The 260651-nt window shown below is 41.8% G+C and overlaps 17 protein-coding genes across 35 annotated transcripts; 8 read left to right on the plus strand and 9 right to left on the minus strand.

Annotated features, from left to right (window-relative positions):
* Nucleotides 1-14620: 14620 nt before the first annotated feature.
* LOC138925753 (uncharacterized) lies at nucleotides 14621-17241 on the minus strand. Its single transcript, XM_070276996.1, has 3 exons — nucleotides 16930-17241; nucleotides 16633-16880; nucleotides 14621-14637 (listed from the first exon to the last, which is right to left on the minus strand). The coding sequence occupies exons 1-3, from the start codon at nucleotides 16987-16989 to the stop codon at nucleotides 14631-14633; spliced, it is 315 nt and encodes a 104-aa protein (XP_070133097.1). The 5' UTR covers nucleotides 16990-17241; the 3' UTR covers nucleotides 14621-14630.
* Nucleotides 17192-105900, plus strand: bun (TSC22 domain family member bunched). 6 transcript variants are annotated; one of them, XM_070276992.1, is made up of 5 exons: nucleotides 17192-17270; nucleotides 22206-26334; nucleotides 47632-48336; nucleotides 87982-88033; nucleotides 103293-105900. In XM_070276992.1, the coding sequence occupies exons 2-5, from the start codon at nucleotides 23243-23245 to the stop codon at nucleotides 103770-103772; spliced, it is 4329 nt and encodes a 1442-aa protein (XP_070133093.1). In that variant the 5' UTR covers nucleotides 17192-17270; nucleotides 22206-23242; the 3' UTR covers nucleotides 103773-105900. The 6 variants fall into 6 exon arrangements, with proteins under 6 accessions (XP_070133093.1, XP_043069651.1, XP_070133094.1 ...); XM_070276993.1 differs by having other exon boundaries at nucleotides 17259-17392; XM_070276994.1 differs by lacking the exon at nucleotides 17192-17270 and adding an exon at nucleotides 17300-17444.
* On the plus strand, nucleotides 67989-68887 carry t-cup (tetleys-cup). Its single transcript, XM_017244222.3, has one exon. The coding sequence runs from the start codon at nucleotides 68128-68130 to the stop codon at nucleotides 68758-68760; it is 633 nt and encodes a 210-aa protein (XP_017099711.2). The 5' UTR covers nucleotides 67989-68127; the 3' UTR covers nucleotides 68761-68887.
* A 988-nt stretch (nucleotides 105901-106888) lies between the features above and the next one.
* On the minus strand, nucleotides 106889-110620 carry Oatp33Eb (Organic anion transporting polypeptide 33Eb). The gene is made up of 5 exons (XM_017244437.2): nucleotides 110388-110620; nucleotides 110130-110318; nucleotides 109209-109365; nucleotides 107859-109156; nucleotides 106889-107801 (listed from the first exon to the last, which is right to left on the minus strand). Exons 1-5 carry the CDS (start codon nucleotides 110452-110454, stop codon nucleotides 107002-107004), a joined length of 2511 nt encoding a protein of 836 aa, XP_017099926.2. The 5' UTR covers nucleotides 110455-110620; the 3' UTR covers nucleotides 106889-107001.
* A 1094-nt stretch (nucleotides 110621-111714) lies between these two features.
* LOC138925902 (V-type proton ATPase subunit S1) lies at nucleotides 111715-114055 on the plus strand. Its single transcript, XM_070277521.1, has 5 exons — nucleotides 111715-111903; nucleotides 111962-112067; nucleotides 112124-112373; nucleotides 112433-113029; nucleotides 113581-114055. Exons 1-5 carry the CDS (start codon nucleotides 111800-111802, stop codon nucleotides 113790-113792), a joined length of 1269 nt encoding a protein of 422 aa, XP_070133622.1. The 5' UTR covers nucleotides 111715-111799; the 3' UTR covers nucleotides 113793-114055.
* A 127-nt stretch (nucleotides 114056-114182) lies between these two features.
* Oatp33Ea (Organic anion transporting polypeptide 33Ea) lies at nucleotides 114183-119027 on the plus strand. 2 transcript variants are annotated; one of them, XM_017244423.3, is made up of 8 exons: nucleotides 114183-114524; nucleotides 115670-115967; nucleotides 116373-116614; nucleotides 116673-116925; nucleotides 116979-117472; nucleotides 117539-117732; nucleotides 117792-118465; nucleotides 118531-119027. In XM_017244423.3, the coding sequence occupies exons 2-8, from the start codon at nucleotides 115748-115750 to the stop codon at nucleotides 118692-118694; spliced, it is 2241 nt and encodes a 746-aa protein (XP_017099912.2). In that variant the 5' UTR covers nucleotides 114183-114524; nucleotides 115670-115747; the 3' UTR covers nucleotides 118695-119027. The 2 variants fall into 2 exon arrangements, with proteins under 2 accessions (XP_017099912.2, XP_070133621.1); XM_070277520.1 differs by having other exon boundaries at nucleotides 115675-115967.
* Nucleotides 119028-119744: 717 nt separating this feature from the next.
* On the minus strand, nucleotides 119745-125619 carry eRF3 (eukaryotic translation release factor 3). 2 transcript variants are annotated; one of them, XM_017244339.3, is made up of 7 exons: nucleotides 124719-125619; nucleotides 122527-122718; nucleotides 121698-122467; nucleotides 121556-121642; nucleotides 121322-121498; nucleotides 121087-121255; nucleotides 119745-121027 (listed from the first exon to the last, which is right to left on the minus strand). In XM_017244339.3, exons 1-7 carry the CDS (start codon nucleotides 125149-125151, stop codon nucleotides 120984-120986), a joined length of 1872 nt encoding a protein of 623 aa, XP_017099828.1. In that variant the 5' UTR covers nucleotides 125152-125619; the 3' UTR covers nucleotides 119745-120983. The 2 variants fall into 2 exon arrangements, with proteins under 2 accessions (XP_017099828.1, XP_017099829.2); XM_017244340.3 differs by lacking the exon at nucleotides 124719-125619 and adding an exon at nucleotides 123308-123782.
* A 420-nt stretch (nucleotides 125620-126039) lies between these two features.
* Nucleotides 126040-128089, plus strand: SC35 (SR family splicing factor SC35). Its single transcript, XM_017244341.3, has 4 exons — nucleotides 126040-126237; nucleotides 126379-126509; nucleotides 127265-127684; nucleotides 127754-128089. Exons 1-3 carry the CDS (start codon nucleotides 126169-126171, stop codon nucleotides 127647-127649), a joined length of 585 nt encoding a protein of 194 aa, XP_017099830.1. The 5' UTR covers nucleotides 126040-126168; the 3' UTR covers nucleotides 127650-127684; nucleotides 127754-128089.
* Nucleotides 128090-128145: 56 nt separating this feature from the next.
* Nucleotides 128146-129832, minus strand: LOC138925903 (achaete-scute homolog 1-like). Of its 3 annotated transcripts, none has more exons than XM_070277522.1 (2): nucleotides 129778-129832; nucleotides 128146-128914 (listed from the first exon to the last, which is right to left on the minus strand). In XM_070277522.1, exon 2 carries the CDS (start codon nucleotides 128580-128582, stop codon nucleotides 128361-128363), a length of 222 nt encoding a protein of 73 aa, XP_070133623.1. In that variant the 5' UTR covers nucleotides 128583-128914; nucleotides 129778-129832; the 3' UTR covers nucleotides 128146-128360. The 3 variants fall into 3 exon arrangements, with proteins under 3 accessions (XP_070133623.1, XP_070133624.1, XP_070133625.1); XM_070277523.1 differs by having other exon boundaries at nucleotides 129760-129818; XM_070277524.1 differs by having other exon boundaries at nucleotides 128146-128815; nucleotides 129778-129795.
* Nucleotides 129833-130013: 181 nt separating this feature from the next.
* On the plus strand, nucleotides 130014-131252 carry LOC108127268 (uncharacterized). The gene is made up of 3 exons (XM_017244208.3): nucleotides 130014-130500; nucleotides 130549-130967; nucleotides 131023-131252. Exons 1-3 carry the CDS (start codon nucleotides 130460-130462, stop codon nucleotides 131142-131144), a joined length of 582 nt encoding a protein of 193 aa, XP_017099697.1. The 5' UTR covers nucleotides 130014-130459; the 3' UTR covers nucleotides 131145-131252.
* A 548-nt stretch (nucleotides 131253-131800) lies between these two features.
* On the minus strand, nucleotides 131801-134139 carry Trm1 (tRNA methyltransferase 1). The gene is made up of 4 exons (XM_017244187.3): nucleotides 134025-134139; nucleotides 133472-133971; nucleotides 132330-133409; nucleotides 131801-132179 (listed from the first exon to the last, which is right to left on the minus strand). The coding sequence occupies exons 1-4, from the start codon at nucleotides 134130-134132 to the stop codon at nucleotides 132011-132013; spliced, it is 1857 nt and encodes a 618-aa protein (XP_017099676.3). The 5' UTR covers nucleotides 134133-134139; the 3' UTR covers nucleotides 131801-132010.
* A 375-nt stretch (nucleotides 134140-134514) lies between these two features.
* On the plus strand, nucleotides 134515-135327 carry LOC108127387 (heat shock factor-binding protein 1). Its single transcript, XM_017244441.3, has 2 exons — nucleotides 134515-134748; nucleotides 134814-135327. Exons 1-2 carry the CDS (start codon nucleotides 134650-134652, stop codon nucleotides 134973-134975), a joined length of 261 nt encoding a protein of 86 aa, XP_017099930.1. The 5' UTR covers nucleotides 134515-134649; the 3' UTR covers nucleotides 134976-135327.
* A 100-nt stretch (nucleotides 135328-135427) lies between these two features.
* Nucleotides 135428-137587, minus strand: Fam92 (CBY1 interacting BAR domain containing protein Fam92). Of its 2 annotated transcripts, XM_070277353.1 has the most exons (6): nucleotides 137382-137587; nucleotides 137167-137326; nucleotides 136970-137110; nucleotides 136438-136914; nucleotides 136077-136316; nucleotides 135428-135557 (listed from the first exon to the last, which is right to left on the minus strand). In XM_070277353.1, exons 1-6 carry the CDS (start codon nucleotides 137519-137521, stop codon nucleotides 135474-135476), a joined length of 1242 nt encoding a protein of 413 aa, XP_070133454.1. In that variant the 5' UTR covers nucleotides 137522-137587; the 3' UTR covers nucleotides 135428-135473. The 2 variants fall into 2 exon arrangements, with proteins under 2 accessions (XP_070133454.1, XP_017099929.1); XM_017244440.3 differs by lacking the exon at nucleotides 135428-135557 and having other exon boundaries at nucleotides 135769-136316.
* Nucleotides 137588-148978: 11391 nt separating this feature from the next.
* vir-1 (virus-induced RNA 1) lies at nucleotides 148979-167489 on the plus strand. Of its 3 annotated transcripts, XM_017244385.3 has the most exons (5): nucleotides 148979-149174; nucleotides 160626-160793; nucleotides 162263-162456; nucleotides 162525-162815; nucleotides 166676-167489. In XM_017244385.3, exons 1-5 carry the CDS (start codon nucleotides 149111-149113, stop codon nucleotides 167264-167266), a joined length of 1308 nt encoding a protein of 435 aa, XP_017099874.1. In that variant the 5' UTR covers nucleotides 148979-149110; the 3' UTR covers nucleotides 167267-167489. The 3 variants fall into 3 exon arrangements, with proteins under 3 accessions (XP_017099874.1, XP_017099877.1, XP_017099876.1); XM_017244388.3 differs by lacking the exons at nucleotides 148979-149174; nucleotides 160626-160793; nucleotides 162263-162456; nucleotides 162525-162815 and adding an exon at nucleotides 166219-166345 and having other exon boundaries at nucleotides 166737-167489; XM_017244387.3 differs by lacking the exons at nucleotides 148979-149174; nucleotides 160626-160793; nucleotides 162263-162456; nucleotides 162525-162815 and adding an exon at nucleotides 166223-166345.
* Nucleotides 167490-168855: 1366 nt separating this feature from the next.
* On the minus strand, nucleotides 168856-172628 carry Pkd2 (Polycystic kidney disease 2). Its single transcript, XM_017244194.3, has 9 exons — nucleotides 171601-172628; nucleotides 171014-171492; nucleotides 170561-170952; nucleotides 170278-170509; nucleotides 169993-170220; nucleotides 169687-169929; nucleotides 169367-169614; nucleotides 169124-169174; nucleotides 168856-169066 (listed from the first exon to the last, which is right to left on the minus strand). Exons 1-9 carry the CDS (start codon nucleotides 172508-172510, stop codon nucleotides 168964-168966), a joined length of 2886 nt encoding a protein of 961 aa, XP_017099683.2. The 5' UTR covers nucleotides 172511-172628; the 3' UTR covers nucleotides 168856-168963.
* A 1422-nt stretch (nucleotides 172629-174050) lies between these two features.
* On the minus strand, nucleotides 174051-228112 carry bru2 (bruno 2). Of its 6 annotated transcripts, XM_017244271.3 has the most exons (10): nucleotides 227903-228107; nucleotides 222744-223778; nucleotides 216697-216902; nucleotides 215472-215554; nucleotides 212195-212243; nucleotides 185016-185194; nucleotides 181526-182000; nucleotides 177398-177973; nucleotides 175526-175666; nucleotides 174051-175398 (listed from the first exon to the last, which is right to left on the minus strand). In XM_017244271.3, the coding sequence occupies exons 2-10, from the start codon at nucleotides 223481-223483 to the stop codon at nucleotides 175127-175129; spliced, it is 2721 nt and encodes a 906-aa protein (XP_017099760.2). In that variant the 5' UTR covers nucleotides 223484-223778; nucleotides 227903-228107; the 3' UTR covers nucleotides 174051-175126. The 6 variants fall into 6 exon arrangements, with proteins under 6 accessions (XP_017099760.2, XP_017099761.2, XP_017099765.2 ...); XM_017244272.3 differs by lacking the exon at nucleotides 177398-177973 and having other exon boundaries at nucleotides 227903-228105; XM_017244277.3 differs by lacking the exons at nucleotides 174051-175398; nucleotides 175526-175666 and having other exon boundaries at nucleotides 177509-177942; nucleotides 227903-228112.
* On the minus strand, nucleotides 217630-219017 carry LOC108127300 (ribokinase). 2 transcript variants are annotated; one of them, XM_017244281.2, is made up of 2 exons: nucleotides 218858-219017; nucleotides 217630-218804 (listed from the first exon to the last, which is right to left on the minus strand). In XM_017244281.2, exons 1-2 carry the CDS (start codon nucleotides 218911-218913, stop codon nucleotides 217703-217705), a joined length of 1158 nt encoding a protein of 385 aa, XP_017099770.2. In that variant the 5' UTR covers nucleotides 218914-219017; the 3' UTR covers nucleotides 217630-217702. The 2 variants fall into 2 exon arrangements, with proteins under 2 accessions (XP_017099770.2, XP_070133154.1); XM_070277053.1 differs by having other exon boundaries at nucleotides 217630-218796; nucleotides 218858-219006.
* Nucleotides 228113-260651: the final 32539 nt, after the last annotated feature.

Raw genomic sequence — 260651 nt, forward strand, 5'->3', positions numbered from 1 at the left:
ATTAAAAAACAAAGAAAGCATTTTCTAATAAATTCAAAATCAAGTCTTTAATTTTAAATTGACCTGATAAAAAGGCACACATTTATATTTAACAAAGAAAAGTTTTACATTTTTAATATATCGGTTGATTTTATAAAGAGATTATTTTTTATATTTTTGTAATACTAAAATATCTCTAGAATGTTGTCTTAAAGTCGGTCCGAGAAATCCGCGTGTAAATTGAGAAGAAACCGACATATACATAAGTACTAGCTCCAGTGAGCTAAAACTCAAAAACGACTTGAAAGTCGGTTGATACGAGTTCTCGAAAACTACTAAACCAATCTTTACGAAATTTAAAATAGGTCTTCAACATACATATTGTATAGAGTCTATACTATAGACAATTTGGATTAGGAAACTTTTAATAATAATACATTATTTAATTATTTACATATAAAGCTATAAGCTCTCTTTATAAAAATTGGGTTTTCAGTGTGTTGTGGTCCTTTGGAAACATACCTATTCACCCACCCAATCCGGAAAACCACCCGGAACTCCTCTCCCATTCTCGCCCAGTCCCCCCCAAGATCGTCGTACATCTCGGCCAAAGTGTCATAAATTCATAATAACGCAAATAAGCACCGGCACTAGCGGGCCGTGGGCCAGAAGCAAAACTTATCGGAAGCATCTAAATCGGGCGAACCGCGTGTGGTACCAGCAACGAAATCGGCCAAAGCCGGCCCATGGGCAGCCTGCCAATAGCAGCGCCCCCTCCTGTGTTTGTATATAGCGGCAAATACGTTTTTTACGACTTTATGCTAAGCACTTTTTATGCATAAAAAGCAAAAACAGCAAAAACCAACAGCACCAAAATCGCCACCAACAAAAAAACAACCACCAATGGACCAGAGATGATGGCGAACCACCACGCAGCAGCCAACATAACCGTTATTTTCCTCTCGGACGGGTCCTTATTTATGCGTTTTTTAGTATGGAAAGCACACACACAGGGACACAGACATCCTGCGATATCCTTTCAGCGTCGCGTATGTAAAAAGCAAATCCGAGAGGAGCGAGGCAAGTGCGCTTTGCCTTTTATGCCTCGGGTAATATATTGAAAATAGCTGTCCAGTGTAATAAAATGTATCTTCACTTGAGTGTGTTTGCGTTGGGGAATGTGGCTGCCAGGACTTCCATCCACTTGGGTGTGTGTGTGCTTGTGTGTGCATGCCAATAAAACTGCCAAATGTGGAAAGCACGAGCAACAGCCACAAACAAAACTCAATTTGCTTACCAAGGCACAGTGGTTCCAAAGTTGCAAAAGGAAATTTATATTATTTTCTGACATTTTTCTTTTAATATTTCAACGAATTTAAAAAGCTACTACAGCTATTTAATGGTGTGTTTTATTATAAAATATTATAGTTTTATTATAAATACCACTTTTACCAATAGAATTCCAATTTTTTTAATATCTTTAATATTCTATCTTATGAGGACTATCGCATGCAACCACTGTCCTCTGAAAGTGCGCTGACCACGCACTCTCCCCAATACACCCCATTTTTCTTTCCCATTGTCATCATCTTTGTCCATTTGGCATCCCTTGTCCGAGGCTATGTTTTTGAATTGCTCCTCAATGAAATTGCATCGATGATTATGTTGATTTTTCCTTCCATTTACTTTTTTCCCCGATTGTGCTTGGCTCTTCAATTTTCGGTTTTTTGGCTGCAACAGTTTTGATATTCATAAATAAGAAATGGCCATAAGGACCCGCATAAAGCGAAGGATATTTGAAGCTTTGAATAATTGATGGGATTGGACAATCAAACCGAACAAAGAGACATAGATGCGTCATGCAATGCTACTGAAGCGTTTGCTTAGATCCTAATGATTTTACTTAGCAAATTATATTTTTGCTAATTTTATTATTAAAGGGTTACCATTTTTTATTTTTCCAACAACTTCCACTTGACCTCTCCACGCATTCATCATTTATAAAAAAAACCCCAGACACATATGGCTCGATCACGTTTCTAATTCAAAATAGATTTAAATTCCATTCCAGCAGCACTGGCACTTTGGGTCACAGCAGGACCTGAAGCCAAAACCCCCAGGAGACTGAACATGGGCGTCGACATAAAAAACATTCACGGAATGCCATTGAAAACTTATACAATAATTTGAAACACTTTGGCTCATAATATAAAAAAGGAAAATGTTTCAAATAAAATAAATAGAGTGTCCGGTCTTAGGACGCACTGACATCCTTGTTTTTATGTATTTTACTTTCGAAATGTAAAGCGAATTGGCAATTCATCCTAAAAATATTTGGCTTGGCCATCCCTCCAAAGAAGTTTATTTTCTGGCCCGAAAAGGGAAATAATTCACAAACAAAATTCCAGACACACAAAAAGGGCAAGGGTCCATGAAGGTGGAAACATTTCAAGCCGAAAAAAATAGTAAAAATTTCAAATGTCCGGCATTTGGGAGGGTGTCTGGCTGCAAATCCCACATGAAAGATTACCCAGAGCCCGACCCCAGCCAGAGACGCACTTGATGCCAACCACACTCGTACAACACCACATAGTGGCATAAGGGGGTTGCAAAAGATGAATAAAATGTAAAAAATAACCTCAAAAAATGTATAATTTTTTATGTGTGGCCACGGGCGGGCTTTCCATGTTCGCAGTGTTGTTTTTTCCGCCTTCTCGACCCCACGAGGGTGCCGAGAATGGGAACTTTGACATGTTATTATGCTGAAATAATTTTATAATTTATTTATTTTTTTTTCTTGGGCTCATCTTCCCCCATGCTTGGTCCACATGCACATATGTGGTCCTTTGTGTTGCTTCGCATTCGTTACGCCTGCCATGTTCCATGAGACCACTAGATGACATCTGAGTAAGCTTCTCCATTTGGGGAGCCCTTTATCCTTGCGCCACACACTCACACTGCGGCAGCGGGCGAGTACTCTGAATGGCGAATGCTGATGGCAGCATCGGAGCGACATTTCAGTATTTCCTGTTTTTCCTGTCTTCGAAGCACGCACAATTGTGAATAATATCTTGGAATATATACCAATGAGAGGTTGGTTGGAAAACATATCCAAAGGCATCTCAAGATTATACATAGAATACGTTTATAATTATTTAAAAGGAATGGTCATTATCTATTATTTAATTTGTAGATAGCTTAAATTCGAAAGATGTTAAATTGGAAAGATTTGTAGATGTTGAATCTAAAACTAATTCTTTTATTTTGTTTTTTTATGTGGTATATTCTGCAATAATTTAACTATAATCTGTCGTCTATCAAAGCCAGACTCAGTTGATTTGTTCCTCCACCTTCACGCAACAAAAATTATAAAAGGGCTTTTTTTCACACCAAACTTGCATATCGAATCCCTTTACGCTTTACACTAAACGGTTTTAAAATCGGAAATGTCAACGACGAAACCACCTTATAGTTCATAATTATATCATGTTTACCCTGTATTCAGTCCAATAGTGTTATTGTTAGAGTAATTTTGACAAAATTCCCGGAAAAATATACTAAATGAAAAATATTGCCTTTTATGAAGCACCTCAAAAATAAACTTGAAAACTCGAAATTAGCTTGAACGATATCCTCGTAAACTCTGACCCCCCATTGATCTTTTGTTAAGCCCACATCCACGCCCCCAAGGCAAAGGCCTTTCAAATGGTGGACTCAAACATAACCTCAGAAATCGAATCACCAATTTACTAACCAAACCAATTCCATACGCAACATTACGCAATTGAAAATCGAATTGTGCCTTCATTTTCCATTTTGAGGATTTTTTTACAACAAATTAGATTTTACAATTCCCGATATGTGGTAATAAAAAATTGCATTTATGGCTAAAGAAAGGAATCGAACCCCTGAGCCCGATAAAAATCAAGACAGATGAGCGGACAGGAGACAGGAGTCAGGAGACTGGAGCGAACTCTCCCTGATTGGATTGCCGAAGGGGGCTGGAAGTGGCGAGTGGAGGAAAAGTTTGAGAGGCTTAAGTGGCTTGCCAGGAATTTACATAAAGTCGATCAATCATGCCCCAACGCCATTTTGCATGTGGGGCGCACCCAGACACTTGTGAGATTTCATTAATATCCAGTTGGGGCCAGGGGTGTGGCGTCCTGTCCTGTCTTCAGATTAGCATTTCGTCGCTCATACGCCCCGTGGACGCCGTGGCTCTGGCATGAGCTTGCATAATAAACGAGGACGCCGTCCGACTCCCGCGCCGAGGGGTGTCATGATGAATGACCGGGACTCTGCTGGACCATTGTCCTGCTGCTCTCCGTAGCATCATTTTTCATGCGTTTAAAAAAGGCAAAGTAGTGAGGGGAGGACACACAGGAATAGCCACAACAGAATAGCAACAAAACAGTTGCCACAGAACGTGGCCAGTAGCCGCTGGTCAGTGGCTGAAAAACTGTTCAAATTTGATTTACTCACTTGATTACCAACCCACAGTCGGTCCCCTGGCCGACTGCGATTTGGTCCTGTAGCTCCTTGTTGCCCCCGGGCTTTGTTTGCCCAATTGTCGAGTGGCGTGTAATTTGCGTAAAAATGTCATATTCATATTCGACTTGAGCGCTGAAGTTGATTGATGACCTGGAGCTCAAGTGGCAAGAGCCTCGAATTATTCCAGGATTGCTCAAGCACTCTATTTCCCAAATTATTCTATGGAGTGTAGTTAAGGATTGATTGGATACACTATTATGTATACTTGACTTGAAATAGATTCCTCTAGTCATGAAATTAATAATTATTTCAGTAAAAAATAAAAGATAGGCCTCAGCCTTCCCTCAGCGTTAAAAATGAAAGTCCTCAACGAGGGTCCTTGGCAACTTGATGTATGGGTGTTTGTGTCAGGTTCAGACAACAACGAGAACTTTTGACCCCAAGAAGAACGCCAAAGCACACATGCCAAATGTAATTTAAAATTTAGAAAAGAAAAATGCCCCAGACTCGAGTCCTGGAAAGGACGCCGGGCTGATTGGCACGCACTTGACACGTGAAGAACACACCACCACATATACACACACCAGGCCACATACAAACGCACAATACAAAGTCAAATATTTGATTTCGAAGCATTTCTGTTTCAACTTTCTATTTGGCATTTCTTTGCCCCAAACATTTTCTTTATTTTTCATTTCAAAAAAATAAAAGAAAGAATCGGGCTCTCCTCCCAACAATGTAATGAAATTGACATATATATCCGTGTGTAAGTGTGTAAACTGTCTTATCTGGAGGCCAAATATCCTTGTGCTCATCCTTCCACTGCCAGTTCCCCGGGCACTCCCCCGGCACTCGTGTGTCTATTCAAGTCTGTGCTAATTTCTACGCAGTGCTCCTTCTCACATTTTTCCCTGACTTTTTGGCAGCTCCTGGCTGGGGGCCAAGCGGTGGCTGAAAAATAAAAAATCCAAGTTGATTACTCAGGCATTCAAAAGGCATTTTGATTAGTCGAATAATGGCGCATGCCTGACAAGTGGATCTTTTCATTTCAGCTTTTGATTGGACGCAGAAGGCAGGAGCTAATACTTGAAAGCTTTTTAGACTTTAAACAAAATTACTTCTGAAAGATGGTATTTGATTCCAAATTCTTAAAACCAGCTCCTCTGTTTGAAATTTTTACCCTACATAGTAAGTTGAATGCATTTTCAAACTCAAAGTAAACGAAACCACAAAACTTTTCCGGCTCTGGTTCATCAGCATTGAAATTGAAATGTTTTCCTTATTTAGTTTCCTTCGGTCCTGTGTTTTATATGCAGGAGAGCATATATTGGCACAAGACAAATAATCACAGTCCCCACTCCAACTGTGTCCTGTGTGTAGTGCAAATAGAATGTTGCAAAATTTTGCCTCTGTTTTTTCTGTTTTTTATTTTGGAAATTTTGTTTCAAACTTGGAGAGACTCCATCGGATTCTGGGATGCCTTCCGTGTTCTCCACGGTTCGTTGCACGTTGCTACTGATTGGACACATGTCGGCAGTGAAAAATCTGCGGGCAGGTGCCCAACTAAGTCGGGAGGCGAGTACGGCACGTGTGGGGGCGGTGGGCGTGGTCGGCTGGCTGCCACATAATGAGACATTTATTTAAAAAGAACATTTGAACATTTTTGATGGGCTGTATCTTGGCATGTCAGGCTCGAGGCTGACATCCCAGTTGCCAATTTTTCCCCGTTTTTATGGGTGGAGTGGCTGAAGAGCCGAAAACGTGCCTTGTTTCCTAACAAGTTCCCGAAAATTGTCCATTAAATTAGTTAATATTGATGGGTGAAGTCTTTTCTTAATATATACACCGAGATAATATACATTTTTGAGGAAACAAGTATTTCCAAGCAAGTCAGTACATTTTTGTTTTAAATTTTTAAAAAAGAAAATTTGAAGTATGCTGAAATATTCTTTATCCCCATTCTCATCAATGGAGGTACTGTCAATAACGTTTCTTTTTAAATTGACTCTTTCCATAAGACCTACGAGAAATATTATTCCTTTTATTTTTGAACCGTACAAAAGGTACAACCGTAACAAGGGGAAGGAATCAGTCCGATCCCATTAATATTTATTATTGATCAGCATCCTATGACGAGATGATATAGGCATGTCTGTCTGGCATGCCGTGTCTGGATCTCTAGAACTATAAGAGATATTGCTATCCAACCCATTAAGTGTAGGTTTGACCCATTTTTGATATTGGGTTCCGTCTAGTACCCGTATAGTACCTTCCGTCTCCAAAAATAGCAGCTTTCTTTGAGAGGTGTTATAGATTTGTATTCTGCTTTCTTACTGGCTGCTATCAGAAGCGATTTCCAAAGCACCCAAAGCTTTGGTTTCAGGTATCAAATTATTGATAGATCAGGTAAACAATAACCTTTACAGAACTTTTGAGAAATGAAAGAGCCTAGAATGAAAAAGAACAATATCCCCTCAATTTTATTTTAAAAGGCGAAAAAAGTAGTAATTGTTAGAAAAAGTAATTCACTTCAAAAAGTAAACAACGGAGTCAGCCTGTATAATTTATTTATTTTATAAAAGGTTCTAGGAAATTGTTAATAAAATAATATCCATTTATAAAAACGTATAGAAATCATTCATACTATCAAAATGGACTTTCAGGCTATCACTGTTTTCGACACAGACTCCATACCCACCATTTAACCCCTTGAATCTCAATAAAGGCCATAGTCATTGTGCCAAAACCAAATGCCGCATATCATATTTCATATTGGAGACAGCGCCTTGCTCTTTCCCGCTCGTAATATTCAAAGAAATTAATATGAAATCAATCAAGTATAATTTTTCGTTTACGTTTCGGCAATGCGGATGGATTCCTCGATTCGCTAAATCATCTCCTCCAGAAAAAACAGGATGTTAATGAAAAAGTTTTGTGCCGGCAAACAATGGAGTTGAAAATTCCAATTTTTGTCATGCTCATCGGTAAAAGTTTGTGGTAATTTGAGCGGGAAACATTAACCCCTTATCGCCCCATGCAGTGCGGAGGCAAGCATTCATTAACTGCCCCCAAAGTGTAATTAATCTCTCCGCTTCGCTCCCGGAACTTTCTCCCATTCATAAACATTTGGCAGTGCCGCTGCTCTCTGCGGCGGGCAGAGCCACCCCCGCAGTGGCGGTTGCATGTTCCAAATTAGATTTTCGCCCGTCATGACAACCCTCGCATGCGAGGGTGGCTGCACCACTATCGACATAAGCATCAGCATCAGCCTCAGCCTGAGCAGCTCGTTTGAATGCAAAACTGTAGTTGGTCATTAACCTGTCTGAAGCACTTTGCAACAGGACCGGCTTGGATGAGGACTCCCCATCGTACAGCAGAATGCTTTCAGGACTGGAACTTTTGCAACCCTAAAGTACAGAGTTTCCACACTGTCACTCTCCTGATGCGACGCCATCTTTGGCTCGCAAACTTCTTAATGAACTTTAAGCAGACTGCGGCGGCAGTGCGGGTGGGGCGCAGGGAAATGACCACACAAAAGGGTTAAGCAAGTGTTAAGGCGGTGGTGGGGTCAGCCAGGACGGGGGGTGGGTCATCAATCATATTTCCCGCTGAGCTGAATCATTTACGTTCCATGGTTCGGATTACTTAATGGGTTTATACACCGATTGGGAAAAGTCCGAAAGGGAAAACTAATCTGTACTTGTTTAAAATTTTTATATTCCTTCATATTATATATTTTTAAATATTTTTATACTAACGTTATTTATTTTTCTTTATTATTTGTAAAAACTCCTGAAATGTGCAACAAATCCCAAGATGGCAATTTTTACTTCATTATCCAGAATTATTTCGCAGATATATTTAGGTAGGAATACTAATCCCGCCAGATATCCATAGGCTTAGTGTGGAAATAAATCTTCCGGCTCTAGGCGGCATTTGTAAATGCGAAACGTTTGTTTTTATGCGTTTGCAAGCCGATTCTGTGGCAAAATCAAATGGAAATAATGGAAAAGCAATTTCCATTCCACGGGGCGAGGGCCAATTCCCCAGCAGCGATTTGACCATTAAAATTATACCCACAGGACGAGTCGGCATAAAAAGCGGAGGCTGAGGTTGGGGACTAGAGTCTGGAGTCCGAGGGGAGAGGGACTGTCTATATCTCCAGCTTGAATATGAAATCGTTTGGAAATGACCAACGACGAAATTGGTATTTGGAAAAGTGCACACAGGCAGAGGAGAATGTTTGAAAAGAGTTTTTTTTTGTTTTTGCTGGTCACATTTGTGTTCTTGTTAACTCTGGGGAGGAGGTTGGGGCGGCTTGGGCACACTGGGGTAGGTAACATCCTTACGTGTTGGTTGGTCATATTTTAGAAACTAATGTGACATTTCGATTATTCGATTGGATTTAATGTGTTTTATGAGTTTTACACGCTTCGAGTTTTTTCGCTTTTCCCACTTGCCAGGAGAAAGTGATGACAACTCTGGTAAAAGTGGTGGGTGGGCCGGCCAAAAAGCGGAGGGGATACAAATGGTTAGGCCCTGTTATTGGCTCGATTCAGAGATAAATGTCATGGGCGTGGAAGACATTTTGATTCTGAAATTGTGGCCTTTAGATACGTCTTTGTATTATCTTTTGTATTATTTTATTTTTGGGTAAAAAAAACATACTGTTAGAAACTAAAACTGTCATATACTACAAAAATGTCAGATTTTCTTAACGGATCTTGGCAGAGGATAGAAAACTGAGCCTTAATTAAATATATTGAGCAAAATCGAAAAACAACTAAAAACTAAAATAATAATCCTAAAATGGGACTCAAAAAAGGTCTTCTTTTGTATTATTGGTATTTTGAATAAAGATGGAATAATTAAAGTGAAAAAATCTAAAATGATTGCTCTGAAATAGCGCCCACAAACATTCACTTAAGCATATCTCTATCATCATTACGATCTGCAGAGAATATTCCCCAAAAAAGTAACAATTTTTCTGGACATCCCACTCCCAGGTCCTTCCTATGGCCGACCATCACCCACTCTTCGGCACAGGGAAACTTTAACTCATTTGTATGCCAAACAGCAACATAACTAAAAGTTTTTTCATGTGCCTCCCCCACTTGGATTTATTTATTTTACTTTTTTCCCTCGCCCGGCACAACTCCGCACTTATTACTTATTACTGGACACACTCACAGGCAGAAGGAGGAAAAACCCTAGACATGCGAGACATGGAAATTCATCATCAAAAATGAATAATGTCTACACTTAATGCGGCCAAGGATGTGTGGCCCGGCGAACTCTGGGAACCCTTGGATCTCGGACACTGCGGATAAGTCGCATCGCACCCTGCTGAATCGCAATTCGCACCCCATCAAATGGCGGGCGTGAAGCCAAGCGAAGGCAATTCCAAGCCGAAAGCCGAAAGCCCAATCCGAATCCCAATCCCAAGTAGATCAGAGACGGGTCCGACAAAGGTCTTTGGGGGGAAACGGTTGCTTGAATATTAATTGTGGATATGTTGAGGGCAGAGGACCAAGACCCAGTACAAAAGGGAAACAAATGTGCAAACTTACAAATGCAGGCGACGTGCATGGGTCTGAGTTGGCTGTCCGGGATTGATGCAGTGTCCTCGAATGAGGGCGATTGTGGCTGAGTCAGAATCTAATAGATTTCTGCCAAGTGTCGAGATAAAAACATAATGCCATGGCGGGGAGCTGTCAAAGGGAAATTACTTAAACAACTTGCCGGGACCAGCACGGATTTGACGAATAAGAAGCTGGCGAACAAACAATTTCCAGCTGTCACTGCATATCCTTTCCCCTCAATACATTTTTTGACAATGGTTCGAGAAAAAAACGATTTTAACAATTAGTTCAGCTAATCCAGCTTTTGGAGAAGGTTCTGTCAAATATTTGTAAGGTTTGTGCCAAAAATGTACTTAGATTCTCAAAAAAAAAGGAATTCTTTTAGGAATTCAAAATAATGAAACAAAGCTTAGCACTATAGATGTGGTACAAATATACCACTAGATATCTACCACAAATATGTGGTATATCTATAAATTTAAACAAAAAACATTTTTACTAATACATATGTACATATTTATTATTTAGCTTTGAAAGATGCCATCATTAATACTCTATATTTGTGATTTCCATGATAAAATATATATAAACTCATAGTACCAAGAGCAATAACAAAATGTAGTCCGTAAATAAAATGAAAGGTTGTTAGTGAAAGAGTGTTTTATAACAAACTTGTTGTTAATTTTTATACGGTTTAATTTCTTGTAGTAGAAAAACACACTGTTCTCTATAATTGTTCTTCATATGTTTCCAAAATGTATTTTTAATTATTTGAAATTCGAAAGTATTCCCTGTTTTAGTTTTGGTACAGAAAATGTTAAGTATATACAATTAATTATATGGTATTCGCCTTAAAATTTATATTATAAGATATTATACATCAATGCCAGGCTTTCTTTCCCTCAGTCATTCATACCATATATTTAATTTCTCGAATAAACTTTTTTCACAGACAGTAAAGATTAAATATATATTTATAAATATATACAAATATGTTTGTCAAATCACATTACGCTTTACATTACTGGATTTTAAGGAACTAAAAATAAAAATAAAAAATACCTTAATAAATGCTATTAAGAGGTAAGACCATTTAAGAGTTATTATTTCACTTCTCCCCCTCTTTTGAAAGATCAACGGAAAGAATCTGGACGAGTGACAGTTGCTGTTCATTCATGCAGTCCGCAACAAACATTGCAGGCCCGTAATTTCCGGCTAGACTCATCCACTTGGTGACCTGATCCATAGGGTGAACTAAAAAATGGGAGTGCCGGCACTTAATGAGGTTTGAAATTGTTTTTTCTGCACTCACGGCTAACTTTGCTCTGGAAAGTGAAAACGCAGCAGAATCGAATTGAAATCGAACTGAAGAAAGGAAGACTGGGCCACAAATCAGGAAAAGTTGTTCTAATGCCGGCCATAAATTATGGCCAATTAATATGTAACACGTTAGATCCGAATCCGATTCAGAGGCCTCTAATGGTGGAGTGCTCGGGCCATTTGTCAGCTAGGATGTGGCCATAAAAAAGCTGCCGCTGCACCCTCCGGTACGGCCTACTCCTTCACTTTCGCCTTCAGTCCGGTCCGGATAAATCACCATTAAAAAAAGGAACGCGTTTGCGATGGGGACATAAAATAAAATTAACTTAAAAAGCAAATTCTGGCAGCCATATTTTATGTGGCGATGTCCAGTTCGGCTTTGCCAGCTCATAACTCAATGCGCTAATCCTTTAAATAGGACATTCATGTTATCCTGCCTAGACGCTCACTGAGTTGCGGCCATTAAAATGAAATTTATCCCCAGCTGGCAAAAAGCAGCATCCGAGGAACTCTTTCCCTTGTCTCTCATATTGATATTTATGACATTGGCGAGGCATTATAATTCTTATTGGATTGTTATTATTGTTATATACGATTGTGTTTTGGGTCGCATTGGATTACCACTGGACAGTTAAATATCTTGGAATCATTTATTCTAAAAACCTAAACACTTTTTCCAAGAAAATATAAAAATGAATTATTTATTTGCTTTTTTTTATCAAAACTCCTCCTGCTCCCTGCTCCTGCTATGCTGGCCCAGTAATTCCATTTACAGTTCATTACTTTTCATAATTTCGCCTTTGACTGACCCCGAGTGGGTGGTAGAGCCGCCCCCGCAATGCTTATCGAACACCCCGCCCAGAGGCAGCTGTTCAAAAATCCCACGCAGCAGAATTTTCAAAGACGGGGGTTGATTGGAAACTTTCTCGGCCCGGCCCAAACCTAATTGGACGCTTTCGTTCGGTCCACGTTTGACATTTTTGCCCTCTAAAGAAAATATTCTATTTAAATTGTTGAAATCCGCTTAGGTCCTGGCCAGGGTCCAGGGTCCTGGTCGCCATTTTGTGCCTCGGCTTCATGTTTCTTTTTTCCACTCAAAACCGAATTGATCGGTTTAAGGTCCATTCTAAGCTACTTAAATGTCCTCAACTTTCTATAAATGTAAAATGAGCTTTAAGGACATTCTAGCCTTATCAGAGTGTGCGTATGTGGCCCACACACCATTACCCATTCCCGTTACTCTGAGTGGGAGTGGGAGTGGAGGGGGAGGGGGAAGAAAATCGATAATATGCAAATATTTTTTGCATCCCCTGCACACACACACGAGCGTAAAACAAACATAAACGCGACGAGTCCTAAGCCAGCAAGTCCTTTCTTCCTCTTATCCTCCCACACACACACTCACACACACACACAGACACACATCCACAGGCTAAATAACTAAATACGCATTAGCATCCTGTCGGATTTTCCTTTATTATTGCGACCGTCGTCGCCGAAACGAAAAGAAACGAGATGTGGGAGGCTGGCAGGAGGCGCAAGTTGCACGCGCTTGTCCTGCGGCACAGTGGGGCAAAATGATTTAAAACTTAACTAGGCTAGTCTACTAAAATCCAAACAAGAATGACCTTAAAACAGAATTTTTATTTAATTATTGTCATTTTTATTTTCCAAATATTTTCCAATCTCCATCGACTTTGTCCCACTGCACCTCCTGAGAAGGAATTCCTTCAGTCCGAATGGCAACAAATTCAAACGAACGTGTATGCAGAGTGTGACTGAAAGCATTATTAATAGAGAATGTTGGCAGCTAAGCCGCGCAGGACAGGCTCCCTCGCACTCGCCATCGCACTCGCACACACTCTCGCTGCGGACACACACGCAGAAGGGATATAAAAGCAATAAGAACATTCATCTTCATAATTACGGGTCGGGAATGGGCGGAGGAGAGCGGGCTCCACGGGAGCGAGAAGAAAGCGGAGAGAGAGAAGAAAGCGTAGGCGGGGAAATTCAAATGAAACGGCAAAGTTTTGCATATGCGGTGGGGCTTGTTGTGTGTGTGTGGGTGGGTTTTTTGGGGGCTCAACATCAGACATGGTCGTCTTCTTCTTCAGGTACACTGTAAGAAAACAATTCAGAAACACATTTTGGTTGACTTTATGATACTGACTTTTTAAACTTATTTCCATCATTACTAAGTAGAAATAAAGAAACTTTGAAGTGAATTTAAAATTATTTAAAAATAAAAGGTATATTTTGGAAAATAAATTTTAAGTTATTAATAATAATATTATTGTTATCTGTAGTTTTAATATTTATTTAAACTAGCGTAGCCTAATTCTAAGCAAAGATATTGAATTTTTTTCAAGTGCAACTCGAACCTTATGGAAATGACAGTTAAGCCCGCCGACTTTGGTCACCCTAATGAATGCCCGGGAAAGCACTTCCCCTCGCTTCCCCGCTCGGAATGCAATCAAATGGAAATTGTTAAGAAAAGCAGAAATGTTCCTCCTGGACGGGAGCTGGGGCTGGAGACTCCGAGCGAGGAGAGCACGCCTGGCTGCCTGCCAATTTAACGAGGGTGCAGCGCATCGGTCTGCACTAATTACGCACAAAACATGTCCAGTGGAGTCCTTCGAGTCCTTCGAGGCGAAAGGGGGAGAGTTTCGCAGAGTGACCGGACCCCAGGCGTTGGTTTGTTTCTTCGTTTTTTTTTTTCAGATGGACTGCCAGCCTGCCTGCTGCAATTTAAATGAGTCCGGATGTCGAGGGTGTCGCCTGCAATCGGCGGGTGGAAGGACAGGGGGCAGGGCCATTGGAATTAATTCTAATCCCGAACACGTTCCATCGCAGACTGACCACTCCAGCGGCATGATATATGCGCATATATGCCAGAAGTCGTCTGGTCGAGGGTGTGTCGATCATTAGCGTGATTTCTTTTCGCTTTGACATCGAAGGGCCGCAAAAAAATAGGCAAGGATTTTCAAACACCCCAGTGAACAAAAAGTCGCCTTTGGTTGATTGTTTTCCAAGTAACTTTCTTACCGTAAAAGCTGATGTATTGTGGTGATAATTTTCCCAACGAAAACAAAGGTACTATTGTATCGTTGGCCCTGGTTTTATTCAGAACGATGTCGCTTTCATATAAGGATGGTTTCACATGGTGCTATTATTCCGGAGCTCTAACATAGAGTTCAAGGATATATTCTTGTATTCTTGAAAGTTTATGGAGCAGGGATCTGAACGAACTCGTGGATCTCAGAAGCTATAAAAAAGGATTATGAGAATACGCAGATTATGCAACAATATCTATTTTTTTAAAAGTATTTTTGAAAAGGTTAAATTAGAAGATAACTACAGCCTATACAGCCTCCTTGTTTTTGGCTTAAAGAACTTGAAATTTTACTTTAAATTGCCTCATTTAGTAGATTAATTTAACAGGAAATAAATAAAAATAAGTAGATATCACGACAAAACCCTTTTAAAGTGACATAGCAGGAATTGATTAATATAGTCGAATATAGTACAAAACCGTATTTGAAATATTTGTAACACCCTAAAAATCGTGATGTATTTAGCAAAAACCGTTTTTGCGAGACTTTTTTGCGCTTAAAAATTCCCCAACGCGTAATTTTCAAATGATATTAAAATTTTCGACGTATTTCAAAAGTTCAATGTTGAAGCTTTTGAAAAAAAGACACATTTTTAATTTTTTTGAAACAAAGAAACTGACATTTTTTCACTTTTGTAATGTTTTTGCACTTTGACGCAATTTTTTCGGTACAACTTACAAGAATATGTGTCCTTTTTGACACTTATATATTGAACAATATTGTCTCATTAATCCTGAATAAAACGAGACCAATTACATTACGAAATTATGAAAATTGAACATGAAAATTAAATCTAATTATAATGAAAGCAAATAAACAAAAACTAGATCTAGCATCACCATCACCAGCCAGGACGCTGCACAGTAGGCCGGATTGCCAAATAAGTGGCATAAAATCGAAAATTGTATATATCGAGCAAAAACTTAGCATATTTTAAGAATACACCACTATAAATGTTTAAGCAATGTTTTTAGTAAGTTTGGCCACGCCTACCTTAACTGCCCATGGAAGACAACATAACGTATACGTGATCTGAAGTTAGATTTCGTTTTTTATACTTATATTTATTATTTTCTTACATATTATACTGATTTTTATTATTTATAATAAACATGGATTTCATTTTTGCTTAAATAGGAATAAAAGGATATACATTAAGATTTTATGCTTACATATGTATACTAAGTGTTAAAACATTGTGCTTTGGCAAAGACGCGTTCCTCCTTCCTCATAAGATAGCTTTGGTCTTCCCTTTGTTAAATTTGGAATATCCGCTTGGTTATCCAAAACTATTTTTAAAGACTTTGATAGCCACTCTGATTGTTTTTTTTTGAACGTTCGCATATTACGGCTACACTTTTGCAGATTTGATTTTATATAAATTTCAAAGCTTTTAATTTTTTTGTAAAGTTCGCCCTTCTGGTCGACTGTCAGTCTACCCTCATTAATCTGGCCAAATATCCATTCAGCAAGCGCATTAGAGTCGCGAGCGCTGTCAATTCATACGTCTAGCAAGGTTGCATGACAGAACTCATGCACATCTTGAAAATGTCATCATCGAAAAAGCCGCAAAAAGCCGCAAATGAGATTTTTTTTATATTTTTCTAAATAGTTTCTACTTTTGTTAAAGATACATTACACATTGCAGAAATACGCAGAAGACTTTTTTTTCTCCACAGAAGACGAACATAAAGGTTAGGTTTTTTCTTTTTGGACAACACAAAACAATACACATATAATACACATAAAATAATTTTACACAAAATGCTTTCATTAAACTCAATTTTCTTACCTCGAGGTTTAAAATTCATTTTAAATAATGCAAAATTCTTTTTTCGTGTGTGATTGCCAAGCGCACAAAGTCAACAAAAGTTTCCCGCCAACTTAATCACAAAAATCAGCTGTTCAATCACTTGACTTTGAAGCTAAATAAAAATTGAAAGGTTGCATTTCAACCAAAAATACTTTCTAATACTTATTATACAGGGAATTTAATATTGATAAGTTTAAAAAAAATTAAGATTTATTTAAATAAAATTTTCGACTTTATGCCGCTTATTTGGCAATCCGGCCTACTGTGCGCTGGATGTCATTGCGCGGCAGATTTCCTTCATCAGGATTTCAGTTCTAGAAGGACAAGAAATTACCCGGTTGTGGCGCAGATGACCGGTGGCCCAGCCGAGGAAATCTTCAACGGTTGCTCCGATGCCATCAGTCGGTACTCCGGTACCCGCTCCACGCTGGTCATGTTGTTTACGATCGCCGCTACATGCCGTGGAAGACCACCGCTAGAAAATCCTTTAGCGATTCTGGTGGAGAGGCTGCCGGTACAGAAGCTGCACTTGATCAGTGACCAGGATGCGCACGAATCCCCCGGGAGAACTTCACCTTCGACCTGATGGACTTTACAAATCTGAATCTCATAATGGAGGTAGTGGGTTTACCCTAAAATATCCTTCATAATGGTTCGTAATTGCATCTCGGGGCCCACCAGCTGATTTCATGGTTCGCCGTCAGTGGCGACACCTGGCACTTAAAACCTTGAAACCGTGCTATCTTTCAAGAGCTGATAGCTGTAATTTTAGCACATTTAAAATGTAACTAACAATTTAGCGCCACCTAACGTTAATTTTACAAAACTACTGACTGCGCTTTTGAGCACTGCAACGAATGTTGTGCAGCACTGCAAAAATCTTCGTTGACAAACACTTTTAGGCAGTGCTGTCAGCCGTTCCGTCAAAAGTGTTGCAAAAGGCCCGTCGCTGGCTGCCGTAAAAATTTCAAGGTGAAAAGAATTTTAGTTTTGTTATTGATAATAGCGATCGAACACCGCAAAGGGTGTCAGGCGCCTCCCAAACGCTTCGCAAACCGTTTGTGAAATCGCAGAACTCGCGGCGCGGAATCGAGGCAAGAAAAGCAAAAAAGCCAGAGGCCAGCGCAAAATCGAAGAAAAAACTGTGTATGTGCGTGCGTGTGGCTGTATGAGTGTGACGTGTGCGTTCGCTGTGTGTGTGAGTGACTTGACGCTGCGAGAGTGTGAGTGCTCCGCTGCTGCTACTGCTGCTGCTTGGGCAGTGTGTGCGTGTAAATTGAATAAGAAAACGGAGCACAAAAAGCACTGATGGAAAATTTATATGCGCTGAAAATTTAATTTATTTGCAAAAAGCCAATGGCAGCGAATTGGTGCTAAAAGTAATGTGACAAGCGAAGAGAAGCGGAAAAAATGGTGTGGATTGCCGACTCTCGGGGAGCGAGAGCAGAAAAAAAGAGAGAGACCCCAGTGTCTGTGTGTGTGTGTGTGTCCGTTTATACGAGCCTCTCGGCTGCTAGGAAAACCAAAACTGAAAAAATAGCTCGCGAAAAGTTTTGCAAAAATTGTTAAATTCGTTTGTTTGCTTTTCACGGCATTTCTCTACTTTATTTTTCGCGAAACTTTTTTCGCCAATCTTCTATGCACGCTTCTTCGTTTACTTAATACCTCTCTTTCGTTCGCTCTCGCTCGCTATCTCTCGAGTTGGCCCAAGTTCTCTCCCTCCGCCGTCCAACTCGTGGCGCTCTCGGGCTCTCTTCTCTCAGATTTTGCTTTTGCCAGCCAACTGTCAAAAAACTGTCATTTACCTTCCTTTTGTCCGATTAGTAAAACGCAACGAAAAACTAAAATCCAATCAAAATTTTAATTGTTGCCGTTCGTTCGGTTGTTGTTTATTGTGTGTTTACCGTTATTGTAGTACGAAAGGAACAGTTACTGCCATCTGCCGTCCGCGTAAGTGTTGCAGCAGCGTCGAGTGTCTAGTGCCGAGGAGGAGGGAGACAAGAAGCAAACAGTGACCACCGCCGCCGAGGCACAGTGCTACAAATCGATCAGAAAATCGAGAAAAATTCAATGAAACGTATCTGATTGAAGTGCAAAAATGTCGCGTAATTGTGTGTGTGTGTGTTTGTGCACCCATAGGTGTGTGCGTGTGCCCATCCTTTTTGCTCTGCAGTTCTTCCTCCTCTCTTCGCTCGGCCATCTCTTCACTTTCGCTGCGTTGTGGAATTGCACTTTGTACCTTAGACTTCCTTAGGCCCCCTTCTAGCCCCTACCCCCTAGCTTCACCCCCTCCACCTCCTTGATTCTCAACTCTATATCTTGCTGGAAACTAAAAGCCAAACCAAAACGAAAACAGCTGGCCAAGCATTTGATTAACTCCAGTTTTTTTCGCCACTCGCTTTTGTTTATAATGTCAGCTGTTGGCGTTGTTTATTTCTGCTCTGTTCTTCGCTGTTTCGCCTTGATTGTTTGGTCAAGTGTTAGTTGCGACGGCATTGTTTTTAGTGCCATTTTGCAATTTTCTGCTTATTTGCAATCCGATATCCATACCGATACTGGGGTGCTGCGGTAGCCCCTGATTTTCCCTGGAAATCGGTCCAAAGCGTACTTCTATGCCTCCCGTAACAAGTGTTTAGCGGTATTGGGTAACGATCGCTGCCAGGGATAAGCTCCTGTGTTTACACAAGAGCTTGCTTGCACTGCCAGCTGCAGTCTTAAGTTACCAAAAATAACAAGAACTCTAGTCGGGGCCAGCTCCAACATATGGTTGATGTTTAGGGCCAGTTGCGGTCAAGTTTCCGATTAAAAAAACGCAGTTTTCTAGTGTGTTGCTTTGATTAATAATTATTATTCCACAAATTCCAAAAAATGCTAATTTCAACTTCGTATTGGAACCAGTTTCCATATTCTTGAGGTAACTCTGTTCTTAAACAGCCTACCTATCTTATCCTAACGAACAAGTCTTTTTTAATATCCGATTTCAAAGATTTTAAGGTTTTGTTTAGAAATCCGATACAAATTGGTCTGTCGACTGGCCTGCAAATAATAACAGACCCAAACATGCTCCTTGATATCTGAGGTTTGCTGTTCTGGATTTCGGGGGTGGGGTGGCTTCGGAAGAACAGAAACTGCGTTCCATCAGGGGGATTAAAAGAAAGGCTGTGTGTGCAGGCAGTCACGTCACCCAAACGAGGTTTCATTCCTATTTCCCAGTAGTTTGGTACTCTAGTTTTCCATAGGTACTACCATTGATTGAAAATGCTATAGGAAGTATCTTTTAGTTTCAATAAAATACTTTATTTTTATAATAATGATATTTATAGGGTATCTCCCCTGTCGTTACAACCACTCCAGTTTACATTCGTTGCTTAATTCCGTTTTATGGGCCTCCTATTCCACGCCTCGGTTCAATTGAAAATTTTTATTTGATTTGAAATTGTATCTCGCCGTATCTCGTATCTCGTGGATGCACTGCCATTGTAATCTCGGCTGGTTGTTGCTTCTGCTCGCAGTCTCTTTTCTCGTTTGATAAACATTTTCATTGCCTTCTTTCGGCTCGCTCTCCGCCTTCCTGTTTCTGGTTGGGCTCCTTGCTTCCTCCTACAACGCCTTCGGTTTTCTTTTCCCCCACACTCTCCTGCATTGTGAATCATTTCCTTGTGGAAGCGAGAGGGAGCGAAGTGGAAGTCCCTCCGGTTGCGAGAGACAATGAGAGTGTTTTTTTTTAATTTAATTTTTAATTCCTAAATTCAATTAATATTAGTTATTTTTCCATTTATTAAAAATAAAAGAGACTGTTTTTTTGGTTCTTTTTTTAGTTCTATTTCAAAGGTGATTCATTCGTCTATTTTATTTACTTTTATTTGAAAATGTTTATGTGATGCAGAAAATTCAGACCTTTCCTGTTTTTCTCTTTATCTTGGGCTGCTGCCTGCTGCTGCTGCTGCTGCGCTATCATCATCAATATTGATTACCGGCAGCTGTCCACGAGCGAGAGAGGCACTGGGGGAAAACGAGAGAGAGCAGACTGCGAGAGAGCAGCCGTCTCCGATTTGCACTTTTTCTGCTCCTCTTGCGGTTTGTTTGGTATGCGGCCCCCGCCCCGCCCACTTGTAGGCGCCCACGTTGGAAGGAAGAAGCAAAGGAGAGCCTCTCTGGTGGGGCTGATTCGGCCTCTCGTGGGGAGCAAATTGATTGCAATTTTCTCTGCGCGCCGCGCACTCTGCGCCTTTTCTCTCTATCTCTCTCGCGGTCGCCGCTATCTGTTGTTGTTGTTTTTCATTACATTTTTTGTATTTGTATTTGTTATTGTTGGCCTGGCATCGATTTTATGCTTTGTCGTTGCAATTAGTTCTTTTTCTGTTGCTTGTTTCTTGTCTGCACTTGCTTCTCATTTTCTTTCAACTTCTCTGAGCTCTTCCCACCGCCTCTCCCCACCGTTTGTTGTTGTTTGTTGTTGGCTTGTTATTGAGGCAGGCGAGGAAGCCGATCTCTCTCTCTCTCGTTGCAATCCCCGCTTTCCTGCACTGATTATTGGATGAACCGAAGGGTTAAAGGGCGGACCAGACCTAGGAGTTGATTTGCTTTTATCCTTAAGATTCATCAGTTATTGCCTCAGAAAATACTAGTTGCCTCGGCCAACACCTGTGTGCCTCAAGAACAAGGCCAATAGACTCTTGAAAATTCGCAAAAAATCCACCTTGATAGAGTGCTACGACCAGTGTTGACCTATAACTGATTTGTTGTTTCTGTTTTGGAGCTCTTCTGGCTTGTGATTTATCATCATCATCCACTTCTCCAATTCCTTTTCTAGCCACAAGTGATCGGATTCCGGCAGGGGGAGAACAAAGAGTAGCGCCAAGGTCCAACATTTGCCTTCTGGCAGGGCACACGCTCGGCTTGAACCCACCAACAGTAAACAGTAGGCACTCCCTAAGTGGAACTACCTTCTTTCGTGCCTGGCCACGCAATTTATGAATGATCAGTAGAGCTTACGGTGATTAACCCACACAGTCACAGGCACCTCCAAAAATACGCGCGTGTGCCCCAAAATGTTTGCAAACTTTTTGGCAACTTTTTTCGCAATCCACTTTGTTGCTGGCTTTTATCTCTCTCGTTCTCCCCCGGCTTCGGGCTGGCGTGCTCATTTCTGATTTCCGCAAACGAAATCGATTAAATAATGAGAAGAAAACGAAGAAATCAGCGCCGAAAGGAAGACAAATATTTAAATACTCAATTGCAAATGCAAAGATAAACAAGAGTGGGCTAAGGGCGAGAAGGAGGGGGAAAATGATATTTCTTTATTTTTGCAAAAATGTTATTAAAGGCAAACAAGAGGTACGAAGTGGAGGGAAGTCCCCCTGTTCGGGTCCAAGCCCTGTTCTTCTAACGTAGCACTTAACTAATTCAACAAAACTACGACGTACCACTGGCCAGGGAAGGGGCACTGCCAGACAACTCAATGAAATCAATAATAAAAAAAAAAGAACGCGAAACAAAAAATAATGAAAAACACACAAAAGCATCATCAAATCGTCATGATGATAATAAACGAATAATGAACTACGCAGTTATGAAACCTAACTAGATACTTGTAGAAAATGCTATAATACGCCTTGAATGAATAAATTATTATACATTTTCATGACATTTTTGGATGAAACCATAGTTTACAAAGAAACTTTATCTTCAAAGAAACTGTTGGGCAGGTGTTCCGAGGAGGTGTCCCTGTAACCCGCACATTACGTATACGTTGCGTTGTCTGTTGATATTATTTGGGTCTCTCTATCGGTTCTGGGGCTTATAATTCAATAAACAAACAAAAAATACCATTAGTGTTTACTGGGTTTTGAATTTCCACCACCTGCCTTGCTATAACCCGCTCTCCTCTGCTCTGATCTTTCACAGGAATTTCATTTCTACAATTTACTGCAATGTGCTAGTAAGCCGGACCGGAGAAATCGATCAATTCTGCGAAAGGGAAGCCAGAACTTCGCCAAAGCAACCGAACAGTGCGTGCGTGTGACGAGACAACAAAAGTGCAGCCACAAGCACAGGTGTATCCAGCGGATCAACGTGCTCCAAAGTCAAAAAATCCTCAGTTACAAAAAATTCACTGAAATATTTTAGTAATTTTAAGAAATATTTTACGTGTGTCCTGAACGTGATCCTCAACCGAGTCCTGATCGCATCCTCAAACAGCTGTGCTGTTCTACACACATGCGCGTGTGTGTGTGAGACGCGGTGTAAATGCGTGTGAGTGTGAGTTTCGAGAGTGTTAGTGCTAGAAGGCGCTAGATGGCGCTGCTCCCCCAGCTGTCGCCTCCGACCAGTGTTGTTATTGTTGGTGGTAGTGTCCCTCCTCCGCGCGCTGGAGCCAGAGGCCAGTTGTAGTCGTCCACCCACCACCCAGCACCTAGCAAGCCAGCTGGCAAGGGCAGGCAGATAAATTAATAAATCTACAGAATCTACTCCCACTCCCCCCCTGCCGCCTGCCGCCAGAAAGGCAACAAATAACAGTTTCGCGTTACCCGCGTCGTCGCCGTCGTCGTCGTCGGTTCATATTGCGTCGCGTCGCGTCGAGATCGGGATCGGAATCGGGACCGGGAACAGTGTAGCACGGATTAGATCGAATCAGTTGGCACCTGACATCGCAGCGTGAGCCCAACCGCTATTATGCATCGTCGTCGTCGGTCGGCCAGTGCAGAGATCGCATTCGAATTGGCGGTAGCCGGCGTGGTAGCCGACCAGCAGAAACTGACAGAAAACTAGCCCGCTAACCGAGAGTTAAACCAGACAAGAAACTAAACGAAAATTAAGCCAAAACCAACAAAAACTAACGACCCAAAGGGTACTCTTTTCTCGTGGCACAAATAATCCAAGAACCGTCAGCAATCCTGGATTATTTGCTGAAGACTTTGCGCACGCTGAAGTCCAATTCGATTATGGCCGAGAATCAAAGCGCGGTCAGCGAAGATTCCGGTCACCAACAGCAGCAGCAGCAGCAGCACCACCAGCATCAACAACAGCAACCAGCCACCAGCACCACATCAGTCACCGCAGCAGCCTCATCGGCCTCGATAGCTAATCAGTCGCCCACCAACTCGCAGGCCTCGTCGCCGGAAAACTCCCAGGAAGCCTTGCCCCTCGTGCGCCGCCAGCAATCAGCAGCAGTGGTGGTCGGCCCCTCCGCCGCCACGACCAGCAATCAGCCACAGCAGCAGCAGCAGCCGCAGCAGCAGCAGAGGAGCAGTCTCGGCAACATGTTCGATCGCACGGTCAACGCCAAGTTCAAGCCGGCGGCCGCCAACGCCGGTCCCGGCAACAATCCGGGCCGCCGGAACTCCATGCTGACCCCGGCGAGGGGCGTCAGCGTGGGCGGCACCGCCGGCAACATCCGCAAGCTGACCAAGGTCAACTCGCTGACCAGCAACTACCATATTCCCATGACAGGGTTCTACTCGCCGGGCAACAACGCGTACCAGCCCAGCACCAACACCAACAGCAACAGCGCCGGGAGCAACCCCGCCCTCCAGCGCACCACCAGCGAGAGCCTGAGGCTGAACTCCCTGAGTCGGGTGGCGGCGGCGGCGGCGTCGTCAGCTACGACCCCGGCCTCGGTCTCCAGGACCAGCAGCAACTCGAGCCTGGCCACGTCCACCTCCACCTCGCTGGCCCCCAAGTCCACCACCACCAACAGCAGCAGCAGCGGCCACAGCACCCCCCAGCAGCAGCCCATCCCGGGGAGCAACAGCAGCAGCAGCGGCAGCAGCACCTCCAACACCAACAGCAGTGCCACCAACAACAGCAAGGCCAGCTCCCCCAACAACAACGGGGCCCGCTCAATGGGAGGCGCCGCAGTGGCTGTCCCAGCCCCGGTCCCTGGCCCCGGCCCCGGCCCAGGTCCAGCCCCCCACCACCAACCACATCACCACCATCATCACCATCACCACCACCAGCATCACCAGCACCACCACCACCAGCAACCGCAGCAGACTAGCCACAGCCAGGGCCACGCCTCCTCGCTGACAGTGGGCGGGGGATCAGGCGCGGCCGGGGGCTCCTCGGCCGGCGGCGGTGGCGCCAATCGCAAACCAAAGACGACTTCCTCGTTCGAGATCACCTCGGTGACGGTGGGTCACCCCAAGCTGAACGCCGCCGGGGACACCGGGGACGAGTCGGCCGACGACCTGGACGAATCTCACACGGACGACAACAGCCGGATCACGGACCTGGAGAACGAGACGCCCTCGATGTCGGAGGACACGTTCTCCAAGGAGGAGGTCTACTACGCGAACAACGCCCTCAGCACGAACGCCCCGGTGATACCGACCAGCTCGCAGTACGGCCTGGTGGTGGTGGACCCGATAGGGCCGTCGCTGGGGCAGACCATCCAGAACGTGCAGGTCAATGTGTCGGACAACATCATCAACGTGGTGAGCGCCGCGGTGACGCCCGGGGGCACCAAGAAGAAGGACGACATCAAGGAGACGCAGCACCGCAGCGAGCGGTTCAAGGTGGTCAAGATCGAGTCGACGGAGCCGTTCAAGCGCGGTCGCTGGATGTGCATGGACTACCTGGACCACTCGAGCGTCGGCAACGGGGGCAACAACAACGAAAAGACTGGCTCTTCTTCCGAGGCGCACGCCGCCACCGACGGCGGGGCGGCCGGGGGCGCGGAGGCGGTGCCCCAGAAGACCACCCAGAGCATGATCCTGCCGCCCACCCAGAAGCTCAACGAGAACCACCTGGAGGCCAACTCGACCGACTCCAACTGGAACTACGCCGAGCAGCAGCAGCAGCAGGCGGCCCAGGGCCAGCAGCAGGCCGCGCAGCAATCTCAGCAGCAGTCGTCGCAGCAGCCGCAGCTGAGCGCCACGCCCAGCGGCGTCATGACCGCCCCGGCCACGGTGGTCCACGGGATGCACCAGCTGCACATCGAGGCCCAGGCCCAGCAGCAGCAGCAGCTCTTCGACAGCGTCAACGCCAACGCCGGCTCCCCGAACCCCCCGGGCGACCCCAACAACATGGACTACGCCCGCAACGCGGCCATGCAGCTGCAGCAGACCTTGCAGCAGCTGAAGCAGCGCGAGGAGGCCATGGACGTGCCTCCGGGCGGCTACTCTGGCTACCAGAACGGCGGCGACGTCCTGCCCGCCAGCGGCAGCAACAACAACAACGGCAGCAGCAGCGCCGCCGCCAACCCTGCCGGCGAGTCGCAGCTCAGCACCAGCTACGTGGAGCAGCAGCAGCAGCAGCCGCTGTCGCCGGCCCCGCAGACCCCCCAAGCGACGCCCACCTTCGCAGCCGTGGCTGCCGGGCAGGCGCCCAACTTCCAGCTGGAGCAGCAGCCGCAGGCCACATCCCAGATCGATGGGATCGCCACCCAGCCGTTCAACCCCCAGCAGCAGCAGACTCCGCAGCGAACGACGCCACACCAAGCCCCACCGGCAGCCGTGCCGGCAGCAGTGGCCAGTGTGGCAGGAGCCACTCCGGCGGCAGCGGCCGCCCCTCCACAGCAACAGACTTCGAACACTTCCAACACAGCAGTGACCACCCAGGGCCAGACCCTGCCGCTGCTCTCGCACATGACCAGCTACGAGCAGCCCCAGGCAGGAGTGGGCGCAGCGCCAGCAGCAGTCTCAGGAGCAGGGGCAGGGCCAGGAGTTGCTGCAACAGGAGCCACCATTCCCACGTTGCAGCTGCAGAGCGCTCCGGCCACGATTGCCGATCCCCAGCAGTTGATGGTGCCACCGCAGCAGCAGCAGCAGCAGCCATCGGAGGAGCCACAGATTCCACCAACAAATATCGCGAGTGCCAGTGCCAATAACAGTACCATAAACCTAACCAATCCGAGTGTGGCGCCCGGCGCCGAGGGCAGCGCGCCCTTGACCGACGAACAAGCGGCCGCAGCCGCCACAGCAGTTGCCACGGCCGGAGCTGCCAGTGCAACGGCCACTGGAGCCACTGCAGCGTCTACACAGCAACAGATCCAGCAGCTACAGCAGCAACCAAATGCAGAATCCGAGACTGAAAGGTGAGTGACGAAGCATTTTTAAGAGACTCCATGGTAGACCATAAGATGGAAGAAAAGTTACTGATTCAAAGGATTATTGTTCCTGGGGATTATATATTATTAATAGGGCTTAATAGGGCAGGAAAAGTATAAGAATATACCTACCTGTAGTATAAGGATTCTACTCTTGGAGGATATATGGGCACTTCCATTGAAAGCTCCGTTTGGTGTCCCGAGCAAGGTGCTCAAATTTTGCAATTTATTTTGAAAATTAAGATATGTTATTAGCTAGAGCTCATAAAATTATATTTCTAAATATAATATTATTTATTTATGGCTTTGTAATAAAATAAATCATTTTATATTCTTATTATTACTTCAATCAATTGTATTAGATAATTTAATTAGCATAATTCAATTAATTAGGTGGGAGCAACTAATTAAATAATATTATTACCGGACCAATTTCGTTTCGAATTTAAACAAAAAAGTCCCAAGCATCTATCCGCAGAAAATTTTGGGCATTTCCAAGTAGAACTGATCATCAAATTCTAAGATAGCTATAGGACAAGTCGGCCAATTCTTATAAAAATATGAAAATCGATATCCAAAAGTAGGATCTTCAGAAAATCTCAATCTTTTATTTTGAAAAACACCAAAGTTGTAGCGTTTTAGACGAATCAGCTATATAATATAAAGCTTTTATAAGTCGAGGTAATAGGACTTATGTTCATTTCAAAGGAATTAAAAGGAAAGATAGATTTTGGAAACGTTTAAACTGGATAGCTTTAAAACGAGGAGAACAACTTGTCAAGAGACAGATAAACAGACATATCACCCAAGAATATATCGAGCCCTATTGGCGAAAAAAACGTAAGCGAAAGCGCCATTCTTCAGAAAACATTTACTCCAAAAATATTAAAAACTAATTGCATTTATGAATTTATTGAGACATCGGCCTGTAAAGCGACAAACGTCTATGTTAGTTTAGTGGCCGTGCAAAAACGCGAAAAAACTCTCTCCAGTAAAATTTGCTTTTTGGCGCTCATGTTATTTTCGCAAATACGGCTCGATATGGTTCATATGATGAACTTTACAGGGTCGGTGATGTTTCCCTGACAAGAGCCTCACTCTTTTAGCCAAAATTTTAAAGCATTGGGGCCTATTTCAGGGGCAATTTCCATGTTCCATAGGAAATTTCTCTGTCTGCCGCTCACACACAGTATAAAACATATAAAACCTTATGTTCTCATCCTTCTTTCTGCTATGCGTTACTAATACTAATTCATTAAAATAATATCAATGTATTGGGTGGCGACCACTGATTTATCAGGTCTATGCATATGAAACTGCGTTTTTTTTTACTACTTTGGAGTATTATTAAAAATAAATGCTGACAATTTCAATCTTGAAAGTACGCCCCTTCAAAAGCCACACATTTTGCCCATCTTTCGGCCAATTTATGAATTGGCCTTTGAAGAATTCCTTTTCCTTGGACCCAAACCAGTCTTCTACCCAATTCTTAAGGTCTCCATAGGAATCTAAGAATGGGTTTGAGCTGCATTATTGCGTTTTCTAAGGGTTTTCGGAGCAGAGTTTCTTTCAATTCTTCCAATAGTTTCTGGTAGCGTTCGCCATCAACGGTTTCACCCGGTTTAAGGAGCTCATACGCTCAATGCAATAACAAGAATTTTCAAGAGAATTTCGCATGTCATTTTTCGATGTCCGCGAAAAATGGGGTATAAAACTCGACATTTTCAATATTAGAAAAAAAATTGCTGTTGGAAAAAAACTCGCAAATAACGTTTAAGCAGTGTTCCCAGATGTCAAAAGTTGCTAAAAAAAAATGTTCACCAACAATTTTCGATCACTTTTGTTACCGATAATTAACAATGAAGTAAAACGCAGTTTCATATGCATAGACCTGATAAATGGCCTGATAAATATAATGGCCTCTGTCATGGTAGTAAGTGAACTCGCCTCAAGTTAGATGAATGTTATTTTATAATAGTATTAAATTAATGTAGAATGCATATTAGTATTAGTATTAGTATCAAGTTTTATATACAAGATAAGAAAAATATGTTGAAGGCTATATCATATGTATGTATGAAACTCGCCCCAGATCATATTTAAGGCTTAATTCGGGTTATGGCTAAGATCAAGGTCAAGAAGGAGCTTTTCTCCCTTCAGCGAGTCTCTAGATTCCCAAATCTCTATTCATTTCCAGTAGGTAGATCTCTGGTATTCTCTTATAGGAAAATCTCACTTGAGAATGAAGTCGCTGCGAAAGCCGCCTTATCTAATCACTTTTCCGTTTACAAATCGGCCCTTTTCAATTTTTCATTCACAAAAACCCGCGACTCTATTACCTTATCTATCTGGCAGGCACATATTGGGGCGCTCAAATATTTACACAATTATAGAGGAGCGCAGCCGCTCAGTCTGCTTTCGAGCGGGAGCCGATCAATTAGGCGAAGACGAACCCAGGCTATTTATGGACGGAGTTGGGGCTTCGTTTGCATTCGACTATTTTTAGAACGCATAAGCGTTGTTTGAACAAGTTTTGAGAAGCGATGGCCCGATACAGGCCCCCCCCCCTCCCAGGTAGCAGCGACTAGGGCTAGTTTCAGGTTCAGGCCGAGCTGCTAAAGTGCCAACACGCGCCGCCCCTCTTCGGCCTGGCCGGAGGGAGGTCTGGTGCCGAACCCAAGAAGCGTTTCGCCGCCACTCGAATAATTTTCAGCTTTTTGCGCTTTATTTGCTCGCGGATTCGCCAGCTTGGTGGAGAGAGTGGGGCAGAGACCTCCACTAGCCACCAGAGGGCAAACCTCATTACAATTTATTTAATAAAAATTCATCAATGAAATTAGCCATGGAATCGGGCATGGAGCGGCGTGGATTTTCGCTTCGGGGGCGTTGCCTCAGCCAGTCTCAGCCGTTGGAGCCCACAAGAGGCAACAACAACACGTGTGTGACACGAAAGGTCGCTTTAATTAAGTTCGTTTTAAAAGCGTTCAAAAGTTGACTCAATTGTCATACACTGCGAGCGAAAAATGAGCATTTTGGGGCTATGACAATGGGCTTGTTTACTATTAGAAAGACTAACTAACTTTTAATCATCCAACCGTTTGGTTTTCAGAGCCATTTCGTTGGGAAACTTGTCAGCCAATACTTGGCGACACTTGGCTCTCTACTGGGGCTCTGTATGGGCAGGCGATGACTAATTTGTTTGCCGTAGAAGAGTTTATTGGATGAGTCACTTGTGGTGGCCGGCCATTGATTAAATTGGGCAACTGCATAGCGCTGAGGAGAGGTTAGACAAGTAACGAGTGGCCAAGAGCCAGATACCCAGTGCCAGGACAGGGCAGACATGGCGGGCAGATTGCAGTTTTGCGTGAGACAGGGCCTCCTCCCCGAGTGCAACTGGAAAACTGGCATCAGCAGCACCCATCACCCAGCACCAGGCAAATTACAATGAATTATGTGTCTTGGCATTAAAAATAGCCACCGGATGGCGGAGGAGCTATGCAGCTGAGGGGCGGGCAGGGCGACCATGCCTGGTATGAGTAATGCCCCTCCATGTGGGCTCGGGAGTGGGCCCTGCACTTGACAACTCTCCCCTCTGGTTGGCATTTGTTTTCCAGCTCGTTTTCCTCTCGCTGCCGACTTCCAGACAAATTGTCCATGTTTTCTTTATTAGAGCGACTGATTGATGCACTAAGCCCAAGGGCGCCCCTCCAGCTGCCCCTCTCTGCCGGCCGTTTCAAGTAAATCAAGTCCACTTACGTCATGTGGCCAATGGGAGGTTGAAGAAGGGAAGCAGGGCTTGGGCGAAACTGGTTCCAGCCCTACTCACGAAAAGGAAAGTCTTCCCTTCCATCAATTGACGTTGTGCCGAAGATACATTGGAGATGTTTGGGAAATATTTGTACTGCCATTATGGTTCATCTCAAGCTGAAACATACTTTCTGGATCAAATGTTGAAACATTTCAAATTACTCCCGAAATCCATCTGGAATGAGAGCTTTATGGCCTTAAGGCCTATTAGACTTGGAATATGTGTAGAATTAAGTGCCTCACACTTCTTAAGCCGAAAGTGGCCCATGGCCAAATGTTGTCATCGGCCACGAGCTGAGCTCATAACTTCTTCTCCAGGCATACCCCCATGCTGGAATCCAATTAGCCTAGCCATTGTCCAGACCCTCAATTAATCGGACAGAAGCAATTAAAAGAAGGCTCTAGAACGTTGATTTTGTGAGGAATATCTGCTATATGTTTTACATCAGAAAATATTTATTTGTTTTATTTGATGGTTTAATTTTAAAACAAATACTTACAAGCTAGCTGCTAGGACCTTTAACTGAAATTAATATTTTAGAAGGTCTTAATAGATATCTTAATATTAGAAGTTCAATAATTATCTTAATGTTACTTACAGTTGGATTTGGCTTTTAGGTCTAATAATTGCTTATGTGTTACTTTGGAGTGTCGTAATCTTAATCTTGTCGAGTAAATTTGATTAGATCTAGTTGGGATGTTATATCTTGAGTGACTTAAGCCGGTAGCTGGTATGTGGGACTCTTTGAAAAGAACGGTGTTGGTAGAACAAAAAGTATAAAATAATGCAATACAACAATAATATATACAAAGTATACAAAGATACATATCCTAACTTCAGAGAGTAAAGATTCAGGTTCTACTATAATCTGGATCATTTTTTCTATTATCTATAGCTTATTATCATATCTATACTTTAACAGTATCGCCCCTGCCTAGCTGCCTATCACTGCCTGTCCCGACTCTTTCTTTTCATGAAAGCATTTCGATTAAAGCAACGACCTCATCTCGTCCCGCTTTAAAGACTTTATTTCCTTAAAATTTAAATCAAAGAGAAGTGAAATGGAATTTAAATTCAAATATTAGCAATGTCTCTAACAATTTTCCTTTCTCTTCACCATTTCTTCTCGATGTGTCACCAAAAGTGAGAAACCCGATAGAACAAAGACAGTGACAGCAACTTGGTCTTCTTTCCAAATCCAAATCCACATCCATTCAGAAACACGAAACTACATGGCTTGTATCTGTATATATGTATCTGTATGGTCTCATGCGTTGCTTAAACCGCTTTCAGGGCAGGGCCCCCCAAGAAAGAAGCCTCTATGTGTGTGTCCCCAAGTACTTTTTGCGGCGCGTGTCTAACATTGACCGACTTGGAACAGTGCTTCGGGAGACACCCGAAACAGGAGCTGGGAATGCGGAAGGTCAGGACGGTTCTTGGATTTCAACGACCTCCCGAACGAACTTCCGTAATGGGATAGGAGGGCGCACAGAGGCCGGGGCGAGCTCTCTGTCTCTGACCATTACTCATTCGCCTTCGATCAGAGTTGAATCATTTGTTTGCCACAGCGAGTCTCGGCAATAATAATAAAGTGTGAATACAGTGGCCAGCAATGAGCGAAAGGGGAGGGCAGCTCACTGCTGAGATTCCAATGTGGTTTGTCTGTCGAAGAACCCTAGATAACCAGTTCTTATGAATGGTAGTGTAGCTATCACCTTCTAGAAGGACTAGGAATACTCTATTTTCTAGTAGATATATGACCACCATTAACTCCCCTTCTCATATGAAAACCTCCATTCTGAACTTTATATCGGAGCTGTTCTATGGCTATTCCCGAAATCAGAACCGTGCGATATGAGGCAGCGGAAACCGCGCGAGACCTCCACAAAAATCGATGTCAAAGTCGCATAGAAAGGTGTATCCGCTTGGACACCTGCCTGAGGTTTCGAATCTCATGTTACCCCTGACATGTTTTCGGGTCGTCCCTCAAGAGAAATGTTTGTTATTTTTCACTCATAATTCCGCCATTTGCGTTTTAAAAGCTTCGACTTAAATTAATCAATCACTTTCCATGGCCAGCAGCCCATTCCAGTTCTTTGCTTTTGCCAAAAAATCTCTTTCAGGGGCATTCGAAAATATTGAAAACGCTTGTATTTATTTTCTGCCACAAGGTCAGAAACATTCCCGTCTCACATGTGCCAAATAGCATATATTTCGCTACTTTGCCTTGCCATGGCTGCTTGAATGGGTGCCTGTTTTCTTTTCGGCGCCTGTCGCCTCTTGACGTATCTGACCTACTGAGCAGAGAACTCCCCCTTTTACCCATTTCAAGACCCTCTGACGCGGTTCCAACTTCCGTTTGGGATTTTGTCTTATCGGCTGCCCCCAAACCCACCCACTCCACCGCACTTGCAGATCCCCAAAGTCAACTGTTTATCTAAATTATCTTCAGAACGTTTCTGTATTTGTGTTTTCTAATCCAAATCGAAAACAATTATATTCCCAAATGCATAGCTATAGCTCCCTAGGAGAAGGAATTGGATTATGAATGGGGGGAGTACAGCTTATTTCGCATAAAATCACTTTTTCCACGAAACAACCCTTGCAATCTATTCTTTGGAACGAAATCCATATTATAAATATAGTATGACGTTTTATGGATAATGTGCACAGTTTTTATCGAGAATATAAAGGCAATATAAACAGATGCAGCAATGCCTGACATCATAGTACTATGAGGGATTATAGAATGGATTCTGAAATCAAGTCAAATCGATAAATACTTGATTTTGAAAAGTAACTCTGGGTGGATCCTAGAATTTAATATAAAAAATAATATTTTCAACAATGAAAAACAGATAAAGAGAAAAGTTGATTTTCATTTGAATATTAATATTATTAAAATAAGAATATTAGTATATTATTAATAATTTTAGCTACTAACAAACTTGGTAAAAAAAAGCTACCTTTTGTTATTAGTAAATTATATTAAAAATAGCCGCTGTAGATAAGAAACTACTTTGTAAGCAACAGTTTTGGAAACAAAATAACACAGTTTCGAACTCTTAGTGGAAAACCTTTCAAGCGGGTTTAAAAATAGACTATTTGGTTCCCATTACCTTGCCATCTGAACACAACTTTCTTGAGATAATAAAAAATAATTTAAAATATTGGAAATGAAACCTATTCCCCCCTTGAAGTTAAATAGAATGGGGTTTACCAAACTGCATTGAACAAAAATAATAAGTTTTCACTTGTGAGTCATGCGTTCATGACATGTGTAGGGAATTGTGAAGAAACGTGGTTAGTTGGCAACCGTGGCTGGTCATTCTAATCTACAGATAATGAAACTTCTTCTTTATCGGCGCAGTTGTTGGCTTTTTTGCGTCAAGATATTTACATTAGTAATTTCTGATTCCAAGAAAGCTAAAAAATAAAGAACTTCTTGTCTTAAGGGCGTTCTTACTTTCCGAAAATTACAGAAAACATATGACACACGTAGACCCCCACTTCCTCCTAAGGCATTACATAGAGCCGACATACAAACATACACTTGCATATATTTTATTTTCGTCTCGCTTGCATCTGAAAGCACGCCATATCGGGGCCCATGTAGCCCCATCCCCCATCCCCATCCCCCATCCTCTAGTTTACATAAGAGCCACGCTTTACGCTAAAATGAGCTTCGCCTTATGCGCTGCGCACTTACTTACTCGCGGCTGCCCAGCTCCCAGCTCCCAGGTCCCAGGTCTGTGGGGGAAAATGCGATGTAAAAAGTAACGAAATGTAGTAAAAACTGGAAATAATTCGTTCAACAACAAACAGCAGAGCCAGAGCTCGGTAAGCACGGTAGGAAAATATAATATGTATGTATATAGGAGCAGACCGAAAACGCAGCTTGACCTTCGCTCGGGAAATTCGATGCTCATAGTGGGTACTGGGTACTGGGCTGGGGAATAAGTCAGGCAGCGGCTAGGCGCCACACAACTTTCTATAATTGATGACGAAAACTGCACCGATTGCAGCTGCTTAGCTAATAATATTTGTAATTGCCATTATTACTTTGGCTGTTGAAATGGCTAATGGAATTTAAAGCGAGTGAGTTGCCCAAAAGCAGTTACCAAAAATATTGTAATAAAAATATAAGAAAAATATAATAGGTTTTTGTAAAAGTGGTAAGAAATATTTAAAAATAGTAGTCCAATAATTATATTTCTTAATTGGAAGAAAATACATTATATTGACAATAAAATAAAAGAAAGGAAAGCCTAAATTCGGGCTGTGTCGAAGCTTATATACCCTTTCAGTCAAAGGGGGTTTCTATTGCTAAAATATATTTTGCAATTATCCAATGTAATAACATAAAACCTTTTATGGATTATATATTTTACAAAAGAAAACTGCATTTACAATAATTAAATATACTTAAGGAGAAAGTAATTTTTTATCACCAAAACTACTGTAGCGATTGAAACTTTGAAGTGTATACATTTTGTCAGGTAACGTTCGAAACCCAGGGGCCAACGATTATATAACATAATCTAATATTTTGATTTTACCATTTATGATGACCTTCTGATCACCGAGGCTAATGACCACCGCAAACATGTTCAGTTTTTTTTAACGAATTAACCCTAACAAGTTTAGGTTTTTTGACCAAAATTAGAATACTTTCTTATCCCATCTTATCTTAAAATATAGAAACGTTGTTATCCTAAAACCAAGTGCGGTTTAACAATTATTAAGAGCTTTTCAATAAAATATGAAAAGGGCACCCAAATACTGTTACATTTAATGACATGGTTAACGAACTAATAATATTAATGAATTTTAATATTATCTTGAAATATTACTCTTTAAAGAATTTAGAAAAACCAAGTTTAAAAATATTATTAAAATATTAAAAAGAAATAAATATACATAGATCCAACATACCCCATTTATGAAGTAAAAAGGGTATTTAAAAATAAAAACAAAAAACCGCACGCCTGTTTGACGTCGCCCCGTCTGTCTGACGTCTCGGCCCCAAAAACTCACCAACTCACCCACACATGGACAGCTCTCACACAGATACTGTTGGTGAGAGCTTCGGCACTGTGTTGTTGTGGTTCGTTGTTCTTGCTGTTGTTTTGGTTTGTTGTTGTTGCTGTTGTTACTGCAGTGCGATCGTTGGCCGGCGCATTACAACAGCCGCTCTCTTACACTCTCCGGTTCGCCCACTCTCATTTTCTCTCGCCACACACCCCACTCACACACACACTAATACAGGCACACGGTCATGCGTTCGTATCGCTTCATTTTGTGTCTAAAAATAGACACAAATATTGAAGTTGATTTTTATACGGCCATCGCCAGTCGTCCCCCGCCCCTGAAGCCGCCTCCTTCCACCGCCTTTCGCTATCAAGCATCGCCTATCAATGTGCGACTATTTCTTGTTGTTGTTGTTGTTGCTGCCTTCATTATAATGCGTTGTTGTTGTTTAAAAATAAACTCTACTGCGCGTGGCATTTTTTCTTTATTTCAGCTCTCACGCTCTTTGGCGGAAAGAGAGGGCTAGACAGATAAAGAAAGACAGAGAGAGAGGAAAGGCCAGCAGTCCTCTGTTCTTCTCGTGCGTTTATTAAACTCAATGAAATAAATTAGATTTAATTCATGTTTTGAATTATTCCCTCTCTTTCTCGGTGACTCTTGTTTGGAGAAGAACGAAGAAATAGAATTCTAGATTTAGTTCAGTTTCTTCCAGATCAGAGAGTAGCTTCAACTATTCGCAAATATTCTATTATATAGAATATTCTTTCGCGCCAATATTTTTAGCACCTTACATTTTTGGCCAGCGATGCTGTTTTTTGTTTGTTTTTCTTTTTAACGCCCCTAGCTTTTCAGATAGGGAGGGGCCTTGCATGGATGCAGTAATAATTCTTTATATTCGATGAGGATTTCATAATCTATGGGTAGTTTAGCAAGAAAGCGATGATTAAATAAATAATATAAAACATTAGAGACATTCAATTATTATCTTCTTACTATTTTCTAATAATTTCTTAGTTTTCTTCCAAATACAAAAATATATATTTTTTATAGAAATAGTTTCTATTTAAATTCCACTTCCAACCCGAAATTCCTTGTGTTGCCAAGCAAGAATGTTAACGAGGGGATCTCTCTGTCCCTCTCCCTCCCTCCAATCATTATCACAAGCTAAAAAACCTCGCGGCTGCCCCACTGTTGCGAACTGAAACGCCGAACAGGTGTTTCCAAGCGAGCACACGCTTTCAGCGGGCGGCCAAGGGAATACCTCCGATTACTTCTAGTTCCGAGCTTTTTGCATATTTTCCCATAATTGACACTTTTCTCACTCGCTTTCGACATTCTTCCTATAATTTATAAAAAAAAGAAAAGACAGCAGCAGTCTGAAGATTGAAACCTTGACAGAGCGCGAAACGCCTTTTATTGATTTATGGGCGCCCCTTGTGCGCTGAATCGGCTCTGGATTGATTGATTGACGAGTGGCTTTGACTTTGGCTATTGACTTTTCCATATTTGCAAGTCAAATGCAGAGCAGATACAGATACAGATACTTTTTTTTTTTTTTTTGAAAGAAGATGAACCTGCGCTGTGGGAAGAGCCCAAAAGAAGCCGAAGGAATTTATTGATAGACGTCAGTTGGCTGCGATCCTACAGATAGAGGAAGTGCCAAAATAAAGGCGTGGCGGTGCGGGGCGGGGCGGGACGGCAGGGACACAGCCAGCCGAGCACATGATTTAAATACTAAAAGAAAAAATAACAAAGAACCGAGAAGCGAGAAAGAAAGAACGGCCGGGCGGGCGGACAGGGCAGTATCAGCCATATTTATTTGCTCATAAATTTCTACAGTCTGCGAAAAATAGCAACCACTGCAGAGCAATGTCTCCATTTCGCCCCTTTTTCCCCCCTCTGAACAGGCCTGGTCACTGGTGAGACATCCCATCCCACAGTGGGTCAATAATCGCCGTCAATTGAATGAGTTTGTGTTCTGAATGCAAATGGCCATTTATCGTGCGAGCTTCTTACAAACCGAGAGGCAGCGTTTTGTAAATTTATTTAAATTTTATCACTAAATAAAAGAATTAATTTTGTTGTCAGATGATAAAGTACACAGTTTTTATTACTATAGAAGAGTACTATTAGTAGTCTAACGAGTTCGCAGACCAGAGGCCATATGGTTAGGATCAGCTTTCCTTTCCTTTCCTTGGGGTTTGCGAGTTGAACTCAACTCCCAGACTTGACTGACATTTCAAACTAGAAACAATTATCGTATCTGTTTGCTGTTTTTTTTATTTGCTGTTTGTTATCGTATTGCTTTATTAAATGGCAGCGAATTCTAGTCTTTTCCAAACAGGCTATGGACAGATCCTCTAATTAACCCTCTGCTGGCATGACAAGCTTATTTAGATATTCGGAAAAGGAACCAACTCTTGAGAAATGTTTGTAGAGCTGGTAGTTGGGTGGAAATCGAATAAACAAACGAGTCCCCAGCCATGCTATTAAAAAGTTAACACAGTCCCTTTCTAATAACATCCTTTTCAGTTAGTTCTGAAAAGAAACCCAACTTTCAAACCCAAAGTTACTAAACAAAACCGCTATAGGTACAAACAGCACACCTTTAAATAGCTAAGGAATACGGAAGTAAACTGTTGCCTGAGCCTAGAACTGGGAACGGGGACCGGAACCATTGGAAGAGGTACCACCCCGCCGAAGAACGACCTTGACTGCAAAAATGACAGCCATGCCAGTTACTGCAAAAAATAAGCAAAATTATTATCGTCGTGTGTGGGCCAACAACAAAAAACAAAAAACAAATCGCAGAAAGTTGATTATGGATTTGCATTTCGGGGGAAGGCTCGAGACTGAACCGAAACGCAATTTCCACTGGCTGCCACTGCCACTGCTAGTGGTGGAAAGTTAGTCGAACTGAGACTGAAAATCAATAACGAGTGCCTCGGAAAAGGGGGCCTGGGCCGGAAAACTGGCAAATGTCAAATGGTCTTGGGGGAAACTAAGCGGCGCTGAAGCTAAACGTGAAAGTTGCAGACGCAGACACGAAAGTGTAAAAAGGCGTCGTGTTTACATCTTTTTAGTTGCACCTTTCCTTCAATTAGCATCGTTCGCACCGACTCGACTGCGGGGGCGTCTTCGGGTTGACTGACTGACTGCCAGACTGGGAAAGGTCGTTAAAAAGTGCATTGCGAATGGGCTGGGCGGTGGTTTGTTGTCCACTTTTAGTGACAGTCAGTCTGGGAGATATAGAAAAACACACATATATTGTTTCAAGTATTCCTTTAAATCAGACTAGCTTACGCACCAATATCAAAAAATGTTTTATTTAAAATAAGTAACTACAAATGATCTAAAATCTTGTGTAAAAGCTAGTGAGACCAAGTATTATAAGCGGTGTCCCAACACACCACACACAAGTTCCATTCTCAGCATTAGAATAATAATTTTCACAACAGATCCTTTCGAAGCTTTGTGATATTTGAGCTTCGTTTATAAGGATACATGTTCGTTCCTTCTGATTTTATAGTGTTATAAAATAAAAAGAGTCTTCCACTATAAGTTTCCAATTTTTTAAAATTTTGTTGTTCAAAATTTAATTTTGATTTGACAGATTAATTAATTTAATTCTGAATTTGTTTTGAAATACTATCTCTATCAATACTACCAAACTATCATTAATAAACTATGCCTTACATCTTTGAAATATTTTTCTTAAAAATGTTTAGGCCCGCAAGCAAGAAATTTTGCATGTTCGTGTATATTTTAAACAAAGTCTTAATAAGAAATATAGTAAGTAAGCATACCCTTTAACTGTCATATCGATTACTTCTTTAATCTGGGTTCTTTAATCAAAACCCCATTTAGTTGACCCGAAATCCACAAGTGTTGCGAATAGAAACCAAAACACAGAGTGCGTGTCAACAGCCAGAACATTCCTTTTTCCATAAAAACAACCTTTTCAAAACATGGAACCGGCGACGGACCTTCAAAGCAGTCTGAGAAATACGCGTGACCAAATGCATTTCCTTAATCAGGCCCTTTTTGACCCAATATGGTTAGGCATGGAGGAGGGGGAGCGTTTTCGCACTCTATTTGATAATTCCATCGTTAGAAGTCAGACTAAGGTGGGGATTGGCGTGAGGTCAACGACCCAGGAAATACGAGATACTTAGGGCTTTCCCTTGAATTGAATCATTGGAGAAAGACTGTATAAGTTAGTCACTGAGTATTTATTTGTGAGGATGGGAAGTTGATTAATTTTAGTTTCACTTTTACGTAAGTTTTCCTACCTAAGGAATGACTAGAAATAAATTTAAAATATAAAGCCATTCGTTTGGAAACAATAGGCTGCTGTTCTTAGAAATCTATGAGGATTAGCCAATATTTAGGATATGAAGCAACATTATTATCACTATCATTAAGTATTATCCTAGTTAGAAGATTATTTTGACTTTTTGACTTACTAAAAATGATTATTTTTTTCAATACACTGATGTCTTAGAGTCATGGGGGTTACTAAATCAAGTAATGGGAATGAAATATGCGAATATTCTATATTTTATGTTATATATTCCATATACATATAACCTTAGATGGGAACCTATGATACATTTTGATTACAAAAGCGAAACAAAGAAACTTCTCATTAAATATTTTTGATTATTATCATTATCTTAGTTAGACTTGATGAATCTGTGATGTAATAATAGGTTTCTGATAAACATCTTATAAGTATAAGATACATCCATTTTTTTTTTTTTTTTTTTTTTTTTTTTTTTTTTTTTCTTGAATTTTCTTTAGTTGAGTATTAGTCTGAATGAGCCAAAACTAAATGAGTCTGGGTGACTGTTTCACGCCCACGCAGATGCCTGGGATATTCCCATGAAAACAAAGATATAATTAAAAGATTTCAAATTAAAAACTGGATCGTTTTTTAATCATTTTCTCCTAAATACTTTCTCCTGATAACTAAACTCAATTTTTAAAAAGAGTTTTCTTTAATATTTCTCGCACGTTTTATTAAAAAACTTCCATTTAGCAGCTTTTATATAATTTTTGTTTTAATGTTTTTAAATTTGTTGTGAGTTTTATTTTAAGCCGGTTTCTTCTTTGTCTGGTCGGTCTCCTCGTTTCAGCTATTTGGCCGGTTTAGGTTTAAGTTTGGAGTGTTTGTTGTGGAGCTTTGTTTGTTGTTGTTTGCCAGCCGATGGTGGGCCGTCTTTGTTGGCCGGGGATGTGAGTGTGAGTGTGAGTGCCGAGTGCTTATTAGTCATCGGCTGGTGGATATACACTCCTCGCTCCACCACCACCCCGCGGAGCAAGCCTTTGTTGCCAATTCTCCCCTCGGCAACAGCGGTGGAGGATGCAAGGCAGCAGCTGTGTGGAGTCAGCGGCCAACAGCTGTTTCGCGCTGCTTCATATTTTTGCGACAACGCCCACATGACGTCCACGTCCATGTTCCCTGGAAAAAGTCCTACACACCCACTGACATATTGTCAAGGAAGCTTATGATTGCCATTACTCATATCCAGAGGCAGTTTAAAGTGATCCATATTCGATTATGAACTTCCTTTTTTCGGAGCCCACACCCCTGAGCCCCCGGAAGGTGATCCTCCCGCCACGTGAAATAGTCACTTTCCTCTGATTCACTTTTGTGTGGCGCTCCCCGAGAGCCAATTAATAAATTACTAATTAAAATGCAACCAAACACTTGCCACTGTCTGGGATATGGATGTGGATGTGGATATGGATACGGCTATGGCTGGGCAATTCAAGCGGCAGACGCCTTGACGCTCCATTAATTTCGCATTAATTTTCCTCACGCGGCACCATCCGAAATTAATTTATTTACTTTTACTAATTATTTTGTAGCAGCGAGACAACAGCACCCACCCACCCACACAAGCCCCCTCCTGTCGTTGTCATTGACGCTCAGAAATCGGATGAAAAGTCTGAAAAAGAGGCACATGAATTAAAATTAAATAAATACAACTCTTTGCACGAACGGTGGCGATGTCTCACACCCAATGAGATTCAAATGATGAGCACTTCAGATCATAGGTTGTGTAGGAAACAATTACAAGCCAAATATTTGTCTTTAACTTTTAGTTTTTTAAAATATTTTTACTTTAAAACCATATACTAAACTATAAATTAAATGTATCTTTCATAAAACGATCTACAGGGTAATCTTTAGTTTAAATATTTTATTTTCCTCGCTGTTTATTTTGAATTCAATGGTGCATTTGTTTTATCATTACCTTGTGATCGGCAAATTTGTCATTGCCAAAATTATTTCCGCAGAGTGAACTGCACGGCTGGCTGCAGGAGATCGGCCTATCCTAATATTTAAGCCATAAACATTTTCGAGAAGAAACATAAATCAATAAACAACATTTTTGGTATGAATTTTTGGGAAATGGTTTACCAAAGAAAACTGAGGGGTTACATGGGTATCGTAGCATAAAAAATCTTTTTTATTAATATCTACAAACTGTCGAAAATATTGTCCAAATATTCTATATCTATCTGTATCTGTAAATTAATCAGAGAGTTGTTCTTTCGAAAATGTAGTTGAAAGAAGTATAGCTCTATTTAAAAAAAAAAGCTTCGAATGGGGTTTTCAAAAAACCTTTTATTTAAAATTGGTTACCAATATTTTTTTAAAACTCATAAACCGTTTTTGAAAATCGTAGAAAGATTTTCGAGATACCAACTAGTTTGTGGAGAAAAAATAGTAGAATTTAATAAACTTTTCTTAAATTAAAATTAAAAGGCAATTTATATTTATAATTATATGATGTCTCTGTCATAGGTATGCCGTATATAAAATTCTACGATTTCCAACTTTATTATAAAAAAAAAAAACGAAAATAACAAAAAAAATATTACATTTTTTTTTAGATTTGAAAATATTTTGTGAAGTATATCTTTTTATGGCCCCTAAGAGCTATGTTACACCCCTAAGAGCTTAACACCACCTTAAAACGTTCATATTCTGCCCTACAAGCCAGAAACAAATTATTCAAATTTTTACTAATTGTTGTAATCTTATTTTTGCACTAAAATTATTTAAAACTTCAATCAATTATATTTTGGTTCGAATTTTTATAATTTTCTTGAGCTAATATGTTATTAAAACATTCTCACAATCGTTGCTTAATTAAATCATGTTGATAATGCACCTCTTCATACATACAAGTTCCCCAAAAAAACCATATGATTTTAGTTTATTTTATTTTATCTTTCCGACCTGGCGGCTTCCCGGAAATTTTGCCAAAAGTATGAAGTCATTTTTTGGCGCATTTATCAATTTGGGAAATTAAAATTCGGCCCGTTGCAGCACGCGTACGCTTTCCGCCTTGCTTTCTTTCCTTGCTTTTTTTTTTACCATGATTCCTCTTATCAAGCTGGCAGGTGATAAGAGACGGCACCGAGCAGGCCATCGATTATGCTTGTCTTACGTGAATTCCACAGTGTTGGGGAGGGGACACACATCTACATACCGCCACTACTAAGTAGTGGAAGGCTTTAGGCAGAATGCACTACACGGGCGCGGAATGGTGACAAAAAATAGAAAATAATATATTTTTCGTTTGTCAGTTGGCGCCAAGGCGCTTAAACGAATTGTCATGTGGTAGATACATATGTATCTGCGAGATATCTAGAGGGGCGTGTGTTGTACTGTGAGTGGGAGGGGGTCGGAGGAGGGGGTGTTCCATTTCGCCAATTCTCTTTTAGCGACAAAACTGTTTGCCTTTCCTTGGGGTTTAGTTTTTTAATTTTTTTTTTTCCGCTCCCGCCGCTGTGAGTGACAGCAACAACAAACTGAAACGGACAAAAAACAAAACGGGCGAAACAGACAGGGAAAATGAATAAATTAAACAATTTTTCAAAACATTTAAAAATAGTGCGCAAATTGCTATTTTTATTATAAACGACGGAAGAGAAAAAAACAAACAATGCAAAAAACGAAAACAAAACAAATGCGACAAAGACTAGCGAGAGAGGGCGGCGATCTCACGTTTCTTATCACTCGAAAGAATTCCTCTCTCTCTTACGCTCTTACATCTTACACGTGTGCTCTCTCGCTCTCCTCTCTCTTTATTTACGTCTTCTAATTGCATTCTATCGTCGTCTGTTTTGTTTTGTTATTGTTTTCCGATTCTATCGCACTCTGTGCAGTTCTCCCGCCTTCCGCCAGCCTTTATTTTGTTATTGATCGATCGCTTTTGGTCACTGCACATATTATCGCCTTGTTTGTATTTGTTGCTATTTTTCGCAACAACAAAATAATACTAAATCTGCGGTAGCTCGGAAGGCAAACACAGTACAGACGTCTATTGCGTTGTGCTCCTTTTTTTCAACTATTTGCGTTATGTGTCTATATTTTGTCATATAATGCCTATATATAATATTTATTTGACTAAAATATTAAATTAGCTTTAATAATAATTTAAATTGGCTCAAATATTAAATTTGGCTTAAATCTGAATGTTTAAAGTGCTTTATTGCATATAGGGTTTATCCATTAGACAAATTAGTTTAAAATAGAAATACTATGAAGTTTTAATTAATTAATCTTTCATTAATTTTATTGAAATTATTAAGATATATTTATAAGATATATTTTTCCATTTATATACTTTGTTAGATTTTTTGCTTAAATTCTGTTAACTTTGTTAACACTTTGTTTTCTGTTATTGTAGTTATGACTTTGTAATATACAATGTACTTTACATGAATAATTTACTTTCACATTTTGTCACTATACATGGGGGTGCTAGTTGATTTTATACCTACTTGAAAAGTATCTATCCCAATATCTACATGTAAATAAAAATAAACGCTACTAGCGCGGACTCCAACCTTTTTTTTGTCGTGACATAGTAGAAACGTTAAGTTTCTTACAAATTATTTTACTTGGAAATTTTACTTGAAATGTTAAAACCAGCAAAGCAGTCTTTGTAGTTATACATATTTTGTGAAAGCAGTTGAGACAGATTCAAACTTCATTCAAGCAGTTTTGTAGAATGTAAACTACTTGAAATAGGAATTTTAAACTTTTAATTAAATTAACGTATATTATCTTTGCATAATATTAAGTATTATATTTTAATTTTAAAGAGAAAGCTTTTGTATATTAAAATATCTAATTTACGCACTTTTTTTTATTTCCAGGTAAGCCACATGAAAATAATATGAAAACTATATCATATCCCTGGTTCGTATGTGAGTATTTCGTTGTCCTTTTCCCTTCCAACCGCTCATCAAATATTCATAACTGTTCTTCTATCCTTTGTTTGTCCTCTGTCTGCCTTAGTCTCTCTCTATTTTTTTAAATCGCTGTCTATGATCATGTAGTAATTAACTAATCACGCATCCCAAACTAGCTAACTTGTAAATAAACGGGTCCTTAAAACATACGTCAGTCCTACATTTTAATAAAATCTCCATAAATGATATAAAAATGATAAAAGTTTGAAAATAACTGCATCTTCATGGTACTAGCGGATGTTAATAATGGTTTTAGTTCCTGGTTTTTAATGGTTTTTGTTGTCCTGTTGCGTAGCTCTACCTAGACCTCCTCCACCTCTAGCTCTTTCTCCTCTCCTCTTACACCGCCTCTCTTGCATAATCCTTTCTTCTGTCCTTACGAGCTAATTGTCCTGTCAAGCTTCGCAAGCTGCCGAATGGCGAACGAGATCCGCAGAGATTGGGCATCGAATTACGTAAATAGAAGCCGATGAGGCGCAGTTTTCAACCAACTTTGGCTCGGCGGGTAAAAGCGATGAAAATCCGGAGATAAATGCGAAAACAAAACTGTACAGCGATTAATTTACCCCCTTCCCCAGCTTTGTTTTATTTTATTATTATTATTTTTTGTAAAGCAGAAATGGCTGTAAATTTCTTTAATGATTTTCATACCCTTCGAAAGAGGTATTCCACATTGCAAAGCTTTTAAGGATATTTTTAATCACAAGCACCAACTGAGAAGAGGGTTAGCCTCTTGGCTAGTTACCTTTCTCTTAGGAACTCTCTTTCTCTTCTGTATAACACACATATATATATATTAACAGTAACCCCTTATGATCTTTGATAGCTTAACCCTCAAATATCTGCATTTCTTAGGGTATCTAAGCTTCTGCTTCGCTGAGCCCAAGCCTTCCCTGCTTGTCTCTGTTGTCTTATCTCCGATCTGCGTTTTTGAAGCTGCCATTTCGGAATTTTCCCGCTCGCTCCCTGGCTTGGCTGCACTTTTCTCCCAACTCGGCAGCAGCTCCGTTCACCTAATTTTCCCCAACAACAGCAACGGTTGCTTTTCTTTAACTTTTATTTCCTCGTTGGCTTTCGATTTTTTTCGCTTTTGTTTTTGTTTTGGGGCGACATACTAAACAGCACAATGGTGGAATGGAAATGGAAATGGGAAGGGGAAAGGGGAGCCCCCGAATGTAATGTGCATTTAATTTGTTGCTGCCCCAACAATGCAGTTTTCCACAGTTTTCCATTTAGTGGGCTACCCATTTTGTTTTGTTTGGTTCGTTTTATGCTAATTTTGCAACATTGCGGTTATGCAAGTGGCAGGGCAGATGAACAAACTAACGGCACATAATGACAACCCGGCTGTGGGGCCAAGAAAGGATGACACTGTGCTTTTTGGAAGGATGGCTTTAACAAAGGAGGGAAAGTGCCTTTAGGCTGGTAAACAAATTGCTTTTGGGTGGTGAAGCTATGGCTTTTGGTTAAAAATAGGCAAGATATACATACATTATAAATTATAAGAGTAAGTTTATTTGGCTAATATTCAAAATGCATACCTTTACTAAACCCATTCCATTAGGGGACTTTCATTCCTTAATTCTAAATTTTATTTGAATTTCTACCAGAACTCTAGAAGATTGTCTAGGAAGTAAATCCATCCATAATAGTCTCATGATGTGTATCCTATGGATACTATCCTAACAACGCTACAAAGGCTCTTTTGTCCCTAATTTCTATAAAGCCTCCATATAGGAAAGATTTTTCTGCAGTCCCAAATAATCGAAAAACCGCTAGGCCAAAGCAACACAAATAAACACTTGTCTCCTCAGAGGATAATTCGCCAAAATAAATAAGAAAGAAGAGGCATTTCGCTATTGTCGAGAGACTGCAGATGAACTCTTGTGGTTGTTTATACTTTAAAGTTTAAACAGTCCAGTCTTTTATGGAGTGTGGGGCTTTTTCTCGCACTTGGTTTGTAGTTTTTGTTTTTTGGATGCGACATGACCTGGATTCGTGGAAGGGAAATAAACAACAAGTGGAAAAGACTGCAGTAGTTTCTCAACTATATGATACCCGGTACTCTGCACTTTCTGTCTATCCTTTTAAAAAGGTTTCTTTTTATTAAAATAACCTTTAAAAATGATTTCTTTAAACAACACTTTGAAACAAGCCACCTAAAAAGTCTATACTAAGTCTATATAGTCTATACTCTCCATTAGAATTTAATTCTCTATATATGGTAGATAAAATAGGACTAGACTTTTGACAGATTGAGGGTGAGGACAACTTTTCTAAACAAGCAGAAATATGCCCTTTTTGTGGGCAGACGGACAGAGGATATACCCTTGAACTCTACTAGTGCTACTCCTAGGGTATAGATTGCTGGTTTTTGACTCGAAAGATATAGTACAAGTAGATAAATACATAAAAAAAACCTCCAAATATTTGAAATATTGTAAAAATAATACCCTGTCACCCAGTAATTAAACAATGGACTTGACAAACTGTAAGCTCTCTGCAGGTCGTTTAGTCCTCAGTTTCGTTTTTATCCGTTTATGAATCGTGTGTAGCATGCCGCATCCATCATGTGCACTTTGCAGTCGATGTTGCACCCTCAGTTGTTTGTGGAGGGAACTGGAGCGCATCGGCACGTTGCTGCCAATGTTGCATCAAAGTCGGGCCCCCTCTAGAGATGCAGAGGGCTTTGGGGACTCTGGGGCGGCTTCATTTGATTTGCGATGAATGCATGCCACTTGCAGCGGAAGTTGCAACAAAGTACATCACCGAATGTGTTTATTAAACTACATCAAGGCACTCCAATATGATTATCATTATATTAACAAGGCAACTTTGCAAAAAGAATACGAAAAGGTTGCCAAACAGAACCAATCCTCTTCACCAATCAAGTCACCTGATTGTTTGCCACAGATCACAGTTCAAAGCTCACTCTGGAAGTCACTCTCATTGAAGCAACACAGAATCCTTCCCAAGAACTCCTCCCGAAATTGTCACAAAATTTTAAACCTCAATTGGAAACCGAATCGAAACCCCATGAGCCAAATCGAAACTATTCAAGCCTTCCACTTCTTATGCCTATCAACTTTTTTCTTTTTACATTTTTTACTTCTTGTTTATTTGAACCGTGCGTCCTATGCGCTTGCCAAACCGAAACCCGCCCCCAGCACCGCTCCCGGGAATCGGAAGAGGGCCTTTAGCAATCCCCACATAGGAGGCCCCACCGACCCGAGCTTTATGCATCGCCTGAACCCCCAGCTGTACTACTACAACCGGTCCCAGTCGGGCAGGAGCTCCTTCTGCGTGGACGAGTCCTTGTGGCCCAGCAACGCGCGGGCCAGCGACTCCAACCTGTACATGGGCTCCAGCACGGAGGAGGACTACGAGGAGGCCATCGACCAGTTCTCCCCCACGATGTACACCCGGGCCTCGGCCAGCCGGGCCATTCCCATACCGAGCAGTGCCGGCAGTAGTCCCCAGCACCATCCGCACCCACTCCCGCAGCCGCATCCGCTGCCGCAGCACCACCACTCGCAGCCCAGGATGGCGGCGGGATTCGTGACCTCCACTGCGGCTGCCTTCAGTGCTAGTCCGTCTATCTACGCCTACCCCCACTCGCCGTTCTACGCCAGTTCGCCGGACACGTCGCTCTCCTCGCCAGTCCAGGCCTCCGGAGTCGGGGCCCACCCCTCCGCCCCGAGCTCGCGGATGTCCTTCAGCTACGACCCTGCCTTCCAGCGGCTGCAGGTGCCCTTCGCCGGCGATCGGAGGCCGCGATCGCCGCTGGAGTGCGCCACCGTCTTTGCCGCCGTGGCTGCGGCAGCCACATCCGGTGGTGCAGCAGAGCGCGCCACCACCATCACTCTCAAAAGGTCGGTGTGGGTTGATGTCTCAATTTTCCGGTTGTGGACTGTCCTTCCTAATCTGTCTTCTGCTTGTTGCTTGCTTTTTCCCGTGTTACTCCCTCTCAGGGTTCCCAATTCCAATTTAGTTTAATATTTTAAAGTTGTAGTGCTTTTTAGGATAAAAATTATGCTATTTTTATAGTAAACAAAATAATAGAACATAAAGTCTTAAATAGTAAAACTAAAGTAGTATCTGTAGCAGTGGTCGGCAGGGCCCTATACTCCGAGCTCTGCCTCACACACACAGTATAAATGTATGAAACGTTTTACTCGCAGCCTTTTTTCTACTATTCGTTACTAATACTAACGCATTCATATTATATCAATGTATTGAGTGCCGACCACTGATCTATAGAAACCTCTAGAAGACTAGATTCTAAGACTAAAACCTTAAACTGTCTTTTCCTCAAAATACTTCAGGATATGTTAAAAATGTAATATTAAATAGTCCAACTAGTCTGGTTAGCGACAGATACAATAATATAATTGGCAATATATTTGCCTTAAAATGAAGAAAATATTTACAAGATGTACTTATACTTATAGTATCTACAGAGTATCTTTTTGGTATAAAGTATCTATATTTATGTATATTGTTAAACTTTATAATAGTATCTGTTAGTATAGATCTAGTAACTGCCATCTCTGCTATATAGTATAGCATAGTATCTATAGTATAGATCTAGTAACTACCATCTCTGCTATATCTATAGTATCAAGTTTATGTTACAGTATAGTAACTATAATGTCAGAATCTACAAGAGTTATAGGAGATAATTAACCTAAATTGGAATTGGACTCTGTAAGTTTTGGTGTTTGCTATAATGTTTTAAACTGTGGTGTATGTTGCACGTTGAATGTTGTAATTTTTCCATTTTGGATATTAAACTTGGGCTCTATAAGGTGGGGGACTATACTTTGCTTAATGCACGCTGTCCATGTCAGTTCTTCGTGTGGAAAAAATTTAATAGTTGTTAAAAAATAAAGTTTAAATTGTTTATTTATTCTATTTTTAGGTGAATCTTTTTTAAAATTACTGTCTTTCACGTTCTTTATATCTGAAAATTCCCGAGAACCTTAATTTACTCCTCTGATTTAATTTATTTTTACTAATTGCTTTGCAAATATTTTCAAAATTCAAATTACAGCACAACTAACCATTAAAGTATTCCATGTTTCACGTTGTTATTTGACCAACAAACGCAAAGGAATTTATTTATTAAATAGCTCAACATATCATAATTATAACGCATTTTGCAGGCTTTTTTGTATCAATACTTTAGGAATGGCTCTAAAAAACCTCACATTACGTCACTCTGCAGGTGATTCACGAGGCAATCAGAAAATGCATCCTTTCCGTGGACTGGAGCCATTTATAATCAAGTCACCGGGCCCTTGGGCTCCTCCGTTTTATTCCCCCTTTTGGCTTAATTATAAAAGCCAATCTGGTCGGAGGACGGAAGTTCCTCCACTCGCCACGCTCGTCCAACTATTCAATCAACATTCAACGCATTTAAAAGTTGTGCGAATTTCTCCTTGGGCTGGGTTCTGCGTCGGCATGATGTCATTCCTAAACTTGGCTTCCCTTGTAATTCTGTTTCGTGTTTCGTGCATTTATTTTTCGATGATGATGATGGTGATGGCGATGCGTTAGCATTTGTTGCCGCATAAGCAATAAAAAAGCAATTCCTTGGAGGTGGCCACAACGCAATTTCTCGCCAGCGAACTGCGCAAAAATTGAAAAGGGTCTCCAACGACTCCCCATCTGCCCCGAAAATGACAAGCGAAGTCCCACAAAGGCGGGGCTTTGTTGGGGAATGGCGCACTAAATTAGGTATCCAAGAGAGACAACTCCACTTTTTTGTACTTTGCCACCTGATAAGCAACATTTTTATTCCTAAATGGTCTATTAACATTTCCTATAGGAACACATTTCATGAAGTACGATTCCATCATCCACTTCACTCAAGAAACTATAGATATGTTTACTTTCTAAAATTCTCATCTATTTAGTACTGAGATGACTCACATTTGTAAAGTTCAAAGCCAGCACTTTATGAAAAGCATTGGATGATTAATCGGAAATGACTTCAGTTATCTCATTGCCGATGGGTAGTTGTATTGGTTTTCCCCTCGCCAAAATAGGCTTAACTTTATGAATTCTTTGATTATCTATTGCAGACACCATTCCCAATCTTAGTGGTTGTTACCTTTTTAAAGAAGAGTGAATCATAATGTTGTTCGTAGGAATATAATAGAATAGTATAATCTATTCTATTAGATTCTATTAAATAGTATAGGTTTACATACTACAGTATCTATGCGTTAGCCAAAATATCGAAATAAAATAATTAGCTTTGAATTCAAATCCCATCTTTAAGATTAAAAATGGGCCCACTTTTTCTCAAAATTCAGTACAGTTGGATGCAAAACCGGGATTTTTCTCAATGTCTAAAGCTCTTCATCTATGTTTGATATGGGCACACTATTTCAGTAAAATATGTAAAAATCCTTCCACCTTTTAGAGTTAATATGGGCACACTATTTCTAATTAGTATAACCCCTGTTCAAAATCCAAGTACAGTTGCATATATTTTTCTCTTTTAGGTTCAATATGTGCACATTATTATTTGTTTTTTTTAATAATTAATAATTACTTAAATTGCAGTACAGATGTACCAAAACATTATTGCTTTATTGCATTTCATCCTTTACACGTATGTTTATGGTCACACTACTTCTGTAAACCAAACTACTTCGTACCTAGTACAGTAGTAAACTACTTCCGCCTACTTCATCCACAATACTGTTTCATCTCAAATAGTTAAAAATTTTGTGATTGAACTCCAATCTTTTATTAAATAAGGGCACAACTAAGTTGAGGTAAAACCATGATGGAAAGTATTTCCTCGAATAATCTCCTCTTTTATTTATATACGGGCACTTTACTACTGTGAGGTACAACCTCTATTTAATAATACGGTTGAATCTAACTGACTTATCTCATATAATGAAAAGTTTTAAAAGCCTAGCTCTTTAGCTCTAATTCTCGTCTTTTCATTTTAAATATGTCGGCACAAAAATTAGATGTACAGCCTTGGTAACTGTTGAGTATCCCCTCTTGTAAAAAATCTCTTATTTTTGGTTCAATATGGCAAACTTCTGAAAACCAAGTACAGTTGCATCCAAAACAGTGCTCCCTCCCAGTGGCTTCCGAAAATGTATGATAATGCGCCAAACGATAATACAATTCTGCGCATTCTTGCATTCACTCAAGTTCAAGGCTAACGAGATCCGATTCGGTGGCTCGTTCGGTTTATCTTGGGCGGGAGCACTGAGGACGGAGCCAGCTCCCCCCGAGACCAATTAGAATTTCAATTAGGCACCCTCCCGAAGATGAGGCCCTGGGCTTCATCTCACTCAAGAGAAGCGGGCCAGGTTTTGGTTGCGTATTCGGCTCTCCTCGGGGAGAGGGTCTTCCAAATCCCCGGCACCACAAATCTTCCCTCCCCACAATCAAAAGCGAGCTCGATTGGCGATGTTTGTGCGGAGTGCGATGATGTCAGCGTTTATTTTTGGCACAAATGCTTGCAGCCACTCGAGCAAAACACAATGCCCAAAAAAAGCAGCCAAAAAAGCAAAACAAAGGCGAACATAAAGCAGAAAAAAAACGAAGCAGAGCCAAGCCAAAAAAGCAGCAAAACACGCCAAAAATAATATTCAAGCAGAGAGTAAAAATAAAAAAGCAAAAAATGGCAAACAAAAACAATTATCTTATGGAAATGTCTGGGGCCAGAGGCACGGTCTTCTCGGGCCAAATGTAATGAATAATGAATGCTGGACAAGGCGAAGAAGAGCTCTCTTTTCGGGCAATTCTTCATGTTTACTTTGCTGTCTGGCCCGAAGATTTCTCTCGTATTCTTCTCAGTGATGGTTTTGTTTGCCTTTCGGCCTCTCGAGGAGGAGGAATTCTACTGTGCCACACTTTCGTGCCTCATCGTCTCCGTCTTCAGCTGTCTAAGATCGTTCTTCGTCGCCCACTTTTGCTGAACAAAAAAAAACAAGCAGAGATCTATTTTTTCGTACTGCCTGCCTGTCTAATGATGTCTGCCATGTCATTTCGAATTATTGCCCATTCGAGCCTATTCGAGTGGTCCCCTCAAGTACATATTTCTATTTATTTAATTTTTGTTTTTATTATTGTCTGAGATTCATGTCTATGCAGTATTCGCAATCGATCTATTTTAAGACTAATGCTCTTGTTTGAACAACCTTTGAAGTACTTATGAAATTTATTTTATTATTTTTCAGGTACGTACATTTTATTGTTTGCAAGGCCCCTTATTTTGTAACTTGTTTGGGTTGGTAAGTTGAAAAATATAATTAATATCAGAGATATCATTGTTAATCGGAGGTATCTCACTTATTATAAGCAGTATTCATCAACATGACAAGCTTCCAAGATCACTAGTGACTAGTCTTGTCCGTTGCTAAGATAATCATAATCATAGCCCCTGGGTTAGTACCAAGTTAGTACCCACTCGTCAACCTAATCGGTGTAATTACCCTAGCATTATCCAGAGACATATACCCCCAATAGACAGCTCTGAAACTGAAACTTGACAACCAACCGAAGGCAGCCACAATGAAAACGATGGCGACGCCACCATGTCTGGCACACTCGCCACTAGAAATCGTTAATTTAGCGCCCTACCTCAGGCCTCCCACCACCCACTGGCCCAAGACAAACCCTCGGATATGGATAGCACTCTTTCCCTTCCTCGCATTGCAATTTGCGGTAAATTACGTTTAAATGGCAGCCACTTAACATGTCGATTCAGAGGTGAAGGCGAAGGGAACTACAATGTGGACAGAGCGGTGACACCAACGACACGTGTTCAAAGGCTCTATCGGAAATTAAAATAAAATATTTTGAAAATAGCACTCTGTGTCTTAAAGATCCCTAAACCTTTCTATAATTCTTACTTCTATTCCAACTCACCCACTTATATTGAAAGTTTTTTAATATCCAGTGTGGGAGTGCCGATTTGAAATCTTTATTGCCCTTCCTCTACCGTTTGCCTCAGTTAACGTTTTCAAAGTTTAATTACTTTAATTGGCATACGTTTTCCGAAGAATAATTCTCGCTGGGAAGCGGTTGCATAAATTCGAACCGAATAGAACAAAGGCAGTGCGCAATTAAAGGAATTACTGGGCATGGCCGCATCTTGATGGATTCCGATTGAACTTTAGAGACTTTAGACTTGATAATGCCACGACAGCTGCGACTTTGTATGCGAGGCGGTGCACGCCAAGTATTTGAGGCTGGCAGGTGTCGGTGCCACCCACTTTGAAGGGGGGAGGCGGCTGTCATTGAGTGGCAGATACCCTGCGACTAAGCTCTGATTATAAGAGTTAATAAATCATCGCTAGTCGAGATGATTGCCACGTGGCCAGCCCTGAACAGAAGCCAACAGTCGCATGGCGGAGAGGCAGTTCGTCATTTGGCCGCCTTTATTTGGCCAAGCTAATGAGCCGATAATGGCTGGGAAGAGCAGAGGAAGGTGGGCATAAGGCAGACCAAAGTGCGGGCTGTTGGCACACGGTTCCTCGGTTCACTAGTTCCAACAAGCGAGACAAACGAACTCGAGATGAGCAGTCGGTGGGGAGGAACGGCCTTTCTAGAATGGCTAAGTTCATTATGGTTTTGGGTTACAAGCACAGGGCGAAAGGCGGACAAGCACAAGTCTTCGCTTATTGCCATTTTGCATAATCCGAGGGAAATTCTTACGAAACTTGGGCCACGCAATCGTGTGCCAGCGGTGAGGAATTAATGGAATGGCTCGGCGAAATTATGGTGTATCGACTATCGGCCATTATGCAAAAGCGAGAAACGCTCGAAAAGCAGAAATAATTGCTTGGAAAAGTGAAACATAGTAGAGTCAGTTGTAGAATAGTCTCTAAAATAGTTAGCAAGGGTGTTGAGAGAGGAAAGCTATCCACCAGCCAATAGGCACAAAAGCAGGTCACTAGTTGCCTCCAAGTCGTGCCCCAAGCTAGACGGTGGAGGAAAAAGAAAAGCGCTGCCGCCCCTTTCAAATAATTGCAGGGGCAAGCCCAAAACCAAAAACTGCAACAATCCAACCCGGAGGCCGGAGGAAAAAAATGCAAACTTCAAAGCAACTGAAACCGCAATGGCTGCCTGAAATTATGATTAGTTGTAATTTGATTTTGGCCAGCCTTGCTGCGGTTGGCTTTTCCCTCCGCCACTTTGCATTTAATTATGTGCGAAATCTGTGATTTTATGGCGGCGATAAAACGCGGAGCTGTTGCTTGAATCCAAACAAAGCATGAAGCAGTTGTTATACTCCTTAGTTGGGGAGTGCAAGGGTATATTGTTGTCCAGGAAATGTTTGTAACACGGGAATTATATATTCTTGATCAAAAAAAGCTTCTTTTTGAAGCGATTTTGGGGAGAATTATGATGCCGAACTAATACCAGTTATAATTTATATCTAGAAACCAAAATTCATAAAAATCGGCTGGTTTTTAGAGGAGTTATACACATATTTCCACTGACTAGTTTCAGTGGCTAGTTCCGAAGCCCCTAAGAGTATGCAACAAAAAGATATTTTGTGAATAGGATGAGTCCTAACTCTGAGAATTATGGTCATTAGATGATAATACATCCACATACATGTATCTCTTCTTATATTTTTTTAATAAAAACACTCAAATATTATTTTGTAATGTAATGAACCAGTTGTAGTACCGGTATACCCTGCATTATGAGTAAAAGGTACCAAAGGCGAGCAATATCTAAGAACGTGCCGCAGTTTAGGGTTTGGGTTTGGCTCGTTCTCTCAACGCATACGATTTATTCGCGCCATTGTGGCTTTTGTTGCTGTTGCTGGGGAATTAGAGCAATGAACTGTGGCCAGCGGTGACTTGTCTCGGCCGGAACTACGAGTTCATAGTGCCCATTGCGAGACTCCGAAATGCAAAATACGAAATGTAAAAGGCAAACACACACTCGCACCACGGAAAAGTAAACATTCAAAATTTATAGCAATAACAATTCCGCTCACCCACCTCCCAACCATGCAACATCTAGCTGCAGTCCTGCTGACCCACAAAGGGTCTCGCTCCTCGTCCCCCCTTCCGGAGGTGATTGCACTGTGGGCCCACCTGGTGTACCCTTCCCAGCGCTACTGGAATTACCTGGGCCAACGAAAACGGCACGCGATGGTGTCTCGGATGTCTCTGCAGGCCCATTTTCCGAGAATTGTTGCATTTTAATGAAAATTCAGTTGGCTTTTGCGAGCATTCGTGCATAATCATACCTGAAGTTAGAGCTGAGGCTAGAGCCAGTCAAAGTTTGCCGAAAGGGAATCAGGCTAAAGTGACTCTGCCCACTCGTCAATGGGTCAATATTTGTGCGACTTCTCTCTTGGGTAAATAGCAGTGAGTTCACAAGTCGATTGGAATAACTCTGATCTGGTTGACCAAATAATAACTTTTGGGGAGTGAGTTCACTGACATTCCACCAGAAACAAATACATATGTTGTTTATCGCAATCGGTAGAGAAATTATGAAAAAATATTATAGAAGAAAGGAGCTAGACTGAGCTTAGACTGAGTTATAGAGTCTTTCTTCAAGCCAAGTGATGTCTCTGACGCAATTAAGTGAATTAAATAAGCACTATTAAGTTAATATTATTAATAGTATTAACTGTTATGCAACTGTTTTGCTTGGAGAGAGTTGTCTGGACTTTGGTCATGTTCTCAGGCCGATTAAAAATCCCCTACTAATTTAATGACTTGTCTCTGTAGATTGTAGATGAATCGACTCAAGTCATGTCCCAAATTAGCGGCCCTATCGCAATTAGATATGAATAAAGAGGAGATAACCAGCCGGTATTTATAGATCCCCAAGACACTTTTATTGATAGATTGCAGTGAGTTATGAGGCATTGGAATATATATTCAAAAATACGTGTCGAGGTATACGAGCAGTTGAGCGAATCAAGGCAGTCTCAGGGAAAACAGGTTTAGTAAAGCTGTCTCTCTAATAGAGCTCATGCCTTGCCCTCCAATTAAGTTTGTGGCTTTGCTTACGAGTTTATTTCAAAACATAAACCTACAAGTATGATATATACGTATAAAAGGTACAAGTTCTTACATAATACGATCGGGGGAAACTATATTTAAATCACATTGCACTTCTGGGTGGTCAACACAACAAAAAGTAACAAAAACAATCAGAGCGCACTTTCGTAGGAATATGTCGGTTTGGGCACACTGCCAGCCCCCCAGCCTGCCAGCCTGCCAGCCAGCCAGCCGATGTTGCAATTCGTGTGCCCATTGCTGGTTGGGGGCGGAATGGGCGGCACTCAGAGTACAGTCATGGCGATGAACATGAGCAGGACGAGGATGAGCCAGGGGCAGATGAACATCAGGCAGGCGACTTCAAACATGGTGCAAGCCTCTCCCTCCTCCGATATCTGGACAACTGTTGAATGGAAATTCTTCGCTGGCTGCTGGGCTCTACTTCAGTTTGTTTTGGTTTTTATTTTGGTTATGGTTTTGGTTTTTGGGCCATAACCCGCACTCGACAGTCGTGGCACACGTACGTACAACAGGTACGACAGTCTCTGTCGCACTGAGTGCCAGCCGTGCGCCACTCGGCGGACCTTTCCTCCTCGTGTGTTTGTCGTCGCTTTGTTGCTGATGTGTTCGTTCGTGTCCGTCGCCTCGGCTCTTTGTTTGCTGGCTGTGCCGCCGGTTTGGCTCCCTCGCTGGCCCGCTCTCCCACTGCGATTATCTCTCTCCCGCGCTTGGCGATCGGGCAAGCTTTTGTTTGGCGCTGAGCTGGCTTACTCTCCTTCAAAGCTACTGACAATTGCATTTCCATTTCAATGACCCTTCTTTCTACCTTTATTAGTTCCTCTCTAGTTTATATTCTTGCTCTTATCGCCCTTTTTGGGGTTATCATCTATGACCTACATAAGGTATGGCATGTTCCCACGGAGTATAGATCTACCTTTGGGCTCGGGAATGGCTACCACGTGGCAGAGAACTGTTCTAGAAGACTTCCTACCCTAAAAGTCATTAAATTTGAATTTAATATTTAATAATCATTTAATAATATACTTATTTAATGAGCCTACAAGCTTATTATTTTGTTTATTATTAAGTAACCCATTTGTCAGAACAAACTTTAGTAATAAATAAACAAGTCATCATACTCCACCATAAAGAAGTAATAATTTGAGACCCAAAGTGATCTGATCGTGACCATCGAAACGACCTTTCAGAGAACTGGTCTGGGCACAGCTGCACCCACAGTCGTGTGGAAAATTACAGGCCGCCTGTGGCCAACTAGTTTTGTTTACTCGAGTTCTTCGCAGCCCAGACGGCGGCCAGATTGCTCCACAAATTACTCCCCATATGTGAGGGAGTACACACAGCGAGCCATTCAGTCTTGGCCGTCTAATCAGGCTGCGGCCCGTTCCTCCCCCAAAGAACCCAATCTTATCGAAAGTTGTTTACCAAAGAAGGGACTCTCGAAGCAGTCGATGAATCGGCATTGATTAAGTTTCCCCTCAATTGGCCAACTTGGCTGAATATATCAGTGATGTGCTTGAGAGACAGTAACCTCTATTGATTGCGATGATTTCTTTTAATTAAATACTATTAATACTATTACAGATATTATTTATAACAGTTATACCTATAAGTTCTAGGCCAGCACCATATCATAATTAAATATAAAACCCGTTTATTGTCTAGAATATCTTTAATAATTTAAAAAAGCGGTTTTTATGGTCCAATAAGGATATAACTTAGTTAAATAATAGTTTAATAATTAAAATAAATATTTCTATGATTATTATAGTTAAGTATTATGAGGTATTCTATAAAAAATATTCTGTTAAGTATGCTATACAATATGCAATAATGAGAATGCTACACAACATGTGGTATGCGTGATATTGGAATATTACGTATACGCTCAGTGGTCGTGTGCTGTTGACGGTCCAGCCAATCGAGCTCAATCGGGCTTTGAAATCCGTACAGATGCCTGGCATTCCTTTAATGCCAACAAAATAAATATCCTGCTTTTCGGCTCTGTACTCGAGTCCTGGAGACACGCACCAAATTGAATTGTTCTGCCAGGACTCTGCCGCTGTCCTGAACACATTCGCACAATCGATGGTGGGCTTTGTTTATTCAGATATGTGGGTCATGCTCCACTTATAATCGGAACGCAGAGTGGGACGGCACTACCATAAAGAACCAGGCTGAGGGGATGGGGGGGGCTCCCCACACATAAGCAATTAGTGTAAGGATGTCCTTAGAGTGTCCCCTGTGGGGCAAACAGCCTTGCTAGGAAGCTATTCAGTTTCAAATTCCTTGCCTGGAATGGATTTACCTTGTCATTGAAATTTCCGTACTGGCATTTCGGTCTATGGCCCTTCCTGGAAGCCTTGGTTAAGGTCCTTTCAAGCGGTTCTTGATAATTTATAAATGGTGTAATTATTTTGGCCATATAGCAGCAAAAAAAGGCGAATTGGGGCAGCTGAGAGAGGCCCCCTCTCTCTCTGGGCAGCTTTGCAGAGTTCATTCTGCATGCAGCCCCATCCCTCTCCCACCCCCTAGCGATGATAACAATGAATTTTGGCTTTTCCGCGATTCAACCTCGCATCTGTATGTGTATCTGGTGGGTTGCTGGTCGAGCACGTTTCTGTGGCACTTCCGCGCAGGCGTGGGGAGAGGCGCAGGTGTTATTTATGCTTCTTTCTGTATTTATGTGTGTATACACTGGCAGAAGAGAGTGGCTAGGCAAAAGAGAAGAAGAAAAGAAAAGCAGGAAAAGCCAGATACCACATTTTCCTCGGATACCCCAGAGAGCGTGAATTCACTTTTCTTCACTTTTCGCTCACGTGGCTGGCTCTCTCCCTCTGCCCGAAAATGAACTTGCGCTGACTCTCCTGGCCACTCTCTCGCTCTCTCTCTCGTTGGCTCTCTCATCTGCATGCTCGGCCCGATGAACGCGCCACAAACCAAGCAACAAAAATCCTACCCTCAGTCAATCTACACTTTGGCTTCTCGCTAAATCACACAAGCCCAGCTAAAAATTAATCCACCAAGTCCACTATTTTTTTAAGAAAATAATCAAAAAATCCGAGGCACAACATAGTGGTATCCCCATAGTGGTATCGGCGAGTCCCGGGCCTTGGGCTTTGCAGAAAGCACCACTTTTCGTGCTTCGTGGTGGCACTGTTGTTGTGGCAAACGCGGAAGTTCCCTGCTGTCGTCAGTCAGACAGTCAGTCGAACTCGAACATCAACGCGGAGCGCTCGTGTCTGTGTGTGTCTGCTGCTGCCTGCTGCCGTGTGTGTGTGTGTGCGTGCGTGCAACATAGTGTGGCAAGTCGAGGAGGCAAAAAATGAAATCAAAAGCAAATTAAAGTGATTCGCAACTGATTATGTAAAGCCGAGCCAGAGAAAAAGAAGAAAATTGCATCTCTCGGAAAGTGAAGGAAAAGCCAGCAGCGAAAAGAAAATCTTTCATTCACAACGCCTCGGTTACTGCGTCCGTGAGTCCGTGCGACTGTGTGTGGTGACTCGCCCTCACTCTTTCGCTCTTGCAACACACCCCGTCGCTCTCTCGCTCCCCCCGCTGCCCATACCGTTTCTATAATTTCGCGCCCATTTGTTTTTCTGCCAGCGAGTTGATAACAAAACCCGCGATATATACCCACATCTATTAAATATATATTTCACTAGTGAGCCACCAAAAAAAAAAAAAGAATCATTCATGGAAAACAAAAACAATTTAGAGATTGCCTTTAATAACGGGAATATTTTTATTAAAAGGTAAAGTCTCCCCAAAGCTATTTTCTGTCACCTGTGTTTGTGTTGTGTTGTTGGTTTGTTGCTTTTGTTTTATTATTTTTGAAATTAAGTGGAAAATTGTACATTCTATCCATACATTCTATATCCATAACATATAAGAGATCAACATCATATAAGGGTCAAGTGCTGAGAAGAGTATATACCATAAGCCATCTAAAAAGCAAGAGCATGGTTCGTGGCTTCGCATGAAAAATATGATAAAAAGTAGTTCAAGGTTAAGTTGGCGATAAGCGTTATCCAAGCTAGGCAAGAAACCCAAAACAGGAACCTCTAGCTCTGGAAAACTACCCCCAAGATTCCTGCATGCGATACCCCGTTCCCACAACCCCGCGATAGAGGCAGTTGACTGGCACTCGCCTTCAATGTCACGGCGTCCTAGTCCTGCCTAACGGGCCAATAAAAGTGTCCTTCTGGCCGCCGCTAAAGGCCAATTAATCAGAAATCAATAGCCGAGGGGCAATCGAACTGGAACTGTCACTGTAGCCCAGAGGTTCGGCGGTGAATGTTTAATTGCGCAGACATGATGGAGGGCATTCCGATTCCGACTGAAAGCGGTGTCATTGATTTTTCCCTCCCCAGCGAGCTTCTTATGCTCGTTTGCCTTCTTGGCGAATCATTGTTGTCTTCTGTTTTCCACAAAAAGCCACGCCGTAAGAGGTTGCCAGCTTATAGAGGTTGGTAGTTCCCACGCAGTGGGCAAACCCATAGAAAAGTTGCCCACCACCACCCTTGATTACGCAACTTTTACTTGAAAGCTGATTTCCATTCATTTCCTTGACGCTTTTCGGCGGAACGCACAACACAGTCCCCTTGGGGTCTGGCTGGCAGCCGCCATGGCGTCACTTCGGTGCGACGTATACGCAATATTTTGACTGGCGATGACCTCAGAAAGGGGAAGTAGTGGCCAAGAACCCCCCACCCACACGCCCACTCTAAATCGGAATCGAATACCGAATTCTACGCTGGATCCTCTTCGGTTGAATGCAACTCTGCCTCGGTCTTTGCCAATTTTGGGCTTTTCCACAAAGCGGCATTGGCAGACAAAACAATCTATCTGAGATCTGTTCGAGCTGATAATTGGATTGGAATTGCTTAATATCATCATCGGATATACAGAGTACATGTTTATGCTTGTGAAAACGTGTGTACTGGACGGAGAACATCTGGCGGGTTCACTCGTTCCACGCTCGTCTATTAAGTGGATCGCTTTTGTGCACTCTTATCGATTTAAAGTAAACGAATCTTAATGAACTCATCTTTCATCTGGCTTAGAGCGGTTTGAGCCAGAAGCGCTTTGTTTCTTGATTAATGGGATGGGCTCTTCATAGGGTTATTGATTTATGATTGAGGTATGAGACAAGTGATGGGAGAAAGATACAATTTAAGAAAAAAGAAAGCTTGTTCTCAGATGGGATTATGCAACTCTTTGATCTTTCTCATCTACCAATGTTCATGAATCTAAATTAAAGATACAACTATTTTAGTGCAGACGGTATATTTCTTCAAAATACTTCGGTAGTTAAAATTTGATACTTTCCTATACTTTCTTAGTATACTTCCTATACTTCTTCAATCATTGAAGATGATTGAACCCTACCAACAACTATTTTCTTTCTATTTGACTCTCCATTCAGGCCTTTTATATTCGAATCTCTAAATGAAATAAAGTCTATAGTGACCCCCTGACCGATAAATTCCCTGGTTTATACCATAGATCTCATGTGCAGAATCTGTGAATTTTCAGGATCACGAAAGTTAATTTCAAACAGTTTAAGCTTTAAAGTGAAAATATGACACAAAATGGTCATTTTTTGAAGTTTTTATATCGATAATTTTTTTTCTAATACTGTTTGGTTTCTGGGCACTATTGTTTTGCGGATTTGGGACCTATCATACAATATTATTTTTAAATTATTTTTAGAAAACTACTTATCGCGAACGGTACAAAAATTAGAAGTCTTGTTTGACGTTGGGTCGTAAATTCTGAAAATTTTGGCAATTAATTAGAAAAAAAAAACCTAGGCCTCAATAAAATAATTTAGTATCCCAAATATAAAGAAGTTATTTTTAATAAAAACTATTATTTTATTTATTTTAAATACTTTTTCCGATTTTATTGCGAGTCGATCGCGCACGGTACAAGATTTTCATTAACTTATGGTTAATTATGTGTTGTCTGAACAACTTTTTCGCTTATTTCGAAATTGTCTCCCCATATTAGGCATCTTATGAAGTTATTTAGTTTCAGAACAGCAAAATATTAAATATTAAACGGCTCTTAAATGAGGTAAAATAAGCTAAAGGGCTTTCTTTTCATTTTACATTGCTCAGAGAAATATTTTTAGGAAAAAGACTGGTGAGCATTATGAAACTATAATTTTCTTGTGACTTTCGTTAGTATTTCTTCGAGTATCTACAGTATCTTACATTATTACCAAAAGATACACTATCTCTAATATTAAGTACTCAAGTACTCTGAACTATCATATCACTTGCGGATGCAAGCCACTCTTTCAGCAAAGTTTTCGCGATAAAATCGCATGGAAAACACAGATGTTGACGTCCTTGACTGCTTTTGGCAGCAATTGTCAGTTGCGAGTTGCAAGTTGCAACCCGAGATGCCACAAGAGTCGAGACGAGCGGAGGAACCCTATAAAAATCATGGAAATCAAAGTGAGTGGTGGGGAACGACCCACATTCGCTGGCGACCTACTATGCTGTATCTATGTATCTGCATCTGAGGCTGCCGTCCATTGTGCGCTGTTGGCTGTTCGGGATACATATGTATCTCAGTATCTATGTATTTATGTATCTGTGTATCTGCAAGGCAGTTGCAGCAAAGAATACCCAAACGAACTAAACTCAAATAACAACATGTTCACGTTTCGTGCTTGGCTGTTGGTTGGCCCATCCATTCACAGGGAGCGCTGGAGAGAGGGAGATGTTGCACTCCACTCCTTCCTCTCGCTTGCTCCGCATGGCGCACTTTTCAGGTCAAGGTCAGGTTGTGCATCTGCGATTGTTTCTCTCTGTGTGTGTGTGTTTGCGAAACTGTTTTTTTTTTTTTTTTTTCGTTCGTGGAACAAGTAATGCGCTTTCGGAAAGTTGGCTCCTCCGCGTTGAACTTTTTCCTCGGCGCTCATTGACGCGTGTGTGGCACACATCCAGGCACAGATACTTACCATAATTCGATTTCACCCTCACTGCCTGAATCGGGCTTAAACCCATAAGCTTTCAACGAAAAATAAGTAGGGTAAGATGGGGCGGAGAAAGTAAAACGGCGACTCCTTGCTGACATTGTTCTATGATGTGCATAAATTTCGCGCTCGAATGGGTTCTTAAACGCTTCAGCGAGCTCGCTGTTTTTTATTTTTGGAAATATTTCGAATGGGGGAACCCTTTATGGCTTTAAAGAGTAGGTGATGCGACAAGAAACCTGGCCTCGAGTTCATTTAAAAGCCGAGCCAGATGAACTGCCAAGCTCATCTCAATTCTGATGAAGCATTTCTAAAAATCCCCCACCAAAAGGACGTGCTCGGTGAAATAGAAACAAGTCCTTGTGCAAACACCCATTGTGCTGGCCGCCTCCGAATGATGTCCCAACAATGGCGCTCGGGCATTAGACTTTCAGTTCATTTTCATCATACACAGATTTTCCTTGTTTTCGTGATGGGTTGTGTTGTGTTGTTTGGTGTTCCATTATGAAAACACTCTCAAGGCGAAATTGTTGTGTCTTGTTTCATGCTGGGCGCCGTGTGTGTGGTGGGGGATGGATGTTTTGATGTAAATGGGAATGGAAATGTGAATGAGCTGGTTCTTTGGCACAGAGCAGCGGCTCAAGGTTCTCTGCCGGCGGCCGCCAACTCTTTGGACCGAGTACTTGGCATCCTCGCCCTTCCGAGTGGATAGAAGTGTGGACCCTTGACGAAAAAAGCACTTGCCCGCCTCTCTGGCGAACGTGACTCGCCTTCAGGTCGGCAGTAGGTACGGATTCAAAGTCAGGGTCGTCGAGTAACATACTGATACCTGCTACAAAGTACACAAATAATTTGGGGCCTGGCAATTAAATATGCTAATTAATGTGGCCAGCACATCAATTTATCATTTTTTGTGCGGCTCTGTCAATGGTTCTCTGGAGAGACATCTCATCATCTCGTACCCCCCACTTTTTGCTTGTGGCATCTCTAACAAGTGAGTCTCTATACACTGCCGCGTGTTCAGAAGCAGGAGCCTCCAGCCACAGCTGTCATATTTCTGGTCGGGCTGTCAACTAGCTGTCAGCCGGCGCCATTTGTTGCACTTACAATGCCCGGAGGAGGCAAGAAATACGCAATTCGACCTACTGCCTGACTAGAGCCAGTCTGCGGAGACTTATTACGAGGCTGGGCGACTTGACACTTGCTGCCGCAGATTAAATCGCTCGAGAGTGGGGAGATACAGGCAGACTGAATCTATAACTATTTCCAGTCTTTCTATAGCTCTCATGGATTAGTTTCTTGAAATAGCAGGTCCTATAACACCTGTAAGGGTGTATAAGCTTCGGCTCTGCCTCGAGATTACTTCATTTGTTACGCAAGATATCTCAATTTTGTCATCTCAATTTTCGTCTATGATGCGAAGCTGTGACGGGCAGGCCGCAAAAACGCCCTGTGGCATGTCGGAGCTCTGCGAATGTTAATTAAATACTTTACTCCAAGCTGAAGCTGAAGCCCGGCAATCGGATGTCCCGCCCACTCGATCACGTACACACAAATGCCATCATGCCACCATGCTACCATCATGCCACCACACGACCCACAGCACACTCTCACTCGAATTATTACAAATTACGAAAAATTGGCAAGAGCTGCAAGGAAATGACATCAAAATTGGCCAATTGCTTTTGAGTTGAGTTTTCTTTTGGAGTTGAAATGATTTTTTATTCGAAAACAAGGTGCAGAGAAGAGGAAAACGTTAGATCGTTCAAGTTAACTTTAATCAGTCGCTGAAAATGAATTTAAAAACGCTTTCCCAATAACTACGCTAACCCGATCGATAAATAACCAAAAAAACCAAAAAAAAACAACCCTCTCCAGCATGGCGGCCACCGGAAGCCAACTGAGAGCAGCTACAAAATGGCTGCGCTAGCTAGCAAGATGGCGGCCAATATGGCGACCAGCAGCAGCGACCCCCAGCTGCAGCAGCAACCGAAAATGCCACAACAGCCACAAAACGCCAATGTAATGCCAGCTGCCATTATACAGCCCGAGTACTTGCTTAACAATGATCGCGGTTTGTTTAAGGTTTATTGTTTTATCAAAGATTTCATCGGGTAAGTAAAAGGGAATACATTTACTGCAAAAATAGCTCTTCAATTGGATAAACAAGAAGATACTCTTTAAGAAAACTATGCATGCTGCTTTGCCATTTTCCAAGACGCGGTTTTCTTTCAGATATTCATGAATTATACACCAATTCACAGCATATCACATTCACACTCTCCTCCCCCTTTCCTAATCGGTTAAAATTATATTTAACACCTTTATGGTCGGGCTTTCATTATTTTTGAAATTGTGACACCCTTTATGGCACATTTGTTGTTTTTCTTGTGGAACGCGGCGCTTATCGTCTTTCATGATGCACACACAGTCTCACAGTTCCCACCGTGTTTGCCTCGGCGTGTTTGCGCCTTTATTTGTTCGTATAATTCATATTTAATCAACTGATAATATAAGAACCATTTCCATCGCGCCGACTGCCTGGCCCGCTCCGCCTGCTCCAATTTCTGGGCTCCTGGTACAAGGGATGGCATTATCACCTGCCCCGGCAGTCATTTGATAACCGTCGTTTGTTTGATAAAGAATGTTTCACGGCAGGCCGGGAGCTTTGTTATCGCTTCAAATATTAGCTTCATAGAGATGCGATATAAAAAGCTTCAGATAGGGGCTATTTATGGAGTTTACATCTAAAATTAAGATTCTAGATAAGGTACAAACAATTAAAATAAAAAAAAAGTTCGATTCAGGACTCTATATGCATCTTAATTACTTTGCTTTATTAATTTGAGAAGGTGACTAGAAAGAAAAATGACTAGAATTGCCTAGATAGTCTATATAATAACTAAATAGTGTTTTTTTTCCCAAAAAAGCTAGTCCGTTAACCAAATAGCAGATTGTGAAAGAAACAGTGTTGATTAACAAGTGTGTTGTTAACCCTTAAACGGTGAGTAGGGTTTTATTCTCCTCCTTTAATAAAAACAAACAATGTTCTCTTTAACTTTTCTCCATTATAGAAACATGAATTATTTTTTTAACTATATTGAATTCGAAATTATTTTCTATTTTAAAACAATTCAAAATAAATTAAATTTTTAAATGTTGGTAGGTTAGGTGAAATATTTATACCCTTGCAGAGGGTATTATAATTTTGTCCAAAAGTGTGCAACGCAGTGAAGGAGACATCTCCGACCCTATAAAGTATATATATTCTTGATCAGGATCACCTCCTGAGTTGATATGAGCATGTCCGTCTGTCCGTCTGTCCGTCTGTCCGTCTGTCCGTCTGTCCGTCTGACCGTCTGTCCGTCTGTCTGTTTCTACGCGAACTAGTCTCTCAGTTTTAAAGCTATCGTCTTGAAACTTTGCGCACACTCTTCTTTCCTTTGCACGCAGTATATAAGTCGGAACGGCCCGGATCGGCCGACTATATCCTATAGCTGCCATATAACTGATTGATCGGAAATGGTATAACTTTGGTGTTTTTAGAGTTAGAGAGTTCAAATTTGACACGAAAGCTATCTTTGGCAAAACATTACGACATGCCAAATTTCATAAGGATCGGACGACTATATCCTATAGCTGCCATATAACTGAACGATCGGAAGTGACCCAACTTTCGTTTTTTTGAAGATAGAAAGCTGAAATTTAATACAGATTCTATTTTTGGTCAGTTGATCTAACGTACCAAATTTCATAAGAATCGGCTAACTATATCCGATGTTTGCGATATATATCCGGTTTTAGCTGCAAGGGTATATAATTTTCGGCTCCGCCCGAAGTTAGTTTTCCTTTCTTGTTTTATTATAATAGAATCATAATAATTATTATGGTATATTAAAGCTATATTACATTTATTGATCCACTTTCGTTCGTAAATTTAATTCCTCCATCCCATGCAAAAATAGAAAAAGTCTTTTATTTCACGCATTAGAAGATAAATAAATTTTAAAATATGGAAAATATTCTCCTGAATTCATCTTCAAGGAAGAATTTTCTCCGTATTGTAGACTTGTATTTTGTTGAAATATCTAATTTTGGAAGAGGAAGGCTCCACTTCCATCTAGTGATTATCTCAATTATCTCTCTCCAATCAAAATCGGTATTAATTCTATCTTGGAGTTTTTAAAAGTAACTAAATTAAACCACTTCATTTTAAACTATTTATGGAATATGTCAAGGAAGGAACAGGTTATATACCCAAATCATATCTATGTAGCTTAAAACCTTCGATGTTATATAGATAGATTCTCTACTGGAGAGATGCTTTGATGCTTATATTGTGTTCAAAGACTTCTTAAGCAAAGCATCAATTTACGCTTAAAAACACTGGATAGTAAAGGACTAAAAATGAAACGAAATTTCCTCATACCTCATAGTTATTGTATCATGAATCAAAAAGCCCCTAGAATTACCCAGATCGTCTAAAATATCTAGTAGCCTAGGAGTAACATAGCAACAGCACACTCGTCTGCTCGAAATATTCAAACAAAATAAAAAATACCATCACGGAAAGCGTTAGGCCACACTAGTCCCTAGAAACAAAAATTTATAATTTCGCAAAACCCTATTTCGGTCCAAAAATGGAAGTGGAAGAGATCTCGGGAGACTACGTCATTGTAGTCGGCGTTGTCCTGACACTGATTGTGGGCATCCTCTCCTATGTCTGCGCTTATGTTTTCGATTTCAAAAGCAAGAAAGCCGAGCAGGTAGACTTGAAGAAGAACTTGGCACCCAGAGAGCTGCCTGCGCTGGGAACTATAAAGTTAACCCTGGACCAACTCCTGGGGTATGACGGGACTCGTAGCGACGGCAGGATCCTGGTGGGTCTCAAGGGGAAAATCTACGACGTGTCCAGCGACTTGCAGGAGTTCGGATTGGGCGGAACACTCAGCCACGTGGCTGGGAGGGACTTTACCAACTACCTCAACCACATAATGCGGAGCAACCAGACGCAGACCAACTATGTGGACCGCTGGGAGGCCATTCTAGAGACCAACTACTCGTGTGTGGGATTCATAGTCGATGAGCGTGGAAAGCCATTAGTCGAAGGCACGAAAATAATGGATGATGAGGATCAAGACGCTGCAGTTCCAGAAACCAACATAGTGCCGAACGAGGTGTTGGAGACTGAACCCCTTCCCGCTGCTGAAGTGGACCAGAAATCCCTAGAGAATCCTATGGTTGGATTGGCAGCAGCGACCTCTGAAGCCTAGACTCCTAAAAGTTTCAATCCATTCCGATTTCAAATTTCAAATATTTTCCTACACTCTTTGCTACGCTCTCAGTTTTGTGTTTTCTAAAAATTATTAAACCTGAGAAAGGCTCAACTCTCTAAAATAATATCGCAATATTTTATATATGTAGTATTTATCTATATAGTATCGCACCCTTCATGGTCAGCGATAAACGTCCAATTAGGCGGTGTTTTCGATTTGACGCTGTGGGACATATCCATCCAATTTATGAATCGTTCTAGAGCCATCTGCCTGCCAACTGGCTGACAAAAGAATCTTCGAAACCGAAAACATGGGAGGGTCCTAGCCCATTTGATGCCCGAATGCCCGAATTCTGGCCATCAACACCCACTCGCTTGGTGGCACAAATCACGGCCCGATGATTGCCAAAATTGGCTAACCACGAAGAATGCAATTTTCCTCTTAATTTTGTGGTGTGACGGGGCTTTTGGCCAACAAATTGCACTGTGTGACGTCTTTTGGCAGGCAGCTCTTGCAAATTACTTGAATCTATTTCTACAGATAGCCACACGCTTATTTTTTTCATCTACCTGATTACGGCCATTAATTAAATCAGTTCGTGCCCCTTGGTCGGTTTTGTTTTCATCTTCATTGTCGCGGCATTTGCGTCGTTCTTAGAACTTATATTTATTTTAGACATAAGCACTTAAAATTGATTGGAATTGGATGGCGATTAATTAATTGATGTTTATTTTTTGCATTTCTTTGCAGGTAAGCGTGCTTCCATTCCCCTAGAGCGTGAAAGACAGTAAGTTAAATAATGATATCGGTGGAATTAGTAGCCTGGATGTCAGCTGAGGGTTTAGTATGCTTCACAGAAGGGTTAATGGGCATTTAATAATTGAAAATAATACTACAACTACCTTTTATAGAATGACATGTTTAAAAGAAAGCAATTGTTGATCCAACTACTAGTCTTTTTATACCCTTGCAGAGGGTATTATAATTTTGGTCAAAAGTGTGCAACGCAGTGAAGGAGACATCTCCGACCCTATAAAGTATATATATTCTTGATCAGGATCACCTCCTGAGTTGATATGAGCATGTCCGTCTGTCCGTCTGTCCGTCTGTCCGTCTGTCTGTCCGTCTGTCTGTCCGTCTGTCTGTCCGTCTGTCTGTCTGTTTCTACGCGAACTAGTCTCTCAGTTTTAAAGCTATCGTCTTGAAACTTTGCACACACCCTTCTTTCCTTTGCACGCAGTATATAAGTCGGAACGGCCCGGATCGGCCGACTATATCCTATAGCTGCCATATAACTGATTGATCGGAAATGGTATAACTTTGGTGTTTTTAGAGTTAGATAGTTCAAATTTGACATGTGAGCTATTTTTGGCAAAACATTACGTCATGCCAAATTTCATAAGGATCGGCCGACTATATCCTATAGCTGCCATATAACTGAACGATCGGAAATGACCCAACTTTCGTGTTTTTGAAGATAGAAAGCTAAAACTAAATACAGATTATATTTTTGGCCAGTTGATCCAACCTACCAAATTTCATTAGGATCGGCAGACTATATCCCATAGCTGCCATATAACTGAACGATCGGAAATGGTATTTGGTAGAAATATCAACTTTCGTATTTTTGAAGATAGAAGTTTGGGTCTTTTTTTAGATTTTGTATTGAAATAAATAGGATTATATATTCCTATTCCCATAAGGATCGGCCAACTATATCCGATGTTTGCGATATATATCCGGTTTTAACTGCAAGGGTATATAAACTTCGGCTCCGCCCGAAGTTAGCTTTCCTTTCTTGTTTTTATTAAATCCCCTTGATAAATCCCCAGACAAGCTTGTAAGCGCCTTGCCAGCGCCAGTCTCTGTTGGATCTGGATGTTTGCACAACTTGAGACCGTTTAATAATAACCGAGTCCGAGTTGGAGTTGTGCCTGGAATATTGACTGTTAATTAAAGCCGCCACTCAAATATTTGCCTTGTGCTGCTGTAAGTGCTTTAAAAACAAAGCCGATATCATCAGGCACACCTGGTAAATCCTAAAGGGAGTTCTATAATGCAATAAACACAAAGAAATGGTTCTCTCATTAGAAACATTAGCAAATAATTATGAAAATTCATATATTCTTCAATATGCGGAAGGATTTCCTGCCTTTGGTATCAGCCAACGATGACTAATGCTCTAAAAATATTTTCTGACTAAACAGCCCCAAATGGCCGGGCTTATCAGACACTTCCACTATAACCCCCTCATAAAGATTACGGCTGGCCAGATAAGACTAGGGTTCTTCGACAGCTGGCGTCTTCCAATGCCCTTCAGCCAATTGCAATTAAATGCCAATTAGACATTTATACAAAAAACCCAACAACTATAGCTAGAGATATAGATCGTATGCTGCACTGTAGAGGGAAAGCAGCGCATAAATTTCAGCTTTAGCTGAAAACTATTTTTGCCGCCTCAACATTTGCTCAACTCTAATGAGCCAATAAATTCGCATTACGTATACGCGCAGGTGGCCAGCGTTTGTAATTTGCTTAAATCAGAAAGCAAAGCTGAAGCGTTGCATTTTCCCGTCCGCCTTTCCGCCTCTGGCTTTTCTTTCACTGAGGCCCGACCGCGGCCGATCGTTGCTTATAAATTTCACGCTGCCTCGACACTTGTCGCCATTTCTTCGCACCCCATTTTCTTCGTTTTCATACTCTGCAAGGGTGTACCATCGTTTTGCTTATGAGTTTGAACTATTACACCCCCATAAACGCCTGCTTTTGGGGACATTTAGTTCAGGAGTATTGATAGTTTGATAATATTGATAACTGATATTGGTAGCTTTTCACTTGACTTGATACTTTATCATAAAGAAAGAATAAAAAGAAATCGCCATAGAAATTACTATGAGAACCAGAAAAAATCCGTATTGTATAATATTTACTAAAAGTTATAAAAAAAAATTTTGTTTTAATTTTAAGAATTGTGGGGGAATAAATAAAATACCATATATAAACCATACCACCATACCATACCAAATACCGTACATTCTTACGATGAATACTAAGGGGCCTTTTAAGGGGCAATATCACAGTCACTAGGATGTTGTAAAAATTAAATTGTGCGGGAAAAAACCTTAAACTCGTTTTTTTTTAATCCCGGTTTGTTAAATTTACTCGCAGCATACATACTTTTCCATTTTTTCCTTGAAATTCCCACTTTTAATTTTCAAAAACTAAGTGAAGTGAAGTTAGTGAAGTTTTTAGTGAAGTTATTAATTTTTTTAAATTAAAAATTGTGGGGAAAATGGGTAAATAAATAATTAGGACCTTTATATTAGAAAATGTATGTTATTTTCACTCATAATATTCTGTAAGGTATTCTATACTTTCAACAAAATACATTTTTGTGTTATAAAACAGTAAGGATATTACATCTTCGACATAAGCCAAAGTAGAGTCTTCTGTTCCTGCTACTTTGTATTTCCTTGTACTTTGCATGTCCAAGCTTATGACGTTTGTTGTCTTTCTTTCTCTGCTCGTAATGTTCCGATAAATGACTATTTGCTTAAACGACAAAGTCAGATGATCAACATGGAACATTCGATAAGTCTGTGCGGTCCCAAAGTATTCGCAAAATATTGCTTTGTTTACTTTGATATTTTTTTTTTTGGATTTCCATATCTGCTTTTATTTGTCGAGTGGTTTATAATCAAAGAGTTCCTGTCATTCGGTTATTGTTTGTTCCTGTGACGTCAAGTGATGAAAGGCCTATGAGCATCTGATCTATAAGGTTTAGGTCCTAGGCGTCTTATAGTTCTGAAGCATTACCTTCTTTGATACTGATTTTAGCTCTCATTCTGACCTAAGCTTGTTTCTAAGTTTGTTCCCAACAGGATCTTCCTATCAATATAATTTACATATGACTTACAATATAATTCCCCAGTCTGAAGCCTCAAATCCTTGCAGATTAGTTTGTTGGCCTGAAGACTCGATAAGGGCTTGATAATTGTGGAGGAATCTACCGCCGTATTTTAGTTACCAACTCAGTTTTGAATATCTGCGTGGCTCTTTCTAGAATCTAGATAATTGCAAGCCTTTTCAATAAAGCCCCATTCAGAGAAGGAATATGGTCTCAAGTCGTCTCCTCCTCTAGACACCCACACGCCTGATACCCTCCCCTCCCGGACCACCTGAGCAACTCTATTTGTATTCCCACTCCACCTATCACTCAAAAGTAATTATCGGGCCCGATTAGATAGAGCTCCGGTGATAAGGCGCCCACTACGCCACTTTCGATGTAATCTGCTGTTTTTCGCGTTTTGTCTAAAATGTTCGGCTGTCGGCTCTTTCTTGTTATCGTTCATAGCCTCGGTGTGTGCGGCCATCAAAATTTTGCTCCAGCGGCACAAAAAAAGAACAAATTTAAATAAAAAAAGCTTCGGCTCCGGTCGGGTGTATAAATTTTGTTTCTCGCCTATTTATTCGGCGGTGTCGTTCCCAAACTAGAGAGCGGAGAAACGCAGAAAAATGTATTTTTGAAAATAATTTTATTGCTGCCGCCGCCTGCGTCGAGCGCTGCTGCTGCTGCTTCGTTTTCGTTTTTCGTTTTTGGATTTTTGTGTAAAATCAGTTTTCAGTTTCTGGTTCGAACTCAGTAAACAAAAACTTGTCGCCGGCGTGAGACGCGAAACGGGAGCACATCTTCGCCTCAAAACATTACAAAGCCAACATCCAACAGCCGCCAAAAGTAAAACTTGTGCTGGTGTTCAGTGTTTACCTAAACAATTGGCTAGAGTTCGAGTTGAATGCTCGCCAAAGGTGTCTGCCTGTTTTTTTTATCTTTCCGATACGCGTCGAGCGATGACGTGCTGCGCCACTGTGTCTCTACCCTGACCTTGTTACTGTCCGATTGTGAATTCTGCGCTTATTTATCTCCGCCGAGTGAGCTCTCTGTGTACTGGCCAGATACGGATCGGATCTATCGCACGCACAATTTGTCTGAATCGAAACCGTCCAAAAATAGCCGGCCAGCGAACACAAAATGGGGAAAACGCAAAACAACATTTCGACCAGCGACTTTCGGTGGTCCAAAGATTTCCTCTCGTTGGGATGTCTCGGAGGGAACTTTGCTTGCAAATTAGTTGTCGAACAAAGGTTGCCCAACTGGTCAGATACTTGCCAAGAATGTGTCGATCACTCCTCAATTTATTTATAATAAATGTCTTTCAAAATATTGCCAAAGGAATGTCGAGCGTCAACCCTCGTTGGACACGTTCTCCCATTATCTGTGAAATTCCTGTCGTGTCTAGAAGACCTTTCCATCGAGGGAAGCACTAGCTGCTCCTACAATGTATCTCCCAAGTGCGCAGAATGCTGTGCTGTGCGTATCTTAATAGATAAACTTAATTGGTTTATATTTATTTTTAGTCGGCTCTTGATTAATTGCCAAGCGAGGGGCTCCTCCAGCTGCTTCCTCGCATTAGTTTCTGCCTTTTGGCACGCTCCAGGCCAGCCACCAGCCACCAGACAGCGCTTAACAATTTGTCAGAGTTGGCCCGCACAGCTATAACCACATTGTATGCAAAATATATAATGAAATTATAAATACAATTGGCCAACGACGTATCGGGAGCTGGGTTCGTGTTGTTTTTGTCCAAGTTAAGTGCATGTTTCTCGCGGCTTCTCTCGGCCCGACTCGTCTCGACTCTCTGCTGTCGCGGCGAGAAAAAATTAATGCAAAATTCGAAAATCCAAAGCAATTTTTGTATTTAGTTGTCGTTCGACCGGCTACAAAATTTGTTTGCGTTTCTCCTTTCTTCGCCCGGTTCCGATTCCGATTCCGAATCCGATTGAATAACAATTAAATTGGAAATATTTCGCCTCTGTCTTTACATAATCTGTTCAGCTATCAGCCTAACAAAGTGTTATCACAAAGCTTATAAATCAAATATATAGAAATAAAAGTAAAAGCCAAAGAAACTAAAGTGTAAAGACTTTTGATAAAATGCTAAAATATCCGCGCACCACCTCCTCCACCTCCTCCGGCTACTTCGACGACGATGATGCCATGATGAATCCCTACCAGACTCCGCCGGCCTCGCCCCAGTCCGTGCCCCAGTACCTGCAGCGCCACATGGTGCGAATGTTCAGCACCGAAGTTGATAAGTAAGTCGCCCCCCTCTGCAAGCCCTGCACTCACCTTTGACAACCTTGGGAATGCAAATGTCTCTAACAAATAACAGTTTAAATTTTAAATGGAAATCACAGGCCTCATGCAATGGATTTATGCCTAGTACACCTTGTTGTTCGAGACCCCTCCTCATGAATATGCATATGAGGGAGGTGGTTATGTAAAGAATGGATGTGTGTATAGAGGGATAAAACGGTTAAGATGGCATTATAAACTCTAGTAGCCCTTCCAAGGTCTAATACAAGTTTTAATAAAGGAATTTCGACAATAAACTTAAAATATCTTGAGGCAATCAGTTATAATTCATTGCATTGTATAGTTATGGAGCTTGTAGTCGATAGCCTTCTCTCCAGCCTTTTTAAACCACCTACACTCTACAGTACCGAGTCTATACCCACCACCCACTGCTTGCAACCAGAGAGAAGGACGCGTTCTCCACTGATATCAGATACCCTCTCGAGAAACCTGACTATGGCCCGTTATTTTATTCTCCTATATTCGATTTGGTTTATTTATTCGTTCGAGTGCGGGTGGGGACTGCTGCCAACGGGCTGTTGTTTATTTTAACAGCCACGCGCGCACATGTGCCCCCCCTAAATGCCATTTTTGCTGCCCTGTCGCTTGACCGTTTATCGCATCCATCGCTCACTGCATTTCTAATTGCAAAATGCAGTACGTATTATAGGGCCCTCTATAAACAGCCTAATCGCTTTTGTTCCCGGATGCGGCATCATCTTAATGGTTTCTACGGGAAGTAACGGGTTTGAGGGCTCTTTTAATGGCTAGATACTCGGTTAGCGCATTTTATTTTATTTTTTTTCCAAAAGATATGAGTGTTGAATAATAGTTTCTATATGAGAAGTATAAATACTCCTCCTATTCCAAGTTCCACAAACACTTTGCAACAAAGTATGAGAGTTTGAAAGATTAAAAATTCTATTTTTTGCTAATCAAAACCAATAATTATAGATGATGACGTCTGGTTCTACTAGTTGAGATCCCTAATACTGATTAATAATATTTAATTACAAAATAGTGACTTCATTTCGGAGATCTCCAAAGCATGTGTTTACTAACTACGCCGCTCATATCGCGAGATGAGTTGTGAATAGAACAATAATGATATCTGGCCTGATCATGACGTCATGCTCGAAATAGTACTCACGCAATACCCTTCCGTCTGGAAATCATAGCCTCCTTCCAGTACAGCCTTTCTTGGTTTGTAATTCACGCCCAAAACTGAACAATGGGCGGTAATTAGGCGACTTTTCATGAATGAACTGGCTTGAACTCGCTGGCTTACATGGATATAGGCACGGAAGAGCTTGAAAAGCCCAGACTTCCACCGACTTCTATAGTAATGGCAGGGGGGATGGGGATGAAACCACGCCCCCTCCTAAAAATAACTGCAAAAAGTTTGTCTTTTTGTGTCAACGACTGAAAGGTAAATGCACCTGGAAAGGTCGAGAGCGACCTTTGACCTTTTCGTGCCCAACAGCGGTTACAGCTATGAAGAGTGTGCCATGGTGGGTGTGGGGGAGAAACTCTCAAGTGGAAAAGCGCCCATAGTATTCTAGAACATGAAACCAATAAATAGGTTTAACCAATCGTTCTCCTATATCTGATGACATATGTGGGAAAGGATGAGTATTACTACTTCTATATTTGTTTATAAAAAGAAGCTTACTGCCAACAGCTGATGCTGCTTTAATCAACCTGCCTACCGAGTCGAGACGCAAATAGCGATAACACATTAACCTTGACATTAAGGCAATGTCGAGTCTTGACAAATGGAACGAAATACAAAAACAAGAAACAAGAAGGCAATAATTAATCTTTAGCGATGGTTCCAGGTGGGGTATGGACATACTCGTATAATGTTCAATAAATTTTGGGTGAATGCTAACAAAATACGTACACGAAAGGTAGATACTCGCAGCACCAAAAAATAAACACCAGCGGGGGGGATAAATGCCCGATTCTGGGGGCTAGGGTGGAACCGAAGATGCTCGCTTTGAGGCGCTTCCGCTGGCCATCTATTAGCGAGTCTAGGACCATAAAACTTACACATGTTGGCCCGAAAAGAGCAACTATCAAGGTCTAATATGTAATTTTTTAGAAACGGTTGCTGGTTCTTGTTTTAGGTGCCTGACCGGAGCTAGACGGGGGAATGTTATTCTCAATACAAGCCCGTAGAGATCTCTCCCGACTGTATAGACACGCCAGTCTATATATACTCGCTTATTTTTATACACTCGTGTGTGTTCAGTAACGCACATGCAAATTAGATTGGCCATGAAAAGTGTTTTTTGCTCGGCCGCGTATTTTCTTCAGGTGTTCGGCGCTAAAAAGCCTCCAACCCGCTCACCTGTTTGTGTGAAATGGATGTTGTTTTCGCCAAAATGTTTCGTGCTTTGGAGGCATTAGGCAGCAAATAGTTTCTGAATTAACTGAGAGATTTCCACAAATGTGAATCAATTATTTTCACGAGGAATGTGAGTGTTTTTGGCGGTGCAGCAGCTGAAGCTGAAAATTCATTAACCAAACTGGCTTTTAATTTTAGAATCGAATGCTGCTTGCACCTTGTGTGTTTACGTCATTGGCAGCACTCTACTGGCCTCTGAATGAATGCATATTGGAAGCCGAGCAATTAAAATTAAGATGCCCATAAAAAGTAACACAGGTTATCAACCACACCACAGGTGGGTGGTGTAATGGCTAGGCGACCAGCTCCCAAGCCAACAAAGACACTTTGTTTGTCTGGAAAGCAGAACTAGAAACTGAAATCGCTGAAAAATTGATAATTCACAACCCGTCTATAGCCCGGCACTATCGCGGGTCGCAGCTTAAGGTTGATTTGATTGCACAAACACGTTTCCATTTCCTTATTTTCCTGGCCACTTACAAGATTAGCACGTGAAGCATGAATGATAGTCGGTAGTCGAGCGATAGTGCTTTTAGATTCCCGGTGAGGTAGACCCGGTTGTGGTTAACAGACCAGACCAGTCATAAATACATAAGTCTGGCCTCTTACTCATTGGAGGTATGGTTCGGCCTTGCCTGGAGTTTAAAGGGCAACTGTTAGCCTATCTGCCGTTCCATCCGCATCCACTTCTCATCTCTGATGCGGCTCTTTGTTGGCTTTATGACTCAATTAAAAGATAAATACGCAAAGTGCAAACATCTCAGTGCTCAGTGAACGCCGCCGAAGGGGCACATGACGTCAGCCATCAGCAAACATATTGTCGAAAGATTTATGAATACTTTCGGTCTAATTTCGGACGCACTTTGGGAGATGAAAGCCAAAGAGTTTTCCTAATGGGACACTCGCTGCCAGTGAGTGCTATTGACGCCCAAGTGATTGAAGGATGATCTTTCTGAAACCTTTATTTTTAGAGTCCTTATAGGCCTTACTGATTTATGATTTGAAATCCTGCTGTCGAATGGTTCTTGCCATCTTATAGTTGCACCGATTTCTCTCGTTGTCGGCTGTTTGTGATAATTATTTACCTTTTATGACTAAAGTCTTTATTTATCTTTCCGATTGACGCCTTGCGGACTCGCCGCCGACGTCAGTGGTGCGTGAGTGAAAGGCAGAAGACCGCATCCGAGTTAACCTTAAAGGTTTCCCACTTTGGGAGAGGTCTCCTCCACAAATTTGCATAAAAATTTAATTAAAAGGCGTGATGGAATTTCAAAATGGGCATTTTCTGAAGGAAGTTCGGAGGTACATCTAAGGGGTTACGTTTTAAATATCTCCTCAAATAATCACTTGCAATATTTATTAACGACCTGCGGCCAAACACCAAGTTCGAATTAATGGGGGATTGACATGTCAGGTGGAAATTATAGAGAAATTCCCTCAAATGGTTAATCAGTGCTTAGTTTTTTCTGTTTTTGTGGCAATCTCCACCCGCTCTTGTCGAGCCGCAGGGAGCTGAGGTCAAAGGTTGAACTTGACGTGAGCTTTCCTTTCGCTTTTCAGCAACTTGTGGCAAGTTTGAGTCGGGTCAGAGGTGCAGGCACTGCCTAATGACTTGTAGCCTGGTATTATATGGCTGGCATTGCCTGGAAAACGCTGAAAATGAAAGTAACAAAAGGCCGCCGAGCGGAGCTCACGACTTTTAATGAAAGAAACAATATGAAAAGGTTTTAGATACTCTATATTTTAATACATTTTAAAGAACAGATTAAAGAAGCGATTAAAGAACAGCCTCTTTGTAAGCAAATACTTTTTTTTAGAATTTTTCTATAAATATATATTTAATTACAAGATAGAGTACTTCAATCTGAGGCTTTATTGGCTCACTACTTAACATCATTGTGGTCCGTCGCTGGGGTTGTTCGTGGCGCTGTCTTGGGTTTCATAACAACAAAAAACAATGCCTGGAAATAACCATCTATCTTTCAGTCTCGGCCGCAGTGCAATGTTCACAGTTAGGCACAATGTTTAGAGTTACACAATTGTTGTTTTTTGACCGGGCCTAATCCGGCTGGAAACATGTTGCCAACTGGCTGGCAGAGATCTCCTTAGGCTGTGCTCCGCTAATTGTCGGGGAGTGGCGCGGCCCCCGATCCCCAGTGCTGTTTTGTGCGAAAAATCAACAGCCACACAGCTGTTTGGCCGCCCAACGAAGCCCCATACAGAAATAACACTCATTAACTGGCTGGTTTTCCAGTATTTATTGGCCCGGAGCTCGCTCGATTACATTTTATTTCGTATCTGTGTATATTTTCGTACATCGTGTTGGCACACGCTCTGTCCGCCAGATATGAATACCAAATAAGCTTTTGTTGACATTTATTTGCTCTTTTTGGCTGGCATAAACAATTTGCGCGAATAATTTGCATATTTTCGTGATTTTTTACGCTCTTTTCGCAGCGAAACAGCAATAATGAGGTGAAGGAAATCAAGGTAAATGGAGATCGATTCAGGTCAGAGGAAGTGTTTTGGTTTTTTTTTTTTTGGATAATAAGCTATCAAATAGGTATATGGGATATAATGCTACATATATATGAACTTTTTGGAATAAAAATTTTATTTATTTCAAATTAAAGTTGGGGGTGTGGTTGCACACAAAAATAGTGAATTATGAATAGAAAAATCTTTATATGGATGTATGTTTGTATATATGGAGGTTATTTTAGTCATTTATAAAAAATTATTCTAATTTTTCTCCAAGCATACAATTAATTAACCTATTTTTTCTCTTATTTCCAGGTGAGTTTGTCTAAACTTTTAACTAAAATGGTCAAGGGTAAGCTTTAAAAATGTGTAATGAAGGGTAAGCAGGCATTATCAGTTAAAATTGGTAATATTCATTCAAAGTGGTTACATAACACTCCTTGAAAACAGAAAGATTTCGATATCACATCGAAAGGATAACAAAGTCATCTGACTGGAGCAAGATAATAAATAATATCTTAAATCGTTTCCTTCAAGAAAGCAACATTGTAAGAAAAAATTGTATGCTTGGAGAGCTAACTGGGCTTCCATTACAAATGGTGAATATGGTGGGTTGGTGGGCTGGTGGCTTGGTGGGTTACAAATAAACAGTTAGACCATGGGTTATTGAGCCCTCAACGTGGCAGCTTGTCATAGTCAAGTGGCATAGAGAGTCTCTTTGGCGTGAGATGCTGCTGCTGCTGCTGCTGCGTCGCTTGGATGGATTTCAAAAGTTCTTTTGCCGTTACACCACGCGGAGTGCCTCTGTGCCACGAGGGCCTCTCCCGTGCATTCTCAGTTGCTGACAAACCAGTGTTGCCACAAATATCCACATAAAACAGCTAGATAGATGATCCATTGCAGATAATCCGCTCTGAGAAGATCTTGTTTTTGTATTTGAAATTAGAAGTTTTTTTTTCAAGTTAAAAATCTTTTTATATATTATATCATATAATTACATTTTTATGAAAATATATATTTTTAGCCTGAAACATAGATACAAGATATTTTCACCTTCAAGGTGTAACAGCTGTAAAAGAGCTACAACCACAGTGCTGGCCATCCCACTTGTATGGATTCGTTCTCTCGGATACTCTCTGTATCTGGAATTCAGCTAAAAAGCTTTCAAAAGCAGCCATATTGCTTTTCCACTGCCTCGGTGTGTGTGCCAGAGAGCGGAGAGAAGTTGTCTCTCTGCATCATAAATTAACTGATTCGTTTGTCTGCGGTGTTTTTCTGGTTTTATTTTTGTTTGTTTCCTTCGTGTTTTTTCTGTGTTTATATCTTGTTTGTTTATTTCCCATGCATTTGTTGTTTGCCTTTAACACGAGCCAACCAAAAACGTGGTCCGGCCCTGAAAATATTTCAGCTCTTGGGGCGCACACTATAGATAACTATAGATGAGCAGATCTTGTAATATTGTTGTTCAAAATATTTGAAAAAATATACATTATATAATTGCTTTAATAATAAGTTTTGGGGTTTATTAAAGGAAATATTAGTCTATTAGTTTTTAAGCTGTTAAGGACCATATATGGTCGGAATTATACTAAACTGCATATGTCAGTTACTATCTTAAAAGATTAAATACTTTAGCTTCTAAGCTGCGACTTGCTGCATTTTTTGGCATCCCTGCTACTGGAAGTGCAAAAACAACTTTCGGCTTCAGTTGAGCTTCTCTCTCTCTGACCAACTCTCTCACCCTGGCTTGGTGCTCCGCGACTCTCCAACTTCAGCGGATAGCTTTCAACTTCAAAAGCCACCACTGAAAGCTGTTGTAACCTGGCTGGTTGTTGTTGTTGCTGTTCTTGCCGTGTTCAGCACTCTCTCGCAGCGACAAAGGCAGCCAGCCAGCCACTGCGACCATCCGCAGCGACGTCAACATTTTCAGTTATGCTGAGCAGTTCTGTCATTTCAAACACGAAAATCCCCCAAGAAGCATAGTCCATTTTACCGCTTTTGTCGCTTGTCGCTTTTGTTTTATTCCGTTGCTTGATTGTTCGTTGTGTGATTTAGCCACAGGCTCTAAGAAAATCGTGTTTTTTGGCGTGCAGTTATCGTTGTTCGACTCTCGAAAAGAAAGTCCTTTTAAAATTGTTAAGTAGAAAGTACATCTGCACCCTGTTGGAGTTCAAAAAAAGAATTTGTTCAACCAAAAAGGACAATATCAGCTCGAAAATCAAAGAAAAAAACGTCTCGCGCGTTTTTTAACATTTTCACTCAGTGAGAGGACGCCAGAGAGCCAGAAAGTAGGCGAGAGAACTTGCTGAATTCAGCCGAGAGAGTGAGAGAACGGTGCAGTTGGCTCTCTCCGTGCGGAATTGAAAGAGCTCCCCAGTTCAGTGTTTTGTTTTTTTTTGTTGTTTATAAAAACATAAAAGTCCAAAAAGTACATGTGTATGTAATTGCAAGTGAAACTCTTCAAAAGGGAGGCTAGATAAGAGAGTGAAGCACAACAGAACCCAATTAACTGTTTGCTCGCAGATTGCTCTAGTATTTGTGGCTCTCTTGCCAGTGTGTGTGTGTGTGTATCCAAAATCGAATAAGCAGCTGAGGGGAAGAAAAAAATAAAAATATTAATAATAAAAATATTAATAATAAATATAAAAAATAAAACATATTGTATTGGAGAATTGCAACAAGCTAACTGTTAAAGAAATCAAGTATTGTAACGGGAGGATATTCGGTTATAAATACAGTTATAGCGATAATGAAAACTGAGACCGGCAGCAATAGCATCAATAACAACAACAGCACCAGCAAAATGGACTTTGACATGTATCCTAATATTTCGGGAAAGCAACAGGACCCTGTCCGCGAAGTTGTGATGAAATATATAGATTATTTTCTGCCAGAGTGAGTATGGATTCCTACTAGAGTTACATATAGGGTTATTGTCCAAGCTGATATGGAGCTTTGAGGAGGTCACTGGAAGATAAAGTCTATTTAGTTAGGGATTTCGGTCTGTTGGCAATACAGTAGCTCTGTAAGCTCTGTGGACTTGTTGACTCTAAGCCTTATCTGGGAGGAGATAAAATTGTTTTTGAATTGGCCTACACCGGATGGCTGAGTTTGGTAAGCTATTGACTAAAGACTAAGGTGGTGCTCTAAAATAATAATTTTTATGTGGGGCAATGCCTCAGGATTACTTTCAACAAGCTTAGTCTGTGGGAATCTGCCCATCTCTTGGAACATTTTGGAGTGTATTTTTAGATGGGAGCTTATAATAGAAAGATAATCTTGCCCGGCAGACAAATTAGCTTCTAGAAGTATTCCTCTAACGATAATTGGGAAGCCAAATGGTGACTAAGTTATCGTTCTGTGAACTAGGGAAGGGACTAGGCTGGAAGGGACTTCAATTGAGCAGGTGCCTATAAATAGACTTCCACTTCCGACCTGGACCGGCAGCCAATTAGCAGACACCAAGCTGATCCACAAATTGGCACACCAGCTCGTGCCCGGCAACCCAGCTCAGCTGGCGCTTTTTATAGGAGCCCCACGGTGCCCCAAGGTGCTAAGTTGTGGCCAGTCTGGGGATGATTTCTTGTTCACACATAAATATTTGTCTGTTGGATAAGAGGGCGGCTCCGGGGGCTAATTGTATTGGCAAATTAAGTTCTGGTTGGATAAGAAAGCGCCAATTGGCTAGAAAAGTAGACAAACTTTGCTCAGTTTCATGCTCACCACAAGATCTGGCTCTTTCCGATCCGAAATCAACGTCATATCTCACTAAAAGTACCTCTATAATCGAATTATGCACCGCCGACTGGTTTCGGCCCGCTTCCTGCCAGTGGGGCCTTACATCATCGGAAAACGGGCCAACGCATCGTTAGTCGAATAAAATACTATTTTCCTTTTTTTTTATCGGGCTGACCTCATTTCGTTTTTGTCCGTTATGTCCAGTTAGACAACTTGTTGCCCGAAAGGCAGTGGTGCGGCCGGAGGAAAAAGCCAGGAAAGGAATCCGAGTTGGAGGAGGAGCAGGCCGCCACGCGCCTTCATGCTGCGGCGAAGCCTGCCAAGTTGGCGACATTTCTTTGCCATTTCTGCTGCCTTTCGACCGACCGGCTCTTCGGACACTCTACGGCTTCCTACAATATAAGTCGTGGAGCGAACCGGTCTTGGACTTGGACCACATCGGGACACTGAGTTTATCTGTTTTCGGATCTCACTTCAACGGTTTCTACTCGGCTTCGTTTCTACAAAAAGGCGTTTATTTTGGTAATATTTATGAGTTTAATCGGGTTAGGGCCAAAGGATCTGTCTTTTTTTTGGTCAACTTTAATTTCGCAACTTAGTTTCATTAGTGGTAGGGTCTGTATATTTTTTCTACTTTAAGCTGTTTTCGTTGGCCAACTTCCTGGAGCTCTCACAGTTCCAAACACTTGAGATCTTGAACAAATAAATACTTCCCATAAAGGGAAACTCTTCCCGGACGTGGGAGATGGTTTCAGTTTCTCGAGCTATGTTTTGGAAGATAGCTGAAATCAGCAATTCCGACAAGTTTGGTTTCTGCTGAGGCTTCTGAGGGGAATCGGTGCAGAAAGTGCTAGAACAGCACATTTGAGAGAAGCGCTCTGCTTCAACATCCGCAAGTTTTCAATTACGGAAGTTCCCAAAGCGTTTCGTATTGTCTTGGCCCTTCAGATACCCCTTGATATTCGAAAATAGCTGGGGAAAATGCCAAAGAGCAGCGACACTCGTCAACGGGTTAGCCTGGCACTTGGCCAAATAATGGCTTATCGAACTGGCCCGATATCGATTCAAGGCACTGGCATACGTCGTGTAATTTGGCAGTCAGATCGAGTGAAAAAAAAGGTAGAGTTCAGGCACGTTTGTGTTGTCTGGCCACCTCAATGAGTGGCGCCACCTGTTGAACGACTGAATGAAACCGGAACATGATAATGATGGATCTTTAAACAGCTACCTTAGCTTTTTGGCAATAATTACAATATTAAACATATAATACATAGTATATATAAGCTTTTAAGTAAATAATTTATGTATTCTTTATGCTCCGTCACCCTTTGCTTTCGATTTTTGCTTATTCTGCATAAATGGTCGAGTTATTTGTTTCGTTTTCCATCGTCTGACACATTTGTGCCACATTGCAATGCGAATCTGGCCATCACGTGATGCGGTAAGCAATACCCGAGCACCCCATTAACGGCCAAGAAGAGGAAAACCTGCCAAAATATTATAATTTCGAACGCCGAATGAACTTTTTATAAATCACCGCAGAACACTGAGGGCGAGTAAGTAAATAAATAAGTGACATCATGCTTATTTTTAAAAGATTTCGACAGTGGCGTGCGTCTGTCTGGCTTGAACTTTAATAAACTTTGGAGGGCTTTGGGTGCCTTATCGTCATTTGATTGCCTTTTCTTAAGACCCTAAAGCTCAAATCTTTCTCTAGTTATATTAGACCGACTAGAAAATCAGTTCTGTAATGATTAAGTGATGCCTGCACCTGTGTCTGATTGCGAAACTCTGTCGAGAACTGATGGCGAAAGTGTCTACCTAACATGCCATGATGCAACATACTTTTTCTCCACACCGGAGAGCTGATTTTGTTGAATAATTGTATCGTAATAGATACCCCTACGCTAACTTGAGCTTGGCAACCGTTTAAAGATTAAATTAAAGTTAATTTCCCGGCAAAAACATCAGAATCGGCGCCATTGACCGCTGGCCGCAGTGACATTGGCGAATAAGTTGCATTTCGCTTTATTTATTCCGAGCGGATCTCACTTTTGTTTTTCGCAAATAGCCCAAAGAAAGAGAACAAAAGTCACGACATGAGTCATTGCACCCAGGCGTCTGGATGCATGGGCACGACTTTTACTTTTTCTCGCCTCCTGTTGTTTTTGTTCAAGTCTCGGGGTTCGGGGTGAGCGAAATGATATAGAAAGTCATAAACTCTGTCGAGGGTCTTGGTTTCCTTGACTCCTCCTCCTCGGGCAGGTCAAGAAACTCCCCGCGTTTCGTCCTTGCCGAGTGACTCAGGCGTAAATCCCATGTAGCTGCCTCTTCAAGCTTTTTATTGGAGAACCCCAGTGAGAGACTAATTACTCCAGACAGTTAAAGTCACTAAACTGATTGGCTGTTGTTCCATGTTCCCAATATTACGATTAACTGCAAAAAACAGACCATCTGGGATGAGTTGGAGAATACAAACTAGCAAAAATATTACAGAATTCAATTTCCGATGGTTTGTGGCTATTGAACCCTGATTTAAGAGTGTGCTAAATTAGTTGCTTATTTCTGCTTTTTTACTCCAATAAAATCATCATTTTTATGGCTCCTAATGTCAAATAATCGATAATTATGCTTACTTGTATCACAACAAAAGCATGTCTAGGCTTTTTGAAAGTGAATCACTCTCGCATAGTTACATTTTTCTCCATTCCCTCATTAAGTGACACATTTTCAACACATTTCATTTCTATAATTAGAAATTATTGCGTGAGACCTGAGCTATGGAAGCCACAAGAAGCCCGATAAAATAACTGATAGCAATAATTGTAATCGACAAACTCTTAAAAGGGAGTTGCGGAGTTGATTGTACGATTTGGAACAAGATTGCTAAAAGTATCTAAATTATGTCTTTGGAAGGGGAACTTTAATCTGTCCTTGATTGTATCTTTCCATTCTCCAAGCCAAATCTCTATAAAGTCTCGATAAAGTCTCTGCTGAGCTTCAAGGCAAACACTAGAATACACCGACCTACCGCTCCCCTAGAACACCATGTATCCCAATATGGGTTAAGCCTTTTTCAGCCATTTATTGGTTGTCTTTTATGTAATCGGAATTAGAGTTGCAGAATTGCAGTGCTGGCTTTTGGGAGTCTCTCGCCTTTTCTAGTTTTCGCCGCTGTTGCATAATTACAAGCCAGTCGATCGGGCCCATAATGCAGCCGTGTGCACTTTTGCCGCCACTCCGTAATTAAATAAGTATGTGTGCCAAACGGATTTGGTTCATATAGTACACCACTCTGTTGCATAAATCCATTGTATCGTATTTAAATCGAATCGATGTGATTACAGACCGACCGCTCGCACAATTCATCTTTCTCTTCGGTCTTATGACAGTTTAATTGCCGGCCTGGCATTGCAATTAGATGGGGAGATTCGGCTTTATTCGCCAAACTCAAGCGGAGGAAGTTTTATTGTCGTGCTGACCTCAATTCGGGGCTGTCATCGGCAAGGTCAGATCGCCAAAAATAGCTTCCGTTCGAAGGTCTCTTGTCTCACCTGAGCGATGGTCTGAGGCGCACAAAATGGCAATTTAAATTTGCTTGATTTGTTTTTAATTGAGTCTTAAATGAAGACTCGGGCTGATAATGGGTCTATCTATCGGTTGGTATACCCTACATAGAAGAGGGTGTTTTCATTTTGTCTACATGGGTGCCGGGTAGGGGCAGAAATAGCTCCGATGTACCATAGGAGGTGTTTCGGAGCAGAGACAGCTTCGATCTACCATAGAAGATGTATAGTAGAGCTCGAAATAAATCGATTTATATCGATATTTTCTAAGAAATGTTAGGAAAAGATCGATTTAAATAAAAATTGTTTAAGGCTTGAAATATTAAAAATTATAAACGTACATTTATTCTTCAAATAGTTTTTATTATTGTGTTTTTTCGTTAGCGCAAGTAGCATTACCACAAGTTTACGTAGGCACACCAATGACATTTTTGGTGGTGGAAGTATTTCGATTAAAAATCGATTAAAGTCGATGTATCGCATATTTGAAAAAAAAATCCATTAATAAATTATAGAATAGGTTTTATATGCATCTCTAGTGTATAGGGTGTCTGGAGAGGCATTTCCTCCTTTTTATACCAATACCTTGACTATAAAACATAATAATACCTTCCATTATACTTGGAAATAAATTGAGAGTACCAGAATTATTTTAAAAAAGAGTTTAGAACTCGGTTGAAAGTGCTCGTTTAAAAGACCGATCTTGTTCAACAGAATATATTGAATAATAATATATTTTTAAAAGTCCTAATACTCCTATTTCCTCCTCCCCAATTATTATTAGTCTTAGTACTCCCATGAGCTTAATTAATATCTTCTATTTATTGCAGTGCATCTGGAACAAGTGCAGTTGCGATTGACAACAAAATCGAGCAGGCAATGGTAAGTTTGAAAACATTTTATATCCAAAATTAAAAGATAGGACCGAGCCTTGAAGACTGGCCAGCGGGAAACTGATAAGAGGGCCAATAACACACTCTGGCCAATCTTTATAAATCGGCAATAAAACAATTCTTATCAAATGAAGCTCAGAAACAAAAATGAAACAATAACAAGCGACGTCATGAACGAGGCCTGATCGTTTTTGAACTTTCGGCCGTGGAAGCAGTCGTTGTTTTTGAGACAAAAGTGCGTACTCTCGATGGGTCATTCTTAATCTCGATTAGACAAGGTCTTGAGTCTCGGCGGCCCACAAATAGAACTGGGGAGCCACTGAAGATGCTTCAGCCCCCATGCCCAAGCCCCACGTCCACTGTCCACCAAAGATACAATCCAATCAAGTGGCCCTCCTTCCAGTCTCGCCAACGTTCAACCAGCAATGCATGAAGTACGAATTTAGTTCAATTGAATTGAATTTGCTTTTGCTGGCACTGAGATGGCACGCCGTTCCATGGAGGGTTCTATATTTAGACCCAATTAAGAGCTGGAAAGAGCTCGAGAGTCTCTCGAGCAGATGCCAGTTGTCGAAATGGAAGGCCTTATGAATGAAAAGGTATTCATATTCATATTCGTGGTTTATGACTGATCCAGAGGAAATCTAATCAACCTGCAAAGCTGCTAGCTATCAGCCAAAATAAAAGCCTCAATGGTTGGTAAGTGAAGTGGCTTGTTGCCAGCCTTAGTACTTGTCTCTGAGGCAATCAGGCTGAAAGATAGCCACCCAAGCACTGGGAGTCGATTGAAAATTCCAAGCGGAACTGCAGATGACACATTTGCGAGGCTCATGCTCGGCGCTAAAGGCTGTTTGATTTGTGCCTCATTTAAAGTCAATCAACTTTTCCTTTTCCACGAAATCCAATGGACAGAGGCTGCCTCTGTGGCAGCCGCCTCAGCTGCAACTTGCCACCCATAATGGTCATTTGGGTCAATTCAATTGCTCTCCCCATCGCCATTCACACACTTTCTTCAGAGCTACGCATTTCATTTCAGTTCTTTTCTTTCTTCTCCCTCCAGAAGAAAAGTTTGCCGCTTTTCTCTCTCTTTGTGAAAGTACTTTTCTGGCCAAACACAGTCTGCTAGTTTTAAACACTCCTCGTACTCATTCAGAGCTCGAATCTGTTGTTGCCTCTGACCTTGAGGAGGCGAGAAATATACACTTTTTATACGAGACTTTGGGGCTGATATTTTTACGGTCTGGCCATTATCAGGCGCGGGCTTTGTGTTGTTTACAAAATGGCAGACTTTTTATTTTCTTGCCATTGTGTTGTGAGTGTGAGGAGGGAGCTTATCTGCCGCTTCAAAAATGCCATAAATTATTCGCCAATTCACGGGCAACAAATGCCCACTCGAGATAATATGGGCTCGAATGGGAATAGTTCTGTGGTCCATATTGAATGACTGGATGACTGGGTTGGGTGTACATTTCCCGCCAGGTGTAGTCCCGATCTCTCCCAGTTCTCTAACCCCAGCAGATGTCGCGTATCACTCATAATTGGGGACACTTTGATGTCCATTCCGCTGCCTGTTCGGCTGTTCGGCTGTCACGTCGCGGACATGAGGGCACAGATTGGGGATAACGTACTGCGGATTTTGTGGATTTGCGGATGATGGGTTTTTAGTCATTTGCCGACGTTGCCTACGCCCAACAAAGGCGCGTCGAATAAAATGTAATTTATTTCCCGCAGCCTCCGCAAGACGACAGTCTTTTCCTGTTTTAAATGCAAAGTGCATCAAAATGAGAAATGAATCAAAACAAATAAGAAGTCCAGCAGGCGGAAGTGCGGCGCAAAAGTGTTTGCTTCCTTAAACAATTGTTTTCGATTCAGTCGCCCTCCTCGCCTTATAACACTTATCAATCAAGGCGAAGCCCACAATAACGTCACCGTTTGTATAATTACTGCCCTGCCGCATATGGGCGAAGTATTTCGGACGATAAGGCCTCTAGCAGGAGATCGCAGCGGAGTCTGCCATTGTTCTACACGCTCCACTTTCCATGCTAATCTCAGGTCTTTGTGTTCTCCAATCGATGAAGAAAACAAGTTCCAATCTTGCAAGAAATAGAGGACCCGGCGCCAATGATTAGGGCGGGGCTGATAAGGTTTTTAGGTTATACTAACATTTAATAACTGATTCGAACTGGCACAAGCTAGGGAGTACTTATCAGTGGTGTGGCTAGTGAAGACCAAGTTTCGAAATATGTGATGGCCCAAGGTAAGAAGTATGGGAGCCTTGAAGGATTTCAAGATAATGGCTTCTATTCGATTTGAATTTCAATAAAAGTATAGCTCATCCCTACAACAAAAGACCTAATTTATAGCAATAATACCATGGAAGTATATTTTCGCAACCAGGTTGTGAAGAAAACAAGATAACAATCAGGAACCCTCAGTGTTAGGCCATTTAACGACTTGATGACATTTATGGAGCTTTATTTCGGTCTGCATCGGTCTTTCGGTCGAGCCCCTCGCCTCTCCAACGGGCTGGGCTCGTTTTGTTCAGCTTTTGAGGAAAACAAAACTCAGAACTCATAAACAAGACCATAAACAGCATGACAGATAAGATAAAAATAAAACACTCTGGGCCGTGAGTTGGGTTTTTACCACTCGGGCCGGTATGTTTGTGCAAGTGTGGGGAGTTTCTGGTCGAAAAACAGGCCTCTACAGTTCGTAGTTTCTCCATACAGATATTCCGATAAGAATGGCTGGGAAAACAACGATGGTTACATAACAAACACAATCCCAATGTATCGCCTGGATGCGTAAACACAGAAGTATCGGCGCTGGCACTGGTCTGGCATAACCATGGTGTTTGCTTCTGGCACACAGCCGTGTACTGGCCACGTGCCGCTCGTACTTTTCCTCGATCTCTTACATGAAACCCATGGTTCTGGAATCACGGTTGTCCGAAACGATTCATTTGCGGCGCTTTCCGAGTATCGGTAACCAATGCTCAGGCAGCTACAGCTCCAGCTACAAGTATCATGCGCCATCTCGGACCGTATCATGATCTGTGGCCCGGCTTCTCTAATTGCATTGACAACGCAAGCCCCGCAATTTTCAAGCCATTGACGTCAGAATCGATATTGTATCGGTGGGTCGGTCGGTCAGTCGGTGGCTTTGTCTATATCCTAAAGCCAAACAGTTCGAGCCAGTCGAGTGCTAATTAGACGTGGCTGCGTGTCTATCAGTCGATCTGCTCCGATACGTCCCCCTACGTGGTTATTAGTCTAGGGATGGACTCGTGATTCCCACGAAGGCACGCAAATATCAAACACTGATGGCCTGAAAAGGGGTTGAGATTAAAGGATATCTTATAGAGGTTAAGACCTACTTATCTATTACACCATTCTATTACACCATCTCTAAGAGCAAGTGGACTTTGTAATAGCCCCCGTGCTGACGTCATTTATTTATAATCCAGCTCTTAGCCTCCTGTTGCGTCACTAGCTGGCAGTAACACAATGCCCGGATAATTGTCTCTTCGCCATTGTGACACTTTTCACACCAAATCCCACCAAGAAGATGCTTTCCCAGAAGCCGTGGAAATCTGATTCGGGTCTTTTGTTTTGTGATTCCCCTCCAGCGAGGTCGCCGACTTAGGGAGAGGTGGCAGTGCAGTGAGCTAATATTTTCATTCTGCGGCGATGAGCTCACCCCCCGGTAGGTGCCCCCGCCAACCCAATTGTAGTGACTCACTAATGCCACCAGCTTACCGGGAAAAGTGTACTGCAATTAGAGTTGTTTCGTTTTCGCTGGCATGCGAGCAGAGTTCCTCGAACTGAACTTTAATTTCCACTGCCTGAAGGTCAGATCTGGGGGTGCAGTGCTCTGGGGTGATTGATTTTTGGAGAATGACGCGTGGGCCTAATCTAAGCAGTGATATACCCTCGGCCGGACTAGACATTCAACATTCGAAGCCAGACTACTCACGAGATAGCCTTTAGTTTAAGTTGCAATTGTCGTTCGAGTCGTTCGAGTTGCTGGGGCTGTTGTTTTTTGTTTGTACGTGCATTGCGGCTCAAAAGTGGGTCAGTTTTATCGCCAATACATGGCTACACACAGGCACTACACATGTAGACCCATTTGCAGTGCTTATTTATGCTGTTTGGCTGTTGCCAAGTGCACTCGATTTTCACAGTATTCAAATTCAGCAAAGTGCAATGCAGTTGATAGAAAACGCCAGTAAGAAAAGCTGGACACAAGTAGCCCCTAGCTTTAAGATAGAATTCGATTAAAAGTCTTCAGGAGAGCCCCTGCGAATGAGTAGTGCTCTTGAATACTCATTATCTCTATCTAATATTCACTGTGCACTCATTAAAGCACTTCAACCATCGGGGAGTATTGATTTTCCGAAACCCAGGGGAACAGGCCTAGTCTGTGCCTTCTATCAGCGAATTTAAAAACTCCCAAGAGCCATCGCTCTTATCGAGTCTGTGATTGCGAAATGCCTGAATATTGGGCTAATAAAGAGGGGTGTTGTGTGGCTCAATTAGATTACAAATTGGACTTTATGGCACCGGCAGGGATAAGGAGCGTTTCCTCCGCCGAAAACCCATTCAAGAGCAACGCTAATTGGCCATCATCGGCGAATCGCAAGGCAATTAGTTCGCTATTCTGCGACTCTCGACAGACCACTTCCTGTCTGCTCGGGCCGACTACAACGCGAAACAATAGCAGGGCCCTCGGTTGCCAAATAAACGTTTTCCAATTCACACACTTTGACTTTCGGCCACAAAACTGCCAACTGAGGCTGAGGTGGGCCTTTTCATTTCACTCGAGTCTCGATATTAAACGAGTTTCGCACGTCACCAACCGGTTGGCTATGAAACTCTAAGCCGTAATGAAGTAAAATTAATAGCACTGCGAGCATTGTTTTCGGTTAATCCCCCACTCGGGCACTGTGATAGATGGCGGGTTAGATGGCTGACCTTTGTGCTATATTCGATGAATCCCAGCTGCCGATATCTTCCGTCTTTGTTCGCGACACGATCGCGCGAGAAAAATAATTAAGAGGCGCTTTTAAAAGGCAGGAAGCAAAGCTCAACGTATTCTTAATCGCTTTTGATTTCGCAAACGCGATAAATCAGACGGAGCGAGCCGAAAATAACCTTGCAGTTGAAATAAACTCCTGGCGGGGGCACAACCTCCGTCCTAGACCTTCTCCAGCCTTCCGAGCGGCTCGGTGTTTGACCTTTAGAGCCGTCAGACCTCAGGCTTTGCGTTTGAAGTGCACGGGGGAGGTGTGTCCGAAAAAGGCGTGCTTGCCACAAAATTTCTCCCCTCGGGGCAACAATTATCTTTTGTTTTATTTCATTTTCAGCCCATGGTCTGTGTGCCACTTTGCACAGCGACTAAATATGTCAATCAGCTGTCCAGCTGTCTCGACACACAACTGTACTCGACAACTAAAGTTTTTCCATTTTTTTCCCAATTTTACGCTATTTCTGCCTGTCCAAAGCTTGTTGCCAAGCTGGCCAGTTCGAATTATTCGAATTATTCGTTCAGCAAAAATATGAAAGATACGAAAACGAAAAGACAATCACCGAAAAGTGACAAAAACAGTTGCTGACCTAATTAACTTGTTCAGCGCAAAAAATGAAAAGCCTTCCTAAACATCAGCCGCATTTCGACAAAAAGTTCTATAAATAACCCGATTTTGTATCTCTGCTAAAGCTTTAATATCGGAATATCATACAGAGATATACACACATTTTAAGTCATTTATTTTTTGGCCAAATTGATGGCAGCAATTTGTCTGCGGCGGCACTTGCTTTCTAATTGGGTTTGTGACATCACAGCAGATCCAAACCAGTTTTAGAGACTTAAAGTCGTTCAATTGCCGGATTTACGATGTGGGGGCTACCTGATGGTCTTGCCAATGAATTGGGGCTGGGCATATTAGGTGTCTGATCAGATAAGGAGTGGGTTACTTGGTGTCAAGGATGTCCAAAGTAGCTGATCTTTCGAAACATTAAAATACTAAAATAATACCATATGCAGGGTATATATTATAGATAAGGTGTCTGTTGAGATCAGTTGTGGGCTGACTCGGTTGCAAGGATGTCTGATAAAGATACTCTCTTTAAAAATGAGGAGCTATATGTGCAATTTAAGCTTAAACTTAAAAATACTAAAATAATACCATATGCAGGGTATATATTATAGATAAGGTGTCTGTTGAGATCAGTTGTGGACTTACTCGGTTGCAAGGATGCCTGATGAAGATACTCTCTTTAAACTCTTGTACTCTCTATTCTAAACTCATCTGGCAACGCCATCTCCCAATTAAAATACATGCGTTAATCGATCAGACTGAGGTGTGACTTTTATTTCGGGGGACCTGTTCGACAACTGGCTCGGTCGCCATCGATATCGCCATCGCCAAAGATCTAAACTGGACCCATCTGATCTCAGCCGAGTTCAGAAATCACAAACAAGCTGCGTGTGCGTGGCACGGCGTGCGAGTTGGCAGTTGGCCGAGACACACCTACCTGCCTGGCCTGGCCTGGCTGCCTGGCCGGGCCGGACCGGCCAACACACAGCAGAGTCGCATGATTTAAATTTGGCCATGATCGAACGCCAACGCGCTCTCTCCCGTCGTAAGGCTGAAATAAGATTTTGCAATTGGTGATTAATGTTGTTCGGCCGCCTGTTTGTTGGCTCGTTTGTTTATCGTCTGGCCTGCCTTTGTCTTGGTATTTATTTTTGGGACTTTGCATTAATTGACACCAATATGTCATTTGAAACACACAACGAGGAGGCGCAGGCTTTTCTATTTTATGATTAAATGGTGGAAGCACCGGCCATAAATATTTCAAAGGGGCTACACAACAAACGACTTCCGTACTATAACTCAAGTCAAGAGAAAATTAGTATTAGAGGGTCTTGAGAATAGTAATAGCAGCTAGGGATGTACTAGGTTAGCTCTTGAATATCATGAATGGAAAGGTTTTATTCCACAAAGTATGCATCACAGCCTATATCTGCCTAAACCACCTAAAACAATTAAAAATAAATTATAGAAATATATATTAAAGAAAAGATATAGATACATATGTATATGCGGCACATATATTCCTCGGAAAATAATTTCCCGCTGACAGTTTTATATATTTTGTCTAAGAAATAAGAAATATTCGACCATAATATTGTTTACTTATTTCTGACACCCCCATTCTGCTTCTTCTCTTTGCAGGTAAGCAAAACAAAAACAAAACCCGAAAGCGAAAACACATTTAAGAAAATAGACAGCCAGGTTTGTTGTTCTGTTCTCGGTGCGGCGGCGTAAGTCAATTAGTTAACCCACATGCATGCCTAGAAGTCGCCTCGGTCGCCTCTGAAATATTCCACTCACACACAAAAATTGTACAAATTCCAATCAAAACAAAGGGGGAAAAAAATTAAAGAAAAATTCCACCAACAATGAATCGAAATTATGTTGACAAATTGAATGGTTCTGGGGGACCGACCAGCACCGTGTGTTCTGAAACTAATTGCCAAAAATAGATATACGCCGGATAGATATTTGCGCTCCCCTTTCTTTGGCAGAAAAACAAAATAATTAAGCCTTTTCGCATTAATTTCTCACCCATCCCCCCGCCCCCGCCCCAAAAGGAAATCATTCAAAATAGACGTGATAAAAAATAGACAACTTCTGTAGACTGAAATCAGAAGTACCCTGGGGCTGGACAGACCAGCATGAACATTAGGAAGCTGATACACCCTAAATAGGGTATCAGCACTATTCTGCGGAGAACCCTAGGGCTTAGTAAACACACAAATCGAACGATATTCGCACACAGATACCCCCAGACATATATCAAATAGTGTTATTGTGACCGCCTCGATCGGCCTTGAATAATTCATGATTATGGCTGCTCACCATTTTGGGGGCTTTCGAGTTTTAATTTTTCGTGAATGGTTGTTTTTGTGGCTCTTCACTTTTGTGTTTTGTTTGTAGTTCTCGTTTTGTTTGGCTATTCCGCTTTGTTCTGCTCATTTGTTTACCAACTTTTGGGGCCCTTTGGGCCGCAGTGGAACAGAACACTTGATTAGCGGGCCAATATTTGACCGAGGCTCTATAGGGGGCTGGCTCTTGTCAGAATTCGACAGAACTTCTAAAGGTAATTGATATTTCGCGTGTCTGTCCTTAACCCAAAATTCGCGGGAGACATTTTTCAATTAAATTATAGTACAAAAAATGGTGACAAGGATGCGGGGCATCAAGCAATACTGAGAATTCAACGGGTTTTATTATTAAACAAAAAACGACAAGCAGCAGCGCGAAACATCGGAAAATTCAGGTCAAGATGAAAGTCTATTCAACCGCCGCAGCTTCTTAAAAATAAAACACGCTCGCGATGCGTATATTTCGATGAATATTTTATTCGGAGGCGGTTCCAAGTAAAGTTAGATACATATATCCTTCGGCGGGCAAACCTTGAGATGTCTGCGGACTCTTGACATTTGGCCAGAAGTTAATTGGCCACACGTGCTGCGGTCGGACCTCAGATCCCTGCGCATTCGAAAGCAATTAGCGGCGGGCCCCTGCCTGGGCTGTCGGTGGCCATTTCCTCGTACCTGGGAGGAGTACCTGAGGATCGCCGGGCCGCCATAAAACGATTTAATGTCTCGCTGCCTCAGTCTGGCGATTAAAGTGCAATTTGCAATTGTATTTTTACTTTCCCAGCCTTTGCACTGACTCGGACGCATTATTTGATGACCTTTTTTGAAGAATATTGTTCTGGTTGCTTCTGTTTATTTCGCCAAAGTAGTCCCCAACCACACCTGACGATCGCCAAGCAGCTTCCCAGACAAGTGTTTGCCAAATCAAAGCAAAGGAAGTCCCTGACAGACAGCTGCTGGGATAGGATGACACCTCATAGTTTCTGTAAGATGAGCTCACCAAAGCCCACATACATTGTAGAGGCCAGGGCCTGATAATCGCGAACAAAACTCGTTCTAAGCAGATTCGGCCCAGCAGCCGACTTCTTTGTTTGTTTTGATTTCTGCTCAATTTTATTGTGATACAGCTGCTGACGTCTTCCAGGCTGCTAAATGGCCGACAATTGAAATTCATTAAAAGCGAATCAAAAACAAAAATGCTCAGAATCTCAAATGCCACTCCGGCGGCTGCGATTCCCGCTCGAAAATTGACCCAAACTATGGAGGAGGCAGCTCTTATCAGCCTATCAGCCCCTCTTATCAGTGCTGGGCCTTATCAGCCACTCATCCCACTCAACATTTGCGTGATTTGCGAGCCAAAGGCAAATAGAACAGCCCCGATGCTCGAAACTATCTCTGGCCAGAAGACAAACGTTTGTTTACTTCGTCCACCTTATGGGAGTTAAGAGCCGAGCAGATAAACAAAGTGTGTGAGTGGGTGGGTGGTTCGTCTGATTTGTTGAAACTATGAGATACCTATTCCCAATATTAACTCTTTCCTGCCTCGACGCTGACACGTGGACCCCTCATTGAAGCCTACTCTGAGCCGTCGGTCTTGTAATTGTATAATTGTATCTAGCAGATACTTCTGCCGCGAACAGGCCAGTTCCTCTCTTCTCCGGCACAAGGAAATCACTAATCAAAATATATTCCGTCGATTGGCCAAAGTAGAGGAATACAATTTCTAAACGAGCTCAATAAATTGTATTTGCTGGAATGCAATATTGGAATGGAATAAAAGGTACCCTACCCCTACCTACCCCCAGGGGAGGGGCAACCTTGCTGGAAGGATTTCCCCGAAGCGCTAACACCGTTTACCCAATTATTTGAATACTCTCCTCACTCGGACTTGAAGCATCGCCTCTTGAGGCCCTCGAAACGCATCTGGTTATGTGGAGCGTTACCTAAAATCTCAAATAATGAACAAAATTTTCCACTGGCCGCTGGCCACACTCTTGGCTGTCTGAATGGGAAAGCACTTGTAAGTTTCCACTGCACCCGAGACTGCCTGTCGCACCTTGGCCACCTCAGAGGCCCACCACCCCCCGCCCTGCCCCTGGCTATGGCTGCCAATTCGGTTCTGGACGGAGTGCTCTATGTGGGAGACTGTGTGACGACCCAGTGGCCCCTCCACCTCCTCCTAATAGGCTTTATAGCTGTTTTTTAGGACTGTGTGTTAGACAACCTGTCAGTCGGGCTGTGTTGCTGTAGGTTGCTCTACAGACCGATAACCTATCTTATCAACCAAGACTATGGGAACTCGTTAGAACAAGCCCCAAAGTCCAGCCCCAAACACGGCAATTAGAGCAACAAACTTTCCCACACGAAGCCCTGCACCTCCGCCCCCACCCCCTCCGAACCGAAGACACGCGCGGACAGTGAATCAGAACTAATCGAGTTGCATGAGAGGAGCGCGTTTATCCACAGAAGCCAGCGCCAGACCGCACCCACTGGCCAGTGCACGTGTCGGGGGCGTGCAATAATCACCCACAAACCGAAACAACAACTGAATCAAAACAGAATGTCGTAATTTTCCACACGCCTTCGCCTGCTTTCCCGCCCCCCCATCTACGCTCTTTATTTATTTTATATTTCAGATTTTTCAAATATTTTATAACTTTTCCGCGTGTTATGAGTGCGGCCGACTAGGGAGCTGGGGAGGATGGGCAGGGTGCGAATGGTCAAGCCATTACAACACATTGGGGGCCTGCTCGGGCACTATCCCCACTGCTCCTGCCTCCCCCCCTCGATTGCGTTTCAATTTTTTATTGATTGCCAGACGCGGCGACGATTTCGAAATTTTCATTTGTTGATTCAAAGACCCACAAAACACAAGACAAAGGATGTGCACTGTCTCTTGATTCTCGATTCTGTATGCAGTGGGGGGCTCTCTAATGAATATTGCTCACACGTAGTGCCCCGAGTCGTCAACAGATGCACCCCAAGTCTGTGTACTGAGCTGACACGAGCCAGCCGTATAGGAAAGTTTTCGGGATGATTAAGAATATGAGATTCCAATGGGAGCTAGTTTTGACAAGTTTTATGACGAAAAGTCTTCTGGGGAGTAGGACCTACTGGTTATATGACTACCTTGGGTAACCAAAATGCATAAACTCCTTAGTCTTTAAGGACATTGATTTATAACTAGCTGGGCTTTAGTGCTTATTTTCGGGTTTATGTTCTGAAATGCAATTTTCTTTCATAAGGGCTTTCAGAGCTTTTCCACAACTGACACCCCCACCCTGGAGAGAGTATCTACGCAGTTTGCGTTGCAATTAAGCTGACATATCATTTTCAGGCTGGAATTTGTTGTTAAATGTGCATTTAATTGCTGCTTTTCCTCGTTGCTGCTGATATATGGTATTGTTTTGAGGCGGTGGCTCTGTTTTATTTGTTTGTCTTTTGTAATTTTAACGCGGATGTTTGTTTCGTGAATGAACGATTTGTTGTCGATGCGTCGAGCGTCGCATGCCGGCTTATTGTTCCTATATAGATCGGAATCTCCCCGGCGTGTGGTATTGTAGATTGACGGGAAAGAGCTTCCTTCAACATGCGCGTGAAACCGATACGTTCCGTTCCCGGTTTTGTTTGTTTTTATATATATTTTCCTCTCTTGTTTTATATTGTTTTGTTTTCGTTCGATTTGCCTTGCAAATTCTTCACTCCGAAGTTCATACTTCAAGCCCTTGAATTTCTGTCGAGTATTATATAATGTCTTGTGGCCAGATTTGGATCATTAGGGCCTTCTGGAGGGGAAAAAACAGAAATTCAAGTTCTGGAATTTTGTTTACTGTTTACTTCAGCTGATTTGGTAGGGATGCGAGGAAACGCAATGCGCAAAAGGTAGAAACCCACCCTTTTCCGAGGAATACAGCCAAGAAATCGAAAACCACCGCGTGGCAAGCCAAAAGTATCTACAAGAACGTCCCACCGAGAGAGCGCCGCAGCCGCAGCCAGAGCCGGAGCCGGAGCGAGAGTGATAAACAAAAGTGTCGTAAAGTTTTTGCGTCGCAGCGCAAAATAATAAGTGACACAAGAAAAACAGACCGATACATATATTTTTGTAAAAAAAAACAACCAGCTGGCTGTTCGGCTGAAATTCAGGCAAACATTTTGGAGAAGTCATATACATAATGCTGCTGATCAAACAACAGTCTTAATAAATTGACGAGAAAACAGTGGGAAAGAGTCGCGCGTCAAAACAAACAGAGAGTCGTATCTGATGAATGCTGATAGATGGACGGCAGATACAGATACGGATACACACGAATACGGGCGCACAGCTGACACACAGAAAGAGCAGCGAGAGAGCGCACTCAGTCTTACGCTCTCTCCCGTTGCGCAGTTACACTCAAAACGGCGCTCTCCTGCTTTGCCGTTTCATATAAAGTCTACGCTAATTGCACGCAGACGGCCAGTCGCCAGACAAACTCACTTCACAACACATCGCCAAAAACACAAAGCTGGCACTCTGATATTTTATAAAATAAAAAAAATAATAAAGCTAAAACAATTATTTTTTATAATCCACCTAAAAAGCCAACAAGAGACTCGTCGTTAGTGAATTATATTAATTCGAAGAGCAAGACAACGCAACGCAGTGTTTAAAAAAGCCAATTACTTTGAGAAAAGCTCAAAATCGAAATCGAAATCGAAAAGCTCTGCGCCGGTCTCGTAAATCACACAAAAAGCTGAACCGTGAATTCAGTTATTGCTGAACTTTTGCCATACAAGCAGCACAAGCCCCGAAAAAATCGGAAGAGAAAAAAGAAAAAAGTGAAGTGCATACTGAGAAAATAGAGAAAAAAAAAAGAAAATCTACATACATTTTACCCAACTGTGATCCCAAAACATTTTACTACAAGTTTATTACAAAATCAAGCCCAACCAGTGCGAAAGTGGGAGAATCGAATCTCCAAGCAAACTACACTTTTTTAAGAAAAACCCTGCCCAGTCCAGTCAGAATTAAAACAAAGCCAAATATGATGGGCACTATGTCGCTGCGTCAGCCCGAGAACTGGCTCTACGAGATCTGGCAGAAGGGCTGCGACAGCCCCTGCTACGTGATGGTGCCCAATGCAAAAGTATGTATATCTCGGTGACATATCCCCCAGAGGTGTACACCTTACACCATCCCTGAACCCCTGAACCCCCGAGCCAGTTCACCTTGTCTCTAACCGAGACTAGATGCAGTTTTATTGATTTTTTCGTATTTTGGCTGGCCGTGTGAGGCTGCGCGCGTTTTCCTCGCGATTTCTGGCGACTTTTCAATGTCGAAATTGAGAACTGCCCAAAGGCAGCGAATAAATAAAGAAAAGAGTACATTTTCAGGCTATTTTCGATGAGAAATGATGGCCAGTAATGTGCAAAAGAACTCGCTTCGAGGGTCCTTTGTTCTTCTCAACAAAGGTACCTAAAGGACCCCCTGACAAGTGTACTCGAGACTCAAAAAAAAGAAGAAAAAAACCTCAATGTGGTGGCCGCCATGTTTGTTTGAGAAAATGCAGCCGAAAAATAAATCCAACCGAGAACATGAGAAGTGCATGAGATTTTGAGAGGAGAGACACCTCAGAGGCGCGTGACCTGACCCGTCAGCGAACCCAGCCCGCTTTTCTCCTCTCCTCTCCGGGTGTGTGTGTATGTGTCTCTCCCCTCAAGAGTCTACAATTAGCATTCCATTTTCCGAGATGGCTGTAATCCTCCACTTTCTTCACCTTCGATTTGAAAATAATGCCAAAAGCTGATAAAAAATATTTATTATTTTCGGCAGTGATCTACCCCGGGCCCTCCCCTAAAACGCCAGTCGTGTTCATTAATTTTTTGTGTGCTTTTGCACCTCATTGTTAACAACAAGTCGAGGCGGTTCGAACCGGTTTGCATTTGTTTGAAGCGGTTGCTCTTCGGAGCCCGGAGCTGCCCAATTTTTGTCCGCTCCGCGCTTTATTAAGTATTAATTTTGATTTCGGATGACTTCTAATTTTGGTAATTCGCTTTCTGCCGCCCGTTTTGCACTTATTGATCTGCCCAGCGAGGAGAGTCTAAAAATACGGCTGGGTATTTTTATAAAAATTATTTATTGGCCGCCGCGGAATAAGCGAAAAACGTGCAAAATAAAATATTCTTATGATTCGCGGCTCTTTTTGGCGCTGGTGCCAGAACATGCCACTTTCCGATGGCCTCCCATGCCTACGGCTCATGCTCATGTCCTCTGGGCCCCTATGACTAATGGGAGTGACGCTGCCACAGCACAGGCCCTCTCTGATTTTCATAATTTGTAGAATTATCTGAATGACGTACTTGGTGGCGACTGCAAGTTTCGGGATAAAAGTTTAGCGAGTGATTTCCCTTTTTCGATACTTTTACGGCGCATAACTTTTATTTTTTTATCCATCCGGCCTGGGAAAAAAATTCAGGCCACAAGAAAATGTCGAAAGAAATTGTTGAAAGTAAAGACGACGACGACGACGAAAGCCACGCCGTCGCATCCAAGTGGCAGCGAAAGAAGAGGCTGGCTATTTATAGAGATCGCATGTGGAAAGAGTCGAGACTCGAGAGTCGAGGAAAACTCTTTCGCAAAGCGGAACTGGCAAACTGTCGAGATGGCGAGCTGGCGGGTGTCCCCATGCCAGTTTTCCTTTCCTACCCCACCGACAGGCGGTGGAGCTCTATTGACATTTCCCATTTAATGTGAACTCGCAATGTGAAAGAATCTGAGGAACACGTGCCACCAACTGCACGGCCATCGAAAGGGGAGGCGAGGGGAGGGGGCGAGGCATGTCTGGGGCGATTATTCTAGCAAATGTTTAGGTTGGCTGGCGTGCACGCGTTTTCCTTTCGACTCTCTGCCTCTTTAATGGGTTTATTAAATTTTCACAAGGTACACACGGCCAGGTGAGCAGCCCCACAGCCCCCCAGCCCCACAGCCGCATTTCGGCTTTGTTTCGGTTTTCGGCCTGGTGACGTGTTCCACTGCCACTGCGACTGTGGCATTGACAATGACACGAACATATTTGGTTCTTGGGGGAAGCGTTTACACGCCAAATAATGAATAACGCGAATATCCCAGCCGAACACGCCACCTTGGGCAAACAGTGCTGGTTGGTGATTTATGAATGGCCCGGTCTGGTCTCTGAAATCCAGACAGAATCATCAGAAAATGAGTCAGCTGATCAGGAGTTACTATCTTATAGTCTTACTATCTTACTATCTTTTAGTCTGAAAACCTCCATCTAACCAATCCCCTTCTTTTTTTATTGCAGGATCTGGTCAAGTCGCATCTCATGATCGCCGTGCGCGAGGAGGTGGAAGTCCTGAAGGAACGCATCTCCGAGCTGATGGACAAGATCAACAAGCTGGAGCTGGAGAACAACATCCTCAAGTCGAACATCCCCCAGGAGACGCTGCAGCAGCTGCAGATGCAGCTCCAGATCGCCGGCAGCCAGCAGCCGGCAGCGGTGGCCGCTCCCCCGGCCACCCCAGCCATACAGGCGCCCCCCAGCGCCACAGCTGCCGCGGGCCAGGCAGTGACGGCCGCCGGAGCGGGACCGGCCACCAGCCCGGCCTCCGCGGTGGCGCCCACGAGCATTCCCAACGGCAGCGCCGAGAATGGCGGTGCAGTGAGCAGCGGCAACGGCGATGCTGTGACGGCAGTGGAGCAGCAGGTGGCACCGGCGGCCATAGTAGCAGCGGCGGCGGCGGCAGCGGTAACAGCTCCCACATCCAACGGTCCCATGTCCTAAGCAGCAGGACCAGCTACAGTGTTTGTTTTTTGTGCCCACTCCGCCAGCAGGATTGTGGGGAAAATGAACGTTTAAGAATGAAAACCGTAATGTTAACTCAGCTTTGTCTCTTTCTAACCGAGTGTGTGAGGGAGACGGAGCCGAGCAGAGCAGAGCAGAGCCAAGCAGCAAAGTATTAGGCCACATAGACAACAACACCAACAGCCAGGAGCGGCAGGATCTTCTGCTGCCGGGGCCTGTGGTGTTGTTGCTGGCTGTGAGAGCTGCTGCAGCCGCCGTTTTGTTAATTTCTCGATTGTGATATTTGTTTAGCACATACACACATACACACACCTGTATACCTGTACACCTGTACGCCTACAGACTTACACCAGCACTCCTGGAAACACCCACACCCTCATACAAACACACACATAGACTGCACGCTAACAGCGACTGCGGCTGGCGCTGTTAACAGGCGATTAGTAGGAGTCCTTTTAGGAGGCGCTGCTGCGCTCCCCAAGCTTTTGTTTTTGAAGATTTTTAGTTTTTTTTTTAGTTTTGTTTATCCGTTTGTTTAATTGCTGTTAACGCTATGAAATAAAAAAAGATATAAGAAAGCAACACCACACCCACACTAACTATGTAATGGCCTCAAGGCGATACTTGATCAAGTAGAGTTTTGGCCAGAAAGGATAAAAACAAGCAGCAGAGAGAGAGGAATCAATAACGTGTAATAGAGTGCATTGGAAAACAGATAGAGAATGATAAAACACAGACAGACCGACAGAGAGAGGAGGGAAATAAAAGAAAATATGTGATAATTTGCATTGTGCAGTCAGAGACATAAGATGTAAATTGTAAAAAAGCAAAAGCAACAAAGAAGAGGAGGAGGAGACGGACAGGAATGTAAAATTCAAATTCCCAAACATGTTTAATCTTGATCGATAACAAATACAAATAATACACTATATGAGAAGCCAGCTGCTATTTTTATAATTTACATTTAAATTCTACTTTTAATGTAAAAAACAAAACAAATAACTCAGCAAATATTAACTAAATCATAAATATGCATGTTTCTAATTAAAAAAAAAAAGAAAAACAAAACGTAAGCAAGACGAGTAGGAAATTGTAGTAATTCTAGAATATTTTCAACTCTATTTTTTAAATTGTAAAGTTACTCCCAAGCTACCCAAGGGAGGACAAGAGACACAAATGAAACGAATGCTTATCAAAATTCTTGTTAAACCCCGAAACTATCTGCAAGCCAAGACCCCAATTTAACTGTAAATATTGTGTAAACTAAAACTAAAGCTGAGAAACAAGCAAACGCTAAAGCTAAAGATAGCTTCCAAAGTGTTGAGGTGTTGCCAAGAACATGAATATGAAACAAACAAGAATAACAATAACAACATGAAAGCTAACCTTTTAAGAAGAAGCAAGTCGTCCTATTTCTGTTATAAATACTTAGTTGATAGTTTGCATTATCCTTAGTTTTGAAAACTTCTCGATTTTCATACGAAATCTGTTATAGGATTTTTTCCACATTATCCCCTCTTTTCTTACCTCCGCACTCGACACTACACGGACCGAGAAGATTTAAAGCCAAACATGAGGAACTGCTGCAGCCATGGTAGAAAAGTGTGACCAACTGAAAGGGCAAGGCTTTGGCGCTGGCCCGTCCCAAGTCAACCGCCCTCCCGCCCCGTAGACGCCAAGTTTTGAATCGCGACATTGCACTCAGCTAGTGGGGACAGTGACCTGCTCCCAAGAAAGAAACAAGAACACAATGCAACCTGCGGAGACTCGAATTGTCTAAGGATTGCGTGGAAATCGCCACCCCAAATGAAAAGTAAAGTCAAACTATAATACTCCGATTTCAAATGCACAAAACTAGCGGTCTACGGGGCTACGGCGACGGAAGGACATGCAGAGGAGCGGACGGACCGACAGGCAACGCCTTCCCCGAATCCTTAGTAGTTCAGTTGAAAGTATTCTTATGATTTCCATTTTCAAATCATGTTTAGTTTTTCTCCTCTTATCAGTTTTACCATTTAGGCCTCTTTTTAAGCTAACTATTAATTTATTAATTAGTTCGTAAGCGCAAAACCAATTAAAATAAATATAAACAACAAACTGCAAACAACCTATATTAAATTAATGGAAAAAAATAAAATTATATTGAAAACCAAAATAATACAAAATGTTTTATTTCAAAAGGTTGGGTTAACGGCCTATGTGAAGATTCGAATTGAATGAATTTATAAATTTATTTAATATTCTATATTTTATAGGTTTGTGTTAACTTTGAAATTATTTTATAGAATTGTTTATCTCCCTGTAGAGGGTATTGTAAGTTGAGAATGAGACATCTCCGATAATATAGTATAGTATAGTAGTATACAGTTTGTGTTTCTGAATGAGGATTATACCTGGAGTCGCTTATTCTGAGGATATTATTGTACTGAGGATTATTCTACCCTGAGGATAATACGTTGAGACGAACCATTCTTGTAGTTTCTTTGCACACATCTTTCTTTTATAAGTAGTATATATTAAGGATATTATGGCTGCCTATATGGCAATTCTACGATATTTTTAAATGTTGAAGGTTGGGACGGATTTCATCTTTGGTCAAGTGCACCAATTTACAATTCTGCAAAACTTCATATGGATCGGGAGTCAATATCCTGTAGATTTCATGAAACTAAACAACTGGAAAGCCACAACTTGTTTGATTTTTCAGATATAGAAGCTTGGATAGATATCAGCTTTAGAAGCTACTAAAATTGCCATAAGAAAAGTCCAACATGAAATATATACTGAAGAAGAAGAATTCGCTAAACTAAATTGCATCCAGAATAAATTAAAATTGTTGGTTCTCATACCTCAATTACAAAAAAAAAAAGAAACTTCGAAGCAACATGAGGCTGAAAGTATTAAACAATTTATCTACATACGTACTAGATAGTATGTATTTTACATGAAAAGTCCCACCAAGTATCCCACCTAAAAGTATGCTATGCTTTCAACAGTTTTATTTTGTACCTAAAATTTTGTATGTAATTATTTTGTTTGTTTTTCGTTTTTTACATAATAATCCCAACTGGAATTATAATTTTAAAGACTAAAAGTTAAATGGAAGATAACTTTATTTGTTCAACTTTATTATTTTAGGCATCTGGATGACGTTCTTAAAACTAACAAGGTAATGAAGAATGTAATACAAAATACTTTTATTTTAGCTTCAGAAATCCGTTTCGGGACTTTGCGGTCTCTGGTGGATCTCTGGTTCTCCGGATACTATGGAGTGTGGGGGTGAGGTGTCTGGAACTGGGGGCGGCACCTCCGAATGAACATACGGCAGTACGTTTGCTTGAGCTTTGGGCTGCTGGTTGACCACGACCGCCTCGTCGGTGTCCACTGTATCCTGGCCGCTCTCTGCCACCTGGCTGGGAGAATGGAAGGACTTCAGGGTGCTCAGTTGAGTGCGGACATCCGCCTCGGATAGGTGATGTACGGGAATATTGGCCGGTACAGCCAACCTCTTGGGACTGGTGCTACCGTCGTCCGGCTTGCGTCTGTCTGGCGGGAAGACTACCTGGGCGTAGGTTACCCCACTGGCATTTGGTTCCACAATACTCTGGGCTCCACCCGACGAGGTCGTAACCGAGCTGGGGTTCCGGAAGACAGTGGCTGGGTAGGGCTCTCTGTCCTCGTGAGGCGGCACATCCCGCCGCTGCATGGGGGAAGGAGATGCCACTGATGTCGTCGTCGTGGTTACAGGGCTCCCTCCCCTGGGAGCTGTCTCCGCGGCGGGAGTGTCTTCGTGGGGGATCGGAGCGTACAAGGAGGGAGTGTAGTTGTTGTCCGTCACCTTGCAGTTATAAAGGTTGAGTCCCTTGGCGAAGATAAACACCAGAATGTCGAACAGTATGCTGGCTAGGATGAGCGAGGCGGTCAGGATGTCCAAGATGTTTCCGTGTTTGGGGGTCTCGCGCAGCAAGCAACGCTCGTAATTGGGGGCCCAATAGACGCAGGTGGATCCTTCAAGAAAATATTAATACTATAATGTTTAAACTAGAATGGAGATAAAATACTTACGGGTCACCAAGTCATAGCTGAGGTGTACGGGAACGTAAGAAAATAGTCCCACGATCATAAGCTCAAAAGCCAGGGCCAGAGTCTTGTCTTGGGGCAGCACAGATCTTAAAGTGATCAGGGTCTTGCCGATGGCACCAACGCCCATCAGAAAGGCCACCGAAATGCTCATGATTTGGAACATGAGGATCGCCGACTGGCAACTGTTGGCGCTGCAGGCTCCGGCGGTGGCCCTCATCTGACCCTTGGCGTCCTGGGTTTGATCCCCACTGCAGCTGCAGCCCTCGTAGATCTGGAACGTGTTGATAGACGAGGTCTTGGAGCAGCCAGCATAGCAGGGGTTGAAGTAAGTGATCGTACTGTTCTCTGGGCAGACAGGCATGAATGCCGTGGGAGTGCAAAGGCACTGACTGGAGCAGTAGGGTTGGCTAAGCTTTCCACCCACCACGCCGGCAATGGCGCCCACGTCGCACTTCACGAAGATGAAGCCCACAAAAATGGCCACCAGATGGATGCTGAGGAACATGTTGATGCCGGTGATAGTGCGGGCCGATAGCTGAGCCTTAGAGATGACCAGACCACTGATCAGCATGCCCATAGCCATGACTGGGGGCTTCAGGAAGTACGAAACAAAGGCCGACCGCCATTCGTCCGTTAGTCCGTCCTGCTCGTTGTAGGGCAGGAAGAAGCGACTCTGCAGGTAGCTCTCCTCTTGGAGGCCGTAGTTCACCACTGCACTCTGAACGCACATGATGCTCAGCAGGTTGAACATAAGGAGCCTGTTATTGAAGAGCCTCTTCAGGGAAGGCCAAAAGTTGGAGTCGTCCAGGTAGGTGGAGAACTGGCTTCCGAAATTCCGCATCCTCGACTGCTCGATAATCCTCTGAGCCGCCTGGTGAATGACTGTCTTTGGAAGCCTCTTGGGAAATAGTCCCAGCTTCACGGCGCCCACAAAAATGAATGGGGCTAGGATCACCCAACCCAGCCACCAGCCCACGTGGGTCAAGCCCACTCCGAGCACCAAGAAGGATCCCATCTGCTGGCCAAACACGCGGGAAGCCAGTGCAGCTGCAATCACTGCCGGGCTATCCTGGGACAAGGAGTTGTCGTCGATGTAGCTCACTCCCAAGGTGTAATAGGCCAGTCCTCCCATGCCCAAGGCCAGCTGCAGGACGAAGAGCATCGTCAATGTGAGGGTGCTGCTTTGGGCCTCTGTGAGCGTCAGCTTCTGGAACTGGGCCAGCGAAGTGGCACACAGATTGGCATCCAGGACGGCATCTTTCGCCTTGGTTCCCTCGGCACTAAAATAGTAAATAATATTAGCAACTATGATGAAAGATATGGCATACTCACAAATTGATTATGGATGGAATCACTGCCACCACGCAGGTAACCGCTTGCAGCATCAGGGTGCCCACCAGCCACTTGATGGGGTGGTAGACGTCCGCCCAGTAGGCAAAGGCCAGCGCGAAAACTGCCTGGCACAGCCCACTGGTTACCAGAAGCCAATCTAGGTGGGTTACAAAATAACAAAAGTTTCTAAAATAGCTTTGGCCTTATCTAACCTATTGAATGAACCCGATATGACGTATGAGAAGGCGACAGGGGACAATCGAATTTCTCTTCACAACTACACTCATGAATAGAAGTTGGCAGCTGTAATGGTGGGAAATTCACTTCCGTTGACGGGGGTCTTGGGTAATAAGAGTTTGAGAAATTCCAGGAAAATCATAAAAGGATATTGTGAGTGACAAATAATTGACTTCTCTTGATATCGCAGTGAATGACGAATAAAGTAAACACTTTCAACAGCATAGGTTTCGTGATAGTGTAGTTTTTTCTTAACTTTTGTTATAAAAAAAAACGTAAGTAATGAGAGAGGAGTATTCTTTTTCATAGATGTACAAAATAAATGTATTTTTATAATCCTAGAAAAGTTATAACTAATTCCAAGAGTCCGACCCAAGTCTTGCAATAATAATAGTCTACTTAAGTCTACTTAACTGCAATCAACCTTCGTCCGGGTGGACAAGATGGGTACTAAATTAGCTTTCCTCTCTATTTTTACAGACACTTCTAATCGAAAATATAGCACAATGAGAATTCCCCACCCCCAGACCCAGGCATTCGTCAGCAATATCGCAAAACTGATAACGGAAAAATCTCCACGTAGAGCCGGGCCAGAACCTCGACATGCACAGCTTTTACGAGTTCCTCCACCGCACACATACGAGGGTTCGCATTTTCGCGATAAGCTTACTCCGGCTTACTCACCCACTATCAATGGATTGTAGTCGAACTGGAAGGCGGCCTGCTTGGCTGAAACTCGGAAATAGGCCTCGCAGGCGCCCTGCAGCATTCCGGAAGTGGCCAGGACTATGACAAATGTGCGCAGCCTGGCGAACTTCTGGCAGCCAGGGCCGCGGCACCATCCCAGACCCTTGATGCCGCAGTCCACACTATCTGGATTTTCAGGGAGAGACAATTCTTGATTATTCATTCGATTTCATTCTGATTTTTTGGGTCACGCACCATCGGGTATATTGTTGGCATTGACAGCTATCTGCGATAAATCGGAGCTGCGCGTATTCTGCGCCATATTCGTATTCGATTTCGATTTGTATTATTCACTATATTCACTTCACTTCACTGTACTCATTGGATACTACTGATGTACTTGTTTGTGGCCCTGGTTGGACCGATCGTCATCCCGCCGCAACGGAGCCAACGTCTATTCGAAAGGGGCAGCGAGAGCAAACTGAGGAGCATTGCTATGCTTCTTGGCCCAAAACCACCTGCCGCTCTTCCAGTCATCAGCTTGATAACAAAGTTATCTTATCGTCCGTTTGTTTTTTTCTCCACGGTGCTTAATTGCAAGTTTATTGCCACCGCTTACGCATACTCCTGGATCGAAAGGAACATGTTGCAGCAACAAGAGGCTAAACATGTTCATATCGTGAGATCGTAATTATCCGTCATATCTGTGAGTTTTCATACTAATTTTGGGTGGATTTCTCTGAACTCTGATCTAGATCGGACCATCTTTACTAAAAAAAAATAAAGTTTAAATACAATTTGGCTCTACGAAATAATTAGTTAATAATAATAATAATTTGTAAAAGCAATCGTGCTTAGTTGTATAAATAAAATAATAGATCCTTTAAATATTGAAGAAAGTAATTCTAAGACAGTAAAAAGTTGATATGATGATGAAGATTCCAGGGACTTTCTGTCCGTCTAATTTTACTAAAAATGTCATTTGAAGATATTATCTTATAAACACACCCTTTTGCTTTTGAATTATGGAATGTAGATTAAACGTCTGGAGACAATATTTTATAGCTGCCATATAAATGATAGGAACTGGCACAACCTTTGTGGGCAAATCAATTTTATTCAGGCCTAGAACTTTGACCAATGTTTAAATTACATTTTATTTTAAGTATATATTTAACTAAAAACGTTACAATTTAAGCACCAAAATAATTTTAATTTCGATTATTAATAAAATAATTTTAAAATATCCTTTTTAATTAGTTACTAAGTATTTGTAGACTAAACCTTATGGATGTCTTATATCTGAACGATCGGAAATTACATTAGATTACTAAAATACATATGTCCTTTAAAAATAATCTGTCAAACATCTTTAAGGGTATATAGACCTAAAAGTTAGCTTTCGTTTCATAACCCAACAGGGAGTGGATAGTATCTGCTGGATACTAGGTGATGCTCCGATGAGTTTTGAATCGAAACTGAGTTGAACTAAGTAATTATACTAATAATAAAAAAATGTGATCCTTTATAAAACCTAATCTATTTAAAAAAAATTTATAACTCTTGCTTTATATCTCAAACTTGTTTGGTATCGACAAACTAGAGAATTAAACGTCAAGACATATACAAGTATATGTAGCTCATGTAAAAGTTTTAAATCTCATAAAATGGAGATGTTCTACGTTTTAAGCCTCTTCTTGGGGCTTGGATTCTCCATGGTGTCTGCCAAATTGCTGAGCTCTCCGCCAGTATTGATCTGGGGTCTGGAAACGTGAGTTAAAAACTTCCAAAGATATTGAGTACCTGTTTGTTAAATAACCTTTCCGTAGCCCACCATCTCAGAGTCTTTTCAAACCATTAAAGAATTCGCAGTTCATCAGTATGATTAGAAGCTGGCAGAAGGACAACATGATAGTGGCTTATTTGGCATCAGAGGTGGGTGTCTCCCCGTTATATACTATTTTTTTAAGTATCCACAAGTTTACCATTAGCTGACCGCCAAGGACATAAACTGCGATGTCTGTTTTCCATACCTGGATAAGATCAAGCCTATGAACTTCTACACTCAGGTGGAGGAACCATTCCTGGCACTGGAGAAAGTGGCCAAAACCACAGAGGAAATGGTCTGGCATTACCCCACAATCTCGGATGTCTCTAATCTAGAGCTGGAAATGGAGATGCGTTGCCAAAAGGGGAAGATTCACAGCTTCGACCTGAGAGACAGAAACTTTTTGGCTCACGGTTGGTTTAAAACTCCTTAAGGTTGGCTTTCTCTCGTTAACATTAGATTTGATTTTTAGACCAGGCGATGGCCGTCTCCACGTATCAGTTCACTGACTGTCCTGTAGTGCATCTGTACTCGGCCTTCACGGAGGAATCGCACGCTTATTTGCGGCGCCAGGCTTCGAAAGAGAATTTGCCAACTGACAGCAAGCCGGAGCCAACTTCACCAAATAATTCAAGCCTAAGCGATGTGGTAACTAACACTGCCAACCTGACCATTCTGCGCCACGAACACGTTGTGGTTGCCTTCAACCGAATCGCACGCATCCAAAAGGACCGAAGGGGTTCTAGTGTCAACTTCAATACCACATACATCTCTATTGTGAAAGGAAACGACAGTTTGTCCCTGACTATGATCAATGGCAAGGACATTCTGCAGGGCATCGCAGTTGTCCTGGGGACAACTAGCGGACCTCTGTTGCTGGAGTTTTTGCCCGTATATGGTAATTGGTACTTGACTCGGGCAGTTTTCGAAGGAAACGAAACGTACCATCTTCGGGACTTGGTCTTCTTTTCTGACAGTTTCAGTCTATGCTGCGAAAGAATTAAATTCTTTTCAGCAAAAGATGGTCGAATGATTATGTACTCCTTTCACATTGATCTTGTTTCAAATGGTAAGTAAGTTGTAATTACATTAAAAGCATTGAAGACAATATTAATATAATCGTTAAGATAGGGTTTCAAGTGTGGGTTTCTTCCCACAAGAGGAAGTAATTAATTATGAAGTGATGATCTCTTGAAGCCTAACTTAAAAGCGCGCAAATGACACGACTTAAATTGTGGGGCTACTTTTAAAATTTGGTCCTTCGAGACCCCGAGTTCCTAATCAGAACTTTTTGGAGCTTCACCTAGTATGTCATCACAATATAATTTTTGAAATAGAAGTAACGATGTAGAATACTATTTATTATAAGAATATTTTAGTCAACAAAATATTTAAATTAGGTATATTTTGACTTTTGATTGGTATTTGGACTGATACGTTTTTAATTCGTACAAATTATGTAGGTACATTTCAAATTTATGGGTTTTTATTCACTTCATAATGTAAGATATTAATAAACAGAACACATTAAACATTTAGAATATTTTTTAATTTTCATATATATATGTTATTAATGATGAACTTTATCAATTTTATAAACTTTTGTTGTCTTTTTTTCAGAGAATCAAAATGGCCTGGACGAAAACTACGTGGCGAAGGAGTGCTGGACCTGCTCCCAGTTTATCACTCCGCCCCTGGCCCAGATCACGTTCATCACAGCGTTCATGCTGGTGGTCCTGACCATCGGCCTGTCCCTTCTGTGGGGAATAGGAAGGAATACCTTCGTTCAGAATATGCAAGAGCCGCCGTTGCACATCAAGGCTGACGCTTGAACTGTTGTGGCAGCCCTCGGTCCGGCCTGTGCAGTGCCCGGTCTACATTCAACACATTCTGCTAATTCACTTGCTTACAATTCTAATCGCATGAGCCGGGGGTCGGTGGGTCGTGTGGGTCGGTGGGAGGGATTAGAGATCGTAATAATAATGTCATTGTCGCGTTCTTTTATTGTCGGTTCTATATTGTCATTGCGATTCCGCCTAAACTCTCCACTCTCCAAGAGGAAAACAAAGAGCCACAATATAGATTCTTCGTTTTACATTTCTTGTGACTTAGTTCCCTCCTTTGAGAAACCTCCAAAAATTCTAGTTACACGTGGGTCCGAAATGAGAGCCATCGGCAACGGCAACCCGACTGGATCCATCGGGTGGTAGGGTCTTTATCGCCTGATAAAGCTTTATCAGGCTTCGATTGGCGGCGGCGGTGACCAGCTAGACGAGAATATCAAATTTCAGTCTTTAGTTCAACTCGCGCCTCGATTCTGAGCGGATCGGTTCTCACCTGCTACCTGCCTCCTGCCGCCCGCCACTAACCACTTGCGAATAGCCAACGAAAACCTCGGTATCACCAAACGATTGAGGCGTCCTCCTGTTGCTCCTAGCTGGAACAAGGAGCGCAAACGGCAATTTAATTAATCGCCCAAGTGCCGATTAGATTGTACTGAAAAATAAACGAGTGTTACTATTCGACTGCTGATAATATGCGCATTGTATAGGCCGTCCAGAAACGTACGTACACCTGTCTGGTAATCTGATTATGGTAGATACGAGGGCGGCATTCGTCGATCGGCATTGGGGTAGCCCGTCAAGCTGAAGATATGAGTCTTTTGTGCTAAAATGGTGTCCTTGGTGTCCTAAGACAAAGAAAGCTGCTGATCTTGAATGTATTGTGGAAAATAACAGTGTATTGTGATAAAATGATGTCCTTGCTTTCCTAGCCCTTGAATATCTGAGTGTTTTAATGAATAGATAAATATCTTGAAAAGGAATACATGTGTCACCACTCTCTTCCTTAACGTTGCCAATTTGGTAATAATTTCCATCTTTTACCGAGCGTGACAGCACAAATTTACAACTCAAGAGCCCATAAATGAAACATTTTTGCTAAACAGTTGCTTGAGATTGATAAAAATAATGGGTGGAAAAATGCATTTTTCTAAGAATTAACTCACTGAAAGGCAGCAAAGCAATAAAGAACCTCACCATTATCTGAGTCACAAAAGAATGGTGATTCCGTGTTGTAATTAAACACATAACATTAATAATATTGTTGTTTGAGTTTGTGAAGGACTGAAAACCCGAGTTCATTATACTGATATGAGCAAAGGACAATGAGTTAAAATTTTACATATACTTTATCAATTAGAGGTCAAGAGCTCGGAACTCTTTATACTGTTGTCGATCTAATTGCCTCAACTATGTTGATTGAAGAGTAGCTGGGAGGTAAAATATTGTTTGTCGTCAGGTAGGAATATAAATGTCAAGGACCATAACCATGACTAGGTCGGTGGTGCCATCTGGACATGATCTTTCAACTGGTCATCGTTACACAGGAAAATGTTAGTATTTTATGGAACAGTACCCCCAATCATTCAGATATCCTATACTTGCGTAGGTAAACAGGTTTATCTAATCGCCCCGACCAAGACCTAATGTGATCTTGAGAACAGTTGCCTTTATCGATTCGCCGAATTTCCATTTATATGCCCTAAACTGTGTACGAAGATTTGCGGGATTGGAGAGTCACGATTACGGAAGATATTCTCTGTCCAACCAGCGCGTGGCGAAATTCAATAAGGGATTCGAGATTCTTTCCAAGAAGTCTTGAATCTATTGATAATTACAATGGTCCCATCTGAATCAACCCTTTCCAGACTAGATCACTATCTTATCGAGGGAAGCCGATGGACGATTGAGTTCCAACAACAAGACACTATTCAAGCATTCCAAAAATGACGGAAGTTAAGCGACGGGGATCCCTCCCCCCACCGGGCAACCACCTGTGCGGCATGGCCAACTGGCATCCAGCCTGGCTGCAAAAATACGCCACCACCAAGATGTTCATGGGAGTTTACGGATTGCTGGGCACCATTCAGGCCATGTCCTATATGTACTTCATCGTTACCCTGACCACGCTGGAGAAAAGATTTAAGATACCCAGCCAAACGACAGGTAATAACAAATACAATGAAATCTTTACGATTATTGAATAATACCCAGTAATAATTACCTAATAACCCATATAAGACCAATAATGAGAGCAAAGACTCGCGCGATTGGAGTCACGATTAGGGAAAGGACTCGTCGTCCAGAGTAGATTATAAATTAAAAAAAAAATTAATAAAATATTTTGCAACAATTTTGTTTTTTAGTTATTTTTTTTTTGAAATATTTAGTATTATTAATTATTAACTTTTATAATTAGTTATAGTTTATAATTTTGTAGAGATAGGCTTAGAAAGATTCTGCACAATAATTTTATAAGAAAGTATTTTTACTTTAATTATTTTTTAAAGTATTTAAAAAAAAATATCCCTAAATAAACAGGAACTGTATAAAAAATTTTTTTTCTTGCAGGAATCATCCTCAGCGGCAACGAAATCTCCCAAATCATGCTCTCCCTTATCCTATCCTATATCGGCGGTCAGCGGAATCGCCCTCGGTGGATAGCCTGGGGCATAGTGTTTTGCGGCTTGTCCTGCTACATTCTCGTCCTGCCACACTTTATCTACGGAGCTGGTCACGAGGTGCTGCAGTTCACCAAGGAGTACCAAGAAGGCCTTCTGAATGGCAACTCCACTACGGGACTACCTGTGCTGGTATGTTTTCTACATCAGGTGTCTTACCACCCACTGACCTGTGACGTGTTTCTTGCAGAATGTAAGCTCTGCCCAAAGTGAACAGCTTTGTGGAGCGGGAAAGAAGGAAGAGGACTGCGATGACCTCTTCAGCATTGTGCCCTTGGTGCTCATATTCCTCTCGCAATTCGTGCTGGGCGTGGGCAATACCATGTACTACTCCTTGGGTCAGACCTACTTGGATGACAACACCAAGAAGACAAACACCCCTTTGATGCTCTCCGTGGCCATGGCTCTTAGAATGGTTGGTCCAGTTGTGGGATTCTTTTTTGGTAAGCTTAAGATGATTATTGAAAGGATTTCTTTTATCAAATGTGTATATTAGGTTACATCTCACTGAACACCTTCATCGATCCCAGCAAGACCCCACTGATCGATAAAAAAGATCCCCGTTGGCTGGGTGCCTGGTGGCTGGGCTGGGTGATCTTGGGCACACTGATGTGCCTTTTTTCTGGCCTGATAGGGCTTTTCCCGAAGCAACTTCCCAAGGCCAATGACCCGGAAAAGACCAACTCCCACCTGCCGCTGGCTCTCCGCCAAACAAAGGACGAACTGAAGCGAGAGGAGAACCTATCCGTGAGCAGTCGCTTCTCCTCCAACGCCGCCCTGGACAATATTGGAGCGGCTGCGGGAGCTAACTCGGAGCTACCAAAGCTGAAGGACTTCCCACGTGCCCTCATGCGCCTCTTGCGTAACAAGCTTCTGATCTTCAACATCCTGTCGGGAGTGTTCTATATCCTGGGAGCCTCGGGATTCATGACCTTCCTCACCAAGTACATGGAGGTGCAGTTCCACAAGAACTCGCAGGAGGCCACAATTGTAAGTGACGCCACCAAGAATACAACCAAAAAGGTCCTTTGAGCTTAAAAATAACTTCCATTTTAGATCGTTGGTCCTGTGTCCATTTTGGGCATGGTAGTGGGTCTTATCGGATCTGGTTTGGTGTTGTCCAAGAAGAAGCCTCATGTGAGCAAGGTGCTAATTTGGAACGTGATCGTGGGCTTCATCTACATCCTGGGAAATATATCCTATGCCTTCCTCTACTGTCCAGACTCCTTCTCCATGACCCATGTGGGGCAGTAAGTGTTCAACATCAAACTTTACAATATCTGAAAACTGATGGATATGTTTTCTCAAGACTTAACCTGACGAGTGATTGCAACTCCAACTGCACCTGCAAAGACATCAGCTACACCCCAGTGTGCCACGAGCCTACGGACACCACCTTCTTCTCGGCCTGCCATGCCGGCTGCCGTGGCTACAATGCTACGTCCAAGCTCTATGAAGACTGCAGTTGCCTGGCCAACTCAAATTCCCCGCCGAGTGCTGCGGAAAGGTTCATACAACTATTGGAACCCACACCAGAACCGGAATGGGAGAGTACTACGGTCTTAGGGTTCGACCAGCTCCCTCTTCTGAATGACGACAACGATTTCATCAGTGAGCCGATGTCCCGCAAAAAGAGGGCTGTTCCTGAAGAGGTGGTACGACCAGGAATCTGCACGAAGAACTGCAGTTGGAGCTTCTGGGTGTTCTCAATAACCTCCATGGTGATAAACTGGTTCGGCTCCTCAGGCCGCGTGGGCAATGTCCTTGTCAACTACCGCGCTGTCGCGCACGAGGATAAGTCCTTTGCCCAGGGCTTAGCCTTGATGATGATCAGCTTGTTTGCCCTCATCCCGGGACCTATTATGTTTGGACGCCTCATAGACTCCACGTGCTTGGTGTGGTCCCAAACATGCAATGGAAGCGGGAACTGCCAGTTGTATGACCAAACCCGGTTCCGTTACTCTCTAAACTTCCTGTCCTGCGGTGAGTTGTATTTAAAAAGTGGATCATGTTTTTATTCTAAAGCTTCTTTTTTTTCGGCAACCTAGTCCTTACATTCATCGGCATGTTCTTTGACATCCTGGTTTGGTACTACGGCCGAACTCTGGACATCTATGGAGACAAAGAGATCAAGGAGGAGGAGCGCGCCAACAGAAGAGACCAACCCATTACCCCGCTCTTGGCTAAAAAGAACCAAAAGGAGGAATACTAGTAGGCTCTCTACCCCCCGCCCGTGATACTCAATTCTAAGGAGTAGAAAAAAAAAACAAAAGTTTTCCCAATACCGTATTAAAGCACTTTCCCGGAGAAAGTTTCCTGGGAAAGAGGTGAAGACGTTTCGGGAAGATGACCTATAACCTGCAGCCATATGTACAAACCATCCGTTTTTTCAGTAGGATAGTCACCATACCATGTGCATGTTGGATAAACTTTGTAAATGTTTTACTATTTAAGAATAAATGACATACTGCAGTATGGTTAGTGTAATATAAATGAAAGAATTTATTTGTATCTATTACTGTGAATAAACAAAAATATTTTAAAACGGCTTGTTTTCATGTTGTAGATCATAGCCCCAAAAAATTAAAAGCTAATTAAAATATAGTTTTTTTCATTTATATTTTCTTTTTTTATTTGTTCCTTTTCATTTCATTTATTGATAAAAAATGTTTCAATTTATGCAGATCGTTTTTGGTTTCTTTTCCTTTTATACGTGTTGTATATGTTTAATAATAATACATTTAAATTTCGTTTATCTGTATAAATATTCCCGCTTTGTTTTATAATTACTATTATCCGATCGCTTCTATTTGTCAATGGCAAAGTGTCCGATTCCCGGTCTGTCTCAGTGTCGCGTGTCAGTGTCCATGTTTGTGTTGAAGAATTATTTTAAATAAGTTCCCGCGTAGTCAACAATTAAATCGCACTTACTATGCTACTATATGAATTATTTATTTCTCGAGTTTCGATTCTTAGGAGGCTGCAAAGCGTTCAAGCAGATTTGATATCCTTCGATTTGAGTGTTAGTCAGTTAATTAAATTAACTTGGATAGGGCGACTGGATAACGTCATAAATCGGCATTACTATGATTAGTTAATACAATTGTCTGGTTAAGGGGCAACAATTTTTGATTTTCGGTTAACAAAGACTGGAAGGAGAGGGAAGAGAACTACTCATGAATGTTTTGAAACCGCCTTGGTCCAGGATCTGGATGAGTGTGGTTGAAACAAAGGCTGGGTAACGAAATGAAAAAGTTGTTCATCGGTTTTTGGTTTCTGCTTAATAGCAAAAGGCATTTATTATTTTTTCAATATCGGTTTCGTGTCTCAGGTTCAACTCTCACGAATTCTTCAATTAACTAAATTATAAGAAAATGAAATGTTGTTTATGCAAAAATTAAATTGGTTTATCAAAGGATATTCAATTAAGATTAAGGTTAACAATTAAAGATTACGTAGTTGATACATGTTTCTCTGTTTCTGATTCTAATTGCGTTTGCTAAATACACCAAACGACTTATCATTTTGAGCTTACAAATCAAACAAACTGTACTTCATGATTTTAAGCTTAAACTTAAATTAAAGCATTTAGATTATATCGTGTAAAAAACAAGAGCTGAAATATCGTAATGTGTTTGCGGGACATCTAACAAATTTGCAATTTAAAGGCGCGTACAGGAAGCCGAATGGGAAGAGAGCGGCTGGATCCGCGGCGGAGCCTGGCAGCTTGCGTCTCACTTCTACGAATACAAAAAGGGTAGCTTGCAGCTGTAGTTTAGTTCTTAAAAAAATTCGCGACTTGAGCGCGGTTAGGCCTGCATGTGTTGGGCGTGTAATCCTTATATTTTATACAAAAGTAATAAACGAAAGTATGTATACCGATGGCGGCTACCAATGTTCAATATTCTCGATAATAGGCCTCAACAAACGGAATCAAGTGTAACCTATTCGTGCATCATCAATTATCATTCCGGCTCGTCTCCTACTCCCTCTCTTGCATACATAGTCGTTTATATACGAACGAGTGTTTTGTGTATATATAAATAGTTCATCATTCTTTTTCGCATTGGCTTCCGGTCTGTTGTATAGTTTCACATAATATAGTTAATATTTTGTATATAATGCGTTTCTGTTTTCATCTCTTCTCCGCCTGGCTACTCGTTCGAGTAGTTAACTAACTTTCAATTTGCCCGTTTAATAATGCACACTACCTTCATTTGCCATCAGTTAGGTCTAGGTTTTTCTTCTGTCAGACACCTAACCGATTTCCTCTAACCAATGTATAAATTTCTATTGCTGGTAGGTATGGAGTAAAGTAACCACATGTGTGTAGGAGTACGAGTGAGGGTTTGCTGCTGGGTGTGTGGTGGTGAGTGAGTGGTTGTCAATGATGAAGAAAGCGTGGCGTGGCGCTGCTGTTTCTGTTGTCTCTCGTCTGGCGTGCAATGCTATCTCAAAAATCGCAGTGAAAGGCGGGCGCTTGAATTTAGCTTGGCTCAATTTATTCGACCACCTTTAGTACCTTGCCAATAGCAATGGTTTTATCTGAAAGGAGCAAAATTTATTATTAATTTGTATTAAAAAAGGGATTTTGCAGAACCTACTTTCATCTCTGAGCGTGAACCGACCCATTTGGGGGAATAGCTTAAACTGTTCAAGGCAAATCATTCCGGAGCACTCGATGCGCATGATTGCGACCTGATCCTGCTTAACGAATCGTGGACGTGTTTTTGATTTCTCGCCAGTCTTTTTGTCGACCAAACATATGAGGGCCTGTAACATTTTGAAATGCACATACTATAAGTACTCTTCAGTAACTATTTTCAAAGAATCGCTCACCTTTACTGTGACCTCCTCGGCGGCGCAGTGTATGTGCATGACAGCCGAGTAGCCTGCGCAGATAATTGATTTGTGTTCTAAGATTACGACCTGAGCATCAAAGATTTTTCCCGTCTTGATGGGATTAGTGGCATCACAGAGCACAAAACCAGGTGAAACATCCTCTTCCTCGATGCCCTAGGAATAAAATTATGATGATAGTATCAACCAAACTCCAACCCAATGTACACTTACTTTCAGTTTGATTTTGACGTTCTCACCGGGACCCACAGATGTGACTTCATAATCGTCGGAGAACAGCTGGTCAACTGCCACTGACGTCTAAAAGGATAAAAATTAGTAAAACATTCAATCGGTTCTTTGTTTGCAAACCAACCCTGTTTGGCATCACCAACAGATTTTGACCCTTCCGCGCCGTTCCAGACTCCACCTTGCCCATCACAACGGTGCCCATGTCCTTGTACTTGTCAACAATGGGCATAATGAAGGGACCGTCGGACTTGCGGTTAAGTGACGGCAGTTCATCGATGAATGGAATGAAGGCAGGCCCCCGGTACCAGGGGCACAGCGTCTCGGGGATCTGATCCTTTAGGCCGTAGCCGCTGAGGCCCGAGCAAGGCATGAAGGTAAGGTCCTTGGCCGGGTTGAAGCCCAGCTTCTTGAGGTATGGTAGTATTTTGTCTTTACATTCGTTGTATCGCACCTGATCCCAATTAACCGTCGGATCGTCCATTTTGTTGACCAGCACGACCAGGTGCTTGACGCCGGCCGTCTTGGCCAACATGGCGTGCTCTCGGGTCTGGCCGCCACGATCGAAACCTGTCTCGAATTCTCCCTTTCGCGCCGAGATGACCAGCACCGCGAGATCGGCCTGCGCCGCACCGCCGATCATGTTCGGCACAAAGCTCTTATGGCCGGGCGCGTCCAGGATGGTGAAATGTTTGCGTTCCGTCTCGAAGAAAGCACGTCCCACCTCGACAGTCTTGCCCTTGTCGCGCTCCTCCTGGTTGGTGTCCAGCGCCCATGACAAATACCAGCTCTCACGCGACTTCTCGCGAGCCTCCCTCTCGTACTTCTCCAGTGTCCGCTTGTCAACCATTCCTGTGAGCGACATAATCTGTCCACCGATCGTTGATTTTCCAGCATCTGGAAACGAGATTCATTTTAAATTCTGATGATTCGTGTTTTTCTAGGTATTGACTTACCAACATGGCCAATAAAGACAACGTTCACATGCTCACGCTTGCTTCTGTTTTCCTCCCCCACCTTCACCACCTTCTTTTTGGAGACCTTGGGCGTGGCCTCACCCTCTGCGAACTCCGCATCCTCAACTTCCTCGTCTTCTGGTGTGATCACTGCGTCTTCTTCTACGTCCCAGCTATCAGCGGGATCAGTTTCTGAAAGAAAATAAACACACAGTGAGCTGTCGCCAAAGTTGGGGGAATGTCGTTCGAAGTATTATCTGAGGAATTTTGAAATCAGAGGTTCGAAATCGGAGTACACAGAAATGTTAGTAAAAATAATATTGCTATTTAGAAGCTACCACATCTAATAATCTAAGAATTTTTATTTTTCAATGAGCATGGAATAGAAACAACAGCTTCCAGAAAACAAAAACAAGATACTTTATCTCAAAATACGACGTTAATAATTATCTCGTGCTCAACATCCCCCAAAAGCACACTATTGAGAAGAGCTGCCACATTGCATGCACTTGTTGATTTTGACCTGTCAGCCACATGCTAATTGGTAATTTGTGACTCCCAGACAACTTGGGGGTCAGATGAGTCATGCGGTGAGGAAGGTGAGTGTCGGCGACGTGCTACGATAAACGTGTTCTGGTGCTGGTGTGGCGAAAGTTTTCATAGAAGGGTAGGACGATTAGCCAGGAACCCAAACCTTTTCAGCCTACGATTACACATTCAGGCTAGCGCTGCTGGATACCAACGATGGGAGATGACTTAAACCTCGATCCTTTCTACTAACTTTTTCCCCGCGCAAGCTTGGACCGAAATCTCTGGGCATTCTTGTTCATAGCTACGATTCAAACACGTATTCAAAAGAAGGGAAAATAGCGAATCCGTGAGTTACGATCGCGCGGCTTCGAAAATGCTGGCAGTCGTCGCAGACTTTTCGTTCCGACTGCTTAACATTTTTTCGGTTCAGTTTGGCTGCCGCGGAGAGGGAAATCGAGTTCAAAGCGGTTACAACCGCCGGCGTGCTGCAGTAAGCGCTTCCATGCGGCCCAAACGGTCGCCCAACAGCCCAAAGCAACAAGCGAATGAGCGTTGGCAGTAACGAGTGAACCATCTGATCCGGCATTGGAATGGCAATTGGTAACAGTCCGACCGGAGAATCCGGACGCAGCGCAGGCCCCGATGAGCGCTACCAAAACAGCAAACGTGTCAAAACACATGAATGGAGCGTGGCTGGTGAGAGTGTGTTGGTGGAGAATGGGGGAAAATGGCCAAATAGGCGAGGGAGCCGACCGGGAGTAAAATGGCAGCAAACAGCTGCTTGCCTGCGTTTCCGGGTGAATGGCAAAAGTGCGAGTCTCTAGAGATGCTCTGTGAGTGTAAAATGTTAGTTTGCAATTCTGGTTATAATAATGAAGACAACAGAAGATTTTGAAATGAAATGAATAACCATTTAAATAGTGCAATAAAATTATTTAAAAACAATAACCTATAACGATGATAATAAACGCGGATATTATAGACATCTTATAAGCTGCATAATCCCAGTGAATAAAGTAGTTTAAAATATCAAACAAAAAAAACAGTGAAAAGTGAAGATATTTAGGTTATCGAATGAAATATGTAATACGAACATATGTTAATCTAACAGATTTTGAACTTCATAAGCTAATTCAAAAGGTATAAAAAGCTAACAAGTGGTCCCTAGTGTCACTGGCAATAAAGTTAAAAAAAAGTTTCTGAAATATACCATTGTGCAAAACAGTGACACTCTTTAGTCACGTATTTCGCGATCTGCGCATCTCTGATTTCAAACTACATACGTTGGCGACATGACGGCGTGAAAAGTTGCCGCAAAAACCACCGTATTTTGGCAGCGTTAAGGGGCCTGGCTTTGGCAATTAGGAGCTGGGACTGCTTCCACTTTAAATTACAAATATCGGGTGCAGAGAGCAACACATGCGATGCCGACTGCAGAGCCACCTTCGAGGCACATTGAGGTTATGTGCGGGCGGTAATAACCTAGCAAATGCAACCTTTCGCTCCACTTCACTTCTCTTTCTTCTGCTCCTTTCTTTTCGTGTCTACTTTATGTTCCAGCAGGTAGCAACAATAACATTCTTTGTTGACGTCACAGTGGAAGGGTTCAACGGACGTGGGGAGTAGGAATGTGGAGGGGGCGAGTGGGGTCGGCTATTTACCATTGTTTGCAGTTTTGTCCGATGAATTGATGTTCTCCACGGGAGCCGCCGCGGCTGTTTTTGAGGGCGTGGTGGCGGGCGAACCCTGAAGAGGTGATGCGGAATTGGAGGTGGAAACCGTGGCTGTTGGAGCAGCAGGTGCTACCGCGGCTGCCCCCGTTCCCGCTGCTGCCAGTGCGTTTGTGGATCCCCCGCTGCCGGTGGAATCGGGGGTTGTGGCTGGTGTGGCGGATCCAGAGGCGGATGCAGATGCAGTGGCACCCGGGCCGGGATCCGTTGCCCCACCGACTACAGAAGCAGGCGGGGGCGGCGTCTCTGGCTGCGTCGCCGCCGCTGCAGCCACGCTGTAACTGAAACTGGGGACAAATTCCACGGCGTTCACGTTCAGTGTGGAGAACTTTGTGGTGATTTCGGTATTTTCCTGGGCAGCCATCGTTGTGGATTCCGTTCCTGTTCCTCTACCGTAGAAAATCTCTGGTTTTTTCACGCGACACACTTTCGCCCTCCTGCAACTTCTGCGCTCTGCTTCTTCTTGCTTCTCCCGCACTCACACAAAACACACGCGGTCGTTCCGGATCGTATTTGTAATCGTTTTTAGTTTCGTATCGGGAATGGCACAAAAACACAAACGCCACAAACGGTACAAAAGGGGGGCGGGGCGGCTTAGGTTAAGGGGTTTTGGCCAGACTTTCTTTCGGTTAAATGTTAGGCCAGTGTTATTTATTGTAGTTGTAACCTGGCCAACTATGTTGGATAGTGTTGGTTTTCAAGTTATCGAATATCGCAAGTAGCGATTCCTAGTTGACTTCCAGGAGCGGTTTAATATTCTTCAACTTTAAATGCAATTCCTTTATTCAGCAATTGCCTGTTATTTTTACACGTTTCAAGCCACGCATGGAGATAGGGTTGTCACAAGAAAGTTAGCTATCGATAACTCTATGTACAGTGGAGATACACTAAGGCCAAGATTAACCATGGGAATGTTTAATTCATTGAATTCTTAAAATAATCATTGCATATTGGAATTACTTAAAAAAAAATAAATCCGAATATTTTTCTTTTTTTTACATAAATCTTCCTAAATATAAGCTGCATCTGTTGAAACATATTTTTGTATATCACGAAATGCGGTTTTCATCAGAATGTTATGTTTTTTTCTAGTTTATGTAATGCATCCATATATAAATTAGGGAATCAGTTTAAAATATCTTTAAATGGAATCTGGAGCCTTGCGATATTTAAATAATTTTTAACACATGTGCCATGGACAACTCCGATAGTAAGTGACAACTTTTGTTATCGATACTAGCTAGCGATGGGGGAAGTCATTAAACGTCAGACGTCACTTGGTGGACGCCATTGATTCAGAAAACGTAAATTTGTCTGCCGAGAAAAATCAAGCTTCCAGGAAAACGTTTGATCCGCGTGTAAATTGAATACCCACTTCACCATGAGCAACGGCGGAGGATTAGGCGGTGCTCGTCCGCCCCCCAGGATTGATGGCATGGTCTCCCTAAAGGCAAGTATAAGATTGTGTGGGAAGAGAAATTTCGCCTTCAAAATGGCGGCCGGCTGGCAACGTTTTTGCCCCGGTTAGATAACCTCTGTGACGGCATGGACCAAAAGCAAAATAGTTTAAACTTCTTTATTTCGTGATTAGGTGGACAACCTCACATACAGAACCACACCGGAGGACCTGCGTCGTGTTTTTGAGCGCTGCGGGGAGGTAGGAGATATATACATACCCAGGGATCGTTACACACGCGAGAGCCGTGGTTTCGCATTTGTGCGGTGAGTTTCCAGTCGGCTAAGAGTACTATTCTGTGTATGGTTTTAAACGCTTTACCTTTTAGGAAACCTAAAGTGTTGGGTATTTAATTAATATATTAGTTAATATGCATTATTTGCCTTAATTGAAAGTGTGCCAACAACATTCGGACACTTTCGCTTGCAAACGATGCCAGAGGAATTGTGTTCCCTTGCAACTGTTGCCTACCAAATCCCTACTAGCCAACATACTGAGAATACGACAAATCAACTAGAACTAATCAATGAAACTTAGTAACTCTGAGCATCATCTGCTATTATCATAATTGTACCAAACAGTATGGTACATTTTTATTCGCAAACGGGTGCCAGAAAAATTGTGTTCCCTTGCAACTGTTGCCTACCAAATCCTTACTAGCCAACATACTGAGAATTCAACAAGAGTACTTAGGTTACCATATTGAAGTATATTTTCTTGGAATCCATTCCTTCGGCTTCGACCGAAGATAGCTTTTCTTAACTTGAAAATTTAGTTAAATTGAGGAAATGAAAAATTATATTCCGCATTATTTGCTATATTTGAATGTGCATCAGCCAAAAGTCTGTACATATTCGTTGCAAAAAATGCCAGATGAACTGTTTTCGCTTGCAACTGTTGCCTACCAAATCCCTACTAGCCAACATACTGCGAATCCCACACTCTGTAACTTATTTCAATAGATTTTAGTAAATTGCAATTTGCACATGTCTCATAAGCCTCCTGTCTTCCATTATTTTAGCTTCTATGATAAACGTGATGCCGAGGACGCACTAGAGGCCATGGATGGACGCATGTTGGATGGAAGGGAGCTCCGTGTTCAGATGGCCCGCTATGGTCGCCCTTCGTCTCCGACTCGCAGCAGCAGTGGGCGTCGTGGAGGTGGAGGAGGACCAGGTGGCGGCCGTCGCCGCTCTCGTTCTCGCTCCCCGATGCGCCGACGCTCGCGCAGTCCACGCCGCCGTTCTTACTCGCCACGGTCTCGTTCCCGTTCGGCGGGCAGCCGCTCGCCGGAGCGCCGCTCCAAATTCTCACGTAGTCCAGTGCGTGGCGACAGTCGCAATGGGGTAGGAGGTGGAGGATCGGGACTGGCCGCATCTGGTTCCCGCAGCCGCAGCGGCTCCTAAATAAGATTAAAACGTTCCAATTGTGGAAGTGCGAGGTAAGCAATAGCATTTTAATAAAGTACTTCCTATTTATTTAAATTTTTAAACAACTTCCGTTTTTTCAGACGTTTCTCGCTGACAAAGCCGGATTCCGTTGCCGTGTCCGGATCCGTGGCTTCACATCCTGTGTCATGCTGTACCCGAACAGCAGGTATACAAACCATTGAACAGTCTTACACTTTACACAACTATTTATAGCGAACTATTTTAAGTTTCGGCGGAAAAACAAAACGGTAGAGAGAACGCATGATTATGGTGAGGGGTCAGCACCCGCATCTGGCGGATATCCCTCGATAACTGGTTCTTTCCAATTAGGCTTTTGATAACACTTAGTAGCATAGTAGAGATGCTTGAACAAAACAAAAACTTAACAAAATAAACTCGATTTAACACGCAAATAAGCACTGAGATCGTGAGACTCAAGATATCAAGATGAAGGAGGCGAACGAAGGTGAAGACAGGTTGCAGATTTCAGATTGCAGATGAGAGCGCGAGATAGGGTTGTCCAATAAGTTTGTTTCGGTTGTGTTGCTCGTTGCGTTTCCGTTTCCGTTCTTTGTACCAATGTAACGACAAAACTAATTAACAAGATTCTACCACATGTTTATTATGTACATGCAGGAAAAGGAAAAGGTGTGTGGCCGTTGGTGCGGTTCTGATAAAAGATTGTAATTAAATCGCGAGGGAGGCAGCAGCGAGCGCACCATCTCCACCTCCGTCTTCCCGGGAGCGGACATCACGTGGCTGTTGTTGCTGCTGCATCTGCATCTGCTGTTGCTGTTGCTGCTGCACCCCTGTTCCTGCTCCCGTTGCTGCTCCTGCTACTGCTGTTGCTGTTGCCGTTGCCGCCGTTGCAGTTTCCAGATAGCCGCTGCCACAGTCACTCCACTCCATTCCTGCTGCCCCCAGCTACAGCTTCTGGGAGCTGGGAGCTGGGCCGACCTCAACCGGGCGGCTAACCTGTTGTTTCCCGTTTGCCGTTTCCTGTCACTTCTTCTCCTGTTCTCGCCTCGTCTCATCTCGTCTCGTCATTTGTTGCTGGTTGGCGTTGTTGGTGGTTTCCTGTCTGTTGGTCTGGGCTAAATCGGTTTGGGCCCCTTTGAGTTTAGGCGCATAAACTTTTCCAGCTGAGCCGTTCATGTCGAAGATGATTTGGAATAAATACTTTATTGCTTTTACTTCTTCACGGCTTCTTTTGATTGGTGAGTACAAGACTAACAAAGTTCCTTTCCAGCAAAAAATGAAATAAAAAATGGTGATTCCTAAGTCAAATTCTTTTCTTTTGATGAGGGGTGATGAAAGTGGGCTCCAGTTTCAGATTTGCAAGAAATGGTAATGGTAGGTAGTAATGTAATGGTAGACAGACTGGTGAAGTCTGAATAATTTGTGAAGAACGAGGTTGATTATAATGAAAATGTTTCTCCAAAGCTAATAAAAAAATTTCATTCTAGCATAGAAGTATACTAGAAGTATACAAATTAACTCCCTAAAATCCCTCCAAATAACTTTTTTATTAAGACCAGGTAACTGTCCAAATGTTACACTTAACGGCTCACCAAGGTGTCAAGTATCTGGGCTTGCATCTCGATCGCAGACTTACATGGAAAAACCACATTAAAGTAAAATGTCAGCAACTGAGACTTGAAACACTAAAAATGTCCTGGTTGATAAGTCAGAAACCACCTTGGAAAAGAAAATCCTACTCTGCAATTCCATACTGAAGCCTGTCTGGACCTATTCTATACAGCTCTGGGGAACTGCTAGTAATTCAAATATTGATATACTTCAGCCAGGGCCGTAGCTAGAGCCTCGGGGGCCCTGGGGCAACAAGTAAATTTGGGGCCCCTATACGGAAGTCTTTTGCCCCGGCGGGGCCCCTTCCCTTCGGGGGCCCTGGGGCACCGCCCCACCTGCCCCATGCTAGCTACGGCCCTGACTTCAGCGTTACCAATCTAAAACATAGCGACAAATTGTCAATGCTCCTTATTAATTAATATCTTATGCAAAAATTTATAAAGATCATAATATCCCAACAAAAAAAGATGAAATGAATAAGATTAGTAACAAATACACCCAGTCCTTTTTTTACGCGATTGATGGTTCTGCCACTAATCGCGTAAAAATGGTAACCGCTAAATAAATGACTAATGACTAGATTTGCAATAATTGATACGCATAGAGTAATCGCAATCGCGTAAATGTGAAAAATCAGCGTAAAAAAGAAATTTGCGCTGCAAAAATAACCGCGTTAAAGCGAAATCGCGTAAAAAAGGGACTGGGTGTACATCCGTAGACTTCATAACCACGAAAATAATAGTAGACAATAGTATAACAATAATAAGACAGAAAAGATATCACATCTGAAAAGATGTTATATATAATAGCTGGATTCATTGGAAAACTGCTACTTCTGTTAATTTAATATTAATCAATCAATTTATTTATTGTTTCCTACACACAGATTGTAAATAAAAGAAGATTTAAAATCAAGAAGTACAAGAAAAAAGTAAAATATAATAGAAAGCCTAAAGTCTACATATAAAGTTGGGGGACGTCTTCCACCCCCAGGTCCCAAACTTTGAACCCTTATTTTTGATAGTTTTTTCGATCCATCTCCCTTGGCAGGCGTTTGTTTTATCGACAAAACATTCATAGTAAAACCAGACACAAAATCAAACATCCAGGTCTTACCCTTACTGCAGGACAGAATCAAGCTTACACTGCAGGACAAAATTCGATAATAAAGGATCCCTAAGACTCCCTAAACAAGGATGATTCGTTACGATCTAGTGCAAATAAAAAATGATTCATGGTGGGTTACCCTTATCGCAAGATGTTGTTTATGAATTACGGTTCTTAGGCAGCCGGCCCTCCACAAGGAGGGGACTTATGTGTGCAAGTTCCCGGAACCTCCGGCACCGGACCCCCTCCTGAACCCGGGCAACTGGTATGGCCATCTGCAGCCCTATCAGCGTCTGTTTTATCACCAGACCATGAACTCGGTGCGCTCGAGCAAGCGTTTCCGTGCCAATCCCCAAATCCCGAAGGATGTCTTGGACCTCAGGCTGCAGTCGCGCTACGACCATACTCGCGAAGCCTTTCCCCAAAAGGTGGACTACGTGATGCAGCACGAGACTTGCAAGTCGTGCATATCCAGTTGGTCGGCTCCGGGAGCAGCTAAGGAGATTGGAGCCCAGCACCAGTCCTTCAGGGTTCTACGCAACACGAAGATAATTCGTCGAAAGCAGGAGGATGTTCTAGGCCACCCATTGAGAATTGGTAAGCACTTTCAACTTGTCATCCCCCAGTTCCCCCAAAACACCTTCATTATCAGGTGGCTGCAAGGAGAAGATCCACCCCCATAGCGTCAAGCTGATCTGCAGCGGCGTCCACAACCAGCTCGTCAACAATGGATTCTCGCGCCAGACCTCCGACGGCAACTTCTTCCGCTACTAAGAAGTTAAATAGAAGAAGTTAAACATCTTTCGCATTTTACTGAAAATTGGAAATAAATTTGTAACACCGGAGCAATGGATCGCCGGATTATTTCATCCACTATCAAAATATATTCTATTTTGCCTTCTCTCTTGCTCCGATGTTGCGACGTTTAGTGCCTTTTGGTTCAAAAAACTTGTTTTTTAATTTTGGTTAAAGGTCCATTTTTGAAAAGGTCAAAATCTGGGTATTCTGGCTGCCTACGAATAGGTCTTACTCCAATGAGTTCCTTTTGGAAACTGTGTATATTTTGTATACAAATCTTTTACAAGAAAGATACATGAAAATCTTAAATCTTACTTATCAACGCACCTGACTCTGACCTGCTATGCGACCCTTTCTTAACTGACATAAGCGCACCACTTATATATTTGTGTTAGGCTGCAGGGGATCGGTTTTAACCCATGCTGCTTATCTCTTATTTCCATGGGTCCAATCCCTTAAAACTCGATCTTTGCAATTTGTATTTAGGATCGTGTTCAATGCTTGAACACGGCGTTGTTTACTGCATGTATTAGCCCACCGACTCGTATCCTATTTTGACTTTTTCTTTTAATAAAAAACTCCAGTTAATTAAGTTAAAACTTACTACCAGGCGACAGTCCACTACAATACCATTTAGTTTGTAGCGGAGCTACATTAAGCACATTTTATTCATTGTTGACATTGCAAGTCCTTTAATTAATAACAGGTCCATTTCAAAAATATTTGAAACCAATAAAAATACCCCTGAATGGGTAAAATTATAATTTTTAAGAAATTAATTTTTCAGTATAAAATTTCAGCTCTATAAAAGTTGTCGATTTGATGCAATTGTGGATCTGCTGTCATAAAGTGGCTTCTAGTTTCGGCTGTTTGGCTTGATGCTCCACTTCTTCGGAGTCCTCCGATTGCGCAGTGATTTCATTCTCCCCTTCTACCGGCTGGTGCAGAGCCTTTTGGCGTTGCTTCTTGTTCTGGTTCCGATAGCTCTTGGGCTGTTTATTGTCGCCAATCCTGAAACAAAACACCAAACATTTTTATAAGACACAAGTTTGTTTAGAAAGCGATGGACATCTACATATCTACTCAAGAGGCGATCCTAACAAAGAATTATTCTTAATGGAATAAGGACATCTCGCAATGAATATATAGGTATAATCTTACATAATAGTGGCTCTGGTTCCTGGTCCCCAGTGTGGAGTCGGATTCTCCTGGAAGCGCGAAAGGGCAGACTTTCGGCTTTTTGGATTGGCAGCTGGGTGTAGATTATCAAACTCGTAATCCTTGGTAGTTGGTTTGGAAAGGATGACCTGCAAAGGAGTACCGGGAATCATTCGATCCGGGTTCACCGGATGCCGCTTGCTCCAGCTGCGCAAGATGTCCCATAACACAGAAGCCGGTGCGTCGGTTTTCAGAGAGTTTTTCGAAGCATGGGAGTATGAAACTCGATAGCCAGCATGGAGCAAAGCCGACCGGAACTTGAGCATGGGCACAATCTCTAGCTTGAGGACACAGCACAGCTTGTCCGGGGTATAGTACAACGGCACGTCCTGAAGTTCCTCCTGCACCATGGACAGTACACCAACTATTCGTCTCTGTGTGCCCAGGGACTCCAAGGGCGATTCCTGGACGGCCTGTAAAAGCTGGTTCACAAATTCCGGGTTGTGTAACGGAGCCGACCATATGGGCCCCCCCAAGTGGTGCCTGTGTCCGCAGTGCTCGCACTGAGAATTCACTGCGGGACCCGTGGGTATGCCGAACTTCAGCTGCTGTGGGTTTCCCGCAGTAGGATTCGGCTTGGTGGTGCCCAGCGGCTGCAGTGTGAAGGTGTCACATCCAGTGCACTGATACATCCACGACTGTTTGCTCATTGACAGTTTGCATTGCGCCTGCCCCACTCGAACTCGGACGAATATTCGGATGTAAAAGTCCGCTGAGATGCTCAGCAAAGGCTCAATGTACTTTCCATGCCGGTTCGCGTGGCTCTCAATGCAGTGCAGCAAGATGCGCAGTGCCATCTCGTGGCAGCACTTCATCCTCAGGGGTACTGATCCGTACTTTACATAGCAAGCCTCGGGTGCATTGCCTGCCAGCACAGCCATGTCGGTGGCGGTCACAAGAAGCAAACCTCCATCAACGAGGCACTGAATGGCGCCATCTAGGAAGCGATTCGGGCATCCGTACGGGTCAAGGTCCACGGCATCGAACCGCTTATCTTGAGCAGTTGAAAGATACATCAACGTCCTGAAGAAGACAATTTATGAGTAAATGCAGTTTTCGCACAGATAATAAAAGCTGACACTAACATCGCATCCGCGTGGCTGGCTTCGATGAGCTCCTCCACCTTGTTGTGCTCCACGTTCTTATTTATGGAGGCCACTGCCTGGCGAGACAGGTCGTTCGCCACAATCTGGCGGACCCCAGCGATTTCCTGGGCATATCGGATGCTCCGTAACCCAGTAGCTGCAAGTGCCTCCAGGATCCGCAGGCCATCCTCGTAGCGTTTGCCGGCCACATAAGTGTAGGAATCTTCCGTTCCTACCACGGGGGTCTCTGCTTTCTCCTTCGCTTCTCTACATCTTTCTCCCTCCTGCTCCTCTACATCTTTCGGCCTTCTCCGCTGCTGTTTTTTGGCCGCCTTTTCGATCCTTTCCTTCACCAATATCCGGTGGTAAACATTCAGCACCGAAATGCTGAGATCCCGGTTAAACTCCTGCACGGGGTTGTAGAAAACATTGCCGCCGGATACGATCTCAGCGTTGCGTTCACGAATCACATGCTCATTGGGGTTCTCCTCAATGACATCCTATAATAGACAATAGCAGTCAAAAAGTGAATTAAATGATTTCGTTTAAGAACCTGCTGTTTTCCTTCGTCCACTTCCATTTGGTAGGCGGTAAAACAGACACGTGTGGCAGGGTTGTCGTCACCGTTTGTTTTTAATGTTCTGTTTACACTAAGATGCATACGGATATTTTCTAATTGGGATAAAATAATTTACAATTATTATGGCTGCATAAAATGCACATAATCCATTTTTATTGAATAATTTTCTATTTTTCAATTATTAAAGAAAAGTTTAACTTAGTGTTTCTATGTAAATGATTCATTAAAACAAATGGATTGAGAAAGAAGTTCATAAACTTGGTCATTTTTTTATGAGAAAATAATGCGTAGATATATTTAATTATATAAATTTATTACCAATAAATAGCTATTTATTACCAATAATGCATACTTCTTGGAATAAGAAAATATCAAAATTTATATCGAATTTTCGATATTTAGGCAAAGAAACAAATAACGATAGATACATTATTAACCAAGATTATCGATATTTTCATTCTGTTGACAACCCTACAATAATAGGGCTGATAAAAATTAATTTGCAGAAGTTAAGCAGCCGCCGCCGGAATCGTAGCTACCATCAGCTTGAAGCTTTTGTAATTTTGTACTTTTATACGACGTGAGGAAGAAGCACACGATGACCGATCTGCGGAACGAGATGGACAGTGACCTGGACCAGAACTACTCTCTGAACAGCAACGCGGACCCCAAGAACATGCAGGAGCTGACCATTTACGTGAGTAATCAACATGAGACACCCAACAAAGAGAGCACCCAGTAAACAACGCGTCCTGTCATCAGGTACAAAATCTGTTGCAGAATGTGCAGGACAAGTTCCAGACCATGTCTGATCAGATAATCACGCGCATTGACGACATGGGGAACCGTATCGATGATCTGGAAAAGAGCATCGCCGATCTGATGAACCAGGCCGGGATCGAGGGACAGGTCCCGGAGAAATGAGATCCGTAGTGCTGGCCGCCGGCCACACCCCTCTGGAGAATGAAATCCAAAACCCATAAGATACATACACACATGCATCGAACACCCGGCACCAGTCCCATCCTCACCTCGTCACCGAATTAAAGATTACAATTCCAGGCTATCACATTCATTTATATGTATATTCCCGCACCCATTTGCTCTCAACAACACACTTGCTCATCTGTTTATTGCGTAGCTTTAAGTTTCCCGAACGGGAGCATCATAATTTAAGTAAAGTAATACGTTTTGTGAGCAACGGGCCAATAATTTAGAGTTATTTGCCTTTTAGTTTCTATTTATAATCGTATTAAAACAAATTCGAGAATTGTAACACTTCAGGATTTCGATTTAACAACGGTTACCAGGCGACCGTCTTTCCGCCGTCTTGCCTGGCGCGCCAAGTATTTCGTGTTTACAGGAAGCGATATGGGGGAGAAAGGTGACATTTCCGCTTGATTAGTTATGATATGCATATATTTATTCTTGTTTATTTGGGGCAAATAATGCAAATCGTGAGCCGTGGCCATTAAAAGTGAAAATCAGTCTTGTTTTTGTGCCTACCTTTGAAAACAAATCATTAATGTGGATACTTGCCAGTATTTTATTTGAAAATAAAAATGTATCTGTAAATAATAACTACGAGCATTTATAAGGCATTCGCAAATGTTCCGGAAACTGTTATGCTGGCAGCTATTTAGTTACATTATCTTAGTCTGATTTTCTAAAAGCTTTAAAAAAGGTGGTTGAAAAAAATTTCAAATAAAGCCACTTTTCCTCAAAACTTTTATTACGTATCATAGTTTCAGAAAATATAGTTGGGGCTATACATTTTTTTTTTTATCAGTTGTTAAAATTATTATCCAAATTGTGCAGAACTAAAATGCGATATGGGATAAGCGATGTTGAGCTTGGATTTAAAATATGAGATACAATTAGCAGTTAGGTTGTTATTTTTTCAAGCTTAGCGGGAGGCACATACATATGTAAATGATTCTTTTTAGTAATACTGCTTTGCGATATCTAGTCTAGCTTTAGCGGGTGCTAGTGTGGGGGCACATGGAACTGCTTCTGCAGCCTTACATGTGTGGAGGCCACTGCCTTAAAGGGATGCTTGACCGGCTGGCGGGGTGGCTTGGCCAAAGCCGAGGCTGCACTGGTTGTGGACGAAGGTGTTGTGGATTCCTTGCCTCCTCCAGATCGCAACTTGGCCCCGAAGACGTTTTCCCGAGGCGTGGCTTGGGTGCTCGGCTGAGTGAGTTCTCTTTCATCGTCGGAGGCGGTACCAGATTCCTCTTCCTCCTCGCCACTTTGTTCGGTTTCCTTTTTAAGTTTGCAGAAAACATTTTAAAGATAATTATTAATCATTTAAAAAAATATTTACATAATTTTTTTTGTAGTCGACGCAGCTAAAAATCTGAAAAAGTTTTTTGTCAAAACTTACCTCTTCTTCTTCATCATCCTCTTCGTCTTCGTCATCCTGCTCCTCGCTCTCTTCCGGCTCGGTTTTACTGCCATGGTTGATTCCGGCACGAGTTAGATTTTTGGTGCTCCTCGAAAGCTTTTGGCGTCGCTTCAAAGGACTAACCAGATGCTCATGGTCCAAGCTATCCATCGACTGGGAGCGCAATCCTTTCTTGAAGGCTGCCTTCCGGGTAGTTGGTTCCTCTTTGGTCTTCATTAGTTTTTGGAATTCTAGGAAATCGTCCCGATCGTCAATGTTGCCAATGTCATAGTAGCTGGCGCTGAGCACCTCCAAAGCCTTGGTATGCTGCTTCATGGATATGAGGATAAAGTCACTGAGAAGTTGCTTTACGTCTCGCAACTTTCTCTGCTCGAAGTTCCCGATAATATCGTCGATTTCCTTGTTTGTGCGCTGCACTTCCATCTTTGCCTTAAAAAGCTCCGAATCGGCGGCACTCTAAGGGGTTACATGGGAATTATTCTGGTAAAATAATATTAGTTCAAATTCTCACGTTATTGGCCGAAAACTTTGACTTGAGCTCCAGCATCTGGCGCTGGCGCAGAACCTCCTTATCGCGAGCAATTACAGCCAGGCGCAAATTGTCCCTCGTGGATTTACAAAGTTGTTCAAATTGGGCCAGTTCGTTGACGATCTGGAGAATGTAATATTAGAATTATTTTCAGTATGTTACGCAGTGTATCTACATACCTTTTGTTCCAAGCGGTGGACATTAATGTCCATATAGTCGCTTATAAGAGTCACAGCATTAGTGAAGCTCTTTAGTCCCTGGCAGAGACTCTCATTGATTTCCTCATCGTCCGCATAGCTCTTGACTCCTTTGGCCAGATCATCAAACGAATCGCGGTACCTGGAATAACATTTTAACGGGCAGACTTCTAAAAAGGCATTGTGGCCCTACATACTTGGCCATTTTCCGGGTCACCAATGCAAAGGAGGTACACATTTCCATCAAATGGCGTTCGGTGAGTGAAATGCGCTCATTTATTATTTTAATACGGTCATCTTTGGTATTTAGAAACGATAATTTGCCGCGGCGAAACATTTTGTCTGTATTTGACTATATTTTTACATTAAAATCGAAAATTCCGTTGCTAAGGTTACGTTCATATTACAGGTGCAAATATGAAACAATATCGATGAAAACATCGGTGCATCGATGTTTTTCGATTTTTTTAATTATCGACATAAAAAAGGACATTTTTTTTAAATTCTTGAATTAAAAGTTTAAAGTTATTTTTTTTTTCAGTAATAGAACATTTAATATCTGACACCAGGACGCGTCTTAACCTGGATCATAGTCGATAAACTAATTTTTAAACCCTTGAAGAGGGTATAATGGTCAAAGATGGAACATCAAACTGTTATGCCTCATACTCAAAATATTAATTATTATTAGCATAACCACTGCAAAGTCAGCTGTTGCATCTGAGAGCACGTGCGCTAAATTTGTAATTTTCACATAGTGATTTGCAGTGGCGGATTTAACAGGTGGGCAAAAGCGCGCTGCCCACTGGCCCCCCGAGGAAATCTTTAAGCTGACAGTTACACCTTCGATTTCTTTTTTTTATTTGTTTGTTGAAAAAATGTTTCCGTGAGTCTCTTGTGGACAGCACAAGTTCAATTTTCATTCAGGGGCCCCCTGTTATCAGAATAATTGCAATGCTTGATAACTATCGTAAATTGAATATAAAATCAAATAACTTTTGGGTGCAATCCTAGAATAGGGGCCCCCCAGCGTTTTTCGGCAATTTTTGGTATTTTTGGCCAAATTTGGGGTTGATCGAAAGGGGAAAGCCTGAGCTAACGACGTTTTACTAACTATTTTTACTATTTTTACTAAACCTGACATGGTGGCATTCGGTCCTATCATTCATTGACATTGCTGAAGTACAATTACAGAAAAAAGAAGTTGATCTTTTGATAGCCCAAAATTGTCTCGAAAATCTAATGAAGAACTTGCAAAACTTGCGTGAGGAGAGCAAGTATGATTCTTTCGTTTCGAAAGCTAAATGTCAATGGGAGAAGATGGGATGGAAGAATCCGGATTTTCCGAACATTAGACAACGACGAACGAAAAAAATGCCAGGCGAGAAAGCAGAGGACTCTGGATATGGCAACGAAACATCGCATTGGGTACTTTGGAGTTCTGGACAGAATGTGCAGTGAATTACAAGAAAGGGCCAAAGGTTTTGATGAGATAAACTCACTTTTCAGATTTCTCAAACCTGAATGCTTCAAAAACATGGAAGCAAAAGAATTCGAAAAAAATGTGTGCAATTTGATGGAGAAATATCCAACTTTTTTTACAACTGCCTTGAAGTATGAGTTAATCAGTTTTGCGGATATATACAATTTCTCACAAGAACAAGCATAGTTCATTGCAATATTTGAACTTCATCGTTGAAAAAAATTGGATCAGCAGTTTCCCGGAGTTTCCCTGAAAAAATTTTGGCCACTGGTCCTTTCTTCTTAAATCCGGCACTGGTGATTTGTGAAATTAGCTTATTTGTGTAAAACACCATTTAACAAGTAAAAATAGTAATAGACGCTGATTTCGCAGGTTTGTACTACATGTTAAATGTATTAACTGTTTAAATTGTGCGTGTCTATACAAACATTTTGTCATTTGATAAATGCACCTTAAGCTGAATTTTGGGAAACAAATTTCTACTTTGGGAAGATTTATGAAATAGAAGAAATAGAAAGTTTTCAATGCGTCCAAGTGTATGTTGTAGCGTTGTCAATACTGAGCAATGGTCTTAATAATAAGTCTTATTGTGCGCTTTTCTCCACTATTGGTGCAATTTGAATTTTTCTTAAATAACCTCACTTTCTGCAACGCCGATTTGGTCGCTGCCTGGAACAGCGAAAAGGGGCCGGGCTGACCAACAAATGGTTGTACAATGTTTGAACACCATGCAAATAACAATGTGAATAATGCAATTTTAAAAGAAAAAAGCCACCAATTTGAAATGGAAGTAATGGAAAATACGGTGCTTCAAGCTGTATAAATCAGACAGGCTCACCACTTCAGAAAGCACAGCCGATTACATTCCTTCGCTGATGTGTTCAACAGAGCTATGGATACATCAGATCCAACTATTTCGTCCCTTAATTTATCGAGACGCATAAAAAACAAAAGTCTTTCACTTCCAATAGCGGTAATTGAGATGCTTTCTAGAGAATACGAAAATAATGTTTGTCTCGAAGATTACGAATTTGACGATTCCAGCTTTTTTTTTTAGATAATATTGATATAGAAAAATAAATAAATGAATATTAAGATTAATACTACTGTATTTGTATGGAAAACACTGAAATCCGGTATTTTATACTGCTAGTTCCCAGGGAAAGCGTTATCGGATTTGGTTCAAAATCGCTATATCATATTAAAATAGCAACAAATATCAGATCCTTAAATTTCATTAATTTATCTTTACTTTTACCCGGTCGTTCCTATGGGAGCTATAGGATATAGTTTCCTGATCCGAACGATTTTCATACTATATGTGCCTAGGATCAAATAATAACGATTGGTAACGTTTCATGTCGATATCTCAAAGACTGAACGAGTTATTAATTAATGCCACAAAAACATAGGAAATAGGAAATATGGCCACTTTTCTGGCAAAAATAATATCTCAAGAACGAAAAAAGATATTTAAGTTTTGATTTTTGATTTGAGTTCACATGGTCAATAGATTTAAGATTTAAAAAAAATGTGGGCGTGACACCGCCCACTGTAATCCCAATACACAAATTAAACACGGATCTATCGGCCATCGCAATGCTGTTCGAATCAATAATACTTAAATCAATCAATAACATATAAATAATAATAACATATTAAAAGATAATCAATTTGGCTTCCGCAAATTTAGTAGTACTAACCATGCACTGCTTGCGGCCAACAGCTTCATATATGGCAACATACATAACCGCAAAGCGACCATAGCTTGCGTTTGACACCGTATGGATCAAAGGTCTCCTATACAAAATACGTATAGGATATCACTTTGATCCATCGTTATCCAGATTGCTATGTTGCTATCTGACTGACCCTCGATGGATACAAATGAGTGTTCGATCGTCAGAAATGTGATAGATGGTGTGCCGCAAGGATCATTATTAGCCCCAACCCTTTATAATTTATACGTAGTCGATCTCCCAGACTATACTGGAAAGAGCCGCTTCAGCCAACCATTTTGTAATTGCTGCACCCTCCAGTATGTCTGGTGTGATTCCGAAGAGAGCGCCCCGGGGCTCATTACGTGTTTCGGCGGCGGACTCCAGGATGGAAAATAGATCCTCTGCAACTAGCCCGACTCATCTTCCTCCTCATCTCTTGGAGCCCTTCTCCCCCAATTTCCTGGAACAATACCACCGTTGCCAGTCGTTTGGTCATACTAAGGAACGCTGCAAGCGCTCTTTCATCTGCATGAAATGTGCGCGTTTTCACCTGTCGACGGCCTGCAAGAAGCCCCGTGACGCCCCATCCCGGTGTTGCAATTGTCAGGGCCGACATGTAAGCCTTTATCGTGGATGCCCGGTGTACCAGCAGCGCAAGCGTTGGTTCGAAGACTTTCTGCTTTCCAAGATTGAGGAATTTTCTAGTACCAGTGCACAGTGGTCTAGCTATTTGAATTTGTTCATCTTTTTGTTTTGCTCGGTCTGTCCGCTTCAAGAATAGCATCGAAAGAGATAGCATGATATTCATTGTGTATTGCAGCGTAAGCAACGTGGAGGTGAAGCTCTCCGCAAAAAATTTGTTAAACATTTTTAAAAAAAGTGTTTGTGCCATGGAAGTGATTAATATTTTAAAGAAAGGTATTAACTTTCTTTTTACAATAAAAAGTACATGTAGTATTTGTTGTTTTTTGTGTAAATCATTGTTGTATTTAGTACATAATTGTGAACGTCTTAGTTTGTCTTTTCTGTGTTTGGTTAGTAGAGCTTTAGTTGTGATGGCACTCTTTGGCATTCACAAATCTTTTTGTATTAATATTCCTTAAGGTGCCATCCGGCTTGCAAAATACAAAAAGGTAACCTAACCTTTTTTTTTGAAACATTCATTTGTTGAATTGTTACTACACATATATGTAAATATTAAAGGATAAGCATATAAATTAAAAAAATGTATTTATTTTATGTTCATTTTTGTAAATTACATTTATAATTTCTGTCATTATTATTTTAAGGCGAAATAGTTTCCCGGCGAAAACTCGTTTTACACTGATTGTTCCTATGGCAGCTTTAACTTATAGTATCCAGATTTTTACCGAAGTTTCCCAGGTTATATACGAAAATTTCGATGGAATGGAAAATAGATCCTCTGTAACTAGCCCGACTCATCTAAGTAAGTTTTACTCATCTAAGTAAGTAAAAGTAAGTTTTCTTTTCTTTAATTGTATCATGAGTCTAACTCACATTTTAAATATATCCAAACACAGGAAAAATGCCTCCCCGACGAAGCTTAAGACTACAGCTAAAACGAGCCGCGCAAGGGCTTGCCGAACTCCAAGCCGATGCTCAGGCACTTGCCGAAAATTAAAACGCGTTAAAATAAGAAAATAAGACCCAACTAGTAAATAAGAATTTAAAAAAAAAAATAAAATACGCTTTAAAAACTTATCTGGCAGCAATTTGAGTGCCCATTTACTGCGTCGTCGTCGTCCTCCGACTCCTCAGCGACGCGTGATGCGTCAGCAGTGGAAACTATAATCCTAATTTGCAAACCGACAACGTTCCAATTATTAAAATGACATTAATTTCATAAAATAAAACAAATAAAATAAGACCCAAGTAGTAAATTAGTTAAAAGAAAAAAAAAAAGGTTCGCTTTAAAAAGTTTTCTAAACACAAGTCGGTTTATTTTCAACAAGTTCCACGGTAAGTCAAAAATTAAATAATTAAAATAAAATGAAAGATTAAGCACCAGGATTCTAAACCGGCTGTCTTGTTGAAACGCCAAAATACGCTTTATTAGTGCTCAAACAGTAAATTTAAAATGAAATAAATGGGCAAAAAAAAAAAGAAAACCAAATACCAAAGAAAAGAGGTTGATTCTTGGTTGACGGCTGGCCACCGAATGAATTAAAATCCTCCAGAGGCTGACTTTTATAGGGTTCAGGTCCCATTCAAATACAGTTATTTTTTCTCTCTCTTTTTCTTCTCTCTTTTTCTGCAGCGCAAAGTTGGAAAACGTAAAAAAAATAAAAAAGCTTGAAAGTGTTGAAAAATTTGTGATTTTTAATGTTAAAAATTTAACAGAGAAAAAGTTCTGTTAAAAATTAACAGAACTTGCTATAAAATGTACTATAAAAACCACTATTTCAGTTTCCAACACTTTTTTAATTTGGCCGTTTTCCAACTTCGCGGTGCCGAAAAAACAGTCCGAAAAAAAATGTTACTTTGGCACCGCGAAGTTGAAAAATTTCAAAAATTGAAAAAGTGTTGTAAAATTGAAAAATTGTGTGGAAAAAAAAATTCGACTGTTCTTGAAACCGTTATTAAAAACATTTTTTCACCACGATTATTTCAAAAGAAAAAGATTTTTTTTTACGAACTATTTTTATGCTATTTTTATGAACAGCCAAAAACTTGTGATTTTGAACAAAAATGCCCAGAAAACGCAAACAAAAAGCAAATCTTACGAAATTTTTGTCCTTTTCCTATCTCAATATCTCATTTCACAAAAATAATGAAAACTTAATAAATAATAATAATTAATAAAAATAAATAAAATATATACAATAAAATCAAAAACTCAACAAATACTCCAAAACACTACGAAACACAACAACGAATAGACAATTTAAAACAACTAAAACCAATACAAAACAAAACCTAGGTACACTAAACGAAACACCCCATTAAATACTCAATAAATAGCTGAAATACAAAAAATTAATAATAGTTAACAAAAATAATATTCTCAAATGTACACTTTTCGTTTTGACGTTTGAGTTTTCGGTGGGTTTCGCGACAGTGGTCCGGCTTGTATGAAGAGAGCGGCCAAAAATACTTCTAGTTGAGGTACTTCTAGTTGCACAAAATATTTATATTTTTATTCTAAAATAATATGTTGAAATCAGCCAGATCGGGCAACTATATCATATAGCTGCCATATAACTGATTGATCGAAAATGCTATAACTTGGGTGTTTTTAAAGCTAGAGAATTCTGATTTGGTACGAATGCTATTTTTGGCAAAATAATACAACATGCCAAATTTCATAAGGATCAGCCGACTATATCCTATAGCTGCCATATAACTGAAAAAACGGAAATTAACCAACTTTTATGTTAAGAAAATTTGTTTTGCAAATTTTGCCAAAAAATTTTTGCACATTTGTTACCTTTGGAGACCGACAACACATAAACAAATTGTAGAATTTTGTGGGATCACTACTAAAACTTCAGCTAAACATGAAAAAGACGTTCAAAATATACGCAAAAAACATGTATTAGTTCACAATAATATAATAATAACAATGATTATTATTAATACATCAAATTATATCTCATTTCATAGAAAATACCTTCAACTTCAAAATCCATTACAAATAATTTGAATTTGAACACGTAAATAATGATCTGACCACGTCAAAGTTCGGTTTAGTTGTGAATATTCGGGATGCGCGCAGCCGCGCTTTACAAATGAGCAATTGTTCACATCTTCAAATAAATTTGTAGAAAACCCGCAAGATTTTTAGAAAAATCGGGTTTGCCATGAAGAAGCTTGGGCATTTTAGAGGCGATTTTTTTACTTTTCGTACGTTTTTGCCGTTATCAATTTTTTTATTTTTGGCCTATGGGAGCAGTTCGCTGTCACAAAATCCAACCAAAGCGAAAAAAAAAATATTAGATTTTCAATAAAAGAACGGCTAGTTCATGCCAAATTTTAACCAATTTGGATGGAAAAAAATTTGGGATTTTCTAAACAAAAATGAATTAATATACCAGAAGATCTTTTAATGTCCCACGCGGGTGTAATACACATAAAGGGAAATTCTGATTCTGTGTAATACACATAAAGGGAACTTCTGATAACAATTCGCCGAAATTTTAATGCTTATTTTAAGATACTTAAATGTCCAAAATTTATGTATAATTACGTATACACATTACGTTACATATATATAATTATTAAAATTTAATACTGAACTATGAAACTTTTTCGACTTTGCATAAAAACATTTCAATGATCGTTATGATTATGATTATTCTTATTCTTATTAAATTTGATACATCGCTAAATTATAAGAAATACATTTACTTAAATTAAAAATAACTTATTTTTAATAGGTATAATAAAAATGTTAGGAATTAACGTATGAAATTTAAAATATGTACTTTTTAGAAATGTTCCTTAAATTTATTTATTTTTGTAATTTGTAATTCTTTTTCAAAAGTGTCAAGGTCAAGAGCACATTTTCGTGCTGTCTTCATTGGTGGGCGGCCACAGCTGAAGAATCTATATTTAAATTGGATAACATCTATGAAAAATCAAGAAGCGCCACAGTCACGACAAATAACAAGAAAGCAAAGCTAACTTCGGGCGGAGCCGAAGTTGATATACCCTTGCAGCTAAAACCGGATATATATTGCAAACATCGGATATAGTTGGCCAATCCTTATGATTACATCATAATAAAACCAATCAATTACAATAAAAAATCGAAAAAAAAAGTCACAAGCTTCTATCTTCAAAAATATGAAAGTTCATATTTCTACCAAAAACCATTTCCGATCGTACAGTTATATGACAGCTATAAGATATAGTCAACCGATCGTTATGAAATTTGGTAGATCGGATTTACTGACCAAAAATAGAATGTGTACCAAGTTCCAGTTTTCTATCTTCAAAAACACGAAAGTTGGGTCATTTCCGATCGTTCAGTTATATGGCAGCTATAGGATATAGTCGGCCGATCCTAATGAAATTTTGTAGGTCGGATTAACTGACCAAAAATATAATCTGTACCAAGTTCCAGCTTTCTATTTTTAAAAACACGAAAGTTGGGTCATTTCCGATCGTTCAGTTATATGGCAGCTATAGGATATAGTCAGCCGATCCTTATGAAATTTGGCATGTCGTAATTTGTTACGACAAAAAATAGCTCTCATGTCAAATTTGAACTCTCTAACTCTAAAAACACCAAAGTTATACCATTTCCGATCAATCAGTTATATGGCAGCTATAAGATATAGTCGGCCGATCCCGGCCGTTTCGACTTATATACTGCGTGCAAAGGAAAGAAGGGTGTGTTCAAAGTTTCAAGACGATAGCTTTAAAACTGAGAGACTAGTTCGCGTAGAAACAGACAGACGGACAGACAGACGGACAGACGGACAGACGGACAGACGGACATGCTCATATCAACTCAGGAGGTGATCCTGATCAAGAATATATATACTTTATAGGGTCGGAGATGTCTCCTTCACTGCGTTGCACACTTTTGACCAAAATTATAATACCCTCTGCAAGGGTATAAAAATAGATTGTTCGCTTCAATTGGAAAATAAAAATCTCGGTATAAAATATAAAAAAGATATTTTAGAAAATTAAAAAACCCATTAATGCAAATTAAAAATAAGCTAAGCTTTTTGTTGCCAAAGTAGATGTAGCAGCACCTACTTAATTTCTTTTTGTTAAAAGCCTTGGCAACCAAAGCTTGTTTTTGGGGAATTTTTCTCGAAGCGTCAACCGCAAGAATGTTGTGTCAACAATTAGCCGAAATTGGCAATTTATTTTAAATGCTCTTTTCCCACTTAAAGGCATAGTGCATTAAAACCTGAATATAGTTAAACAAAAATAGCAGCGTCGAATAAAAACAACGAAAGTGCAGTTAAATGAGAATCCGGTTCACGGGACGATGACAAGAATTAAAAGTTGTTCAAGGCGCAGAAGCGGCAACAGCTGGAGCTTCGACGATCGACATTCCAGATTCCAATCACTACAATAGAGCCAGGGGCTCACAAGGGGCCGGTAAAAGGGTCTCGTATTGAAAGGCCGGCTTCATTGTCAATCCGAGAACGTAGCTTGGCGCGCGTTCCTTGCCTACTTCACCGGATCCGCCTCGGTCTCCGCCGAAGTCGGTTTGCCGTTTTGAATTTCTGATTTCCTTACACCTCGAACTGTTTTGGTCAAGGGATGGCCCCCGGGTTCAGGTTCCAAGAGCGACATTCACTTTTTCTGCCACTGACGTGTCAATGAATGCTTGTTCTTGGGATACCCCTTAAGAACAGTGGGGTTTGAGGATTTTAACTGAAGGATCATTAATTTTAAGGATAAAAAATACAAAATAATACATAAATTTTAGTGCTTATAAAGTTAAATTTAAAAACAGCGTTTTTTATTTTTAAATAATTTTCTATATATTTTAGGTTAAACAATAATTATAATATGTAATTGAAACCTCTGAAAGAAATCTTTCTTTATCAATATCATAATAATATTTAAAAATTTGATTTTCAAATTAATAATTTTTTATATATTTTAAATAAATTCATAAATTGGAAATGGTGGATAAAAAATGGTAAAACTTCTAGCATACATTTCTCCGGTTGTCTCTTTCTCTTATACATACTTATGCTTCGGACTTCATGAATTTCAATAACCTCTGTTTATGCATATGAGAATGCTTGAAATGATATAAGCTAAACTTCATCGAGTTAAAGAAGGTACTTTTGGTTTTAGTCTGTTTGCTACCCAATATAAGTATTATCCCCCATTTCAGTCACTACTTTATCGTCTATCTTCGTTTCTGCATCCATTTTATATTCGCGCTCCTTTTATTAATATGTTTCAGTTTGAAAAACTTCAAGACTCTAAAATTGTAGTCAAAATTAGAGGGTAATCGTAATTCATGAAAAGTCCATCGCATAAACGCAGTATGTGCCAGCTGCGTGCCTTGGAATAAATATAAATAAAGCCAAATTCGTACGCAACCGTTTAGTCTGAAATTTTTCATAAAAGCCAACACACGTTGAGGATCGCGAGCGACGATCGACAGTTTAGGGTAACTTTATACAAAAATAACTGTATGACCGCGATAACAACAATAAAAGTTTATGCAAATTTTCGTGTCTCGGTGTGTGTTGTTTGAGTGGGACAGTGTTTGAGCGATTTCCGGTTTTGAGGTGGCCGAATTGTTTATAAACAAACAATTTTAATTTTGTTTGGATTTTTGCAAATATATATCTTGGGCAATGCGAATTTATTGTGGGAACTTTTATGCTCCTCGGGACTGAAAAAATAATTTCTCGTGCCGTAAAAATGTGATAAATAGTGCCTAAAATACCGACAAATATTTACACCTTGAAACAAAAAATCAAATAGAAAACATGTGTGAAAATTAGTTCATTAATAGATATAGAGTATCTGAAATTATCTTATTTGTTTAGATTGTTAAAAGATAAATATTAGGGCATGAAATCTGAACTAAATTTGTAAATGTATCCCAAAATATAACCAAGTCTTATGATCTCTAATATTGACGTAATATTGGTCGTGATGGAACTCGGCTCAATCAAGGCGTGACTACTGTGTCTGGACAATTATTAAGAAGCGCTTATCATAATCACTTTATTACTGGGAAGAGTGATGAGAGCTAGCTCCGCTTCGATTAGGGATTATATGAATATGAGCTATAGTACTGGTTTTCCAGTTCTTCGAAAAGATAATTCTCGATTGTTTCGCTACTGGCGAATAACAAAATCAGCGTGTTTGTTTACACAATTGCTCACCTTGAACTCCAGCCAAGCTTGTTCAACAGGTGATTTCGGTCGTCAATTGACATAATTCTCGGCGTTTTAAATGCAAATTGGAATTGAATTACGAACGGCAACTAAAACGGAGAATGGAAAATAATGACCAACTGAGACAGGGACACTACCAGAGAAAACCGAGAGCGTGCAGCTAACGAAACATGGACAGAATTTGATTTTCCCAACAGATTTAAGGGCCCATACCATAAAAGATAGTATAAAAAAAGTAAAAAGTCTCAAATAAAACTAAGAATAAACAAATTATTAAATATATGGTACACAAAAAGAAAAAACAAAGCCAACATATTTGAACTTTCTTAAAAAAACAATCAATCTAGATTCTAGATAATTTAAATCTATCACTCATACGCACTGTAAACAGAATAGTATTTTTTTGTACAAATTCATGATTTCAAAATTAAATACATTCTATACAAAAATTGCTTATACGTCGTATGTGCCCCACAGTGGTGTCCCGTAATATTAAAACCTGTCCAGAGTGCCTACCACTGCACTCGGCTGTCCATTTAAAATATTAATAAACACAGCGACTAATTGAATGAGCGGGTGAGTGAGAGTGTCGGCAAGTTGCTCGTTGTACTCGCAAGTACTCACTTTCACACTCATTGGCAGCGGTTCCCAGCTCGGTTTCGTGTGCTGCCGCCGTTTATTTGCCGTTTCCTCAAATCATTTAAGCGCATTTGACTATTGTTTGTCTTTCAACACAGAACAGAACAGACCAGAATCCCATCTAGTTGGCCGGCGCAGATAAAAACGCACAGCAGAGCCCCAAATCAATATTTGAACTGACAAAGTTAACATAAATAAACGGCTTGAGTGTGTGAAAAATAAACTACAAAATGAAGCTGATTTGCGGAGTATTGGCGATCGTGGTTGCTCTCAGTGGAGTCTTGACGCTGCCTGGTGAGTTAAGTTGGATGAAAATAGCTTTAACAGCGTAATAAGCTTGAATCTATGGATCGAAATATACATGTATATTCATACCTAGATAACCTTTTCACCTCTTCAATGAGTGAATGATAAGCTCTGGAAATGCCCAGAACACTGTTTGTTTATTAATCTTTTGATTATCCGGTTCAGTCCGGTGGCATCTCACTATTATTTCCTGGAATTTTAAGGCTGTGTTGGTGAACTAAGAATAATAATTATTTAAACTAGGGACTCTATACACTTACTGCTATCTGAGTTTTTAAGTCAGACTATTCTGGAGGATAATGATGCCTGCTCCTTGATAACAAAGCGAGACACTACAATCAGTCAAATGCATACTACAGATACACTAGTTACTACAAATGGCAAAATATCAGAGGCCCTCGGAATCGCGGCTCAGAATTTGAGATTCCGAGAGCGTCGTCCTTATTGTCATCATCAGCGTTTGCTGTTCGGCTGCCACTTGAATGCATAAATTGCTGGAGAAGCTGCCAGTGAATTGCAGATTGCAGATGACGGGCTGCAGGCGGGTCGGCGTGGCAGTGGGGGCAGCCTCTTCAAGTAGTCAGATTCCCTGCAGTCCAAATCATTTGCAAGGAATATGGAAATTTAATACAAAACTCGTAAATTTGCATTTTTAGGTACAAGTTCTCGAGTGCTTCAAATATTTAAAAATATTTGCCATTTTGGTTCAATGAATAGAAAAAATGACAAAGGGCTGGAAAGTTGCTCCTAGAATCTAGTTTTCTTTTTTACTGAGAAGAGATTGTACATACATACATACGTATATAAAGTTACCAAATTAAAAAAATTTTTCAAAGGAGAATAAGATTTTAAACATTTGCGGCGTTTGTGGCTTTCTCCGAAATTACACACCTCTCGTCTCGGTTGAACGAACTGTAAAGTTTATACGCCCGAGTGGTGCCTTTTTGTCACCCATTCGGCGGCCTGATTGCAAGTGAAATTCTTGGGCATTTTCTTCTGCCTTTTCTTCTCTTATTTTTCTTAATTTTGTTTTTATGGGATCGGGCCATGTCAGTGTCCCATGGCCAAAAGAATTGGGTTAATTACGGCCATAATTTGCGTTTAAGGCCTTTTCCAGGGAACGTCTCTTACTCTCGTCATGCTCGAAAGCAATTGCAATTGCATGTCCACATAAATCATTTTATTTGAATTCTTTTATTGTTGTCCGTATGTGGAACTATGTATGCGAGGAGCAATAAAGCCCAAAATAATTATAATTGTATTATTGGTGAATTATTTTAATTTACATTGTTGGAAGTTGGTGTGGAGTTGCCGGCAATTTGCTTAATTTAGGGGATTATTTATTTGTGCAAATTGAAGTTCATTTTTAGTCCTATACAAATGGTTATTGGGAGTTGATGAATGTTCAGCTAATTAGCATTTAATTTAAAATACTGCCAATACAATGAAGTGGAAATGTTCCTAATTTCTTTATTTTGTGGATTTTCGTGGACCCTGGATACGTTCTAAAAAACATAAAACAATACAATTAAATTGAAGACAACATATGTACATAGATTATGAAGTTCAATAATTATTAAATATTATAATATATTTCTTTTGAAAGGAACCCGCTTGGAAGATTTTAATATTGTAGATTTCAATTGTATGTTTTTTAAACTTTTCGAGAAGTAAGGTTAAACAATGTTAAACATTTTTGCACAATTATAAATACAAAATTGTTACAGGCATTCATCTTGAAATGAAGACAAATAATGAGAGTCAAATGGCTTGAGAGACAAATTTAAGCCACTAAGTTAAAGCTTTAAAAAAATCGGATTCATTTGTAATTTTAATTAACTTACAATGAAGTGGATATATGCTTTTGTGGATTCTCAAATTCTGGAAATTTCGAAAATAAACAGGGGAAAAACAATTAAATTAAAGAAAGCTTGCATTTGAAAATACGTATTATCTTTTTAAGAGGTTTGGCGGTTCCATTTTGAGGAGATCTAAAAGTGGATTGATTTAGTGAATAAACCTTACTAATGAGTTTATAATATTAACTATATCAGATTAAATAAATTAGTATTTGAACCTACATTGTTATTTTAACTTAAGTAACATGTAATAAAAATAAATCAACAAATTAAAATGAATCGAATTGCAAATTTTAGGTCGAATTTTAATTTGTTGATTATTTGAAAAGGTTTTCGTCTGGCTTTTTCACCTTTATAATTGTTGTACCAACCTACTTGTTTATTCTGAGAAATTGAAATAAGCCCATTGTATTTTTGTTCCCTTCCCTTTTATTTTTGTGAGACACGCAGTGAAATTTAAGAAAATGAAGGGGAGAATGTACTGAAATTTTGTTCATTAAAACTACACGAGAGTTGACATTTTTAATATGTTGTCAGCTTCGTAATGATCAATCATTTTCAATGGAAATGTATACTATTCTATCCAAACATTTATTGTGATAACGTGACTCTGTATTCGGGACAAAAGAACATGAAGGTTGGATGTTAGAGTCGTGTTTTTCTCTAATTTTTAATGTGTAAATTATTTGAAAACAAAAAATGTATATAAATATGAAATGAGAAATAATTTTTGCTTTAATGTAGGGCTTATTGAAATTTCATAAATGTATTAGTAACAGGCATTAAGGTTAAGTAACAAGTATTTTTTTTTTTGCCGTTTTCCAATTAACTTGGTATATGAAGTGGAATGGAACCGGTAACTGGAAAACATTTAATACTCAGTGAGTCATTTCGCTGAAACTGTGAGACTATAATCGAAACTAAAAATCCAACTAAGCAGTTTATTGTTTAGTGTCTGCCTAATCAACAATCAAATGCTAACAATGCTCTGGCAAGACAATGGGGAATCCAGTGGTGTTTGTGTCTGGACTTTGGAGTTCAAGTACATACTGTAGTGCCAACTGAATCACGAAGGGCTCGCCCTGGCCTGCTGGCCAATTAGGTGGTGACTCAAAGCCGTTGTCTATGATTGAGAACCACTGCAACAGCATCAAAATCACCATCAGCCACTTTGGCTCTGGTTCAATGTCACGTAATCGCTGCAAGCCTCCCTGGAGGTGCGCCTCCCCAGATGTCACCTACTCCTACTCCAGCCCCACCTCTTAGTTGCCGCCTCTTTATGTTAATTTATGTGCTGGCAAAATGTGCAAGCGCCTCGAATGCTCAGCCACGCATGGCGCAAACCCGAAATCAGAAATAAATTACAGAAGGCAGTCAAGGGCGGCGATGGCTGGGTGGCTGGGCTGTCTGGGAGGATGGTAAATCAGCAGACGAGGCAGTTGCTCATAGTCAGCACAAAACTAGGAGAATTAACCATTACATGATTGCCATTGGGTTATGCGGGACGGAGTTCAAATAAATTAAGTAAATATATGTAAGAAAATAAGACCTTATTATACGAGTCTAGAACAGACATCCAGTGCACCTATTTATTTAAATTACTATTTTTTCACAATTTAAAGCTCAGTGTAAACAGATACTCATGTGCCAGTACATTCGACACTGCGAACAGGAATAATTGTATATTATAATGAAATCCCGACATTAGTCAAATACTCAGCTGGCAGTTGCAATGTCAACGCAATGCAGCTTTAAACGATTTGCCAAAAGGGGATTTACGGATGGGGATAGGGTTTTTGGAGTGGGGTCAACAGCTGTTGCCATACGTCCTTATGGCGCGCAGGCATGGCTGTAAATTTAATGAGATTCCTGTCAAATTAATTTCCGGTTATGATTAGATTTTCGTTAATAGCAATTTGCGGTTTTTCCTGCCAACCAAAAATATGCGAAATCCTGCTCGTACAATTCCCGGGGCCCTTTCGAGCTTCTCGACCAGATTGATTTGCATTTGCATGCGACATAGCGGCATGCAACATTTGCAATGATTGCACAAAGTGTCTGCTGCAATTATCTGTCCAACGAACGGGCCAGAGTCGTGATGAGTCGGCTGCACAATTGATTAACATTAAGTAGTTTAGTAATCGTAAATCATGTTCCGAAGCCAAGCCCACAAGCCTGTCTGGCTTTGTCATTTATGAAAATTTTGCATATCCGGCCGGGCTCAAGATGCTGTAGAGTCATTTGGCAGGATTCCAAAATTGTGGAGTATTGGATGGGGGAAAGATTTTGGGATTTATTTGAGGGTATCCAGACATAATTGGAGCTTCTTCTCATTATATTCAAATTGTGGGATATTCTCAATAACAGGCTTTGTTCCATGAGCTTAAAAAAAAAATTCAAGTTAAGGAGAGTATTCCCAAAGTAAAGCCCTAATTAGACGTTTTAGCTTTCTGCTTGCCCCAGAAAGTACATACCTTTAACGATTTAAAAATCACTTTGTAGCTCAGTGTTCCGGCACCATCAGACTTTAAGTGAAAGCTTTCGGAACGAGGACGAGGCCCATAATCCATTCACTCCCCAGGCAGACACACAAATCATTAACAATTGCAGCACCTGTCAGGAAATCCCCATTCCCAATCTCCTCTCCTCCGACACCACACACACACAAAACCCATTTACAAATCAAGCCCAGAAATCAAATCTGAGCGTTATTTTTTCCCTTTAGATATTTTCTGCACGTACTAACGGCAACAAAAACGATTCTTGATCCAGCAGGAGTAATGAAGGCCGGGCAGACCAAGGTGGGGAAAGCCTAAAATTAAACAATTTTACTTTTGGCAATTTCATTTTTGCTGCTTTTGAGAATAATTTGTTGCATGTGGTGACGTTGTGGAGGCAACAACACACTCCCTGGGAATCCGGGAGGTTGGAGCCCGGGACCAAACAATCAAAATCAAATTCAGATGAAAAAACTCATTTTAAACGCGACAAACGTAACGTTCAATCTTCCAGAACATTGGCTACGTGACACGATTGTCACATTTGGCGAATGGGAGAGAAAATTCGCAATGAATGCGGGATGATTCCAATATTTTATTTTTGTTTAGAGGTTTCAAGTTAGTTTGGAGCTTACTCAGATTTATGCAAGGAAAGTATCTAAAATTTTAAAATTTTTTGATTGTTTTTCTCTCAGTGTTCTGCCACAGTCTCGATTATTTTTTCGTTTTTTAGGCCTGCCCCCCCCGTTTGTTTTTGTTTTGACAAAATGCAAATGAAGTGGAGAGAGAAATGAAAAATGAACGCAGCACCTGACTTGACTTATAGGATAAGTTGGGGTGGGAGACATGACCTAGCGACCCAAAATTAATTGAATTAAATGTTGATTTTATATTTATTCCGTTCTGTCTCGGTTAGCGGTACTGGCCACTTCCTTATTGCCAGCTGCCTGGGCACGTCAAAATTTGTTTGTCATGCAAATCTTGTTTCCACTGCACTCCCTTGGAGGATGGTGGGCCGACGGGCAGAAGAAGTGGGCCGTGGGTGAGAAATCATTCATTGCGTTTTTTGTTTGCTTGTTTGGTTAATGAAGTCGTATTGTTGGCCAAATAAAGGCCAAATTAATAATTGGTTTTGAATATGCTCGTTGAATTTGCAATCCCTTTCCGACTTGAAAAATGTTTCAACCGATCTCTGAAAATCAGCTATACCTTTCTGAGATTTAAATGATTTCCCGCCAATTTGTCTCGCACTCGTCTGGCCGTAATCCCACATTGAGCTATCCTCCAAATCGCATTTGTTATCTCCTCTCAAGCCATTAGCTGCCCCGTCCACGGAACTTCCATTTCATTGTCGTCTGAGTGATTGAAGCCTTCATATAATACGAATCTGTCACAGGCCATTCTTCTGGCTGCACTCTGAACTTTCCACAGCCGCGCCGAGTCGCCACTCAACGTGGCTGCCAATCAATTGTGGACAGGGGGAAATAACCATGCAGATAACTAGAACTCCGCCACATCCTCCCGTAGGCATGGAATTCGCCGCGTTCACATATGTGCACAGAAAAAAAACGTGTACTTTGTTCAAGGGGCATACTTTAGCACTACTTTTGGAACTCTAAGAGGAACTAAAGTCAAAAAATATATTCTGATAGATGTTTAAATTGAAATTCAAATGTATTGTTTTGAGTGTGATGGGCACTAGCACGGACACAACCCTAAAACGAGACCCGTGTGTGAGCCCAGCTGTTGTTGCAACGCGCCACATTAATCAAGGCACCCACTGCCCCAAGCCGGCCCCCTTTAACACTCGGACGTCATCGCACATCCAGGGGATGGCCGAAAAATCATTGTTGACATTTGTAATTAGAATTGATAGCAAGCAGACAGACAACAGCCCCTACGAGGGGCCTGGCCAGGAGGGAGGGCCAGCTTTGGCCAGATAGGGGTTCAGACGTTAAACTAATTTCGTTTTCGCTTCTCCAAAGCTCAGCCGAGGCGATATGTGCCCATTTGTGAAGGGGTTCAGCACGTCCATCATTTGTTAAACTTTTTTTCAGACTCAGATGTGATTGGGGCGATACAATGACATATCACGTCTGCACTGGAAGAATATACGCTTTGAAAGGAACTATAAAATGTGTAATTGGATTACTTGAATTTGTATTGTGTTTCTGTTTGTATAAAAACATAAGTGTTGAGACAAGTTTGACTGAGAAACCCAAAGAAAAATGTTCTTTCAAGTGTGGGATAAACGCGTTTCTGCCCCACACCCTGGCCATCCACACCGAGCAGGTCAATTGAATGGCATTTCACTCCGAGAATGACAGCAACTAAGCTTCGGTCCGCACTTTCACTCGACTTGGGGTGGCTGGGGCAGTGCGTGGGTGGGGCGCTCGAAAGCCGGCTTTGATTTCACTTTCGGCTCGACTGCTGTTGACATTTGTCTCCTGACCCCCACTCGCCGCCCCTCAAGTGCGACTGTGTGTGGCATCAAACTAATTTTCCTCCTGTTTAGAGTTCTTGAACGTGACACAAGTCTGCACTTCGGCCAGGCCCCAACCAACCCGCCCCTTAGGGCCATTGCGATTGCTTTGGCTTCGACAGGCCTTCGACTGTCCTGGCCATTGGTTTTCAACTGATTTGAAATCATTTTAACCCAAATTGCATACAATCCAGTTTGCCAGGAGGCAGGCATTCCGACATCCTGTCCACACACACCCTACTGCCGGAGGGAGGATCTTCGGTTGTGTGTAATCGACGTGCGTGAGGCGTGTTGGTTTTCGGCTCAGGCCTTCCAGAGGCGTTGGGGTCCAGCCGCCCCGGTGGATTGCAAAAGCTCCAGAAACGGTGAGCCTGGAATCTAATCCAAGATCTGATTAGGTCAATGGATTAAGGTGATATGTCATTTAAAAAGAGAAAGGATTTTAAGAACCCTTCAGTAGCTTGAACGAAATTTAAGCCAAAATGAGATGAACTTTTCCTTCTCTTCCATTTTAATAACTTATTTTCCCTAATCTTGAATCAATGATTAAACAATTTTTATTGGCCTAAATATTTTTATCCGAATTCTAGCTTTAATATATTTTTTTCATATTACGCCCTTTTTTGCCAACTACCTGTGCCATTTTTTTCTGGAATTCATAATAACAGACTTTGGAGAAAAAAGGAGACTCTTAAAAGATTTGCATAGCCAACGAACTTTTCGCAACTACAATCATAATTACAAGTAGCCTTAGCCACCCCGACCCTGCCAGCATCATGCCCCCGCCGCACTGGGGCAAGAAACTTTTTACATTAACCAAAGTGCGGCTATTAAAAATTCATTAATTGCATGAAACTGCAAAAAGGCGCAACAGAGTCGGGCAGAAATTCGCGGGAAAAGTTTAATTGATTTGCGAGGGCCAAAATGGTAAAATAATTGATAGATAGACCAGAGGATTTGTCGAGTGGGCGACGGGTGGGCGGCGAAGAGCCAACCTTTAATGAGCATGCCCCGCAGCGAAAGTTGCAAAAAGTTTTGTTTATTGTATTTTCTGAAAAAATTTTTCATATTCTGTCCAGTACGCTTTCTATTAATTAGTAAAGTTTTGCCACAACGGTGGCAAATCAAATTTTTTGAAAATTGAATTTGCAATTCTGAATTGGAAATCCGGAAACCGGCAAATGAATTGCGAAAAAGTGGAAAACTTGTCTCGGACACAACCGGAGCCAGTATTACACATATTTCATCAACAATTTGGACATCAAAGTAATTGAAAACGCATGCATCGATGATGGCGGAAAGCGTATTGCAATTTTGTGTGTTGGCCAAAAGCATTTCAGTTGCCACGGGCAGTCGCAATATAAATCTATGATAGCCAGCTCGACCCACACCAGCCCAGGCCATGCTTTTCCAGGCCGAAATCCAAACGGGCATGAAATCCGAACCTGCCCCACACTTTTGACTGGCCAGTTTAATTACCATTTGGGGTGCAACGATGGGAAAATATGGAGAAAAGCATTTGGAAATTTTCAAGCATTTTCCTCTCCAATCGGGGGGAGTATCAGTGCGATAACCAATGCTATTTGGTAATGATCATCCTGTACCTGTTAGGTTTTTCATAAAACCCTTTGTTTCCACATCTTGGCTTTCAATTATGAGAGCTCCAGTCGAGTAACGTGTGTTTAGAATATATAATTGTCCTTTTGTCATATCTTCTCTTTGGGCATCTTGGCTATTTATTAGAGACCATTTTCCTTTAATGCATATTAAAAATATGAGCCTATTCAAAAATTTGTGAATTTTCAAACTGACAGTTAAGTAAAATTGATGACATGTTGGAAGTTAGTAAGTTGGGGAATCAAATATTTTCCGACTTCTATTGAAACTTTTATTGCGGATCCGAGATTCTCGAATAATCAAGACAAACGAAGGTCAAAGCACCATTGCTGGGTTTTGAATTATGCAAAATTGTACAATTATGTTAATTAATTGACGCAGACAGTCGGGAGCCCTCCCCCACCTAACGCCCCTTGGCCAATTAGCGCCATAAAACGCAGGCGAAGCGAGTGCCGAGGATTTTATTTTGGGCCACTGTGCGCAGAGCAGCGCCAGGAAAGACCGAAAAAATTATATAAGTGCCACGCCCCTGAGCGCGCTGCCACTTGTTAACCTTACATAATTAGCAACAAAAATGTTCGTTGTGTTTAGAACAAAAGCGCAGCGCATTGCAGAAATTTTCACAGGTCGTCCCTTTCGGCCTCCACCTCCATAAGGCCGCCAACTGGCTTTATTAATTTCATAATTCAGCAGCGGCAGCAGGAATAATGCGACTGGTGGGTGAAAAGTTGTAGCCCCTGTCTGGGCTTAATTATTGGAAAATTAATGAATCTGCCGTATTAGATGTTTTCATAATTCGTGTGTTCGCGCCGAGTTTGCTTTGCCAAAGCTTCGCATGATTAATGGTGTTGGGCGGAAAAACGTGGAGTTAACATTTTTAACAACTTCTTTGTGTAACCAAGAAGTCTCTTTTTAAAATTTTATGCCATCTTTAATGGAAATATTGCGAATAATTTTTCATATTTGCACCCATAGGAAGGGTTTTATACCCTAATTTTGTATAAAACAGTAGTATTTATTTATTTTAGGATGGTTTATGGTTAAAACTAAAAGTTAGCTAGGGGGTACACCTACACCGACTAGTGGTCTTCAGCTCATATCATAGAGTAGGGCAGATTAATATCATGTAAATAGTTTGTTATTTAACTATTAATCTGTTTTGTAAATGTACCCAATTACGGGTACAATTACGGGCTTGGGGGTTTTACGAGTTCGCATTTTGCATGAATGCAATATTTGGCAAAATAATACCAAATTTCAAAGGGATCGGCCGAATATATCCTATAACTGCCCTAAAACTAAACAAACGGAGATGACCCAACTTTCGTTCTTATGAAGGCAGAAAGTTGGGACAGATTCTATTTCAAACTTCGTACAGATTCTATTTTTGATCAGTTGATCCGTGCTACCAAATTTCATAACGATCGGCCGAATTGATTTTGTATTGTATTGCCCGAAGTTAGCTTTCCTTTCTCGTATTTTAATATTATATAATTTTTTGGAAAAGGTCAATGCAAGAAAAGCTAATCTTTTCCATGAAAGTTGTGCGAAAACCAAAAATATTGACAAGAATTATAAATAGGTATCTTGAATTGGTTTCCCACGGGACTTGAGTATTTTGAGTATTTTTATAGCAATAAATACATTCATAGTGTATATTTGCCGAAAGGTAGCCCACTTTCGTATGCACCACGAATTGTAAATATTTGCACTTGCAAATGACATTCAGGTGTGCAATCCCCCCACTATTTGGGGTTTTTTGTTCTTTGCCCTTTTGAACTTTTTTTTTCATCGTTCGCTGCTGAGGACAGTTTTATTTTTTGTTGTAGAAGTCCCCGAAACATATTGTGGGGTTTCGTGTACATTTCTCATAAATCGGCTTAAAACACAAATGCATAAAGGGAGCAGCAGCAGTGCATTTCTTTGCTCAGGGGTGCGTTCAGGGGTGCATCAGACATTATCCTGTGACCGACCTCGTGCCCCTTGGGGTCCAGGGGTCACATACGCTCGCCGTCTGCGCAAGCAATTTTACGGAGCCGGGGCCGTAAAGCTTTTCATATTTCACATTTCATTCCAACCGGAGGCGAACTGCACTGCCCTGAGATGCGACGTGGGAAGTTAAGTCAGCTTGACTTATTTTTAACGTCGTTAGGGAAAGCCCCACAATGGGTGTTATATGAGTTTGACTCCAGCTATTCTTACTGGGGACTAAGGATGTTGTTTCCATTTTGTGATCTATCAGTTATAAATAGTATCTATCAGTAGAGACAATGAAGACATGCAATGAAACAAGTTCTCTTAAAAAAACTGTATAGGACAAAATTAAAACCATAATAATTACATGTTCAGAGCTAGAAGGCTAGCACGACTTATGTTCTGAGGGGTATTGCCTGGTCGGAACATGTTCTTCCCCAGCCCCCAATTTATGTTATTTGTACTCCCACTGGCCACTTGTTGTGAGACGGCTGTGCTGCGTTGTTTTGCCTGTTGTCGCTGTCAGTGTCAGCCGCCGAGATTTATGAAGTGCAACATGCCAGTACTAAAGATTGAGGGAGAAAAAGATTGAATGCCATGCTAGGCGTGGGGCTGCCAGGGAACACATCTCTGACTGCAGGCAGACTGCGTCGCTATCCCTCTCTGAAGCCTGTGAAGGATTTGTTATTTAGAGGTTTTCAGATAGAGCCTTGGCCCAGTTTTTGAAAGAGCTGCGATTTATTTTCAATAGAAAGCGGGTCCTACTTTAAGATTTAGCCCCCGAAGTCGAATAAAAAGCTAACCAATGGAAAAAATGGTGAAATTATGCGCAAGCCGTGAGGGCGTAATCAGCGTTAATGGGGCAGTGAAAAGGGGTCAAAAGGATTCGCTTTTGCCGCTGATTTGGCCAAATTAATGCAATCTTCGCACACCCAATTTACTCTCTAATGATGACTAACTGGTTTTAAATTTTTAATTCACGCTAAAATCCTTTTCCGCTTTCTTTCAGCTCGGAACAATCCTCAGGACGATGCCGAGGTGATTGACGTTCCTTCGCGCCCGCAGCCGGATCCGAATTTCCATAATTTCCGCGGTGTCATCGATACGGGCTCCGGCTATCCTTTCCTCCAGTCGAATCCCTCGTCTTTCAACGAGGGCTTCTTCAACTCCTTCGATGGTAAGTTCTGTTCCAGCGTCACATGCGGCGTAAACGTGATGCGCCCTATAATTGCTTAAGCATTTTTAATGACCTTTTAATTAGACAGTATTTCATTTTTCCCAATAACCTGTGTGCATCGTAATGGCATGCTGTGATTGCATTTAATATCGTCATTATTTTCCGCTTAACGACTTTAAATAAATGATAGTTTCTTAGTCAAAAATTTAAAAACAAAAATATTTGTTTAATAAAGTTTACAAAATAGAGGGGTATTAAACACAGTTTGGTTATAAAATATCGCTTGGCTTAAACACACATCCCTTAGGTCTGGCCAATTAGCCAACTGTCCTCTGGGGGCTTTTTAAAGTTTCTCGTCCATCCGGCCCATCCGGCGGTGGGAGTGGAGCGAAAACAATTTATCAAAATATTATGTCAAGTTCTTGTAGACAGACAAAGTTTATTTATGCGCTTGTATATGCTTCCATATTTATGTTAAGGAGAGGATGGGGGCGGGGCGGAGTGGAGTAGGTCAAACCAGTCTGCTGACCATTAAAAGTGAAAAGTTTTGCGCCTCGTCTTGCCAATTTCTGCTTAACTAAGACGTCGCAGATGACTACGATGTGGCCGAAGCATCATAAATCTTATCCTAATACGTTCGAGGGTCTAGGATAAAAACTTCCCAAAGCCCCTGGCATTGTATATGCATAAAAGTTATTTTATTCCTTGTTGTTTTACTTTTTACTTTTTGGCGAGGGGGTCAACGAGATAACGAAGCGTAGAAAATGGCATCTAGAGAGTTGGGAGATGCGGCTGCTGGCAAAGTTTCGGTTAGCGCATTATTTTGATTGAGAGCAAAGTCTTGTGTTCTTAGATAAACTCGAAAACTGAACGATGTACTTTCGTTTTATATTGAAATACATTCGCTGAGAGGGTATATGAGCTCTTAAGTTTATCGGGCAACGTTTCAGAATGAGTACATTGGCCAACAAACGCAAACTATTTTACACACCGACTTAAGCGAATTAAGATGCAACCAGCACATGAACGGGTGACAAACGACAATCAACAGGCAGGCCAAACAAAGTCGTAAAACAATGCGGTCAAGTATTTATGACAAGGTTGAAGAGAATAGAAAATTCCAAGATAGAAGTCTTGAAAAGGCCAATAGAACTGAGTCATGGGTCATCAGTTGGCGAAAAGAAATGGGCGGCATCCGGGGGTCTTAAGAAGTGCAGACAAGACAATGACAAGATGCCGGCGACACGGAATGCTTTTTAGTGCGTTCACGGATTAGGGATTTTCAAGCTGAAAAATACATTAGACTGGAATGTCTCAGTAAGAGGAATTCACTATTGGTCTAGCCTTCATACCACGGGCAGCTGCAGTCTTTCCCACGGAGAAGCCTTCTAGACACCTCCCATTACTTTAGCAAATGCTTTAAAAGTTTTTAGTAGAGGGTAATAAAACGCTTATGATATATTTTCAAGATCTGTTCCGTCGCCTGCGTACTCGTCTCTGGCCTGTGATTGGAAGCGATTCCGGCGAAGACGGAGCTGCTGCGGGCACCGATGATTCCAGCGATGACTCTGGATCTGGCTTCGCCTTCGGTCTGCGGCCCCTAATTCCTATTCCAAGGATCCCTCTGAGCACCGAGAATGGCAACACGACTTCCACTGTCAAGGTAATGAAAATCCTTTCCCGATTAGTTGGGTTGAGTTGGCTTTCTACTAATTGATTGAGCTTTATTAGGTTGTCGACGGCCACAAGGTGGAGATCAATGAGACCACCTATGGGGACACCAACAGCATCTTCAAGCTGCGTGTGGTGAACGTGCGTCCCCTGGACAGCGGCGAGGAGGTGGCCGAGGGAGTGCACTCCGACGGAGGCAAGTTCCTGCCCGCGGCGGCTGCCGGACCTTCCACCACCTCTGGCCCACCCACCAAGGGCGGAGAATTCGACGATGAGGTGGAGGAGGGACGTCGCGAGCCGCTGGAGAAGCAGCCCCGGGAGAACGAGGTCCGCGACATTGACGAGCCCCAGGTATAAACTATTTTCGAATGAAATACGAACAAACTCTAACCAGGATATGCTTCGAAAGCGCCATACTAACCGTTTGAAAATATTAAACTGTATATTGAGAACTTTATAAAAACTTGTAATATATCTATACAATATTTTCTAATATTTTTTTAATAAAGTTTTGCATAAACTAAACTATTAAGCCTGTACATATGTATATACTCTACTCTACCCTTAATATGCGAATGCCCGCTTTAGTTTCCCTACTAAAAATTAAACTTTGCCAATAAAAAAAGTATGATTTGGTGGTTTGGTTCGGCAGTGGTTGCCTATTATGTTTAAGCCTCTCTTTTGTTTTAAAGCTTTTGTTAACTTTTTACTCTATTTACTTGTAATTTAAGCTGCATTATTTTTGTAGTTGGTCTTGCTGTATAATTAAGTTTGATAATTTGTCAGGCCAATAATCTATTCAAACCGCAATCGTAAATATTTTATTAACACGACAAAATGTTTAATTGTACAATTAGATGCAGTTTTTTGATACTATTTTTTAATCGTTTCTGCAGTCATGTAATATGCATATTGGTTCATTGGATTTGCGAGTAATTCCATTTTTTCTGATTGCAGTGCGTCTAAATTAATAATGCAAACAAATTATAGTTTGTGGCCACAGAGCAAAAACACTGAGCAGAGTGAAACAAAATATTATGTAAATGTTTCGAAAAAATGCGAAAAAAGCTAATGGTGATGAGAGAAGAATATTTGCAACGTCGAGGAATTGACTGATATAATTATAAGCGAAAAAGCCAAATGACAGGCAGTTGGGAATATAGTATTTTTATATTTTCTTTTTTCGATATGCCTTTTTAAAATCTTTCGCTTGGTCCCCACTGTTTATTTCTAAAGTATATTCAATTTAAGCAGATACACAATGGATGATACATTTTATTAAATTTCACATCCAGATTTTACCCGGTACAAGTAGAATACATGGGTACATTGTAGTCGTGTGAATGTTGTAACGTGGAGAAGGAATCTTCTCCAACGTCTTAAAGTATAAATAATCATCAACAGCCGAGTCAATATAGCCAAGCTTTCTTCCGCTCACATAAATTTCGAATTTCTGTAGCCCCAGTAATGGAAGGTTTTTGAAAAACTTTTGATGCCAAATTATTTCTATACTTATCTGAGAAACAAATTCTATCCAATTCGGCCGATGTTTAGAGAAGATAAGCCCATATCACATATATAATTTCCCATACAAACGGGCTACAACTTTGAACGCGTGTATCTGGAAGGTTATAAAAGATAGAGATGACCGATTTTGGATCTTGGACTGGTATGGTATCCACGCAGATCAAGTTTGTGTGAAAATTTTTCCAAGCCGATATCCACCCCAAAAACGGAAATCTGGTTGTAGCGCGAAACTGTTCCAATGGTTAATCTACACCTCGAATCAAAAATCAGCCAAATAGGAAACTTTTTAGAGGAGCTATAGACTTTTTAGTCAGGTTAATATGGTATGACCGGTATTTCTTTTGCCAAGCGCAAAAGTGTGTGGCAGAGATAAGTACCGGGTATAATATAGTCGGAAAACTTGAATTATGGCCGTCCTCTCTGGTTTTTTCTCTATTTCTCAATCGGGTTACAGATGTTACCTTCCGCCCAAAGCTGCATGCATCACACGCGCCAATTTTCCTTCGTGTTTTTGCTGAAAGTCCATTAATTACTTTTAGGCCATAATAAAAATTAATTTTTATTAAAAGTCACACGCTCCGGCTCGCATAAATCCTTGTCTTGAGCGGTGGACCGCCCCTTTGGCGGGGCGTGCCAGGTGGGTCGGAGGAAGGCAGGCTCGTATTTATGGGAATTTATTGTGGCGAAATCGACGAGTGCCGGTTGGATAAATTTTTTGTTGCTCGGCGCGAGCTGCATAAATCAGCGAGAAATTAATAAATGACCGTGCAACAAAAAGCTGGCCCGTGCAGTAAAGCGCAATTATTAACAACTTTAAGGTTGTAAGTGACATGTCAACGTTTAAATACGCAATTTAAATTTAAATAATGCCAGCGGTGACATTTCTGTATCCGCAGCGGAAGCAGAAGAAAATAAAATGCAAACTATTCGCACAAGTTGCGAATTTCATTCGATTTGTTATGTTTTCATTTTGGCTTTTTTTATTTTTTGTGTTCCAAACTTTATTTTCCATCTCTCGCGGATATTGAAAGTTGTGGTCGATGTTTGGGGAATGAGGGTTAGGTAGGGGACAGGGGAAGGCCTGGCTTCTCATGCATTTATTTGAATTTAATATTCATGGTTATAAATATTAATACTCGCGGAAGGAAGGTGGCGAAAGAGGGTGATAACTTCCCCGCCAGCTGCACTGAAATATTGCAAAATGGTTGAAAGCTGTTAAACAATTTGGCGATTGAAGCTCTGGCAAAAAACGCACACTCGGCTGGGCGTTTTATTTATATTTTTCCAATTGCAAAAAATATTCCTGCAAATGCATATAATTCGCCTTTATGAATTGGTGAGCTTTTCATAACTTTTGCTTACATGACTTTGTGCACTCGCTTCAAACTGAAAACTGAACAACCAAGATGCTCAATGGAAGTCCTTTGAGCATGAAATGGCTTTTCCACATTTCAATTCAAGTATTTTATTTAATTATGCGTATGACCCATTTTTTGTACATTTTTATACTATACTCACTAGTCATACTATGGTATAGTATGGTAAATGTTATTGCTGACAAATGCTGACAATAAAGTTCGCTAATTTCTATAAATTCTTTAAAAGCATGAAATTAATTATAAAAAATTATCATATATACATTTAATACATTTTTAAAACCAACTAAACAAAATAGATTGAATCACCTGAAATATACCAAAATGTACCATAGTAGCAAATCTGTTGAGGCTTGCCCGAGGAATTCACAAAATCTCTCAATCACCTCGAATTCTTCTAAATTTCCCCAGAAACAGAGATCGTGAGTCAGTCATCTGCATAATTACCTTGAGTATTCTATATTATTTATCATTTCTTCCGCTTGGTGGCAAATAATCTTAAATAACAACCTCTGAGCCGAATGACCGAAGCGCGTAAAAATAAATAAGTGTGCAAAACTGTTGTATTATTAATGTAAATTTCTCAGAAATTTCTAACGAGCGAAAAGTGAATTTGGACTACAATCGGTGAGGGGCGATCGGAGCTTGTGACGTCACATGAAGGCGATGGCCTCCAAGGGGGGTGTGAGTGAGATGAATGCTGATTTACCAGCAACGAAGGTGAATCACGAGTGGGGCAACGCGCGACCGGAGATAATGAATGGAATCTAAAGAGCGCCGGTGACTGTGGGAGGGCTTTAACAGCGGAAGAGAAGATTTCTGTTAAGTCTCCAAAGCCCCTGTTGATATTTTTGTCTTGTTTCTCCGCTTTGGAAGTGAATAATCTTATTTTCTGAATTTTTTTCTATAAAAACGTAAGCCTAGCTTGAATGAAGCTCAGTCAAATCGGCAAAGACAACGGAAATAAGACCTAAAATTGTGAGTTATGAAAGGGGTATTGGAAATCAAACAAAATCATTTATCACGAAAGTCTTTAAAAATAAACTCTACTGAGTAGTGTAAAAAACACATATAAAGAAAAACCTTTGAATTTTCTGCTTTAAATCGCATGCGATATTGTTAATATAGACTAAAATATATAAAGCTTAATAACTTCCAGCCGCACAAGGAAACTAATTATTAAAAATTGGTCTCATTATAATCCAATAGTACATTAATATATCTCTCTATTTAATTTATTTCGCACTTCCGCACACTAATGCACTCGCAACTCATGTCACCAACACACCCCAACAACACGATGCACAGTCCACCACAACAACAACACCCACAAGTTATACAACAAAATTTGCCACCAACTCACCCGCAGACTTGGAATCGGAAGCCACCGATATAAGCGAAGATATAGCGGAGGCCACCTCTCAGAACCAAAAAACAATCATGGACCCTCTTCTCGAAATGACACAAAAGGAAGTCGAACGGATGCAAGGTGAAGGAGTGGAGCAGGATCACGAGGACAAGGCGTCCTTGGAGATGAAGCAGAAGAAAGAGCGAGAGGAGTTCGATTCGTCAGATGATGAAGATGCCGAGGCCACAACCCCAGTTGAAATGGGCGATGCCTTCAACGAGGAGTGGGCTGAGTTTGACCAGGAAGGAGATCAGGACCAGGATCACGAGCTGGATATCGAAGCTGATGCTGGGAATGAGCTGAACAACGAAATCGACATTGAGGAGAATTTCGTGCCCGTTGACCTCTCCAATGACATAGCTGTCAACGATTTTGCTGCCGCTGACCCAGACTTCCCACTGAATCCTGATGCTGAGATCATTGTGGGTCCCGCTGTAGGCCGGACTATGCCCATGTTTGAGAAGCTCTCTCTGGGAGAGGCTTCCAAATAGGCAGGGATGTCCCCCATTAGCTATGTCGTTAGTCCTAAGACGCTAGTTTTAAGTCACGGATATCTCTGGGAGATCCAAAGCAATCGGATTTTGATTCGAAATCGTAATTTATCGTATTTATTTCGACCAACAGCGAGAATAAGGCGTGCGTATGAAACGCATGGAAGAATATTTATTGCCAAACAAAAGTTTTTTAAAATAAACAGCTTAAAATTTAAAGAAATTTTGCGAAACTATAACTTTTTATTGGGAGGTAAGGAAGGAAAGAAACCATTATTTATTTTTTCACCCATTTCCGTTTAGTTTAGGCTTTTGAATAAATTAATTAACTTATTATCAATTAGTACTCTAGATAACGCAGATCAACAGATTTATTCATCTTGACGGCTGCAGTGATTTATATAGGCTCAATAAAAATGAATTGAACCCGTCCATACAGCAATTAAAAGCGTGCAACATATTTTCAGCCTTTTATTAAATTCCAACTGGCCGATAGAGATAGGCTTGATTTAAATCGATCCATAGGCATTGTATGCCTCATTAGTTCTTTGTGCAATAAAAAACAGCCTAGTTAATTATTTTTTCCATACTAGTATTGGGGTAATTAATTATGGTCAACTTATGGTTAACTTAATTGCCTGTTATTCTCTATCAAACAGAGCCTTGGAATTAAAAGCGTATTAATTACTGAACTAAAGGCTGAATGCGATTGTTGAATTAATAGTTTTCTATGTTATTTTCATAGTTAAATATTTATCATTGTCTTGTCTTGCATTGGGCATGCAAAAGTGACAAGTTAAAAGTCCATTTTTTTTAATGGAAAAAATATAAAATTTTTATTTGGCAAGCCCTAGTTGCATACCAAAGATCCATAGTATTGTAATATTTACACTGAATTGCAGATAAATGCGGTGGATTTGTTTGCATGTTCCAGCCAAAGTGATTATTCTGCGAATAAAGGATGCTACTGGTTTTCGAGTTCTCCGGCAGTGAGTGGGTGAAGAGCGTATCGGTAATTATGGCTCCCGTCCTCTCCAATTGTATACATATCTTCTGCTCTGGACGTTACGGATTGCAGATCCTTTCAAACACTCCTCTCCCACCTGTCTGCCCGATGGTTTATTTCCCCACACACACCTGTCTTTATCCTTTGTGTATTTGCTTTGGCTGTTGCACTGATTGCAACTTTTCAATTTGTATTTACAAAAGCGAAACAATGCAAGGCATATAAATGTGAAAATGTTGATATGCACAGAAGCATATCTACCTGTCTGGTCCGATGGTTGAGTAAATTTAAGCAGTAAACACAACGAAATCCTTTAGATATTTAATTACTTATACACTTACTATGTGGTCCAAGAATCCTTTAACAGAGCTGCTTTTGAATTGAGGGGCAGCCTAAATCTAAAATTTATTAATTGATTTTCCAACATAATTACTTAACTTTCTTGCTTTATAACAAATCTCATTTAATTTAACTCGTTCGGAATTATGTATCTTAAAGTTCTTTAGACACAGGGACGGGCACATGTTTAGTAAAGGACACTCAAGTATCAATAATGTTTGAAAAAATATTAATTAAGAGTAAATAAATTTTTAAGCTCCTTTGTTTTATTATTAAACTCAAATTCCATAAACCAAGTAATCTAAAAAAACTAGGAAACCGTTTTACAATATTAAGTAACCGTTTTTTGAGTTCATCTTCTAGGTCTTTCCTTTTCAACCCGTTTCAAAATATCGTCCATATTCGTAATCAACTGTTCCAATATCTCCTCCAGCAGACCCACTCGATTAGTTAGACTAAAATTAGTTACATTATAACATTTTCAACGGTTAATTCAACTCAAAATTACTTACCGAACCATATCTGGATTTTCATTCGGCGGAATTTCTTGGAAATACTTGGCTCTGCAAAATGTGTTGAAAGATGAAAGTCGGGTTTAAATTACTTAAGTTAAAAACAAAAAAAGTAAAGCTAACTTCTGGCGGAGACGAAGATGATATATTCTTGAAGTTATGATCGAATATCTTCAACACTGTGTTGCACACTTTTGGCCAAAATTATAATACCCTCTGCAAGGGTATAAAAAAGTTACTTACTGGGCAGGAGTCATGTTACTGCGCAATTCATAGGGCTCTTCATGGGTGACCTCGGCTTCCCGATTGGGATCTAGTTCTTCCTCGGGGGTTCCTTGGGCTCGTACCCGCCGTTTGCGACCACAATGTGTGATCCAATAAAGAAGTCCAGTCAGTTTCTTGTAGATGTACGAACCCAAGTGACTGCGCCCCTGAGTGATCTCGCTCTTCACCGAGTTGTAGGTCTCCATTATAATGGCCAAGAACATGTTCTTTTTGGGAAATATGAATATAATACACATGATCGATTCCCCCTCAAGATTTTAAGAAGCATTTGAACTTACCAATAGAATAAAGAAGACAAGCAGAATGTATGTAAGGAAGTAAATGGGACCCAAAACTCTGTTGGCCTGCTCAATGAGGTTGTACTGAAAGTCGCCCAAAATCATTCTTATCATGGTCAGAATGGACGTTATAAAATTTCGGAAATCGGGGTGTTTGGTGCCAAATAGTAGAAGGCCTAACTGGGCATAGGCCAAAAAGACTATGCCGAACATTAGACTGAAACCAGCCAAGTCCTTGGAGCACTAAAAGGTGCAAGAAAATGCTATTATATTTCTTCTATTATGTTAACTTCTTCAGAGACTTACCCGCTTCAGTGTTGTTGTAAATTGCACAAGTGTTTTGTTAAAGCTGATAAACTTGAAAATTTTAATCCAGACGAGAAAGGCCAGTATGGCCATCATGTCCACGTAGATGATGTTCCAAAAACAGAGAACGTCCAGGCTTTGGTAGGTCAATTGGGTCGTGGCCTTGTAGGTAACCGACTTGACCTTAAATGTGTGCCATATGTTGTAGACTAAAGCAAGGTAACAAAGCTATAAAAAAAAACGTTAAATTATTGCTAAAATAGACGCATTGGTATTGTAAAATACCAAAAGAATCAGGCAATCGAGGACGTTCAACATGGAAGTGAAGTAATTCTTGGCGCCGGACTTGCGTATTTCGTTGATCTCATAGATGGTATAGTACACAATCATGATGTACCAGAAGATATAAATTACCGTCATTATCAGGTTGCGTTCCGTGAAAAAGGAAAATTGCTTGACAGCTTGAAGTTGAGCCTGGGGTATAACGCCTCCCGTGGGAGGGATCTCTGCAATGAACCTACAAAAATCTAGTTTAAAAGAATCGCTCTTATTAGAAACTTCTACCCACTTGACGCTTTGAAATATGTCCGTGTTCTCGTTGTACAAATTAAACTCGACCAGGCACAGCCTGGATCCCCGGTCCAGCCAGTGTGTGTTCTGAAGATCTGTTATTATCTTTAGGTTGTCTTCCTTTTCGAATGTCAAGTCCACCACGTAGCCGCCGCTGCGGTAGAAAGCTAATACTGTCCAAATCGGAGTAGAGTCCAGGTCATTCATTGATCTGTAGGGCGATCCCTTGTAGTTATTCGTTCGTTCTTCTGTTCCGGAGGAGTAAGCAGCATAGCACGTGTTGAAGTATCGAATGAAAGCGTCATTGACGTAGCAGCTGTCTTTTTTGACCCGAATCTGTCGGATGCGAGGGGGTCCTAGCAACAAGTTCTCGTGAAGAAATACACGACCCTGCATAGAAAAGCAACGCTCATGGTAAAACGCTCTCTTAAAAATATTTAAAAATTGTTACCGTTAGATGATGGGTTGGTATGACATTAGGTTCAGTTTTCTTATCGTCCGATTTCTCGGAACCTTCCTCGGAGGCGTCAGACGCCTCGGGACTCGCTTGCCGGGCCTTCCTTTTGAATTTTCGCAGCTGGTCCCAATTCTCATCCAGGAGTCCGTTGGGATCTCGGATCCTATATCGCATTCTGTCTTCAGGAGTTTCCTCTGGCGTTTCCTCTGGCGTCTCTTCATCGGGTACCTTTTGCTCGTCTGGCGTTTGGGGGGCCGGTTTGGGAGGTGGTTCGCCAGGATTATTGACGGTCATGTCGCCGTGCAAGGTGACCAGAAAGTTGTAGACTAGGTAATCCCACCAGTCGGGCACCGTGATCAGCTTCTCAAAGGAAACTGTCACCGAGGGGGCCACCACCAGTTCTCGGGTAGTGAAGAGCTTTTTCATTGTATCATTAAAGTAGAACATGTACGAGTGGCGCACAGATAGAGTGACTAAAATATGTAATATTCGTTATATGCATTGAAGATATTATGGTCTTTACTATCAAGTTATGTAATAGTTCTTAAATAACTTCACTGGCTAAAAAAATATATTCTTACCCAATGAGGTGAGCACCAGAAAAATTATAAATACTGCAAACTCCATAAGGGCATCCCGCACTTCCTCATCTGTCGTGTAGAGAATCCGGGTGGTCTTAGCCTTATTTTGAACACCCGAAGCCCCCACAGATCGCCGTTCCCCGGCTGACCGCTCTGGGGACTGCCGTTCTTGGGGTCGCTTGTCCACTGGCGACGATCTATCACCGCCGGATTGCAATGAGGCTGATCGGGCTCCCTTTGGAGGTGACTTGGGTGGCTCCTTCGGTTTCTTCTTGAAAATATTGAATGTGGTAGATTTGGTTTCTCCAGATGCCGCCACTCCAAATGGAACTTGGGCTGAGGTCGATGGAACCGCCTCCTGGCCAGTACCCCGCGGACTTTCCTTTCCAGTCACCGCTAAGCCAACAACCTTTTTAATTGCCGGCGGGGACTGAGTCGACGTCGCAGGGAGCGGGGAAGTCGATCTGGCCACGGTTTGAAAGGGCGGTCTTGGAGATGGTGAAGCCCCAAAGTCCCTAACATGCCTCCGGGTCTGCGGCGATGTACCGGTATCTATAACCAAACCAGTGGCCGATGCACTTCGATCTCTTATTGTTACTCGACGAGGTGGAGAAGCCCCTGAATCAGGAGGCTTGCCTGGTGGCGATCCATCGCCATCCCTTTTGGTTGGTTGTAGCTTTTGAATTGGAGCCGCCGACAGTGGGGAGGTCCCGCGCACGACTTGGCGGGCAGCTGGCTTTTCGGCTTCTTCAGATTGTTGCGCGTCAGTACCTTTTATAATGCGCCTTGCGGGAGGAGTTGGTGGTTGTTTCCGGGGGGAGCCACTGCCGCCTGCAGTGCCGCGGGGCGAGGCGGGTGGAAGTGACCTAGGGGAATGGGTCTTTTGGCCTTCCTGACCCTCCTTGTCCATTGGCTTACAGTTTTTTTGCAGCTAAAACCAAAAGCAATATTTCAAGTGAATTATTATAGTACAGGATCCACGACAGACTGAAAAATGTTGGAAGCTGACCCCAACGACAGGCACGTTTCTTGAAGTTTAAATAATGCTTACTTGGACGGCAGTGCTATAGTGATGCGATACAGTAATGTCAACAACTATTAAACAGTGCTCAACAAAAATCTAGAATCTAGAATCTAGATAGACAGACTTATGAAAAGGATCATCAATCCACTTTTGAGTGGTCTGGTTGAGATCAGTCCATCAGTGATCAAATCTTGATCAGCACCAACAAATTTTTTTGTAGAAGATCTTTATAGCATTCACTAAAGATCGTGTTCTATTTCAATTCTTTTATACTTCTATTATATTTTTATTGCTCTTTCAAAATTAATTGTTTTTGATTTAAATGATTGTCGGGTCAGGCAGCAGCCCACCGGTGTAATTTTAATGTTTAAATATGTTAGCGTAATGTTTGGTAATGTTGATTTATTAGGCTTAAGTTTATACAAAAGCTAGTTGATCGCAAGCCGACTCTCTCTCGGCCGCTCGACTCAACGGACTTTCTTTAGAGAGTTTTAGCTCGGCAATGTCTAGGTCGGGCCGCCCTCTCCACTTTCGAGAGCTTTAGCTCGAGGTGACTTGTCGGGCCGCCCTCTCTGTGTATATTACTTTCGTCCCTGCATGCACCATAAGCTGGTCTATCTGCGGATCATCCAGTTTCATCTGCATGCAGAAATAAACATCATTTATAACGTTCATACTAAATTCAAATTCGTCTTTTTATTTACGGCATTGAAAACGCTCAATGACCAAATTAAATGATTTCCCATGGCGGTATGAAATTTTCATATCTTTAAAAAGTTAAATAAGACAGTGTGAAAAAAAAAGTGTGAAAGATCTATATTAAAGTCATATATCTCTATAGTCTGTTTGACGCAAGGAATACCCAAACATCGGTCTATTGAGATTAGCGTGGAGGTCAGTTTGCATCCCTAAGTAAATTTTAGCGTTTTTAGCCATTTCCCCAAAACCCGGCAGCACTGATACCTCTCCCACCTGAGCAATGCAGAAGGAAACAAAGTTCCCAGACAACATCTGCGCATTCGGCGACTCCGTGCATATGCATTTTTTATGCGTTAACACCAACATTTGAATTGCAACTTGGAGGTGGTGGGAAAACAGGCTTAGATGGAGTCTGGAGCAGCAGAAGCCAGTAAAGGATGCTTTTGATTTATGGCAGTCGTTGTTGGGTCTTGCGCATCCTTCCCCTCCGATCGGCGGCAGTTGAGTTGTCAGTTGGCACATAAAGAATGCATGTACAATAGCGAAAATGTGATAAGATCCCACTCAACGAGCGCTTCACGGGATTCCAGAGGGATTCGTAGGAGTATGACTTCCAAGTGACTTCCTTTAAGTCGATTAGCGGAGCTTAGTTGTAAGCCAACCTGTTAAAGGCTTGCTCCAATTTAATTAAAGTCTACGCGCTCCTTCATCAACCAATAAAATACTCTTTTATTATTTTATAAATATTTATTTTGTTTTCGAAATTTTAAAAACCATTAGATGCCGCCTTATTTCATGTGCTTGAGCCTTTAATAAAAAGTACATTTTGCATATATTGCACTCCAAGTTTGAATTGGGTTTGAATTTCAAAATACAATTCTTCTTTCAACATCAAGTGCAGTTTAAGTACAGATTTAACAAAATATGTTTGCTTTTAACCAATAGATGCCACAGGTCGGCGTAGTATGAAATAGTTTATAACTATCAATGACTATGAAATAAACTTCAAGTAAGATTGAAGTTTGCAATCCCAGAAGATGTATCTTTTGTGACTAATTAGTTTAAAGTTTTCTTTAGCTAATCGTATTTTTAGTTGATGTCGCTTGTCTTAGGTTTTCTTAACAGACTTCTCTAGAAAGTATTATAGTATTATGTAGTATAGTGTTTGTTATTAGTGTATTAACTATCCCTTTGAATGTCTCACTACGAACGGAATTTCGAATGTTTTTGTTGGTTGTGCCCCACTAATTTTACATAGTTCTTGTATATAGTTATTTCCCTAACTCTTATATAACTTAGCATTATTTTTCTAAATTGTTTCGTTACATTTGTGCAATTTTAACTTGTTTCTTCTGGGTTGGGTTGTATTCTTTTTCCATTTTTGCTTAACTATTTGGCTTTGAAAAATACTTTGGCGCCACAAATCGGCTTCAAATTGCTGGACTTTGTTTTTTGGTTTTTAAATGTAGAGTGTGCTTGCCGACCACGTTGAAAAGTTGGGTTGATTTAATGAAAATGGCTGATGGTTTTCAGCAAATGTGATTACAATGATGCAACTTTTAAGCTACTTCTTTGGTTGGATTGGTTTGCGGTTCGTTTGTGCACTCGAGAACATCATTTGTAAGCTATTTATTTTTAGATTTGTGATTACTTATCAGATACATTTTTGTAATTGGTCCTTTGGTTTCAGAACATTTATTAAAAGGCACAATTGTGTTAAGCTATAGTTTCATCCATTTCTGTGATTAGTTTTCATGTGGTGCTTGGGTGTGCCAGCGTTCGGCCACGCCAAATCCAGCTCATCTAGTACGGCTTGGCCGCATCCTTGGAACGTTTTAGTTGGACCTTCAACCGCTTGGTCCCGATCTGAAATCCGTGCATCGCCTGGATGGCCGCGTTGGCTGAATGTGGATTGTCGTACGAGACGAACCCGAAGCACTTGGACAGGTTGGTCTGCTTGTCGATGAACACCTTGGCCGACAGGACATTGCCGAAGGGCAGAAATGTCGATGCGAGATCAGTGTCTATGAACTCCTGAGGTAAGTGATAAATGAATAGATTGCTGCCGTCGGGTCCTGAAGGGGGAAGTTAAAGACATAGTTAGTTGAGCCGCTTATCAAAAGTCATTTTCAAGAACATGTATTTTTTGCATGCATGGAATGCGCATGTAATTTTATTTTAAATATTTTTGTCAATATTTACCCTCGATCTGCTTACCAGCCACTCCCGCAGCTGCTGCTTGTATGGCGCTGGCGGTTAGGGGCTGAGCTGTGGCTCCGTAGGCGGCTCCATTCGTCAGACCACTCAGGGAGGTGGTGTAGGGATCGGCAGCGCTTGTGTGCCCTAGAACGGGGGGATACCACGTTAACATAGTGTTCAACCTTCCGCCAAACATTACTAATGGTTGTAATACTACATTGGTACTGAATCCACCCGAAAACGAACACTCACAAGAAGGGGTAGGAAGAAACATACAATGGAAGACATAGACACACTCACACAGAAACGAAATAGATATCCTTTAATATAAAGAATAAAAAATTCAAAATCGGAACAATAAACGAGCACAAGTTGAGTTAACGCATATGAGATTTGGCCCTTGGTTTATTATTATTTTTGGCACTCCCCTCCACACTCGGTGCTCCGAAATTTTATGCTTTCTTTCTTTTATCCTTTATTGCTTTGGTCCTGGCCCTTTCATTATTAAATTTTATATTTTCATTTATTTGGATTTTCTCTTTTGTTTGTGTATCACGAAAAAATTTGTTAGCCTTTGTTGTTTGGGCTCTCCGCGTGGCGCCAGTTTTTTAATTGAGCCTGCCGTCCCTGCCCCAAACATTTCGCGGCATCCTCCGGAGCTGGCTTTGTGCAATGCCCTATATTTTTTATGCTTTCCATAATCTACTAGAAATTTATTACATTCTTTGGCTTTTATTTTTTTTATTTGAGTTTGCGACGAATTAAAATTGCTCACATGTGTAAGTTTAGTAAATTGTGCATTTTTGCTTTGAATTTCCCCAAAGTTGCTAATTGGAAAGCTAATTGCAATCAAGATTGATTGATTTTGTTTTCGAACAAATTGTTTTCTACCATCCACTAACTTTTTCGGAGTAGGCAAGGAAAAATATAGCCTAAATTTCAGCGCATTAAAATAAAGGAAAAAATTAAAACGCAGTTTAGCAATTATTTGGGAATCATGCTCCCTAATATGCTAACCAATCTATGTTGTCCTATAAAAATTCCACCCATATTCCGGATATTTCTCTTCTTCGTTTATTAAAATTTGTTTTCCTTGTTTTATTTTTCAAATCCAATCAACGGCGGCGAATAGTCGACTAAAATTGCCGGCAGTCGTTTTCGATTTTTGTACTTTTTGTAAAAATTATGTAAAAACTTTTCTACTCTGATTATTTTCAATATTTGTAGTTCCTTTTGTTAAAATATCTATTTTATTGACAGAGATGGGCAAACAGTATAAACACAAACACAAAAAGAATAGATACTGAGTTTGGCGATGCAAGTCCAATATTTAAGGAAACTTTAAATATTAGTTCTATTATTGGATTTGAAGTAAGAGGGACATAGAAAACGTATTGGAGTAGTGGCTCTTTCTTCACCTACCACTTATTATATAATATAGTATTATTTTAAAAGCGTGAATTAAACTCTTTTTTTAATTGTTGTAGGATATTTTGTGTAGGGTTTCTAGAAATTGAAGCTGCAAGCGAAATTGCAGGCAGAACTGGATTATGTTAGTTTGGAAAAAAATAGTTAGTAATCAAGGTAAGGTGTCGGAGGTATACCTCCGATTTAGTTATGTTAGGAAACAATCCAAAACGAAATAAACAATAACACAAAACACAGAAACAAAAGTTTGGTACAACCACCCAACACCCAGGCACACAATTAAGGCACATATGTGTAGGACGCACTAAACTAAAATATATTTCTATGCGTTTGGAAAGAATATAAAGCTTCCCTAAGAAATACATATTTCTTAAAGGATAATTATTTTGGGGAAACCTTTTGTAAATATTGTAGTCTGAAAATGGGTTCTTTTTAAAGTTTACTTACACAGCGCATTTAGGGCAAGCGTCTGGGAGCTGGCCCCTGGCTGGGTGGGCGTCGCCGTGTGACCCATCAGCTGCGGCATGCTGAAGGCCGTCGCCGGCGGTGCGGCAGCATAGGCCATTCTCTGGAGGTGCAGGCTGGCGGTGGTGCTGCCGTTGTGGTTGTTTCCGTTGCTGGTGGTGTTGTTGAATTTGGGGTGGTGGGGGGCGTTGGCGGTGGTGGCGATGGTGAGCGGATGGTGGGCGGTGGGTGTGGCTAGCAGGGTTACCAGATTCTGCATAGACAGGGATGGAGGGGCGAGCAGTCCAGTGCCAGGAGCATGCCCGGCGGCAGTGATCCCGCCGCTGCCGCTGCCGCAGCCACCGCCGCCGCCTGCTGGTGGTGCGGATGGGGATGCGGATGGTGGTGCGCCGCCGCTGCCGCCAAGTGTGTGAGGTGTTGCTGATGCGGCTGCTGCTGAGGCGGCAGCGGCGGCGGCTGAGGCAACCGATAGAGATGCTGTTGATGCGGCGCCGCCGCCGGCGAGACCGTGCTGGCTGTGGTGGGCACTGTTTTCCGGTGGGTGGTGGAAATTTAGTCCTGATTTTCCATAGTTATTTTTTGTTTTGGTTTTTTGTTTTGTACAGTTTTGAGTTGATTGGTTTATGGTTTAAGGTTTGGTTGAGTTGGTTGATTGATTGTTTTTGTTTTTTTTTGTACATGACCACAGAGTCAATCATAGACATACCAAATAATGTTCAACGAATATTTATATATAAAAAACATAGAAGAAAACACACACCCAATTGGATTATTTACATTTACAAAAATTATAAAAATTAATTTCAATTTAATTTTTTGTTTTTTGTTCGAAACCGATTCGATAAAATTTATGTAAATATGTAAACATACAAATCATAACAAATAAAATAAGGAAAAATAATAAAACAAAACGGTAAAACAAAAACAAAATGAAAATGGGCGACATAAAATGAAAGAAAAGATAAATAAAAAATTATAAATAAAATAAAAATTAAAAAGGCATAAGAGAATCAAATAAAATCTTAATCTTAACAATAATGTGGGGATGGAAAAAAATAAATAAATAAAAATGTTACAACGGGACTACTAAATTGTAAATAAAAAGAATTGCATAATGCGGGGATGCAGGTATAAGATAATCCAAAAAATAAAACAAAAAATAATACATTCAAACGTAAAATACATAAATTCATTTCAATCATATGCAGTTAGGATAAACTTAATTAAATTATGTAAATTAATTGAATCAAGTAACTTAATGTAGCTGAGAATGCTGCGGGAAGGAAACGGGAAGTGCAGTGCATCCGCTTCCGGTTTCCGTTCCCCTTGTTTCAAGCTGCTCTTATGCTGCATACTTGGCGGCGCTGGCAAAAAAAGATTGAAAGCTTTCTACACAAAACAGGAATCCTAGGGACACACAGAACACGAGTGAAGGAGCCAGGAAACGAGAAAGAGTGAGGGGTGTGAGAGTAAGAAAGAGTCAGAGACAGACAGAGAAAGACAGAGAGAGAGAGATAGAGTGTGAGTGCAGGTGCGAGGGACAAAGATGAATAGAAACATTCACATAAGAAGCCGGTTCATTGTCTAGCATATTTAAAGAATATTCTTGGAATTACATCCTTTGAATGAGCTGCCAGTGTGTGACTCTAAACGTGTATAGTTCCTCTGTCCTGTGGCGATGCCCATACTTGCGCACCCCCTCCCTTTTTGTGGGCATAATAAAACTTTAAGTGTTCTCACCTGCGGACAACTCCGGGTTGTTGCTGTTGCCACATTGGAATTGCATTTGTTTACTTGCCAGACCCCCGGCTATTGGGACAGCCTCTTACTATATCGTATATATATTTAGTCCTTTCTGCCAGCTACCTTTGATGGTGCCTTTTCCCCCGGGGGCCTTTGGCAAGACTTATAAAAATTTCAAGTCGGAAAATGGGCAAGGCAACACACTGAAAATTCTAGACAAAGGCGTTTTTCCTTGGCTATTCCTTTGCGATTTTCTGGGAATTTTTTCCCAACTGTGCTTACAGTTATTCGGAGACTTTAACTGTTATTCTAACGCGGTTCATTCTTAAAATAATTGGCAAGTTTTTTAACGATTTCCCAGCCACTATTACATAAACTTGTTTTCTGCTCTCGCGTAACCTCAAATTGGTCAAATCTGCAAACGTTTTCGCTCCTGAAGAATCCACTTAACGGTTTCATTCGGCACTTAAATACAAAAAAATAGAAGAATTGGTACACAAAAATAAGGGAAACGAAGGAGCGTGCAGGACACGTTCCATACATTTGCTGGCCATCACTGTACGCAGTCGTTGGCTACCTCCCGCCCTTCCCAGCCGATTTTTCCTGGATCTGGCATTTAAAAACGTCATTTGTTATTCAAGTGGCATACGTCGTCGCTCTAAGTTCCCCTAACTGCCCAGCAGTGGCCCTCCTTTCCGCACTCACTGTCCGCTTACAGTTACTGCCGTCAGTCGGTGACCACCGTCTTCTTCTGTCACTATTCCTCGGGCATGCCCCTTTTGCCATAGCACTTGCTATGTGGATGTTGTATCTTTAAAGAATATATATAGAAGGATATTTTTGAAAATATTTTACAATCCGAATACCTAATAAAAAATACTAATTAGAATTATCAAATAAATATAGATTGGGTTGAAAGAGAATCTTTCCTGGCAGATTAATGCAAAAGTACTTTTAAAAAATGTATTTAATGTTTGCAAAAACCCGACCTTTTATTGATTTACGTTGACTTTGAATTAAAAATAAAAATGTTTCCTCGAGCACCATATTGACTCTGAGTGCCTTTGATTTCTGACTTCGCTTTGTCCGATTACATCACGCGCCGCCCCAACTTTGGTCGTCTGTGATTCCCCGTCCTATATTTTGTCCCCTGTTTGTTCAAGCGCCCGAGCTTGATTTGTTATGCGCAAAATGTCCACGTCCACGTCGAGACAGCCAGAAGTGGCGGGGATGGGCGGCTGTGGACGTTGGCGCTGGGGGCGTGGCACGTCGGACATTCTAATGAAGAGCCGTTGCATATGCAACACGTTTACACTGACGCCCAGTACGTGTGTTGAGCGAGCTGACTGCGAACCAGAAATCTGTGAGCCGGTCTGACCCATCATCCTCGCTCTCATCATCGTGTCATCCCCGTCATTGTCGTTGTCCACCTTTTAATCCTATTACAATGTTTTTGTTTTATTCATCAGGACCCTTTACTCGCTGGGCCTGGTGTCCTTCCTTTGCGCCATTATTTCCCTGACCTTTCCGTCATACTTCTGTCTCCCCGGCCTGCATTTATGCAAATTTTGTTGCTTAAATTGAAATTAATTATTTGACAGTTGTCGCCGTGCAGGGCAGTCTGGAAGGAAGGAAAGAAGGATGGAAGCCCCCAATATCCTTTTCATTTTGTTTTTCCCCTCAGTCGTAGCCCTAATCTCCCGTTTATAAATGAAAAAAAAAGCAAGCGTTTATCTTTGTTTTTTCTACATCTTTTCCATCAACTCTTGTTGAATCTTTAAATGGCCAACAACCGACTTCTGGGCCTTAAGCTATGGACTCCGGCTGTCACTTACTTTTGGTATTAAGAAACTTGTTTACAGCTGTAGCTCTCAAGCCCTACCTACCGGGAGCTCATTCCATAAATGCTTTTACGACCATCCCCCAGTTTCCTTTGATTCAGTGCAGGAATGCACACATATAGAGCTTTTGTTTTTATCGATTCAGCGATTTTACAAACGATAAAAAATAAAAATGAGTGAAAACAAAGGTGAAGTTAGGAATACAATTTTAGACACGCCGATTAAACTAAGCTTGGTGGAAACAAGTCCTTCGGGTGCAACAAGGAAAAAATAAGTAGCACACATAGATAAACGAGCAGTTGTGTAAAGGATACAAAGACATAAATACTCTGAATGAAAGGATACAGATAGAGAGAAATATAGGTACAGCGCTGTGAATTAATTCTGGGTCTGTGACGAACGAATCTAATTGGATTTGAACTGATCTTTTTTCGGGGAAAGGGTTTAGGGGTCGAAGGGGTAAAGGGCAGAACGGCGGACTCTAACTAATAAAACTAGGCCTTCTCCTACTGCTCGTCGCACTCACCTTGCAGGTAGTGGGCCGGGCTGAGTCCGTAGCCGTGCAGTTGCTGGTACAGTTGCAGTTGGGCTGTCGTGGTCGGGTCGGCACCCAAGTAGGCCGCGGCGGGATTACTGGCCAGGAGGGCGGGACCCAGGGAGGCGTTCAAGGTCGCCGGGGTGTGCAGGGGAACCAGGGCTGTCTGGGCGGTGGCTGCTGTGCCTGCCTGCTGGACGGGCGGAACTGCCGCCAAAGCGGCTGCCATGGACGGATTGGGGCGAGCCGCTGAGGGCGGGGCCGCTATCAGCGCAGTGGCTGTGTTGGCGGTGGGAGTGGCGGCGGCCGCAGCAGCACCGCTGGGCGTGCCATTTGTGAGGGCTCCAATGCCACAGAAGGCGTGGAGCTGCTGCATTTTTTTCTGGTCTTTCTCCTTCTGTGTGTCTGCGAACTTGACAACCAGCGGAGCAGAGCAGCCCTCCATGGTCTGACTTTGGTGAAGGGCCTGAAAGAAATAAAAGCAGTATGGCTCATAAATAAAGAATATTTGAAAATGTTAAGTATAGAATGTTTTCAATATGGTTCAAAATATTTAAGGGTAAATTTAATTAATTTAAATAAATATTTTATTAAGGAATCTCTTATTGAACAATATATTACGTATACGCCTCGTTATTCTTATTTGGAAAAGGACGTCAGTAAGTTATAATATTCTTGGTATGGTGGAAAAAATTTTTTCAAGCGTGTAATTTGCAACACAATACAATTTTAAAAATAACTTTTATTGAAGATTCCTTCTTTGTTTTTTTGGTTTCATTTATTGCTCATACGCAGTGTTGCACGGATTCAACAAGTAAACAAAGAGAATTGAGGTTGAAATTTGTCCTTAAACAACATTTTTAGTTACAAAATTTCCGGTGTCTTTATTTCCGTCCAATGTTGGTGGAATTAAGAATTTCTTTTCAAGACTCTAAGCTTTCTTTGTCAAACAATATTTTCCCATCTTGTCAAAGAAATATTCTTCCAGAGCCAAAAATGCGGTGCATCCCTGCCATCCGGGGAACTGTTTCCCAACTGTGTGGCCATGGCGACCTGTTTTAAAACTCGGAAATTTCCCTAATTACTTTGTAGCCAAGAGCGGCCGCGTCGCGATGGGCGGGCCACAACAATGCCCGGCCATAAAAGTCGCGCCAGAGCCGCAAGAATTATAGTCAATGTAATTAAAGAGCACTTCTGGTGGCTGCCACGATACAGGCCGGCGGGCAGAGGGGTAATGGCGCCAGGATGCAGGCCAGAGTTGCCACCGCGCTGCCACAATTGAGCGGAAGTTTCGGCCCGGGTCGCTATAGACCCACCCGGCTGAGTTTCAATGATAAAGTCGACATAAACCGGAAAATAAGTAAAATGGCTTGCCAACCCTTGCCCCTCTGGACTCCTCCCTCATCAGACCGCAGCCAAAATGCCTTCGCTGAATGTTTGGCCTGGTTTTCGGGCCGCTGCCAGAGTTGCCAACCCCGATTTGGGGGTCCTTTCCCGTTCCCCTGGCAGTTTGTTTGTTTTTGGGCTTAGCAGAAAGGTGTAAATTAAGTCGCTTAAGCGGACAAATGGCTCTGTGGGTTAAACTATGCGAGGCTGTGGGCGGTTCAGTGGTTTGGGTGGTTGGTGGTTGGCGTTGCGGCAGCGGCTTAAGTGCACGTCATTATTCTGATGCTGTAAGCCGTCTCGCCATTGCCATAAAACTTATCAAAACTGTTTTCGACCTCTATCCGTTATTTGGCTGTTGTCTGTTTAGGACTTGTTTCAAGAAGGAAACTCTGGTGGGCTTACAAAGTTTACCAGGTATGGAGTACGGAGTATGGACATATTTATTTTCAGTAGCTTTCCCTTTAAATTTAACAACAACTTCTTAAATGTTTTTTATACTCTAGAAGCAGTTTCCTAATCCATGGTAATTTTTCTTTGGTAGCCCACTCAAGAAAAACGGGTTAAATGACCCGTTGGCCAGCTGTGAGTACTCGGAACTCGACCGCATTCCAAGCTCGCTCCCCGGACCCATGCAAAGCACTTGACAAATTAGCGAGACGAATGCGAAAAATAAAATCTGCATGCGTTGAAAAATGCTATCATCATTTGGTCGCCCCTCGTCCCATCCTCCTTCCCAGCGTCTCATACTTTTTCCTCCGCTCTGGTTTTTGTAAAGAAAAAAGGACTTAATGGAGAAGCAGTAGCGGCAGCCGAGAACAAATTGCTGGGCTATAAACATGGCACATTAATATTAAATGCACTTGCCTTGGCTCTTCAGCTTCATCTAAAGATTCTTGGGGCTGTAGCTGGTTGGGAGCTTTTTTGGATTTCATTTGATGGCGTTGCATACTTTCAGGCGTCAATAGACTGCAATGACTTGCAACCCTTGCTCGGTTCGCTCGATCCAAATCCAAAACGTTTGGCCCTGGCCAGCTTCTCCATAGATATATACATATATCTATGTATATGTATGTATCTATGTATAGTCCAAGCTCATTGTTGCCTCGTGCGTGCTTGGCATCCCGTAATTTGACTTCAAACGCATTAAAATCGCTGCCACACAAATAATAGTACGGTTGGATTTTGAGAACTTATAATGGTTTGAAATAAAATAATGGAATGTTTTCCAATAAATCATGCAGTCTTTATAATCTCATTTAGAATTTAGGAAAATCTAGAGCTCATTGTCACTAAGTGGTCGTTGTAGAGTGTTGGACCTGTAAATTCTCGATCTTCGTGTGAGTGCCTCCCAGTATCTGTGTGTCTTCAGTATGCATGTATGGCTCTATAATGGCTGCCCGCCCACAACAACATTCATCTTGCAAAAGGCGACAAATTATGTGCAATATACACAGAGCAGAGACAGTGTGTGGGACTGGCCCTCGCTGCCGCCCACAGCTCCTTACATGTGTTTGTGTTTGCCTGTCGGAAGTTTGTAATTTTGCCTGTTTCCGGCACAAAACTTGCATTAGTCTGCTTGGGGGTGTGGGGCTGGGGCTGAGTTGCCCAAAGCGGGAGAAGGGTAGGAGGCTGCAGCTTGGTTGCTAGGATTACCGTTGACTTCTTCCGCTGCCAGAGACGGCGTCTTGCTTGCATTTCTGCTTCCTGTTTGCAGTTGCATGCGGTTTTTGTTGTTGCCGCCGCTGCCATTATGGCCTGAAGCTGTGTTTGCCGGCATGTGTGTGTGGCCGCCTCTGCTGTGCTGTGAGTGTGTGTTTTATATGCGCGACTCTTGCCACCGCAGCAATTAATCATTGCGACAGTTTTTCCCACCATAGCCACAGGACCAAAAGGCAATAATGTGCTTAAAGGGAATCACTGGACTTAAAGGACATTTTTTGCACGCCCCTGATCGCTTTTTGATGTTTGTTTTAACAAAGGTCTTGGCTTGTCAAAATATGCAATAAATTAATCCTTGTAATGATAAATAGGATACTTTTGTACGTATTCCCGTTTAATAAAAAAAACCTTATAATAATTTTGAAGGATCACTTACCTTGATAGCCCCGATGGCGTTCTGTTTGGTCGCGAATGTGACGAAGGCACAGCCCTTGCTCTGGCCGGCCTGGTCTCGGAGGACGGTGCACTCCTCAATGGTTCCGTGGCCCGTAAAAAGTTGCCGCACATCGGCCTCCGTGTACTTCTTGTTCAGCATGCCAACAAAAAGTTTGCGCTCTAAAAATGCAAAAATGAAAAAAAAATGTAAGAATATTTTTGAGCGAATGTTAACTCGAATAAATACGCGAAAAATAGCAGTGGTTTGAAGTGGACTGGTTAAAATTACCATAAATAACAATGGGAGTTGCAAGAGGGGGGGCGGGCCAAGAGGTCGTCGAAGTTTAAAGGCCCGAACATAATGAGTCGCCAATGCTGCGGGAACTAGTATTATGTCCTGCCCGGCACTTAAAGGGCTTCAAGCGCCGTAAAAATGTTGCTCCAACAGAGGCTGCTGGCTGATTGAATGACTGACTAACTGACTGACTAGCGAGGGTTTCCAACGGAATGGTCGTCATAAAAGTGGCATTAAAAAGCCCGCACTCACATGAGAATAAATGGTTGCATGTGGGGCTTTGTGGCTTTAAAGCCTTGGATGCTAAAGGTGGCCTAGAAAAAGCATCTTCTTAAATTTTTAAACTAATTTATTTTAAAATCGGGCAATATTATGCTCTTCTAGACATCATTTGAGTTAAATTTTTTTTGTTAAATCCTTATGTTCATCATTGGACATCCCTGATCTCTCCTTGGCCAATACAGGTCAACGGGAAACACAAAGCACATGTTCGGTGGATTGGTTATATGAACTCTTGGCTGATGCTTAAATTCGTTAATGAGGTGCCTGTGTGGGTTTTGGCTTCCACTTTTTACGATCGGCCGGCGGAGTCTTAACCTAAATAGCGGAGCGCACGGCGTATGAGCAATATTTGTGTCGAGCATTTCTTTTTCTGAAAGCATGGAGCAACAATTAATCAGAAGTCAACTTTGTAAGCAGATGGGACCGGTAGAGGGCCAACAACTTTAAAGTGGAACAATAAATCGCCTTTACTTTGGCTCCCCCACATATATTGCAGATAGGTATGTACATATATGAGATCTCTCTCCATCGAAACGAGAACATTTGTAAAGGAAAAAGTTTTGTGCCTGGCAATTGTTATGCTTTATCTTGGTCCCCATGTGAGGCGGGGGCAAACTTTTTCGGCAGCACACATGCAAAAGACTAAAAACGCAATCGCTACAAATCGAATCAATGCAACAAGAACTGGCAAGCTGCAGCAGTAAGAAGGAGCAACTTTTCATTCTGCAACACTTTCGTTCTGCACCACCCCCTTCGCATTCCACTAACTGGCCCAACTTTAAAGTTTTCCAGAGACAACACGCATTCGAGGAGTTTTCAGAGATTCTCTTAAAAACAAACTAACCGTGCGTTCAGACCCCTTTTTAATACCCTAGGAAGGTAACAGGGAGGGAGGATGTGTGTGCAGGTCATCCATACAAGGGTGTAAGTGGTATTCTTGTGGAACTTGTAGCTCATCCCGAAACAGTATTAAGGTTCTATTTGCCATATTTGGTTTCCATATTAGACATATTTATATTACAGAGTACCAACACATTCGCAAGACTTCCTTCCTAGTGCCTTTTTGTGGGACTCCCCTTTTGGCTGGGGTGTCGTAAAGTATAAATATAGAAAATTGTGTCGCTGCAAGGGAAGTGATTGGAAATTGTTGCTCTTGCCTGGAGTTGGCACCAGAGAGGTGATCCGTGGGACCCCCCAGCCAAGGCACTCAGAACGCACTCAACCTGCCCCGAGGTGGGGTCTTATCTGAGTGTGGAGGAAAGTTTTTTCGAGCAAGGCATTCCTGTGTTCTAAATACATACGAAGTTATAGTTCTTTCCTGGGTTTCGTTTCCCTGTCCGGCACATGTGCAAAATTTATTTGAGGTTAGTTCAGGTGTGACACACGAAGTAACATTTTATATATTTATTGTATGGATTTGCCATTTTAAGTTGAAACTTTGCCAGCGAGAGATAGCACGAAGGCAAGGGCTATGACAAAAGAAGGTTACAACTTATTGCAGGCACCTGAGTCCGCTGCGTCCTACTTTTCCTCCGCTCCGGCCCACATGCTTTCGCCCCCACTCGAACAGCTTGTTAAGGACCTCTTTTGTATTTGGCATCGCTGATTGGAAAGTTTTATGCGCACGTGATTCTTTCACCGCTGATAGGAGTGTGTTGGGCAAGTCCAGGGCAGAATAAAATTCTCAAGCACTCGCCTTTGTTCGCGCAACTGATGGGCGTTAAATTGGTTGGCAGTGCAAGTGGTCTGAAAGTGGAAATATGCTCCACAAATACACCAATCCTCGGTGCTAGATTCCAGAGTTTTATAAAATGTAAATTATTAGTCGGTTTTCTCACAGTGCTGCGTAAGTCCAAGACACAACAAAAGCCTGTCGCTCCCAAAAGTTCGCCCATAAAAAGCCCTTTCATTGAATAAATAATCCGGATTGAATGGGAGAGCCTCTGATTCATTGCGGGTTATGGCTCATTTCCATTGGCACTGTCGCATTTCGAGCCATCTCCGCATTAATTCGACTTTAGGCAGTTTATTATTTTCACCTTCTCGGCGGCCAAGAACCAGGAGTCTGGAAGCCGTCACCGATGGGGAATCTCATTTAAGTGAAGACTCTGCTAGTGCCCTTTTCTCCCGTCTCTTTCCTGCAGTTCGCGTCGTCTCATTCACTTGCTCAGTGTCATTCCTCTGGGCCATTACAGTTGCAGAAATTGCAATTTCACGACAATTACCACAAATTGGTTTCCTCAACTGGCTGGGCGAACATTTTCGTTTCGTCCTTCTTCGTGTCTTCCGCCTCACAATTATGCAGCAAAGTTATACGGATTTTTCGGGGGGTCTGGGTCTGGGTCTGGGATGGTGGAAGGACAACTTCCGCCTGCGGCATATGCATTGTAAGTTCATCCTTGGGCGCCAACTCTGCCATATGATGTCGTTAACTGTCTTAAGATTTATATGCACAGTCAGAAGCGGAAACTGCACTTATGTACTCGCCCTCGCCACCCTCCCCGGAGGATGTCCTCATATATTTCACTTCACACTTGAGACATCAACTTTTGTGTCAAGTCGGTTTCTGGCCCCGAATTTCCACCCCGGGCAAAGTTTGTCATGTGCATAATTTACTTTTTCCACATTCGCCTCTCTTATCTTATTAGAGATATTTTTCTGGGAAGTCAGCGAAGCATTAGATTGCATTCAATTTGCATCACAATTGAGCTGCTCGGCTTGGCAAAAATCCTTTGGCGGCTCTTAATTATTTTGACAGTCCTGTTTGTTTGGCATAAACAAATTAGAAGACTGTCGAGCTTCCCTGATTCAAGATGCCCGACATGTTTTATGGCGTGACTGCCAGAAGTCACTTGAAAGCTGACTTGAAAAAATACAAGAAATTGTGAAAGAAACATTAATTTCTCCAAGTTATTCGGTTTATTGCTTTCTCAATATGTCAAACGCATTAACCAGAACAACTGCATATCCTTGCGAGCAAATGAAGCGGACAAACTTTTACCGAATAACTGCAGGCTTTCCACCCGGGGCTGTCAGCCGAGATTTGCATACATCGGATGGCACTGAATTTGCAACTAATGTGGAGCACATTTAAATGAGTACGAACTGAGCCGGGCGAAAGGATAAATGTTAAACACGCCAGCCAGATTTATACAAAACACACACTCGCCTGGAATTGCGAGCTTCGAAATGCCAATTGGCGAAGGAGCAGCTCGAACATTATTCAAAGCATGGCCAGGGGCTACGAGAAGCTGTAAAGTAATACATATGTAAAAACAGATGTGAACAAGCTAGCTAATGGCAACGCCACCAACCGCCCCCACACAAGGGTCATAAATTCAGATGCAGCTTAACAATGGGAATTATTCGAATACAGCTTTCGGGTATATGTATATGCTATGGATTTTTGAAGCCATTCAACGGTGACTACCTGTCTATTTTGAAACTAATTGGGTCTTGGATTATCGTAGATATCAAATGTAGATAATTGAAGCCACATCAGCATCAGAGAGACAGGGTCTATCAGGTTTCAATTAGGGCTTGCATCGTGCACTAAGCATAATGCGCAGCGCCAAAAACATGGAATAGGTACATACGGCAGGATGTCGCACTTCAGAGATTCCAACGATCCGCCGTCTGGGAAAACAGTTAACGTTTTCAATTATAACATAAACACTTGGATAACAAAAGGATAGCATACAAAGGCTACACCTGGAACAAATTTTAGACCTCGGGCTAGCTTTGAAGGAGTCTATACTTTAATAGTAGGAACTAGCCTGGTATATACCTGATTGCCCTCACACTGCCTTAGAAGCCGTAGTATATATCTGTACTAACATCTGTACATTTCTCTCCCTGTAAGTGGCATCCGTTGGTCCTGTTGCTCTTACTGCGTGTGTACTGTACAGATTAAGCGCCGAGTACCCACCAGGCCTGATAAATGAAAACGCCAGGCACACATATGCAGCAACAACGGCAGCAGCAACAATTTTGAAGTGCTGCACGAGTCGGAGGCAACTTTTCACATATTTGTATCTGTTTGTGTTGTTAAGTAGTTTGGGCGTTGGCAACTGCTGCTGCCTGATTCCCAGCAGTCTCAGCTGCATAAATATTTATTGCAGAAATTTTCATGTGTGCCGTGGAAGGCGAAAACTTCCATTGCATACTTTTGGACAGGGGTGGCGATACTCGACGGCAGATCCATGCATACAAACTCCAGGCCCATAATTAATTTAAAGGCCCGGCCATCGAGAAAAAATGTTGTAAACTGCTGAAATTATGGGGCTCATTGCTGGTCGGGTTGCCTATCAAAATGCACTAAAATGCGAATTACACATACGACCCTCTATGTGGCGGAGTAACTCTGCGCAAATTGTTCGTTTTCCCCCGCCGACCGAGTTTATAGCCAGGACCTGCGGGACCAGACAACCCAAACTTATTGCGGTGCAGAAATTTTTATGTTTTAATTCAATTAAGCTCCCTGGCGGTTTCCGGGGGTGGGCAGGGTCTCCTGTGGAAGGGACCTCTGCGGGCGACGCATTTAATTCGCACAAATTTTCGACATTTCTTTCCCGTTTTCTATGCCCTCCCCGCCTGCTCTGCGCACCATATTTGCATAATTTTGCAATAATTGACAAGCGGAAAATGTTGATGCGGCAGCGGAAATTAAAAGCGAATTTCCAACAAAACTTTTTGCGGGACATCCTTTTGCCTGAAATAATTATGAGAGTGTAATTACGTTTTTTACGAGGAAAACTCAAATATTCTTTCTTTGACGGGTGATTAGTGGTAATGGCGTTTGAATCAGAATCATAATATGTGGCTTCTTTGGGGATAGTTGTTGACTTTAAATAAGTTCGTTTGACTAGCACCTTGTTTTTAAAACTATCATGGTAGATTTCTATTTCTCTTAAAGCTATATTTATACATTCCTCTGTTACTTAATGCTTAGCGTTCATTATGACTCGGAAAGGCCTTTGATCAAAAATTAGAACTGAAAAGTCCCGCCTAGCTCATCGGGACTTCATGCAGCCGCAAATACAATTAACTGTCACTTCTGGCTAACGACATTCGTTTCGTCAGCCACAGGACGAATCATTATAATCATGGTACCCTATTACAGATCCGGTCCCTAATACCGTCCCTTTCTCCGCGGTTCCTCTATTGGACCACTGGCCGAGCCGGCGTCATCGAATCCGTTGACAGGAGTCGAGAGTCGGGCCCGGGCACGTTTCGATTACGTTGGCAACACTTCCGGCCCCCGAGCGCCACAATTTCCGCTGCAGGAGGAGTAAAAAGTGCGGGCCAAGCCCCCGAAGATGAAGATGTGGGGCTGTTGCAATAGGCAACATGCCAGGAGCGAAAAATTGCAGATTCGTGGGGCATTGGGGCACTGGGGATGGGAATGGGGAGTTGCTGATTTTTTCCGTTGGCTTGAAGGGTTCATTTGTGTGTTATGCGAGCAATATTTTGCCTTTTGCTCTACTTTCTACTGCTTTTATTGGTGGGGTATTTATGATCCGTAGGAGTACTTAGTAAAATACTATTGGTGTAATTTTTCATCAGTAAAAAGTTAAAGCTTTTAATTCAATGATAGAATTGGGTTAACCCATATAAAAATATATATTTCGTTTCTATGAATAACCCTTTTTAATAAATTCATAATTTATTTATTTTTCTAAATATTGATGAATCAAGTCGTGTAAATATACTATACACGTTTAATAAATATAGTGCATTAGAATCTTCGTTCTCCCAATCATATTCGTGTTTTTTTATAGCTTCGCTTTGATACTTTTTATCCATTCAATGGCCGTTTCCGACCGCCTTTGTGCTCTTCATTCAATTACCGCTGCCAGGGGCTATTGCTATTCTAATGTATTCCCTTTTAATGCCTGACCGCCCCGCAGCCCGTCTCCACTGGGCCTGGCAGGAATGTTCTCAAGTGCTTTACTGGCAAGTTGCCCCAAAGATGTGAAATGCTCGCCAGGGGACCGACGAAAAAACACTGGAAACGGTGATGAAGGCGAAACAAAACTGCAAGTGCAGGGATCAGGGTGTGGTGGTGGCCATCCACTCCATAAATACTGTCTAATATGTTCCCATTGCTGGCATATTATTTTTTATGTATCAATATTTCCTCTAAAATCTTGGCAAGAGTCGGCACTCGGAGGTTGTTGAAATGGAACTACAAAGGAGCTTCGTCTCAAGTGGCCCTGGGAATCGACTTAATGAAAAACCACTTGGCCGACATCAATCAGCAAACGTACATCTATGCTAGGCATTTGGCTCCGTAATTGCCATTTGAATTCAACATTTTATTATAGCTTACTAATTGACAGCATAATCAAGCATTAAAATGTCAGTCGAGTGCACCACCAAGATGCCATTCATATGATTCGGAAGCCTGACAGGTTGAGCCACTCTGGAAGCTGCATCTCAGACCCATAGATCCTCAGGTCCATGTCCGGAGCAAATGATTAATTTTAAATTTGAATTCGAAATTAAATTTGGTTTTTTGCTATTTCATGTGTTTGCGGGTCTGGCTCGCCCGCAAACTGGTTCTATGACGCACGTGCTCTGGAGACAATAAACGTTTTTGTTTCGGCTCCGGGGGCGGGGGTGTTCAGACATTCATAAGATACTTCTTGACGTCGTATCTTATGTCACTTTATCTCTCATGCCTTGCTGCACATTTAATCTGGTAGATGCTCTCCACTCCCCCATATCTCGGCGCTGTTTTCCAAGGTGTTTCTGCATATTTGTGGTTGCGAGATGTCACGTCAAAGGTAATTTTGATTGCCAGTCAGTCTCTGAAGTTTCTGAAAATGCCTTTTGCCAACAAGTTGCTCAAATCTTCTACCCTACGCTCGTAAAATGCCTCAGCTTGTCGCTTATAAGTTGACTTTTTTTTATCATTTTATTTTTTGTACCTGCCTTAAATTGTGCTTTGCATAGTAATCAGGTAGAGATCTATACTGAAGAAAATTAGATGACTTTTGGTGATTCTACGGAGTAACGTATAAGGTGGAAGCTGAAGAATGAATTTTGAAGTTTAGAAATCATTCATAATCTGGCATCGATTAATCTGGCATAGTGAGGCCTTAAACATTGCATTTTTCAATAGGACTATTAAGCTATTAGGCGTCTGGCTGCTTAATTTGAATGCCCGGCACCTTTCCGTTGTCTAGATATAAGCCCCTCCAAAGCCCATGAGGCATTCGCAACACATTCTGGGCCGCCCGAACTAATTAGCTTAAAATTCCTGAAGCGGAATTCATTATCCACCCTGGCATTGGACCCTGGAAGATACCGGAGCAGGCATTGGAGCAGAGTTAAGAATAACCAACTGGTGCAGTTTATAATATATCACAATGCAGGCAGGATACCCGATTGGTCATGCCCTACTGCTCCGATAAATAGGCAATAATTGGGAATCTGCTTTTGGTTACATTCCAGGCTCAAAGTTTGTGTCTTGTATTTTAAAGGGAGCTCTGTTTCGAGGCTCATGTAAATATATGCAGATGCCAGTCCACACAGATACTCGTGGCATGTGCGCTGGTATCTGTTAGAGGTGCTCCCCATTCGCCATGCGAATCAATTGATTACGTATTCCGCACTCTTGTGTATTTGTCGCGACAGAATTTCATTTCGTTCCTAGGGCGCATTCAGTCGATCGATCCACCCATTGAACCCCAGTCGCCGCCACCGGTTGCTATTTGAACTGTAACGCATTCAGCATTTGTTGCTCTTGTGTATTGTCTATGCAAAGTTGTTGTTGCTCATTCTGCGGTGTTCGTTGAACTCGTACGCGGTTCGTTGTTCAACTTTTTGGTCACTTCTGCCCTCGACCCCGCCGAGGGAGGGGCGTTGCCGGGCCAATTGTCAAATGGCCAACATGTTCGCACAAATTAGATGCAGAGTGGTTCGATCATGCGAGGGAATCAAGGAACTTTCAAGGGATTGTCATAGAACAGGGATGAAAAATTTGTCTAAAATATATAGATATTTTAATATGCATTTTCTATAATTTCCTGAAGCTGGTTCTGAGCTGCGTCGTTTGGGGAACTGCAGCTTATGAGTGCTGACAGGGGGTTCGTCTTCATCTAAGGCCCTCCAGCCCAGCACGGCCCAGCCCTCCCCTACAATAACCCCACACTGACGGCTGTCTAACTCGGCGCATGACTTGCATGTCTAAGTGTGATGTGCGAAATGAATTGTTGACTTCGACTTTGTGACCAAAATCGCTGCGAGCGACCGCCAAAGCGAAACCGCCGATAAACAAGCACCACAAAGGGAACCAGAGAGTCAGAAAGCACAAAAAATAAAGAACAGGGAAAACGAAAAGGGAAAACTATAAATAAATAAAGTGCATGTATTTTGAGAGCAATTCGATGCAGGCGAACGACGAACAGAAAATAATAATTTTATGGCCGAGATCAAGTGACTTGAGGGGGGCGGTACCCACAGAAAGGGGGCGGCACCGAGCACCGGGGGCACAAGTCAAAATGGCTGTCAGTCAAAAGTGAAGTGTAACAGCTGCGGATGGATGTGAGTGTTACGTACGGCTGTGGGTTTCAGAATTTGTGGCGAGGCATTATAAATGTATTTCCACTTCCATTTCCCCCAATTTCCTACCCAGCCCCGCCCTGCTTACTTTCTTACCGTGTGCAAAGGCGTTAACATAAATGTAACACGTTCCACTGTGGTAACAACAACTGCAAAACAGTAACTATCCACATGTCACGTAGCTTTTGCATGCCAACGCCAGATCCCAACACCCCAAAGACCCCAAAAGTCTTGTGACCCGAAGTATCCCAAGAAACTGTCACATGGCAGACAGGAAACCCGCTGTAAGAAGAAGACTATCCAGCCGGAAGAAGTGACTGGGTTTGGTAAATTAATGCGAGGAATGAACCTTTAAGAGAACTCTTGCAAGTTAAGTCTCTCTGGGTTTCATTGACGATAGTATTTTTAGCAGCGACTTGCTAATTGATAAGCCATGAAACTGTGAAAGAGTTATGTAATTTTACTTTTAATAAATATTTTCATTAGAAGTCAATAAAACCAAAAAACATGTTTAAGATAATGGGGGTGTACCCAGTCGAGTAAACCGCCCTCTTTTGGAGGCAGAAGTTCTTTTTTCTGGCCACCCTTGCCCTTAATCTACCAATTTTTTCCATTGACTTGTACTAGAGTGGTACTACTAGTATAATTGATGAACAAATAATAAAGTGTGAAGAGCTTTTAGAAAGGTCTTTTCTGGTCTTACCTAAATATATTTTTACCTCTGAATACAAAATTAGTGTTGAATATATCTTAGCATATACCGAATACATCTGGTATATACATACGTCTACAAAAATCGGTATTACAAATCTATCATCGATCGGTCACACTTACGTGTGTTTCCGTCTCTTCTTTGTAAAATGTGAAACTGGCTGGTTGTGTGTGCAAACGAAAAGAATAATATAATTACAAATTGAATAACTAAATAAAACAGTGTTTTCATTTAAACAATTAATTCAAAGGCTCAGTTTTACAACAGGTTATGGGCCCAGTTCACTAAAATCATATATTTCAAAGTTAAATAAGAATTATAAGTTTTTTTTGTTCCCTTATACATTATTGTGAAATTCCGAAATAAAATATGGCCGACAGAGCAAAGCGTAACATAAAACCTTTTGATGGCGAAAAATATGCTATGTGGAAATTTAGAATTCGTGCACTTCTTGCCGAATTAAATGTGTTAAAAGTAATTGATGAGCAGGAACCAACGGAATTAGATGAAGATTGGAATAAAGCAGAAAGATGTGCAAAGAGCACTTTAATCGAGTATCTCGGTGACGCGTTTCTTAATTTCGCCATAGGCGCCGGAAAGACGGCGAGTCAAATTTTTAAGAATTTAGATGCGATATATGAGCGCAAAAGTCTTGCATCTCAGTTGTCCGTCCGCAAGCGTCTTTTATCACTAAAGTTAGGGAGTGAGACAGCACTAGTGAGCCACTTCAATGTGTTTGATGAGTTAATGAGTGAGTTAGCTGCTGCTGGTGCAAAACTCGAAGAGATGGACAGGGTGTCTCACTTATTGCTTACTTTGCCAAATACATATGACGGTGTAATTACAGCTATAGAAACATTGTCTGAAGAAAATTTAACTCTAGCGTTTGTCAAAAACAGATTATTAGATCATGAGATTAGACTTAAAAATGAAAGCATTGATACTAGCAAGAAAATTATGAAAGCAACTGTTAATAATAATAATAAACATAATTATAATTACAAAAATAATAACAACTATAAATACAATAAATATAAATATAATAAAGGCAATGTTGACCGCAAACCATATAAAGCAAAAGTTAAATCTAATATAAAATGCCATCATTGCAAAAAGGATGGGCATATAAAAAAGGACTGCTATGCATATAAAAGAATAATAAATGAACAAAATAAAGAAAATAATAATAACAAGCAAGCACAAACGGCAACAACCCAGTCAGGTTTCGCATTTATGGTGAATAGTGAACCAAATACCAATTCGAGCAAAAATTGGAACTTCATCCTGGATTCTGGAGCCACTGACCATTTAATCAACAATGTGGCAATGTTTGCTGATTATGTGGAATTGGAATCTCCAATAAGAATTGCTGTGGCTAAGCATGGACAATATATATTTGCAACCAAGCGGGGAATTGTCCAATTATACAATGGCCACCAAATAACGCTCGAAGACGTCCTATTTTGTGAAGAGGTTGCTGACAACTTGATATCGGTAAAGCGTCTTCAAGAGTCAGGTATGACTGTTGAATTCAACAAAACTGGAGTAAAAATCACCAAGGGTGATATGATTGTGGCCGAAAGTACAGGTATGTACAATATACCAGTTTTAAAATTTACAGCATACACATTAAATGCACAAGATAAAAATATGTATCGTTTGTGGCATGAAAGGTTGGGGCATGTTAGTAAAGGGAAAATGTTAGAAATAAAAAGAAATAATTTATTTATTAATAATAATCTTCTGGATAAAGTATACCCTGTCGATGATATTTGTGAGGCTTGTGTAAATGGAAAACAAGCAAGGCTACCTTTTGAAAAATGTAAAATAAAAGATTTTATTAAGAGACCACTGTTTGTAGTTCATTCGGATGTGTGTGGTCCAATAACACCGACTACAATTGATGATAAAAATTATTATGTTATTTTTGTCGATCAATATACACACTATTGTGTAACATATTTAATGAAAAACAAATCAGACGTTTTTAATATGTTCAAAGATTTTGTAGCAAAAAGTGAGGCCCATTTCAATCTTAAAATAGTTAATCTTTATATAGACAACGGTAGAGAGTATTTATCAAATGATATGCGTGAATACTGTGTTCAAAAGGGTATCAGTTATCATTTAACTGTGCCTCATACACCTCAATTGAATGGTGTATCTGAAAGAATGATTCGAACCATTACTGAAAAGGCTCGTGCTATGGTGAATGGTGCTAAGCTTGAAAAAAATTTCTGGGGTGAAGCTGTATTGACAGCAACATTCTTAATAAATAGAACTCCAACTAGAGCACTTGGAAATAGCACAAAAACACCGTATGAAATGTGGCACGAAAGAAAGCCAAACTTAAAGTTTATAAGAGTTTTTGGTTCGACTGTGTATGTCCACAACAAAACTAGAAAAAGGAAATTTGACGAAAAGTCAATAAAGGGTATTCTTGTTGGTTTTGATAATAATGGCTATAAATTATGGGATGTAGCTGAAAGAAAATTCTTTGTTGCTAGAGATGTAGTTATAGATGAGCGAAATATGATAAATTCTAGAGCTAAAAATTCTAATATGGATCTCCTGAATGATAGTAAGGAAAATAAAATTACATATCTTCCGAATGAGAGTAAGAAGACTAATGAAAATAATTTCCTGAATGATAGTAAGGAAAATAATGAGATATATCTTCCGAATGAGAATAAGAAGAACAATGAAAATAATATCCTGAATGAAAGTAAGGACGAAAGTCAAGGCAAACTTCTGAATGATAGTAGGAAGAGTGAGCCAACAAATTTCCCGAATGAGAGTAAGGAAAGTAGTGAATTTGAAAAGCCTAGTGTTATTGTAAATAGTCAAAGCAACAAAGACTTAGTAAAGACCGGTGACGAGGAGGCTACTAGAAAGAGTATTAGACTACAGAATAAGCCTCGAATATCATATAAAGATCTTAACTCGTTCGTTTTAAATGCACATACACTTCTGAATGATGTCCCAAAATCATTTGATGAAATAGAGAACAGAAGTGACAAATCCCTTTGGGAAGAAGCTATTATGTCAGAATTAGATGCCCACAAATTAAACAATACGTGGACTATTGTGAAAAAGCCTGAAAATGTAAATATAGTAGATAATAAATGGGTATTCTCTTTTAAATATGATGAATTAGGAAATCCAATAAGATACAAAGCAAGATTAGTAGCACGTGGATTCACCCAAGAGTATCTTATTGATTATGAAGAAACATTTGCACCTGTTGCTAGGATTACAAGTTTTAGAGTCATATTATCCTTGTCAGTTCAATATAATTTAAAGGTACATCATATGGATGTAAAGACTGCTTTTTTAAATGGCACATTAAAAGAGGACATATATATGAAAATTCCTCAGGGCGTCTCAAGTGACAAAGAAAATGTATGCAAATTAAATAAATCAATTTACGGACTCAAACAAGCAGCCAGATGTTGGTTTGAAGTATTTGATAAAGCAATAAAAGAGTGTGGTTTTGAAAACTCACAAGTTGATCGTTGCATATATATTCTTAATAATGGTTCCATTGAGAAAAATATATATGTACTGCTGTACGTAGATGATCTTGTAATCGCAACAGCAGACATGGAAAGAATGACAAGGTTCAAAAGTTATTTAATGAAAAAGTTTAGAATGACAGACCTTGATGAAATTAGATATTTTATTGGCATAAAAGTAGAAGTAGGTCAAGATAGAATACACCTTAGTCAATGTTCGTATATTAAATCAATTTTAAATAAGTTTAAGATGAATGACTGTAAATCAGTTGATACACCTCTTCAAAGCAAGCTAAATTACGAATTATTAAATTCAGATGAGCAATCTGACGCTCCTTGTCGTAATTTAATAGGTTGCTTAATGTATGTTATGCTATGTACACGTCCAGATTTAGCGACTGCAGTTAATATTCTTAGTCGATATACAAATAAAAATAATGCAGAGCTATGGACAAGTCTGAAAAGAATTCTAAGATACTTAAAGGGTAGTATAGATATGAAAATGGTTTTCGAGAAAGATCCAAATGCTGAAAACATATTTAAGGGTTATGCAGATTCTGACTGGGGTGGAAATGAAAGTGACAGAAAGAGTACCACTGGTTATATTTTTAAAATGTTTAATTCTAATTTAATTTGTTGGAATACAAAAAGGCAAAATTCCGTAGCCGCTTCGTCGACTGAAGCAGAATACATGGCCTTATTTGAAGCAGTCAGGGAAGCATTATGGTTGAAGTCCCTATTAAAAAGTATCCATATTGATATTGAAAAACCTATAGTAATTTATGAAGATAATCAAGGCTGCATTAGTATAGCTAACAACCCATCATGCCATAAAAGGTCGAAACACATAGATATTAAATATCATTTTATAAGAGAACGAATAGAAACTAATGATATTTGTCTTGAGTATATTCCTACAGAGAATCAACTTGCAGACCTTTTTACAAAGCCGTTGCCAGCAACTAAATTTCTACAACTGCGTGGGAAACTTGGTATCCTTAAAGACTGAATTAAATGCTAACTACATATATAATTTCTTATTATTAGATTACATACTCAAACAAACAAAAAAAAAAAAACAAAAAAAAAAATATGAAAATAATTAGATAATAATTTGATTTAATTTTAATTTGATTAATAATTTCATTTAATTTTTAAAAGAAAAAAAAAAAAAGGAAAATGATTTGAAGTCAACATTATGTTTATGAACTGATTAATAATTTAATTTAATTTAAAGAAAAAAAAAAGAAAATGATTCTAAGTCAACATTATGTTTATGAACTGATTAATAATTTAATTTAATTTAAAGAAAAAAAAGGAAATGATTTGAAGTCAATATTATGTTTATGAACTTAAATCTGTAACCAATATTTTTGAATTTATGAATTGTCAACAGAAACGAAACTGTAACTATTATTTAAGATATCAAAAGTGATTTGATTGGGTTTTTCGGGGTTTTTCCCCAATCCATGCAGCGAATGCTGAATCAGAAAAAAAAGTAAACTTCCCCAGATGCACACAAGCCAAGTTGAATATATATAATTTAAGTAAAATATTTGTAATTCAATTTTTGAGGGGGCGTGTTGAATATATCTTAGCATATACCGAATACATCTGGTATATACATACGTCTACGAAAATCGGTATTACAAATCTATCATCGATCGGTCACACTTACGTGTGTTTCCGTCTCTTCTTTGTAAAATGTGAAACTGGCTGGTTGTGTGTGCAAACGAAAAGAATAATATAATTACAAATTGAATAACTAAATAAAACAGTGTTTTCATTTAAACAATTAATTCAAAGGCTCAGTTTTACAACAATTAGCATCTAAACTATTGGTCAGTAGGAACTTTGCAGAAAAGTATAATCACAAAAAATATGTTTTTCTCAGAGCTACTTCGAGAAAAGGGGATTAAATGTAATCAAAATAAAATTAGTTCGCTAACCAAATAAAACCCTAGCAAGCCAAACCGACGAATTTCAATGCTGCCCCTGAGCCCTGGTGCCCTTATCCTTTTTTGGTGCCCTTGCTGGGGAGCTCAGAAGTCCCTTGACAAAGCTAAAATTTAATTAGCCGCCCAGCAAGTGGCGTTTGCAAATGAAATTACACAAATACACTCACACATGCACGCACACAAAGGACGCGAAATGCAAACCGTACAGAGTAGACCCCCAACCCCAACCCCAACCCCCGGCACATTGGTTTAACATTTAGCCACTTGGCGCGAAAAGGAAATAAAATACACGACAATCCAACAAGAGGAGAAAAAACTGAACTAGCATCGAAACACGAAACACGCTTGCTCGCCCAACCGCCCGCCCGCCCGCGCTTTGTTGTTTGTCCGGAAAATAGCTCTGCTCTCCGCTGGCGCCCTCCAGCGGGCAGTTCTGCCACCCGCCCGCCTGACTTTGTAATCCTCGCGAGCTTCACAATAAACACGAAAATATAATTTGCAACGTTTTTGCAGGCGACGCGCTTCCGCTGCTCTGGAGCAGAAATGCAATGAGTTTTAGACAATATATGCTACAGTGAGAGGTCATTAAATGGAAAAGGTCACAAGGTAGACTTACTTAGACAAATAGACTTGGAATATATTTCTAGAATAGAAATGCTAGTAACGCAAATAGTACAATTACCTTATAGCTTAGAATCTTAACATTGGAATTAAAATATATCTCCCATTTTAAAACTTTTAATAAAATATAAGGTTTGTTTAAAATTTTCTAGTTAATATTTTGTTTTAAATACTATTTATGGAGAGAGTTTATCTGAATTTTTCAAATGGTTTTTCGATTTTCTTTGTAGTTAAAAAATAATTTATTGGGTAATTCTTTATGGAAATGTTAGTTAACCTTCTAACAAATTTTAATTAGTAGGATTTCTTTAGTCATACTTTATATTGTTTGGCCATTTTATGTCAATCCAAACCAAACATATACATATTTATTCTTGATTAGGATTTAAAGGCAATGTCCTTCTTATGTTATTGATATTTTCCTAAAAAAAACTATATTCTGTCCACTAGTTAGTAGTTAGTCTTTACTGTACTCGATCCGAGGGGCTTAGCTAGGTGGTGGTTGGCCGTACTAGTAGCACTAATTACCTGGAACTAAATATGGCGCCGGATTCGGTGGCGGCAGCCAATACGTTGCCGTTATCGCCGGATACGACTGATGGCCATTTGTGGTCATGCTCGTGGACACTGGCGAGGGATGTTGGTATTGGTGCGGGTGGTGCGGGGGCGAGTGCTGCTGATGATGTGGCGGGGGAGAGTCCGAGGAGGAGCTTCTGGAGCTCAGAGCATAGCTCATGATGCCGCTGTTTTTGTTGTTGCTGCCAGTTGATGCCGTTGGAGATGCTGCGTTTTTGGCCGATAGGGGGAGCTGCTCGCCAACATTTCCATTTCCGTTTCCGTTGATATTGTTCACTGTCGCTTTGTTGTTATTGTTGTTTAAGGCATTGCTGCATTCCACGATATTTGGGTTTTTCATGTTATTTATTGCCCGCTATATGGCGCCCCGACAGATGAAAAAAAAAAGTATCAAAGGGCTACCGAGCGCCTTTTTTGTTTAGGTTGCTGGGCTAAAACTTTGCTTTGCTTGTTTATGGGCCTCGTGGGCTAAATTAAAAACAAAAACCAATATTTTATATGTATTTATTTTCGCAAGGGCTGCCATTAAAATGCCACAATTATTCACTTGTGCATAATTTGAATTTTATTTGCCGCACCGATACAACGCACACACAATAACCGTTTGGTATTTTCTATTTTTTAGCCCACTCTCTTACGGTCTACCATTTTTGTATAACTAATTAATTTGCCATGTTTCCCAGTGGGACTGCAGTTTGCCATTTTGCAATAACGCCATATATTTTTTCGATGATTTTTTCGTCGCCAATTGTGTACTATTTACTTTCAGTTTGTTGCACATCCCATCAACGCACCGAGCGCTAATGTGGCAGACATGACCCGTCATATAGATGGTTGATATTTGCTTTTATTATTACGATTATTATGGCGATCACATAGCGCAGTTATTTGATTTTGCATTTAATGTTCGTTAAGGAGGCTCAGATAGCTACTAAAATCATCGAAAAAACCGATTCGAATAAGCCAAAAGCATATAATGGGACTCGCTTTCGCTCAAACTATTTTTATTGCATTTCATACTATGGAGTGGTAAGACACAATAATTAGTCCCAATACTAGACACTTTCAGATGTTTGGGAAAAGAATGGTGAGTACATAAGCACTTGGTTTAGAGTATACAAGCCACTCCCATCTGGTCCCAAGCTTTCTACTTTATATAGCACCTGATGAAGCTCTAATCAGCTTGGAAAGAAACGAACGTCTGTGTTTATTCAAGATGCGGGAGAGAACCCAGGGTAAATAAGTAACCCGAGTCCCAAGTGCGGAGTTTTGAGCTGGAAAACTAAACAAGCCAACAACTGTTCGACACCTAAATATATACACCATACAATGCGATTGTGAAATTTCAAGCTTATTTATCTAGCCCCCCCACTCCCCCAGTTGTTTGTGGGCTTGTGAAATTTGAGCTGAGGAATCGACAGCTTACGGTTTGGAATTTCCACAATGGGCTCTAAATCCGAACTATATATCTGCAGGGACTCTTCCTGCACCCTTGCTTTTAGAAAGCTAACTAATCAGGCCTCGCTCCTATCTCGTGAACTCATTCTGCCAAATGGATTGTGTGACTTGAGTGAATTTCGAATATTTTTTGGGAGTATTCGAGTCTTAATTTTTAGGTTTTCCGCCCGCCACCTGCCGGGCCGGTAGGCTGCGGGCTGTCTATTTTCGATTTCTTCGGACCCATCTAAAATTGACGTACGCCGGTCTATTGACAGACTGCCCAAAGAAGATGATGACGAGGCTGGGACGTCGGGCTGATGGCTTCTTGTTTGTACGTGGCCAACATATAGACATAAATATGCGTAAATAGACAAGTTTCTCTCCACTCGCCCCACTCGAAATCTCTCTCGGAATGTAAGTCGGATGAAAGTGCAAATATTGACAAGAGTTTTCATTTTGCAGGTGGCCGAAAGTGGAACATTTTCAGATGCCTGATGGCTGCGACATATGCAAAACCAATTGATTTGTGTTGCCCAACAAATTCAGACTACATGCCATATGAATATGAACACGTGTATCCACCAAAGTGCTTGTGGCCCCTGACTGACATTTTCGTAATCATTTGGTGACGCTTCGCTGGGTCCTCGACGAATTCAAATGGTGGAGCAATTTTTTCTAACCGAGCTGATTACCTGAAGTTGTGCCTGTTTTTTGGTTTAACCCTAATTCGGCCAACTTTGGACGCTATCTTGCTAAGTTGGCTAAAAACTCGCTTGCAATTATCGCATAAACTTCGCAATTACACTCTGAACTTTGCTTCCGCGACAGTGCCCCAATGTGGTTTGTTTTTGTTGCTGGTGCTTGTTGTTATTATTATTGTTGTTAAATGAAAATATTTAGAGCGTAAAGTTACGCTTTTCCATTATAAGCGGGCCATTCGAAGCATGATAAAATCTAACGTGGTGGTTTCGGCTGTGAAGAACATCGAAAGTGATACTACTTTGAAAGTACCCACTATTTATAGGTAGATTTTTAATACTTTCCACCACACAAGATGCCTAGCTCCGCCTACTATTCCTAGTTATTTAAATTATTTTCTTGAAAAATGTCTCAGGTTTTTGGGTTTTGACGAGCCGCTGACATTTCGTATTTAATATGGTGGTCTGCACCGTCAGTGCCTCCCCCCCTGTGTAGTTTGCTCGTGTGCGGCTCCTCAGAAATGAAAATCGAAAGAAAATTTGACAAGTGACAATTTCCGTTTGTTGACTTCGTCTTTGAGTGATTTTCCGAGGGCCGTACGCATTTGAGGCCCAGGTCTGGTCTGGTGATTCATTTTCGTTTCAAATAGCGTTACGTGAATGACAAAATTGGATTTGTACTATTTCCAATTCTAACCGAATGTTTACCCAAATGTTGTAGAAACAGAAACGCCTGAATAGTAGTGTTTCACTCGGTTTAATGAGTTGTTGAGTAAAGGTCTGAAGGCTGACCTTGGAGGTGGGAAAGTGTTGTGGGGGACGAGCGGGGTCTTCGCTCGAGGCTATTTACTTCATACTTGTGGACTGACAGACTGCCACACCCAGCCCAAGCTCACACACTCGGCTCAATCAGCCGCGACGCGAATTGGATCGGAAATCGTTTTATTTTGTTTGCCAACTTTTATTGGGGTGCAGCCTTCTCTTTCACCTCCAATACTCTCATCTCCTTCCCAGGGCCCATCAGCTGTTCTCTATTCTATGCATTGTTCTGAATTCAATTATTTTCGATGCGATCGCCGCTTTGTATCCACAGGTAAATAGGGTTGAGCAACGATTGCACGATATATCAATGTACAGTGGGGGATTTCGATGGAAATGACTTTGTACTTGGACTGGCAATTGAGCAATCCCCTCCCCCCTATGCACTGTACTTTAAACTAAACCAGGTGGGTTTCTTATCGTCCGCTAATTATTCAAATGCTATGTGCATTTTGAAGCCTCGTTTGCATATTCGAAAATGGGCTGCGTGTTCTTTCGATTTGTTACTGGCAGCCACTCTGGGGGCATCTTCTGGTACTGGTTCTGGGAGTATACCTGGAGCTGATCCCGACCCTCAACTTTGACGCGCGTGCTCATAAACGTAATGGCTCACAAATTGGGGTTTTTCAATCCGATTAGAGTGACGCGGCTTCGAGAGTATCGGGAGTACCCGCAGTACTAGATACTCGTAGAGAGTTTCGACACTTCGTTGCGCTTGGGGTTTGTTTTATTTGTAAGTAATATTTCGGCTTTTTTTGGAGGGGATCCGAAAACGCGACTGATGTCTGGGCGATTGAGTGACAAACTGCTGGCGACGCTTTTTTTTCGCTGCCGTTTTTGCGCTTCGTTCGGCGGTTTATTTTACTCGATTTCTGTAGTTGTAGCCGTTCCTGCTCTCTATGGCTGTGCTTGTGGTTGTACCGCGTATGTACTTTAGCCATTGTGTACTCAGTTCTCGATGAGCCGCATGGCGACGGCAACGGCAACAGCAACAGCAACAGAAGCGAACAGTTCGAATACAACAGAGAATTATTATCATTATTACTGCCGCCATTCGGGGTTCTGTGTCGAAACGACAATAAGAAACGCGTGCTGGCCAGGCTAGAACGGGGAAATTATGAAGATTGAACGATCTCTAAAGAGCGCCCCGATGGGATTGACAGATTGTTTAAATTTGCACAACAAATGGGAAATTAAAAACAAATTTTAAAGATCTCATATGCAGTCATAGGACTTTCCTGCCCTATTATGAAATAAACATCATTTCAGTCCCCAACTCCAGCTCGGCTCAGTTTTCCGTTTCCGAGCCACGTCTGTCATTGCATCTGTTACACGTAGAGGCTACTTATATGGTACTCTCATATGTGTATATTTTTATAAACACTCGTGTTTCGAAGTCGGAACTTCTCTACCTGAGAAGGCCTTCAGCTGGGGTCTGGGCCTCGGACTGGTGTTTATTTGAGCTTCGCGTCTCGACAGTCCATCGCATTCAAGACTGTTGGCGACGGACTGTTTAGTTTATCAGTTAGCAGTTCGCAGCTAAAAGCTCCGGCCGAATGGCTGGGAAGCTGGATCATAATTCAGCAGAAAATTATAAACACATTCCGTCACTTGACCCTTGAAAACTGATTTTCGGAGCTAGCTGCAGAAGCCCAAATTTAAAACACAGACGATGGAAGCGTATTCCCTTCTTATCTGAAAAGCTGAATGGGAAATTTAATTAAAACTGAATTGAAAACAAAAACAAGCCGCACCATATGCCGCAACAAGTGCGAGGGCATGGGGTGGTATTATAAAACAATACGCCCCCTAATTACAGACAGAGATACAGATACAGAGCCGCAGATACAATGGGCAGCCACTTGAAAAGAACAGACGCGCGGGCCATTTTCGATAATTGAAAATAATAATTAAAATTCTCTGATTTAAGGGAGGGTAAGCTGGCGAATAAAAGAGGCAAGGATCGGCACTGACGTCCACAATTGGAGTGGAATGGGGCCTGCATACATAATGCGTTTTGTATCTGTTAGTATGCAAAACTTGTCGCCTCGCCCGGACTATGCTTTTTCCTTCTCTTTTGGGTCATAGAGCCCGTTAGCCGTATTTGTCCATCAGAAGTCATCGAGAAATTGGTTGTCATTCACTTTGCGCCTCGTCTTTGTTCCCCAGATTTCAATGGAACTTCTAACCCTTCGGGCAGCAGGGGCGTGCGTGATTTCTTCAATTAATTGCTGTCTCCAGCTCCGGTTCTCCAGCGGCTGCCAAGAACTTCGGACGTTGCACAATGTCGTAGTTTTTTGTCGCTAGTCCCCCATTTTCTTCTCATCATTGTCTCCACCTAATTGGACGACCAATGAAGACTTGTCGGTCTATTGTGCAAGCTGCAAGTGCAACTGCCACAAAGGTCCCTGAAAATATGCATAATTCTTTGTCAAACAATGCCAATTGTCTAGGAATGGCCACAAGAATGTATTAAGCTCTGAGTAGAGTTTTACAATCAAAAGGCCTCAAAGAAAAATGAACAAAAACCCTTAAGTAATTACATTAATATAACAAGTTATCATTTTGTGTCAAGACTTGGTTACTAGCTCTCGAATTCACTAGCACTTCGGGGTAATTTCTGATTAAATGTATATCATGAAACTCCAAGTGTAGCTTTTAAGTGGACATGTGCTTTAAAAGGAAACGGTTCTCTGGAAGACTCTACAGCCACATTGATGGCAATAATTTCCCCACACCCATAAACCAACTCCAAGCGGAGATACTTTCCTCCGCAATACATCATCTTGGCTTTCCCATGCATCTCCTCCACGACGTAGCCGTTTTGGCTCACAAATCTAGCAATTATTCACATATTTCAATTACCGCTCGTCAAGCGTAAGAAATGTCTTGTGCCACACATGACAAACTGCAGCTGCGAGTGCAACTGCCACTGCAGCTCGAAATGGCAATTGCAGCGCAGAATGCAACGCACTTTCAACACGCAACTAACGAAATTTCTCCAATTGGAGTGGCATTCTTCGAATACTCGGTCGATACACACGCAACCTCTCAGATAGAATCGGCGGCCCGGAGCTACTTCAAACCAAAACACCAAACAGCTGACCAGAATTACATAAACAGAGCCGCCTCTGAAAGAGCTAATTTCTGGGCGAAAAAACTAAACAATAATAATAAAATTGAATTCAAAACTGGTTGGGCCGCAGCCGGTTCGCGGTTCGCGGCAAGAGATTAGTTGGGAAACTTTCGAGAGAATCTGGGAGAAGCCGGCCGAGAATGACTCAAGCTGCAACCGCAAAGATTATAATTTATTTACTCGGCTGGCTCGGCTGGCTCTGCTCTTTCTATCGTTTTTTGCTCCTTGTGCACTTAATTATTCGCCTGGCTTTTTGCATAATGTGTTTGTTTTCGATTTCATCGCGTGTTTTTGTTGCCATAAGTATTTCTGTGTTTACTTTTGTCAATTGGCAAGCGGATGACAAACCCAATCGGCCAGTCGGCCAAGCTATTCTGGCATAGGAAATTAATGTTTAATGGCATTTATTTTGGTCGTCGTCGGAATCGAATGCGAAATATGCGCGACGTATGCTAGCTTGCCCCGGTGTTTTTGTTCATTTTTTGGCTAAAGCCCATTTGCCAAACCTATTAACTTAATGTCTGGTAAATTTTGAATTATGTGAAAGTTCTCTAATGTGGCTGAAACTTTTTTAACGAGCAGATGAGTGGACGTTTTGCCAACAGATGCACAAAGCTCCTGGCTTGACACAATTTTTGAGCTACACTTCTGTCTCGGATTTATGGCCATTATTACAAATATCTTATTGGCTCACTGCACAGTGGGCAATCGGAAATTACTTAATGAACCGTCATTGAGCACTAGCTTATACATATCCAGTCGCTGGGGAACATTTCAATCAATTGGCTTTTTCAATTGGTTATCAGTGTCTGTGGGATACACTGGGCGAGCGTTTCGTTTTTCAATTAGGCACTGCGGCTGGCGTAGATTTAATTTAAAGAATTTCATTACTGTGTGTGTCTGCGCCGGGAAGTTGATTCGAGTTGACCAACGAACCAACCGTTCCAACCACAAGCAGCGGCGAAGATACGGAGATACCCGCGAACGTGCCGCGAATGAATGACAACTGGCGACAACTACAGCACGTATCTGTCGGATACTTGCGCGCGACTATTGGCAAGGGATCCACTGGGCACCGAACCGAAAGCAAAGACCGCAGCGAGCTAACGATCGCCGATCACAGCGATCAACCGGCTGACTGAATTGAACTGAGTGCGGCCTGCAAACAGAAAACCGAACCCCAAAAGCCCCCAGCGGCCCCTCGGATCAATTGCGCTGCACTTCGAGATACTTTCGCGGCTGGCAATGCCGCGCTTGCCGGCCGATCGCTCTCTGCCAGCCGTGCTCTCCCTCTCTCGGAACAGCTGTTCGGACACTTGTGGCTCGCTCACATTAAGGCCAATTAGGTACGCTCGTTGCCTGCCTTTTGCCGTTTTGTTTATTTATGTTTGCTTGGCGGCAGAGTCATAGCAGAGTCAGTTGACAGAAGTGACTCGCTCGCACTCTCTCTCTGGGAGTGTCTCTGTCTCTGTCGCTCGGATTAGTGCCGGGTTGACTCAGCGGTTTTCCGGCCAATGGAGCGGATACTTGCTGATTGAAACGAGCGTTTGCACACTTTTTTCAAACTTAATTAATTGTCGTTAAACAACTGGCTTTGGATTAAGCTGGGGCGATTATAAAGGGAATTAATACTTTTTATGGCTTTTTTAAGCGTTTATGTTTGAAAACTTATTTTGTAAAATATAAAATATATTTTTGCAAAGAGGTAAAGTAACTCTATTTGTTCACAACTTTACTCATAGGGTTATTTTCTCTCTATGTAGTTCCACTCAGGCTTAAAACACTAATCCTGTAATACTCTATACCTCATAAAGCTATGAAGCGCTTTCCCAAGTCTCGCCAACCGACTCCTCCTCCCAGTACTCAGTCCGACAACATCACACGTCTTGAGGCAACAAAAACAACTTTTCTAACAAATTTAATGCCATGTCAAAGTTGTGTGCCCACTTGACAAGATCGCAACGACCTAAAAGGTTTCGAGACGCGAGCAATTAACATCAGAGCTAGAAAAAACGAGCCAGCGCAGACACTGGTCGGGCGTTGAGTACGTGTATCTGTATCTACTAGATGTATCTAAACGGGAGATCACGTCGAGCAGGGCGCACGAAAATCAATTGAGGAACGGACTTGCGAAGCCGGCGAGCGCAACATAAAAAAGCGCTTTGTTTTCGCGAGGCGGGGCCCGCAGAACGCTTTATAATTGAATCGAAAAGTGTGCTAATGCGCCCAGCGTCGAGTATCTTGCAGATACCGGGTCGCACACATCTGCCAACTGAAATTGCAAACATGAAAATGCATTCTCAGATCTAAAGATACCGCCTCCGAACCAGAAGCCACTTAAGCTGTTGACGCCGCAGAAGCATTTTCATTGTGCGAGGTTGTGCATTGGAGCTTACTATACTTGTACAGTTTAAAAATCACATTCAGTTTGTTAAATCCCAAAGCAAAATGAAATTTTGAATATTTATTTCGACCTCTGCCGACCATAAGCTGCGCTTTTCCAAATTGATTTGACACTGTCAGCACCTGACAATTTGCAAATTAATAAACCCATTAATTCGAAAGCCAACAGGCATATAAACAAAATCGTATTCATAAATAAACTGTTGGATGCATCTACTTGGACTCGGCTGGCATCTCATTAATTTAAGTTGATTGTGAATTTGGCTTTCTGGCCAAATCGGAGGACAAGGACGGAGACAGCAGTCGATGGCGGTCGGACAGGGACGGCAGCCAGAACAACAAAACCAACAGGCATTCTGAGCCAAGCCAAAAGGGCAGGCTAAAAAGGCGGACAGCAGCAACTACGACGACAAACGGCAGCTAAAAGTATTTAGAATTTCTGGCATTTTGTCAAGTGTCGCCAAAACATTTCGCACAACACGCACAAGCGAGTGAGATGGGGATAGATTCGGAGAAAGATACAGTGGCAGGGCGAGGCACCGAGGGAAAGGGTGCATAATATTTCTATGCATATACAGACTACTTAGAACCGACCTGCACTTGTTGCATTTGCAATATTTGTGTGGCATTTGAAAATGTTTGGCATGTATTCCGCCGCAATACCCTTGCTTGAAAAATGATTTAGGGACATTTTTGTGGAGAGTAAATCATATCTTGTAATTGCAAGTTATTTTAAGCCCTGAATTGTTATAGAATTTGTTGAATAGGGTATGCCACTAATAATATGTTTTCCATTAATTAAAACCTCTCACCGAATGTCCATTCGATGTGATTGCAAGTGACAATGAGAAGCAAAGGCTTCGCTGAATGTTTAGACACTTTTTGTTGCTAACGCACTCTCGGCCATTTATCTTAATTCCGAGCGGCGTTATTTGTTAATATTTTGGTTTACGAGGCGAGAGAACCAGAGTGCTTTCCTGCTCAGATGGGTGCCAATTTTTCGTTAATTTACCATAAAATTTCGGTGCTACGTATTTTTAATTTTGTGATTTATTTTTGTCACGCGTCCACTCTCGTAATCTCGGGCCGAACAAAAATACATCCAAATGGCTTTCGGATCATTGGTTTTTTTAAACGGATCTGGCCCTTGAGCCACTTGAACAGAATCGAAACAGAAGGAAAGCAATTATGTAAGTTCCCGGGGGAGAACCGTAGCAGAGGAAGGCCACTGAAGACACAAAGAGGGCCTGCAATCGATGGACACCGAGGTGAATGCGAGCGATGCCCTAAACATTTCCGCTGCACTCCGGCAATTCGAAAAACACCAAGGAATACCAGAGTCGCCACACACTTGCACTCGCAGTCTGAAGCGGAAACGGAAACGCATTGCATAGGTGGGGGCAGGAGAGTCGGGGCCATCGGCTCCACTTTCTGCGATAGTCAGAAGGCGTACTAACGATTTTCCGATTGGAATTCCGGAACAAAGGAGCTGCAAGAATCGCTGAGATTGCCACTTTATTTGGCGTTATTGTTGTTCGTGTAAGGGATAGGTGTGGAAAGGATAGTGCCGATATGCATTGAAAGGATATGCAGCACATCAGCGACTTCATGCATACATTTATAAATCATATACATTTTCTACACAGATTCGCTACAAACTTAGATATCGGTCTATTATACATATGTACAAGTATGTATATCCCTTGTACATGCAACATTTCATCACTTTTGTTCCAGACACAGACACTTTTTCTGCCCTCTTGATTCGGAAGGCTTCTCTGCCCGCTCAGCACACTTTCTAATCGATTTATTGGTCTCACACAATCCAACTAATGCAGGACTGTAGCCAGTTAGTCGCCCCACTCGCCCCCATCCTGCTCCTTTTTTTTGCCTGTCAGTTTGGGCATTATTCATTTTCATTGCCATATTCTCTATTCGAGTTCTTTTTGCCGGCGTTGTTTTGTGTAATCAAATACAGACACTACATGCTACTCAGCTCCATGTCCTTCATGCAAGTTTCTGATTAAGCCCAAAAGGCTTCGTTCCCCCACACACAGCCGTACACTTTCAAAAAAGAAGGATAAACTTGGCAGGAAAGGATGGGAAGACAGGGCAAATATGGCCCGAGACAATGACTAAAGACTAAAAGGAACTTACCGTTTCGGTTCTCACTGTCCGCCGGCTTCATCTGAATGGGATGGTGCATCTGTCAAAGAGAAAGAAAAATGGAAAAATGCCATAAAAAATCGAGTAATAAGTGCGGATGGGTCTTCGATTGCAAAGTTCCCTCACTTTGCTCCCAAAATTAAATTGCTTTGTATGGCATTAAAGATGCTAAAAGTAGGGTATGAAAGTTTCCACGTTTTAGTTTCGAAAATAGAAACGACAAGGAAGTATCATTATTTGAGATCTTCTTAAGGCCACCATTTAACTAATGTTTTACTATTTCCCTTAACCGTTATCCCCCTAAGATCAACCTTGTCCAACTAGAACAATGCCTACATTAGTTTATTGAAGTTCACAATTGTATTTCGATTTCATTAGATTTCACTTTGGCCAGTCCCAATGCAAAGCACTAATGAAATATCCTGGAAAAGGGATCCTGATAAGTGGAAGTGGGCGTAACAAAAAGGAGCGGGCGACCCCATTTCATTAACGCCACCATTAGCACTTGAAAAATGCAATTCAATGCGATGCTTTTAACAAATTTCCCATTTATTTTACATTTGCTTGGCAAGCTGATAAGGTCCTGGGACCTGGGTCCTCAGCACTGTCAGGCAGGGACCATTACTTTGATTTCAATTAACTTTTCATTCAAAACGTTCGAGTAGCGCAAACGATAATAATAATACTTACAACGATATTAGAAAATGGAGCTTTCATTTCGAGAAACTTTCTCTATTGGCACTGGCGGTGAGAGGTGAAGGACCAAGTGACTGACTGAGTGACTGAATCCTGTTCAGCAAATTGAAATAAAATGGTCATGGGTTGGGGTTGAGGTTCGGCCGCATCCTTTTTCACAAAAACCCGACCATACTGTACTGGGAAAAGTCAAAAGGCTTCTGCACAAATTACGAGAAAATGTCACTGCCTCTGCTCCGCCAGTACTAGGACCTTCGTCCTTGTCCAGCCCCCGACATTGTTGCGCCATTTTGCTGGTCTATTATTCAAAATTGACAGTTGAATGAGTAAAATGGCCGCCTGGCTTTGAATTGGTCGTTTCTGGCGTTTCATTTAGCTGTCTGTCTGGCCAAGAGTCCTGCGAGTCCTGCAAGTGTGGATACATCCGTGCTTCTATGCTTATACTGGTGTTGGTCAATTGCCCCGGCTACCCTTTTCAATTTAATGCGATTTGTACAAAGTCAAATATAGTATATTTTTTCTTCCCTGATTGTCAATTAGCTGTCCAAATATTGTGGTTGGTTTTGGGGTTTGAAACAAAAATAGCGGAACTCTTTGTTACCAAATGGGAAACACTATAAAATAAATCCTCTTACTGTCCACTTGGAGGATTCTTTAGAAAAAGAAATATTTTTTTAAATGCATCTAACAAGATTACCAGTTAAGGGGGGGAGTTGTTTAATTTAGCTAAAATATAATTAAGTATTTCTTCGACAGCTGAAACAAATTATTTTCTCGAATCAACTTCCACAAACTGAATAAATGGAAAACAATCGGAATGCATTTTTAATAAACGGGCAGCCTTCGAGTTCCAAAATTGGCTCATAAAACATTCATGGCATACTTTCAGGCTTTCCAATTAAATGCTGTCGAAGTCCGCCTGTATGACTGCAACTGTATCTGTTCACACGTGCCCGAAAATAAAAGTTCGGAGGCGGAACAGGAAAAGGACATCGCCTGGGCAGGACACTTAGCAATCGGAGAAGTGAGGGGAAATCAGAGAGAGAAGTGGCCGGTTCAAAACAAAATATTTATTGTGGCCGTTGACAAGCTGAGCCTCTTCCTATTGTGTGTGGGAGTGGGGTGGTGGTGTGTGGGAGTGTGTGGAAATGCCGACGTTTTAACGTCTGTTTACCTATCGATTATTTCAGGTAAATTAAGTAGCTTCGGAGTTGACGACGACGTCGATGCCGATGCGGACATCGATGTCCTTTCTGCTGAGGGCAGCCTGGCAAATGCATTAAAGGATCAGACATGCCCACCCACAGACACACTTACTCTGCCTGACATGCCCATACACCCACGCATTGCCCGACATCCAGGCACTTACTTATACAAACAAAGTTCCACCTTCCATTCAAGCACACACCAACACATGGGGCATGTGGTCATTATTTTGACAATTACACACGTGGCGCCATTTGGCCAGGCTCCTGTTTCTCCTTCCTCCCACTAAATTGCGTGTGGCTGAGGGCTGAAGCGGGAGCGGAGTCTTTGTTTTAGTGCCAGCCGAACGTTCCTATATGGATTTTCCATTAACGATTTGAATATGTAAATCATGGGTCGAGTGCTAACAGTGGTTCAAGATTTGATGGTAATTTTTTTTAGAAATATACCATTTGATGAACTTTTTAGTAACTTTCAATTAAAACCTTTTTTTAAGATGTGCCATTCATTGGAAATAGTCTCATAAAATCGGTATATCGGTATATATAAAATATTTCATTCATTTAATATTTTAAATAATGGAATTTAATCAGAGAATAATATTAAGTCTCAAATATAAGAATTGAAGAAAGCATTGAAGGATTGTTCTAAGCTTCGTTTTTCATATAAGGACTAAATGTGTTTCCTTGTATTAATTCCGTACTAACACTAGTATTATCCTAAAGTAGAAGCATATTTTTCCACTGTGCAGGGTAATGACTACTATGTGGATATACCAACCCCTTGAGCTTCCGCCCAAAACTGATCCGTCCTCCCTGCCATCTTGGTGTGTTTGCTTGTGCGTGGAACGCTTCATTTAATACGTTAACAACGAGATTGTCCTCATAATTGAATCTACTAATTGACTGATGATTACATTTTGTGTTGGCCATATACCAACACCCCCTCGCCCTTTTTGCACCTGTTTCGAGTCCTCTACCTCTCCCACCCCGTCGCAGGACTCGAAGAACCATGCATCGAAAGTATGTCATCGATCGATCGGGACGCAAGCGGTTGACTTTCTCAAGCTGTATTATTTAAAAAGGCGCACAAACAGTAACTGCACTTGCATATGTATAGGTGAGCTACGAAGAAACGCATACACACACACTCTCCAGAACACACACATATATGCTTCTATATATAAAGGATATATATAATATGAAAAGAAAGGCAGACACGCAGACATGGACATGGAAAACAGGAAAACGGGCAAAACTCAAAGCTACAAATATGACACGACGGTTGTGTTGCATGGGTGTTGGTGTGTGTGTGGGTGGGTGGTAAGGTGGCAAGGTGGTGTGGTGGAATGGTGGGCGGTACTTACCCCGTCCAAGGTCTTGATGTTGTGCAACGCATCCTGGGCGCGCAGGGCAGCCTTTCGTGTATAGTAGGTGACAAAACAGCACCCTGCAAACGAAAATGAAACAATCGAATACAAATCGAATACAAATCAAACAAATCGATAGACAATTGCACAAAACATATGGAACAAAACGAACGGCATATATTTACTGTACTGTATATATAAGTTATATAATGCAATATTATTGACTAAGACCATTACAAAAGTTATGATCATTTGTTTGCTTTCTCCTGCTTACAGTAGGGGATTTCCAGCATGCATCTCGACAAAGTCGACCAAGCTTAGGGATAATTAGATACAAATCGTTGGCATGCAGATTTCTGGACACATACGAGCACTTCATGCAAGCCATGCGGGCAAAATGAAAGGACAATTTTCACGGGTGACTACGGCGGCAAGCTGCTAAACTCTTAAATAGTTTTAATTACAATACATTATACTCTTTAGGGTCAAAAATTGCGAGATTAACCTAACCTTGAAAGGGCAAGACCCTTTATTATTTTTCCTCTAACCGAAGGGTTATAGTGACGAACATATAACGAACATATTGCCATTTATTTTTATCCTATTATTTATTGAATTGTCCGGACATGGTAGCTCACAATAACACCTTCGACCATCTATCCATTACGAAGATTAAATTATAATCTCTCTCCAATGAGTTAGTCGTGCTCGAGCTTCTTGCTCGGAGGATTAACCCACATCCTTACCTCAGTACGCACATTTATGGCCGAGACCCGTTGTCCGGACTGCGGGTCCAACCCCTCCAGACCATAAATATGCATAATGGAGTTTACCTTTCTGCTTTTCGAGAAAAGTTTGCAAGCAAATGCGCATATTATTCTAATACAACCAAAATTAACCAGAGCAACTTGCCCATGTCCTGCGAGTCCTGTATGAGCTCAACTTTTTCCCGCTCATACACGCACAATTATGGCCAATTACCCGGCTGAAACTTTCCTTCTACCCTGCAACACCTGTGCCGAGCTGTGAGCAAGTTTTAATGTTGATGGGTTAGCCATCAGCATAATCATATTACTTCGGTGTTCAACCCCACTGCCCGGGGACTTCCGAATTAATGGACATTATAAAATTTCATTGAACAGCCGGGTAATTCCCTCATTTGTATGCTGCCGGTGCTATGTTGTATCGGGATATTATGTGTATCTTAGCCTGACTGACTCACCGCGACTAATTGATGTGACCTTGTCGCGAAGGACGTTCAGAGTGTGCACGGGTCCGAACTGCTCGAACATGTGCCGGAGTCTCGTCTCGTCCCAGGTCTTGGGTATCTGGCCGACGAACATCTTGATGTTGTCCGCATCCGGCTGGTCCTTGATCGATTCCGGACTGCTTGAGTCCACCAGTTCCAGTTCGGTTTTGATGGAGATGCTAGAACGATTTGGGAATGTTATGAATTATGAATTTTTTTTCTAGAATAAGAATAAGGATCATGAAAAAAGCGATAAAATCTAAATATAATATGCAATTTTGTTTAAGGAAAATAATTTTATCTATTGGAAAGTTTCGATATCTTCAAAGGTAAACAATAATTCTGTTCGCAAGATTGCAGCACATTGAAGAGACATCTTAGACCTTTTAAGAATAGTAACATGTATACGTATGTAGGTATATGACAAGAATATTAGTATTAGATCGTAACAGTAGTACACAAGTTACATTAGATTGAAAATGACTTCTATACCCGGTACATGATATCCGGAACTCGTCTTTTCCCCGCACACATTTGAACATTTGTTGACACAAACTTTATCTGCATTAGTACCATAGAAGTATCTTATAATCTCCGTGATTCACGTATTCAAAAATGAAAGCGTTGGAAGAGTGTATGGAAATAAGAAGAAAAATTCGTATACCTCCTTATACATATGGTCTGGCTTAGGATTACCCCAGGGTCAGTCTCTTCTCTATATGTTTTTACGTAAAGTAATCTCTCAGTAACAAACTCTATATTTGTCGACTTTATTTTTAGCAGACATGCAATCGAAAGATTGGTGCAAAAGGTTGAGACTCTTTTTCAGAACTTATTCTAGAATCTAGAAGGAACTCATCATTGCTAGCACTTCCCATAACTCAACAACTTAACTCCCACAAGATGTTACACAGGGCTTTTTCTTGTTATTTGTGAAATGTATGAGTTTAAATGAATGCATCGAGCCTTAGACTAGGATTTATTGTGCTGCGACAGTGCTGCGTTTCTCTCCCTCCCCTCCCTCCTCCTCCGTTATGGCCTTCGCTTCGGGCGGAGCTTCTTCCGGCGCTGGAATCTCTGGTGGAGGAGGTGGGGGTGGTGCCGCTTCTTCCGGTTTCTGTTGTTCATTTGATTCCTTTTTCTCCCCCTCGGCCCCAAATTCGGAGTTTTCGTCGATCACAGTGAAGGTGGGAGTGACGTTGCCAAGGTTGTCCTGAGCGTAGTTCCGGCCCGGAAAACTGGGCTGGGTGCCCCGGATGCCCATGGAGTAGGCGGAACAGGCGTTGGCCGCACTGATGTGGTGCTCGCGGGACAGCTTCGGGAATCTGGCGATGTGGTACGCAAGGCTGCCCATGAAGGCGTCGTCCGACCCGGTGGAGTCGGCCATGTGGCGCACATCGCCGGCGGGGGTTCGGGTGCACATCGCCTTGTCGCTTTTGGACATGTGGACGGCACTGTTGTCCTGCATGAGGATGATCACGCTGTTTGCCCCGCCATCAATCAGGGTTTCGCAAGCCTGCTTGGCCTGAAGCGGAGTCTGAAGTTCCTCCATGTTGGCCAGCGTGGCTGCCACGTCCTGGTTCATTACCAAAATGGTGGGCAAGGTGATCAGCTCGGTTGGAATGTCCCTCTGCATGGGAGACATGTGGAGGATGGAGACACCACCTTTGAACTGGCGCAGAGCGCAGGCGGTGGTCTTCATGTCCAACTCCAGCTGACAGAGCAGTACGCTGGACTTGTTCAAGATCTTCTTGTGCTTGGAGACGTCCTTGCCGGTCATGGATGTGTTGGCCCCCGGCACATTGATCCTGTAGAACTCCCCCTCCTCAGCCAGGGCCACCTCGGTCATGCCAGTGGGTGTGTTCTGGACCAGTTCCACGTGCCCAGTATCGATATTCTGATCGCTCAGGTAGCTCTTGTACTGCTTGCCGGACTCATCGGCACCCACTTTGCCCAGGAATGTGGTGGTGGCTCCCAGCCTTGCCGCTGCTATGCTCTGATTGGCTCCTTTTCCGCCAAAAGCAGTTTCCATATGCATGCCAGAAACCACCTCTCCGGGCCTGGGGAGTTCGGCTACATGTCTGTGGATGGTACCAGACTTACAGTTACGGGATTAGAATAGGACTGGCCTTACGTAATGTACTCGATGGCTGCCGACCCCACGACCACCACATCCAGCGTTTTTCCCATTTGGTCTAAAAGGGTTATCCCTTAGATGTCAATGATAATTTTGAAGCAGTGCCGGGCTAGCATCTTTGACAAAATAAGCAAGGTTTCCCTAAGATACTAATGCGAATGATATCTTTTCGCTAAAAATGATCATCTTTTATATCAAATTTCTGATATCTGTAATCTTATTTAATATAATTTAATATTTAACTATACCAAGACCGTGGATAAGGACCTCACAATTGCCAATTTCCAATTGAAGACCCCATTTATCTAGTGCGCAAATAGAGTCATTTGGAATCCCTGGCGGATATTTACTTCTCCATTGAACTTTCTGGCCAGCATATTGTTCTGGCCCTAACTTCATTTGCTAATGACCATAAAAAAAGAGGAGACCCGGAGTAAGGCAACAACCAGCTAGGAACGCTTGTTGGATAACAACATAAAATACAAATACTAATTGTTATTAGCAAACTAATCTAATCTAAAAAGTTGTGAACGTTTTTACTCTTGTTTCGTGGCTGACCGTTCTGTGTGTCTCTAGCCGCCAGGACGGAATGAAAGGACTGCGGGCGGAGGGTCCTTGAGTGACTGAAAGGCAACGCATTGAACGCTCCACTTTGAGGTCACTTTCAGTTGGTTTTTGTGCTCTGCTTTTTTCGGGTGATGCCCAAAAAGTTTTCCTTTTCCGATTGCAGACTTTGCTGATGCCGTTGCTGTTGCTGTTGCTCCTAATGGGGCTTTATTGGGTGCTCTGATGGTGTACGAAATTGACTTTTGGTTGGCTGTCAATTTGCTCGGGGCTCGGTTACAGAGCCAGAGCTGATTTGCCGTAAGCACAAGTTGTCAAGCAGTTGGGCCAATAAATTTCCGCACTTAATTGGCTCAGCGGGTAAGTTGGTTAGTTCATTGCCAGGATGATACCAATGCCACAGATTTGTGTTTCTAATTGTCAAAACACATAGGCATTAAAGGATTTATACATCTGATGACTAAAAAGTAAGGGTATCTTAATAAAATTAATTTTCTAAAACAGGGGGTTGAAGTTACGGAGGAGGGCGTCACAATCTCCCATGATTTGGTACATTATTGGCATGAGCTATCTCACGAAGTCATCTGAAACGATGCCATTTAGGAAATTACTTTCAATTTACTTTTAAATTTCTTTATTTTCCAATTTCCTGCGAAAATAATTTCAGCGCTGCAGCTCCATTCATCTTTCCCCGCCCAAACTGGGTCCCGCCACCCTTGTCCTTATCCGGTTATGAACTGGGTGCCGCGCCGAGTGAAACGCCTGTGAAAATCCAGTGAACGCGCGACAGCCGCGGGACATCGAAGGACAAAACGAAATTAATCTATTAGAGCCGGAACGAGGACGAGCCAAATTGCCTATGTCAAGGTGATAAATTCAAGCCTGCCTCCAGGAGCAGCAACAATGGGGGAGGGAGTCCTGCGCCCCGAGCATAAATCTCTAAACGGCAAGCGCTTACTTGTTGGTTTGGCCAATTTCCTTAGTAAGTTGCCACACATATTCGGGCCAATAAGAAAATAAGAGGCGCCAAAAATAAAAGCAAATAAAATTACAAAGGTGGCAGACCGAGGGAGATATGGAAATTCACAGAATCAGAGAGCAGCGACAGGTGTGGAGCCCCTGGAGCCGCCGAGGCAATTATTTCAGCCGGGCGCGAATCCTTCGGGGAGAGAGTCCACAGCCCCCAGTTTCCCAGCCAACTATCTCTCTTTATCCCATTCTCCCGGGCTTCTCCTCGACACTCTCCCGGGGCTGCGCCTGTGCATTAATAATTCAGTTTCATTTAAATGCGACCAGGCTTAATGAGAAAATCGCCTGCGGCGGGAACTGAGGCGCGTCGGAAGGCGAGAAGGCGTGGAGAAATGGGGAAATGGGAATTCGGTCACAGGGGGACAGCAGGTGCTTTTCAAGGCGATGACGGTGACCGGTGATGACGATGTTGCTACAGCCACTCAATGCGCGAATCAACAGCTTGAAGAGTCACCGAAGTGAATACTATATCAGCACACTGTGGGCTACCATAGTATTTATTTAAATATATTTACAAATATTAACTATAGTTTTAGCTATAATACCTTTTATTATTTAGTGAATAAAGGATAATAAGACAATAATAAGACAAAATACTAAGTTAATTGCCAAAATGTAATATAAAACAAATGTATACCAAAAAATAAAAATGTGGTGGTAAAAAAAACATTCATAAGTATACAGAATGAAAGCCAAGGCTAAAGACTTTCTAAATTCTTCCATAGTCATGTTATTAATATTTACTCAAATATTTAACTGTGACTTTTGGATTACCTTTGTAGCTTGACCTGACAAAGCAATTTACTCTAAACTCTTTAAATCGAATCCCTCTATATTCTTTTTTTTTTAATGTGAATACAATTAAATTTTCAGGACCCTTTATACCACGGTTTGCTGTGGCGACATTGCAGTGACGTCGCACTTAATTTATGATGGCAGTTTGTTATGCCGCGCCTGTCGCAACAAAAACAAACGGCTCAAAGATAGAGGAAGCAAAAAATATTTATTTACAAGAACTGGAACAGAAAGCTTGGGCAGCGGCGGATGAAGCCCAGTCCGGGAAGCTTGAGCATCCAGGCCGTATAAAAATGACCCGACATAAATTTAATAATTCTTGCTTTATTATTTAATGGCCGAGCACGATGGCAGAAAAAGACAGATAGATGATAGTGGAGTTTTTTCATTCCGGGTCCCACCCGGCCACCCGCTCTGCCAGCGACTACTTGGCCATTATGAAGATGCTGTAATATTATAATTACAATGTCCTGTCAATAATCATCCGCCATTATCGCTGATGACTGGCTATGTGAAAATTGTGGCCTTGATGGCTCTTGCCAATTAATAACCTTAATGCAATGCCAATTATCATTAGCCACTTGATGGTAACCGTGAACTCTCCCCAGCCCTCAGCTCACGTCCCGGCTCCTGGAAATTTCCGCCTTCCTATTGCCTTTTGGGCCAACGCATATTGTCACTTATTTTAATTAAATCAGTCTGAGAAGTGGGCCGCCGAGTGATCCAGCATTCGGTGTAAATTTTTATAATTTCCGGGCAGAGGAAGCCCGCAAATAGAAAATGTGGCGCACGTCCGAGAAATAACCATTTGAAATGTGATAGCCCGAGTCGTGGGTGGGTGGCAGTGCCATCGAGGAAAGGAATAGGAAATTGAAATGCTCAATAAAGGCAAGGTAATATGCAAAGTGGGAAGAGATGAAAATGCCGCTAGAGGATCTTGAAAAGATGATAAAATTAAAGGTATTGTATGGAATCTATACTGTCGATGTGTTGACCAATTTAAGGGGCGAACATAATATTTCTGAGTTCAAGATCCTTGAAGCCTATTCAGTGGGTGGAAGTTAAGTATCTTTCTAGGGTTTTGGCGAGTTAAGCTACATAATTCAGTGCACCATTCTGGCACATTAAAACATCTCTCTCTACAATAAGCTTCTCTATCGTTCATATCATCTCTCCTATTGTAACCCACTAATTTAACCAGATAATTTTATCCATCGTATCTATAAAGTTCATCCTTAATAAATAGTGGTACCAAGTAACCAACGTGGTTTTACTTATTTGAAGCATAAAATCTTTCATGGAAAAAATAATACAACTACTAAACGGAAACCTAATCATCCATCACCAAATATGTAGGTACAACAACTTAAATCCATGCTCTAATTTCGTAGGAATTTCGCAGTTTTCCCTTAAAACCTAGCTGCAGCAACTACAAATCATTTGATTCTAATTAGCCCGCATTAGCCAGAAGCCTATGCGAAAAAATTGAACTCACCGATTTGAGGCAACGGCAACAATGCCACCCGGCTCGCCTAATGAAGTTCTGGAATTAATGCTGGAATTCAGCGGCATTACCGCCGATGCTGCTGCTGCTGCAGTTGCTGCTGTTGCGGTTGCTGCGGTGCTGGGTGTTGCTGTTGTTGCAATGACTGGTGTTGCTGCTGGCAGTGGGGGCCCGGTCGGGGCCGTCGGGCTGGAATTTATTTGGTTGTGCAAAAGTGTTTCAAACAATGTCGAGGACATTTTTGCCCCCGGTGTTGCCGTTGTTGTAGATAATGCCGCCGCACTGTTGGTGCTATTACCGATGCTGCTGCTGGTGTTGTTGCCGGTGCCAGTGGGCCGCAAATAGGGATGAAAACTTTTTGCAGCACCTGTGAAAGTTGTTGGCGCTGCAATGGCACCTGAACTAGCTCCCGAGCTCGTTAGATTCTCTAAATACTTGACCGACTGTATCTGTTGCTGTTGCTGGCTATTGTTGCTGCTATTTAAATTGCTGTTACTGTAGAGGCTATTGTTGTTGCTTTCGCTCGTACTGCTGCTGCTGCCATTAGCAACATGGGCAACAGGTGCCGATGTAAGCATTGTTGTTGCTTCTTCTGCTGCCGTGTCGCGTGCTTGCTCTGATGTTGCTGCCAATGCTGTTGGTGTCGCTGCTACCGTTGCTGTTGCTGTTTCTGTTGCAGATGAGATGCCGCTCAGTGTATCCGCCTGCAAATTCAAGGATTGCAACATCATTTATTACACTTTTGCCTCTTGCTTCTATTTGCAACTCCTCTGCTGTCGCTGTCCACTGACGCTAATTACTTTTAGTGCCGCATTTGGCGTCGCTTGCTTTTTAATTTTCCCCTGGTTTTAGTTTTATTAAAATTGTGTATTATTTAGCTCCCGGCAGGAGTGTCTTTTATCCGTTTTGTTTGCTTTTGCTTGCCTTTTTCTTTGTTTATCACAGTTTTTATTTTCACTCTGACAATTAGCCTCGGGCGGTTTTTTATGCTCCACACTCAAGCAGTGGGTTGAGCTTGTGTTTCAACTGTAATTAAATTAAAAACAAAGTGTTGTCTGATTAAAAGGCATGTACTATTGTGTCCAGTGTGTAATGTAAGTTGAATTCACATACATACATAAGTGGATAAACTAAATAGGAGCCTGCTTATGTCAATAAGTAATTACATTTTCGTTTAAAGAGTGGAAAAAAGGAGGAGAAAAGAAATGACTGAAGGATTTGCTAACATATATGTTTAGAACGTTCTTCAGATAAATTTAATATATAATATTAAGTTTAATAGATCACAATTTGTAAAGTTAATACTGTAAAGTTCAATACAGTTGGTTGTGTTTATGCCAACCCAGATAAAAAATCATTTCCAACCCAGTAACAGCCTCAACAGATAACAACATTGATATAGCCATGTCCGTCCGTCTGAAGGTGTTCAATCCTATTCTACAAATGCAGTTCAAATTTATTTCTTATTTTTAAGGCGACACTAAAATCATACATTTTTTGTTAATTAGTTACAAATTAATTAGATAGCTATTATTGTATCCGAAAGAAAATTGGATGTAAAAAATGCAGTCAAATCGGAGGATTTAGGTATTTTAAGAACCTGATTTTTTTTTTGCCTACTATATGATGTTCCACCATATTAAGTGTAATATGAATGGCCATGCAATTATTAATTAATTTTTTAAGAACCCACTCTGGATACCGCAGACAAAATGGCTGCCATGCCTCCTTTAGTTGATCCCCTCCTCCTGAAGAGAGTAGTGCATAGCTAAGCTTTTCAATGAAAAGCGCATATTGACTGACAGACTGACTGACCGCAGTACTTGGGCCCACTCGACTGTCTACATTGAAGTGCCTGCTTTGATACAAACACAGATACGCACCACTACATGCACAGTCTGCTGGTTACATGTGTCCACTTAAAGAAGCAGTGTAGCTGGTTACTAACAAATTATTCAAAATGTTGTGTTCAGTGTAAAGACAAACAACAATCCCATATAGTTTGAGCAGATTAATCTATTTATTTTTGAGACATGACCCTATCTTGTCTCAGTGTATCTGAAAATTCACATACATAGCTGCCGCTAAACAGATAAGCATTTCGAGTGCTCACATAGCTAGTTGGCCGCATAATGTTGAAGGCTCCAGCTAATTAGTTAAATTGAAATCAAATTATTTGTTGTCGCACTTGACTGGCCACAGGCATGGGCGCCTTAATTAACGCGCCTGCACATACATCGATTGCAGCGGGCAGTCGGAATTCAAGTGCTTTGCATAGCTGGCTTTGGAGCCAGGGCTTTAAAGTGTATCCTGTTTGCTGCATTAAATCTATGGATGTGTAACATTTTAGGCTTTTAATGAAATATTTATTATGTGAGAATTATAAGCTCAACATTTAATAAACAGAAGTATTAAATACATGATTTGAATATATGCAGCCTGGAATTTATAAAATTGGAATATATTTAAAACCTCACATTTGTATGATTATGTCGTGAGTGACACATGTTAAATTTATTAAAAATTAAAGATAATTATTAGTCATAAAAGTATATAACACTCGTTGTTAACTTTTCTCATTTCCTTTCCCAAAGAAGGAAAGGATCGTCTTTACTAAAAAATCAACACTTTTTCCCATAGTTTATTAGTTTATTTTAAAGAATAATTCCCAAAATTAACTTTTTTTAATTTCAAAGTAGCCGTTTTAGTTTCTAGTCTATTTTCTCAATGAAAAACAAATTTATTAACTTGTGATACTTATTAAATATAAATAAACCAATTATAACAAAATAGCGAGTAAAAATAGGCTTATTTTAATGATTTTTAAAAAACGATTTAAATTTGTATATCTAGACTCTAGACTTAAGCCGCTAACTGAAAATCTATACAATTTTTGTCCAACTATCCGTTTTTCTTTAAAATCTTTTAAGATTGGTCCTGAGTTAGGACCCGGAATTGGAAATTGGAGGAAAATTGAAATTGAAAAGAGAAAGAAATGTAAGCCTACAGCAGTACAGAAATCCGTTTTTAAAGAAGCTTAATCTCGAAGGTATCACTCAAGAACAATAGCTTTTTGCCTCAAAGTTTCACAAATGTCCTGGCCAGCCGAACACTAGATAAATTTCACTTGGTCTCCAGATAATCGCCACGATTTCACCGGTTTTTCTATTATTTTTTAATAAATTCCGACGCTTGCATATTTTTGCGCTTTTCTATTTACGGTACTCGTTTATTTATTTTTGCAACGCGCTCTGGTGTTTTATTTTATTTTTCGGCTCCGTCCGCTTCTCTTGGCCGGGCTCTGCCAAATGGCGACGCCATCATCCGCATCCGTATCGTTGTCGTCGTCGTAGCGTGGAGGTTGTTGCATCCCCCTCCCCTGCACCCCGTGAATTTTACCCCGGAGCAGTAACAAGCGTGTTAGGATGGCAGTCATCGGCTTGCCAGCGGCATGCTCCAGCTCCTGCCACTTCTCCTGCCACGTCTTCCTTGGATGCTGTGGATCCTTGCCACGCGCTTATCCTAGTGACATCAAACGATGGCGACGACAGCAGAATCCTCGCATCCAAGTCAGGGTATCGAAGGGCTTATTGTTTTAAACACTGGTCTGTTTCAGAGATGTGTTATTTATCGAAACTATATTTTAAAATCAAATTTATAGCAATTCAAGCCTTTAAAATTGATTTATAAATTAAAACAATGCATTTTAACTGAGTAAAGTTTGTAGATTACAGACGGAACTTATAGTTATATAAATACCCGGTACTAGCCATTGTAATAAAAGGATTCGAATAAAAAAAAATAAAGAAAGAAAGACAAAAAGTTAAAAGGATATGGTGACTCTGTCCTTGTTTTTCCTTTTTAGTTTTCTGGGAAAATATATGATAAGTTTAATATCTAAGGAATTTTGTGATGTTCGAGAAAGAGTATTTACTGTTTTATTTGTAAACTGCATGACTTGGCTCTCCGACTGCAGCATTATGAGCAGTTATCGCCACTGTTGCTTTCCCCTCTGCTGATGGGGCTCCAGCAGCCTTAAAGCTCTCACACAGAGACAGTTTGCCACTAGTGGGGACAACGGGGCCAGGGACCAGGGGATCTTGGGATGGGAAAAACATACAGCTGCTGTCACCTTGTAATTTTATTTATCTATTGATTATTGAGTATCTCTTTTCTATTTATTTGCCTTTGTTTGCCCACGCAGCGTTGACAGAGAGCTACCCCCAAAGACTGGGCTCAACCCCCGAAGACCCCCAGCCCCAGCCCGCCGTCACTGGCACCCTTTGGTATTTTTATTAAACCAGATTCCTATCCTCTCGCCTGTGTGGGTGAATGGTGGGTTTTTTGGGGGATGTGTGGATACATGGCCCCCGGCTGTTTTTTAATTAACTTTAGTGACAATATTTCGCCCAGCCGCCTGGGCGATGGGGTCGTTCCCAGCCCCTACCCGGGCCTGCCACCCCGTGAACCTATGCCACCCCGGGATGATCAAACGCTGTCCATTGTATGCAAATGTGGGCGGAGAATCTGGGCCATGGTCTTGGCTCTTGGCCTGGTGGACAGTGTGACCCGTTTCTCCGAGCTTTCTCTGTCACCGTCTTGCCAGGCTGCTACTCCACTTTCTGACAGTTGACATTTCGGAGAGATGTCACTTGTCCCTGGCTGTTGCACTGTATCCACAAAATCCAACTACGGTCGGAACACACACACTCCCTTATTCACTTGTTGAGCAGTTTCGTTATCTTATCTCGAGATTTTTATATGTCGCTTGTTTGCTTTATTGTGGCTTGCTTTTCCCCTATTTGCCCCAAGTTTCGACTACAATATGGTTCATGTTCGTTCGCATATCCAGCAACTGACTTCAGACTGAGATGAACAGGTTTTTATCTGCTAGTTGCAGAGAAACTCCAGATAGTGTCTGCATTATCGAGGAAGTGTGACGCATCACAGGGAATTGGCATTACGACAGAAAGAGTTCCGCAAAGCTTGTAGTCTTCGCGATTAAAAGCTTAGGCCCTGCAATCAGTGTATGGCCGTTCTATAACCACAAAGTGCCACTAAATGCGCCGTAGTTGGAGTCCAACTAATTCACATTTAGTTGGAGGCCTCGCTAAATCATTTATTTTCACATTAACCCAGGAGTTACTTACATATTTGATCAAATACCTCCAACTATAGCGTTCACTTTTTATCACAACACCATATGCCACAGTGTCCGTATCTGGGACAGATATAAAGTCTTTTTATCGGACGAATCAATCACCCAATCACTCCGGACTGCACTCGCGAGTAGGTCGAATGGAAGAAACCTCGAAGGGAGACAACCGCACGTAGACGCCAACGGTGGACAACTAATGTTCCGAAAATTTCTATTCCGATTTCATAATGCTCCGCTCTCTCTCCGCTCTCCAGTGGCGTTGTTATCTATAGGCTGATAAGGACTTATCGCATAATTGCCCGCTGATTGCCGCCAGGTAAAAAATTCTCAGCTGCTCTCTGGCCAAACACTGCCTCCCGCCGGAGTACACTTCTCCGGGTTTTGTTTGGCTTTCGTATCGGGCGGATTGTACAGGTTGTCGAGCTCTTTAATTGAATATGTCTTATCGGGGGAAGAAGGGGAAATTCCTTCCGTGAAGTCGCTGCACTGCCCATCCAAACATTTTTAGGGCTGCCCATCCAAACATTTTGCCACAAGGCCCGCGAAAGAGTTACCAGCTATCGACTCGGCGCTCCGATATATCCGCACTATAATGCTCATAAATATAAACTAAACTCATGCGAGTCGCCGCTCCAAATTTATATGTACAGATATATATCCGTTTGTCTGTCCGCGTGTCCGTGCGACCATGTGTCCGTGTGTCCGAGAGTCCGAGGGTCCGAGAGCCCTTGCAGTGCCATTACACAAATACCAGCGCTGGTCGGGAAAGCGGAGAAAATGGAAAATGGAGACCAATGAGCTTGCCACGTAGCCAAAGTATCGATGAGTTTCGAGTGGGTGACTTGTGGGTCGTGTGACCGGACAGCCGTTCTCAGCCGTAGCCATAACACTTACACAGACACCACCTCACGGTGCCACTATGTACCACGGCATGCCCTTATATACCCAAATGTACATACCGCGGCCCGTAAATAACCGATTCGAGGGGCGCAAGAAAGCTGGGCTTGTGGGTTTGTTTGTCATTGTGCCATCAAATTATAATAAGCGACTGTTTAGTGGTAAATGTGTGTCACTTTGCATATAGCCGAAAGGGTCTTCCAATACGTCTCTTTCCGCCTCAGGATATAATTATGGGGCTGAGCGGTGGACAATCGGGTCTACATCTCCTGTCCAGACCGAAATAGAAAAAGTATCCAATATTCAATTGTATATTCATGGCTTGAATTATAATTTGGTTCATTTTCTCATCAAGCATTGTGTGACGCATTGAGGTCCGAGTATTATTAATTAAGGGGTTGTATAATATAGCCAATGGCTATTTGGACTTATACAGTTTTGCTGTATTCATTCACAAAACTTTGGATTGATAAGACTTATAGCCAGAACTAGTACAAGAAACTATTCGGGAAATAACTTAATCTATAGACTAGCACAGGCAACCTTAGTTAGTATACGATTTTTGTAATCAAAGTCATGACACACACAAAACCCACTCCGCAGTAAGATTATATATAGCTCTTTAATTTGACTTTAAGCCAAATACAGGTAAGCCAGCAACCCCCAACTGAAACTACTGATACCATCTGAGCTTATCAGGCCCAGAGTCTGTACCTAACTGTTTACCGATTTATCTAATCTGCGATTCTTATCTCGGGCAATTACTCGCCACTTCCTCTGTCAGCCCCCTACTTTTTTCACCCAAATCCTCATGGCTTGCGACAGACGCAGTGGGTCATTCGGGCTTCTAGGGACTGTCAGGTGCAGTGGGTAGTGCCAGTGAATGGCCGCCATTGAAAACACATTTATGTATATCGTGTGGCTGGTAAGCTACACTAAGAATATTTCAGGGTCCTTTATTTAAGACTTCAATAACCATATCAAGAAATGAATTATTTACTCCTACTCTACTCCATCTCCTATCTACTCCAGTTTGCTTAACATATATAGAACATATATATATATAGAGTTGAACATGCTTTCTTCAATATTTTTAAATTTGAAAGAAAAGTACGGAAAGCATTTCTAGCACTGTACAGTGTACACATACTAGCAACTTGTAACTTGTAACTCTTTCATCCATTAAATTCGATTTTGGTGTCCTTATTTTTCTGTTTTGGCCTGGCTGGCCCCGACCGGCGATCAATACTGAATCGAAATCCAACAATGGATACAGTCGCGACTTGGCCAGACATCCGTCTGCAGTGTGATATGAGGAAGTGTTGGTTGGCGGCGAGCGTTGTTTAATAATTCACAAGCTGCCGTGTTTGGCATTTCGGGAACAGAAAATACTCAAAACTAAATATTAAATGTAACATTTCTCTGGATAAACGCTCCGTTTTCTCCACAATACCCTTTTGACCTCGGTAATGTTATTAGAAACTCATTTCAAGCTGGAAAATCGAAGCTATGGCAGCCACAGGAATGCGGTCGAGAATGCAACAAAAGCCAAAACACAGTTTAGTGGTTGAGTAACGACAACAGCAGGGACCGCTCCTTGGCCAAGGACGAAACGGGCAGGATGCAAGCCGAACATAGACAGAAAGTTCCTAATAAAGCCAGGTAAACAAAGGTAAAGGGACGAGGAGCTCTGACCAAAGCAGACAAAAGGAAGCACAAATAATATAAATTAAATGTGGAGAAAACCCCCACACCCGCACTGCCCACTCGAAAGAAAAGCAAGCTGAGTAATTATTTCCGGCAGAGCGGGCAGCTGGAGAAAGCTCCGGAGGGGGAAAGTGAAGGTGGTAGGTAAAATGTGGAAGGGAAAGGCGCCCGACGAAGAGTCCTTGCGGTTTGACTGCAACACATGGCCGGACACTTAAACCAAAGTGCGGCAAACGGGGTTGGAAAACCTATCTGGGCAATAATTTCGGTTGACATGCTTGCGGTAATTATTGACCGTAATGACAAAACCGTATTCGAATACGGAAAGTGGAAGCCACGGCCGGAATCCTGACAAATTGCTTTAGTTTTGGGGTCATGGGTCTGCTAATTGGATACATTTTATGGACCATCGCTACACACCGGCGGATTTTGGCCGACTTTGGATTGGCATAAATTTTGGCCTTCCTCTGGACGGACTCTGCTGGCAAAACAAATAAAAATTGTCAACGGCATCGAACTATAAACAAGCGAATCAGAAACATAATTTAATTATATGCTACATTTGTTTTTTTATTTGCATCTGATGCGGAAGATTTATAGTACAGTGGCCCACATATATAATGATATTAATGGAACGGGGCTGTCGAACACAACACAGGCCGAGAGTTTGTCCAAAACTAATTAATAATATTTCCATCGCCTATTTTCGGATAGCTCTCTTGGGCTGTTCTGTATTTCTTGGACTCTTTCGATTCTCCCGATATTGTGTTTGCTATGTGTTTGCTAAATTCATTTCAATGCCGGCTATTTTTGATGCAATGTGGCGCACATGTTGTGCGTTCAGTGGGTCATAAATATCGAAGCATCCGCAGATTTAGTATTCCCCAAAGTAACGCTGGAATTTGTCAGCCACCTCGGCCCCTGTTGCTAGCATGTTACTTACTTCAACTACAATTGGCTCTAGTTCGGGTCACTCAAGCTTCCGCATATCGGATCCAACGGCCGACTAGAATGATGTCTTTTGTATGACAAATTGGCGATTCTTTGTCGTGGAGATCCCACAGATCCAAGTGGGGGTTCCAGTGAAGGAGACGAGGATCGCGTGAAGAGAGCGACAAATGAATTCACTTGATGGGTGAAGTGCGAGGTCAAATCTTGGCGATGCCACAATGCGAACGCACTCCGAGACACACCGCGCACAGATACATAGATACATATACGCGCGCGACGCTCTGCAGATACAATCAGCAGACAATAGTGAAACTAATTTTATATATAACAAATTTAATAAACATTTAATTTTTTTTCTATTTTTTTATACTTTTATTTACACTTTTCCTGGACTTTTTTATTGACTTCTGAGATCATTTTGCATGAATTTTCCACACTTCTGAGCTGGCACTGCAAGTGACATGATTTCCAAAAAATTGCACTGGGCCGCAGAATAATATTTCGTATATATATACTATATATAGGATATATTGCACTTTGTGTCCGTCTTTTCTCGGGCGTGTAAAAGTGAAAACGCGAGTGGGCGAAGGCGAAATGAAACGGCGAGGCGATGCGCGCGGATGGCTCGCGTGGGGCAGTCAGAACGTCCAAGATGAAACTGGCGACGCCGATCGACTTGACAGTCCATGGAGCGCCCAGCGTTTTCCTCTTTATTCGTTCCGAAATATAAATTATAAATATAAGTATTTTTTGAAAAATAAAAATTATGCATGTTGTTTTTATTTAGATTTTAATTGAATTTGCCAGGCGAGAAGCATAGGAGGGGAGCCAGCCGTACGGAAGCCGGTCGTGTTGATCATAATTTATACGAAACCCGAAATGTATTTGTCGCTCCTCTCCCGCTGCACTTGCGGCTCTGTTTCATTTCCCTGAGTTTTCCCGAGCAGTGTCCACCTGGGAGAGAATCGAGAGTGGAAAACCACCGAGTGTGCGTCGTTTGAGCACGGAAGCTTCTGGTTCTCCGCTCAGAGATCGCCGATCGATTTGGGTGCTTTTAGGTGCTGTCCGAGGGAAACCAAACAAACCATAATAGAACATCTGTTTGTCTTTTATTTTCGTGTTTTTCTGATTTTCCCGATGCTCGGACTCGGTGTTTTCCCGGCTTGTAGAGGTGTGCGCCCCTCTATTATTTTTGTTTTCGGCGACATGTTGTCAGGCGGATTAGTTCGGCCGTTAGTTTGACAGGCGCTATAAGTAGACCCCAAGTGGGTGGCAATCTAATTTGGCTGCGCTGCTCGAATAATTTGAATATTGCTTGGGGGATTAATGGGTGTGGATATGACCCATTTGGGTTGCACTCTATAAATTACACTCCACTGCTGATGGTGCTGGTGGCTGGATTATTTTATTTTATTATTTCATCCCATGTAATGTGTGTTCATAATGTGTCGAATATTGTTATGGCGCTCGCCAAGTAAATAAAATAGTTAACACATTCTGAAACATATTTTTTGGCATGTTTCCCATTCCTATTTATGTCCAGTTACTTAGAACCTCATAAATTATATTTACTTTCCTTTAGCTCTGAAAATTTCCCAGAGGGATCACGGAAAGATTCTCCTCCTGCCATTCCCCGATCGTTCATCACTCACGGAACAACAACATTATCAAGTTCATTCGCACTTTGTTTTTCATAAATCAGAACAAAAGATCCCACTTTATCCCACTACCCGATTGATGTCGGGGATCCGAAAAAGGCTAAAATTGTTCGTTGGTAATTATTCAAGTGGATCGCTCGGCAGTGCCATTGGCTGCGAGTTCCATAAACCGTTTTTAATGCCAATTTTACGACCGCGTCGAATTAGCCATTTTAGCCACCACTGAACAAAAATAAAGAGTTCACCGACTGACAGTCGGAAAAATGCAGGAAAACAAAGAAACTGAAACTGCAGCAACTGCAGGTTGTTTACAAGTCCTTCTATTTTTTGTAGCTAAATTATTTTCAGTGACAAAACGCCAAAACTTAGTTTATACGCCAATGGGTGACGAATGCATAAGTCCCTTTTGAAATGAAAGCCATTCTCACTGAACACCACCACCATTACCCTTTATGAATTATTTAAGAAAATAAGAAAAATAATGAATGAGTGTAAAACAATATTAATTTAAATTCAAAATAAAATTTATAAATTATGTAAAGCTCCCTTATAATGAAAGTAATATTAATGTTAACTATTATAATAATATTAATTATATCAAAATATACTATACCTTGTTCAAATTTTGTCAAAATTCTATAATACCTCCTTTGTACATTAAAGGGTATCTTAATCGCAAATTGCAAGCATAATTTCGAACGTGTTTCGAATAAGTTTTGATTTTCAGTTGGAAAACTTTGTAAGCAAACTCTGTCGCGAAAATCTATCCTTCTTGGATAGTTTCCTAGGCAATGGGGCACTTAAAAATGCGCGACCGCATTCATTAGTGCAAATGGCTTAAATACTTGGCCAGTCCAAAGTGCCGAATGGCGGCTTAAGAGCCCCTGGAAGCCCCAGTCTCCATTCCGGTCCTAAGGCATTTGTGTGTCTGTTTGTCTTTGGGCTTTCGGGCCTCGGAGTAAGTTTTTCTCAACGGGAAAAGTTTCGCTCTCCCCCACCTAAGCCGTAGTGTCGTAGATTTGCGTTATCGCCTGGCCAGCATACTTTCCCCACTCACTGTAGAGCGCCGATGCCAGTGCATTTGCGAACTGCATACTTTCGGGCAGCTCGAGCGAAAATATTTCCCTGCCATTGCCGCTATTGGAATTTGCGAATATTCTTATAAATTATTATATCAAAGTTCGGCATTCAGAGGCGAAACTTTTTCCCGCTCTCCCACAGTTGACACTTGAGTGTAATGAGTTACCGCGAGTTTTGAAAGGAGGGGCAAGGTTTAGTTCATGTTTTTGCGGCTTTTTCATGCCTTTGATGTGGCTTGGATTTCAATAAAGCCGATTGCAAACAGCTTTTAGAGACCCTTTCCAGTGTATTCTTAGTTTGTTAATCATTTAAGTGCTGAAGCTTAAACTATATATAATATTGTATTGAAAAACTGACTCTAAAAGTTAATTGGTTTGCTTCTCCAATAGTAACTTTTCAAAAATCAATGGTCAAAAATCCAATACTAAGCAAGATGAAAACTTTCGTTTTTGGCAAGCTTTGAAGAAATTACACTTGACACTTTTCAATTAGTGGAGAAAGTTTGTTTTAATTGTGACAGTAACACGTTGTTGCCATCGCCACTACCCGGCCCGAAAGCAAAAACAATACCAACAGGACAAGTTTGCCGGCACAGAATACAAAAGCCAGGCAAACTCAAGCCAAACCGAAGTCAAGGAGTGCCCTGGGAGCCACAAAATGTCAAAAGAAAACTTTTCTGGCCAAGATTAATTACAATTGAAAACAAATGAATGCAAAAACGATAAGCAGCCGAAAGGATTTCCACACCCAGCCGGCTGGCGAGGGGATCAAGGCGAGCTAAATGGAAACGAAAACCCAAAACTCTACTTTACCAATCAAGATGGTAGGTTGGCTTGTGGGGGGAACTCGGGCAACAGAGCTCTAATCAGAAGAGGGCGTTGAAATAAATGTTCTCACCTACACACCAGCAACGAGAAGTGCCAGGCACTTGAAAAAATATAGAGATTTTTGGCAAATTAAAATAAAATAGATTTAATTAATTTATAAACAAGTAAGGTATATATACTTTACACAAATTTTTTAAAGAAATTTGTAGTTTTAAGCTTATGCCCTAAAATGCTGTCTAAGTTCTTGACAGATTTGAAGTGCAAGTGCTTGATTTCCTGTTCAGATTGGTTTCAACTTCTGTTTGGTTTTGGATATATTTTTGTTGATATTTTGTCAACTGTTTTGCTGAAGTGTCCGCGGTCAGTGAACCAACATTAGCATCACTTAACTTGGACTGCACTGTATGGCGCTGCCTACGGAGAGCCTTGGAAAAGTTTTGGTGCATAAATCATGAAATTAATTAATTTTGACACACATACCCCCTGGGGCTCTCCTTAAAAAGTAGAGCCATAAGTAACTTTGCCATCAAAGAGTATTTTTTATACTTTTTCGCCGCTGTAGGCGACGACTATGGCGGCGAAAAAGTATAAAAAATACCCTTTGCCAGAAATTAAAAGTAGAATCGAGAAGTGAAACATCAACACCAGCAACAACAACAACTAAACGGGGAAAACTTGCCTTGCCACGCAAACTTTTCCTCCGGGGTGGGGTGGGGCGAAGGTGAAAGAGAGGAATCAAGTTTGAAATATGTGCAAAATTCATTCAGTATTTGAAATATTCCCAACTTGCCATAAGTTTCGTATGTTTCGTTTTTTATTCGCTTTTCTCATTTTGCGCATTTTTTTTCTATTTTTTTAGTCAAAAATAAAACTTGCGCCGTGAGTTTAATTTTATTCAAGCGGCTAAGTGAGTGTTGAGTGAAAATATAGTGGCACGGGGAGAAAGGAGCCAACAGTTTCAGTTTGAGCCCCAGCGACGGAGCCCCACAAAAGTTTTGTGCACAAAATGTTTCACTGTTTAATTGCATAATTTGAAAACGTACTGAGATTGTAGCTGTCAGGTGTGCGAGTGCTTGAAGGATTTTCGAACAACTCCCAGTCGTGAAAGGAAGTTGGTGCTTGATTCCAAACATGGCATAGAGAGGTGTGAGGATTAAAGCAGATTCCTTAAGGACATAATGATAGTATAATGAAATATACAAAATCTATTAAATTTAATCGAGTATAGAGAAACCCACTTGTGTCCTTGCTGCCCAGGCAGGCAATTAGGAAAATGCAGCGAATGTCTTTTACGTTTGAAAGCCCAGGGATAGGGATAGATACTTTCAGATGGGGATTGAAAATAAAATGCAAAATCATACAGCCCGGCCCAAATGCAAGAAAAGCGGCAACTGTGACAATGTAAACAACAGAAGAGGGTGGCAGGCGCTGGGTGGGCACAGGGTGGCACTGAATGGCGGGATGGGTAGCTGGAGCGGGGAAAAGTGCATACAAAATTGCCAAAGATGGGGAACAAAAGAAACAAAAACGGCGCCGTCAGCTGCAGCACAAAATGCAGCTAACCGAAAATGGTAATGGCCTTGCATGGGGCGCCTCCGAGGGGGTGGCGAGTTGGCGGAAGGGAGTGGTTTGACTGTTTCAGCTTAATGCGAAAATCTTGTTGCACGCCGCCTGCAGCAAACGATTCGGCCTCCAGACCATGCCGAAAAGTCTATTGTTTCACAATCATAATTCTCCTGTAAGCTGTGTGTGTGTGGGGGGAATGGCTTTTCGGATGGTGGGAGCGGAGTGGGGCACTCTGGGGTAGTTTAAAACTGGCTGCCGGAAATGAACATCATTAATTTTGCCATTCTGCATTTGCATTGAAAATGGCATTTCAATATTCGCTTCGTTCGCAAAGCGCATTCAAGATGGCCAAAACCATTTTCCTCCCAGCCAACTTTCATTCAAAGTAAAGCGGAATCCCTCTCGCTCACTCCTGATACAGCCATCTCACTCATCCGCTTGCCCGGCCGGGAGCTCGGAAAAACTTTCAACTGCTGTGCGCGATTGCCGCGACGTGACTTAATTTCCACCGCCGGCAGGCATACAACTAAATGTTTGTTCTATTCAATGGAATGAGGGTTAGTTCTAGATTATACACTGAAACAAAAGAATCTTTCAATCAAGGATCTATGTTCCGTCAGAAATCTGAGCAGGTTCTGCTAGTAGTCTTGGTAGAGCTTACCTTTGTATCAATATAATCAAGATTATCTTCTTTCTCGCAGTGCTCGTTTCACTTGGAGCATTTATCAATATATGGACATGTCCTGATAACTCTGTCGATGGGAATTGCGGCACGTAGAGCTCGACACTCAAGTGTCCAAGTGTTGAAAAAGCCGAGCATAAAAACTAACACGTACGCACCGATCCGATCCGATCCGGGCCGGGCCGGGCCGGCTACACCGTGGCACGGGGGTCAACCGGGGTTGGCCAGCTAAGCGCTAAGCCAGTCCACTCCTATATGTACCATTAACATACGGGTATATACGGGGGCCGGCATCGGGTCTGAGAGCAAAAATCAAAGCTAAGCACTTTCAATTGGATTTATGCGTTTGCGATGTGCCCGAAGATGCGAATAGGCGTCGGAATCGGCATCGGAATCGCGTGCCCAGCTGGCTAATGTCTCAATATCTCCGACCATAACGCCTCCTTCCTATGGGGCTCCTCCTTCTACACGTCCCACCCATCCTCGAGGGACTTTCTTATTAATCAGCACAAAAAGTTTCGCTCACAAGCTCGCAGTTCCTCCGCCGATAAGCAAATAGCCCAAAAACTGTTTACACAAACCATACATGGCCAATTATCCTGGCGGAGCTGGGTGTGTGTGTGTGCCTTTGGTTATTAAGTTTTATGATCAGTTTGTGTTTTGCGTCGAAACGATTTATTTAGCTAAGCGGAATTAATTGGAATTTTACGTGTTGATTTCCCTACACTCGAGTGGAAAATAGTGGGCCGATGGGCAGGAAGCAGGGAAATCCGGAAGAACTTGTCTCATGTTGGCTCAGTGAACTAATCGATTAGGAACTGAAGCGAAAGAGGCTTTGGGTGAATGTAAGCATTTAGTGGAAACACGGGTTTAGTGGCACTGTTTCCCTCAAGTTTCTCTAACGGGAATCCAAGAGCTTTTCACAATTTTTTCAGACAGTTAACCCTTTCTGCAAAAACCTCCCACAGGTTGTAAAAAAAGATAAATATGTAGTTTTGAAGATTTTACTCATTAATTAACCAGTTATCGTTTTGTATCATTGAAATGAATTCCTAATTTAAAGCAATCAGTTCTGACATGTCCAGTGCAGCTCCTTTAGTTTGTCGGGCATGAAAAATTTACGACATCCCCTTAGTTCGTTCACTTCAAAGGACGACTTAGTCCTTGGGCTCTGTGGCCAGGAAACCGCAGTTAATGCTGTGCACAAACGCGGCCCACAACCAAATCGCTTAGCAAACAATGCCCCAGCGCCCCGTCTCATGCTCCCGAGTCCTTCCATGTCCTTTATAACCGCATCACATCATATGCGATCCAGCAGCTGGCCAGACCGATTGCTTTATGCGATTATTTGCTGAAATGTTGCGAGCAACCGGGTTATTTCGTTATTTATTTGCCTTGGGCCAGGCAGTTTCGTTGGGAACAGTTCCGAGTCCGAATCCGAGTCCTGGATGCCGGGGATTTAAGGGGTTCTGAGGTGGTGGCATTAACAAACATTCCTGTGGCCGGCAGAGGAGCAAAAACTGCGGCATATTTCATGTTTGCCTCAGAAGCTTTTCTTTGGGACGATGGATCAGAGTCGCTCAAGTGTTAAAATTTCAAGGCAGGAGATTTGCATGACAGTGGGCGGCTGAAGGGCGGCTGGAGTGGGGGAGAGTGTTTGTAGTGCGGCTGAAGTGTACCTTTATTGAAAACATAAAACGCCTTTCGCACACACGGTTTCCATTTCAATGCTCTTCGGACTGACCGGCAAAGGCTTTGCCTGCCATTCGATTCGATTTCGCTTCGTTTCGGGAATTTTTTCGATTGGCGCGTGACAAAACTCAACTTATGCCGGCTTTGAAATTTACTTTGCCTGGCTAATCCGGGGGATATGTGCGTAGTGGGTCCTGGGAGAGCTGTCACGGAAATGGAGGCCCAGGCAGATGCGGCGAGTGTCCTAAGCCGACTCTCCAGTGCGTATTTTTTGCCCTTTCCTTTCGAGAGGCTGTCGCAAACGCTTTTTCTGGGTAGCAAACAGAAAATGTCCAGACGGGGAGGTCATCGATGAGGGCCAGATCAACCATGTCAGTGGCCGTGAAAAGACAGGAGGGGCGGAGAGCTTCAATCAGAGAAATGGGCTCAGCGCTCAGGTCATTCAGTCAAGCTCAGTAGTGCCCTTCGTTTTAATATTGGAATACAAATAGGATAATATTATGGAGGACGGTAGAAGAATTATACAAATTATATTGACAAGAAATCAACTACTTGGAGCTCTACCAAAGATTGTTCATTGTGTTGTGAGATCTATCTAAATGTAGCCTCTTTAAAAGAAAAGCCATATTTTATTCATTCCCCACACAAAGATGTCCTCCTTCAGGGTATGTGCACCTTTAGGCCTGTCTTCAGATAGCATTAGACCCAATTCATTAAGTTTCTTAGCCCAGTACCCCAGGCAACCCTTTGCAGCGGCAGTCCCCGGGCAATCGTTTCACACCCAATGCCCAGAGTAAACAACCTGCGCACTTTATTTAGCCGCCCTCCAAAAAACTCCAGACACACATTTTACAAGCTGAAAATCTCTGACAGCTTACAAAGGAAGTGGACCCAAACAGCAAAAAATGGAAGGCATAAAACTTAATCGAAAACTTTTTTCGGGAAACTCTTTGGAGAGGTTTGTCATTCAAGGTTTCGTTGCTGAGCTGCTGTCCGAGCAATGAAATTAATGCACAAAGTTTGTTGTTTGTTGCGGTGTCCGGAAGGGAGGGAGCCTTTCGGAATCCGTAATGAGGAAAACAACTTTTTTTTTAGCGTGGACACTTTCTGGCGAGGTGAGAAGCTGAAAAAATTTGATTTGAATTGAGGGTTGGCCGGCAAAAGTTTTTAAATAAAAATTAAAAATTGTCAACGCGTTAAATTAGGGTCCTGAGAGGTAGCCACGACAGAATGAGGGTTAATTTTGAAATTGAATTTGACTTGGGGCGTTGGTTACCTTCTGCAACTGACAGAAGGGCAAATACGAGTACATTGAAGATTTCCCATTCAATGGAAACATTTAGCCCGCTACGCTTTAAAACAGGAGGGTGTGCCTGTTCCGGGTTCTCCCAGGCCACCCATCCCTCGATTCATAATCTTCTCGGTAATCTTTTAATCCAGTCGAGTGAGTTTTGTACTCGATTGTGCAACAAAGTTGCCAAAGGCTGCCCAAGGAAGCGGTCCAGAGTTAACTTTCGACGGCAGCTAAACATGTGAGGAACTTTGCACGCCCCCTGCTGCCTCGCCCCCAGTGCACTTGCCATAACATTAAGCCCCACAACTTTGATGTCATCTTTGTGCTTAGGCCCCTCAAACAAAGTTTCCATGGGCGTTTTAAAAAAAACTTTTTTAATAGTAATGGACCTTGCTGCCGCCACTCAGACCACTCTGCTTTTTTGTCACAATGCCGGGCCTTCTTTTTTCGAGTGTGGACCCAGTGGCAAAGGCTTGCTAGTTGCACAGAGTGGCCGTTCGCCGGGAGTTAGTCGCCAGGTGAACTATGGCCCCGGCGCTCCAAAAAGTTATTTGTGCCACAAATGAACAGGAGTAATGCATTTTTTTCAGCGTCTCCCATTGATAGGGACTTCTGTTTCTGAATCCAGCAAACAGGATCTGCCTTTCCAATAGACTGTCTGGCTTTTTATGGAATAAAAAGGGAAGGAAGGCGGGAAGGAATAAGCCGCTTAGCTTTTCGGGAAACTGTGAGTATGTAAATGCCAGACAAGTTCATGAATTTTTGTCATTCTCCCGAACAATCTGTTTAATATGATTTATTGGAGTGATTGAAATGGCTTCAATTCATTACCGACAGTGGGACAACAGCTATCTTCCAAAGGAATCTTTCAAAATCACTCATACGCAGAGTGGCACGGTAAAACTACAAGGATGGCAATTTTTACACTTTAAGGCTTAAGCCCAGACAGTCGCAGAGGAAAGTCGCATAAAAACGAAAAGGACAGCCAAGAAAAATAAACAAAAATGCTGCCAAGATCTTTCAATTGCTGGCAAGTCCTCCGAAAGGCACGGAGTTCCAAAGGGGCGGCACAAACTAAGCTCTAATGCGCCAGCTAAGGATACAAATTACGAAACAATGACGTCAACGTGCCTGTCAACAACTTGGCCAGACAATAGTTTTGCTTGGGGCAGACAGAGCCGGAAATTCGGGGAGGGCGTTGGGTGGGAGTGACGGGGAAAAGGAACGAAGGTTAGGCGACAGGTGCATCGGACATTTCTGTCGCATACATACAAATTACGTGTGAGATTATGCCAAGTCCGGTTCGGACTAAGCACCAAGGACTGCGAAGGACTAGGAGGCAGGGTAGGAGCTTTTGCCCTTCCACCGGGGTTGCGGCACGTACGGAAAATCAACAGAAAGCTGAGTCAGGAGACGGCAGCGTGAATTTATGGAGTGGTTTATTGCAATAATTGGTATGTTTTCAAAACTTTTAAGTCTTCTTTTTCTATTGATTGTTAATGGAACTAATAATTATTGTTGTGTTTAATATAATTTTTTACTAAATCGTAAAATTGTTTTAAAGAAAAAGATGTCTCGATGTCTGCGTTTAAAATTTCTCTCCCTTAATATAGGGTTCAATGGCATACAGCAATGGCATTGGGAAACTGGAAGACGAGTCCAAATGGGTCAAAATGACATTAAAATGCGGCCTGATTTGATTTCCAAGCCCGATATTCGTTTCTTAGTGACCTGGTTGCCAAGCTTTCGCTCAGTCATCAAGAATTCGGCTTCAAGACAGCTTCAGGACATCAGAACAATGCGAAACTAACGAAATTAACAGCCAAAGGTGTGAAAGTATTGTGGATAGCAGCCCTGGATAGCAGTCTCTTCTAGTATGTAGAAGTAGTCCTTTGCCTGCGAAACAGCATGCCTGGTAATTCATTTCCTTTTTCAAGATGGCAATGCAGTAGATTTTTAAAACCACGATTTAGCTAGAAAATTTTGGAATTCCATTAAAAGTCATTTTAAATATATTGGAACAATTAATACTTTCTATAACTCTATAGATTTAAATTAAATGTAGAAGCTTTCCCTGAAAAATTTCTGTATTAAATCGTAGCTGAAATCTTACCGTTCATTGCAAATATTGAGTCCTTCCTGCTACACGTTTCTCGACTACAAGAAAGCAAGCTAAGAAACAAGTTAAATAAGGCAAACCACTGAACCGAACCCTGCTCTAAAAGTTCAAGCACTTGCCATGCCTGCAACGAACTCTTCGGCCCCCGGGCCAAGAGCCCCCTCGACTTGTACCTCCCCGCCGACGCACTCTGCCATTTCGCCGGTTTTAGATCAAATGCATCACGCGGCTCAGTTTGGGGTTTCAGCTTAGTTCACTTCGGTTGGGCTTGACTCGGTTAGCAGGGTGGGGCTTCGGCTGGAGGTCCTTGAAGGAGCCTGCATTGTCGGTGTTGCTGTTGGGCGGTGGCGGTGGGGGTGGAAGTAATCGAGGCGGTGGTGCCCTGCGGTGGCTCATTGTTCGACTGAAGCGCGAAGGATACGCATGTTGGTGGCAAGTCAGGATTGGATTGGATTGAATTCGAAGCGGGAGTGGGCGGTTCGGCCAGAGGGGCAACATAAAGTGGGAGCCGGCCGGCTTAAGTGCATCGAAGGAGCGGAGGTAAGCCTTCAGATTTGGCCTGCCACTGCTTTTGACTGCTGCAAGTGGAGGACGGCGAAGGGCAGGGCGGGGGCGAAGGGGCCTATTCCAATGGCCACATGATACCAACCGAAAGTGCATTTCAAGAAGTTTCCATTAATTAATTTAATGAACTTTTGCCGGGCTGTCAGTCCACCAGTCTCTCAGCCAGTCACTCATTCAGCCGTTCAGTCAAGTGCACAAAAGCCTTTTGACAGTTTCGTTTCCGAACGGTATGACAGTCTGAAGCTCAGTGAGTGGGCTTGAAAATAAACTTAATTAATATGCATTTGTGGGATATTCTAATTCAATCCGAGCTATTATTCAAATAGGTTTAAAATAGGTCTCAAGCTGCGAAGAACATGACCACCGAAGGGTATGCTTTTTAATCAAAAGTCAGGTTGAAACAAAGGATGTTCTGATAGCTCCTCACATTTAATATAAATACAATACTGAAAGTACGACAATATGTCTATTTAATTGTGAGTTTGCCTTAAAATCCGCCATGTGCATCTAACCCATGTTGAGAGCCGCTTCAAATCCCCCATTATGCGGTATAATAGCAAGCCATTAATGCCATGCCATCTGGAATCGCCTGCCATTAGGCTTATAACAAAACATTGCGATGGGGAACATCTTTCATTATTGCGGAGGAATAACCGAGTTTCACCTTCGTGTTCATAACGTTATCGCACAATTGAATTCGAACAGGGAAAGCTTTCAACTGCACTTCAGGCCACAAATTATGGCCAGCCCCCCGTCCGCCGTCCCGGGCCTGTCACCATTTGGACCATTCAATGGCAGAACAAATGGCCAAAAGCGGCTGCCAAATGTCGGCCTACAAAACATATACACTCGCCGAGATGGATACACAAAGGGAAGACATTCGCCCGGAATTTAACTGCTGTGCACTCGCGCATGAAGATCCCCGAGCCCTTAGCCGCCGCCAATTATTGTCTATGGACATTAAATGTCATTACGCAGCAACAATCAAAAAGAGAGACAGGAGCCGCAGCTGGCACTGGGCGGCTCTTGGCGGGATGTGGGAAGGTCGAGATATCGGAGCCCGAGAAGGGAGACAACGGGCCAAGCAAAGCATGAAATTAAAATGCGCCTAAGATGTATTCTCAACTGTCATGATTCTGACTACGATGACGATGATGCCGCCGCCTCAGCCAGGGGGAGTCCTGCCAAAGGAGTTGCTCTCCTGCCTGCCTGCCGTCCTCCCTTCGTCCTGCTGTTCTGCTTATAATTTCATTTTTCACACCCAACTCGCATTGACAAAGTGTGAAGGACGCCGGCTGAGAGGCAAGTATTCCTCTTGGCTTTTTGCCTTTTTCCGCACTCTTCTCGAAAAAGCGGCACAAACTGCAAGTTTACCAAAGTGGTTTAAATCATTACAAAGAAATCTTTAATAAAACTGAAAACTCAGCTTAAATGCTTCTTTTCATGCTTCAAGCTTTCCTTCTGGTATTTCGATTCATGTTCATTTAATTTATCCCCAAAAGAAGTTAGAGTATCTAAACTTCGTCTAGTATTAATAGCCCCTATTTCCATCGCAGCTCTTGAATTCTTTTTTGGCAACCCTGCCAAAGCGATAATAATAAAATAAAATGACGTAAATGCCAGCGGCAGCTTCCAGCCAAAAGACAATACTGGGCTGGCTTATTAAATTTATATTTAAATGCCTAGTGTTGTGGTTAGGCCGAGAGCCGAGTCAGTGGAAATTTAATTATTTCCCAAAACAAAAATTGAATTCTCGCTTCATTTGAAATGCAAAACCTACGCAGGACAGTGGAGTCAATTAAATGAATGTCAAAGAGCGGGCAACGAGTATTCAGAGTGCGTCTCTCGGCTCTTTTCCGTGAATCCTGGCCCAGCAATTCCTTTGACACACACTCGCATTCCCCACAAGGATCTTGGCTACCGTGTCCCGGCCGTGTCCTGCTGCTTCCTGTGGCTGTTGTTGTTGTCTTTATGACAGACGCCTCCTGCGGCCGCGCGCCCCCTGTTATTGTAGCCATGGAAATGAATATTAATGCCAGTCGATGCCGAGGACTGAGGACAGAAGCAGGACGAGCAGGACGGGTCTGGGGCAGGCAAAGTCCTTTGCCCACAAGGGCTCAGTGCGCACTTTGCACAGCATTAATATTTATCAGCCCGAATTCGGAGTTGCTGCTGAAACCGGCCCTTCTGTCCCCGGCGCCCAACATGGAACATCATATTTTGCATACCCCTTGTCCTTTGTCTATAATATTTCAATAAGCGAATGAATTCGAATCAAGAATAGTATCTCTGGCATGCGATGGAGTAAACGGCATCGAGTGGAACAAGTATGTGGCCAAATTAAATAAATAAAATAATTGCCTGGATTCAGTTGGTCCTTTAACGGAGCGACCAGGATATCGATTCAGGAAAGTTATGCAAGCTGATGAAACACTTAAGGATTTGATTTTCATTTAATTGAAGATATTTAATTGAAGGGGAAATGTTTTTGAATCCAAAAAACAAATATATATACACAAACTTTGCTTTAAATTTAAGTTTAAATCATTGGCAGTCGGAGCAAACAAAAAATCCTTGTAATCCCCGGGCTCTCGACAGTGATGGCTATCATTAACGGTTGCGAGCTAGCCAGGATCTCCTCTCGCCCGCCCACAAGCCCGTCGCTCGAGGACTCTCCTTGTACGAGGCTTTTATCAAGGGTAATGAAATTTACTTGTACACGAAATAAAATTATATCATTAACACCTGAAGCGTACGAAGTTACACATGCCTGTGTACACTGGGCGCCGGCAGACGCCGATGCATATGTCGATGGCCGCGCACTTTTCCCACCTACTGTGCACATATTTAAACAATCTGCGAAAAAAAGCAGAGCAGGAAAAAACGAGGTGGGGAATGTCTCGATTGTTCCTCGAATAATGCAATTTGTTAACATTGGCTATGCCTTGTTAATAAGTCCTGCTGCGACAGGGTTAAAACAATTTCCCATCCCCATTCCCATACCACCCTTCCTCTGGCAGTGAACTTTAAAATTAAACTTTTCATGGTCTGCGGATGGATTTATTTCCGTGGTTCGTTTCACGTCAAATTGTGGCCTCGATTACGGCGGACGGCGAGAGGAACTTAATTAATTAGCTGCCTAAACTTCGTTGCGAAGTTTCTTTTCAGCCACAATCTGATTTCTTTTGAGATTTCTGGACTCGTCCAGGCCAACATCTGGCAGGGCCAAGCCGAGGCAACACCACTACGACCTGGCCAGCAGCAACTTTGCCTGCAGTTCTACCCTCAGTGGTCAAATGAGCTCTTGAGCTCAACTAGCCAGGCATTCATCACGCAACTCTTATCCAGGTTAAGTTACCTAAAAAATAACATTACTTAAACTTATACAAAAATATAGAGTATAATTAAGATCATTTAAATTTAAAGAAGTCACTGACTAAACAGACAATAAATTTAATTTTCATTCAAAACCTCATGCAAAAATTCTTTTGAAATTATTTTGTTGGGTCAAGGTGCCTATAGTCCATAGTCAAGGTATTAGTCCCAGGAATTAATCATAATTCTTTTAATTTTTCAATCATAGACTCCTGCACAGTAACAACTCTTCGAGCTCAGAGTTGAAACCTTTCCAGGAACGTTACTGTTTTTCTTTGGGATTTTCGGCTCGGTTTTTGCCTGTTAAGTGCAGGTCCTGAGCCGGACGGAGCTTTTGTGTTTTAGTTTCCAGCTGCAAGCCGGACACGAATGCGGCCCAAAAGAAGGAAAGTCGGAAAAAGTGGAAAGCAGGCGGGAAAAGGCCCGGTGTCCCGAGGCGGGTCGGGTCAGGAAGGGGCTGCAGCTGAGCCCTGACCGCAATCGCATTGTGGCATTGTCCACATCGATGTTGTCGCCGTTTATTTTTGTTACCGGTTCGGCTCGACTTGGTTGGCCGGGTTTTCCCCGGCTTAATGGCCTACAAAGGGCAGAGACGGTCGGGTGGAGGAAGGGAAAGGCCCCAATTGATTTTTACTTTTGTCTTGCGATTTCCGACAGCTGAAGGCGGTGCCCCGCAAAAGTGTAAACTCTCGCATGGAATCGCCGAACTTAACACAAATCCCCAGTAAATGAAAACCAAAGCTGACAAACTTTGCGCAGGCAACTTGCAGGCAGGTCTCTATTCGGAGAAATTAAATTTTAGTTATTAAATCATCAATTCAATCAGACAATTAGGAAAGTTGTCAGCTGCTCCAAAGTTTGCCAGCCAGCCACACAAACTTGGCTGACATATGTGAAAAGCCAGGAAAGGTCCCTACTCTCTATTTCCCGCAAACCCCGGCCCCCGATTCCAAGTGACGAAAAGTTTGCCGAAGAACATTTAACGAAAATATTCCTTAGTTAAAAACTTAATTTGTTTTGAGAGAAAACTCAATTTGTGGCTTTTGCAGCAAACTGCAAAATTTCCAACGCTTTCGACGAGTTAAGGTTTGGTTGGGATGGGGTTGCTGGGGGCTGCCGGGTTGGACAAAAGCCAGTAGATGTGGTCACTTGGTCTTCTGGCCCTTCGATTGATTTCAATTTCATTAACGCCCGGCGACACCCTGTGCACAAACACACAAAACAATCCCCTTCTGTTGGCTGACAGCTGTTGCCAATTTCTGCTTTTGTCTGACTTCTGACCCCCTGAAGGTCCTGTGATTGGCAGCTGGTGATGACGCAAGAAAAAGAGCACACCAGAAGGAATTTCATAGATGTAGAATTACTTAAAAAACCAAAGGTTCTCGGTTAGTTTTATAGATAATTAAAAGTGTTATTTTTAAATAAATAATTTGCTTAAGACATAGTATATATTTTATTAAAAATATTGACATATAATGTATCTGAGAGACAGAACTGTCCATTGTCTTAAGCACGAACTGATATCGAGCTGGTGGAAATCGTCCTTTGGAAACTAATGAAAATGACACAAATTCTTCTCTTTTAGAGGTTGGAAAAAGGTAGGAGGCCTGACTGGACTTTCATTTGCGATCCTAATCAGCAGGTATCCTGCCGTCCCCGCTTCTCCTACCTAAAGTTCTCCCTTGGAACAGCCATTCCTCCTATGTTCTGTGGTTGCCTATCAACGGCATAGTCTTCGTCATCAGCCTCGTCATAGCTTTTTATTATTTTCATTCGAGCTTGACTGCCTGCTAATAGTGGATGTTGATGTTGCTGCTGCTGCTGTGGCTGTTGCTTTTGCCGTTGCTGTTGCTCTTGCTGTTCTGTTGCCTTTGTTGAAACGTTGCTAGGCATTAACTTTTGTCATTCCGGGCGTCCTGCCCCGTTCATCAGTCGCCCCCCCTATTCAGCCGGCCAGTGAACAATGCAATGTGAATTGGCAGGGCAGGCCCGGGCCAGGGTAGGGCTGGAATTCATCTAGACAGCAGCAGCAGGACCTCTGGGCCACTCCGGTCGACTGGTCCTCGGGCCGTGCCATCCTGCCATCCAGTCTAGACCAACTCGAGGGATCCTCTGGCAGTCCCGCTGCTTTTTGGCCTGCTGCTGTGTTCATTTAATTAAATTACACCAAATTGTTTGGGCTGTCCTGCTGGACGCAAAAACGGGGCCGAAGCTGAGGCACAAAAAATTTGTTCAGAATGATAGAAATATGTTAGATTGAAAAAATATTTGAGGCGCCTTTAAGCTCCGGTAATGGCAATCACACTTCCCAGCTCCTTCCCTCCCGTTCTTCGCAACAGTCATGGGCGAGTAATTTTCAACCCATTTTAAATGGAGCATAAATAACATAGTAGAAGGTTTTATGGCCAGGAGGAGCCAGTAGAAATGAGTGAAGCCGAATGCTAAAATTCAGAACAACACTTCAAGAAATAGGCAATTGTTTTATATCTCTGGAAAATAAAGGTGTTTTTGTTGAATCTTGTTGAATTTTTTAATGTTTCTGTTTATATAAAAATTTGTTTTTCCGCATTAGGAGATACTCAATTTATACCCCGTACTATATAGCCGAGTATAGTCGTTCTTTCTTGCTTTTTAATATTTATGTACGTTCCAAATTATTTTTAACAGGTATCTATAATCGAAATTCGGTGCCTGTATAAATACATTTTAATATATCTCGTAAATGCTAACTTGTGGCTTGAAAAATGCTTATATTCGCTTTAGATAGTGGTGATAAATGGAAATTTATGTATACGATACAATGATGAATCTTGCACGTAAGAGATATACATATTTACCCGATATTATAATATTAACCGATATATTTTGTAATAATAATTTCAAAGAATTTGGACCATAAGGAAATTTAGGATGTTTGGCCAAAATACGAGTATGCAGAAACTCCTATCTTTTACTAAATCTTCTTACTTTTAACATCAAAGTCGGGATATTTCGAATCTATCAGTTAAACCGCAGCTTGACCTGTAAATATACACTACGGGAAAACAAAAGCGGAGATACATTTTAGGTTAATTTAAGCTTAAATTTAAGTTTAGCTTTCGTACAAATAAACAGCCAGATAGACTGACTTCCCTATAATGACTTGGGATGTGTTCCATATCTAAAATACATTTGTATATTCTCTTAGGCTCGAAAAATTCTGTATCACTGCATCGCACACCTTTGTCCAGAATCAGAAAACCCTCCTATATAAGGGTATAATAATTTAAGTTTCCTAGATGATACACACGGTTCCCAATTTAAGTTCTAACAAAATATAATTTGAAACATCTGTGGCAAATTTTGAGTTCTTGTTTGACAATTCAATGCGTGACTGATTTGCTTGTGTGTTTTTATCTGCGTATATGCTGATGTTATTAAAATACAATTGACGTTTGAGTTATGTGGCATATGTTCATGTTTTTCATGTGAAATGCTTCTGCAGAGAGTGTGGGGAGTGTTCCGAGAAACACTTTCGCCACTGTTTCCACCAGTTGGAAAACCAAAATAAACTCTGTAAATATAAAAACGAAACACTTTGCCCAGAACACAGCCGTGTGTTTGAGTTTGAAGGGTTCCCATTCCGGAGAAAAGTTTCCCACCTCGCCCCTCATGCAGGATCCTGGTGGCTGGAAAACTGCCATTCCGCCTTGCCTACTTTTGGGGCGCTGCTGGGTGTGCAAATCAAAGTCATAAAATATAAGTTTGCACTGCGTAAATTGTGGGCGGGGGCACGGACGAGGGCGTGGCTGGCCACAGCTGCCTAAATGTATTTTAATTTGTTTGCCTCCTCTAGCAAACTGGCAACTGCTCGCCGCAGTTAAATGGCAAATACATGAAGCTCAAGTTTTTAATTTTTGGGGGAGAAAAGTTTAGCGTCCCTCCCCGAATGATTAATCGCAAGAATGGAAACTCCAGCGGCAGCTGGTTCAGCTTTTCCGGATTTGGAACGGACACCCGTCCGCGGGCAAGAGTTGACAATCCAAGTTGGAAGGCGGGCTAGGTACTGCGGCCCATATTGATCAATCACTGTCACCTGGCCAGGCAGGAGAAAAAAGTGGGCGGCGAAATCTATAAACAATATGATAACCATTTGGCAATAAACTCGCCGTGTCTGGCGTTGTATCTGCAGCACTTTGAGTGATTTGATATGGCACTTCCATGTAAATCCCCTTCCCAGCGGCACCTCCTTGATTGTAACAAATTTCCAATCTAAGCGAATGCGGAAGGACAGAACTACCGTGACGGATGCGATGAAAGCCGGGGAATCGCAGCGAGTCTTCCACCCACTTTCCACCGCCTTCTGGGAGGTCCGGAGGGTGTGCGCCAAAAAGTGTCACTTTTTATGAGCGATCATTTGTATTTCCCCCTTTTTCTGGTTGTATTTGCTTGTTTGTCGTTTGTCAATATACTTTTTGCTCCTCGTATTTTTTCCTTTGCGGGCGCTTTCTTGTAGCCAGCATTGTAGCTTTATGCTTTTGACAAATTCGAGTTTAAGTGGATTACTTTCCACTGTTGCATGTTGTCCAAGAACCCCCTTCCGCCATTTCAACTGATGATTCATTAATTGTCTGGGCGGGACATCGGCTACGTAATTAATTTGCATTTTCATTTGCATTTCTCCGAGGCAAATGTTGGCCATAAATTCGCCGAGATTCCCTAGTTGTAAAAAATAAATGGCACTTCGTGCTTAGCATTGCCGCTAATGGTGGCAGTTTGCTGCTGAGTGATATTTTCAATGATTGGTTAATGAATTACGTTTTAGCACTAAAGGTTGTCAGGAGGAGAAGTATAAATTGTAGTAGAAAATCTAGTAATTCGAAGTTTTAATTTAAGAGTGAAGAGAATAGTCCATGGTTCGATAAGCAGAACTTTCTAAAAAATATTCAGTAATTCTCTTAAACTTGTAAAGAGTCTAAAACCGACGTATAAAACTAATTGTTCTGTTTTAGATTGTTCAGTATGGTAATATGGTAGATATAGGGGCCAATCGGATCGGTTTATCAATCGTCTTTATAAGCAAGCTATAAGTATGAACATAACTTGTTTACCAGCTTTTCAGCAAATATTTTTGAAAAAAACAACAAAGGCAAGCAAAAGTATTGAACCCTTTAGAAAACATTTAAAGTAATACCTTAATATGTTGTTAATGCTTTCTCACACAATGCATTCCAGACGAATCGTATATGTCCATCCTCCAATACCACCGCCATCTGCAATTCCCTTTGAATTGGAACCCTTTTCACATTCTTTAAGTTCTCCCATGTGAACAATTAGTGCCCAAAAAGGTTCGACCGCCTGCGACACGTGCGTGAGTTTTCAATTTCGCTTTCCTTTGGCTCTATTTTATTCGTTCAGGCCCGTGAATTCTTTCCCTTAAAAGTCGCACTTGAACTCGGAACGGAGCGGAGGACAGACTCATAAAAGATTTAAGCATCGCTGCGATTACGAAATGCAATTTGGAAAAACTTTTGATTTCTCGGGACGAGGACGAGAACCAAGAGGACCTTTTATTGGTCTCATTAAGGGGAGATGTTTGCAACTCGGCATGGCTGTCGACTGCCGCTTTCGATTTCGATTCCAAACGCCCACAACTTCGTTCCCAGTCAGTCCACGTTTCCGGCAAAGGTGAGCGGCGTTGATTTTGAAAAGTTTCTGCGGCCCACCTCGAGGGTCGAAGAGCACTCGAAAGATTTGAATGCTCTTCGAGCTGACAGTTTGCCCTGAGGAGGACGTGATTCGATTTGGATTCGTTTCGGTTACTTGGGCCGCCAACCTCCCAAAATCTTAGCCCGGACGGGAAGGGGAAAACTTTACAATTAGGAGAATCAGGAAAACGGAGTGAAGCCAACCCCAAACGAGAATCAAATTAAATTTCATCAAATTATTGCTATTGGTAATTTGTTTGGCTCGAGAGGGAAACGGTGCCCAATCGGGATACTTATACTCGGCATCTGCATATTCATATTCATACGGCCATAGAGAAAATTCAATTTTCGCCAATTATTTGCTTGGTTAGTTCTGTGGCTTCCACAAAATTGTTTGCCAACTCGTCCAGGAAAGATGTGAGTCCGGGTGGGGCTTCTTGTTCATTATCTGGCAAGCACAATGCCCGGATGTGCCGGTAAGGGGTCTTTCATAGTGGGCTTCGTCTCTGGCCACACTCTCTGAGTTGATTCCAAGTCGTAATTGAAATGTGTGATACCATGTGCACACCCATTCACCAATAATGGACATTGTGTGCAGGCTCAGTTTTCAAAGCTTAGCATTGCGATGCCTCCCATGTGCGTATTTTGCCAACTTAAAGATTTGTATTCATAAAGGGTAATGTAAGACTTTATCATAAATAACAACTCTAAAACAATTAAATAATTAAAACAATATATAGTTCTTCTACTACTACCTCATCTTGCATTTCAAAAGTCAGCTCTTCAGTTTTCAGAAGTTTTTACCTACCCCCACCTGAATATCTAAGCAATAAATGTGCCCAACCATTGGCAATTTCGAATGGAAAGCACAACTGACAGACTGACAAAAATCGATTGTCATTTTTGTGGGGAAATTTTCAGAGGTTTCTGGGCGATTGGGCGCCACATGGAGAATGTGTAAAAACAGCATCGGCAACGGAATTTATGTGTATCGGTGCTGATAAGAACACGATAATGACGTCTAAGTCGCAAAATCCAATAATGAAAATTAATTTTGCATACACACCGACTGTACCTGCCGGGAACGGGGAGTGGAGGCGAAAGCCGCAGCCCCTGAAGCAATTTGCGCCAATTGGCGAGGATGAGAGGAGTGGCGGCGGCAGGATGGATAGGCAGGCACTTCCATGCCTGAAATATTTTTGACACCTGCAGAATTCCTATTGACAGCTGTGCCAGTGACACGGATGGGGGGTGGGATTTTACGTTTGAATTTGAAGAGCTCCTGGCTCAGCTGAGGGGGAAACCGGGGCAGATACCTCCTATGCCGCGTGTGTGGGCATACGTGAAATTTTTGACAGTTATTTTAATGAAATTATGCAAGCACACTTTCACACATTCAGGCAACCCCTCGAAAGCGGGGCTCTCGCCCAGGTGGCTCGGCAAGAGGGCAGAACGGGGTCATTCCACTCGGTATGTGGGTTAATCATATGCATTTCGGGGTTTTGCAGGCGGCCAGTGCCCTGCCACGCAGCATTTTGGTTATTTAATTAGCACCTCGTTGGACCACACCTGCCCAGGCACCCGCAAACTTCTGCAAAACATGATGGACTACTCACACACAATTAAAGCTCCCGTGTCCGCAAACATTTTGTGTTTGGCCTCAACCATTATTTAAAGTTTTACTCACATCTGTGGAACTAATGAGTCAACAAGATGCTTGTTATGAGTTCTCATTTTGTGGCCAATTCAGTCGTAAATAGAGAAGTCTCTTGGTCTTAGGCACATGGTGCTCCTTAATCTATGTATATGCCTAGGAAGTATATATTAACGATTATGTCAACTTTAGAGCTCCTTTTTATATTAATTTGTTTAAAAGCCGAAAGCTCCTTAAACACTCTACTTGTAGTATACATTTTATTTGGCGTTAGAAGGGTGATTTGTCTCATCCAATTCTCTTCTGAATCACACTTTCGATTTTATTTTGTCATAATGGTTTGTCATTTGCAGAGGAAGCCTTGATTGTCATCGACTCTGCGATGCTTCTTGCCCCGAAAATCGGCAAATGGCTCAAATGCCCCCAAAAATTGTCGCATTGCTGGGGAGAAATTATTCCCGAGAGGGGAAAGCACGTGTTGAGTGGTTCCGAGAAGGGCGATCGAAAAACGATAAGTACGAGTACAAAGTTTTATTTGATACGTTTTTGATTTGCGTTGTCAGACAATGTCAGTGTCTATCCGTGGATCTGTCGCCGAGTCCTGCTGACAGAAACAATGACATGTCCAGGAGGAGAAGGCGAATCGGCGACAGGATACAGTCGCCTGGGGAAAAGGACGGCGTCCTGGCCTGACAGACAAATGCGCCACAGTCTCAAGTGCATCATGACACGTGAGTTTTTTGCTGAACATTTGGGTTGAGTTTTTGTTAATTTGATTTTCTCAGCGAGATTTTCCCAAGGGCGAGCCGGAAACGGAAACGGAACCGGAGACGGAGACCGAAGAGGGGCTCTGAAGCCAAAGTTAACGCTACATTTGATGCCAATGGCAAAACAAATGCGGCAACGTGTAAGGAATGCTTAAGTTGCCTCCGACGACTACCACCTCCCATCTCAGGGGGGCGAGACTGTGGAGTGTATAATTTTGTATTTTTGATTTTGTGGGCTAATAGAAATAAAATAGCTTGGCTCTTTCTCTCTTTCTGAAGGATAATTAGCTGTTAAAAATGTTTAATTTTAAAGCTTATTTTCTGACATGGAGCTCCAAATATATGTCGGTGAAGTGTATGATTTTCAAGTCTTTGGAAGAGAAGTAATATTTTCTTAGAGTCCCGCCTTAGACCCTTCTCACTCATTTTTTTGAAGCCACGCACGTAGTTGTCGTTTCCATTACAGTTGTGCTGATTTTGATTTGCCGCCCTTATGTTGGGCTTCCTACTTTCCGCCCACTCCCACCTGAAAATGCCCCTTCGGCCTTCTGTCAGTCAATCTCAAATTCACTCAATCAGTCAGGCCAGGCAGTTTCAGTTAGTCACTGCGTCAACACTTTGTTGCCGACTGCCGCCCAAGCGGCGGGGGTAAAAAATGAGCAGGGGTGGTGGGGGTCGAAAACACCTGCCACGCCCACGCATTTGGGCTACATGTTCGGTTCGGGTCACGTCTGTTGTTTTTGTTGCTGTTGCTTTTGGTGTTGCTGCTGAAAAATCAACCATTTTGCTTTTGTTGCCCGTCGCGTCGTTGTCGACTTATGACTTTTGTGCCAGCACTCATAGGCAATTTCTATCCCCTGGCAGAGGTGGGCGGTGGGTAGGGGGCGTGCCACATTTGTCATACTCAAATTTAAAATTCAATTTACTTGCGTCATAAATTTAATAGCACATCCAGAGGCAACACCACAGGCAGCCCTGCCAGTTGATTTGTCCTTACATATGCCGGGCTTCACATCAACTTGAAGGGTTGAGGCTCTGTGGAGAGTGTAACGCTGAGCAGGCCGAGGAGAGGGGGCTATATTAGCCAGGATATTGCGTGAATCGCAAATAAAACCTCCATCGGATCACGCTGAAATATTTTATTGGTGCTAACGCAGAGAAATCACCCAGAAATAAATTGAAGAACGCGGCGGAATAAAATTCGGAGTGGCGTTTTGATTTGCTAAGCAAAACGAATTGGCTTGAAGAGTGCCTGTTTGTATTACAGATTTATGTAAAAATTTGAAGAAACTTTAAGCTCAACAGACTACCGAAATGCTCTTAGAGAACCAGCTCTTTCAAATAGCCCCCTCACTAGGTCCCAAGGCAATGGGGGTACATCTATGGCAACTGCCTCTCATTAGACACATAAAACATGATAATTGCTAAGCTTGTTAGATGTTTACAAAGACTTTTAATCCACACTCACACACACATGCTTCAAAAAAATTAAAAAGGACATAAAACTAACGGAGATCCTGGTACTTCATGCGCTCACAAGGCGTATACGTAATATGCTAAACAAAAGTGCGCCAATTAGAAGGAAAGTTCTGCTTTTAAGCCCAGTCCCAACCGCAAAAGCCAGGAAGTTGATTTCTTAGCAGCTGCCCCTAGCCGCTGCCCCTGTTGCCACAAGACGGACGAGGCCACAGACCGAGCTGACTTTCCTACGGAGACAGTCGAGAAAGTCGAAGCCGCTACCGAATACTAAGCCAAAAAATGTTGTAGCGCTGGACCACAGCATTAAGCTGCAATGAGTCTGGGGCTCTGAAAGCCAGTTTCAGGGTGTGTGTGTGCTGTCAGTAACTTGTCTACTTGTCTGTATCGTGTGGCACTTTTTTGGGCACCAGCAGCCCACATTTCGAGAACCCGCATACCCGAGACAAGGGACATGTGGGAGAATCCTGGGAAAAGATGAATGCATTTCAAATAAAGGCAGCAATGGGCTGGTCAACACAAAAATACCCTGAAGGAAACGTGAAATATTGTGGTCACTTACTAGATTTAGTAAGGGGTGTTATGAACAGAAAAGTACAAAAACAAAATTGAGGTATGACTAAAAAAATGCATTAAAAATGAGTTTATTTTTTAGCATTCTTGACGAGTGTACCTTCTCTCCATCTTGGGACAGAGCACCTAAGCTTCGCTTAGCCCTTCTGGGAGTATCCTGACCATCTCTTCTTATATTTATATTTGATGTACATTTTGTGGCTGGAAGCCAAAGTTGAAAGCCAAGGAGGACACCGAAGGTGTGGGATGGAGGCTGCATCAGAAAAGACCGAGTGGAATATTCTGATTTGCGTCTTGTCACGCAGAAATAAAGCCAAAGTCCATTTTAATTGAGTTTTTCTCATGTTGCCAAAATGCTTTTTGCAAATTTATGACAGCAGACCGAGTGGGGGAGACTAAAATTGGAGAGGAACAACTGAACTGAACTGAATACTGAATCCCACCGAACCGGAGCGTACCGAGACGAAACGAAACGAAACGAGTTGTATGAATGTGTAATAAAATGCATTTTTAGCCATTTTGTCACATGAATTTGATTTCATTCGGATTTAGCCGGGCAACAGGCAAATATCAAATGAAATGAGAGATGTGTTGGGCCACTGGCTGAATGGGGTGAAGTCACATGGAATTTGTGTGGCTCGAATTTTACGGTCGAATGTGGCTGTTAAATCGAGCTGAGGCTTCAAGGATTTCATGGAAATATGAATGAGTTTCTCTCCCAAGGAGTTGGAGTGGGGGCTGTTGTGTGTTCTTCCTTCCTTCTGGCTGGCCGTGTGACAAAGTTTCTTCGTTCGGAACTTGTTTTTTCCACGTGCACTCTTCAATTTCAAAGGAAACAACTGGCAACTTCAATTGCGAGGCGGCGGCTGCTTTTAATGTTTTGTTTTTCTGTTGTTTTATTTGAATTTCCTCCACGAGGCTGCGACTCCTGCTCCTCCACCCTCTCAATCGCGGAAAATCTGCGTAATCAACGGTGACCGGCAGGGGGAGGCACGAAGCAGGAACAGGAAAAATAAGTTTTGCCGCAAAAATAAATAAATAAATAACATTTTGTATAATAAAATGCAGACATGCCGGAGAAAATGTTGGGTAAACAACAGGAAGCATAAATTCTGTTATTATAGCCGCGGAGCGAGCAGGATGTGGGCGGTCCTAGCCAGAGGAGGGAGGCACTGGTCGAATTATGATGTGATTAGGCCACGGTCTTGCAAGGAAATTGTTCACTTTGGCAGGATGTTTGGCTTGGATTCTAAAAAATGTATAAGCGATGGGCTATTTCGAATACGATTTTTTTGAAAGTTATGTCGTCAAGTGTAATAAATCTCCGGTCATGAATCAGTAGTTATGGTATGTGGCCACGCTCAAGTGAACACGATTTAATACAAACGTCAGGAGGATTAGGCCGAGATCCACGCTGTTCATTTGTGGCAGGCAACTCCCGACAGCAACTCCCCGGCACATTTGCCAAATCAATATGCAATATCCCACAAGTTACGGATTTCAAATTCCCACCGCCACACACAATAGTAACACTTGCACCGCCCAACCACCCACACATAGATGATGGGGGAGGGTGGTGCCTGTCATAAAAGCCGCACACACACGAAAATAGTTGGCTGTATCAAGAGGGAGCTGTGGCATGAAAAGCGCAAAACTAGGTTAGTTGCTGAGATTTTTTACCTTCGCCGACATGACCCTTCGCCCGACCCCGACAGCCCACTAGCATCCAGAAAAATAACAATTGCACTCCTAGCCCCTACTCCGCCTGAGCCACCCCCTCCTGTCTCCCTGGTGCACTACTCTTCCCATCCAAAAGCCATCCGTTCATGTCTCTGCCAAAGCATTTCAGAGCAGAAACGGCAGAAGAAGCGAATCGGTAAAGGCGTTTGGCCACGCCCCCCGCCTCCGCCCCAGCCATATCTGTCAAGTGAACTGGAAGTGATACGGATGTGTGGAGAGGGCTAGGTTCGGAGGGGAGAGAAGCTAGTGAACGACATCGAGCGCTGAGCGTGTTCACGTGCAAAATTGCAGCGATTCCCAGGCGGGTTTCGGTTTCTCCTTCAAAATCGAATTCACTTTACTGGGTACACTGAGCGAAAGTCCGCCCAGCTGCTGGAAAACCATGGAGAAGGATCTCTGAAAGGAACTCTGCCTGACAAAAGCGCAAATCCTCCTAGTCCTAGTCCTGGCTCAGTGTAAGGTACTGGCTTGTGAGTGCAATTCTGGTTCTATTTGGAGTGTGATCGATGACGATGACGGGCAGGATGCGTTGCGAACAGGAAACGGACTGCCAAGGATTTTAATCAGCTGTTGTCGCTGCCCATGAAGTTGAGGCCGGTGCTGGAAGGCCGATCGGTTGCGGTGACGTGGCACAATGGCAGTGCCACAGTGATATGGGGTGGCAGTGATAAACAGGCCGTTCAAGTTTCCCAGGCGGGCATTTGTCTTGTCAGCGAATCTGCAAGCTAGGGAGCCCAAATTAAAAGATACCAGATACGGGAAGATACTATTCGAATGAAAAATCCATATTAATCGCCAACATCCTGAGAATGACCCTATTTTTTGCATACATCGTTGTATTCTCCTCACCTTTCGGACTATTATCTGACTTGCTTTCCTTCTGGCCACAGATTGTTTGGCCAAATTGCAGCTCCGCTAAACTGTTTGCTTTGTGTGTGTAGGGAGGGGTGCGTTTGTGGCACTGCTGCACCATCCCCAACCCTTCCCCCATTATCCCCATGTTCTTCGTCTCGATTTTGGGGATCCCATCGATGTGCGTGCAATGCCATTAACAATACGCCCAATGCCAGAAACGGGAAAACGCGCCAAATCCATTGTTATTTCGGCGGTCGATTGTTGTTCTTCCGGCTTGCGTGAGCTTACTGTGTCCCGGCCACGCCTCCCCGTCCCATTCCGCCCCCATTGTGCAAATTGTGCAAACAAACAACGGATGGGAGAAGCGGATTCTCCAAAAGGATGCTTCCAAAAGCACTCAAAAAAAGGGAAATTATCAGAACAATTAAATTTTTAATTAAATCAGAAAGAAGTGTCTTTAGTCTGTCTTTAGTTTCTTAGTCTTTATCTTTAAAATGATAAAATTAAGCATTAATTTTTCCAGTGCATGCAGAACTTGTGCCACAAATCGCTTCAATTTCGGGTTTCCCGCCACTAGCCTCCTCCCAGCCCGGGATACTTTAGTTGCGGGATAATTTGACGACTGACAGGGGCGGGGGTCGGGTCGTGATGCTTGTGGGCCTGGGTTTTTGTTTTTTCAGCTCGGTTTGTTCTCAACTGCAATAATCTTATTAGCAGTTTGTTGTTCGAACCTAATCAATTACCAACGTAATTACAAACTTTGCTAATCTCCCTCGGTTTCCCCCAGCAATGGCCATACATCCCCCGAATGTTTGCGTCCATGTTCATGTTCACGTCTAGATTGGAACACAGCCCATAGAACATGCTTCGCCACTCCCAGGACTCGTGGCTGCAACGCTTTTGGGTGATGCCGCTCAAATTTAGTGGGCTAAATAGCGATTTGGTCACTGGAGCATGACAATAGATCCCATCTGACGTTGGCAAATCGCTAACCGGAGGCTGACTCATACACGATGTACATGGCTTCTAAGGAGAAGTTTAAAGGGCTTTACAAAAATTATTAAATTCCGAAAATTTAGCTTTGTACTCGACTCCTTTAATAAGCGTACACATTCTTATTTTCAAGTCGGTTTATCTTTGGAAAGTTTCCCGCGAGGAATGCCAGAAACTTTCCAGCTTAATCAAATGCCAAAATATTTGAATATGCCAAGACAAAATTATTGCCGTGTAAGCACTCCTGTCCCTGGTACTTCTTGGCATTTGCTGTCGACAGGAGCTGAGCAAAACTTTTCCACGCATGATTTAAATGGAAATAAATCTTGCGTTAAGACTTGGATTTGGATTATGCAACGTTTGAGAGTGGTAGGGATGCGGGTGAGGGTGATGCTAAGGGAAGAAGCCCAAACGAACTCGCTGCGTCACGTAGTTGGTAAATTTGTTTACACGTCCTGCAGGCCCATCTGCATCCTCATTCCTCGTCTCAGCATCGCACCAGACTTCAGCGCCCTTGGGCCTCTGCTCCGGATCCCCGACACAACGCCCCTCGGCATCCACTGGCAGGTCTACAATTGGCATAA

Source organism: Drosophila bipectinata, chromosome 2L (assembly GCF_030179905.1).
Source record: "Drosophila bipectinata strain 14024-0381.07 chromosome 2L, DbipHiC1v2, whole genome shotgun sequence".
Lineage (NCBI taxonomy): Eukaryota > Metazoa > Arthropoda > Insecta > Diptera > Drosophilidae > Drosophila > Drosophila bipectinata.

Coding starts and splice junctions, on each gene's coding strand:
- LOC138925753 (XM_070276996.1), bottom strand. CDS start 16,989: ATGAAATCAGCTGGTGGGCCCCGAGATGCAATTACGAACCATTATGAA. Junction 16,881..16,929: donor ATTATGAAGGATATTTTAGG/GTAAACCCACTA, acceptor AAAGTCCATCAG/GTCGAAGGTGAAGTTCTCCC.
- SC35 (XM_017244341.3), top strand. CDS start 126,169: ATGAGCAACGGCGGAGGATTAGGCGGTGCTCGTCCGCCCCCCAGGATT. Junction 126,238..126,378: donor ATGGCATGGTCTCCCTAAAG/GCAAGTATAAGA, acceptor TTTCGTGATTAG/GTGGACAACCTCACATACAG. Junction 126,510..127,264: donor CGTGGTTTCGCATTTGTGCG/GTGAGTTTCCAG, acceptor CCATTATTTTAG/CTTCTATGATAAACGTGATG.
- eRF3 (XM_017244339.3), bottom strand. CDS start 125,151: ATGGCTGCCCAGGAAAATACCGAAATCACCACAAAGTTCTCCACACTG. Junction 122,719..124,718: donor GGACAAAACTGCAAACAATG/GTAAATAGCCGA, acceptor ATTTTCTTTCAG/AAACTGATCCCGCTGATAGC. Junction 121,256..121,321: donor CCGAGGAGGTCACAGTAAAG/GTGAGCGATTCT, acceptor AAAATGTTACAG/GCCCTCATATGTTTGGTCGA.
- Oatp33Ea (XM_017244423.3), top strand. CDS start 115,748: ATGACGGAAGTTAAGCGACGGGGATCCCTCCCCCCACCGGGCAACCAC. Junction 116,615..116,672: donor CTACGGGACTACCTGTGCTG/GTATGTTTTCTA, acceptor TGTTTCTTGCAG/AATGTAAGCTCTGCCCAAAG. Junction 118,466..118,530: donor TCTAAACTTCCTGTCCTGCG/GTGAGTTGTATT, acceptor TCGGCAACCTAG/TCCTTACATTCATCGGCATG.
- LOC138925903 (XM_070277522.1), bottom strand. CDS start 128,582: ATGGAGTGGAGTGACTGTGGCAGCGGCTATCTGGAAACTGCAACGGCG.
- bru2 (XM_017244271.3), bottom strand. CDS start 223,483: ATGATGTTGCAATCCTTGAATTTGCAGGCGGATACACTGAGCGGCATC. Junction 175,667..177,397: donor GCTTGCCCTAAATGCGCTGT/GTAAGTAAACTT, acceptor CCCCCGTTCTAG/GGCACACAAGCGCTGCCGAT. Junction 175,399..175,525: donor GGCTGGTAAGCAGATCGAGG/GTAAATATTGAC, acceptor TTCCCCCTTCAG/GACCCGACGGCAGCAATCTA.
- vir-1 (XM_017244385.3), top strand. CDS start 149,111: ATGAAGCTGATTTGCGGAGTATTGGCGATCGTGGTTGCTCTCAGTGGA. Junction 149,175..160,625: donor TGGAGTCTTGACGCTGCCTG/GTGAGTTAAGTT, acceptor GCTTTCTTTCAG/CTCGGAACAATCCTCAGGAC. Junction 160,794..162,262: donor CTTCTTCAACTCCTTCGATG/GTAAGTTCTGTT, acceptor TATATTTTCAAG/ATCTGTTCCGTCGCCTGCGT.
- Fam92 (XM_070277353.1), bottom strand. CDS start 137,521: ATGTTTCGCCGCGGCAAATTATCGTTTCTAAATACCAAAGATGACCGT. Junction 136,915..136,969: donor CAAAGTTTTCGGCCAATAAC/GTGAGAATTTGA, acceptor GTAACCCCTTAG/AGTGCCGCCGATTCGGAGCT. Junction 136,317..136,437: donor AGGATGATGAAGAAGAAGAG/GTAAGTTTTGAC, acceptor AAACTTAAAAAG/GAAACCGAACAAAGTGGCGA.
- t-cup (XM_017244222.3), top strand. CDS start 68,128: ATGGAAGTGGAAGAGATCTCGGGAGACTACGTCATTGTAGTCGGCGTT.
- Pkd2 (XM_017244194.3), bottom strand. CDS start 172,510: ATGGACAAGGAGGGTCAGGAAGGCCAAAAGACCCATTCCCCTAGGTCA. Junction 170,510..170,560: donor GACATATTTCAAAGCGTCAA/GTGGGTAGAAGT, acceptor AGATTTTTGTAG/GTTCATTGCAGAGATCCCTC. Junction 169,615..169,686: donor TTGTCTTCTTTATTCTATTG/GTAAGTTCAAAT, acceptor TTTCCCAAAAAG/AACATGTTCTTGGCCATTAT.
- LOC108127268 (XM_017244208.3), top strand. CDS start 130,460: ATGATTCGTTACGATCTAGTGCAAATAAAAAATGATTCATG. Junction 130,501..130,548: donor CAAATAAAAAATGATTCATG/GTGGGTTACCCT, acceptor TACGGTTCTTAG/GCAGCCGGCCCTCCACAAGG. Junction 130,968..131,022: donor AGGCCACCCATTGAGAATTG/GTAAGCACTTTC, acceptor CTTCATTATCAG/GTGGCTGCAAGGAGAAGATC.
- Trm1 (XM_017244187.3), bottom strand. CDS start 134,132: ATGCATCTTAGTGTAAACAGAACATTAAAAACAAACGGTGACGACAAC. Junction 133,972..134,024: donor TGGACGAAGGAAAACAGCAG/GTTCTTAAACGA, acceptor TGTCTATTATAG/GATGTCATTGAGGAGAACCC. Junction 132,180..132,329: donor GGAACCAGAGCCACTATTAT/GTAAGATTATAC, acceptor GTTTTGTTTCAG/GATTGGCGACAATAAACAGC.
- LOC108127387 (XM_017244441.3), top strand. CDS start 134,650: ATGACCGATCTGCGGAACGAGATGGACAGTGACCTGGACCAGAACTAC. Junction 134,749..134,813: donor TGCAGGAGCTGACCATTTAC/GTGAGTAATCAA, acceptor TCCTGTCATCAG/GTACAAAATCTGTTGCAGAA.
- LOC138925902 (XM_070277521.1), top strand. CDS start 111,800: ATGGAGATGTTCTACGTTTTAAGCCTCTTCTTGGGGCTTGGATTCTCC. Junction 111,904..111,961: donor TTGATCTGGGGTCTGGAAAC/GTGAGTTAAAAA, acceptor ACCTTTCCGTAG/CCCACCATCTCAGAGTCTTT. Junction 112,374..112,432: donor CAGAAACTTTTTGGCTCACG/GTTGGTTTAAAA, acceptor TTTGATTTTTAG/ACCAGGCGATGGCCGTCTCC.
- bun (XM_070276992.1), top strand. CDS start 23,243: ATGGCCGAGAATCAAAGCGCGGTCAGCGAAGATTCCGGTCACCAACAG. Junction 48,337..87,981: donor ACCACCATCACTCTCAAAAG/GTCGGTGTGGGT, acceptor TATTTATTGCAG/TGCATCTGGAACAAGTGCAG. Junction 88,034..103,292: donor ACAAAATCGAGCAGGCAATG/GTAAGTTTGAAA, acceptor TTTTTATTGCAG/GATCTGGTCAAGTCGCATCT.
- LOC108127300 (XM_017244281.2), bottom strand. CDS start 218,913: ATGGGAAAAACGCTGGATGTGGTGGTCGTGGGGTCGGCAGCCATCGAG. Junction 218,805..218,857: donor GCAGCCATCGAGTACATTAC/GTAAGGCCAGTC, acceptor TACCATCCACAG/ACATGTAGCCGAACTCCCCA.
- Oatp33Eb (XM_017244437.2), bottom strand. CDS start 110,454: ATGGCGCAGAATACGCGCAGCTCCGATTTATCGCAGATAGCTGTCAAT. Junction 110,319..110,387: donor TGCCAACAATATACCCGATG/GTGCGTGACCCA, acceptor CTGAAAATCCAG/ATAGTGTGGACTGCGGCATC. Junction 109,157..109,208: donor ATTCCATCCATAATCAATTT/GTGAGTATGCCA, acceptor TTACTATTTTAG/TGCCGAGGGAACCAAGGCGA.